Raw genomic sequence first — 288,358 nt, forward strand, 5'->3', positions numbered from 1 at the left:
ATTTTGGAGAAATGGGATCCCCTCCACGCCCCCCGGCAAATGCAAGAAGCAGCCTTTCCTCCCCACATTCCCCTGCTCCCCGAAACTTTTCTTTTGGCACAGCCTGGGTCCCAGGTGATAAATCAGAGGTTTTGAGGGCTCAGATGTCCTCCAATGGCACTCGGCCGGGTGCCCAGCAGGCATGGAACGCACACAGCAGTGGGATAACTGTGGTTTGGAGAACTGAGTGGGAGGTGACAGTCGTGTCAGAGGCTGTGAGCAGCCGCGGCTGCTCACCACCGAGCTGGAGCTAATTATACACGCACCCAGGGCTGACCGTGGGCGCGGAGTAGAGGCAGAGGGGTACAGCTCAGCCGTACTGCTGGTAGGGACCCGTGGGAGGTGGTATTTGTCACTGCACCTGCAGATCGGAGCCGGGCCCTGCGCCAGGGCCTCACTCGTGCTGCCTCCCTTTTACACGCACAGCAACTCCGATGTAGGTTTTAAATGGGTTCCCTGACCGTGCAGCTAGTGATGGGCAGAGCAAAACTCCGGCCTGTGCCTGATTGATTCTAAAGTCAATGCTTTAACCGTCTTGTCTCAGGGATCCTTACAACCCCCTGAGGGATGGGTATTTTGTTGTCCCGTTTACAGATGCTCAACGAAGAGAGGAAATAATGAAACTGATACTCAGCAAAGAGACTAAATAAGGACTCTCATTTATATGGCACTTCACACTCTGCAAAGCATCTGAAAGGCAGTTTTACATATGTTGTTTCATTTGATCCTCAAAACATCTTGGAATTGAAGATGACCTTTATTAGTCCCCTTTTACTGGTGAATACAATGATGCTCATGGAGGTTGTGGCTTAGTAATAGCTAACGTAGCTACAGCCCTTGCAGAAGTCATCAGCAAACTTTCCATAAACATCCAGATAGTAAATGCTTTTGGCTATACAGCCTCTGTCAAAACTATTCAACTGTGCTGTTGGACTGTGAAAGCAGCCACAGACGATATGTAAACCAGTGAGGGTGGCTGTGTTCCAATGCAACTTTATTTACAAAAAATAGGTGTTGACCTGTGGCTGTACTTCGCCCACGCCTTGCCTACCAAAGCTTTTAGTAGACCATCGCTTTGTGAGATCTTCACAGAAGACTGTTATTATTCAGGCTGTCCTTTTTAATTATTAATGAATTACTGTAGACGTTATCATCCTCATCGTTTTACAAAGGAGAAACTGAAGGTGTAGCAAGGTTAAGGATTATATTTGAGGTCAACTCAGGAACTAGAATGCAGAGTTCCAAAGAATAGCAAGAAGAGATAAGAAAGCCTTCCTCAGCAATCAATGCAAAGAAATAGAGGAAAACAACAGAATGGGAAAGACTAGAGATCTCTTCAAGAAAATTAGAGATACCAAGGGAACATTTCATGCAAAGATGGGCTCGATAAAGGACAGAAATGGTATGGACCTAACAGAAGCAGAAGATATTAAGAAGAGATGGCAAGAATACACAGAAGAACTGTACAAAAAAGATCTTCACGACCCAGATAATCACAATGGTGTGATCACTCACCTAGGGCCAGACATCTTGGAATGCGATGTCAAGTGGGCCTTAGGAAGCATCACTATGAACAAAGCTAGTGGAGGTGATGGAATTCCAGTTGAGCTATTTCAAATCCTGAAAGATGATGCTGTGAAAGAGCTGCACTCAATATGCCAGCAAATTTGGAAAACTCAGCAGTGGCCACAGGACTGGAAAAGGTCAGTTTTCATTCCAATCCCAAAGAAAGGCAATGCCAAAGAATGCTCAAACTACCACACAATTGCACTCATCTCACATGCTAGTAAAGTAATGCTGAAAATTCTCCAAGCCAGGCTTCAGCAATACGTAAACTGTGAACTTCCTGATGTTCAAGCTGGTTTTAGAAAAGGCAGAGGAACCAGAGATCAAATTGCCAACATCTGCTGGATCATGGAAAAAGCAAGAGAGTTCCAGAAAAACATCTATTTCTGCTTTATTGACTATGCCAAAGCCTGTGACTGTGTGGATCACAATAAACTGTGGAAAATTCTGAAAGAGATGGGAATACCAGACCACCTGATCTGCCTCTTGAGAAATCTGTATGCAGGTCAGGAAGCAACAGTTAGAACTGGACACAACAGACTGGTTCCAAATAGGAAAAGGAGTACATCAAGGCTGTATATCATCACCCTGCTTATTTAACATCATGAGAAACGCTGGACTGGAAGAGACACAAGCTGGAATCAAGATTGCTGGGAGAAATATCAATAACCTCAGATATGCAGATGACACTACCCTTATGGCAGAAAGTGAAGAGGAACTAAAAAGCCTCTTGATGAAAGTGAAAGAGGAGAGTGAAAAAGTTGGCTTAAAGCTCAACATTCAGAAAACGAAGATCATGGCATCCGGTCCCATCACTTCATGGGAAATAGATGGGGAAACAGTGGAAACAGTGTCAGGCTTTATTTTGGGGGGTTCCAAAATCACTGCAGATGGTGACTGCAGCCATGAAATTAAAAGACGCTTACTCCTTGGAAGGAAAGTTATGACCAACCTAGATAGCATATTCAAAAGCAGAGACATTACTTTGCCAACAAAGGTCCGGCTAGTCAAGGCTATGGTTTTTCCAGTCGTCATGTATGGATGTGAGAGTTGGACTGTGAAGAAGGCTGAGCGCTGAAGAATTGATGCTTTTGAACTGTGGTGTTGGAGAAGACTCTTGAGAGTCCCTTGGACTGTAAGGAGATCCAACCAGTCCATTCTGAAGGAGATCAGCCCTGGGATTTCTTTGGAGGGAATGATGCTGAAGCTGAAACTCCAGTCCTTTGGCCACCTCATGCGAAGAGTTGACTCATTGGAAAAGACTCAGATGCTGGGAGGGATTGGGGGCAGAAGGAAAAGGGGACAACAGTGGATGAGATGGCTGGATGGCATCACTGACTCGAAGAACGTGAGTCTGAGTGAACTCTGGGAGTTTGTGATGGACAGGGAGGCCTGGCATGCTACGATTCATGGGGTCACAAAGAGTCGGACACGACTGAGCGACTGAACTAAACTGAACAGGAACTAGAACTCAGGTCCAGCTTTCCTCATTCCCAGTTTCATCTTCTGTCTACAGAACTGGTTGGAGGAACCCTTGAGAGTTCCACCTTGGTCTCAGTTCAGTTCAGTAGCTCAGTCGTCTGACTCTTTGCGACCCCATGGACTGCAGCACACCAGGATTCCCCATCCATCCCCACCTCCTGGAGCTTGCTCAAACTCATGTCCATTGAGTCGGTGATGCCATCCAATCATCTCATCCTCTGTCATCCCCTTCTCCTCCTGCCTTCAATCTTTCCCAGCATCAGAGTCTTTACCAATAAGTCGGTTCTTCACATCAGGTGGCCAAAGTATTGGAGCTTTAGCATCAATCCTTCCAATGAATATTCAGGACTGATTTCCTTTAGGAGTGACTGGTTGAATCTCCTTGGTCTAGCAGAACTTTTTTCCTGCCCCATTACAAGATGACAGGCCAAGTTCATTTTCCCTCCCCAGCCTCGGGTGGTAATAACTCCTGCAGTTCCCTTCTTCAGGAACATTCTCCCAGCTCTTCCTGCCTTATTCATTTACTGTAGCCCATAAACACCTCTCCCTCCCTGAGCCCCTACACCAAGCAGCTTTTTATTTTTATCATTTTTTTAAAAACTTTTAATTTTATATTGAAACATAGGTAATTAACAATGTTAGTTTCAGGTGTACACCAAAGTGATCAGTTATATATATGAGTATTGATATCTATTCTTTTTCAAATTCTTTTCCCATTTAGATTGTTACCTAACATTGAGCAGAGTTCCCTGTGCTATACCTTAGGTCCTTGTTAGTTATGGATTTTAAACATATCAGTGTGGACATGTCCATCCCAAACTCTCTCGCTATCTCCTCTCACTCTTCCCCTCTGGTAACCATAAGTTTGTTCTCTAGGTCTGTGAGTCTGTTTCCCTAGTAGCCTTTGTTACTGAGGATAAACCCTGCTGGGAAATAGACTCCATGTGGCCATTGGCTTTGGTGGAGTCTGCTAGCTGTCTGCCAAAACCCCTTCTCCCAGCCTTTCACAGTGACAGAGCTGCCTAGCTAAGCTTCCCTTCCCAGCCTCACTTACAGTTAAGAACGACTGGGTAGGGACTTCCCTGGTGGCCCAGTGGTTAAGATTCCCTCCTTCCAATGCAGGGGGCCCAGGGTTAATCTCTGGTCAGGGAGCTAGATGCCATATGCCACTCAACTATGACCTGGCACAGCCAAACAAATTAAAAAAAACGAAACAAAAGAAGACTGAGGAAGTTTTTGCCAGTGGAAGTGATGTATGAAACTTCAGGCAAGGCCTTTAGTCAGTGGGCCTGGCTCCTCCCTGCTCTTTCTTCTCTCTCTAGCTGGGTCCAGTCCTGACCTTGTGATGATTATAACATGCTGAGGGATGAAAGGACCACCACACAGAAAGTTCTGGGGTCCCTGAATAGATCACATGGAGAGAAAGCTACAGGCAGACCTGGAATAATTCTGGGTCACCTTATGCTCTTATGTGAGCATAAGAAAAGTAATCTTTGTTCTTTAAGCCATTGACTTTTTTGGGGTGGGAGGGTACGTGTCTGTTGGCTAGAACCAGCCCTGCACTTACACAACCCCGAGAGTGACAGCTTCCTTAAATTTTGTGCCCTGGGTATCTCACTTGCCTTACCCTAGTCTTAGTCCTGTTCAGTACCCATTTAGCCAAGGAATAAGTCATTCCCTTTAGCTTTACAATACTTGGTCTCCTCACCCTCCCACCTCCCCGAGTGCAGCTTCTTTAACTGCAAGTCTCAGGAACCAGCTCTGGCTAACTTTAGCAGTAAAGGAGTTTCTTGGCAGGCTAGTGGCAATTCACAGAGGTGACAGGAAGCTGGAGGACTAGGGTTAGAAAAGGACAGAGCCTGGAGATGCTTTGGGTGTGTACGTAGCCAAAATGAATTCATTCCACCCTCTTCTCCCCTTTCTTGATCAGATCTTTCTTTGATCAGAGTCAAGGTCCCTGGAGCAAGAGTCTAGTGGCTGGGCTCAGGTAACATGCCCAGCTAAGGAAACATCGCTTAGCCAAGGAAGGCAGGCACCCTGATTGACGGCTCAACCAAGGCTACTACACAAGGCAAGAATTCTTCAGATCCCTCCATCTCCACTCCCAGCTGAGACCCTGGCATTTCAGACCAGGCGCCCTGTTTTCAGACTGAAATCAACTAGGAGAAGTACCTGAAGCTGAATGTCATCATTATACGAACCCAACACAATGTCTGGAAGCCAATATGGCATGATAGTTATGATCCCCGGGCCTTGTAATTATACAAGAGCCCTTTGTAGCCTCACGGACCTGCAAGACCAAAGAAAGAGCCCAGAGACACCAATGGTTTATTGTCTCTTACACAAGGGCTTTCCTGGTGGCTTCGTGGTAAAGAATCCACCTGCCAAGCAGGAGACTTGGGTTTGATCCCTGGGCCTGAAAGATCTCCTGGAGAAGGAAACAGCAACCCACTCCAGTATTCTTGCCTGGGACAAGTGGAGCCTGGCAGGCTATGGTCCATGGGGTCGCAAAAGAGTCAGACACGACTTAGCAACTAAACAACAACCACTCTTACACAAAGGGTCCTGGAGCGACACCATACTGTGTGTGGCAGATGGTGGGCATGGTAGCAGTCTTCACTACTTGGGTGGAGGAGGAGGTGACCGTTTATAGGGGGAATTGATGCTAGGTGGGAGCATTAGTTACTAGGGTCTAATTAAGCCCTATAATTAAGAGAATTGGATATTCATGTGAGTGAAGTGGGGCCAGGTTGAGTGGGGGATGTACAGAGAGCAAGAGAGCTGCCGTCTTGAATGGCCTAACCATACAGGCCAAGCTGTGTGTTCTCTGGTACATTAACTAGATCTTTCTGAAGCTCAGTCTCCTCATCTGTACAACGGAGATAATAACAGTATCGACCTTGGTGGACTGTCATGAGAATTCAGTGAAATACAGTAAATGCCCAACACTTAGCAGGGTGCCAGGCACATAATATGGAGAAGGAAATGGCAACCCACTCCAGTATTCTTGCCTGGAGAATCCTGTGGACAGAGGAACCTGGCGGGCTACATACAGTCCACGGGGTTGCAAAGAGTCAGACACAACTGAGCGACTAAACAGCAACAGCAGGAACATGACCAGTGCTCATTAAGTTGTATGTAGTCTTCAAAATGGGAGAAGGCAATGGCACCCCACTCCAGTACTCTTGCCTGATCCCATGGACGGAGGAGCCTGGTAGGCTGCAGTCCATGGGGTCACTGAGAGTCGGACACGACTGAGCGACTTCACTTCCACTTTTCACTTTCATGCATTGGAGAAGGAAATGGCAACCCACTCCAGTGTTCTTGCCTGGAGAATCCCAGGGACGGGGAAGCCTGTTGGACTGCCGTCTATGGGGTCGCACAGAGTTGGACACGACTGATGTGACTTAGCAGCAGCAGCAGCAGTAAGTACTCGCTGTATTCTTTTAGTTCCTCTAAAGTCACATCTGAAACCGGAGCATATGGAAATACTTCTCCCAGTTCTCTAATCCTTTGACCACCCACATTTGTGTAGTCTGGCATCCCTTTGGGGCCTCACTTTCCTCCTTACCCAGCTCACAGCCTCACCCCTGGTCTTCACTATAATCATGCCCTTGTGTTTGCCCTCAACCTAAATCACCATATGTCACACCTATGCCCAGCAATGGACTGGGGCCAGAGGAAAATACAGACCCTCACATCAGTCCACCAGAGGAGACCATTCCTTATTCTTAACTGATGACCTTATCTCTCTGACAAAAGAGAAAAAAGAAAGGAAAAGAAACAATAAGAAGAAAACAACCTCATCTTCTCACTGCAAATCCACCCATCCACTTGCATCAGAGCCTGAATGCTTTGCATCCTTCTCGGATCCTCCATAAGGGCGATCCTGGAGGTGCAGGTATATTTCATCTCCTGTCACCTACTCAGAAATGTTACTTCTGTAGTTTTCTCCTCTCCCTTGCAGACCAATGCTTTGGTTACTCCCATCAGCATCCACCTATGCCATACTGTGGTCCACCTCTAGAGTGCTGGGGTGCTTAGACAAAATCTTCACCATCGTCTTCAAGACCTCAGATGATCTGGCATTTGATTTCTTTCCACTCTCCTCCTAGCTCACTCTACTTGAGTCTCATAGGTCTAATCTCCCATTCCTTGATCAGTTTTTTCCTCTCTCTCTGCCTTTGCACCTGCTGTTCCCTTTCCTGGAATGCTCTTCCCCCATCATCACATGGCTTACTTTTTTACTTTATTGAGGTCATACTCTAATACCTCCTCAGGCAAGTCTTCCCTGACCACACTATCATTTGTAATCCAGCTCCTCCAACCCCACTGTGTATCCTTATCCTGCTCCAATCTCTTGTATAGCACTTGATGTCACATTGCTGTTTTGTTTATGACTTTCAGTTTGGTTGTAGACTCCATGATAGCAGGGATATTGACAAGCTTGTTCCTGGCCGTCTCCCCAGGACCTAGAGTGTGTGTGTGCATGCTAAGTCGCTCAGTCGTGTCTGACTCTTTGTGACCCTATGGACTGTAGCTGGCCAGCCTCTTCTGTTCACGGGATTCTCCAGGCAAGAATATTGGAGTGGTGTGCCGTGCCTTTCTCCAGGGAATCTTCCCGACCCAGGGATTGAACCCACATCTCTTATGTCTCCTACGTTGGCAGACGAGTTCTTTATCACTAGCGCCACCTGAGAAGCCCACCTAGAGCATGTCTAGTACATAATACTCGGGCAATATCTTACGTATTGCATTATCGAATAAACAAAAAGAAATCATGGTTAACCGGTCTCTATGAACTTGACTCATGCTATGTTTGAATCTTCCCAAACACTTGAAAATTAAGCATGTTCCTTCCTTCTGACAACAATAATTGTTGAAATACGATTCCTGACACCATATCAGAAGGGTTTCTGACATGGCGGCTCATAATCGAAAACAATGTGTATCTGCTAGAAGAAATAGAATTCGTATTTATTATGGATCTACTATGTGCCAAGACTTACGTTGGGGGCTGTTATGCATACAATCTCATCTAAAATGGCTAACTTTCTATGAAGCACTGATGCTGCTGCTAAGTCTCTTCAGTTGTGTCCGACTCTGTGCAACCCCATAGATGGCGGCCCACCAGGCTCCCCGGTCCCTGGGATTCTCCAGGCAAGAACACTGGAGTGGGTTGCCATTTCCTTCTCCAATGCATGAAAGTGAAAAGTGAAAGTGAAGTCGTTAAGTCATGTCCGACTCTCAGTGACCCCATGGACTGCAGCCTACCAGGCTCCTCCGTCCATGTGACTTTTCAGGCAAGAGTACTGGAGTGGGTTGCCATTGCCTTCGCCAATGAAGCACTAGGGTGCCCATTTTACAGATAAGGAAGACTGAGGTTTAGCGATGCAAAGAAACTTGCCATGCAGCTTGTTTGGTACCCAAGTCAGTCTGACATCAAAGTACATGACCTTCTCTTTATACTCATCACTGAAAACAGTACACCTGGGCATTTCACTCTTTGTCAAACACTTGTTAGGCTTGGATAGAAAAGAGATTTTGTGCCAAGGTCTTTACATGATTTATCTCACTTGATCCTCACGTTCCCATGAGGTGCAGACTCATTACCTTTATTAGACAAATGACGAAACTGAGGTACGAGAGGTTCAGACATTTGTCTGGGGTTAATTGGTGGAGTGGTGAAGCCAGTCTTCAAATACAGGTCGAATTTCAAGGCCTGGATCTCTTCTGCAATATTGTACCGTTTCCCTTAAGACATCTCTCTGCCTCAGAAAGAGGAGAAAAATGACTAAAACAGGCGAATAAAGCATCATTAAGAAAATTCATGGTGACTTGGTTTTTAAGTGGGAAGCAAAGGGCAGGAGGCAGACAGCCAGTCTAGCCTCAGCTCTTGCAGGTTAGGGGTTCACATAACTCACGATAACTTCATTTGCGAAGATCGCTCTTCCAGGAACTGGGGCTTATCTTGTATTTGTGTGAGTGGAAGCGGAGCCTGGGGTGGGAGGTGAAGACCCTGGTGAGCAGTCAGCGGTCAGCCCCGGCCAGGGACCGACTCCAGCCGCTTGTGTGAGACTAGCGCCCTCTGCTGGCCCAGGAAATCATCTCCCAACATCTACAGCTCTGTGGGTGGGTGGGCGTGTGTGTGTGTGTGTGTGTGTGTGTGTGTGTGTGTTGGGGCAGGAGGACATCAGGGGAATGAGATAGTCAATGAGATTTGCGAAACGACTAGCACACCTAGTAGATAAAAATAATAGTTACCACTTACAGTGTGACAGGGTAGGGACAGGCACTGTTTTAAGGATTTGGGGCTGTGCTTAGTCGTTCTGACTCTTTGCAACCTGTAGCCCGACAGGCTCCTCAGTCCATGGGGATTCTCCAGGCAAGGACACTGAAGTGGGTTGCCATGCCCTCCGCCAGGGGATCTTTACAACCCAGGGATCGAACCCAGATCTCCCGCATTGCAGGCGATTCTTTACCGTCTGAGCCACCAGGGAAGCTACATTAATTTTATTTGCTCCTAGGGACTTTCACATACTGTATCTAATTGAAACTTCACCCCGACCTGCTGAAGTCAGAATTCTGATTATTATTGCTCCCATTTTTCACAAGCGCAAACCGAAGCACAGAGAGGTTAAGTCATGCGCTGTATGGCTATTAAGTGGCGAATCTGGGGCTTGAACAAGCGGACTCTCAGCCTTGGCGTCCGTGCTCTGGGAACCACTACATGGCCGCCATTCTTTGTGCCCCGAGCGCCCCCTGGCAAGTCCCCTGTAAACAGCTTCACCGAGGGCGGGCTCAACAATTTCTTGGAAAATGGTGAGCCTGCTAGGATTTGCTGCTTTCTGGACCCGAGCGGGGGCAGGGGAGGTTGCAGGTTCTTCCTGAGGACTAGTCTTACAACCCACTGCATCCCTCTGAACCGGAGATAAGCCCCTGGCCAGCGCTAAGCTTGGCCCCATGGATCCACTTCTCCTTCAGGAAGATTTTACTTACAAGAGAAGCCGAGAATCCTAAATAATAATGTGAAATATTTAACAACCAGTGAGGCATGAAGACTGACAGATGAGAACCGACAGCTCCTGGAGAAGATTCCTAGGAGCTCTGTCCTTCCCCCTTCCCGTGTGGCCAGCGCTGCTTTAACCCTTTAGTTACTGGACTGTGGGGAGGTGGAGGGGTCAGAGGTGGAGGGGTCAGAGGTGGAGCGAGAGCTCAGAAACGCTGGGGCTGTGGAGGAAACGCTGAGGGGTTTCAGACATCTACTATTTATCAGCTAATGTGGGGGAATTTTTCTACTTTAATGGTTGCTATGGCTATTCAGGCTGTGATGCCGTCTTTACTGTGGGTCCTCAGGCTGGTTGCTTGACCTCTCTGAAATGTATTATCCTCATCTCTAAAATAGGGATAGGAGTGGAAACTGACTCATGGGGCTGGTAAGGGAGTTATATGAAGTGAAACCAAGTAAAGGTCCTGCTTGTAGCTCTGAGTAGGTGTTCAGTCGATGGGGGTTGTTATTCATGGCTAAACGTGTGTGTGTGTGTGTGTGTGTGGCTGTTAGGTGTGAGAGGAGAGTGAGGTAGCCTTGTTGACCCACGGCCCCTTTGTCTCACCATCTCTTGCCTTCATCACTTTAAGTGTAAGCCCAGCCCTGGAAATCAGAGCTTGGGTGTGAGGCGTGGGTTCCTTTATTGGCTGACGCTTCTTTTGCTCCTGGAGACACCTCCGTGAGTGTTCTGAACTGGCTTGGTTTGTCTGGAGCAGCTCCTTGGTTGTTGAGAAGCTGGAGTGGCCATGATAGAAGTGAAGACCCACTCTCAGGACTTCCCTGGCAGTCCAGTGGTTAAGGCTCTGTGCTTCCACGGCAAGGGTCATGGGTTCAATCTCTGACCCCGGTCAGGGAGCGACAGCATCCAGTAGCCTGTATGCCTCCTGGCATGCCCAAAAGACTTAAAAAACAAAGCAAAACCCACCCTTGCCAGAGAACCTGGCCTTAGAGGTTTGGCTGGAGGAGGAGTCCAGCTGGAGGGGCTCTTGTTTATTGTAGAGTTTATCTGTTCCTTTCGCAAATATTTGTCAAGTGCTCAGTATATGCCATTCACGGGTTATATAGAGTGAGCAAGACTAATGTGGTCCCTGCCCTCAGAGCGTTCACAGTCCTGCGGTGGAGATAGACAGCAACCAATAAGCAACTAACTAAATTAATTAATTAATTAAAAACATTATTATAAACAGGGATAAATGTGCTAGGAGAATGATTAGGCTCAGTTCAGTTCAGTCGCTCAGTCGTGTCTGACTCTTTGCAACCCCATGGACTGCAGCATGCCAGGCCTCCCTGTCCATCACCAACTCCCGGAGCTTGCTGAAACTCATGTCCATCGAGTCAGTGATGTCATCCAACTATCTTATCCTCTGTCGTCCCCTTCTCCTCCTGCCTTCTATCTTTTCTAGCATCAGGGTCTTTTCCAATGAGTCAGTTCTTTGCATCATTTGGCCAAAGTATTGGAGTTTCAGCTTCAGCATCAGTCCTTCTAATGACTATTTAGGACCGATTTCCTTTAGAATGGACTGGTTGGCTCTCCTTGCAGTCCAAGGGACTCTCAAGGGTCTTCTCCAATACCACAGTTCAAAAGCATCAATTCTTCAGCACTCAGCTTTCTTTGTAGTCCAACTCTCACATCCATACATGATGACTGGGAAAACCATAGCTTTACTAGATGGACCTTTGTTGGTAAAGTAATGTCTCTGCTTTTTAATATGCTGTCTATGTTGGTCATAGCTTTTCTTCCAAGGAGCAAGCGTCCTTTAATTTCACGGCTGTAGTCACCATCTGCAGTGAGTTTGGAGCCCAAGAAAATAAATCTCACTGTTTCCATTGTTTCTTCATCTATTTGCCATGAAGTGATGGGACTGGATGCCATGATCTTAGTTTTCTGAATGTTGAGCTTTAAGCCAACTTTTTCACTCTCCTCTTTCACTTTCATCAAGAGGCTCTTTAGTTCTTCTCTTTCTGCCATAAGGGTGGTGTCATCTACATGTCTGAGGTTATTGATATTTCTCCCGGCAATCTTGATTCCAGCTTGTGCTTCTTCCAGCCCAGCGTTTCTCATGATGTACTCTGCATATAAGTTAAATAAGCAGGCTGACAGTACACAGCCTTGACGTACTCCTTTCCCAATTTGGAACCAGTCTGTTGTTCCATGTCCAGTTTTAACTGTTGCTTCTTGACCCGCACACAGGTTTCTCAGGAGGCAGGTAAGGTGGTCTGGTATTCCCATCTCTTGAAGAATTTTCCACAGTTTGTTGTGATCCACACAGTCAAAGGCTTTGGTGTAGTCGATAAAGCAGAAGTAGATGTTTTTCTGGAACTCTCTTGCTTTTTTGATGATACAGCAGATGTTGACAATTTGATCTCTGGTTCCTCTGCCTTTTCTAAAACCAGTTTGAACATCTGGAAGTTCACAGATCACATACTGTTGAAGCCTGACTTGGAGAATTTTGAGCATTACTTTGCTAGTGTGTGAGATGAGTGCAATTGTGTGGTAGTTTGAGCATTCTTTGGCATTGCCTTTCTTTGGGATTGGAATGAAAACTGACTTTTCCAGTCCTGTGGCCACTGCTGAGTTTTCCAAATTTGCTGGCATATTGAGTGTAACACTTTCACAGCATCATCTTTCAGGATTTGAGATAGCTCAACTGGAATTCCATCACCTCCACTAGCTTTGTTCATAGTGATGCTTCGTAAGGCCCACTTGACTTCACATTCCAGGATGTCTGGCTCTAGGTCAGTGATTACACCATCATGGTTATCTGGGTCATGAAGATCTTTTTTGTATAGTTTTTCTGTGTATTCTTGCCACCTCTTGTTAATGTCTTCTGCTTCTGTTAGATCCATACCATTTCTGTCCTTTATTGAGCCCATCTTTGCATGAAATATTCCCTTGGTATCTCTAATTTTCTTGAAGCGATCTCTAGTCTTTCCCATTCTATTGTTTTTCTCTATTTCTTTGCATTGATCACTCATTTTCCCACATTTTAGCAATGGAAGGAGGAGGGTTGCACAGTCTTGGAGGTCCTCTCTGAGGAGGTGATGATTATACTGAGACTTGATGGCTGAATAGCAGTTTTCCAGGTGAAGGGGGAGGGTTCCTAGTAGAAGGGCCAGCAATGTGGGAAGACCTGGAGGCAGGAGAGATCTGACTTGAACTGGGTCATTAGACTGTAAAGGAAGGAGGAGAGATGGGCAGGGAGAAGCCAGTTAATGCAGGTCTTGTCAGCTCTGAAGTAAATAGTTTCAGTTTTGTTCTATGTGCAATGGAAATCCACGAGAGGGTTGGAAGCAGGGGAATGACAAGATCTTTGACAATTTTGCAAAAAGATCTCTTGGGTGCTGTGATCCGATTGTGTTGAGAATGGCTGGTAGGGTTCAAAGATGGAAGCAGGAGGACTAAATGTGATGTGAATATTAAAAGCTTGCAGACTCCTAGGAAAAGACTGATTTTTCTATAGCCCTAGGGATAAATAACCACCAGAACTGGTCTTCAACCTGTCTAACAGGTCAAGGGCAACTCACCTCACTGATCCTGCCTCTGAAACCAGCCAATCAGTGACAGTCTGTGCTTTGAAAACCAGCCAACCTGCAGAGCTTCACTGAAATGAACATGCTTCTAAGGCTGGCATCACCCTACTCCCACTTTTGGAAACAATGCAATCCCAAAACAATCTTTTCCCAAAACCTATGTATGATTAACCGTTTGCTTTGCTCATGAGACTATGCTGAGCAACTGAGTGCTCCTACATGCGAGGAAGCAATAAGTTCAGCTGGTTGCAATACAGAGAGGTGGTCTGATCCTCCATCAGAGCTCTTTACAGTCATCCTGGCTACAGATGACGATGGTGTGTCCTCTTGGGACTGCTGAGACTGTCCTCCTGGGCTTTTTGCTGCTGGCTCTCGCTGGTCCAGGCTTCAGTGGCTGACCAATCCTCTTTTGACGTTCACTCTATCCCTTGGGAGGTTTTAGGCCTTCATCTTGGCATTCACCTCTTGGCCTTGGGGGGTGCTACCCCCTCTTCGAGGGGGAGGTGTGGGTCATGGTCTAATCAGGAGTTGGAAACCACACCAGTTATTTAAGAGAGATATATTGATATAAAGAATTGTTAACGAGGTATCAAGTTATTAAGTAGGCATCTAAAAAAGGATCAAAAGAACTCTTAAGTTCTCACGGAGGCAGTGACCACAGGAAACGTCTATTACCTCTAAGGCTCAAGGAACAAAGGAAAGACACTGACATTATTAAAACCTAGAGGTGGTTTCAGCAGCCTATGAGGACGGTCCCTGGCCAGCTTGTGCTGGTGTCTGAGCTCAGAGGAGGGACCTTGAGGGTGGGATGCTGACCTTTGAGGGGGAGCTGCTCCCCCGGGGCTGGATGTCCCTTGTGGTTCAGTGGTTAAGATTCGTGCTCCCAATGCAGGGGGCCTAGGTTCCATCTCTGGTCAGGGAACTAGACCCTGTATGCTGCAAGTAAAGATCCTGCATGTTGCAACTAAGACCCAGCACAGCAAAAACAATAATAATAGGCTTCCCTGGTGACTTAGACAGTAAGGAATCCACCTGCAATGCAGGAGACCCGGGTTCCATTCCTGAGTCAGGAAGATCCCCTGTAGAAGGGAATGGCTACCCTCTCCAGTATATCCTTGCCTGGAGAATCCCAGGGACAGAGGAGCCTGGTGGGCTACAGTCCATGGGATTGCAAAGAGTCGGACACAACTGAGCAACTAGCACTAACTAAAAATATGTTTTTTTTTAAAAAAAAGTTTTCTGCAAGTGTTAAAAAAAAACACCTTGCAAACTGGAATCAACTGGTGTTACAGGAAGAAATGTAGGTGCATGTGTTGTACTTAGTCTGACTCTTTGGACCCCATGGGCTGTAACCAGCAAGGCTCCTCTGTCCATGGAATTCTCCAGGCAAGAATACTGGAGTGGGTTGTCATTTCCTTCTGCAGAGGATCTTCCCAACCTAGGGACTGAACCCATGCCTTTTAAGTCTCCTGCATTGGTGGGCAGATTTTTTTTTTACCACCAGCGTCACCTGGTAAGCCCCAGGTGATGAGAGGAAGAAACAGGCGTGCCCAAGGTGAACACGGGATGCTGGGGTGATGCTCTCAGGAATCACACAAAAGGACACGGGAAGAGCAGTTCCTTTTCCACTTCCAGGCTTGCAGCTCCCGCCAGGACACTCTCCCCACTTAGCAGAGACTAGAAGGGGGCTGCTGGCAAAGCTGCAGAGTGTTTCCAGAATCCCAGCGCCAGTATCACAGAGCAGAGCATGGAAAGGTGGGTCTGGAGCTGAGAGGCAGTAGCTTGATAGCTGAACAGGTGACATTCTGCATCTGTCTCTAGACCGTGTTTTGGCTTGTCTTATCATTTCCTTATCAGCGGGCAGCCTTGTTTCTAAGATTTTGGAAGTCACCTCAGATTTCTCTTGGTTGCCCCCTCTCCAGTGGTGGGCACAGTCGCACACACAGATTAGTTGATGCCCAGCAAAGAAGGGTGATGCCTCCAGTGAACAGAGGAACAGAGGAAGTGGGCAGTGGTGAGAGTTCAGCCCGAACGGTTCACATCCCTGGAAGTAGCCGCTGTGCCTTTGCATTCACGTTGAAGGATGGGTAATAGGTGGCATTCCAACAGCTTAGACACACGCCCTGTAAGGCCTGTGTTATAAACGAAGAAACCACCTACTTCTTGGTCAGAACAAACTTCATCTGTCTGACTGCTGACCCGAGATGCCTAACCTTCTGCCTGGCAACTAGAGCTTGTAATTTCTTCGGGTTTCTCATCCTATAAAATGGGGATAATGACATCTGCCTTTTGGGTGGTGATGAGGATTAACTGGCTTCATATATTAAATAAAACATAAAGCCATTTTGGGAGACAGATGCTGGACAGATTCCCACTTTCCACTCACCAGCCTGCCAATTTGTAGTTCAAGTTCGTGCCTCGGCAAAGGGATAAAGCAGTCCCTGTCACGGATCTGGGGGTGGGAGGGGTGGTGGTGTTCTCACTTGGTTGAGAACAACCAAGAATGTAAAATCCTTGAATGTCTCTGTCTCAGCGAATACTAATAATAGGGGTAATAATAATAATGATAATATGCTCCCATTTAACGAGCACCTACTATATATGTGTCAGGCATTTGACATTATTATTCTGCTCTGTGTATTCATCCAACAGGTATTTAGCTCACTACGTGCCAGGCATCATGTTATATTAACTCTAATCATCACAGTGAAACCGAGTGGTAGGTATTATTATTCTTGTTTAATAAATGATAAAACTGAGTTGACAGAGCACACAGAACCAGGCTGTGGAATAAGTATCACGAATATCTAGCATGAAAGAGCCTAGCACATTAAATTTTTTAAAAGCTCCCCAAAGCTTTGTAAATGAAAATGTTTCATTTTTTAAAAAAAAATAATAACTCTTTAAAAAGTAAACATCTCAATAGATAGGTTGAAGAGCAAAATGGGTAGAAGAGTTAGTGAGCCAGAAGATCAAGCCAAGGAATTCTCCCAGAATGCAGTGCAAAAGAAGAAATGGATGAGAAGTGTGAACAAAGTGTTAAGAGACAGATACGCAAGTTCACTGTCTGCTTAATGTGAGCTACAGAATGAAAGCAGAAGACGAAGGAGAGAATCCCCAAGGCAAGGCAATAATTCAAGGCATTTTCTCAGGATTTAAATACATGTGCTCTTACATCAAGAAAACCTAGTTACAGGTCCTGTACACCTCACAGGAATTACTTCCTGCAATTTACAAGAAGACTGTCAAAAGACCTACATCTAAGCATATCGCAGTGGAATTTCAGGACCCTGAGCATGAAAAGAAAGTGGAAAAAATTAGGCTGGAATGAGAATACAGTGGACATCAAGCTTCTCATTTGCAACTTTGTAAGCAAGAAAACACCAGAATGATGTCTTCAAAGTTCCCTGGTGAAAGACTTGTGAATTTAGGATTCTTTATCCAACAAAGCTACCAAGCGCATGTGAGGGCACCACAGACACTTTAAGACGCAGATGGACTAAAGCTGTTTGTAACTCCGAGTCCAGGCAGAACAGCACTTCTCACCAGGGTCCTGCTGGCGTTTGGGTGGAGCCATTGATCACTGTGTGCACACACTTAGCGTTCTTCACTGCCACCCACTAACTGCCAGTGGCATTCCTCCTTAGTCGCTGTGACGGTACAAAACACCCCTACACTGGAAGAGGGTGTGTACAGCCTCTGGTTGAGAACCCATTGGTGTAGACGGTAAACTTCAACAAAGAGAAAATGAATCCAGGAAGAAACCACGTGACATAAGAAGCACAGGTAAGCAAGGAAACCCAAAAAATTTATGTTTAAGTCTAAATAAATTTATTTACGACAATTAATCAAAAGCTAAGATGATAACCCATGGGGTTGCAAAGAGTTGGACACGACTGAGCGACTTCACTAACCTAAGATGATAACATGGGGTGGAGATACATAAAATCTGGGAAAGAGGTAGGAGATTCTCATTTTATTTAGTTGGAAGACATAGATGTTAATTAACTCTAGATGTTGATTAAGAATATGTTAAGCTATGGGACTTCCCTCGTGGTCCGGTGGCTAGGACACTGTGCTTCCAATGCAGGGGGCCTGAGTTCCATCCCTGGTCAGGGAACTAGATCCCACGTGCCACATGCCACAACTCAGACCCAGCATGGCCAAAAAATTAAACAAGGATGCGTTTAACGATGTGTGTCAAAGATATAAAGATAATAGGAACAGAATATATATTTTCCAAGCCACTAGAAGGAAAATTAATTGAGAGCAAATAAAATGTTGTCAACTAACCAAAAAGCAGGGATGAAAGAGAAGCATGAAAACAGCATATGCAATAGAAAATCCATGGTAAACTGGTGGAACATGTGCAAATATATCCGTAGCCAGAATAAATGCATTAAATTATATAAACTATATTAACACATTAAATCCAATATTAAAAGACAAAGACTCTTAAATTGAGTTTAAAGTCAAACTGCATGATGTTTTATAAGAGACAGCAAAAACAGGGTAATATAGAAAAGATGGAAAATACTGAGAAGGGAAAAGTATTCCAGGAAAATGGCAGCAAAGGGAGAACATCAATGTTAGCATTAGGCAAAATGGATTCCAAGGCAAAAATAATCAGTATGATTGAAAAGGCAAAAATAGATATTGGGACTACCTGCCGGTTCAGGGGACATGGGTTCAATCTCTGGTCTGGGAAGATCCTGCATGCCACAGAGCATGCATCACAACTCCTGAGCCCGCACTCGTGCCCAGGAGCCACAGCTACAGAGGACTGCATGCCTGGCCTGTGCTCCGCAGCAAGGGATGCCATGCACTGCAACGCAGGCCAGCCGCTCTCGCTGCAAATAGAGAAAGCCCTCACAGAAGCTGCAGAGACCCAGGGCAGCCAAAGCTAAATAAGTAAATAAAATTTAAAAATAGATATTGAGGAAATAGTCAATCTGCCAATAAGTTTAATCTTTGTGCCTATATGTACCTAGTAACATAGAGTTGAGATGTGTAATACTAAACCTGATAGAATTAAAAAGAAAAAACAAATCTACAGTTTTGTCAGAAACTTTAACTTACGCCGAAGAATTGATGCTTTTGAACTGTGGTGTTGGAGAAGACTCTTGAGAGTCCCTTGGACTGCAAGGAGATCCCACCAGTCCATTCTGAAGGAGATCAGCCCTGGGATTTCTTTGGAAGGAATGATGCTGAAGCTGAAACTTCAGTACTTTGGCCACCTCATGCAAAGAGTTGACTCGTTGGGAAAGACTCTGATGCTGGGAGGGATTGGGGGCAGGAGGAGAAGGGGACGACAGAGGATGAGATGGCTGGATGGCATCACTGACTCGATGGACGTGAGTCTGAGTGAACTCCGGGAGTTGGTGATGGACAGAGAGGCCTGGTGTGCTGCGATTCATGGGGTCGCAAAGAGTAGGACACGACCGAGTGACTGATCTGATCTGGTCTGATTAGAAATCTGTAGAAACAAGTAGTCAAGAAATCAAGAAAGGCATTAGCATGATTAATAAGCTTTACAGAATAAAGTTATAAATATAAGTCTGTTATATGGAAATATGTGTTTTCCCTTTGCAAACACATGTGATAACTCTGACAAACATTGTACCTGTTTGAAATAATAGTTCTTTCTTTTAACCCCTCTTCTCACTTTTCTTCTATATTTTTCTATATTTTTTCCAATTTCTGCTATATTTTCTTTCCTCCCTTCCCGTTTTTCTCTCTCTCTGTACCACCTGCTTTTCTTCCTCCCAGGTAACCTTGCTAGCAGATGGATTATATCCTCCTGTATTTTTTTTGTGTTCGTAAAGTCAGATGCAAATGTATATATCTATGTAGATTTCTCTCCCTATCTCTTACAAAAATAGAACCTCAGTTTATAATACATTTCTCTGGATCTTGTAGAGATGAAAGATGGAAATACCTTCAAGTCAGCAGACAGAGGCTTTAAGACATTCTTCTTTAGTGGCTGTGTGACGTCATGATAGAAACGTACCATGATGTATTCAACTATTTGAGCATACACTTTATTTTTAGAGTTTCATTGCAATCATGTTCATTGTTGATGTGAATAACCACAGCCACATATATTCTGGTGCTTTTATTTCTATGGGATGGATTCCCAGGCATGAGATTGCTGGGTCAGAGAATGTGTGGAACTGTTTATACGTTGCCAGATTGCTCTCCAACAAGGTCATCGCTACTGGAATGTGGTGAAGAGAGTCCCTTCCGAGCCTAGAGTAGGTGTTTTCATGCTCTCAGTTTGCTAGTCTGATGTGAGTAAAGTGATATCTCACTGTTATTTAATTTGCATTTCCCTGATTCCTAGGGAAGATGAACATCTTTTTTGGTTTGTTCACCATTTGGATTTGTTCTTCTATGCATAGTCTAGTGATAGCATCTGACCATTTAATTCTGGTACTAATTTGCAAATGCTCTGTGTATATATAGATATTAACCCTTTATCTGCCATCTGCATTGCAGATAGTCCCAAGATCTGATTGAGGGCTGAAAGGTAAAGTGTTATAGGTATTCTTCTAAGATTTCAATGGTTTGATTTTTTTTTCAGACTTGTCTTTAATTCATTTGAATTTTTGTTTGTTTAAATGATGTGAGATAGGGTTATTATTTTATTTCTTCAATCTCTCCATTCTCTACTATAGTCCTCAGTAACCACATGTGGCAATGATTTTATTTGAAATGTGACTGGTCTGACTTGAAATGGGCTGTAAGTGTAAAATATATACCAGATTTCCAAGACTTGATACGAAGAAAAGAATGTACAATGTCTCATTAATAACTTTTATCTCGATTACATGTTTAAATAATAATATTTTGGATATATTGGATTACATAAAATATTAAAATTACTTCATATATTTTCTTTTTATTCTTTTTAATGTGGCTCAGAGAAAAATTTTAATTACATACACAGCCTACATTATATTCCCATTGCACAGACTGTTCCTGATCATTGGTAGTGCCAGAACTATTTTTTAAACATTTTTATTCTCTTTCATTTATCTTTTATCTGCCTCTTGACAGGTGTATCTGTTTTATTGCTTATAAAAGACATCTGTCTGATTCATCACTTCCCATCGTCTTTTAAACAGTCTTTTTATATTTGGAGAAATAATTCATCAAATCTCAAATTCCCAGCCTCCCTCACCATTAGGCTGTGTGTACTTGACTTTCACAGGATGAATGGGAAGTGAGCTACATGGGGAACCAGGCTCTAGGAGTTTCCATTTCCATAGGTCCAGGTGACACAGGCAATGAGCTTTGAGGATAGCAGCCCCAAGAATGGTTTTAAGGTCAAGGTCGTGGCTTTGGGCAGGTAGTAACAGCACAGCCATTTCCTCATCGGGCAGGACTGGGTATGGTTTGGGGGCATTGCTTAACCTTGAATCTGACTTTTCAGCCCTCACAATGACTCTCTTTAAAAAAAAAACTTGCTTGCTCTTTAATCATCAGAATCAGCTTCCATTGCAACATAGGACTCACTATAGAGTGGGATGGGCTTCAAGAAGAGGATTTGGGACATTTTTCTTACTGTTTAAAAAATATCTTCCATCTTTTTTAATTTTTATTTTTTAAAGTTATGAAAATGATAACACATTTACAGGAGACTTGGAAACTACAGAACAAGGTTACATATAGTTCCACTATAATTACAATTATTTTTAACGTAGATAAAGTAAGATTTTTAGTTGGAGTTTCAACATCAAGCTCTCAAAAATTAATAGAATGAATATACAGAGACGTAGAAGGATATAGTAAACCTGAAAAGCACTATGAACCAATTCAGTGTGATTAAGATTTATACAATTTTCACACAGCAGTAGGATACAAATTCTATCCAAGTTCCCATAGACTGTAAACTAGGAGACACTGGAGCTATCCAGGGACACAAAACAAGGTGCAAAAATTTCATGGCCTAAAGGCACTGAAATCGTACAGAGTCTGTTCCCTTATCACCGTGAAATAAAAAATGTCTTCCACCCTAATGAGTTCTCTCTTCTTTTTATCCCCAGCTTATTTTCTTGTTCTTTTTCTACTTCTCAAGGAGACTATTGTCTTACCCTGGCTTCCCCAGAAAATAGAAGCCTGTGTCAAAAGTTTACCTGCTAACACTTCATTGGGTTTGTGCAACAGACCAGTTGCAGGAAACCTGGTTGAAGGAGAAAGTGAGGCAGGGAGGGAGCAGAGCCGACTAAGAGGCGGCATTTCTGAGAGGCTCACTGTTTAACCAGTGGAGCTAGCTGCTCGGGCTCACAGTACCTCTTCAGAGAGGCTGGATGAACTACTCTGGCTTGGAGCATCCTTTAGCAAGAGAAGGTGAGATGAATTTATCCACTGGGTCCTTCTTTGTCCCCCAACTCCTATGGCTCAAAGTCTGCCTCAGAGGGCACTAACTCAACATATCCAAGGCAGTGTTTTGTGGCCTCTGGAGAAGCCAGAACCTCCTGGACCAATCTGGCTGCTGCAGAGTGGGCTGTCTCTCCCTTTCTGTCTGTGCTACCATGGGACTCCTCAATCTGTAGTGCAGACGATGGCAGGGACCCTGACCTGGCTTAACGACCAGGGAATAGCTTGCCGTTCCCTGCAGAGCCTCTCCATCCAGGAATCGAGACAAATGATTTAGGGGTGAGGTGGGTGAGTCGTGGGCTTGAGGGGGGCACAGCACAGAGGCTGTGGAGGTGCATAACCTCAGTCTAACATCCTGCCCCTTGCACCCCTGGCTTTCGCCCTCTTGTAATATGTGGAGCACACACAAGGACAAGGTGTCCTCATTTCTTCCCTCAGAGGGGAGATATAAGTCAGTTTTTCAAGGCAGTAGCTGTTCAGTGAAGCAGAGAAATGCCTGGGGACTGAGGGACTAAAGGGGAGACAGGCAGGGAGAAAGAGTGGAGAGCAGGGTATGGTATGGATCTGAAGTAGTGCTTAAACTGAAGCATACACAAGCATTACACTCTTTCCATTTATAGATGAAGTTACTTAAGGTAAAAAACTTCCCTTGAGGGTAGCCTTTTCTACCTCCCATAAGCTTTCCAATAAAAAAAATCTCCATTTCTTTGTTTTCTGGATAATCTGTAATTTCATTTTTCACTTTCCTTCAATTCAGGTGTTCCCAAACAGACTTAATTTCCATGTAGTTCGCATATTCTGGTGACTTTAAAAATGATTTGCTTTTCATTTCTTGAATGATGAGCAGAGATGATAGCCCATGAAACATCAAATTTATTGAATTTTTCAAGATTTTCCTTCTAGCCCAGGGGATGATACATTTTAGTAAATGCTCGTGTATTGATGTATTGAATATGTATAAAAAGTACGTTCTGTATTTGAAGAAACATTTATTTGAATTTGTAGATTATATTTTTAATTCTCCCATATCTCTACTTTTCCCTATCAGATCTACTGATTCTGAAAGGAATATATTGAAGCCTCCTGCCGAAATTATGTTTTCATGAGACTCTCTTTGTATTTCTAATAAATTTTGCTTTCTAAATTTACCTGCTACAGTTTTAAGTCCATTGCATCCTCCTCACAAATTATGCAGTAGTAGTGTCCTTCTTTGCAAACACAAAATTAAAAGACGCTTGCTCCTTGGAAGAAAAACTGTGACAAACCTAGACAGTGTATTAAAAAGCAGAGGCATCACTTTGCCGACAAAGACCTAGATAGTCAAAGCTATGGTTTTTCCAGTAGTCATGTATGGATGTGAGAGGTGAACCAGAAAGAAGGTTGCGCGCTGACGAATTGATGCTTTTGAAATGTGATGCTAGAGAAGACTCTTGAGAGTCCCTTGGACTGCAAAGAGATCAGTCAAACCAGTCAGTCCTAAAGGAAATCAACCCTGAATATTCATTGGAAGGACTGATGCTGAAGCTGAAGCTCTAATACTTTGGAGATGCTTTCACTGAATCGGTATCACAGCCTGCTGCTGCTGCTGCTAAGTCGCTTCAGTCGTGTCCGACTCTGTGCGACCCCGTAGACGGCAGCCCACTAGGCTCCTCCGTCCCTGGGATTCTCCAGGCAAGAATACTGGAGTGGGTTGCCATGGACTTCTGCCTAAACCTTCCTTCCTTTTGGAGATGTTGGTCCCAAGAGCGCTCCTTAATAAACCTTCTTCCTGGGCTTCCCTGGTGGCTCAGGGGTAAAGAATCTGCTTGCCAATGCAGGAGACACGGGTTAGATCCCTGACCTGGGAAGATGCCACGTGCTGCAGGGCAACTAAGCCTGTTCCTCAAAACTACTGAGCTTGTGTTCTAGAACCGGGGAACCCCCGACTACTGAGCCCATGTGCTGCAACCATGAAGGCCCTGCGCCCTAGGGCCCGTGCTTCGCTCCAAGAGAAGCCACTACAATGAGAAGCCCTCGCACCACAACTAGAGAAAAGCCACGCAGCAGTGAAGGCCCAGCACAGCCAGGAACAATAAATAAAATTATTAAAAGAAACCTTCTTCCTTCCTCTTCACAAATGTTGATCCCAAGAGCACTTCACACGCAAATCTCTGTTGCAGTCTTTTTTCTAGGAAAGTCAGCTCTGACAATAGGCGATTGCCCTGATTCTTAAGGGACGCATGCTTCAGAGTGAAGTGTCATAATATTGGTAACTTATTTTCAAAGATTCAGACAAAATGCGTATGTATGTATAAAACAAAAGACACAGAGATAAAGCAAATAGGGCACAATAACAGCTGGTGAATCTAAATGGTTCATATGGAGATGTTTATTGTAGCGTTCTTCTGCCTTTTCTGGGGATTTGAGATTTTACAAAATACACCAGTGAAAATAAAATCCCTTTAAACTCTTTTTAATAGATGTCTCAGTGGGACCAAATTTACAGTTGAACATTCAATCCTCTATCTTTTCCTAGGACCTCTTCATTATTTTAAATCTTTTGTTTGCTTTTCTAATAAACTTATTTAAATCCGTAATTCTTCCTTTGAATTTTTCTTTAGTCACCCTTCAAAGATTTTTATATTTTGTGCTCTCATTGTCATTCATCAAAATAATTGGTCATTTCTATTCTAATTTTCTCTTTAATCCAATAGATAGCTAAAAAGTGAATTTTGGATGTTCATGTTTGGGGGGTTTTGGTGGTGGTGAAGTTTTTATTTTTGTTTGGCTGTCCTGGGCGGCGTTTTCTAGTTTTACTGCGTTGGAGTTGGGGGGTTTTGGTGGTGGTGAAGTTTTACTTTTTCTTTGGCTGTCCTGGGCGGCCTTTTCTAGTTTTACTGCGTTGGAGTCTGTGAGAGAGCCTGTAGTCTTTCTGTCTTTGGGCTACAATAAGTCCCCTGCATACGAACCTTCACGTTGCGAACTTTCAAAGATGTGAACATGAGTTACATCAGCATCAGGCCTGAGTGAAATTGCAGCTTGCCCTCATCTCCTACTGTTGACGATCCTTCAGCTCTGCCATCTCCCAACACCTCGCCCTTCTCCAGTTAGTAACCCTTCTTGCCCGTTTATTCAGTACCCGCCCCTGAGTGCCAGCTGTTGTACAATTCTACTATACTTTTCAAGGCACTGTACTGTAAGACTGAACACGTTTATTTTTTGTGTTTGTTTTTTACATATCATTTGTGTGAAAAGTATTATAAACCTATTACAGTACAGTCCTACCTAGCCAATTTGTTAGGTGGGTACCTAGGCTAATTTTGTTGAACTTATGAACAAACTGGACACAGAACCCACTCGCAGAACAGAACTCACTTGCATGCAGGGGACTTACTGTACAGGGAAACTTCCTCTGCGAATTCTGGGGAGATGGTTACTTGAATACATCCTTGCTACTCTAATCTTTCAAATTAAAACCAGCTACAGAATGCTTTTTGAGGACAGCAGCTTCTGAGGTCTAGAGTAGAGGTAAGATCGAGTGCATCTCTGGGGTCTAGTCTGGGTCCAGTGAGAGCAGGGCCCAGGGCCTGGGAGTGATGGTCAGAAGGAAAGAGGGAACAGCTGAGAACATCTGACTTATGCGAATCCAGGCTTCCTGCAGGAGCAGCTTCACCCATCCACGGGGGCGTTCTCAGCCTCACTGCTCCAGAGCTCAGAAGGCTGAGCAGGGAGAAAGTAAGTATGCTGGGCCCTTTCTTTCCTGGGGAAATGCCAGCTGAGGAGATGAGAGAGCAGAGGGGTCCTTCTGGGACCAGCACCCCACCAGCTGGAGCACTGCTGACCCAGGAGACCTAAGACTGCTGAGCCATCCTGGGCTTGAAGGCCTGACTGGCTGCAGGGCTCCAGCAGGGAGTCCTGAACACGCACCTCGGGGAGCCAGCAAAGGGAAACACCAGTACACCCGAGGGGTCCTTGAAACGAGAAAGGGGGAGAACTGGCATGTCACAGAGGACAGTTAGTACTAACCTGCTGGAGGAGAGAGAAGGTAATGTGGACAGAAATCTAGCATGAAAACAACCCCTGAGGCAGGAGCTAGATGGGCCCCAGGCTGAACAGTTCTCTCCCCTGTGGCCAGAAACTCCACGAAAGCGGAAGGACAGAGGAGGCTGGGCCCTGCCCAGATAGGAGCTAAAAGACCACATATTCCTCCTTCTCGAAGTCAAGGAGACCTCCCTGACTACACAGGCACATAAAGGCTCCTTGCAGGTCAGAAAGGGAGGGGGTGTCCCCTTGTAGTAGGTGACGTCAACTACCCATAGGCCTCTTCACTAGAATCCATCTTGGCTGAGAGACGCCCACGTGCACAAGGGAGGATCCTGAAATACACCAAACACACTCAGAATCCGGCAAGTCAAAAGGACCGATCACAGGAGACTGAGAAGAAACGTCCCACAAAACTGATTCAAACCACCGAGAGGGCGTGACTCTGAGCCGGGCCATGTGTCTGTCCGCATATGCTGTTTTTTCCTCCTAATAAATACTTGTTTCACTACTTTTGGTCTCTGCGGGAATTCTTTTCCTGCAAATCCAAAGGACCAGGGCCTTGCCTGACCACTGGTCTAGTGTCTGGGATTCGGGGCTCTCGGCACCACGACCCGACCTCAGTCTCTGGCGAGGACCTGAAGCCCTGCTTCAAGTTGCTGCAGACTGAGGCCCCCTGAGATCAGATCCATAACACTGTGTGATGTGTGTGTGTTTACACACACACTCATGCTTTGCATCAAAGGAAAATCTTGTATTCAGACTAAAACATCTCAGGAGATGAATCCAAGGAGAGTGTGGTTGCTGTTGAAACCTAACGTGGATTAACAGAGAAATAAAAAAAAGTTCAAAGAGATGGTGATAATGAGGTGAAATCAAAGAGGTTGGGGGATTGATGGGATCAACCCAATGAATGCTTGTCTGTTTGAATTATTCAATATTGGGATTATGACTATTGGAAAAAACAGAAATTCATAAAATGGAGGTACTGGAAGGCAGGCAATAATGAAACAAAACAATGGAGGAAATTTTCCCTAAAATTTTCCCAACAAAGACCTGATTGGAAGACATGAAGCATTCACCGAATTCCAAACAGAGCTTCCAAAAGAGAATACTCACCTGTGTGCTGGGAAAATGAACTCCAAGAATGCATATAAAGCTTACGAGCCTCCAGAGAGGGGAAGTAAGTAACTTACCAAGAAAATCAATGAGGCTTGAATTGGACTTCTCATCTGCAATATAGGAAGCAAATGATGATGTAATACTGTCTAGGGACTCTTTTGGCGGAAAAAGGAATCCTAAAGGAAAGATTAATAATAATATGGGACTACAAATACTGAAGGACCTCAGTCTGGCTTTTGGGGAGGGGCAGGTGGAGACGAAAATAAAAGGTTTTGAATCTCTTTGAGAGTTACAGAGCACGGAGATGTAAAATATTACAAAGGATTGTCTTTTTTAAAAAATTTATTTATTTTTGATTGAAGCATAATTGTTTTACAGAATTTTGTTTTTTTCCTGTCAAATTTCAACATGAATCAGCCATAAGTTCAGTTCAGTTTAGTTCAGTCACTCAGTCGTGTCCGACTCTTCGCGACCCCATGAATCGCAGCACGCCAGGCCTCCCTGTCCATCACCAACTCCCGGAGTTCACCCAAACTCATGTCCATTGAGTTGGTGATGCCATCCAGCCATCTCAGCCTCTGTCGTCCCCTTCTCCTCCTGCCCCCAATCCCTCCCAGCATCAGAGTCTTTTCCAATGAGTCAACTCTTCACATGAGGTGGCCAAAGGACTGGAGTTTCAGCTTTAGCATCATTCCTTCCAAAGAAATCCCAGGGCTGATCTCCTTTAGAATGAACTGGTTGGATCTCCTTGCAGTCCAAGGGATTCTCAAGAGTCTTCTCCAACACCATAGTTCAAAAGCATCAATTCTTTGGCACTCAGCTTTCTTCACAGTCCAACTCTCACATCCATACATGACTGCTGGAAAAACCATAGCCTTGACTAGACGGACCTTGGTTGGCAAAGTAATGTCTCTGCTTTTGAATATGCTATCTAGGTTGGTCATAACTTTCCTTTCAAGGAGTAAGCGTCTTTTAATTTCATGGCTGCAAACACCATCTGCAGTGATTTTGGAGCCCGCCAAAATAAAGTCTGACATTGTTTCCACTGTTTCCCCATCTATTTCTCATGAAGTGATGGGACCAGATGCCATGATCTTTGTTTTCTGAATATTGAGCTTTAAGCCAACTTTTTCACTCTCCTCTTTCACTTTCATCAAGAGGCTTTTTAGTTCCTCTTCACTTTCTGCCATAAGGGTGGTGTCATCTGCATATCTGAGGTTATTGATATTTCTCCCGGCAATCTTGATGCCAGCTTGTGCTTCTTCCAGCCCAGCATTACTCATGATGTACTCTGCATAGAAGTTAAATAAGCAGGGTGACAATATACAGCCTTGACGAACTCCTTTTCCTATTTGGAACCAGTCTGTTGTTCCACGTCCAGTTCTAACTGTTGCTTCCTGACCTGCATATAGGTTTCTCAAGAGGCAGATCAGGTGGTCTGGTATTCCCATCTCTTTCAGAATTTTCCACAGTTTCTTGTGATCCACACAGTCAAAGGCTTTGGCATAGTCAATAAAGCAGAAATAGATGTTTTTCTGGAACTCCTGCCATAGGTATACATATATCCCCTCCAAAGGGTTGTCTTAATGTGGAGAAATAGATGGTGTTTTTCATATAATGGAAGATTATATAATTGTGATCATATATTTTGTTTTTTGATAATTTATATTTATTAATTTTTTTTTTTTTTGCTGCACTGCATGGCATGGGGCAATCTTAGTTTCCTGACCAGGGATTGAACCCATGTGCCCTACGTTGGAAGCCTGGAGTCTTATCCACTGGATGACCAGGGAAGTCCCCATGATCATGGTTTTTTTTTTTAATATAAAAAATAAAAGGTAACCATTAACTCTTACCGAACACCAAAACCAGATAATAAATGAGTGTGTGATCAAGCCAGTAAAAAACAAGAAAAAGGAAGAGAGAAATAACAAAGTAAAATAAGTAGTAAGCCTAATTGAAGTGGAAGGAATAAAATGAAGCGTTTCCATTTTTACGGTAATCTCAAAGGGGCTGAATTGTGCTATGAAAACTCCAAGAGTGCTAAATAGGATTAGTGAACAAGACCCAGGCATGGGCTATTGTTAGGAATATGGTATCAGCCAGAATTGTGTGTAACAGAAACTTGAATCACAGCGGTTTAGACACAGGAGAAACTTGGTTTTCCTCGTGTAACAAGAGGTAGGTAAGTGGGTGGTGCAGGGAATACCTCCCCTGTGAGTTCTGGATTTCCCTCCCTGTTGGCCCCTCTGCTGGATGAGTGGCTTACCTGGTGGCGTGGCCGTTCGCCCTCACTCCTAAGGGACCTGGGCCCGTCCTAGTCACTATGCCGTTCTCAGGATGAGGCCACGACGGATGCACATGTCCATTTACCATCCAAAGTGGACCCCTCCTCCATACAGCAAGCTTAGGCTTCTTCCTTCTCTCTGCTGGTCATGAGGGACCCACCTCCCAATGCATTCAGCCATAGGTTGAAGCCAAGGGGCAGGCAACAGGTGGATGAAATGGGGGTCTGGGCTGCTTACTCATGCAGCTGGCTTCTGCCATCTGGCCCTCCTCTGCTCAATCTTGGCCACTCCCGAGGTGGGTGAGGGCATGTTGGCATGTTTGGAGCAGTCTTCCCAGGAAAGACTCCTTTTGAATCACTGAAGGTGGCCTCTCCCAGAGGAGTGGGAAAGGGGCCCCACTGCCTGGGGAAAGAGACTTTAACCAGCTCCTTTGTTATAAAGGGGAACAGATACTTCCCATACAATACAGTGATTTTACTCCTATGTATTTAAGAAGAGAAATGAAAACCTAAGTCCATACAGAGACTTGTACACAAATCCTCACAGCAGCTTTATTCACTGTTGCCTCAAACTGGACAGAACCCAAATATCCATTAATGAGTGACTAAATCAACAAATTGTGTTATATCCTCACAATGGGATACTACTCAGCTCTAAAAAATAATGGACCATTAATACACCCAACAACATGGATGAATCTCAAAATGATGCTAAGTGAAAGAACTGAGAAAAGAGAGTAGTTCACAGTGTTTGACACCATTTATGTAATACTCTAAAAATGCAAACTAACCTATGGCGACATAGTCGATCGGAGATTGTTCAGGGACGGAGGGTGGGGGACAGCGGTGGGGAGGGAGCACAGAGGTGCACAGAAAGCTTGTGGAGATAATTTGAATGGAACTGAAGTTTCATGGGGCAGGGGGACATCCTGAGCCATGACAAGACCTTCAGTTAGGGACTGTTGAGGTTGGGCGGTGCTCAATTTGTGGCACTCCCCAAATTATGGGAGAAAGAATTATGCTACATTATATGTGGAATCTAGAAAAATGGTGCTGATGAACCAGTCTGTAGGGCAGGAACAGAGATGCAGACGTAGAGAACAAAACTATGGACACAGGGAGGGAAGGAGAGGAGAGGAGCGAATTGAAAGAGTAGCATTGACATATATATGTATATATTGTGTGTATGTATGTATGTATGTATATATATGTATATTGACATATACAAACATATACATATATAATATCATGTGTAACCCAGGTGGCACTAGTGGTAAAGAACCTGCCTGCCAATGCAGGAGATATAAGAGACGTGGGTTTGATCCCTGGGTCTGGAAGATCCCCAGGACATGGCAACTCACTGCAGTATTCTTGCCTGGAGAATCCCATGGACAGAGGAACCTGGTGGACTACAGTTCACAGGGTTGCAAAGAGTCGGACATGACTGAAGCTTCTTAGCAAGCATGCATTGTAAAATAGATAGCTAGCAGAAAGCTGCTGTATAGCTCAGGGATCTCAGCTCGGTGCTCTGTGATGACCTAGAGGGGTGGGAGGGAGGTTCAAGAGGGAAGGGATATATGTATGTGCTTAGTTGTTCAGTCGTGTCTGACTCGACCCCATGGACTGTAGCCCGCCAGGCTCCTCTGTCCAGGGGATTCTCCAGGCAAGAATACTGGCATGGGTTGCCATGCGTTCCTTCAGGGGATCTTCCTAACCCAGGGATTGAACCCAGGTCTCCCACACTGCAGGCGGATTCTTTACTGTCTGATCCACCAGGGAAGCCTGAATGTATGTATACATACGACTGATTCATGATGTTGTACAGCAGAAACCGATACAACATTGTAAGCAATTATATTCCAATTAAAAAAAGAAAGAACTGTGTTATGTATTCCTAACTTCATGTGTGGTACAAAGATGACATCTTTTGATTCATCTCCCGTTATTCCAGTGTTTCTCAACTTTTTTTTTAAGTTATAGCTCCTCCAAGGGGACTTTTTAGATATTTTTTTCCCCTGTAATAATTGTCCTCTCCATAAAAATTTAATACCACAGATATACTGCATATCTCTTTATGTACTATGGTCCTCTGAGGGCCACAGACCACTGTAATATCTAAAGATTTTTTAAGGCTCTAAGAACCAATTTTCACCCCCTTGGGGGCCATATTGCCCCTGTTGAGAATGCATGTCTATTCTTTTAAGGAAAAAATTAAAGCAGGCAGGAAAAAGGCAGTCTTATAATTTAAATGATCTGATTTGTTTCTTTGACAGAAATGCGGTGACACACATAACTGTGAAAAATGCCTCCCCAGCACCATGCATTAATGTGGGTTAATGAAAATGGGTGGCTGAAATGAGGAGAGGAGGGTTTGCAAAGCGGACCGCTTTCAGCCAGGGTAGAGACGTGCTGGAGCCATTCATGTGCGCGTAGAGCCCTCTGCTGGCCATTTTGGGAACATGCTGCTGCTGTTGCTGCTGCTAACTCGCTTCAGTCGTGTCTGACTCTGTGCGACCCCATAGACGGCAGCCCACCAGGCTCCCCCGTCCCTGGGATTCTCCAGGCAAGAATATTGGAGTGGGTTGCCATTTCCTTCTCCAATGCATGAAAGTGAAAAGTGAAAGTGAAGTCGCTCAGTCGTGTCCGACTCTTCACGACCCCATGGACTGCAGCACGCCAGGCCTCCCTGTTCATCACCAACTCCCGGAGTTCACTCAAACTCACGTCCATCGAGTCGGTGATGCCATCCAGCCATCTCATCCTCTGTCGTCCCCTTTTCCGCCTGCCCCCAATCCCTCCCAGCATCAGAGTCTTTTCCAATGAGTCAACTCTTCACATGAGGTGGCCAAAGTACTGGAGTTTCAGCTTTAGCATCATTCCTTCCAAAGAAAACCCAGGTCTGATCTCCTTTAGAATGGACTGGTTGGATCTCCTTGCAGTCCAAGGGACTCTCAAGAGTCTTCTCCAACACCACAGTTCAAAAGCATCAATTCTTCGGCGCTCAGCTTTCTTCACAGTCCAATTCTCACATCCATACATGACCATTGGAAAAACCATAGCCTTGACTAGACAGACCTTTGTTGGCAAAGTAATGTCTCTGATTTTGAATATGCTATCTAGGTTGGTCATAACTTTTCTTCCAAGGAGTGTCTTTTAATTTCATGGCTGCAAACACAATCTGCAGTGATTTTGGAGACCCCCAAAATAAAGTCTGACACTGTTTCCACTGTTTCCCCATCTATTTCTCATGAAGTGATGGGACCAGATACCATGATCTTTGTTTTCTGAATGTTGAGCTTTAAGCCAACTTTTTCACTCTCCTCCTTCATTTTCATCAAGAGGCTTTTTAATTCCTCTTCACTTTCTGCCATAAGGGTGGTGTCATCAGAGGAACCAGAGATCAAATTGCCAACATTCGCTGGATCATTGAAAAAGCAAGAGAGTTCCAGAAAAACATCTACTTCTGCTTTATTGACTATGCCAAAGCCTTTGACTGTGTGGATCACAATAAACTGTGGAAAATTCTGAAAGAAATGGAAATACCAGACCACCTGACCTGCCCCTTGAGAAACCTGTATGCAAGTTAGGAAGCAACAGTTAGAACTGGACATGGAACAACAGACTGGTTCCAAATAGGAAAAGGAGTACGTCAAGGTTGTACATTAGTCACCCTGTTTATTTAACTTCTATGCAGAGTACATCATGAGAAACGCTGGGCTGGAAGAAGCACAAGCTGGAATCAAGATTTGGGAACATAACCCCCCAAATTAAATGCTGCTTATTCCTTACCCCAGCATCCCTAACACGTCATTGATGAGCTCCAGGCTTGGGCCTGAGGCTCAGCAAAGTTTAATAATCAAATCAGAACCACATAGTAGTAATTGGGAAAACTGGCAGCCAAAGCCAGTTCTGTCTGAATCCAAAGTCCACACTTTCCTCCTCAGGAGGCTGAGGTTCATTTATTCACCTACAGTTTGTCCAGCTGCTCCAGCATTGTTTGTTGAAAAGCCTATCCTTCCTCCATTGAATTGCTTCTGCACCTTTGTTAATAAAAAACCAGTGTGTATATTTGTGTGAGTCTGTTTCTGATTTCTCTGTTATATCCATTGATCTACATGTCTATCCATCCACCAAAGCCAGTCTTGATTACTGTAGCTATATAATAAATCTAGTGAGTAGACTGATCTTTCCATTTATTCTTATTTTTCAAAATTGTTTTAGCTAGTGTAGTTTCTTTTTATTTCCACATACATAAACTTTAGAATAATCTTTCTTATATCTACAAAAAGATTCCTGCTGGGATTTTAATAGAAATTCCTTTAAACCTAAATATCAATACAGGGAGAACTGGAATCTTTACTGTGTTGAGTTTTCCAGTCCACGAATCAGGTACGTTTATCCACTTTTTAAGATGTTCTTCGACCAGCATTTTGTAGTTTTCAAAATGCAGGTTTGGACATGTTTGGTTAAGCTTACATCTAACTATATTTGAGCAATTAAAAGAGGATATCATATTTAAAACTTTGCTACCCATGTGTTCATTGCTGGCATAGAGAAATACAGTTGGGTTTTGTGTGTTTCTCTTGCATCCTTTGACCTTGTTGAACGCATTTATTAGTTCTAGGAGGTTTTCCTGTTTTGTTGCTGTTGTTTGTAGCTGCTTTGGGATTTTCTACTTAGACAATCATTTATCTGTAAATAGAACAGTTTTATTCTCTCTTTTCTGATCAGTATGCTTTTGTTTCCTTTTCTTGTCTTGTTGCAGTGGCTAGAACTTCCAGCACAATGCTGAGTAAAACTTGTGAGAGCAGATAACCTTGCCTTGTTCCCAATCTTAGAGGGGAAGCATCCAGTCTTTCACCATTAAGGATATTGTTAGCTGTAGGTTTTTATAGATGCTCTTTATCAATTCACCCCACTTGTATTTTTATGAGAGTTTTGTCATAAATTTCACGTACATTTTGTCAAATACTTTTTCTTCATTGGTGGAAATTGTGTGATATTTCTTCTTTGTTTGGTAATATGGTGAATTACATGTATTGATTTTGAATATTTAATCAGCCTTGCATCCTTACAGTAAACCCCATGGTATAAAATTATTTTCATATACTCATGTCTTTGCATACAATTAATAAATAATTCTATTTGCTAATACTTTGCTAAGGATTTGTGTGTCTAATTCATGAGGAATATTGGTTTATATTTATCCTTTTTTGTACTGTATTTAACATTTTTTTCTTGGTTTTGGTATCAGTGAATCTAGCTTCATAAACTGAACAGGGAAGTGTTTTTTATTCTTGAATTTTTGGAACAAAGTGTGTAGAACTGGGGTTATTTCTGCTTTTAAACATTTGGTAGAATTCTCTAGTGAAACCATCTGGACCTAGAGATTTCCTTTTTGGCAGTTTTAAAATTACAAATTAAATTTCCTTAATTCTATTTCATATTCAGTGAGTTGTGATAGTTTATATTTCTGGAGGAATTGGTCTATTTAATCTAAGTTGTCAAGTTTATGCATATAAAGTTGTTCGTAGATTGCCCTATTATCATTTTGACGTCTTCAGGGTCTGTCATGATATCCCATTTCATTACTGATATTGGTAATTTATGCCTTATCTGTCTTTTTGTCAGTCTTTCTAGAGGCTTCTGCAATATACCACGTCGCCTAAAACCCAGACATGTATTTTAATAACTATCTTTGAATTCTTCAGAGCACTCAGCCTGATGAAATGCCCTTCAGTGACCTCAGGAAATCAATGGTGAATTAAAATTGACTCCTGCCTTGTACTCCTGGGATATCTTGGTGTTTCTGTGGAGTCTGAAGCCAAACTGCATGCTGTAGCTTAAGGATAGCTCAGGGGCCCTCCAGCCTGTTTCGTTGTTGTTGTTGTTCAAGGTGGCTCTAGTTTGAGCCTGCCAGAAGCTAGGTTTGAGATTCCAGAGGCCAGCGGGTGCCACTGGGGACCGACATTGGTTCCCAGGGCGGAGGTTCCATCTAAAGTGAATTTGTCTTTGGGGCTCTGGTAGAGTCCACATGGATATATCATCTGTTGTGTGTTAGGAGTCTCCAGAAACAAAAATACAAGGGGACACACACACAAGAAGTAAGACTTCTTACTGAGACTTCCCTGGTGGTCCAGTGGTTAAGAATCTGTCAATGCAGGGGACACAGGTGCGATCCCTGGTCTGGGAAGATCCCACATGCCATGGGGCAGCTAAGTCCGTGAGCTGCGTCTGCTGAAGCCCTCACGCCCTAGAGACCAGGGAGCGAGTTGCACTGCAACCAGAAGGTGCGCCTGCTCGCTGAAACTAGAGAAAGCCGGCGCAAGCGACGGAAGACCCATCACAGCCAAAAATAAAGACACAAAGACATCTTTTAAAAAAAAAAAATAGACTTCTTTACCAGTACTCTGGAAAGAGGTAGAAGGGCCTCAGTCAGGGAGTTGGGCCAGAAACAAAACGACTCTTGGTCCTTCTGTTCAGAGTGTGCAAAATTTGCATGGTGTTCTCCTTCGTGAGGGAGTATCAGGACTGGGTGATGAAGGTTTAGGACAGCTTTCAGAGGAGTCAGCTGAGCTCAGAGGATGGGCAGGAGGCAGACTCCACAATACAGGCCCTATTTCGGGGTGTCTGTGAGAGGACAGTCTAGGCAGGAGGCTAGACCCAGCTAAGGAAATTTAATCTCCAGTCCTCTCCAAAGACACTGTGCTTGCTTTATTCTCTACTTCTCTCCAGGTTGTCACTCTTGGCCTCTAAAGATGTGCTGATTGCCCCATAAATCGACAATCACAGTTTAGAAAGATAATACTGGTTAATAATAATATAGTTCTTATGGACTGTTTGTATTCCTCCAAAATTTCTATGTTGAAATTCAAACTCCCCAATATTATGATGGTATTAGAAGGTGGGGCCCTTGGGAGATGCGTAGGTCATAAGCGAGGAGCCCTCTAATAAAAGAGACCCCAGGGAGCCCCTCACCCTCTCTGCCATGTATGAACAGGGAGGAAATGGCCAACCCTACACCAGGAAGCAAGTCCTCACCAGACACTGAATCTGCTGGTGCTATGATCTTGGTCTTCCAGCCTCCATCACTGTGAGAAATAAATTTGTTGTTTATTAGCCCCCTGGGTCTATGGTATTGTTACAGCAGTCTGAACAGATGAAGACAATAGTATGACCTGAATCTGCCTCTTCCTTTTAAAGATGAATAACGTTAGGCAAGGTCAAGATTAGAAGTCAAGTTGCCCACTCTCAGTGCCCTGTGGTCATTCCAAATAGTCAAAACAAGTTGCCTATTGAAAGTTTCTTCCTAGAAATGTCAACCAAGGGAATGCCATCAATCAAAAAGACACACATGCCTGAGAGCCTCTTCCCCCAATGGTGGATTTTCTGACCGCAAAGAGTTGAAAATATTAAGACCGAAGAGCAGCATGACCTGAACATATTTACCTGTTGATGGATTATTTCCCTATAAGGTCATTTTGATGAGAGGCTAAAGAATCAAACAGTTAAAAACACAGTTGGGTTAAATGATATAATCACAGGACTTGCAATTAAGTGCTTACATTTTAGTGGAATATATGTGTGTGTGTGTGTGTGTGTGTGTGTGTGTGTGTGTGTATACACACATATACATGCTTCCCTAGTGGCTCAGATGGTAAAGAATCTGCCTGCAATGCAGGAGATTCAGGTTCGATCCCTGGATTGGGAAGATCCCCTGGAGAAGGGAATGGCAATCCACTCCAGTATTCTTGCCTGGAGAATTCCAAGGTCAGAGGAGCCTGGTGGGCTACAGTCCATGGGGTCACAAAAAGTCGGACACAACTGAGTGATTAAAACTTTCACACTTTCATATATCTACATACATACTTTTGCCCAATCCTTTAACTTTCAAATTTCCTCTGTCACCTGGTTTTACTATTTTTTGTAAACTACACATACTTGGATTTAGTTTTTTAACTGAGCATTAATCTGCCTCTGCCTTTGATATATAAATTCAATGTGTTCACATTGTCTGCGATTACTTTTACTTTTCATTTGTATTTAGTTTACTGTACTTTTTGTTTCTTTTTCACTTTCTTTACTTTTATACTTTGTCAATGTTCATTTTATTATTTTTTTTAATTAGAATTTTTTTTTACTAGGAAATAAAGGAAAAATACAATCAAGAAACTCAGTCATACCAGGCCCAAATGAATAGTGGTACAAATACTTGAAAAAGTCATCATAGAGGTTCTGGATACAGAAAAATAGATGAAAGAGAAAAACCTTGATTTTTACACCAAACACACTTTTGCTAACACTATAATACAATTATTTCTATCTGTTTCTTGAAAATTAAATAGCAAATACACATAAACACACACAGAGACAAAATATAAAGAAATAAGAAATACTCATGACCCATTTAATAACACGAAGCTTCCTCTCTCTCTCCCTGAATGTAAGCCCCTCCTTCCTCCACAGATGTAACTGCTATACTAGATCTTGTGTTCACCATCCACAGGTTTTCCTTTGTAGTTTTACTGCTTATTATATATGTGTTCCTAAACAATGTACTGCTGAATTCTTTTTGAACTTTATATAAATGCAATAACATGGTATTTATAGTTTCCTTTTTATTAAACATTACTGTTTTAAGATAACAATCTTGATATGTATAACTGAGGTTTATTTTTATTGGTGTATAGTATTTCCAGTGCTTTGACAAACCTAGATAGTGTGCTGAGAAGCAGAGACATTACTCTGCCAATAAAGCTCCGTATAGTCAAGGCTACGGTCTTCCCAGTGGTGACATACGGTTGTGAGAGCTGGACCAGAAAGACGGAGGAGTGCCGAAGAATAGATGCTGGAAAAGACTCCCGAGAGCCCCTTGGACAGCAAGGAGATCAAACCAGTCAATATTAAGGGAAATCAACCCTAAATACTCATTGGAAGGGCTAATGCTGAAGTTGAAACTCCAGTATTTTGCTCATCTGATGCAAACAGCTGACCCATTGGAAAAGCCCTTGATGCTGGGAAAGATTAAGGGCAGGAGAAGAGGGCATCAGAGGATGAGATGGCTGGATGGCATCACTGATGCAACAGACATGAACTTGGGAAAACTTCGGGAGATGGTGAGGGACAGCGAGGCCTGGCATGCTACAGTCCAAGGGGTCGCAAAGAGTTGGACATGACTGGGTGACTGAACAATAACAATTCCCACTGAATAACCATACCAACATTTATTTATCTAGTCTATTGTCAGTAGACATTACTACTTTCTTTTTTTCAACTGTCATTACAAAACTTGCAACATGGCAATAGACCTTCTCTTACTTGTCTACGGGTGTAGATGTCCAAGAGTTTCTCAAGGGGAGGGTTTTCCTGTGATGGGGGTATTGGTATCCTGGCTGAGTCCTTTCCTCCTGTCCTCTCACTGACAGTGTGGGGTGTTGGGTATCTTTGGTCCTCTCACATACTAAATGCCTGTAGCACACTTAATTATTCTTTGGCATTGCCTTTCTTTGGGAGTGGAATGAAAACGGACCTTTTCCAGTCCTGTGGCCACTGTTGAGTTTTTCAAATTTGCTGGCATATTGAGAACAGCACTTTCACAGCATCATCTTTTAGGATTTGAAATAGCTCAACTGGAATGCCATCACCTCCACTAGCTTTGTTCATAGTGATGCTTCCTAAGGCCCACTTGACTTCACATTTCAAGATGTCTGGCTCTAGATGAGTGATCACACCACTATGATTAACTGGGTCTGGAAAAGGTCAGCTTTCATTCCAATCCCAAAGAAAGGCAATGCCAAAGAATGCTCAAACTACTGCACAGTTGCACTCATCTCACATGCTAGCAAAGTAATGCTCAAAATTCTCCAAGCCAGGTTTCAACAGTACATGAATCGTGAGCTTCCAGATGTTCAAGCTGGATTTAGGAAAGCAGAGGAGTAATAAATGCTGGAGAGGGTGTGGAGAAAAGGGAACCCTCTTACACTGTTGGTGGGAATGCAAACTAGTACAGCCACTATGGAGAACAGTGTGGAGATTCCTTAAAAAACTGGAAATAGAACTGCGATATGACCCAGAAATCCCACTGCTGGGCATACACACGAAGGAAACCAGAATTGAAAGAGACACGTGTACCCCAATGTTCATCATCAGATCAGATCAGATCAGTCGCTCAGTCGTGTCTGACTCTTTGCGACCCCATGAATCGCAGCACGCCAGGCCTCCCTGTCCATCACCAACTCCCAGAGTTCACTCAGACTCACGTCCATCGAGTCAGTGATGCTATCCAGCCATCTCATCCTCTGTCGTCCCCTTCTCCTCCTGCCCCCAATCCCTCCCAGCATCAGAGTCTTCCAATGAGTCAACTCTTCGCATGAGGTGGCCAAAGTACTGGAGTTTCAGCTTTAGCATCATTCCTTCCAAAGAAATCCCAGGGCTGATCTCCTTCAGAATGGACTGGTTGGATCTCCTTGCAGTCCAAGGGACTCTCAAGAGTCTTCTCCAACACCACAGTTCAAAAGCATCAATTCTTCGGCGCTCAGCCTTCTTCACAGTCCAACTCTCACATCCATATATGACCACAGGAAAAACCATAGCCTTGACTAGATGAACCTTTGTTGGCAAAGTAATGTCTCTGCTTTTGAATATGCTACCTAGGTTGGTCATAACTTTCCTTCCAAGGAGTAAGCATCTTTTAATTTCATGGCTGCAGTCACCATCTGCAGTCATTTTGGAGCCCAGAAAAATAAAGTCTGACACTGTTTCCACTGTTTCCCCATCCATTTCCCATGAAGTGGTGGGACTGGATGCCATGATCTTTGTTTTCTGAATGTTGAGCTTTAAGCCAACTTTTTCACTCTCCACTTTCACTTTCATCAAGAGGCTTTTTAGTTCCTCTTCCCTTTCTGCCATAAGGGTGGTGTCATCTGCATATCTGAAGTTATTGATATTTCTCCCGGAAATCTTGATTCCAGCTTGTGCTTCTTCCAGCCCAGCGTTTCTCATGATGTACTCTGCATATAAGTTAAATAAACAGGGTGACAATATACAGCCTTGACGTACTCCTTTTCCTATTTGGAACCAGTCTGTTGTTCCATGTCCAGTTCTAACTGTTGCTTCCTGACCTGCATACAAATTTCTCAAGAGGCAGGTCAGGTGCTCTGGTATTCCCATCTCTTGAAGAATTTTCCACAATTTATTGTGATCCACACAGTCAAAGGCTTTGGCATAGTCAATAAAGCAGAAATAGATGTTTTTCTGGAACTCTCTTGCTTTTTCCATGATCCAGCGGATGTTGGCAATTTGATCTCTTGTTCCTCTGCCTTTTCTAAAACCAGCTTGAACGTCAGGAAGTTCACAGTTCACATACTGCTGAAGCCTGGCTTGGAGAATTTTGAGCATTACTTTACTAGCATGTGAGATGAGTGCAATTGTGTGGTAGTTTGAGCATTCTTTGGCATTGCCTTTCTTTGGGATTGGAATGAAAACTGACCTTTTCCAGTCCTGTGGCCACTGCTGAGTTTTCCAAATTTGCTGGCATATTGAGTGTAACACTTTCACAGCATCATCTTTCAGGATTTGGAATAGCTCAACTGGAATTCCATCACCTCCACTAGCTTTGTTTGTAGTGATGCTTTCTAAGGCCCACTTGACTTCACATTCCAGGATGTCTGGCTCTAGGTCAGTGATCACACCATCGTGATTATCTGGGTTGTGAAGATCTTTTTTGTACAGTTCCTCTGTGTATTCTTGCCATCTCTTCTTAATATCTTCTGCTTCTGTTAGATCCATACCATTTCTGTCCTTTATCGAGCCCATCTTTGCATGAAATGTTCCTTTGGTATCTCTGATTTTCTTGAAGAGATCCCTAGTCTTTCCCATTCTGTTGTTTTCCTCTGTTTCTTTGCATTGATCACTGACGAAGGCTTTCTTATCTCTTCTTGCTATTCTTTGGAACTCTGCATTCAGATGTTTATATCTTTCATTTTCTCCTTTGCTTTTCACTTCTCTTCTTTTCACAGCTATTTGTAAGGCCTCCCCAGAGAGCCATTTTGCTTTTTTGCATTTCTTTTCTATGGGAATGGTCTTGATCCCTGTCTCCTGTACAATGTCACAAACCTCATTCCATAGTTCATCAAGCACTCTATCTATCAGATCTAGGCCCTTAAATCTATTTCTCACTTCCACTGTATAATCATAAGGGATTTGATTTAGGTCCCTACTTTCTTCAATTTAAGTCTGAATTTGGCAATAAGGAGTTCATGGTCTGAGCCACAGTCAGCTCCTGGTCTTGTTTTTGCTGACTGTATAGAGCTTCTCCGTCTTTGGCTGCAAAGAATATAATCAATCTGATTTTGGTGTTGACCATCTGGTGATGTCCATGTATAGAGTCTTCTCTTGTGTTATTGGAAGAGGGTGTTTGCTATGACCAGTGCATTTTCTTGGCAAAACTCTATTAGTCTTTGCCCTGCTTCATTCCATATTCCAAGGCCAAATTTGCCTGTTACTCCAGGTGTTTCTTGACTTCCTACTTTTGCATTCCAGTCCCCTATAATGAAAAGGACATCTGTTTTGGGTGTTAGTTCTAAAAGGTCTTGTAGGTCTTCATAGAACCATTCAACTTCAGTTTCTTCAGCATTACTGGTTGGGGCATAGACTTGGATTACTGTGATATTGAATGGTTTGCCTTGGAAACGAACAGAGATCATTCTGTCGTTTTTGAGATTGCATCCAAGTACTGCATTTCGGACTCTTTTGTTGACCATGATGGCCACTCCATTTCTTCTGAGGGATTCCTGCCTGCAGTAGTAGATATAATGGTCTTCTGAGTTAAATTCACCCATTCAGATGTTCATCATAGCACTGTTTATAATAGCCAGGGCATGGAAGCAACCTAGATGTCCATCAGCAGATGAATGGATAAGAAAGCTGTGGTACATATACACAATGGAATATTACTCAGCCATTAAAATGAATACATCTGAATCAGCTCTAATGAGGTGGAGGAAACTGGAGCCTATTATACAGAGTGAAGTAAGCCGGAAAGAAAAACACCAATACAGTATACTAACACATATATATGGAATTTAGAGAGATGGTAATGATAACCCTGTATGTGAGACAGCAAGAGACACAGATGTATAGAACAGTCTTTTGGACTCTGTGGGAGAGGGCAAGGGTGGGATGATCTGGGAGAATGGCATTGAAACATGTATAATATCATATGTGAAACGAATCGCCAGTCCAGGTTCGATGCATGATACAGGATGCTTGGGGCTGGTGTACTGGGATGACCCAGAGGGATGGTATGGGGAAGGAGGTGGGAGGGGGGTTCAGGATGGGGAAGATGTGTGCACCCGAGGCAGATTTATGTTGATGTATGGCAAAGCCAATACATTATTGTAAAGTAATTAGCCTCCAATTAAAATAAATAAATTTTATTAAAAAAAAAAAAGAAAGAAAAGCAGAGGAACCAGAGATCAAATTGCCAACATCCACTGGATCATCGAAAAAGCAAGAGAGTTCCAGAAAAACATTTACTTCTGCTTTATCAGCTACGCCAAAGCCTTGACTGTGTGGATCACAACAAACTGTGGGAAATTCTTCAAGAGATGGGAATACCAGACCACATGACCTGCCTCCTGAGAAATCTATATGCAGGTCAGGAAGCAACAGTTAGAACTGGTTCCAAACCAGCAACAGACTGGTTCCAAATAGGGAAAGGTGTATGTCAGGGCTGTATAGTGTCACCCTGCTTATTTAAATTATATGCAGAGTACATTATGAGAAATGCTGAACTGGATGAAGCACAAGCTGGAATCAAGATTGCCAGGAGAAATATCAATAAATATCAATAACCTCAGATATGCAGATGACACCACCCTTATGGCAGAAAGTGAAGAAGAACTAAAGAGCCTCTTGACGAAAGTGAAAGAGGAGAGTGAAAAAGTTGGCTTAAAACTCAACATTCAGAAAGCTAAGATCACGGCATCCAGTCCCATCTGCTGCTGCTACTTTTGCTAAGTCTCTTCAGTTGTGTCCAACTCTGTGCAACCCCATAGATGGCAGCCCAGCAGGCTCCCCCATCCCTGGGACTCTCCAGGCAAGAACACTGGAGTGGGTTGCCATTTCCTTCTCCAATGCATGAAAGTGAAAAGTGAAAGTGAAGTCACTCATTTGTGTCTAACTCTTTGTGACTCCATGGACTGCAGCCTACCAGGCTCCTCCGTCCATGGGATTTTCCAGGCAAGAGAACTGGAGTGGGGTGCCATTGCCTTCTCATCACTTCATGATGAATAGATGGGAAACAATGGAAACAGTGACAGACTATTTTGGGGGACTCCAAAATCATGGCAGATGGTGACTACAGCCATGAAATTAAAGGACGCTTGCTCCTTGGAAGAAAAGTTATGACCAACCTAGACAGCATATTAAAAAGCAGAGCCATTATTTTACCAACAAAGGTCTGTCTAGTCAAAGCTATGGTTTTTCCAGTAGTCATGTGAGAGTTGGATGTGAGAGTTGGACTATAAAGAAAGCTGAGCACTGAAGGATTGATGCTTTTGAACTGCGGTGTTGGAGAAGACTTTTGAGAGTCCCTTGAACAGCAAAGGAGATCCAACCAGTCCATCCTAAAGGAAATCAGTCCTGAATATTCATTGGAAGGACTGATGCTGAAGCAGAAACTCCAATACTTTGGCCAACTGATGTGAAGAACTGACTCATTTGAAAAGACCCTGATGCTGGGAAAGATTGAAGGCAGGAGGAGAAGGGGACGACAGAGGATGAGATGATTGAATGGCATCACCAGTTCAATGGACATGAGTTTGAGTAAACTCTGGGAGTTGGTATCGGACAGGGGGGCCTGGTGTGCTTCAGTCCATGGGGTCATAAAGAGTCAGACACGACTGACTAAACTGACTGACCCTTAGTCATAGTGACAACAAATTATCCCAGCATTTCCAATCACCCCTCAGAATGCCCAGTGGTTTTAGGGTATGTGTCCAGAAATGCAACTGTTGAGGCATGGTTTGTGTGACTGCTCAGTTTTCACTTATTACAAATACTGGATTGTTGAGATACAGAGTTAGAAGTGGGTTCCCTATATAAATCCAACATACACACAATTCATGTTATACAGTACACTTATGTACTATATAACATATTCATATACTTCAGAAAGTCCTCCCATATATATTCTATGCTGTTGTGCCAATAACTTATTCCTGCTTTGACAAAAGCTGCATATTTCACATTCTATTAAGAACTGAATATTTTATCATCTTTTTTTGTAACAAGTTTGGCATCACATCTAAAATACAACTTCTATTTTCACAAGAACATTTTCCCACAAGAACATTTTTATCCACATTCTTAGAACAATACATATCTCCTCATATCTTTGAATACTTTTTGAAAGTTTTAACACAATCAAAGCCTTCCTGTGTGTGCTCAGTCACTCAGTCATGTCCAACTCCATGTGGCCCCATGGACTGCAGTCCTCCCCAGGCCCCTCTGTCCATGGGATTTTCCAGGCAGAATACTGGAGTGGGTTGCCATTTCCTCCTCCAGGAGATCTTCTCGACTCGGGGATTAAACCTGTATCTCCTGCATCTCCTATATTGGCAGGTGGATTCTTTACCACTGAGCCACCTAGGAAGCCCCAAAGCATTCACAGAGCACTCCTATTTCATTTTTATATTACTTCTCTAATTACAATTAGCTATGACCTATTGAACTTCCCTGGTGCCTCAGATGGTAAAACCATCTGCCTACAATGCGGGAGACCCAGGTTTGATCCCTGGGTCGGGAAGATTCCCCCTGGAGAAGGAAATGGCAACCCACTCCGGTACTCTTGCCTGGAAAATCCCATGGACAGAGGATCCTGGTAGGCTACAGTCCATAGGGTCACAAAGAGTCGGACACAAATGAGCAACTTCACTCTCACTTTTACTTTCATGACCCTTTGATAAAGACTTTCCTGCATGTTGACATCATTGCGGTTCTGCCCTGTGATTTTGCTGGTGTTCAGTGAGCATGACCTGCAGTGGAAAGTGTTTGTGGGAGTTTTCTCCTCGCCTGTTTTTCTTTGATGTTTGGTGAGTGCTGACCTCTGGCTGGAGCTTTTTCTACATTCATTACATTCATAGAGTTTTTTCCCCTGTGTGAATTTTCTGATGTTTTGTGAGGGGTGACTTTTCATAGAAGGTTTTCCCACATTCAGGACATTTGTAGGGTCTGTCTCCAGTATGAGTTCTCTGATGTACAACAAGGTTGGATTTCACGCAGAAAGATCTCCAGCATTCATTACATTTATAGGGTTTCTCTCCTATGTGCATCCTTTGATGCTGAGCAAGGTTTGACTTCACACAGGAGGTTTTCTCACCTTCATTACATATACGGGGTTTCTCTCCTGCGTGAATTCTCTGATGGATGATGAGGGCTGACTTCAGGCAGGATTTTCCACATTCATGACACACATAGAGTTTCCTTCGTTCTCTGATGCTCAGTAAGATTGAACTTCACAAAGAAGGACTTTCCACATTCACTACATTTGTAGGGCTTTTTCCCTGGGTACATGCTCTGATGGTGAGTAAAGTCTGTTTTCTTAGGGAAGCTGTTTCCACATCCACATTTATTACAGTCATAGGTTTTCTTCTCTCTGTGAGCCCTCTGATTTCGAGTGAGGTGTGACTTCTCATTTAAAACCTCCTACTTTCACCACACTCATTTTTTGGTTCTCCCAAGCAAGCTTTCTGATGTTGACTTAGTTTCAACAGCTTATGGAAGGATTTCTCACACTTACTCCCTTTCAAGTTTTTTCACTTGTGTTAATTCTCTGATTTAGAGCAATGTAGGAATCCTTTTTTTATGGCTCTTTCACTGTCATTACACTCACTGGGTTTTTCTGTTGTGTGAGTTCTCTGATGTTGAGTCAGGCATGGCTTTTCATGGAAGGATTTCCCACACTGGTTACAGGCATCAATTTTCTCTCCTGTGTGAGTTCACTCATTTTGAGGGTGGATGACTTCTACAAGACTTCCTTATTTCTGTTACATTTCCAAGTTTTCCTCTTGTGTGTATTCTCTGATGTTGAATAAGGTTTGACTTCTCACAAAAGGATTTCCCCAACTTATTACATTTACAATGAGCTCTCCGAGGTGTATGTTTTGACCTCGCATATGAAAATTTCCAATTTTTACTGGACTCATGTAGATTCCTTTCCCCAGGGGTTCTTGGACAAGCACTGAGCTTTAACTTTTGGATAAAGGCTGTTTTTCTGTGAAAGGCTTTCTCATAATGATTATATTCAAGAAGATGCTCCAAAGCTGAAATCTTCTGATGTTCAATAAAGGCCTCAATTTGCCTGTGGGATTTCTTCTTTAGATCATTTTCACAGGATTTATTTTCTGTATGAGTTTTTTTCATGCACAGTATCAAAGAACATACATCCACTGAAATCATCAGATTTTTTCTCATATTACTTCTATTACTAATCATTAATTGAGAAACACTTTTCAAGTTTGTTACAAATGGGTCACCCTGCTGGGATATTTTTCTTGAGGGCACTGGATCTGTGGCCATATTAAGTGTTTCTTTGAAGGTCTTATTCCTCTCCTTAGTCAGCGTTCTGTTGTTGATGAATAAATCTTACCTCAAATATCTGTCATTTTCTTGGCTTATCTCTTTCATGTTATTGGTTCTTTGGACTTCTAGAAATATGAAAATTAACATACATTATACATCTTAACACATTTCTTAAGGAACAGGTTTGTACATAAATGACCTAGGTTGAGGTGATTCTTAGATTTTAGACATAGACTCCTGGGGTGAAAGAACTCCTAAGCACATATTTATCTTACTCTTTTAGTTGGTACATGAAAACAAAAACATATATGGTAGTAGAAAAAGGGAGAGGAAGAGTAGCTTTGGCTTGTTACAAAAATGACCTCAAAATGGGTACAGAGTTTGAAATAAAACACAAGGAATGGTGGAATGAGTACACTTCTCTAATCAGAACCTGTACATCCTTCAGGGTAATGCTATGACCCCATTGTTTAAAAATGAATCTCCTCAATACTTTAAGTTCCATTTGTGGTTAAAGTTGGCAAGTTAATACTGTCTGTGTGATATATTCCAACACTATTTACACAGCTATGTCACTTTCTATTTCTACTTCCATGAACAAGCCTGATTTTCATTGCTTTTGGCAATTTTTCCACTTTTTTTTTAAGTTTGGGGTTTCAGTTGCCTCCAATCTGTAATAAAAATGGAATTGACATTAAATATTTTTCCTGTGGCCTTTGGATAATTTGGAAAGGAAAAAAGGAAATGGAAAGGAAAAAGGAAAAAGGGAAATGTTGACCACATTTACATTTGCATCTTGGAATTCACTCCACCCTTCTAGAAAACACTTTGTTCACATGCTCCTGGGACACCACTGTATCCTGATTCTCCCTCTACCATGGTAGGTGCTCTCTCTTGGTCTCTCTTGTTAGAGCCCTACATCTCTCTGACTTCCAAATGCAGTGCTCAAGGGTGTATCCCTTGATCTCTTCCCTCACTGAACCCTCTCTGGTCCCACCAACTTCCTTGCTGTTCCCTGATTACACCAGGCACACTCCTGTCCAGAGGTATGGCCCCTGATGTTCTCTCAATCTGGAATCTCTCAGATAACCCACGGCTCACTCCATTCCTTCATTTAAGACTCCATTCCCTGAATAAAGTCCTCTTCAAACATCCACCTCCACTGAGAGGCCTTCTCTGACTTTCTTCTGAAACAAGATTCCCTGTCAGTCTCCCTCCCCTTCATCTGACTTTAATTTTTCAGAATTAAAGCAATCAGAATTCAGATTGCTACCAGAATCTTACATATGCATTTGCTATTTGGATCTATTGACAAGAGTAGAGATTTCACTTTTGTATCTCCTGTGACTTAAATAGAAAGTGACTGGTGTATAACAGGTCTTAGTAAGTACTTACTGAATAAAATGATGCATCAATAAATGCATAATTACAGGATGTTTGGCACGGGAGGGAAGGCAAAGGATCCAATCATTGAACAGAGAAAAACAGAGAAATAAGGGCCTAGGATGAGAAAGACAGCAATTGGATTCTACAAAACCCAAGCAAATCTCTTTCTCCAAAGGACAGAAAACAAAGAACATTTATATATGAGAGTGACATTTGGTGGTTTGATATCTAAGAGGTGGTAGTCATCTACCTTTCAGTCAGTTCAGTCGCTCAGTTGTGTCCGACTCTTCGCAACCTCATTTGCCTTTAGTCACTTCTAAAAGGCTAGAGTCACTAAAAGAGATCCTTAAAACCCATTTCAAAGATACCACCCCCTGAACTGGCCAGTTTGGATCCAGTTTTCCCCAGTTGTCTTCTATCTGACTTCGTTAACTCACCCGGGTGGCTCTGACTTGGGAGTTGTCCCTTTAATATCCGCAGTTCTTCTTGCTCCAACTCCTTGCTCCAATATCAGCTCAGGTTAGATAACATAGTGACCTGTTATGGGAAAGGACATGGACTTGGCAAAGTTGCTTAGGGGTCAAGCCCTTTGAAGAATCAGAAGGTAGAAACTTTAAGAGCCATACAATGCTGAGGATCCTTTCACTAGGGAGGTGAGAATACAATATCCTCTCAAGTTCCCTTAAAGGTCTTTGAATCCAAAATTTCAAGCCCAAAACTCATGACAGGCTATAGTGGTTTGGTCCCTAAGACAGAAAATGCATGCTTTCAGGAGTGGCATGGGGGCGGGGGGGGCCAGGCTTAACCAGGGACACCATGCGCTCATAGTTCTCCAGCATCACATCCTTGTGCAGGAGCCTCTGAGCATGGTTCAGCAGCTGCCACTCATCCTGGGTGAAGTCCACCAGTGCATCATTGAAAAACATGGATCCCTGTAATAGCCCAAGGCTGCTCAATCTGCAATGCTCAAGACCAGATGGCATGGAAAATACTTATGGATTCTGATCTTACTGTATTCACTGTGACGAGTTTACCAGAAAATGTTATAAAGGCTGTCTACCACATACCTTCTGTCATGCTATACAGGTACCTTGGAGATATTGTGGGTTTGGTTCCACACTACTGCAGTTAAGCCACATGAACTTGGGAGGGAATTCCCAGTGCATATAGAAGTTCTGTTTATGCTATTTATTGAGTGTGCAATAGCATTACATCTAAGAGAACAATGCACATGCCTTAATTTATAAAACACATTATTGGTGAAAAAAAAGCCAACCATTTTGGTCTTCAGTAAGTTGTAATCTTTTCACTGGTGGAGGGTCTAGCTCTGATGTTGATGGCTGATCAGAGTGACGGTTGCTGAAGATTGGGGTGGCACTGGCAATTTCTAAAAATAAGAAAACAACAAGTCTTGCAATATGATTGAGTCTTCCTTTCACTAATGATTTCTACATAACATGAATGCTATTTGATAGCGATTTATCCACAACAGAACTTCTTTCAAAATTTGAGTCAGTCCTCTCAGATCCTGCCACTGCTTTGTCACCTAAGTGTATGCATTCTGAATCTTTTGTCTTTTCAACAATCTTCACAGCATCTTCACCAAGAGTAGATTCCATTTCAAGGAACCACTTTCTTTGTTCATCCATAAAAAGCAACTCCTCATCTGTTTAAGTTTTATCATGAGATTGCAGCAATTCAGCCACATCTTCAGGCTCCCCCTCTAACTTTAGATCTCTTGCTATTTCCACCACGTCTGAAGTTACTTCCTCCATGGAAGTCTTGAACCCCTCAAAGTCATTCATGAGGGTTGGGATCAATTTGTTTCAAACTCCTGTTAATATTGATAGCTTGACTTCTCCCGATGAATCACAAATGTTCTTAAAGGCATCTAACATGGTGAATGCTTTCCAAGAAGTTTTCAGTTTGTTTTGGCCAGATCCATAAGAGGAATACTTGCCTATAGCAGCAACTGCCCTATAAAATGTATTTCTTAAAGAAATTACTCCTTGATCCATGGGCTGAACAATGCATGCTGTGTGAGCAGGCATGACAACAACATTAATCTCACTGTCCATCTCCATCATAGTTCCTGGATTAGCAGGTGCATTGCCAAAGAGCAATAATATTTTGAAAGGAATCTTTTTTTTCCCCCTGAGCAATGGGTCTCAATAGTGGACTTAAACTTTTCAGGAGACCATGTTGTAAACAGATGTTCTGTCATCCAGGCTTTGTTGTTCTATTTATGGAGCATAGGTAGAGTACATTTAGTTTCATTCTTAAGGATCCTCAGATTTTCAGAACGGTACATGAGTAGTGGCTTCAACTTCAAGTCATGAGCTGCATTAGCTCCTAACAAGAGAGTCAGCTTGTCCTTTGAAACTTTGAAGCCAGGCATTAACTTCTCCTCTCTAACTATGAAAGTCCTAGCTGGTAGCTTCCTGACCTCTTTCAACCTTCACAGAACTGAAGAGAGTTAGGGCCTTTCTCTATATTAGCTTTTGGTTTAAGGAAGTGTTGTGGCTGCCTTGCTCTTCTATCCAGGCCACTAAACTTTCTTCATATCAGCAATAAGGCTTTCTTATCATTTGTGCGTTCACTGAAACAGCACTTTTAATTTCCTTTAAGGACTTCTCCTTTGCATTTACAACTTGGCTAACTGTTTGGCACAAAAGGCCTAACTTTCAGCCTATCTCAGCTTTCAACATTTCTTCCTCACTAAGCTTATTCACGTCTAATTTTAGATTTAAAATGAGAAATGTGCAGCTCTTCTTTTCACTTGAACACTTACAAGTAACTGTTGGATCATTAAGTAACCTCATTTCAATAGCGCTGTGTCTCAGGGAATGGGGGAGGGGGTCCAAGGAGATGAAGAGAGATAGCACAACAGCTGGTCAGGGAGCAGTTGAAACACATACAACATGGACAGATTAAGCTTGCCATCTTATATGGGCAATGTTTGTGGTGCCCCAAAACAATTATAATAGGGACATCACTGATCACAGATCACTGCAACAAATACAACAATGAAAAAGTTTGAAAAATTGTGAGAATTGCCAAAATGTGACACAGAGACACAAAGTGAGCAAATGTCATTGGACAAAAGGCACCGACAGACTTGCTCCACACAGGGCTGCCACAAACCTTCAATTTGTTAAAAAAAAAAAAATGCAGTACCTGCACTTCAGTAAAGTGAAGCACAATAAAATGAGGTCTGTCTGTATTTTATTGGAGAAACAAAAACCAGACCAGAATACTCTGCCTCTGCCTTCAGCTGGTGATTCATAAAACAATTTGAGTTCCTCTACATGCTTATACCAGTACTCTTGCCTGGAAAATCCCATGGATGGAGGAGCTGGGTAGGCTGCAGTCCATGGGGTCGCTGAGAGTCAGACACAACTGAGCGACTTCACTTTCACTTTTCACTTTCACGCATTGGAGAAGGAAATGGCAACCCACTCCAGTGTTCTTGCCTGGAGAATCCCAGGGGCAGCGGAGCCTGGAGGGCTGCTGTCTAAGGGGTCACACAGAGTCGGACACGACTGTAGCGACTTAGCAGCAGCAGCAGCAGCAGCACATGCTTATATTTCAAATCCTGGAAGATGCTGTGAAAGTGCTGCACTCAGTATGCCAGCAAATTTGGAAAACTCAGTAGTGGCCACAGGACTAGAAAAGGTCAGTTTTCATTCCAATCCCAAAGAAAGGCAATGCCAAAGAATGCTCAAACTATCGCACAATTGCACTCATCTCACACGCTAGTTAAGTAATGCTCAAAATTCTCCAAGCCAGGCTTCAGCAATACATGAACCGTGAACTTCCAGATGTTTTAGAAAAGGCAGAGGAACCAGAGATCAAATTGCCAACATCTGCTGGATCATGGAAAAAGCAAGAGAGTTCCAGAAAAACATCTATTTCTGCTTTATTGACTATGCCAAAGCCTTTGACTGTGTGGATCACAATAAACTGTGGAAATTCTGAAAGAGATGGGAATACCAGACCACATGACCTGCCTCTTGAGAAACCTATATGCAGGTCAGGAAGCAACAGTTAGAACTGGACATGGAAAAACAGACTGGTTCCAAATAGGAAAAGGAGTATGTCAAGGCTGTATATTGTCACCCTGCTTATTTAACTTATATGCAGAGTACATCATGAGAAACACTGGGCTGGAAGAAGCACAAGCTGGATCAAGATTGCCAGGAGAAACATCAATAACCTCAGATATGCAGATGATACCACCCTTGTGGCAGAAAGTAAAGAGAAACTCAAAAGCCTCTTGATGAAAGTGAAAGAGGAGAGTGAAAAAGTTGGCTTAAAGCTCAACATTCAGAAAACGAAGATCATGGCATCTGGTCCCATCACTTCATGGGAAATAGATGGGGAAACAGTGGAAACAGTGTCAGACTTAATTTTGGGGGGCTCCAAAATGACTGCAGATGGTGACTGCAGCCATGAAATTAAAAGATGCTTACTCCTTAGAAAGAAAGTTATGACCAACCTAGATAGCATATTCAAAAGCAGAGTCATTACTTTGTCAACAAAGGTCCGTCCAGTCAAGGCTATGGTTTTTCCAGTGGTCATGTATGGATGTGAGAGTTGGACTTTGAAGAAAGCTGAGCACCGAAGAATTAATGCCTTTGAACTGTAGTGTTGGAGAAGTCTCTTGCAAGTCCCTTGGGCTAGAAGGAGATCCAACCAGTCCATTCTAAAGGAGATCAGTCCTGGGTGTTCTTTGGAAGGAATGATGCTAACGCTGAAACTCCAGTACTTTGGCCACCTCATGCAAAGAGTTGACTCATTGGAAAAGACTCTGATGCTGGGAGGGATTGGGGGCAGGAGCAGAAGGGGACCACAGAGGATGAGATGGCTGGATGGCATCACCAACTCAATGAACATGAGTTTGAGTGAACTCCGGGAGTTGGTGATGGACAGGGAGGCCTCGAGTGCTGCAATTCATGGGGTCGCAAAGAGTCGGACACGACTGAGAGACTGAACTGAACTGAACTGACATGCTCATAACTTTCCTAGTCAGAACCTGGAAAGACCTCCCAGCGCAGCAGCAGCTGTGGCTAAAAGCCAAGCCTTTGGGCTTGGGCTTAGGGAACATGAGTCATAGAAGGGCCACCACACTCCTGATCCTGAGGGTTAATGCTCAGGAGGACATTCCCTGTAAAAAGCTAGGAACTTCAACAAAGACCTACTGTAAAGCACAGGGAACCCTACTTAGTACTTTGTAATATCCTACATGGGAGAAGAATCTGGAAAAGAGTAGCTATGTGTGTGTATATATATAGATATAACTGAAACACTTTGCTGTATCCCTGAAACTAACACACTGTAAATCAACTATGTGTGTGTGTGTCCAGTTGCTCAGTCATATCTGACTCTTAGTGACCCCATATTCTAATATAAAATAAAAAATTTTAAAAAAGCAAGGAACTGCCTCCAGATATCTGCATGGACCTTGAAACCAAAAGGGGAGCAAGGTACAGCGCTTAGTCCTCTGATTCGGGCACAGCGTTTGTTTCAAGGCAGCTCTGGGGAAACAGACTAGAATGCCATTAGGTAAGAGGCTGCCCCCTTTAGCAGGGGGAAGGGGGTCCCATCAGGTTTTGTTCCCCTCTGTAGAGCCTAAGAGAAGCCAGTCTGTACACATAACCCAGTAATCCATGTAAGAGGCCCCAAGTCAGTCCTTTCATTCAGGGGAAAATCTTGCCCAGGAAACAGACCTCTGCACTGCTGAGTATCACACATCAGCTGCCTCCGTTGATCTAACGAGGTCTTTACTTTTCTCTTCACCCAGAAAACAACAAAGGGCCCAGATGCTAGAGGGAAAACAATGATCTGAGAAAGAAGCATCAGGAAGAGCAGACTTGAAGACTGCCAAACAAATAGAATGCCAATAAAAAGCAGCAGCCTGAAAGATAAGTATCAAAACCAACAGATTGAAGACTATGAAAACAAATGTAAGTAAGATACTGCAGAGAATAAATTTTAAGTATTCCCACTGGTGTCTGCAAATCACTTAAGAGAGTCTTATTTACCTAAAAGGAGAAAGTTGGCTATGAAAACAGAAAAATGAAACACGAGTTTTGTTGCTGACTCAGCACACCAACAAAAAACCAAAACTCTTAAGGGAAGGCTTGAAAACAAAATGACTCCAATAGCAAAAATGTAGAGACCTCTTAATGCATAAAACATAAAAACACAGGAGAATAGAAATGATGAAAGAAACACAGAGGAGCACATTTGGAGAGAAGCACTGACTATCTCATGGGATTTGGGGGCTACAGAAACAAAGAGGATGGAGGGAAGGAAATAAACACAGAAAGATCCAAAAATGTCCCAGAGCAAGTGGGTTTTCATCTCCACAGGATGCATCCTATTACCAGGCAGGAATTCTGAAACAAGACAGGTAGCCAGACACACTGCCTAGGAAAATAGCTGAAACCCAAGGGTAAAGAAAAAACTTACAAGAAGAAAAAATAAAACCGGCTACAACAAAGGATTGAGAATCAAGCTGTCACATGACTTCTCTCTGTCTCCCCAAATGCTAGGAGATAATACAGATCATCTATGATCTTCTGAAGGAAAGGGATTTCAAACTAAAATTCTATAACCAGCCAGTCAGTCATGGAGTGGGGCAGAAAAAAGACCCTTTCAGATTCCCAGACTCAGAGGGCATGTAACCCATAGGGAGTCTGCAGAATACTCCAGAGGCCTCTATTAAAATTCACCAGAATCTGGGAAAGTAACACATCAAAAGCAATCAATAACACAATAAAAATAAGCTGTGGGCCTTCACAACCAGAAGAAGAAAAAAAGAGGAAAGTAAAATAATAACACAGGAAAACACTGGCAAATGAAAACGATGAACAATTGACAAAAAACCATGGTTATTAAAAATGCAAAGTAACTTTAAGATGTCACTGAAAAAACCTGAGTAATAAACAATTCACCTGGACTGTGTTCATTTTCTCCCACTCCTGGAAAAGTTTAGAGAATTGGGAAGGCAGAGCTGGAGGAAAGGGATAGAGCAAAGAAGTTGGGAGACTATGATCTACCCTGAAGGTCCCCACAGCACTTGCCTAGAAATCCACACATATTAGCTAACAAACAGTAAAACGGAGGAAGACTGTCTCTGACCCTTTGGAGGGACAGGCAGGCCGAGGGGACTCTGGCAACCCTGGTGTAACAAGCAGAGCTAAGAGAAGCAGGCTTTTCACTGGTCAGAGTTTTTTTTTTTTCCTTATTAGTTCTTACCAAAGAATCTGTCTGTAATGCAGGGTTTGATCCCTGGGTTGGGAAGATCCCCTGGAGAAGGGAATGGCTACCCACTCCAGTATTCTTGCCTGGAGAATCCTATGGACAAAGGAGCCTGGGAGAGCTATAGTCTATGGGGTCCCAAAGAGTCAGACACGACTGAGCAACCAACACTTTGATTTAATAGCGACAAGTATAAAACAAAAAGTCCAACGGAGAAAGACCTGGTTTAATGCTTCACAGCATCGCAAGGACGCCATGCCGTGCTTTGGACTGTTATGAAACCTGTTACATTCTGAAGGTTTAAAAATAATTTTTTTTTCTTTAATTTGGCTGCTGGGTGGCTTGCGGGATCTTAATTTCCCCGACCAGGGACTGAACCCACACCCTTGGCAGTAAAAGTGCAGAGTCCTAACCCTGGGACCACCTGGGAATTCCCACATTCTGAAGGTTTTGATGTCTGGGATCTATATTAAAATAATCCAGTAGAGGAAGGCAGAAGAGCAAGAGTGTACGTGCGTGTTGGTGGTGCGGCAGATGTATATGTTGATAACTGCGGAGGCTGTGATAAGTATACAGGATTTCTCTTCCCAGGAAGCCTGCCTCCTGCTACCACCCTCAGCCCAACTCCCTCTCTCTCTTGAAAGCTGGCCCACACCCCCACTGACCAACGGTTCTCCACAACCTCTGGTGTGATGTTACTCAGGTTGGAAGGATCAGGAATTGCTTGTTTCTGGGCTCTCTGTCCCGCAGCGGTACTGAGGTATGTCTGCGTAACGTGGAGATCTCCAGGAGAGAGTCCTGCTCCTGGTGGCCTGCCTTTTTTCCTCACAAGAACTGTAAGAGCCAGGGAAAATTTGTTCCTGGATGGGGCAGATCAGATCAGATCAGATCAGTCACTCAGTCGTGTCCGACTCTTTGCGACCCCATGAATTGCAGCACGCCAGGCCTCCCTGTCCATCACCAACTCCCGGAGTTCACTGAGACTCACGTCCATCGAGTCAGTGATGCCATCCAGCCATCTCATCCTCTGTCGTCCCCTTCTCCTCCTGCCCCCAATCCCTCCCAGCATCAGAGTCTTTTCCAATGAGTCAACTCTTCGCATGAGGTGGCCAAAGGACTGGAGTTTCAGCTTCAGCATCATTCCTTCCAAAGAAATTCCAGGGCTGATCTCCTTCAGAATGGACTGGTTGGATCTCCTTGCAGTCCATGGGACTCTCAAGAGTCTTCTCCAACACCACAGTTCAAAAGCATCAATTCTTCGATGCTCAGCCTTCTTCACAGTCCAACTCTCACATCCATACATGACCACTGGAAAAACCATAGCCTTGACTAGACGAAACTTTGTTGGCAAAGTAATGTCTCTGCTTTAGAATATGCTGTCTAGGTTGGTCATAACTTTCCTTCCAAGGAGTAAGCATCTTTTAATTTCATGGCTGCAGTCACCATCTGCAGTCATTTTGGAGCCCCCCAAAATAAAGTCGGACACTGTTTCCACTGTTTCCCCATCTATTTCCCATGAAGTGATGGGACCAGATGCCATGATCTTCATTTTCTGAATGTTGAGCTTTAAGCCAACTTTTTCACTCTCCTCTTTCACTTTCATCAAGAGGCTTTTGAGTTCCTCTTCACTTTCTGCCATAAGGGTGGTATCATCTGCATATCTGAGGTTATTGATATTTCTCCCGGCAATCTTGATTCCAGCTTGTGCTTCTTCCAGCCCAGCGTTTCTCATGATGTACTCTGCATATAAGTTAAATAAACAGGGTGACAATATACAGCCTTGACGTACTCCTTTTCCTATTTGGAACCAGTCTGTTGTTCCATGTCCAGTTCTAACTGTTGCTTCCTGACCTGCATACAAATTTCTCAAGAGGCAGGTCAGGTGCTCTGGTATTCCCATCTCTTGAAGAATTTTCCACAATTTATTGTGATCCACACAGTCAAAGGCTTTGGCATAGTCAATAAAGCAGAAATAGATGTTTTTCTGGAACTCTCTTGCTTTTTCCATGATCCAGCAGATGTTGGCAATTTGATCTCTTGTTCCTCTGCCTTTTCTAAAACCAGCTTGAACATCAGGAAGTTCACGGTTCACATATTGCTGAAGCTTGGCTTGGAGAATTTTGAGCATTACTTTACTAGCATGTGAGATGAGTGCAATTGTGTGGTAGTTTGAGCATTCTTTGGCATTGCCTTTCTTTGGGATTGGAATGAAAACTGGCTGGGGCAGGGAGGGGTAAATTCAAACAACTACAATCTTCAGCCCAGGTTCCAGCAACTCTACCTTGGAGTCAGTTCACCATCTTCTACAGTGGAGGTTCTCAATGAGTGGTCCCCAACCAGCAGCATCAGGGACATGTGGGAACTTGATAGAAAAGCAAATTCTTGGCCCCTCCCCAGACTTCCTGAACCAGAGACTCTGGGGTGGAGCCCAGCAGAGTCACGGGTTTTAACAAGCCCTCCAGGTGTTTCTGATGCCAGCTCCTTTGAGAACCACGGCCAGAAAAATCTGACTTGGGAGTCTGTAAACTGCTGCAGGCACAGGACAGATGGGCAATGAAAGAAGAGTCTAGAAGCTTCAGTTATGCAGTAACCTGAGGACTCTGAACAGATATTAAGGGATCTCCAAGAGGTTCTGGAGAAGACCCAGTCCCCATATAGTCCGGGTCCTTCCCTGTGGCTCTTAGGGGCATGCAACTCTGCTTAGCACCCCATGGACTATGGCCCACCAGGCTCCTTTGTCCATGGGATTCTCCAGGCAAGAATACTGGAGTGGGTAGCCGTTCCCTTCTCCAGGGGAATCTTCCCCACCCAGGGATCAAACCCAGGTCTCCCGCGTTGCAGGCAGATTCTTTACCGACTGAGCCACCAGGGAAGCCTGTGAAGGGTGTGCTACTGCATAAAGCCCAGTATGGGATCTGGAAATAAAACTGTGGTTTGTAATCCCAGCTTCTTCAATTACTGGCCTTGAGTATTCACCCCCAGAATCTTGGTTTTCTTGTCAGTTGGAATGGGTAATACCAGCTTGCCAGGGGGTCTTTGAGAACCAGTATCTTCGTGAAAAGAACAGTGATAAGGGCAATGAACACTTCCTGAGTGCTTAGTGAACACGGAGACCACAGCTGAGAATTTGCAGGTTATCTTAATTCAATCCTCAAAGCAACTTTGAGACAGGCTTTTGGAATAACCTCCTTTGACAGATGGGGAAACAGACTCAGAGGTGCATCCTTTTGTCCAGGGACTCTCAGGGGCCAGGCTAGAATCTGAACTTGTCTTAGTTCAAATAGAGGCTCTTAAATCATCCTGTTATACTGCAGACCCTTCACCTGCCACTAGCCTGCAGGCATATAATAAATGTTATCAGAATTAATTCTTGTCCCGCTGGTGTCCTGCTGGATGTGGTTCGATAATGAATGATTGGCCAGGTCACTTGCAAACTCGAGGAGCTTCTGGAACAGCTTGTTAACCTTTGGATGCTTTCAGCGCATTTATTTTGACCTAGTAACCTGTGCTTCTCCCTTAGTCCCTTCATGGAAGCCGAGCTGCTCTATCACTTGGCTTTCTTTAGGCTCAAATGCAGACCAGACTCAGGAACAAGTGCTATACAGCGTCTCAGCCTACATGGGATTCGCGCAAGCTTTTGCTTCTACCAGGTGTGGGCACAGAACCTATCCTAAGCTCAGCAAAAACAAAACAAAACCCCTCCAAACTAGGTTCTTACCTGTAGCGCATACGGCTCGTGCAGGACCCAGTCACTGAACAATGCACGAATCTGGTGGCTCCAGGATTATCTGCAGCGCAAAGCTGGTGACTAGCGAGCGAACAAGAAGGACGAACTACGCATGCGCAGAGGGGGCTGTGCGGGACCAGTTCCCTGCCCTCTCCTCCTTGTAATCCATCTGTTTCCCATTAGTTTCCATGTCCCCTTCCTTACAGTATGTCAGAAGAGCTCCTGCCTTATTTGGTGAGTTGGATCATTTGTCCACCTATACTCAAAACGGATTTCGAAAGTAACGAACCACAACTGTGGATAAAATGGCAGATACACATAAATGAAGTGAAGTGAATGAAAGTCACTCAGTCGGGTCCGATTCTTTGCGACCCCATGGACTATACAGTCCATGAAATTCTTCAGGCCAGAATACTTCCTTTTCCCAGGGGATCTTCCCGACCCAGGGATCAAACCCAGGTCTCCCGCACTGAGGGCGGATTCTTTACCAGCTGAGCCACCAGGGAAGCCCAAATTAAATGAAGATTTGACCAGAAGGGAGCCCTCATAACTTCCTCTCCCCGAAATGCCCATGTTAGATGATATCTTTATTAAAATAGGACCCTAAAAGTTCAGTGTGTTATTTTGATATTGTCATTAAATAATAGGTTAGTAATTTTCTTATTGTTTTTACCTTCTTCTTTTGAAAATTTTCAAACTCACAGGAAAGTTGCAAGGATGATTCCTTATGAATGAACACCTGTAAAGTGTTTACTGAGACTCTTCAAGTATTATTTTGCCACATTTGCATTCACTCAATTTCTCTCATCTTCCTCACCATTTGAGAGTAAGTTCAAACAGGAACTGTCACCCATAAAATTTGCATATATTTTAAGTAACAGGAACATCCTTTTACATAATCACCACTAATCAAATTCAAGAAAGTGAACATTGATATGTTATCATACAATATGCAGACCATATTCAAATTTCACTCATTGTCCCAATAAGGTCCTTTGTAACACTTTTTTTTCTGATCCAGCATCCGATTCAGCCAATTCCTTACATCCTGTTGTCATATAATTTAGACTTCTTTCATCTAGTTCCTCAGCCTTTTTTGTCTTTTATGACATTGGTAACTTGAAGAGGACAGACACTGTTTTGAAGAGTGTTCCTTCATCTGGGTTTGTCTGACTGTTTTGTCACAATTAAACTCAGGTTATACATTTCTTGGCATACATAATAGATATTAAATTCTTCTCAGTAAACTGTACCAGATCAATTTCATACACACGATGTCAGTTTGTCCCACTTTTGGTAATATTAACTGATTCCATAATTAAGATGATGTGCAGGTCAACGTACTTTTACATCAATTGTTTCTCATGCCAATAGTAGTTAACAGAAAATAAGTCCCAATTTCAGTAGCATTCGGTATCTAGAACTAGGTTAATAATAATTGGGCAGAATTTACACAAAAGACACTATTATACTCTACTGTGTGACATGAAAGATGTGAACAGAGACACATACTGTCTTTCTAGATAGGAAGACATTTTTAAACAAAATCCCAATTAAATCTCAGTAGGTTGAATGATGTGGTTTCTTTAATTTTTATTTTACTTTATAAAACACATCTAAATTTCATCTGGAAGAACAAAAAAGCCTAGGGAAATGGCCAGAACTTAAAAAAAGAAACAAACAAAGAGTTACCTGTATTTCCTATCAGACATGAATATGAATAACGTTAACATAATATTCAAGAAGTTTCCTCTGGCTCATTAAAGAACAGATACAAGAACAACAAGAGCTCATAAGAATTTACAGTATGATTAAGGTGGAATTTCGAAGCAGGCCATCGTGTGGGGAGGGGAGAAAATGAAGTAGTCAAGACAACATGTTAGAAGACTGGAGGCAGTGTGGGAAGATGACCTCTCTCACCCTTCCTAGACATAAATTTCACATGGATTCTTGATTTAACATTTTAATAGTTAAGCACCTGGAGAAAATAGAAAAGAATGTTCTCATTTAATCTCTGAGTAGGGATGGCAGGCTGTCAAGCCATAAACAAAATGACTACCGAATTTTACTCTAGAAAAATTTATAATTTTATTTTATTTAGTCATTATTTATTTTTTGCTGTGATGGGTGTTCATTGCTGCCTGGGCTTTTCTCTAGTTGTGGCAAGCGGGGGCTACTCTTCACTGTGGCGCGAGGGCTCCTCATTGCACCGGCTTCTCTTGTTTCGGGGCACGGGCTCTGGGGCACACAGGCCTCAGTAGCTGCAGCACGCGGCAGTTTCGGCTTCCCAGCTCCAGGGCACAGGTTCAGTAGTTGTGGCACATGGGCTCAGCTGCTCCACAGCATGTGGGATCAAGAATCTGAGACCCGTGTCTCCTGCGTTGGCAGGTGGCTTATCACTGAGCCACCAGGGAAGCCCTACTCTAGAAAAATTTAAAACCTTACTTTCAGAAAAAAAAAAAAAAAAAAAAACCCAGGTGAAAATACATTTGTTAACTATATGAAAGAAATGGTTTACTGACTTTATTTCTTACACATTTATAAGAAGATCACCCTACCATAAAAATGATCTATGGATATGAAGGAAAAATAATAAAAGGGAAAATGCAAATGAGGGATAAATATGTGAAAGCAGCCTATGGACTGCAAATAAAAAATGCAATGGTTTAAATACATTTTTTTGCCTTTACAGTTGGCAAAGATGATAAAGAAAAATGATATCCAGGGGAGCATACATTTGGGGAAATGTTTATTCTCATAAATTTCTCTTTGGAATGTAATTTATAAAACAATTTGGAGGCTACTCTGTACCAAGATTTAAAAATAGCCTGCACTTTAATGGAACAATTCTATTATTAGAAATATGACCTAAGAAAATAATTGTCCAAAGATACACGTATAAATACATTTCTTAAAGTTCATGTTAACAAAAACACACTGTGAGAAGTCTAATGTAGGAAAAAAAAAAAAGAGAGAGAGAGAAAAAAGAAATGAGCTTGTAGGAACCTATAAGGTGGGGTATTAGGTAACCATTAAAAATCTTAACAATGAGATATATTAGTTGATATGGGGGAGTTTATATCTTTATTGTATTTTTAAATAAAATGCTCTTTACACAAGAATTTAAGGCATCGATCTTTTTTGTAAAAATCATCAATGTCTCCTAAGAGTATAAAAGCAAATGTAAAAATCAAATGCAGGAACAAAACTGAACCAAAAAAAATTGGAAATTACCTATATACATGAGAATGGAGCAGTCTAATATCCCCATAGGAATAGATGGAAGATAGGAAGAATGCATTCTCAGGGAGCATAAATTTACATCCATTGTGGAGTGTTTCTGCTCTAATGCTGTCTTTTTTAATTCTCTCAGCGTTAGCTCTGATGTAGTATTGACTGTTCACCACTGAATTAACTGCAGAGAGTGATACGGTGTTTGTTTAAGTGTCTTTGTAGTATAACATCTAATTTCCACTTCAAAGTAATTGGTCTTCATGAATTTTTAAGCCCCCTAAGGGCCCTACCATTTAATGAATATTCGGATGAGACTGGAGTAGTAGTTGAAAGATTTAAAAATTTTCATAACAATGAATGTTAAAATAATAGTCAAAATTATAAAATCATCCAAAATATTCTACAGCATTAGTCAGTGTGCTCACTAGCCAGGACATCAGCAACTCTGACTTGATTATGAGACAGGTATGTTTCAGTTCATGTGCTAGAGTGATACAGCCAAATCTCAACAATTTAAACACAGCTCACAATTAGTGCTCTTTACTGTTTATAAATTTTGCGGTTCCTTACAGTCTGTGGAAACTTTGGAAGACTTGTATTATATTGAAATTTGTACCTAATTTGTACAAACTTTGAAAGTTATGTGGTTATACTGAAATTTGTACTTAATTTGTACAAACTTGGGCTTCCCTGGTGGCTCAGATGGTAAAGAATCTGCCTGCAATACAGGAGACCTGGGTTCGATCCCTGGGTTGGGAAGTTCCCCTGGAGAAGGGAATGGCTACCCACTCCAGTATTCTTGCCTGGAGAATTCCATGGACAGAGGAGCCTGGCAGGCTACAGTCCATGGGGTCGCAAAGAGTCAGACACGACTGAGCAACTAACTTTGTATAATCTTGTAAGTTATATGGTTTCTTAGAATCTGTGAAAACTTTGGAAGACTTATATTGAAATTTGTACCTATGAGATATTAGTATACTGGCTGTAGGTTTCTTATTATCAATCACAGGGAATTCTTTCTGTTCCTAGTTTGCTAAGGATTTTGAAAATCATATATTTAAAATAATGAGTAGATTTTGAGTTTTAACAGATGCATTTTCTATATTATTTTTTATATTATTGATAGACCTTTATCTTGCTAATATAACTCATCTCTTAACTCTTGTTTAAGAGTGAAACAAATATTGCATTCCTAGACTAAATCCAACTTGGTTAAGATATTTTACCTTGTAAAAATACTGCTTTTTTTGCTACTTATATGAGATGATGGATAAATTTGTGTGGTAATCGTTTCACGTTATATGTAAGTCAGGTCCTATGCTGTACACCTTAAGCTTACACAGTGCTGTGTCAGTTTCCATCTCAATAAAACTGGAAAACTATTGCCCAATTTTATTTGCTAATATTTTGTTTATAACTCGTATTCAAGAATGAGACTTATTTTTAATTTCATACTTTTTTTTTTTTTTTTAAGATTTATCTGTTTAGGGCTGTGCTGGGTCTTCATCGCTGCCCAGGCTTTTCTTGAGTTGTGGAGAGTGGGGGCTACTCTCTAGTTTTGGTGCACAGGCTTCTCATGACCATGGTTTCTGCTGTTGAGAAGCATGGCCTCTAGGTGCGTGGGCTTCAGTAGTTGTGGTTCGTGGGTGCAGAAGTTGTGGGCTCTGGAGCACTGGCTCAGCAGTTGCAGTGCAGGGGTTTAGTTGTTCCAAGGTATGTGGGATCTTCCCAGACCAGGGATTGAACCCATGTCCCCTGCATTGGCAGGCAGATTCCTTACCACTGAGCCATCAGGGAAGCCCCTTCTTTGGTTTTGATATCAAGGTTATGCTAGCAAATAGAATAAGTTGGGGAATGTCTTCTCTTTTACTAGTCTCTAAAACAATTTCAGAAAGATTGGGTTACTTCTTCTTTATGTATTTGGTAGAATTAATCAGTGATGACATCTGGACCCCTAAATTTTCAATTATGGATTCAATCTCAAAAAATAATTTAATATAGTTCAAAATTACATAGATTTTCCATTTCTTCTGTTGTCAGTTTTGGTAACTGATGTTTGTCTACAAATTCATTTATTTCACCTAAAAGCACTGGCAGGGGCTTCCTCTCAATTTCTAGTTTTAATTCTGTCACTAACATTATGCATGGTCCTAGACCTACTGATTCGGAAAGTCTGGTGAGGGAACTAGCAATTGATGTTTTTTTAACAAGCCCTCCAAGGGAGGCTGGTGCAAGCTCAAGTTTGAGAATCACAGCTTTCATTCTCCTCTCCTCACCACACTCTAAGCCAGAAGGCTGGGAGCTATGCAGGCAGGTGACTGGCTCTGATTGAGGAACCAGAAGATCCCGGGTGGGTTTATCGGAGCTCCATATAAGCAGGTGGGGTGGGGTGCGTAGTTTGCCACAGAAGCTGGATTTCCAGTTCTAAGAAAGGGTGATCACTCCCTCCCTCTCTGTTGGGAGTAGCAGCTTGGTTTTTTCAAGGCAGATTTGGTGAGGATGGTTCTAGACCTACCCTAACTCCTGGCTTCCAAGGCAGCCTTGTGGGGCGTCCCTGAGGGCTGATGACGAGGGGGTGAGGGTCAGAGCTGGGGAGGCTGTTGCAGTTTCCCCTCTGTGTGCTGTGCTGGGGAAAGGGTCGTGGACTCTCATGATTCTGTTTTTGGTTCCAAGGTGTGGTTTCTCAGAGTTCTGCTCTTTGCTAGTGAGAAAACTATAAGAGAAGGGGGAGGATAAATTGATGCTTTCATTTTAAAAAATCACGTCCCAAATGATGACTCAGGTGAGTTCACTTCTTGTCTCCTTTTCTGAAATGCTGATATTCAGCTCCTAACACATTAGCTTTACACATTAGGTTTCCTAGAATTTCATACTAAGAGGCCACATCTAGTGGCATGATTTCCACATCTGAAACTAGTCAGAAAGCAGAGGGTTTCTTCCCTTGCCTTCTCCTCTAGTCCAATATTCACATATTTATTCAACAAAGTACTCAAGGAGGTACTAACCAAGGGGTCTCAGAAGACGTACTTTAACCGTTTAAAAATTTTATAAATTATTTATTATCTCAAAATCTTAATTATGAATTCAGTTTCCTTACTGTTGTTGTTCAGTCGCTCAGTCATGTCCGACTCTGCAAACCCATAGACTGCAGCACCCGGGCTTCCCTGTCCTTCACTATCTCCTGGAGTTTGCTCAGACTCATGTCCATTGAGTTGATGATGCCATCCAACCATCTCATCCTCTGTCACCCTCTTCTCCTCCTGCCCTGTTCAAATGAATCTATTTCATATTGGGTGGGCTATAAAAGTTTGTGCTTTTTGAAGCACTGAACCATTAAAGTTGTCTAATGTATGTATGTAGAATTGTTCATACTATTCCCTTATGATTCTTTTGATCTCTGGAGGGTCTGCAGGGATGGTCACTCTTTTGTTCCTGATGTTGACAATATCCTTTACCCCCTGAATCCACCATGGTATCAAGTTTAGACTTACATACAACCTCCTACTTTTTATATCTCAAATATTAAGACTAGTATTTCTATAGGACTACTCGGCTATATGGGCAGTTGGAGAATCAAAGTACTTGGTTTTTTAATTTTATTTTATTTTTTAACTTTACAATATTGTATTGGTTTTGCCATATATCAAAATGAATCCACCACAGGTATACATGTGTTCCCCATCCTGAACCCTCCTCCCTCCTCCCTCCCCATACCATCCCTCTGGGTCGTCCCAGTGCACCAGCCCCAAGCATCCAGTATCGTGCATCGAACCTGGACTGGTGACTCGTTTCATATATGATATTATACATGTTTCAAAAAGTACTTGGTTTTTCAGAAGTCAGTAAAATTTAAAGATGTGTTTGTTGACTTCTCTTGGGAGCAGTGGGAATGCTTAAACGCTGATCAAAAAAAACCTGTACAAGAAGGTGATGTTGGACAACTACGAACATATGATGACTTTGGGTAAGAATACATTTTCTCAGTTGATATGCTGCCTATTTTGAGGCTTTTTCTTGCTATTTTACTGATATCTATGGAACTCGAAGTGCTGACCTAAGTTCCCTAAATTAAGAGCTTTCTGAAGGGAGAAATGAGCACATTCATGCTTCAAACACCCAAGCTTCGTGCACCCAATTTCCTCAAATCTTCATACATTTCTCAAAGACAACTGTCCTAAGGCTCTTGTGGACCCCAGGTCACCGGTAGAGCTACTTTTAAAACACAGGTAAAAAAAAAAAAAAAGCACAGGTGGTTTATGGACTGAACTGTGAAAGAATGCTGCTCCCAGGCTTCCTTGGAGATCTCTTTCCTTACCAGGTATCAATATATAACTTCTCTTCCATCCTAAGTGGTGTTGGAAGTGAAAGAGAATGTTACAAATTATGCTGGGATAACTAAAGCAAACTGAGACCTGTAGACATCTCGCTTATGGCCAAAAGATTGGGTTTAAATTCTCTGACAGTTAAAGCACTGAAAAGATCATTTTGCTTCCCTATATGCAGGGCAATGGGCTTTTAAAGCAAGAGCAATGTCATCTTTGAAGCAACAGAGTGATCCCTGGATGCTGAAAAGAGAGGCAACAGATGATCCATGCCCAGGTAATTGACATGCAGTGAGCAAGGTGAAAGTCATCACAATTCCCACCTCAACTGGTCAGAGTAACCTGGGTCCCTGAGGTGATGACAGATGAACTCTGTGCACGGGTTTCCATATAGGACAGAAAAGAATAATCTAGTGGATCTTTTTATCCCATCACTATTTTTCTAGAGCCCTTCTTGTCATCTCTCTCTTTTAAAGAGGCAGATACTCTCACCTGTCTATGTGCATATATATCTTTTAAAATTAATTTATTTTAATTGGAAGCTAATTACTTTACAATATGTAGTGGTTTTTGCCATACATTGACACGAATCAGCCATGGATGTACATGTGTTCCCCATCCTGAACCCCCCTCCCTCCTCCCTCCCCATCCCATCCCTCAGACCTTTGACGTAGGTCAGGATCTGGGAAAAATAGACTCTGATATCTGAGATTTGCATGCAGGAGGTTTTGGAGTTCTTTTGGGAACAACATCTGAAGAGGGGAAACTAGATTGAGCCAAGGGAGAAACTGAACTACTGAGCTATTGCATCTCAGGCTTCATATCCAATCCTACAGGGACTTTTGAACCTCAGATGGCCCTTCAGAGTGGTTCTGCATTGAGGCAGAGAAGGTGGACTTTTGCACCCCTGCCCTTTTGCACCCCTTACACTTACAGGAGTGTAACTCCGGGTGAGGCAGCCATCTTCATTCAAGCACAGTGGCCCAAAAGTTTGCTCAGCTGTGAGCCATAGGCAGCCAATCTCTCAACAGGTGGAAGGAGCAGTGACTTAATCGTGAAAGAGCATTAGGACTCAGGACTAAGTGATGGGTGATGGACCATCACATCCATGACCTCCTTAGACATTGATTTTTTTTTTTCATTTTTAACATTTTTATTTGACTGAAAGAACAGATACATGAATTGCTCAACTGGATAACAGTTTCAACGGGCAAAAATGAAGCAGAAAATGATAATCCAAAATCCACCAAATCACAAGTATCACAAATATTTTAACAAATGGTTGTGGAGGAGTTTTTAAAAAAATGTTTGTGGTAAAGCAATAAGAAAACTGGAGACTAAAACTTCATAAATTAACAAGAAGTTTATGTCAAATGGAGGAGACAAGCTATGATCATAAATATCAATGTGGAGGATTTCCCTGGGAGTCCAGTGGTTAAGCATCCACCTGCCAATAAGGGGAACACGGGTTTGATCCCTGGTCCGGGAAGATCCCACAGGCATCGGGGTAATTAAGCTCCTGCACCACAGCTTCTGGAGCCATGGTCTGCAACAGGAGAAGCCACTCCGATGAGAAGCCCTTGCTCGCTGCAACTAGAGAGAGCCCATGTGCAGCAGCAAAGATGCAGCACAGCCAAAAATAAAATAAAGAAAAAAAACAATGTAGAAACGAGCAGGATTTCTAATCAGACAGAATGTAGGTCCAATGCAGAGTTCAGAGATAGTAAAATATAATTTCCTCTTAAAGTTTAAAGAATTTTGGAAGAAATAACTGTCCATTAATTCCAAAAAATTAAGGGGAAAATATGGCAGGGGGATATTTTTATTTTGCATCTTAACTAGGTTCAAAGAATAGGAAAGAAATGATCAAATGTAGATAAGCTGTGATCAGTTTGTAATGTGGGCTGGGAACCTAGAAGTAAGTTAAACATAAGAGAATCAGATATAGTAAAACTGTTGAAAAAAATTTTAATGATCTGAGAATCATTCATTGAATTCTAAATAATATCTAGGTATTTATTTCCTGGGTTAAAAACTGCTCCCTCAAGGTGACCTTAATAACCTTCCCATCAATAGTCAAAGTATAAACCTGATTGCAAGATAGCAAAATCTGAGTTGAGATCATTTATGTAAAATATGAGAAAATACTCTTTTCCTGAAATATATTTTCAAAAGGTTCAACCTACAAAGTTTCAAAAAAGAAAATGTAAGAAATGACTCTAATCTCACCACTCATTTGGAACTGAAGTATTGGGTTGGTCAAAACATTCTTTCATTTTTTAAGTACGAGTCTTGACTATACCATGTCCCTGCCCTTCCTACCCATTTAGTTGTGGCTCCTTCTTGAAATCTTTTAGAAGATCTTTTCTGCTAGTCTTCTGATCTTTCTCATCAATAGTTGCTCTTTAAACAATTGTAATTTTGGTGTGCTCATGGGAGGAAGTGAACTCAGGGTCCTCCTACTCTGCCATCTGGGCCATGCCTCGGTGGTAGAGAGTCTTATATTTACTTTATACTTTTGTAATTTGTTTTATCTCATAAAGCAAAACCCAGATATCTAAGGTTATCTAATAAATAATAACCTTCAAAATGAACCTTAGTTCAGTCACTAAGTCGTGTCCGACTCTTTGTGACCCCATGGACTGCAGCACACCAGGCTTCCCTGTCCTTCACTATCTCCTGGAAATAAAAAGATCAGTGATAAAACTAAGTATCTGATTAGCAAAAATATAAAATACCAGTAGAACCCAGGGCTATAGAAAGTGATAGCAATGACTCATACATGTACTAGAGTTCAGAATCCGAACTGGCAACTTACTTGAGTTTTATGCTTTAACATGTGGAACATACATAATTGAGATTCCTCTTTGAAAGAGTAATTCTGTGACTTTAAACATAGTATGCAGGAGACCTGGGCTTGATCCCTGCGTTGGCAAGATCCCCTAGATGAGGCCATCGTAACCCACTCCAGTATTCTTGCCTGGAGAATCCCCATGGACAGAGGAGCCTGGAGGGCTACAGTCCATGGGGTTGCAAAGAGTTGGACATGACTGAGCAGCTAAGCACAGACACACGTACTGGTGATTAAATTCACAGAGGTCTAGACACAAGTTAATGGACCACTCTTTACATTAACAAATGGATACAATGCAAATTCCTTGTAATAAAATCGATGGATAAATCTAGTACGGCACTCTTAGTATTCAAGAAGCATTCAAATTAGTGTACTACTTATATTGAGCCACATATTAACTCGGGCTTTTCAGGTGGCTCAATGGTAAAGAACCTGCCTGCTAATGCAAGAGACTCAAGTTCAGTCCCAGGGTCTGGATGATCCCCTGGAGGAGGAAGTGGCAACCCACTCCAGTATTCTTGCCTAGGAAATTCCATGGACAGAGGAGCCTGCTGGGCTACAGTCCATGGGGTCACAAAGAGTTGGACACGACTGAGTGGTGGAACGTGTGCGCACATATTAACTCATCAAAATCTATGGCTAAAAGAAAAACGTAGGTGTAAAACCCTTTGTCTATTGAGTGTAACTTCTTAGTGTACCATTTAATAGGCAATTCTTAGAGAAATTATTCAGTTCAAACAATGTCAGTGCCTTATTTTTAAAAATACTGATGTTGCTTTTATTTTTTTAAACTTTATTCATTTGGCCACGCCAAATAAGAGATCTTAGTTCCCCGACTGGGGATTGAACCTGTACCCCCCCAGCATTGGAAGCGCAGAGTCTTAACCCACTGGACCATTAGGGAAGTCTCCCGGTACTGCTTTTAAATAATAACCTTCGAAATGCACAGCTGCACTTACTCTTCACCACTTCCCAATCTGCCACCTTCCAATCACATATTGCCACTGTATCTTCCTATTCCCTGACACATACACAAACAGCTTGTGATTTATATTGTGTTTGAGAGTCTAATTTCATTTTCTTTTTGTCTTCCCATTAGCCTGCCAACCAACTTTTTCTCCTGAACTTCATGAATCCATGGGTGCCTTTCGACAGAGCTCACACAGCAAAGATTTTACATACTAAGGCAAAGCCATGAGTGTGATAACTGGGGAACAGCATTCAGTCATCTCTGACTCTTAATTCAACATAAGAAAATTCATACAGTAGAGAAATCATACGAATATGACAGGTATGCAAAGACCTTTAGACAACCATTTACTACTCACCAAAGCATTCATGCTTTACAGCAACTCTTTGAATGTCATAACTGTGGCAATACTTCTACTAGAGCTTTAAGGTTTATGCAGCATCAGAAAAAGCATATGGGAATCGAAACGATACAAATGTGATGCATGTTACAAGGCCTTTAATTTTTATTCACTCCTTATTCAGCATCAGAGTTCACACTGGAGAGAAACCCTTTCAGTGTGATACGTGTGGAAAGGCCTTTAGCCAAAAGTCAACCATGCAATGACATAAAGAAACTCATACTCTAGGGCAAAGCTTTGAATGTAGCAGATGTGAAGACATCTTTGACAGTCATTCAAAGCTTATGGAACACCGGGCAACTCCCCAGGCAACGAGTACTGATCAGGCTACGCATATTCAATCAACGGCATACAAATGTGACAACTGTGAAAAGTCCTTAAAGTTCTACTCATAGGAGACATCAGAGAACTCATAGTGGAGAGAAATCCTTCAAATGTGATGTATGTGAAAAGACCTTTAGCCGAGAAGAGGTCTTGAAACGGCATAAAAAAATTCACACTGGAGAGAAGCCTTTTCATTGTCAAGTGTGTGGACGGGATTTTATCAGTAAATTTGAGCTTATCCAGCATGCAAGAATTCATACTGGAAAAAAGCCACATAGATGTGACCAGCGTGGCAAGGCCTTCAGAATTGCATCTGTTCTTAGAATTCATAAAGTAACTCACTTAGAAGTGAAACCTTTTGCTTGTGACCAGTGTGAAAAAACTTTTACAAGGAAAGTTTCAACATACCTTGTTCAACATCAGAAAATTCATAGGAAATAGAATTTCTAAAATCATGGTAATACCAAAAAGGCCTTTGGGTATCACATGGTCTTTATTAAATGTCTGAGAATTTATCCCGAGAAACCCTATTTATAGCTAAGTAACTTTCCATGTTGATTATAAGAGTCCATGCTTGTTCCTCAGAATGCACACTGTGTGAAAAATCTTAGAATAAAACTAGTATATGAAATTTAACATGTTTTTTTAACATGCAAGGAAACAGCATCATAGGATGACAGATTTAATATTTTCTCTTACTTTGACCATGATTCTTGGAAATATCCACTAGAAAAATGACTGAGAAGGTTCAGCGCAGGATTTGAAATAAGCCAAGGCATTGCTTTCATCATAGTCCCTACATTGAGAGTAGAAAGGGAAGAAGACTAATGTAATAAGAAAAAATAAATTCAGCTCATAATCTTATTTCAATGGATGAATAAACTAGGTCAGGAAAAAATCTTTAAAAATAGAGACAACATGGTCAATGATAAATAGACTTGTGAGAGAAAACTGTATATAGGATCCAAGTGGGCATAAGTGACGTGAACTCTCTTCCTAGGATTAAAACCAAAGAAAATTCCTATCTACAGAGACTAACAGCCTTAACTGACTTGCTCCTTAATTCTGAAACTAAAGTAGGGGTTGGTGATGGGTGTTGACATCTGTAATAAAAATTAAAATACTTAAAGTGACAAAATGTTTCTGCTGTCTTGTCTGAATGGATGTAATGCCTGTGATATCTGGCCTTGTGCAGTTATTTAGAGAAAAATGAAGTATTGCAACAGAAGGCTGTTGGACTTCCATTATGAATGTGGAGAATCTATGGTCATATTTTACTTGGAAGGAACTATATTTCTTAATGGATTAATAAGTAAACACAAAGCTTTTGAGCATCTGCTGTGTAGTGGATTTCTGACACAAAGTCAGAATCCATCTCACATTTCTCGATGAATTCCTTCAACCATTAATGACAAAGTTCCCCTGTCCAGCTTAAGGCAGAGGGTATGGTTTAATAAGTTTCCCAGGCCTGTTTCTATTGCACAGACAATAGGGGAATATGAGCCTAAGTTATTGTTTCTTCCCTGTCACTCCTCTCTCTGATATTATGATGGCTTTTCCAAAGAAAGGGCTTGCCAGGTGGCGCTAGTGGTAAAGAATCCGCCTGCCAGTGCAGGAGACACAAGAGATTTGAGTTCGATCCCTGGGTCAAGAAGAACCCCTGGAGAAAGAAATGGCAACCCACTCCAGTATTCTTGCCTGGAGAATCTCATGGACAGAGAAGCCTGGTGGGCTACAGTTGATGCAGCTGAAAAGAGTTGGACATGACTGAGTACCCAAACAAAACATAATCTCCAAAATTTGGCTTCGGGTTTCCAGATGAGCCTTGCATGCCCAATTCACTAATAGCCTAAAGAGTAACATGCATGATTCTCCAAGTCACAGTTGAAACAGATCCTCAATTCTCTTGCCTCTGCAGGACCCATTCCGCTTTGAATTCAACTTAAAGGAGCTGAAACTAATTGCACTTGGCTAAAAAATATTTGAGAAATAGTTAAGAACACGGAAATGAGATTATAAACATGGACATGAAGATAGATACATTACTGGCCTAGGTAACTCATGACTTCCTCAGTTAACGAGACAAAGGAGAGACTTAAGACTAATGCGTATCACAACGCCTTCCCATCTTTGTTTCCTTTGCTGTTGTTTAGTCAGTTAGTCGTGTCTGACTCTTTGTGACCCCATGGACTATATAGCCCGCCAGGCTCCTCTCCATGAGATTTCCCAGGCAAGAATACTGGAGTGGGTTACCATTTCCTTCTTCAGGGGATCTTCCCAACCCAGAGATCGAAGCTGTGTCTCCTGCATTGGCAGGTGGGTTCTTTTACTGCTGAGCCACCAGCAAAGCTCCATCTTTGATCCCTAAAATCCTGCAAATTAAATGGCATATGTATAGTGATGACCCAAGAAAACTCCCATTGGTCCACCACTCCAACACCTGAATCCAAATGACAGGAAAGAAAACAAAAGAAACTGAATATAACACTAAAGAAACTTGTTCTGAAAAGCTGGCATTCACAAGTAGGCTATCAGTACACGAGCAATAGGCCCATCATTAAAAAAAAGTCAAAACTCATATTTTTATCCTGTCCCCACTTTGCCATGTTTGTTTGGGGTTTTTACTGACTGTAAGCCAGTCTCAGCCTCTGAATTAACCGTTTGAACTTAATTGTTTAAGAGGTAAAGAAAAAGGCACTCATGAAATTTTGGTCATCCAAAGATATCATGATTGAGAAAATCCACGTAAAAATCACTTTATGCTTTTAACTTTTAACATACCCTTTATGTTAACTTGTCCTTTATGTTTAACATATGCTATTAATTTAATGTATGTAAACTTTTTAACATATCCATTTATAAATAATGGATTTATTATTTATTATACATATGGATATGTTTGATACATTTAACACAATGTTTTAAATACAAAAATGATAGTCATGAATGACATATTTATCTTGGAATATCTGATTATAACAGTGTTATACACACATCCACTTTTCTTTAATTTTGTCATTAAATCTTTTATATTGGACACTTATGGTCACCCTTTTGAGGAGCTATGAAACTCCAACAAAGTTGCTCTAGTCAGAGTGGCCCTGGCCTGTAGGAAGAATGGATTCAGATTCTAATTCCATCACAAAGAGTTGGGAGTCTTGATGGTACAGAGGTGAACACAGCTACCTTCTATCACAGAGAGTTGGGGACCTATACTATCTCGTCTAACCTATATGTTCTCAACATCTCATTTAAAAAGTTGACTAGTCTTGCTCTTGCTTCCAAGCAACAGGACCAAGATGATGAGATACAAAAGAACTACAGAGAGATATCTTTGCAGGATGGTGGGCAGAATTCTGAGAATCAACTTCAATTTTCCAGCATTCTCCTACTCTAGCATCTGGTATGTCTTTGCAACTTAAGTCTGAATTTACAGTATATGTTTGATTGTGTCTATTCCTGCGCCTCTGCCCTAGTCCCTGCTGCATTATCTGTGGCTTGGACATCTGTAAGAATCACAGACTTCAAACTTGATCTGAGCAGTCTCTTTACGCACTCTCTCTAGGAACGGCATAACCATCACCTAAACCGCAAACCCTTAGGCAACACTGAAGTTAAGTCAGAAAGAGAAAAACTAACATTAATGCACATATGTGGAATCTAGAAAAAATGGCAAAGATGAGCTTATTTGCAAAGTAAAAACAGAGATACAGATGTAGAGAACAAACATATGGACACCAAGGGGAGGGGGGATGGATTAGGAGATTGGGATTGACACATGCACACTACTATGTATAAAGTAGCTCACTAAGCAGAACACCCTGCATCGCAGGGAACTCTACCTACCGATGCACTGCGGTGACCAAAATGGGAAGGAAGTCCAAAAGGGAAGGGACATAAGCATATGTGTGGCTGCTTCATTTCACTGTAGAAACACAGTCGAAACTAATATAACATTGTAAAGCAACTGCATTACAATAAAAATTAATTAAAAAATAAAGATGAGAAAACAGAGGTGAAAGCACCTAAGCCCTTAAAGATTGTGAATATTAAGGAGATGATCATGATTTCTGCCTCTATAATTACAATGACAGAGTGTCTGGTGGCAACTTCAAGATATCCAGCCCTGGGGTCAAAGAAATTTGGGACTAGACTGTCTGGCTGTGTGATAGAAAAATAACCAGCTTGGATTTCCTCTCACTAAAATGAGTTAACAACTATATCTACACCAGTAGGATTTCAAGATGCTGAAATAATTCATGCTAGTACAATGGACAGGTGATAGGATACTCTCAAAATAATGTCCGTTGAGGGCATTTTAAGCACTGTTCACTGGAATGAAAGGTTTTATATAGAAAGAGAAAAGGCACAGTCTCTAGTCCATAAATGAAGGCTTGGAAGAGAAAATAATATATTTTTTAAAAACTGTGCAGCACGAAGAATGAAAAATAAGTGGGTGTCTAGGATTGGTGGTTGATGAGCCAGGCTAAGGAACAAACGTGTCCAGGTGAGGAAGGCACAGGCTCAGAAAAGCGAACTTGGCCCAGGATTAGGCACTTAAGGGTGTGCCAAAGAGCCCAGTCTCCCAAAGTTGGCCAGATCTGGAAGCCCTGTGCTGCCCCCCAGCGCTGTGTGACCTTGGGCAAATAGCTTATTTCTTGAATCCTCCCATTTGTCTCCAAAATAAGAATAGTGATTTCTTTAGAGGGTGACTGTGTCAGGGAATGCGATCATGAGTATAGAGTGACTTAGCATGGGCTATGTTCTCAGTATCTTTCCGTAGCTGGCTAAAATGGCCACAGGCTACATAAAAGGTTCACCATCTTTACTTGCAAGCACAAGCTGGAATCAAGACTACCGGGAGAAATATCAATAACCCCACATATGCAGATGACACCACTCTTACAGCAGAAAGCAAAGAGGAACTGAAGAGTCTCTTGATAAAAGTGAAAGAGGAGAGTGAAAAAGCTGGCTTAAAACTCAACATTCAAAAAACTAAGATCATGGCATCTGGTCCCATCACTTCATGGCAGATAGATGGGGGGGAAAATGGAAACAGTGAGAGACTTTATTTTCATAGGCTCCAAAATCACTGCAGATGGTGACTGAAGCCATGAAAATAAAAGATGCTTGCTCCTTGGAAGAAAAGCTATGACCAACCTAGACAGCATATTAAAAAGCGGAGATGGTACTTTGCCAACAAAGATCTGTCTGGTCAAAGCTATGGTTTTTCCAGTAGTCATATATGGATGTGAGAGTCGGACTATAAAGAAAGCTGAATGCTGAAGAATTGATGGTTTTGAATTGTGTTGGAGAAGACTCTTGAGAGTCCCTTTGTCTGCAGATCAAACCAGTCAATCCTAAGGGAAATCAGTCCTGAATATTCACTGGAAGGACTGATGCTGAAGCTGAAGCTCCAACACTTTGGCCACCTGATGTGAAGAACTGACTCATTGGAAAACACCCTGATGTTGGGAAAGATTGAAGGGAGGAGGAGAAGGGGACAACAGAGGATGAGATGGTTGGATGGCATCACCAACTCAATGGACATGAGTTTGAGTTGGCGATGGACAGGGAAGCCTGGTGTGCTGCAGTCCATGGGGTCACAAAGAGCTGGACATGACTAAGTGACTGAACTGAACTGATGAAAGTGTTAGTTGCTCAGTTGTGTGACTCTTTGTGACCCCATGGACTGTAGCCCATCAGGCTCTTTTGGAGTGGGCAGAATAACAGGCAAGAATATTGGAGTGGGCAGCCATTTCCCTTCTCCAGGGGATCTTCTCAACTCAGGGATCGAACCTGGGTCTCCTGCATTGCAGGCAGATTCTTTATTGTCTGAGTAAGAGAAGCCCTTACTTTCTGTCTAACCAACTGTATTTGCTCAGCCACAAATAACGGCAGGAAACATATTCATATCACTCCAAGGTAGTTTCACATTTTGGTTTTTTTTTTTTTAATGAGCAAATTTTTATTGCACTTTTGTTTTCATTGTTAAGTCTTTTGGCCTTGCCTCGAAGCATGTGGGATCTTAGTTCCCCAGCCCGGGACAGAACCTGCACTCTCTGCATTGGCAGCGTGGAGTCTTAACCGCTGGACCATCAGGGAAGTCCCCACACTCATTCTTAAAACAGACTAGTCCCCACATCCTCATTCTTAAAACAGACTCTCGTGAGATTATCAGTTGATTGAGAAACAAGGTTCTGATCTCAAAGATGCTCTCAGACACATCCTCTCCCCATGTGTTCTTCCTCTTCCCTCCTCTTGTGCCTGTGAATCAAGTGTTCCCTGCATGAGGGCCAGATAAGAAGTGAAGGAGCAGGGAAGCATCTCAGGGCTGGGTGCAGTCCTTGTGCTTAATCACACCCGCAAAGTCCCTTTTGCCACATTAGGTAATATAGGTTCTGGGAATCAGGATGTGGTCCTCTTGCCACAGTGGTGGTGATGGTCATTATCCTGTGGACCACACCCTGCATCATTCCCAGCCCCTGTCTGGGACAAGCGGCACATGGGATTCTCCCGTGCCTGCTACCGATGATGGGCCATGGGGAAGAAGAGGTGCTATCAGATACCTTCTTCCTACCGAAGCAGGTAACTGTCTCTTCTCCTCCATGCAGCTGCCTCATGTGGGGCAGGGGTACCAGGTGAGATGCCCCCCTCATCTCAGAGATTCAAGCAGAAAGAGAATCAACCAGAGGGTATGTTACATGACACAGTGGGGGAACATGGTAGGGGGGTGAATAAGACCAGTAGGGAATTTCCAGCCTAAATCTTGACCTACACACCACATCCCCTAATCCTTCCTGTGTCTAATATACTCAAGATGAGAAGGGCTGAGAGTCCTGCAGGTGATGACGGGCCTTGATTGGGAAATGAGAAGGTTCTGGGTGTGATGAGCTGGGCTCTATATAAGCAGGCCCTAGGTGCATGACGGGCTTGCTGGCTATGCTGGAGCTGGTCTGTCTGGGATGGTGAGTTCGTGCTCTGTCCCACTGGGAAGCAGAGAACGTTTTGTGCACTGCACACCTGGGAAACAGCGGCATGCTCTGGCACATGGGCACAGGCCCCATACAGCTGCAGTTCTAGCTGCCACAGGCTCACACGTGGGCTCCTTGTGGAGCCCAGGAGAGGAGGCAATGTGTCAGGCTGAGGCTGGGAGGCTGTCCTGCATTCCTGGCTTCCTCTGTGTATGTGGTTGAGGTGGTTGGGATTTGGGGTGGAGATGGGGGTTTGGACCCTTGGTCTCACGTACTTCTGCTCTCAGTTTTAAGGTGTGACCTCTCTGGAGTGTTTTGCCCTGAGAATGGAAGGAGGAGGAGGAGGAAACATGGTTCTTTCATTTCTAAAGGCGATATCACAGGTGAATCAATCGCTTACTTCTGAATTCCTTCCTAAATACCAATTTACCGGCCTAATAACACTTGGCTGTTTGGAGCCATAAGGCAGTCTGTTGCAGGTCTCTCCCCTGGCTTCTGGTGGATGCTGGCTGTCCTGGGCATTCCTTGGCTTGTGGGTGCCTCACTGCGGTCTCTGCCTTTATCCTCTAATTGTCTTCTCCCTGGGTCTCCTCACACAGTGGTCCCTCAGCGCATGTCTGCCACTGTATCCAGATTTCCCCTTCCTAAACCATTGGATTAAAGCCCATCTGAAGCTCATTTTAACCTGATGACTTCGGCAAAAACCCTATTTTCAAGTAAGGTCACATTCTGAGGTCTTGGGGGTCAGGACTTCCATGTATCGTTTTCGGTGGTGGTTTAGTCACTAAGTCGTGTCTGACTCTTTGTGACCCCATTGACTGTAGCCCGCCCAGCTCCTCTGTGCATAGGATTGTCCAGGCAAGAATACTGGAGTGGGTTGCCATTTCCTTCTCCAGGATCTTCCCGACCCAGAGATCAAACCCAGGTCTCCTGCAGTGCACAGATTCTTTACCATCTGAGATACGAGGGAAGCCTATCGTTTTGTGTGCACTATAAATGCACAAGTGGCTCAGTGGTAAAGAACCGCCTGTCAATGCAGGAGCTGCAGGAGATGCAAGTTTGATTCTTGGGTCAGGAAGATCCCCTGGAGGAGGAAATGGCAACCCACTCCAGTATTCTTGCCTGCAGAATCGCATGGATGGAGAACCTGGCAGGTTATAGTCCATGGCGTCGCAAAAGAGTCGGACATGACTGGGAGACTGAGCATGCACACATGAATGCATAACAGCCCGACACAAAAAACTAACAAGGATTCTTCTGGGAGAGAATTTCTTTCTGTTATGGTCATTCATTGTTCAATTTCCTTTTGCTTTTTAAAAAGCATTCATTTATTTGGCTGTGCTGGGTCTTAGTCGTGGCATGCAGGGTCTTTTTTAGCTGCAGCGTGTGAATTCTTAGTCGCAGCATACAGGGTCAAGTACCCTGACCAGGGATGGATCCCGGGCCCCTTGCATTGGAACCTGGGAGTTTCAGCCACTGTACCACCAGGGAAGTCCCTGGTTATTCAATTTTCAAGTCCAAATTGATGTGTTTATATCTGCCTTCATTTTCAAAGGATATCTTCATTGGGTATAGAACACGGCCTCAACCAAATGCCCCGTTACTCCACTTTCCACTCTGGCTGGAACCCCACATTCTTACCAGCACCACGTGACCTTCAAAACTTCTGTTTGACTCAGTATCCCAGCAGCTGTTCTCACAAGTTTGGCTCTGTGGTCAGCTATGGACCCAAGGGAAATTTTCATATTAGTGTTTAAGGCTCCCTGTCTAGCACCCTGCCCTCCAAGCCCAGTTGTGTTGAAAGGTCCAAACTCTGGTATCAAATCCCTCCATCCAGCAAGGTCACTGCTCCTTGCCCTGTGGCTCTAGAAACGCCATCAAAGAGAATGTCAGGATGATACATGCTTTTCCTCTGTCAAGGATCACAGCCCTTGAATACGTTGCTTTCCAGTATGTAAAAGTAAGGTACGTTTATTTATCTAGCTTCTCCTGCTCTTTCACAGTAAGAGGGTAACTAAAGCAACTACTCTATCATTGTTGCTGTTGTCCAGTCACTAAAGTCTTGTCTGACTCTGCAACCCCGTGGACTACAGCACGCCAGGCTTCCCTGTCCTTCACCATCTCCTGGAGTTTGCTCAAACTCATGTCCATTGAATCAGTGATGCCATCCAACCATCTTGTCCCCTGTCATCCCCTTCTCCTCCTGCCTTCAATCTTTCCCAGCATCAGGGTCTTTTCTAATGAGCTGGTTCTTCACATCAGGTGGCCAAAGTATTGGAGCCTCAGCATTAGTCCTTCCAATGAAAATTCAGGATTGATTTCCTTTAGGATGGACTGGGTTGATCTTCTTGCTGTCCAAGGGACTCTCAAGAGTCTTCTAGTCTTCTCTAACACCACAATTTGAAAGCATCAATTCTCCGGTGCGCAGTCTTCTTTATGGTCCAACTCTCACATCTGTACTCTCACATCCAATTCTCACATCACTCCATCATGGGTAGAACCAAAGGTGTCGGTTCTTTCATGTAAAGTACAGGTCAAGCTGACTTCCGGAGAAGGCGATGGCACCCCACTCCAGTACTCTTGCCTGGAGAATCCCATGGATGGAGGAGCCTGGTGGGCTGCTGTCCATGTGGTCACAAAGAGTCGGACACAACTGAGCGACTTCCCTTTCACTTTTCACTTTCATGCATTGGAGAAGGAAATGGCAACCCACTCCAGTGTTCTTACCTGGAGAATCCCAGGGACGGCAGAGCCTGGTAGGCTGCCGTCTATGGGGTTGCACAGAGTCAGACACAACTGACATGACTTAGCAGCAGGAGCAGCAAGCTGACTTCATTTTTGAAGGTCTGCCTTGATGCTTTGGCCCATATAATCTCAGTCCTTATCAGTCCACACTCTCTGACACTGATCAAGTGACTGCATTAATCAGGGTCCTCTGGAGAAACAGAACCATCAGGATCTCCAAATTATCTATCTAAATAAATGTAATGATTTATGATAAGGCTGAGAATAATGTGATTACAAAGGCAGAGGAGTCCCAAGATCTGCAGTCAACCGGAGATGGGGAAAGCTGATGGTGTAAGTTCCAGGTCTGAAGTCTGGCAGGCTTGAAACTCAAATAGAGTGGTGTTTCAGGAACAGACTGATGTCCTAGTCCAACAGTCAGGACATTGTCCTTATCATCCCACCTGCCTGGGACTCTGACTTGGAGGCCTACAGTCATAATCCCACAGACGATAGCTTCATCCCACTGACTCTTCAGCCAAACACATACACCAAAGGCATGTTTCTTTAGCTGTTACTTTTCCACGAGGATAGATAATTTTGCCCTCCAAACTCTCTAAGGACAAAGTTTATTTCTTACAGTTTCTGTTGTGTGTGTTCATTCCTTGTTCTGCCTACCTCCCTGTTATGGAAAACTTGAAAGTTGTCTACCAAGGGCCACACAGAAGCATGTATACTTATATAGTATCAACTGTTGTTTCAGGAGTCAGTGAAGTTTAGAGACGTGGCTGTGGTCTTTTCTCCGGACCAGTGGGCTCATCTGAGCCCTGAAAAGAGAGAACTGTATCGGGATGTGATGCTGGATACCTGTGATCACCTTGTGTCATTGGGTAAGAAGATCTTTCCTAGTTAGTTTACAATTGCCCAAGGTGGAATTTTTCCTTCCATGGGAATATCTGCAAAGGCCCTAGAAACACTTGGTTGAATTCAACTCGATGTTCCTCAGTAAAGTACTGGTGCTGTGTGACGATAGGAGAGGGCATTATCATTTGGTGATGATGGATTCTTCATATTCTCCATCGTCTTCCAAACCATCACACTTTTTAAAAAAACATCATGTCTCTTAGGCTAGTGTCTGCCTAAGAAATACCTTAAAAAAAAAAAAAAAAAAGGAAAAAAGAAAAAACCTAAAAAAAAAAACCCAGCTCCTGAAAGATTTTTGAGGTGATAATGAATCTCATTAGAAGTCTAAGTCGGACTTCTGTAATTACTTCAGCATGGTGAAGATCATTTATTTTTCTTAGGACGCTGGGCTTACAAAGCAGAAGTGATGTCCTCTTTGAGGCAAGGGAAGGAGCCCTGGATGCTGGAGAAAGAGGTGACGAGTGCTCCATGCCCAGGTAATTGACAAGGAACAAACATGTGGAGGCTGTCCCCACTCATACCCCAACTGGTCAGAGTGATCTGGATCCCGAAGGTGACGAGAAGCGAGCTCCCCAAAGAAATCCTATTTTACCCCACATTCGTTCCTCTCCCTGTACCCGCCTTGCTGTATCTCTAGTCTTAGGATACTAAATGGTGTGCTGGTAAAATTTTGAAACTTAAATGACCCCACGAAGGGACAGAAGTATGAATAGCTGAACTGGTCAAATAATTTATCAGTGATTAGAATGGATGGGCTCAGAAGAGTGTCCTGAAAAGCTCCACCACTTTTTTTCCCAAGAAAGAGTTAGGGAGATTGTCTTCTCTCTATATTCAGATAAAAAGTTAATTAGACACTGAGTAACCCATGAAAAAAGTAATCAAGTTTACCATCTAATTGGAGAGAAATGACAAGCCCATCACAAATAGAAAGTAGAAATTGCCAGAATGCAAGATGACCCAGAAATTTCAGAGAAACTCTAAATTTCAGTGTATAATAGAGAGCATAGCTCACTAACAGACCTCTGAAAGTCAAGGGACAAAAAGTTAAGTTTGCCCAGATGGTGATCTGGGCTTTGGACAGACTTAGAGCTGAGTAAGTTACTGCTGCTGCTGCTGCTAAGTCACTTCAGTCGTGTCCAACTCTGTGCGACCCCATAGATGACAGCCCACTAGGCTCCTCTGTCCCTGGGATTCTCCAGGCAAGAATATTGGAGTGGGTTGCCATTTCCTTCTCCAATGCATGAAAGTGAAAAGTGAAGTCGCTCAGTCGTGCCCAACTCTTAGCGACCCCGTGAACCGGAGCCTACCAGGCTCCTCCGTCCGTGGGATTTTCCAGGCAAGAGTACTGGAGTGGGTGCCATTGCCTTCTCTGGAGTAAGTTACTAAATGCTTCAAAAAATACTAAATGCTTATAAGCTGTAGGCATTTTGGAAAGTGAGCCTGTAATCCAGGAAGAAATTAAAAGGTTTTTATAAGAACTGTTCACTAGAATTCCAAGTAATCCTGGGCTCTCTTTGTTTTTAAAAACTTAGTAGGCTGACCCCCAACTTCTCTCCTACCCCCAGATTATCTGTGCAGATGAGTCATCTTTTGAACTTTCACCTCCATTCCATTAACATGTTGGTCTTTATCCTTTGTCTGGCAAAGTGACAGGAGGGCTAGAAGTTTCAGGTACAGAGAACGGAGCCAATCATATTGTTCAGTTTATAGTCAATAATCACTGTTGATTACTGAGAATTATATTATATGAGAATCCATTCTTTTGTGTTCCCTTCATCTGTAGCCTATGATTTCATTAATCTTCCTGTCCCATGACAACCAGTTTAATATCTTTTCTATGTTGTTTTCTATGCATATTTTATAAAAAATATGCACACCTTTTTTATAAAATACACATCACTGTTTTATATATGGCATTTTAATTTAAATGGCATGCTGTAAAACTTATCATTCCAGTTATCTTTGAGATCTTTACATGTTAAATATACACGTTTTCTTTTATAGTTCAGTGGCTTAACAGTGTTAAGTTTTCCTTAACAGTGGCTAAATCTCTCCAACTCATTCTGATCAAAATCTCATATGTTCCTTTAAGAACCTGTGTAATAATTTCTCTGGGTCACAGGGCATCTCTAAACAATTTCACAAATATTCTCAGATTTTTTTCTGGACATCTGTTAATTGTACAAGCATTAACATCTGTTAATTGTACAAGGTCCTCTTCCTGCATCTTACCAATGCCTGGTAATAATCTGCATTTTAATTGTTCTATTTTGATAGTAAAGTTACCTCCTTTCTTTAATTCTACTTTCTCTAATAGTAAGATGAAACTCCCATGATATTCTTGCTATCCACTCAGTATTCAGCTTTTCTGAATTGCCTCTTTGCCCATTTCTAATGGTTTTCTCTTTTCTTTGTTGGAAATTGAATTTTCTTGTATGTTCTAGATAATTTTTGCTTGGTTTAAGACATACGAAAACTTCCACCAATCTGTCATTTGCCTCTTGATTCTGAAGCTTTTCTTGACCAGAAATCCTTCATTTTGATGTAATCGCATCCTTCACATTTTTGAGGTAGCTTTTACTTAATATCTTTTTGTCGTTGTTTAAGAAGCCCATTCCATCCTAGGTAACTCACATAGTTTCGTGTTAGCTTTGCGTGCGTGCTCAGTGGCTTCAGTCATGTCTGACTCTTTGTGACCCCGTGGACTATAGCCTGCCAGTCTCCTCTGTCCACAGGATTCTCCAGGCAAGAATACCGGAGTGGGTTGTCATGCCCTCCTCCAGGGGATCTTCCCAAACCAAGGATCGAACCTGCAACTCCTACATTGCAGGCAGATTCTTTTACCACTGAGCCACTGGAGAAGCCCCTTGTTAACTTTTGAGGCTTAAAATTCATACTTACATCTTTAATCTCTCTGGTTTTGAGAGAGAGATTTTTGTACACAGTGTAAGAAATCAATCAGCCCCATTTTCTTCCTGGATAGTGAGCCAGTTTTTATGACACTATCTACCAGGTCATCTATCCTGTCCTCACTGACTTGTGATGCCATCCTTATCACATATAAGGCTGCTGCTAACCTGCTCAGTCGTGTCCAACTCTTTGCAACTCCATGGACTGTTGTTCGCCAGGCACCTCTGTCCATGGGATTTTTCAGGCAGAAATACTGGAGTGGGCTGCCTTTTCCTTCTCCAGGGACATATAAGATATCTATACAGATAAGTCATCTTCTGAACTTGTTCTTTTATTCCATTAATGTATGTGTCTGTTCTGTGTTAGTACCATACTCTTCCTATTAGTTTCCTAGGGAGTATTCATTCATACTTGGGAGGTATTCCCATTGGTTCTTTTGTCTAAAATCAGTTACCTATCCATGGAATGGATTCTTCCACTGATATTTGTACTGTGTTTTAAGACTTTTACTTTTTACTTTAAAACTGAGCCTCCTCCTGCTTTGGTTCTTTTATTAAAACTATTCAACATAACACAGCAAAGGCCAATATTCAAAGTCTCATAAATAACAATTATGACCATAACAAATATACATGACCTAATAGATGTGCGCAAAAGTGAATTGTTTTATGAACTAAATTAAGTGGCTATAATAGTTTAAATTGTGTGCAGTGTTTTATAATGATTACTTATTTATGAATGATATGGGAAAAGACCATGTTTTTAAAAGAACTGCTTGAAACACAACTAAGTTTATACAAGTGTTATTAATTCAGTCAAATAAACTTTCTCAATAAGGAAAAAAACTCAATAGAATACAAATACCAAGTCTGTAAGTGCATAAACATTTAAGATTGCTATGCTTCAGATTAACTGACCTCTTTATCTTTATTAAACAACCTTACATATTTAGCATATAGGTATGGTCTCTGATTTTTTTTCATTCCTTTGGTTAAATCCAAATTTCATATGAGAGAAAATGTCTTTTTTTTTTTTTTATTTTGCTTTCATTTTTGAAAGGGTTTTGCTGGGCATGAACTCTGGTCAACAGATTTTTTTTTCTTTTAATACATTAAAGATTCTCCTTTTTTTTTTTTTTTTGTTTGCAGTGTTCCAGTGAAGAATCTGATGTACATGTACAGCATCTTTTTCCCCCTCTGGCTGATTCTACAGTTTTCTCTGCATCACTGACTTTGAGCAGTTTGACAATGATGTCTTGGTGTGATTCTCCTTATGTTTGCTATGCTTGACTTCACTGGACTTCTTGGATCTGTGGGTTTATAAGTGTTCACGGGGCTTGGAAATTTTTTGGCCATTATTTCTTTAAGTATTTTTCTCTCTGGTCCTTCTTTCTCCATTTCTCATCTCTTTTCAGAGATTCTAGTTGCCCGTATATTAAGCCATTTGAAGTTGGCAAATCTTCTAACATTTTTATCCCTCTTTGGGGACTTATATTAATGGATGGTAATACTTCTCTTTGAATCCTGACTGTTCTAACTTTTGCGTTACATACTCTATTTCTTCAGTCCTTTTCCCTCCGGGTTCTCCAACAAGGTTTCCAACAATGTTGGAAGATGTTCTCACAGAGAGACCCTCCCCCAGTTTGTTGCTCAAAGGAAAGTATTTAAAGTCTAATTACTTTCACAAATTGCTGTATCTCTAGAGAGAAATTTTAAAGGACCTTAATGAAAGTAAAACTTTAATCCTTGCTTAGAATCTCCTGTGGCTGCTTTTAGAGTCTTTAAACATTGCTGGTTTGGTGATTACAGTGGCAACAAATCATTTTTCAGTTACAAAAAGAAGTATTTCTTTTTTTTTTTTTAAAGAAGTATTTAAAGTTTAAAGAAACTTTTCATTGGATATATGTTGATCACTTAAACTATCTTGTACTTGGAGAACACTTCTCTCTCATTCCTCTCCTGGTAAACTCCAGCCTCTCGTCCCTCTCCTCTCGAGTCCCCAGTCACTGAACCCTTCTGTCCCCGCTCCACCACTAGCAGTCTCGTTTGCTGTGATGCCTGGCTTTAATTTTATTTTTCTCCCTCTAGCATGTCAACCAGCATTGGTGGATTATCATGCCCTTTATGAATCTGTGAGTACCTTCAGGCAGAACCCTCACCAAGCAAAATATCGAGAACTTTCTGTTTTTGTCCAGTGTTATGAATGTGACGACTGCAGCATGGTGTTTAGTTATAGCTCGCAACGTGCTGAACACCAGCGAATTCACCAGGTAGAGAAAGCCCCCGGAGATGATGAAGAGACAAAGGCCTTCAGGCATCGAGCATCGTTTCCAAGGTGCCAAAGAATCGATACTCTGGATACACACCTTGAATGTGACCAGTGTGGCAAAACCTTTAACAGAGCTTCAAAGTTCATTCAACATCAGAGCACACACAGCGGACTGAAACCACACAAGTGTGACGTGTGTCAGAGGGCCTTCCGGTTTCTTTCATCCCTGATTACTCATCAGAAATTTCATGCTGGCCAGAGACCACAGCTGACTCAGCATCAAAGAACTCCCACACAAAAGAAACTCTTTGTCTGTAGGTTTTGTGGAAGGGCCTTTCACAGTTTCTCAGAAAAAATTCAACACCAAAAAACTCATACTAGAAAGAAATATTACACATGTAATCACTGCAAAAAGGACTTCAACCCATATTCACAGTTTCTCTTACATCAAAGAGTTCACTCTGGAGAGAGACCCTACAAATGTAATGATTGTGAAAAATCCTTTAAAAGCCAATCGAATCTTAACAAGCATCAGAAAATTCATACTGGAGAGAAGCCCTTTTCATGTAATGAATGTGAGAAGACCTTTACCCAGCTCGTAGATCTTAAGCGTCATAAACAAATCCACACTGGGGAGAAACTTTACAGCTGTGATAATTGTAAAAAGACCTTTGTCTGTTTTTCAGATCTAACGCGACATCGAAGAACCCATACTGGAGAGAGACCCTACAAGTGTAATGTTTGTGAAAAAACCTTTAAACATCAGTCAAATGTTATTAGACACCAGAAAAGTCATTCTGAAGAGAGGCCAGAGACGCCCTTTTCATGCGACGGATGTGAAAAGACCTTTCGCTATTACTCTGACCTTAACCGACATAAAAAAATTCATACTGAAGAGAAACCTTATAAATGTAGTGAATGTCAAAAGGCTTTTAACCATAGTTCAAATCTTAGTAAGCACATGAAAATCCATACTGGAGAGAAGCCCTTTGTATGTGATCAATGTGGAAAAGCGTTCAGTCTAAATTCGAAACTGTCTCGTCATCTGCAAACTCATGATAAAAAGAAACCCTGACTGTAGAAGAGGCAGGGAGGCATTTAGAAATCACTTACCTTTTACTAGAAATCGAAAATCTAAACCAAAGAGATCAACGTGGAAAGGGTGTTAGCCAAAGTCCAATTCTTCTGCATGAATTCATCCTGTGTGGAATATTTTAGAAATTTAAATACAAGTTGAAGAAACGGGGAGATGCGATCAGAGACATATTTTCTGTATTTCACTGACTCAGTTCTTTGAGCAAAAGCAGCTAAACGTGCCCAAGCAAAATTTGAACCTGAAAACGGCAGTTCCTATGATGGGAAGTAGACTCACAGGCAGCTTGAGGGTGGAGTAAAAAGAACAGACTCACTTTGCTGACTGTTCATTATGTATTTTCACTGGATGAGTAAAATCCTAGTTTTAACAGAGGTGGCTCTCTATTTTGTGTGGAGGGGATACAACTCTGATCTAGGCGTAAGTCAGGACCACAAAAGCCATTTCTTTGGAATTAAAACTTCAGAGAAGAAGAAACGTTGCCAGTGGACAATGAAAACAAAAGGTGGGTCATTATTTAAAAACCTAAAAGAAAGTTAAGAGGGAAGACATGAGAAATTTAAAGATGGTGGGTCACTGGGCTACAAGACAATGTTTCTGCTCCTTGTCTAGACGGATAGAATTCATAGACATCCAGCTTCCTGGAGCAGTTGGCACCATTATTGAATGTATCCAGAGAACCAAGAGGAGACGGAGAGATGGCAACAATTCTATGACTTAGATTCAGGACTTAGAGAATCCATAGTAGTGTTATTCAAAATAAGTTGATTTCCTGTGTTCCCTGATAAATAAGTCACAAGTTTTCTAGGGCCTGCTAACACTGGTGGGAAATGTTGCATACATTCAAGTCTTGTGTCAGAAATCTACACTTTTCTGAATCAGTTCCCATAATCATTGGTGGCAGCTTAGCCCTGTTCAGTCAAGTGGGGTTGGGCGTAGTCGAACACGTCTCTTTAGCACTGCTCTCAAGCCATAGAAATTGATGGAAAACATTCAGTTTCTTCTTTGTGGGTCGTTCTCTCATCTTTCTGACCTCTGCTTTCCCAGATATTAGAGTATTATAGTGGCTGCCACATGGCTAAATTGTTGTGTAATCATTGGAGGCAGCTCCTCATCCCATGTTCATTCCTTATGTGCTTTTTTTTAAATCTCTAAGAAAGGGTATGGACATAAGCTCACTTTTTGCAAATAACCTATAAAATTATGTGTCTGTTGAGTTATATATACAATGAAAATGCAACTGAATAAGTTTAAAAGATGAGTATAAAATAAATGTGATCAATGCAATTATGAAAATGTAAAATGGTTACTGGGGTAAGGAGGGAAAAATGGGGCAGTTACTCCTTTGGTCTTTAAAATTCTGGTTTAGACTCAACCTAAATGGAAACTATTCTATGTGTTTAAAATATATTAAGAATTTCCAACATGGCTCTTAACTCTGGAGTCTATATTATAAGGAAGAAAGAAAAAAGCTTAACAGAACAGCTTGTTCTAAAAAGTCTAGTATTCCAAATTTGCTAACAGACTCAATAGAAACCTAGATTCCAATAAATGTCTTTTTGTTGAGGGGGCAGGGCTTTCCTGGTGGCTCAGAGGTTAAAGCATCTGCCTGCAATGTGGGAGACCCGGGTTCGATCCCTGGAGAGGGAAATGGCAACTTTTTTTTTTTATATCTGTTGCCATGATTCCTGGGAATAATCACTATAAATCCTAAGTCTCTAATTACATGAAAAAGGAAAAAGTTAGAAAATAAAAACAGGAAATAGCCATTATGCAAAAGTTAGGCCATTCAAGACATTCCCATTGGAAAGTTTCAGCTGAAAAAATTTCCTATTGGATTTCAACATTAAAACCACATAAGATATTTCTACTGTTTAAGAAAATAATAAGAGTTGTTGGTATGATACATGGAGAGAGAGCTAGAAATGCTTATATGGAGATTTAAAATGTCATCTAAACACTAACTTAGTGTGTACAACTTTTTCTTTTTGCTTTTAATAGTGAATTTCTTATTTAAATTGAGTTTTCACGGTCACACATTTGAGGACAGAATCCAACAGGGTGTTGACGTGAGCTACCCCCTGGCCCCCGACGAAAGATACACTAAGTCTTAACCCCCGAGTGCAGGAAAAACTCAGTTCTCCTGTGTTCTCCTTTACTCTTACACTACCACCACACTGACACTCCTTGCACCAGATATGTGGGGGGGTTTCCCACACCAAGCCATTCTGTGATATTGCTTGGGGGTCATAATTCAACCCAATTCTGACAACCTGAGAATTGTGTCAGACTAAGGTTAAGGGCCCAAGTCCCAAAAGACTGCCCCTCATCCCTAACTTCAAATCCCAAGTTTAGGTGGTCACCTGCTTTGGTAGGTTGGCTCTAAATCAGAAGTTCCTCTGACCGTACCCCACTCCCTGCTAGAGTTTGCCTGAGCAATTCACAGAACTTGCTTGAGCAAGTTGCTAGAGCAACTCAGGTGAACAGCTTATTGTAAAAGGAAATTAGGGATACGGACAAACATTCAGATGGAAGAGATGTGTGGGGCAAGGTACGTGGGAAGGGGCCTGGGGTTCTGGGCCTGTCATTCACCCAGCAACTCCACTTGGAAGCTCTCCAAACCCCATTCTGTTGGGATTTTTATGGAGGCAGCATCATCAAGCAGGCATGATCCATCCATGACCAACTCCATTCCTCAAACCTCTTGAGATCTACTCCAAAATGTGGGAAGTAAATCCCTAAACAACTTACCTGGGATTTGTTCATCTTCGAAGAAGAGAACCAAGAATGATGACATCAAAGCTGGATAAGAAAGAATGAAGAATGGAATCATGAGACAGCTAACACAGCAGCTCTTACTAGTATTTACCAAGAAAATGGCCCTTTGATCCACCTGGTCCAAGAAGCACAGGAAATAACACAGTGAGGGAATATCCACTTGTCAGAATTCTGAAATGATCACGTAGAACTTTTTATACTGAGAAAATGTAAGTAGTGGGCTTGCTTCCCTGGTGGCTTGGCGGTAAAGAATCTGCCTGCCAATGCAGGAGACTCAAGTTTGATCCCTGGGTCAGGAAGATCCCCTGGAGAAGGAAATGGCAACCCACTCCAGTATTCTTGCCTGGGAAATCCCATGGACAGAGGAGTCTGGCGGGCTACAGTCCACGGGTAGAAAAAGAGTCAGAGGCGACTTAGCAACCAAAGAACAAATGTAAGCGATGGTTTTCTATGGAATGAATCCTCACGAAGTGTCTTTTTCTCTTTAACACATCTGCACCCTTCCTTTCCCCTACCATTGCAATGCACATTTTTTCTTCTGAAAGCTGAACTGAGGCTTTCATGAATCACAATGATCATTCAATGGTCTTCGAATATGGTGTGATCACCCAGGTTTTGCTCACCCTGGAGAGGAAAATTCTGGCCCCCAAACTCTTCTTTCAGGGATTCTTCTGTTTCTGCCTTAAAATCGTAGGGAGAGGTTTCAGTTTAGAAATATGTTTTTCCAGGTGTGATTTCTGTCCTTGGGGCCTCCTGCTTTTTCCTTCACTGGGATGGTTTTGTTTCTACGTGGGCATAGCAGCCACATTTCCATCAGCTGGACTCTGCATTTGGACTCCCAGTGTTGAAGTGCCTGGTCAGCTGGACCTTTTCTAAAGTCCAATTAAGACTGCAGAGTGAAAAAAGCTGCAGGAGGCAGAACGAGCCTAGAAGCCTCGATTATACCTTGTTACCTAAGGAAAATAGGTCCAATGCTGTGATTATCAAAATACATAGTACAATTGCTTCCTAGGGCACACAGAAGGCAAGTCATCATGCCAGAAAAAAAACCAATGAGGGTAGGCAGGGGGGAATATATATTACAGAGATCATGCATGTGTGCTAGGTTGCTTCAGTCATGTCCGACTCTTTACCACCCCATGGACTCCTGCCAGGCTCCTCTGTCCACGGGATTCTCTAGGCAAGAATACTGGAGTGGGTTGCCATGCCCTCCTGCAGGGGATCTTCCTGACCCAGGGATTGAGCCTGCATCTCCTGCATTGGCAGGTGCGTTCTTTACCACCAGTGCCACCTGGAAAGCCCCACAAAGAAAGCCCCACAATGAGACTGGGAGTAAAACAGACCTCACTAAAACAGATTTTTAAACAGTTTTAAAATTTACTCATTTACCAGGGAATAAATCACTTTAGCTCTCTGTAAACGAAGTTATAAAATGTGCTCCTAAAGGTGCGGTAATGCCAACTTCATAGCCTGGTTGGGTGGACTGAGTGAGACATCTAAAAATCTTTGTAACGTTGATTGCAAGGGATACAAGTCTGGAGTGTATTGTATTCTGGCTTGCTCCCTGCAACGTACTTTTTTTTTTTTTACTGCACCAGGAGGCATATGGGCTCTTAAGTTCCCTGACCAGAGATCCAACTCAAGCCCCCTGTGGTGGAAGTGTGGCGTCTTAACTCCTGGACTGCCAGGGAAGTCCCATGGGCTTGCTTTTTACAAATGCTATCTCGTTTTACCTCAGAACAACCCAATGAGGCAAATATTATTCCTAGGCTCACTTTTCAGATGAGAAAACATGATGAATGTGAATAAGATGCCCTGGGAAGCAGTGCTGTACTGTGACAGGACCTGGTCTAAACACAAACACCGTGCTCTTAAAACCTCATGCGGCACAGCAGACATCAGCCCGGCCCCCCAGCCCCCTGAAATCTTTTCCGGTCAAATCTGCTCCCTGGCCATTCCCGCCAACTGAAGCTCACAATTTTTCTTCCAATATATGCACAGTATAAAATAACTGATACAATGATTCTAACATTTGTTTCTATAATAAACATTCCTTCCCTTCCCTGCTGTTCTCCACTACTCTTCAACCCAGCCCAACAGGCTGCAGATCTAAGTTGCATCAGTGGAACTTTGGGGACAAGATTTTAGCTATTTGTTGTTTAGTGGCTCAGTTGTGTCGGACTCCCTGCGACCCCATGGACTGCAGCACATAGGGCTTCCTTGTCCATCATCAGCTCCTGGAGTTTGCTCAAACGTATGTCCATTGAGTCGGTGATGCCATCCAACCATCTCATCCTCTGTCACTGCCCCCTTCTCCTCTTGCCCTCTTTAGCCATGTACAAACCTTGCACCTTCACAAAGAACCTTCTTTTTTAAAAGGGGGGCTGCAGGGAGCGCCCGTCATGAGGCCTGCAAGTCAGGAGCTCTGCCCTCTGTCGCCTTGCCCTCGACCATCCGGGAACCCACCTCAGGGAAGGGATGCGGGCAGAGAGTGCGTCCACTCTCCGCGGGCCAAGGCCAGCTCCGCCCAGCCCTTCGCCCCCGGCCCCAAGGGCTCGGAGCTCCCTGCCAACCCTTTAACTTGCGGGTGCACCCGCTTCGCCCAGGTGACCGCGGAAGGGCGGGTTCTGGACGCTGCAGGACTCTTTCCCCGGAACAGCCTACAGAATTGGAACGCGGACTCGGCAGAAAACTGGAAAGCACGGTAGGTAGCGTACTGGCAATGGCACATGCACAGAAGAGGCCTCCGGGCCGTCCTCCCCAGGGTTCCCCAAGGGACCGTCCACGCTTTTCCGGACTACATTCTCCATAAGGCGCCGCGGCCGCCGCCCACAGCGGGGCTCCTTAGAGGAGCTTCTGCTGTCATTACCCGGCTTGGGTGATTGCCTGGAACAATTAATACAAAAAGAGTGCATATGAACTTCATCGAAGACTACAGATGAGAAGTGAAGATGACAGACTATGAAATGTCCCCCCAAATGCAAATGACTCCCCAGGCCTTATCTTTCTCTTAAACTTGTAGGAACACCAGAAGGGCTTCCCAGGTGGCGCTACTGGTAAAGAATCCGCCTGCCAATGTAGGAGACATAAGAGATGCGGGTTCAATTCCTCTATCCGGAAGATCCCCCGGAGGAGGGCATGGCAACGCACTCCTGTATTCTTTTCTGGAGAATCCAATGGACAGAGGAGCCTGGTGGGCTAGCTCAATAGGGTCGCACAGTCAGACACGGCTGAAACGACTTAGCATTAGCAGAATCACTAATCCGTTATTCTTCCTGCTGTTGTTCCCATTCAACATCAGAAAATGCACTGGGGAATATGCCCAGTGAGCATTTCACATGTGAGAAAGCCTTCTACCTTAGCCTGGATCTCAAAGGGGAGCAATCAGAAAAATGTGTGTTGCATGGTTGCCTGGCTTAGTGGTTTGGAAAGAGTAGGATTGAAGGAGTGAGTGCAGATAAGAATATTAGAGGAAAAAGAAGGAATTTATGGCGCTGGGCAGAAACTGTGAAGATCTTTGTGTTTGTATTAGTTTTCTATGACTATGTAACAAAGTGTTAACGACCAGGGTTCTTGGTCTCCTTAATCAATAGGAATTGATAAGAAGCCAGACAAGAAATTCAGGCAAGGCTTTATTGGGGCCTCTGCTGCAGCAGTGGGGAGTGAAGGCAGAGGGCACAGGTTAGATTCCTAGTCGGGGAGCTAGAAGTCCACATTCCTCTCAGCCAAAAAGCCAGACTATAACAGCAAGAGAAATATTGTAACAAATTCAATAAAGACTTTTAAAATTGTCCACACATAATATTTTTTAAAGAAATAAAGCATAAGACAAATCTATTAAGCATAATTCTGTTTTTTTTTACATATACACGTTTAGATAAAGTTATGTACATTAAATACATATGATTGTGTAAATTTAGATAAAATTTAGAAAGATATTGCAAGAATGAGGGGGAAACAGGGAAAGGGGCTGGGGTCTTGAGTTCTACAGCTTCCTAGGTCTCCAACTCCAAGCCTCAGTCCTGTCATCACAGAGCTCAGGGACTGGTCCTCGGAAGTGATGATTAGTCAGGGAGTCTAGCGGGAGGGGAGGGGAGAAGTAGGGGAAGCGTGGGAGAGGAGGGTAGATGGCCGGAGGGAAGACAGGAAAGAGAAGAAACCAATAAAAAGGCAGACGCGCAAGCAGATATTGGATAATGCAGTTTCCACTGTGGCCACTAGGTGGAGGTATCATCACAGATCAGTGGCCATTGAGGGCAGGTGAACTTCGTTGCCCGGGTAGGCTCCCGCTGCTGTTAATCTGCGTCGACTCCTCTGTGGTTGATATCCATTATTGTTAGTTGTTTCGCTTTTGTTTGGTCCTCCTGACATCTATACCACTTTTTCCTGATAACAAGCACTTCCATTTTTCTTTGGGGAACAACCCTATTCCCATTAAGGTCTACCATACACACTCACATAGGCTGTACACTGAACAACCTCATGGGATCTGTCCATTTTAGACTGCTGGGTGGTGCCCACTGGAACCGAGCAGTGCTCAGCCTGCACAACTGTCAGTGTCAGCCATTGAATGATGGTCCAGTAAGCTACCCATCCTACTTCTGGTCTAGGTGGAGTGGATTCATTCTGATATGGATGCCATGAAGTCACTGCCCAATTAATTCCTGCCATGTGGATCCCTGGAGTTATCCTGGTTACGATTCTTTCCAGCTCCAACCAATTCCTTTCTGATTTCATTAGGCAGAGATACTTTCTGTTGCCAACAAAGAACAACAAGTCACAATCTGGACCTCAAATCTTCCTCAAACTGGAAGCCAGATCTCAGCAATGGGTCTTGAGTATTAGGATTAAAACTTGTTTTTATTCATTACTATTCATTTGTTGCTCAGCTGGTAAAGAATCCACCCGCAATGGGGGAGACCTGGGTTCGATCCCTGGGTTGCAAGGATCCCCTGGAGAAAGGAAAAGGCTACCCACTCCAGTATTCTGGCCTGGAGAATTCCATGGACTGTATAGTCCATGGGGTCATAAAGAGTCAGACATGATTGAGCAACTTTCATTTTCATTCATTCATTTATTCATGTAATAAATATTTGGGAGCACCTCTTAGATTTGTATATTTATTGAACTGGGAAACTGTTTTACTAAATACACAAATCTAGGCTGTCTGTGATATAAATAGTGATCCCTAGGGTGGTGCAGTGCACAGCTTGTGCACCTCTCCCGAACAGCCCTGGACACCACTCTCTCCTCCAATACCCATGTCTCCTCAAATGCATGGAGACCCCTTCACCTCAATAGGGGTAAATGGGGGGGTCTCGACGTGAAGTGGCAGGATCCCCTTCCTGTCTGGACATCACGTCCCCTGGTTTCTTCTAAGAGCCCAGTCTGCCCTGGGAACAGTCTCTGATGACCCTGTTGTAAACAGGGCTGGCCTCCTGGGGCGGGGGCTTGGGCCGGGCCATGTGGCACTGAAACAGTCCATGGAAGGCCTCCCGGAAACGCTGGGACATGAGGGCATAGACGATGGGGTTGATGGCGCTGTTCACATAGATGCAAAGGCGGCAGAAGAGAAGGAAGCCGAGGTTGAGGTAGGGCGGGCTCAGGAAGGAATTCACCACCACCAGGGCGCGGTAGGGCAGCCACAGCAGAGCGAAAAGGACCACCACCACAGCCAGCATCTTGGTGATCTGCCGAGTGAGACAGGAAAACAAGAAATTCAAGGGTGCCCAGGGAGAATCCTGGCTTCCAGGGCGCTCTGTAACACAAGAGTGTCCGGGCCTGGCCAATCTGTGATTGCACGCACGTCCTCACTTCAACTCCATCCTCACCGAGAAAACTGCTCTGCAGCCTTCTCTGCTCTGCTCAAGGCTTCAGAAACCTCCCAGCTCCAATCCACCTCCAAAGCCTTTGAATGGGCGGCTCCCACATACTGGAAGCAAATTCACTCATCCACTGAGCTTCAGGACACGGTACTGCTGTCATCATAGGTGGACACCAGAACTGAAGGCGTTCATGCCAGTAAAGAAGGTACAATAGTGCCAGGCACATGAGAGATGCTTTTGTGGGTTTATTGTGGGTTTACTGCTGCTGCTGCTACTAACATAACCTCTATACCACTATTGCAACTGTGTGAGGTTCAGAGCGGGCACAGCTGGGTTAGAATCCTTGCTCCACCGCAAACCAGTTGTTTGGCCTCGGACTGTCCCTCTCTCCAGTGGCTTCTCCCCAACAGACCCAGCCACACGCTTCCTTCCGGCTCTTTCACTCACCCTGCCCCCTCCCTTCTGACTCTCCTTCCTGCCTTTGCTCTTGGCCACCTGTTTGCCTCTCCCTGCTCCCTCCTCTTCACTTCCTGAATCTTCAGATCTCCGCAGCACTTCCCTCAAAGCACAGACTAAATGAAGCCTCCAAGAGGAGTGCACGCTGGAAGGTGTTTCAAAAGATGCAGTTTCTAAATTCTGGAATGAAATCGCCACAAGGGGGCGTCTGTCGAGGGAGCTAATACTGCGGAGGCTAACAGCGCACACGAGCCCCGGACCCCGGAGTCCTCAGTGATCTCTCCAGAGACCAAAACACGGCGGCAAACGTTATGAGCTTCAACTGCTCAAATAGTCTTTAATGAGCTTAATGAGCTGCAACTGCTCAAATAGTCCTGTCACCGGTTCTGCGACCAGCAAACCCTGGACACATTCAATCAGCTCTGGGGAACAGGGGAGAGACAACTTTCTCATCAAGCTAGCCTGGTTTTCCAGCGTAGGATTACTTCTTAGAGTCTGTGAGTTTAGTTCCTCTCCTAAGAGGTTTGGCTCTGGCTGAGTCAATAAATTCATGTTATATAATATTCTCCAGGAACCATGAAAAATCACACGAATTCCCTAGAAGGTCTTGACTTCTAACTGTACCAAATTCAGATCCTGTTCCATTCTATTTTATGTTCACTTGGGTGAGAAATACCAGCAGGGTGGTGGGCTCTGGAGCCAGGTTTCAAATCTTGGTTCTGTCATTTACCAACTCTGTGACCTTGGGCAGCCCTTCTGTGACCCAGTTTCCTCTGAGATGATGACATGATACATCATGGAGTTGGTGTAAAAACTCAACGTTATAAAAATAAAACATAAATGCCCCAACAAAACAATAGCAATAGGTACCATATGTTGAACACTTACTATATGTCAGATTTATATTTACTACCATCCATTGAGGTAGATACACACTATAATTATTTTTTATTTTCCAGTGGAGGAAATCAAGTCTCAGCAAGGTGAAGTGACTTACCCAAAGCCACACAGCAAGACATTAGCAAAGCTAGGGGCCAGAACCTAGGTCTAGAATACTCTTTTCGCTTCTAGAAGTTTCGCCTACAGCATAGATCAGGCAGGATTTTGATCCCAGTCCTTCCAGGTTGAGCCTGAGAGCAGTAACAGTAGTAAATAAGTGGGAGGGCAGGAGTTGCATTTGTCTGGAACCTAAACTTTCTATTTCAGACCTGCTCAGCCCGTGTCCTGCCACCTTCCCTCTAAAAACTACTTTGATCTAAGTTGTCTGCAAGCAGGATGGGGCCAAAGGGGCTTTTGGAGGCAGCTGGAAGAGCCCCCCAACAGTGTGCCCATCCCAAGAGGCAGGGAGATGGCACAGATGGTTCTTGCCTGGCTCAGGAGTGATTCAGCCAGGACGAGGTGCCTCTGCCTCCCACACGAGCTGTGGGTCAGGGTGGAAGGCTGAAGATAAAGACCAGCTGGACCCAGAGAGCGCTCCTCCCACCTCCATTCCTGGAAACCCCGTGGTATGGTGAAACTGCTGGAACAGGGGTGAAGATACAGGGATGGGCAGTTGGGTTCCTGCTCCCAGGTCCCCTGCTGTGTCACCTTGGTCACTCCCTTGTCCCCTCTGCCTGTTGCCTTGTCTGTAAATTCAGGTAGTAAACCTCCCAAACAGGAGTGATTTCAGGAACCATCAGATAATCAGGCACACAGCAAGCGCTCAGTAAATGCTGGATTCCTCCCCAGGATCCTTTCTCCTCTTGTGCTTTCAGACTGTCCACTGAAGCAGCTTTAGCACCAGAGGGTGTGGAATTGTCTTGGAAAGTCACTTCACCTCTCTGAGCCTCACTTTCCTCATCAGTAGAAGAAGGGGAATAACGGGTATGGTGGAGGGACTCACTGAGGAAGTATAATAATAAACCAACGTGAATTTAGCCTTTAGGGTCGGACTCTTCACGACCCCATGGACTGTAGCCTGCCAGGCTCTCCTGTCCATGGGATTTTCCAGGCAAGAATACTGGACTGGGTTGCCATTTCCTTCTCTACGGGATCTTCCCGACCCAGGGATTGAACCTGGGTCTCCTGGACTGCAGGCAGACTCTTTACCATCTGAGCCACGAGGAAAGCCCAAATTTGTGACATCAACGCTAAATGAATTATTCCATTTCTGTGGGCACTCCAAAGTGCTCCACATTGCCCTTATCTCGTACAACAGGAGAGGAAACAGGCTCAGAAAGGCAGAAGTGATCTCTCCCAAAACAAGCCCAATAAGTGTCATGACCTGGATTTGAGCTTGACTCCAGAGGGCTTCCCTGGTGGCTCAGACGGTAAAGAATCTGCCTGCAACGCAGGAAACCTGGATTCCATCCCTGGGCGGGAAAGACCCCCGCCCTGGAGAAGGGAGTGGCTACCCAATCCAGTCTTCTTGCCTAAAGAATTTGGACAGAGGCGCCTGGTGGGTTACAGTCCACGGGGTCGCAAAATCAGACACGACTGAGCCACTAATCCGTTCACTACATTTTTGACTCCAGAAGGGGCCAAGGTGCCATCCACCAATCTGCTGCAGGCTCATTACAGGGGTCTGAAAGAGCGGGGGAGGAGGGCCCTACCTGCTTCCGGGAATGGAAGGCACCCCTCCTGCCGTTAGAAGACAAGCGCCCTTGGCCAGCGGGGCCGCCCTGGTGCACAGAGCCCGACCGTCCGGGGTCGCCAGGAGGCAGCGGCCCCGCGAAGAGGACGCGCGCTATTAGCGCGTAGCACACGGTGGCCAAGCCGAGGGGCAGCGCGTAGAAGAGCGTGAAGTCCAGGAAGTAGACAGGCAGGTAAAGAGAGCGCGACACGCGGTAGTCGCACTGCACCTGCACGCCGTCGGCGTACGCGGTCTCGCGCGTGTCCACCAGGAAGAGCCAGAGCACACAGTACGCGCCGGTGCCCAGCCACACCAGCGCCGCGATGCGCTTGGCGCGCGCCGCCGTGCACAGAGCCTGGGCGCTCAGAGGGCGGCAGATGGCGAGGTAGCGCTCCATTGTGAACGCGGTGATGGAGCCCGTGGACGCGTTGATGCCCACGTACTGCAGGTAGGTGATGCCCAGGCAGCCGGCGTGGCGGAAGATCCAAACCTGGGCGGAGGCCGCCTCGGTCACAGCGGGCACTCCAGCCGCCAGGAGCACCAGCAGGTCCGCGGTGGCCAGGCTCACCAGGTAACAGTTGGTGGACGTGACCATGTGGCGGCTCCGGACCACCACCAGGACCACCATGGCATTCCCCGCCACACCCACGGCGCACACGAGGGGCACCAGGGTCAAGGTCACTGCCTGGACAGTCAGTGGGGGGCGGGGCATGAAGCCCGGTCCGGAGAAGTTTGCGCTCTCAGAGTGCTCGGCGGGCTTCTCCATGTGCCTCGGTCCGCGCTGCCCCGCGAAGGCAGCAGCGAGTTGGGAACGACTCCCAGGTGCAAAGGTGTCCTGGGAGAATCTCCCTGAAGGAAGCTGCGCGTCCCGGGGAGGAGGGGCGGGTCTCGCTGCTGTCTCCAGCTTAACAGGTTTTTCCAACTCCAGGCAGGGTCTCACTGCCACTGTGACGCTGGAAACTCGGAGGCATCAGGAATTAGGCTTGTGCTGCCCAGTTGGCGCGATCGCTCCGGGGGTGGGGTTGACTGCAGCAGAGCATTCTGGATTGTAGGGTCGCGCTCTAGCAGGGGACCGGGCACCCGAATGCCGCTTCCTTCAGGACCAGCTGCTGGAGCGCTCAGTTCTTACCTTTCCTCTCCAGTTCTGGAGGCTCAGGACTCTAGACTCGGGGATCCAGTCGATGAAGCTCGGTGCGCGGACTGACGATCCTTTGCCTTTCTAACCTCTTCTCGGCTCTGCACGACCCCCGCAGGCAGGCTCCTCTACTGTTCCCTTGTCCTCTCCACTGATGCCACTTGGCTCATTCCGGTTGCCCCAGCCCGGCACCAGTTCTTTCCACCAGCTCCTGGCACCGCACGAGGTCAGATGGAGGACGCAGGGTGCGGTGGGGAACGGAAGTTGAAAAACGAGCAGTGGCGCCCTGCTCGCGCGTCCCTACCCTGGGCTTTGCTTCCTCCCTTCTTTCTCTACGGGAGCATCTCCTCTGGACCTGGAGGTGGGCGGCGGGGTAGGGGAGGAGTCAGAGACCCGCTGGCTTCCCAACACAGTTCCGGGATCCTATCCTGCTCTCCCTGGCAGAAACCTCAGCCCTAATCCTGACAAATGGGGATCAGAGACCCAGAGCTGCGGGAAAGGAAAGCTACTTGCTCCTCTGGGCTTGGGCTGCTCCTGTCTCCTCCTAAACGTCTCATCTCCTTGTCACCTTTTCACTTTCTCTTGCTTGTGAACCAGTGAAGTTGCTCAGTCGTGTCCAACTCTTGGCGATCCCATGGACTGTAGCCTACCAGGCTCCTGCATTCATGGAATTTTCCAGGCAAGAGTACTGGAGTAGGTTGCCATTTCATTCTCTTGCTTACTTTTCCCAATTTTCTTTCCTTCCTCCTGAAGCTGACCTGTACATTCTTGGAGGGTGCCCCGCCCCACAAGAATCTCTCCCGTCTAGACGGTACCACTCACAGGGCACAAACCTGTTAGGAATCTTAAGCTCTGTTCCTGCTGCCGAAAAGATGCTTAAGGGTAGTTGAATGAATGAAAGGACTTGCCTCTTCATTAGAGGAAGCTCCTTGAAGGTGGGACCACACTAAGCTTCATAAGAGGCATAGAGGCTGCTTCCAGGGAGCCTAGCTTCCTGCCTGCACCTCGCAGATGCTGACAGTTGTTGCCCTGACGATCCGTCGATTATGCGCTCTAAAAAGTATTTGTTCATCTGTGAAATGGAATAATAATGATAGAACCCATTTCGGAGTGTCTTTGGGAAGCTCACATGATTGATGTGGGGAAAATCCATGTGAAACACTTAGCTGTGCTTGACTGTGGCAAGGGGCGAATATATGGGTAGGTACAGTTCTATCTCTGTCTATCCATCTATCTATCATCCATCTATCTATCGCTCTATCCCTCTCCTCCCCCTTCTTCCTCCCCTTCTTCTCTGAAGAGCTTGCTCTGTCTACAAATCTGATAAATGGACAAAGAAAGAATGAGAGGGAACTTGCCAGGGGAGTATTCTGGGAGCACCAGCCAAGATTCCATTGTCCCCATTTTCAGTCTTTATCACAAATGATGAGTAATGTGTATGAAACACTGGGTATTGCCTGGCGATGCTCTGTGTGCTTTACAAATATGTAATTCTATACTCTCTGTGTCCTATGGGACAAGTATTATTAGATCCCCACTCTGCCCTGTTCAAATTTCTGACACATAATCCATGAGCTTTATAACATGGGTGGTTGTTAGATAATGATAACAGAACACAAGTGAATCAAACTGTCCTCAATTATCAGAAAGCAAAGACTATCAAAGTGGGAAGGGAAACCCATTCAGTAATTTTACACATGTGCACCGATGGTCTTCTGTTGTGTTAGGGACTAAGCTGGGTTCTTGTTATGAATAGTCAACTTAGAATTAGGCAAAGTGGCTTGATTGCTCCCATTTAACAGATGTGGAAACAGGTTTTTAGAGAGATAAAGTGGTCTACTTGGTGTTAATTGCCAGTAGAGATAAAGTAGGTGTTGGAACCAGATCTGTCTGGTTCTAAACCTTCCACCAGACCCTGCCCTTTTGAAGGCATTTCAGTTAGGGGGCCACTGTGAACACAGAAGACTCAGTCCCTGGCTTCCTAGCCCTTATAGTGTAGTAAGGGAGGAAGACAGTAAGCAAACAGATAATTACACTTGTCAGAAGAGTTTTGAAGATACTACAGCAGTGTGAGTTGGAGAGCCATAGTTTTTTTCTTTTTCTTTTAGGTTGTGACCACACCGTGTACAAGTGGGATCTCAGTTCCACAACCAGTGACTGAACCCTCACCCCCTGCATTGGAAGCACAGAGTCCTGGTCACTAGACCATCAGGGAAGTCACGGTAATGCATGCCCAAGAAAGTGACATTTAAGCAGAGTTCCTGGTCATTCTATTTGTCCATCATCAATTCTATCCCAAACAATTCTAAGTTACTAGTTTTCTTTTCACCCAGTATCCACAGAAAATAAATTTTGTATAGTATCTCAGTATACCTTACACTCACACACACACGAGCTGAAACAATTTTTACAAAATTATGCTTGGGCTTACTATGAGCAACGTGTGCTGGTATTTTCTATTCTATTTTATTTTTTAGAAAGACTGGTTGCCATCTGTTAATTTGGTTCCTGATCCACGTTTTGTGACCCATCTTTTTGAAAAACATTTCAGCCAGTCTTGCTAGTCCCATCTCCCCTCCTAGTGCTCAGGGTGGAAAGAAGCAAGAGACTAATTCTAGTTAATGAATCATGAAGCAATCTTGCTGGTGGGGGGAGCTCTGGGGAGGTTATATTCTTATATAACCAGCTGTAGTGGAAGGGAGGGGTCGGGCAGAGAAAGAGAGAGGGAGAGACGGGAGGGGAGAGAGACAGGGAGAGAGTGGAGGGGAGAGAGACAGGGAAGGGGGGAGGGAAGACTCTAGGAGAGTCATGGGAGGGACACACCAGGGCATCTGCGGTCCGATGGTGGTGATGGTGTTACAAGAGGGAGCCTTCTTCCTCTCGCTCCTGTTTATTGCTGCATGAAGAACCTCTGATCTGAGACCTGAGCACAGGTAGGTGGTCTTGGTGTTTCACAGACTGCTCCCACCCTCCTTGGCTTCCTTCAGATCAACAGGGAAGAGACAAGAGCCCCTGAGAGCTGATGCTGCAGAGTCGCCCAGTCCTTGACCCGAGATTGGAACCCAGTACTTGAACTCATGTCTAGGATCACCTTGGCATTTCCAGGTGGGCACGGAGAAGGCAATGGCACCCCACTCCAGTACTCTTGCCTGGAAAATCCCATGGACGGAGGAGCCTGGTGGGCTGCAGCCCGTGGGGTCGCAAAGAGTCGGACACGACTGAGTGACTTCACTTTCACTTTTCACTTTCATGCATTGGAGAAGGAAATGGCAACCCACTCCAGTGTTCTTGCCTGGAGAATCCCAGGGACGGGGGAGCCTGGTGGGCTGCCGTCTATGGGGTCGCACAGAGTTGGACATGACTGAAGCGATTTAGCAGCAGCAGTAGTGAGGTGGGGCAGCAGAGTCATTGGCCTTACCTGGTACCTTTTCCTCCCGGCGCTAATCCCGAGGATGGTCCTGGGGCAGCCAGCAGAGGGCGTCGGCTGCTGCCAGCTTTCCAAGTCCCTGGACCATTCAGCATCTCCGGCTGGAGACCCCAGGGCTCTCTCCACCACCTCAGTCAAGGGAAATTAGCACTGCCTCCCCCATCTGACTTGCTTTGAAGTCAGGGTAGGAGAAAGGTCAACATTCACATTTGTGACTCTGGGAAAAATCACATAATCCTCTCTGAACCTCAGGCTTCTCATCTGTAGACTGAGGATGACAATGGTCCCTTTGCTCATGTCACAGGGCTCTTGGGATAGAAGACAGAAGGAGGTTCCAGCCCTGTGTTTTCCAGTCTCTAGGCCAAAGAGGAAGGGGCTCCCGAGGTAAAGTGTGGGAGTGTCAGGAGGGCTGGAACTGGCCTTCACTCTGCTCCGTCCTTTTGGGCTGGGCACCCAGCAGGGAGCCCGGTGGGTGTCCTGAAAGGAGCTGAGCCTCAGACAAGTGATCTGACAACCTCCTCCTCATCATTTCTGTCCTTCAGAAACATCAAACTTGTCCCCACTTCACGGCCTTTGCACTTGCAGCTTTTCCTGTCTGGAATGTCCTTTCCCTTTCTCTTTGCAGGTCTGGCTCCTGCTTATCCTTCAGGCCTCAACTCAAAAGCTATCTCCTTAGAGAGGCTCTCCCTGGCCACCCCATCTAAGATTGCTCACCACCCTCTTTGTGACCCGAGTCTCCAGGTGAAATTATCATGCTAATTTATTTCCTTGTTTGTTGCCAGTCTTTCATCTAGGATGTAAGTTCCATAAGGAGCTTCGTGCGTCCCTTTTACCACTGACCTCAGCACAGGGCTTAATGTACAGAGTTGTCCAATAAATAATTGTTGAGTAAATGGAAGAAATGTTGGGCATCTCAGGTGGTGCTAGTGGTAAAGAACTTGCTGGCCAGTGCAGGTGATGTAAGTGATATGATTGTGATTTGATCCCTGGGTTGGGCAGATCCCCTGGAGGAGTGCAGGGCAACCCTCTCCAGTATTCTTGCCTGGAGGATCCCATGAACAGAGGAGCCTGGTGGGCTACAGTCCATAGGGTCACAAAGAGTCAGACAGGACAGAAGCAACTTATCACAGTACAGCACACAGCACATGAAATGTTGGTGAATTCCGTCTATTCAACTGGGCCAGACGCTTCTTTCCATGTGTGTCTCACATGGATAGGAGGAAAGTTCTGTTAGCCCCACTGAAAGAGAGGGAAAACGGCATACAGAGAGACAGTGATTTGTTCAGTGTCATGCAGCTACTAACTAAGTGGTTGAATCTGGACTCTGCTGTTTGTTAGATGTGTGACTTTGGGGAAAACAGTTAACCTCTCTGAATCTCAATTTCTTTGCCTCTAAAAAAAGATAACAATACCATTGATCTCATACACTTCTGTGAGGTTTAATCCAGATGATGTACATGGGGGTTTTTATAGAGTTTGGGGCACATCTGATGGCGTGCTGGAGCCAGCTCATGAGAGCTAGTTGCAGTCATCTCTTCCTAAGTCCTCTTCGAGGAGGAATATTTACACCATGGAAATCAGCAAACACTGTATATGAGGGCTTTTTTTTTTTTTTCTTAAAGAACCAGTTGTTAAGCATTTACTAGCAAACTCCCCACACATTGCAAGCACCCAGCAAATGGAGCTATTATTATCTGTAATGCACTCATTTTTATAGGGGCAAAAGTTCATGTAAGACTTGGGAAATTTTTAAAAAATGTGTGGGTGAGTCACTGCCCACGCAAATGACAAGGCAGCTTTGTGAGAACGGATGTGATGGGGGCTGGCTGTTGTGGGAGACCAGTGTGCTTCTCGGGGATGAGGACAAACACCTTTGGGGAGTGGGTGGAAGAGTGGCTGGAGCGTGGCCAGCTCAGTGCAATTGCTGACTCACAGCCGAAAAATACCCCAGAGCTGAGGGCGTGGGGGTGGAAGGGGCGGATGGCAGGATTTCTGTTCTCCATCCTTGTGAAAACCCAACCACCAGGATGTGCTTTTGCACGTCAGTTCCGTTAAAGGACGGATCAGAGGCGCTGGCTTGTAGCTCCACCTGTGTGTCCTCCTCCTGTAATGACATGTGACTGCAGGGAACCCGGCTCACTGGGCTCGCCTTGAGTCCTGGCATTCAGATAAACACTTTGGTAGCAACGTAGAGTGAAAGGGAAAGTAAGTTTATTTTTAGTGGCATTTCTGGAGAAAACCCCAAGGCGGGTAATACACCACAAAACCCCCTTTTCTCATCTCTGTGTCTCAGTATTTCATCCTCCAGGCAGCAACGTTATTAATATTTTCTCTTTCCCTCTTATTTCTAACCTGCCTGCCTCCCATCTCAAAAGTATCCATCTCTAGGGCAAATATGATACCCAATCCACTCTTCTTCCTAATATCCAATCAACCCTCCTTTTCAACGGGTTTTCAATTGGGTAAAACCTTAACCCGTAGCATTCAGTGGAGTAGAGGAGACCAGAATGGAATAGATAGACTGCGCTAGAATAGAACAGAATCAGACATGATTACATGGACTGGGACAGACTAGGACAGGATAGAGAACATCAAAGTGCATTGCACAAACTAAGACTAAACGTGGGGTCTTCCCTGGGGGTCCAGGTTTGATCCCTGGTCAGGAAACTAAGATCCCACGTGCTGGGGAGCCACCATGCCTACATGGGGCAAGTACTGAGGCTGCGCACTCTGGAGCCTGCGAGAGATGAATGAGTCCACGTGCCACAACCAAAGACCCCGAATAACACAAGGAAGATCCCACACGCCGCAACTCAGGCCCGACACAGACAGACAAATGAATAAATAATTAAAAAACTGTTTTTCATTAAATTTTTATTTCAGTTTGTGTGTGTGTGTGTGTGTGTGCACGTGTGCACGCGTGCATGCTCAGTTGCTTCAGTCATGTTCAACCTTTTGTGATCCCATGGACTGTAGCCCACCAGGCTCCTCTGTGCATGGGATTCTCCAGGCAAGAGTACTGGAGTGGGTTGCCATTCCCTTCTCCAGGGGATCTTCCCCATCCAGGGATCTGAACCCGGGTCTCCTGCATTGCAGGTGGTTTCTTTACCACTGAGCCACTGGGGAAGCCAGTGTGTGTGTGTGTGTGTGTGTGTGCGCGCGTGCGTGTGTAGTTGCAAAGAAACAGGTATTTCCTGTGTGGGCTGAGGTCAAAAAAGTTTCAAAGTCATTATTTTGGCATGTCTTCTCGAAGTATAATTTTTCAGTCCTTGGAAAACTGAAATCTGTTCCCCAGCCTCCCTTGATTCAAGTGTGATTGGGGTTCTCTCGCTAGCGGTAAAGAACCCACCTGCCAATGCAGGAGATATAAGAGACACGGGTTTGATCCTTGAGTCAGGAAGATCCTCTGGAGGAGGGCATGGCAACCCACTCCAGTATTCTTGCCTGGAGAATCCCATGGACAGAGGAGCCTGCTGGGTCAGAGTCCATGCGGTTGCACAGAATCAGACACCGCTCAGGCGATATAGCATACACGTGCAATTTGTGAAGTAAAAGTAGAGATGCAGTTTCGTTGCTTCTATTTCTGTTGGTAAGCAGTGTCCTGAAAGCCCTATCACTGTGTACAGCCATGCAAGGTAGGGATGCTCAGCCCTTCACCTGGGGATGCATTATTCATGTGGCCCGTGCTATGGACAACTTGCCCTAGAGGTGCTCCTGTGGTAGCCCTGCTGGAGGTGCAGGGATCTCAGTATTAGGGGACTAGTATTTTGGGAGTTGAAAGGCCAAGCTTAGGCATCCATGTTTTTGAGGGGCAAGTCTCCCACATGCAGCCTGGCTCTGGTTACAGAGGCATCTTTCTCATCCGTGGACACAGCTAAGAGAGTGCATCCTGAGAGCCAGCAGTTTGAACTGTGCTTCCTGATTTCTTACCTTACTGATTATCCCAGAGCCAAGTTCCCTGGTTAAGGCAGCCCTGGACCCTCATTCCTGGAAGTCCTTTCCTCTAGTACTTCCAACCTTTTGCAAGGACTCATTCCCTGTGTTAAATATCTCCTGGCTTAAAATATCTAAGGAATTTTCTTTAATCTGTAATCAAACCCTAACTGAGAGGGCACCCAGTTCAGGTCACATTAGTTCTTTTCAAATTAGATCAAATTAGTTTCATATTTCTTCTTTTTTTTCAAACTTCAAATTTTTAATTTTGTATTAGGGAATCAGTTCAATTCATGTCTGACTCTTTGCAACCCCATGGACTGCAGCACACCAGGCCTCCCTGTCCATCACCAACTCCCAGAGTACACTCAAACTCATGTCCATCGAGTTGGTGATGCCATCCAACCATCTCATCCTCTGTGGTCCCCTTCTCTTCCTGCCTTCACTCTTTCCTAGCATCAGGGTCTTTTCCAATGAGTCAGTTCTTCACATCAGGTGGCCAAAGTATTGGAGTTTCAGCCTCAGCATCAGTCCTTCCGATGAATATTCAGGACTGATTTCCTTTACGACTGACTGGTTTGATCTCCTTGCAGTCCAAGAAACACTCAAGAGTCTTCTCCAACACCACAGTTCAAAAACATCAATGCTTCAGTGCTCAGCTTTGTTTATGGTCCAACTCTCACATCCATACGTGACTACTGGAAAAACCATAGCTTTGATGAGACAGACCTTTGTTCACAAAGTAATGTCTCTGTTTTTTAATATGCTGTCTAGGTTGGTCATGGTTTTTCTTCGAAGGAGCAAGCATCTTTTAATTTCATGGCTGCAGTCATCATCTGCAGTGATTAGGAGCCCAAGAAAATAAAGTCTCTCACTGTTTCCATTGTTTTTCCATCTATTTGCTATGAGGGGATGCCATGATCTTAGTTTTTGGAATGTTGAGTTTTAAGCCAGCTTTGAAGTCAGGCATATACATGTAACCACACCCAACTCCCATCCAGGTTGGCACATAACACTGAATAGAGTTCCACGTGCTATACAATAGGTTCTGGTTGGTTATCCACTTTGAATACAGGAGTGTGTACGTGACCTTATCTACCCATTACTCAGATTGCACACAAAGGAAGACCTAGAAACTGACTCAGAAAACTTTTTTTCGATGTTTAGGAGTGATGATGAGAAGATTGCAAACTCCTATTTTGTTTTTTAAATTGCTATTGTTATAAACAACAACAAAAGACAACTCACGGCTTTATGATACTTAATCAGGATTTATGTGCCCCCCAGATCCACTCTAGCCAGAATTTGGAGGGGAGCAGAGGGCATCAGGGGAGAGAGGAGTGCTTGGCCCTGGGGACCCCACAGCCCTGCTTTCTCCTACTCTGCCAGCTTGGGACCAGAGGCTGCCCACACTCCTTGGTTCACGGCTCCTTCCTCACAACAAAATCACCCAAACCTCTGCTCTGGTCATCATGTCCCCTCTTTTCGACTCTCTCCTTCCTTCTCCCTCTTACGAAGACATTGTGATGACATTGCCTTCCCCCGCACACGATATTTCAGGATAATCTCCCCATTTCAAGACCCTTGACAGTCACATCTGCAAAACCCCTTTGGCCATGTCAGGTAACATACTCACAAGTTTTGAGGATTAGGGCATGGACCGCTTTGGGGGGCGTTATTCTGTCTACCACATGCTTGGTCCTGAGGGAGCTGGCCTTGGCATGCAAAGCTGATGGCTGGAGTCTGAGGCGATTCTCCCAAACATACTGGCTGTTCAAGTGGAAACACTTGGCTTGGGATGTGCTCTTACTGCTTAGCATCTTCCCCTTTGGCCACAAACTCAGCCTGCTTCCAGAGCCTGACCATCCCCTCCTGCAAGCCCCAGATCTTCAGGAAGGAGCTGAGACCAGAGAGAATGCAATTCTACCTCCTGGGACTTCCCTGGTGGTCCAGTGGCTAAGACTCCGAGCTCCCAAGGCGGGTGGCCCAGCTTCGATCGCTGCAGGGAACTAGCTCCCACATACCTCAACTAAAGATCCCGCATGCACCTAAGACCCAGTGCAGCCAAATAAGTGAATAAGCAAGTATTTTAAAACATTCTACCACCAGGTATCTGGCTGTTTAGGTAATCATTACTGAGCCCTTGCTCAGCTTCTGCTTGAGATGCTAGGAAAACTGTGGAAGACCAGACAGATAGCATGGAGTTTGCATGCTTGTGGGCATGTCATGAAACACACCAGCAAGTAAACAAACAAAGGAGAGAGCTAAATATACAAATGCGTATGTAAGACAATAAAGGATATTGGTAGAGTTATGTATAAAGATGATGGAACAATTTGATATGAAAGATTAGGGGTCAGCAACCATTTTATTTAAAGAGCCAGATGATAAATATTTGATTTCCTACACCATGTCTGAACTACTCATATTTCCCATCATAGCAAAGGAAGTCAGAGACTACTTAAATAAGTGTATCAAAAGTCCAAGAAAACCTATTCATGGAAACAAGCCTGATCTGGCCCACAGATTGGAGCTTGCTGACTCCTGTGATAGAGGAGAACTCCTGTGATAGGTGGGATGGGACAGTTTTAGGTAGTATAGTCAGGGAAGGCTTCTCTGAGGAGGTGATATTTGAGCTAATGTCCCAGTGATGCAAAGAAGCCGGCCGTGTTTGAAGGAAAAGTGTTCCAGGATGTGGGAATAGCAAGAGCATCACCCTGAGGTGCAAGCCAGCCTCTGGGGAGCTTAAGCCCATACAAGCGAGGGAGAGCCTGACTCGGTTAAGAATTTGTAACCCAGGCAGGAAAGAGATCTCAAAGGGATAACTTAGGAGAGTTTAATGAAGACACAGAGAGGCGGGGACTTGGTGAAGGGAAGGATGGGGACGCCCCCACAGACCTGTACCTGGTAGACTGGTACCTCTGGGAACACCACAGGAGCTGCAGCCACGGGACAGGGGTCACCCAGAGCGGGAACATGGGCCTCTGCCAGGAGGTCTCCCGGACTAACATCCTGACCTCTCTCCCCGCTCCCACGTTAGACCTCCTGCCAGCACATGCTGTTGGCTGAGCCCAACCAGAGGTCAGAAGTCAAGGGAATGACAGAATCACTAAAGGTCAGATGCCTGGGAAAGAGAGCAGGTGAGAGAAGGGCAGAAAATAACCTAGAGGGAAAGACAGGGAGTACCAAGCCCACAGGGTAAGGAGTTGCGACGGTATTATAATTTCGATAGGGATGAAGTGGCCATGAACTACAATTACCCATCAATTTGAATTTCAGATAAACAACAAATATGGGTCTCATGTAAGTATCTTCAGGATGTACTTATACAAAACCTGTTTTGGTGTTTATCCAAAATTCAAATTGAACCAGGTATCCTGTACATTTATTTGCAAAACTTGGCAACCCTAGGTTGGAAACCCCTGAAGGAACTGGAAGGAAAGGAATAACAATCTAATTTAGAGTTTAATAAATACAATGTATTTATAAAACTGAGAAAATTTTAATGACTATAAATAAGTCCAGAGGATTCAGGAACATACAGATAAGTTTCAGGGGCATTTCAGACATAATCAGGGTGCAAAGTCTCCAACTACGGGGGACAGCAACCTGGACGGATGCCCCCTGACTTGCCCAGAGGAAGCTTGTCCACACTGTGCATTATCCTTTTCTGTTTATCCAGGCCTTTGCTGCCCACCGTCTCATTCCATCCTTACTACATTTCCATGTGCAAAGCAGGTCACATTAATTGTTGCTATGCAGTCCTTATTCAGTTTCAGAAACCAAGGCTCAGCGAGGGGAAGCAATCTACCCAAGGTTACACAGGGAGGCAGCAGAGGGACCAAGGTTACAACTCAGGTCTGGGTGATGCCAAAGCTCTTTCCCCTCAGTCTCACTGCTCCGTGTCCTTCCAGGCGTCCAGCAGGTCTGTCTACCTGTGCTGAGCTCTAGCTGCCCGTCCTGGGGGTCAGGAGCAGGAGGAAGTGTCTTGCGGCTGCGCCGGCTGGCCTCGGTGCCTGTCGTATCTTCGCTGGAGGCGGGCATGAAGGTGGCAGACCCTCTTGGCCTCCTGGGTCCTGAAGAAGGAGGCGGCGATGCTGTGCCGCAAGCGGCGGGCGTAGGTCTCCAGGAGGACTGTGGAGCAAGCCGCGAGCTGCAAGGCGCCTGCAGCCAGGGGCGCGGCTGTGTGCGGGCGCTGGGCGGGCAGCAGCGGGCAGCCTGGGGCAGTGAAGCGCAGCTCCCACTGGAAGGAGTTGTGGGCAGAGAGGTAGGGGTTCTCCAGAGGTGGCCGGTTGAAGAGGAAGGGGAGGAAGCCCAGGATGGTGTACGCAGCCTTCAGAAAGGAGGGAAAGGTCAAGTCAGCAGACACCCCGGCCATCCCCTCCCCCACAAACAGATGCTTCTGGGCTGGACCGGTCCAACTTTCCCTGCCCGCATGTCTGCAAAGTGGGCGCGGAAGTAACCCCTACTTCCTGAGCTTGAGGAGGGCCGAATGAGATCAGGAATCAGAAACAGGCTTTTTGCTGAATGAAAAGCACCGGCCAAATGCTATTTTTTTATTATTATTACTCTGCAGAGAATGCTTTAGAGAAAGCCAATTCATGCCTACAGGCATTTTTCTCTCCTCTGAGCCTTTAGTGAATACTTCAGACGTTCTAATCCATCAAATAAACACAGTTGTATGAGGTTGATTCTATCAAGAGCCTCATTTAAAAGATGGAAACCTAAGGTCACATTGAGAGTTACATGCAGCCCATCGAGGGATCGGTCCCAGCTAGGGTGGGTCCCAATGTCCTGCTTCTATTAATACGTATGTGCATGCTCAGTCATGTCTGATTCTTTTGCGACCCTGTGGACTGTAGCCCACCAGAATCCTCTGTCCATGGAATTTTCCAGGCAAGAATACTGGAGTGGGTTGCTGTGCCCTCCTCCAGGGGATCTTCCCGACCCAGGGAACAAACTCACATCTCTTACGTTTCCTGCATTGGCAAGTGGGTTCTTTACCACGAGTGCCACCTGGGAAACCCATGCAGAATAAGTACTCAATAAATATTAACTACAAATATTCTTAGCTCAGAGTCTGATACTTTGGCATGTTTTACACAATGGACTTCTGTGTGAGATCTTACCATTAAAAAGAAAAGGATTGTGGCCAAAGAAGGTTAAAAATCACAAAACTAGATGAGATAGTAAATTTTTCCAATAGTAAATAGATGGTATTTTATATATCACTATTAAAATAGTAAATATTTCAGGCTTGGCAGGTCATACAATCCCTCTTGCAGATACTCAACTTCGTAGAGCAGGCATAGACAATACATGTACATGGCTAATTTGAGTCCAATAAAACTCAATTTACAAACACAGCAAGCTGGCAGAATTGGCCTGTGGCTATTGTTGGTGGACTCCTGATCTTGACCATTGGTAAGGTCACCTCTAGTCTATTATCTATAGATGTGAGCTATTAATAATAGCCACTATTTATTAAACATCTCCTATGTGGCATGGAGCCTACTAGATACTTGCAGAGACCACCACTTTTTAAGGCTCATGGTAATCTTGTAGGGTAAGGAGGACTGATCCAGTTTGTACACATGAGAAAAATGAGGCTGGGACATGCTGTCACATGTGAGGAGTGACTCTGGGGGGCAAGTTATTGTGAATGTCTCTGGGTATCAGTATCCAGAGTGATAGGGGTAAAAACAGAACCCACTGCTTTAGTCTGTCCTGAGAATTAAACGCGTTCATCTGCCAAAGCCTCTGGATCTCATGCTTACCCAAGGACAAAGACCTGCGGGCAAGTAAAATTCCATTATGAGTCAAGGGTTTAACAAACCCTATCCTTTCCCTTAGGCTTCCCTGATGGCTCAGATGGTAAAGAGTCTGTCTGCAATGCAGGAGATGCAGGTTCAATCCCTGGGTCAGGAAGATCCCCTGGAGAAGGAAATGGCAACCCACTCCAGTATTCTTGCCTGGAGAATCCCATAGACAGAGGAGCCTGGGGGGGCGGGTGCTACAATCCACAGGGTCGCAAACAGTCCGACACGACTGAACGACTAAACAACAGCATCAATCGTTTCCCTCAAGGAAATGACTCTGTTCAAACCTTCCGGTCACAACACTTACATTGTATTTGATGGTGAGCGTGACGGGCACAGCGGGCAGCTCCCGAGCCCAGTCCACGGCTGCCTGCGCCAGGAGGAAGGCCACGTAATCCATGGCCACCGTCACCGCCATGGCCATCAGGAGCAGGGTGAACAGCCCCAGCCTCACCAGACAACTCAGCAGTTCCGCCTGGGACAGCCTCGGCTGGGCTGCCCAGAGCAGCCAGGCTGGAGGGGAGGCTGTCAGGTGGGTGGCCCCGACCTCTGCCAGCCGCTGAGTCAGCTGCCGGGTGGCATAGATGTTATCAAACCGCAGGTCGGTCAGGTAGCGGTAGAGGTACCAGGCCGAGTCCAGCAGGAGGCCCAGCATAAAGAGCCCAGTGACCACCCTCTGGGTCCCCAGTGCTACCACCCGGGCCGAGGACTCCAGGCCAGAGAAGTCCTCCAGGACCTGCTGGGTGACCCTGAGCACGTGGAGCCGGAAGGCAGCAGCACTGTCGCCCTGGGCCTGGAGCGTCAGGCCTTGGCTGCCCGCCTGGCCGTCAGGGTTCAGGGCCTGGGATGCTGTCTGCAGCCAGTGAGTGGTGTTGAGCAGACTCTCCAAGGAGCCCTCCGTGACGCACCTCAGCACCTGCCCAGTGGCACGCAGGTTGGCCAGGATGTTGGGCACCACGGCGATGGTCAGGGTGGCGGTGCTCCAGGACAGGAGAAGCCGGCGGCCCTGCTCTGTGCCCAGCGTGGGCACACTGAGCGCAAACAGGCAGCGGGCGGGGGGCACCAGGACCAGCCCCAGGAAGGCCAGGAGGCCGCAGACAGTGGCCACCACGGCCGAAGGCCCGAGAGGATAAAGCAGCGAGGACGCCAGCCAGCAGTAGGTCAGACTCGCGGCAGCAAGGGCCAGGGAACCACACAGGAGGATCTGGGTCAGCAGCTGGCCACAACTGGCTGGGACGGGCTGGGAGTAGGTAATCCAGGTGGCCTGCAGCAGGGCAAGGGCCTTGCGGAGCCCCAGGTACCAATATCTCCACCTGCATAAAGGTAAGTCGGGGGAACCTCTATCAGGAGGGTTGGAGGGTTGCCTGTTTCCCCAGGGGTCCTTGTCTTAAAAACTCTTCAACTGTTAACAGGCTCCACCCCCTTAGCTACAGAGGTGGGCACACCTCCCAACTGGTGGGCCAATCAGAGTAACCCACCCCAAACCCACATGACCCAAGCTGAGCCAATCAGAGCCTTCCCCAGGACTATTCTCACTGAGTTATCAGGAAAAGAACCCAGATTACTGAGGATGTGTATCTGGGCTGTTTATGTCTTGTGAGGGCAACTGGTGCAGGGGAATGAAAGAGTCATGGGGAGAGAAGCACAGATAAAAGAGAAAATTCACAAGAGAGAAATAGGGAGAGATGCTGGGTGTGTTAGTCACTCAGTCGTGTCCAGTTCTTTGCAACCCCATGGAGTATATAGCCCCACCAGGCTCCTCTGTCTATGGAATTCTCCAGGCAAGAATACTGAAGTGGGTAGCCATTCCCTTCTCCAGGGGATCTTCCTGACTCAGGGATCGAACCCAGGTCTCCCACATTGCAGGCAGATTCTTTACCATCTGAGCCATCAAGGGAGTCCCAGGGAGAGGTGCTATTTCACTTGATGTCATAGTTTTGGTCAGCTCACTGTGTGACCCCAGACATTCCTTCTTTATAGACTTCAGTGTCTCCTCTATAATTTAGAGGATGGGGAGAGTGGACCAGCTGATCTGAGGAAAATTTCTCCTTTATTATACTCTTATTTATTCATTTGACAAACATTTGTTAAGCAGTTACTATGTGCTACTCATTGGAGAAACAGGAATGAATAAAACAGAAGAGAATTTCTGACCTCATAGAGCTTCCTCTGAAGCGTGATAACAGAGGAATAGTAAGGAGAGCCGGGTTCTGGATACGTTTTGTTGGAAGAACCAACAGGACTGGCAGACTGATTGGCTGTGGGTGGGAGAGAAAGAACGGGGGAGTCAGCATGGCAGGGAGATCTGTGTCTGATCAGCTGAAAGCCCTGAGGTGATGTTTCCTGAGACGGGAAACCTGTGGTTGAAACAGGCTTGAGTGGAGGGGGCAGAGGGGAAACTGAGACACTGATTCAGCCATTTGGCGGAACTGCCATGTGTGATTGAAAACACAGTCTGGAATTCAGAGGAGAGACCAGGCAGGAGATAGAAAGTTGGGAGTCATGGACTGATAGATGGTCTTTAAAGATGGGGAAGATGAAATTCTTTAAGACTGTGTGTAGCCAGGAAGGAGAGAGCGCCGAGGACAGACCCTCGTGCCACTCCAGAGTTCATGGGCTGGGAGGCGAGGAAGAGATGAGAACAAAGAATACTGAGAACCAGGTCAAGTGGGGCTTGGGAAGCCAAGTCAGTGAGTGTTTCAAGAAGAAGGGGGTGATCCAATGTGCCAAGTGCTGCTGGTTGGTCAAGAAAGATGAGGACTGAGCAATGACCATTGGATTTAGCACCTGGAGGTCACTGGTGATGTGGACAAGGGCAGCTTGAAGACTGGACCGAGAAGAACATGAGACATAAGTGCAGACGGCGGTTTCAGATCATTTGTGCAGTAAAGGTGCTGAGAAATGCTATAGTAGCTGATGTGGGACCAAGTTCATTTAAGTTAGAGAAAGTCTAGCATGTTGGCAGATGGAGGATCCAATCAAGAGTGGAGACAGTGATGAAGGGGCAGGTCCCTGGAGTAATATCCTTCAGTGGGTGGCAGGACATGGAAGCTAGGGCTGGTCTTAGAAAGGAGCAGGGGCCTTTCATCCTCAGTAGTAGGTAGGATGGCAGAGAACATGGGTACAGGTGATGACGAATGGACAGGCAAGGTGTAGGTGCATATGTATCAGCATCATCTGATCCACACAGAACAGAGCAATAGTTAAGTGTGTGACCTCCAGACTGCTTGGGTTCAAATCCCCACTTCACCACTCACCATCTGTGTGACCTTGGATAAGTTTCTTAACTTCTACATGCCTTAGTTTTCTCATCTGTAAAATGGTACAACCTAAGTGGTACTTCACAGGGTCATTTTGTGTCTGGCACATAGCAAGTACCATGTCAGCCATGATCTATCATGAGAGCATCAATTTCACCAATATAGGGACTTGGTCTCTTTTGATCACTGATACACACCAAGTGCCTAGAATAGTGTCTGGTGTATAGTGGGTGCTCCGTAAGTATTTGTAGACTGTTACATGTTTGTTTCTGTTTGTTCAGGGTAGCAGGAAGCCAGATCAGCATTGAGGGTGAGAATGCTGGAAGAGATGATGGAAGTTTGAAGATGGACAAGAAGGTGTAAAATATTTATCCAGGAGAGTCAGCGAGTAAATGAACTAGAGAAGTTATATACATGCTGGGCAGCGTTGAGGACCCACTTGAGGTTAGAGATGATGAATTACGGTCTTCCCAGCCCCCGATGGCATTTTAATTTGGGACTAAGCTTTCTATTGTATAATTCATATTCAGAACATGATAGCTGTTAAAATGATAGCTAATAATTTAAATGATATTGGAACGGAAAACCGGTTCTAAGTCATATTGTGTACTACGGTGTGCATTGACTGTTGTAAAGGATAAGGAATCAGCTGCCATTCACTGGGTGTTTACTCTGAGCCAAGCACGATGGCAAGCAGTAAGCATGCATTTTCTCATTCAGTTCTCATGACAGTCTCACAGACATTATTATTACTCCCATTTCACAGCTTAGAAAAGTGAGGCTTACAGAGGTGAAGATTTCCCGAGCTCACACTGCCAGGGAACGGCAGACCTTGAGACCTAGGCTCATATCCATCAGGCTCGTTGACTGTTTTCTTGGCTGTGGCCCCCAGTGTCCAAAGTCCCCAGACCTACCCGGTCCTGACGAGGTGTTCAAGCGTTCCCCCGGGGGGCCTCATGCTTCCTGAACAGCAGCAGATGTGGGCAGGCGGGCTCAGGCAGCGATGGCAGGTGGAGGGGAAGTGGGGGGGAATTGCGTCCTCCAGGACTTGGGAAACCCTGTCACTTCTGCTTTTCTGCCCTTAATCAAGTGCTCCTGAGGGCCTTGTCCCGCCCTGCCTGGGTCCACCTCCCAGGGGGTTGGGCAAGCTGCCTCATCCTCTTCTGGCCGGCAGGAGCTGGTGGAAGGTGTGGGAGGAAAGAAATGGTCTTTTACAAGCAACACTACTAAACCTGATATCAGGAAGGTAGAATTAGTCCCATTTCACAGAAGAGGAAACTGAGGCTCAGGGAAGCCATGCAGCTCATTGGTGGTGGTGCTGGGGATAGATCTCAGCTCAGCTGCTCCTTTCCCTCCCGCTGAACAGTATGTGCCCCCAGAGGAGCCTGGTCCCTAACTCTTAGAGGGTGGAAACCCACAGGAGACCACTGGACCTCTGCTACGACTCTTTCAACATCAGTGGCTCTGGACCCTCTCTCAGCTCCCTTCCTATCTTTATTCCAACGTGGACCTGGCTTTGATCACAGCTCTGTCCCGCTGCCACCACCCTCCCCGCCAGCTGTGTGGCCTTGGGCAAGTGACCTCACCTCTCTGTCTCAGTTTCCTCCTCTTAAAAGAGAGTGCTTATGAGAACAGTTAGCATTTATTGAGCACTTGCTAAGGGTGAGGCATACTCCTAAGTAGCTTCTATTCGTGCCCACAGAATTGCTTCTCCCAACAATGCTGTTATTTCCATTCTTCAGTTCAGAAAATTGATCCAGAGACTTAACTCTCTCAACCCAGCTGCTTAGCTAGTAATAGCTAGAGCCACAGTTTATAGTCAGTAGTCTTGCTCCAGAATTTCCTGGTCAGCCCCTGGGCCCTACTGGTGGGGAGGGAAGAATTCACAAGATTCACATTGACCTTGGGATGCATCCGGCCCTGGCAAGAGAAGGCATTCAACATGAATTCCCTGTGTGTGGGCTCTACTGCAGTCACTGCCCTGCAGGTACACTTCCAGGCCTTTCTGAAAGCCAATCTCTCTCTGGAAAGTAGACACCCTTCCCCTGCCCCTCACCCAACCCAGGGTCTCTGTGCCCATCACTGCCAGCAGGACCATCTGCCTCTGGAGGCCTCTCCTGAGCCCCCAGTGCCCCACCCTGCAGGACAGACTGGTGCAGGGGGCACACCTAGGCGACATTCCAAACTCCCTGTCATTTCCCTTCTAAGGACATCGGCTGGGTCACTGCTCAGGCCTGAGGGAGGGCGTCCCACGGCTCAGATGAGGGAAGTGACATTCTCATAGTCACACAATTGGGATGAGACACCTGCAGCCCTCAGAGGGCATAACACCCTTCCTGGATCACAACCTAGGAAGCTGGGCCACTGTCAAGTCTGCCAAGAGCTGGGGACCCAGAGTAGATCAAGAGCAGGAAATGCAGGCACCTGCCAGGTAAGGAGCAGGGTGAGCCAGGTGGAACGAGTGGTGAGCTGCCACGTGGAGACCCTTCGAAAAGCGTAGCTTCTACTCTGCTCCCTGAACAGAGGGTTGAAGCCCCTTGAAAATGAGGCCCAACATTACCAGAGTGGCTAGTTTTTCCAAAGATGCCACTCATTCCCATTTTTATGTGACAGTCCCCCGATTTAAAAGCTAGCATTTTTTAAAAAATGAAAGACCATGTGCAGGCCAATCTTGGTAGGTCTGTGGGCCCGCATGAGGGCCACTGGATCACAGGCTCTGCAGGAAACCCCAGTGGACCGGTGCAGGGAGCTGTCTCTCTGTTTCTCTGCTGCAGGGGCCCTGGGCTGGAGGCCGTAGACCTGCCCTGAGATGCCAGCTGTGCCACTTAATGTGCTGTGTGACCTTGGGAAAGACTCTGTCCCTCTCTGAACTCTAGTATATTCTGCTATGAAGAGAATACTGGTTCCTACTTCTTAGGGTTGAGAATTCAATGTGATAATGTATGTACAGGGTCCAGTAAACAACATATAAACTTTCCAGGCCTGTTCCTTTCAACCTGGGCTAACAGCTTGGCCTGAGTGAGCCCCAGGCTTCTCATATCAGATTGTACAGGCCTCTGCGGTGCCCACTGGACCAGAGCCCTGGCCTGGGCCTCATCACAAAGGAAACTTCAGATCCTTGTGGTGGCTGGAAGGGAGAGTCTTGGGAAGACATCATCATTTGCTTAGTTCTCACACTGGCATCAAAGAGCTGATTGGTTAAAAACCATGTTGGTCATCTCTCCAGGGCCTCTAGTGGATGCATAAAATCTGGGAGGATGGGAGCAAAGGTAGGGAAGGGGCAGAAGATATTTTTGGCTTTTTTTCAGCAAACATAGGCAGTCAATTCTGCCTATATAAGTGCTAGTCTGAGTTCGGAGAAGGCAATGGCACCCCACTCCAGTACTCTTGCCTGAAAAATCCCACGGACAGAGGAGCCTGGTAGGCTGCAGTCCACGGGGTCGCAAAGAGTCAGACACAACTGAGCGACTTCCCTTTCACTTTTCACTTTCATGCATTGGAGAAGGAAATGGCAACCCACTCTAGTGATCTTGCCTGGAGAATCACAGGGACGGGGGAATCTGGTGGGCTTCTGTCTATGGGGTCGCACAGAGTCAGACACGACTGAAGCAATTTAGCAGCAGCAGCAGCAGCAGTCTGAGTTCAGGCCCACAATATCCGGAAGGAGTCTCTGAATCATCAAAAATAGAATGAACTTTGTTGAGGGGAATTTCTGGGTAGAGGATTCAGAGCCATAAGACAGAACAGAAAGAGGAAGTGGTAAGTCTTCAGGTCTAGAATCATAATCAGAAGTCCGTAGAATATCAGAGTCATTGAGTTTTACAGCTTGCGGGTATAGTATGTTGCCACCATCCATCCCGTTGGCTTGAGAAGGTAGAGAGGTGGCTAGATTCTTATCAAGTCGGCCATGCTAGCCAAGAGAAATGATGTGAGTCACACACATAATTAAAAGATTTCTAATAGTCATACAAAACTGAAATTAATAAAATATTTTATCCAACCTATTACATCCAAAGTATTATCCTTTCAACATGCAGTCAATATAAAAATGTATTGAGGACCTGGATGAGATCCACCAAAGGATCCCCTTGCGTTCTGGCTTCTGTTGGTGTGATAGTAAATTTTATGTGTCAATTTGGTTGGGCCACAGTATCCAGATATTTGGTTAAATATTATTCCAGGTCTTTCTGTGAAAGTGTTTCCAGATGAGATTCTACATTTAAACCAATGGAGTTTGAATAGAGCAGATTGCTCTACCTTGTGTGGTGGGCCTCATCTAATCAGTTGAAGGCCTGCATAGAACAAAGGACTGACATCCCCTGACTCCCTTTAGACTCGAACTGCAACTCTTTCCATATATATGCATCTTGTTGGTTCTGGAGAGCCCCCACCAATGTAGCTGGGTTGGGGAGCCCCAGGAGAGCTGGGAGAGAAAGGGGAGGAGGGAGATCCAGGGTGGCTACCTCCCTATGGGGTCACCAAGGACTGGATATGCCCCTGGACTAAAGTTTCCAGCTCCAGGTCAGCATCTGTCCTTGAGCCCCAGGGCTGGAAGGTGCTTCTCCATGGCTGGTCCTACCTCCCATCACCACCAGGGTCTGTGCTTTTTCTTGTGGTTTCCATAAGCAACCATCTGCTCACACCTTGCAACTAGACCTTCTACTAAAATCTCCTCATATGAGCTATTTTATGTGTTTACCATCTCTTTTTGAGACCCTGACTATGATGCCCATCTCTCAGATGGGGAAACCAAAGTCCAAACAGACAAGGATTTGCTTAAGGTCATACAGATGATATGGGTGGAGCCAGGTGTCCAGTGCAGTTCACTGAACTCCGACTCAATGATTTTTATTCCCCTCCCTTCCTTTTCCCATCAGGGTTTCCATTCCTCTGCCCACATGACTCTGCTCTTCCATTTGATGTACATGCTGAAATCTGTCCATTTCCTCTCTATCACTCCACATTTCCTCACTTCCACCTGTGGCCATGTTTCCCCAGCGTGAAATAACCCCCCATTCTCCAGTGATGGCCTCCAGCTCCTTGGTACCTCAAACAACACTGGCACAAATATCCTCCTATATTATCTCTTCAGGGATCCAGGGGTGATTTTGCTGGGATATAAGCCCAAGAATCGGATGGGCCACAGGGAATGCCGATAGTGGGTCTTCCTGATTACTGCCACGGTGCTTGCCAGGATGACAATGATAGTCTGCTGTCTTGCCAACAGAACATGAGGGTTTCTGTGTCTTCCCATTTCACCATCACTCACTGTCTACTTCTCTAGTTTTTGCTAGTCTGATGGATGCATTGTTGAGTCTTGGTTTAACTCGCACATATCTGATTACAAGCGATTTGAGCATCTCTTTAGAAACCTGCTGGCCACGTTCACATCCTTTTTCAGAACGGCCTATTTGTATCTTTCACTCAGTTTTCTCTTGAGTGCCATGACGGAAGGCTTCCAAAGTTGGTGGCCAGCCATCTTCTCTCCTGTTTGTGGGTGACATGCCTCCCATCAAGGAGTGAAGTTATTTCCCTCCCATTGAACCAGGCTAATCCTGTGACCTGCTTTGACCAATGTTTGTGTATGTGTTAGTTGCTCAGTCGTGTCTGACTCTTTGCGACCCCATGGACTGTAGCCCACCAGGCTCCTTTGTCCGTGGGATTCTCCAAGCAAGAATACTGGAGTGGGTTGCCATTTCCTTCTCCAAAAAGGCTGATGGAAGTGTGTAAAATCAAGATGATAACTGTACTTAGCAGCACAGTCACAATACCCTGTGACCTGCTTTGGCCAGTAGAATGCATTAAAATTGATGTTTTGGACTCCCAAGCTCAGGCCTTAAGGGGCCCTGTGGCTTCTGCTTTTGCCTTCTGAGAAGTCCGCTGTCATGTACAGCAGCCCAGGCTGAGCTCCTGAGAAGCCACATGACCCTTGGGGTGTCCAAGCCACCATGGGCATTCCAGCTCCAGCAAAACCCCCAGATGAGCGGCCCCACCCTCACCATGTACAGCAGAGATAAAACCATACCTGCTGAACTCTGACTAAATGCAGGAATGTGTTGCATTTTTCAGCCCTGAACTTTGGGCTGATTTGTTATGCAACCGCTGGTAAGCAATGTTTTTGTCTCTTTTGACTTCTGGGTATTTCTTGTGTGTTACAGATGAGTTACTGGTGTATTTCTAATGACTCTGTATCACCCCTGCCACCCCCTTCCCCAACAGTAGGGTGAGCATATGGCTGACTCCTGCTGGCCTTGGTCCAGTGCTGCCTCCTCCGAGAAGCCCTCCCTGACCACCCCAGCTAACAGAGCCTCAGAGTAGGTTTGTCACACCGGCCAGTTCATTTTCTTCTTAGCCCATGTTATGACCCAGAGTCGCCTTATTTGTTTACCTGTCTACAGCCTGTCTCCTGGGATAAGTTCTATGTGGCTAGGGACAGTGAACCAGCATAAAATAGGTTCTAAATAAATACTGTTGGATGAATACATGGAAGAATAAATGAATAAAGAAATAAGCCAAATAAACCCTGGGTCAAAGAGCAAGATGGTTTTATCATAATTTCTAGCATAGATTTATTTATCAAATATTTACTGAGCACCTACTATGTGCCAGAAACTGCTCTAAGTATTGGACGTACAGCACCGAACAAAAGAAAGTTTGCATTCTCATAGGTTTATATTCTAGAGGGTGAGAAAATTAATAAAAAAGAAAATAATACAGCATCCTGACTAAATACTAAGAAAACTATAGCAGGGCAAGGGGTTAAAAAGTAACGGTGTGATATTTAGACCCAATGGTGAAGGAAGCCTCTCTGGGGAGGTGACATTTGAGCAGGGACCTGAATAAAATGAAGAAACAGGCATATATTTGGGAGCAAAGTGTTCTAGGCAACAGGGAGAGCATGCGCAAAGGCCCCGAGGCAGGAGAGCTGGAGTGTGTGGCTGGAGTGGAGTGGAGAAGGGAGAGCAGTAAGGACATGAGGTCAATTCTGTGACACCCCAAGTTCCAGAATGTGGGGTTTGCAGCTTTTTTATGGCTATCAAGGCAAATGATTTCCAGGCTCAGGGTTGATTAACATTCTTTATTTTACAGCATTTTTCAATCAGAAGTATTTGAAATCACTATTCATCTGGTGATAAGCCCCTTGGGTTTCTCTGTGAATGAACTTCTCCCCTACCCCTTCCTATGGGAGGGCACCCCCCAATCCCAGTGGGCTGTAACTGTGACTAAATCCTGAAGGACGCCCCTACAGGAAGGACGGGAGCCTCCTCTCCCTCCTCCCTGCCGCTCCCAGGGAAAGGTCCATGACTCACACGTACTGTTCCAAGAGCAAGTGCAGTCCCCAGGGTGCGGCTCCCCAGCCGGGCTGCTTGGGGGAACCGCATCCCCCGGAGGCGTAGGAAGGGGGGCCGTGAGCTTTCTGGGCTGACTGCATCCAAACTGTGCTGTTCCTAGGGGTGGGGGTACCTAGATGCTCCCGCTTGAAACATGGAAGGAGCACATCCCTCAGGATGGGCCCCACCAGCCCCCGGCTCAGGGGACATTATTCTTATTTGTAGAAGAGGATTACAGGGTTTCCCTGCCTAAGACACTGGATGTTTTACAAGGCCTTGATTTCTCTTTTGACTTTTCTCTCTCCCCTGGAAAACGTGGCCCTTGCTAATCACACATGCTTACCACCTGGGATGGGGGCAGGGAGGCAAAGAGCAGCTCTGGGAACAAGAAGAAGCCGGCAGCCAGGAAGGCCCGTGTGGGAGGCGCCTGGCTGGAGGAGCCATGGGCCACCTGTTAGTGGCACACGGCCCACACTTGGCCTGACCCTGGAACTGTGGCCACACTGATTCAGACTAATCAGGAAAATCCGAAAAAGCTTGGGTAGAAAGGTCTAGAACTCGCCCTTGGGTGCTTGGGAGCCCAGAGAAACAGCAAAGAGACTCTGCTCAGTCTCCATGTCCTCAGGATGTCATCTGTCTCTCCCTCGCTGTCTCCAGGGACTGAAAATAACCCTGGCTTCTAGGTATCAGCAGAGCCGATATTCAAACAACTGGTTCAGAAACGGCCCTCACCAAGCAGAGCACACACCAGCTGGGAACAGCTGGAGCAGCTGGACGGGAACAAGACAGCCCCAGCCTCTGGAAGGAAGGTGATCCCTAAAGGCAGGATGCTGTCTCTGGATGAACCTCACGTCATCAATGAGGGATGCTAGTGGTGTCTCCTGCCCCAGCTGTTCAAGACAAACACCATTCCAGATTGGCTTACTGTTGCTGAAACTGGGCTTTCTTGCATCCTAACCACAGATCAACTCAGAGATAAAGGAGCTTGTTTCTCAGGCAGCAGAACTGGGAGGAAGTGGCTCCCTGAACTGTGTGGGAAACGAGAAGGTATCCTAGATAACGAGACTGTGGACCCGAGTGGACCGCTGGAAGTCACCCTTGCTTGCTGTGTACTGGATCACAGAGAAGAATTGCTTGATCAGCCTGTGGGGTCCCAGCAGCAGAGGATGGTGAAACCCCTGGGAGGGCCCAGCCCAAAGAGAGTTCCTGAGAGGGGCTCAGAGGGTCCTATATGTGCCGTTAGCCAAGCTGGATGGCAGTGCTGTGACGTTGGCTAAGTGGAGGTCGGCCCACTCTGGGAAGGTGCCCAGCTGGAAGATGGTCTGTGCCCAAGTATTCATGGCCAAGCTGAGCAGCAGGACGCCCATCAGGTTCATCAGGAGTCCCGTCCGCACCTGCAAGGGAGCCCAGAGTGAGGCAGGGTTCTACTCGAGGCCCATTATACAGATGGGGAAACTGAGAGTCAGAAAGTCTTTCACGCCAGATGGCACATCTGGGGAGAGGTGGAGGGGGAGCGCAAACCCAGGACGGTTGATACCCAAGACGCTTCCATCTTTACACACCTAGGCTGACCCTCGAGGAGCTGATAACATCCCCTTTCGTTCAGTGGTTTCTAGGAGCCAGGCCTTGTGCCATGCAGTTGTCACAGAGCTATGTCATTTACCCTGAAAGCAACCCTTTTAGGGTTGTTCTTATTATTATTCCCATTTTATAGAAGGGGAAAATGAGGCTCAGAGCAGTTGGCTGACCCAGCATCACACAACTTGAAAACAACCTGCTTTGATCGTTAAACATCCCCCCTGCTTTGCATTTCCTGTCTCCTTGGAGGCAGGTGTGTGTCTCCCCTACCCGGCACCACCTCCGCGCCTGGAACACGGACGTGCTCAGCACACTTGTACAGTGAATGAACCAGCGAATGAATGAATGTCTGTCTCCCCGGGTCCCTGCTGCCTCTCTGCTCTGTCTTCCTGCCGCTCACTGTTGTTTTCTCTCCCTTTGTCCTGCTGGGGTCTCCGTCCCTGGAGACCCTACATCAGCTAAGAACTAGTCGGGCAGATCCCTCTTCTCTATAGAACCAGTTTAGGGTCTGCAGCCCCTGAACTGCTCGGTGCGATCATCCGAGGCGGCCAGTGGAGGGGGAAGGGCAGTAGGAAGCAGGCGGAGGAAGAGGCTCAGCTTGGAGGAGAGCCTTGCTAAAAGCTGGGATCCCCCACCACCGTCCTCGGCTTCTGTCTCCTCTCCAGGTGACCGGGCACTGACGTGCACCCCTATGTCTCTGGTGTGGTCCGCTGCTCCGTCTCCCCTAGAGATGCTGCCCGGCCCAGAGCGCTTGGCCAAACAAGTCAGAAGACAAGGTGGGGGGCAGAGAGAGGGGAAGGCCCTCATCTCCAAGGCAAACTTTGGAAAGCAGTGGCCAAGTCAGCGCTTCCTGAAATCACCTAAGCAATCATCCCAGAGTGTTTGCTAGTCGGGGGCTGGGCCCTCCCAGGGGTTTGCTGGTCCCACTCAGAATGACCTGTTCAGGAATTGGGGGGAGGGGAGAGTGGGAGTCCTGCCCCGGTTCCTTGCCCGCCCCTGATCCGCCCACTCCTCGGGGCCTCTGCTGGAATACGCCTGCACTCACCATATCTTTGACCAGCAAGTGTCCAGAGGCGAAGGCGATTGAGTTGGGGGGCGTTGAGACTGGGAGCATGAAGGCGTAGGAGCAGCCGACGGTGCCAGGGATCATCAAGTACAGGGGGTGCACCCGCAGACGGATGGCCTGGGCCCGGCAGTCAGGGGTGAGACCGAAACAGAGAAAGAGAGAAACCACATGCGAGGTGGAGACAGGAGGAAAGCAAGGGACACGGCGACAGATGGAGAGACGGGAAAGAGCCAGAGATGTCCGGAGAGAGATGTGCAGAGTGACAGAGAACAAGAGAAACAAGCGAGAAGGTGAATTTAAAGACACACGGACAGAAATGCAGCCAGAAATACAGACACACAGGCCGAAGGAGAGACACACAGACAAGAAGAGAACCATAGAGAGGGAGACAAGAGAGAAGGTTCCTAGGTTAGCAATGTTCCTAGGTTAGCAACGTTCCAAGGTCACGTGTGGGTTTATCAGGGAGGGCGGGCAGGGAAAATTATTCTAGAACACTGCCTCTCCAACTTGAGTGCATATCAAAGTCACCTGGAGGTCTGGTGGCCCCATCTCTCTCAGAGTTGCTGAGTCAGCATGTGTGGGGTTTGTTGCGGCGGGGGGCGGGTGGCGGGGGTGGTAGCGGCAAGAATTTGCATTTCTGACAAGATCCCAGATGATGCTGATGCTGCTGGTCCACATTTTGAGAATTTTGAAAATGTGCTGGGACCACATATTGAGAATCACATTTCTAAAACCTCATGCCCTCTGCCTGGTCCTTCTCAAACGGTCCAAACAAGTAGGTAGAGAGCAGGGATGCTGCTAAACATCCTACAATGCAGAGCTTCACATAACAGAATTCTCCGGCCCCAAATGTCCGTAGTGCTGAGAAACTCTGCTTTAAAGGGAAGCTAGAGCTTTGCCTACCGTTAGAATTCCTGGTATCCTTATCTGTCTACTCAGATTTTCTACTTCTTCTTAGTCCATATTTGGTCATTTCTGTTTTCCTAGAAAACTCTTATGTTACCACGGGTTGCTTTTCCCAAAGGAGGCCCTCTGGTGTGCTTTGAAAATATTTACTGTTTATGCATTTCTTAGAGAAAAAAAAAAGACAGTATTAAAAAAATCATGGTTCTGACACTTTTATGCATTTTGGACAAGAATGATGACAATTCTGGCCCCCGTGGAGCTCCCGGGATCAAGGAAGAGACTAGTGAACCTGTATTGGGGAGGGATGTTGCTCTCCCATCCCAGGACCGTGTAAGAACCCTTACCAGCTCCGCCAGGACGGGCAGAAAGATGATGATGGTGGCCGTGTTGCTGGCGAACTCGGTGAAGAAGGCGACCACCACGGTGATGAGCAGTACGGCCAGCACTGGGGGCACGCTCTCCAGGGGGTGCAGCTGCCCGCCGATCCATGCCGACAGCCCCGACTCCTGCAGAGGGAGGAAGCAAGAGCACCTCTTCACACCAGCCCACTGCCGCCTGCCACCCCGAGCCTGGGCCAAGTGGGAGGGGTTTAGGATTGGCTACAGCGATGACAACTACACTTTCACATACAGGTTGACTGAGGTTCAGAGAGGGTAGGTGAGCTGCCCAAGGTCACATATTCATTCAGCCTCTCTGCTTCCCGAGCTGCTGTCTACTCCATACTCCACAGGCCCAGGGCCCAAACCCCTGGATCCTTCAAATAATCCATATGGTTCCCCAATAGTTCATTTGGTTTGGGTAGCCCTAATTTGAGTGGGAGAGGGGCACTGGAACCTCCATGTTAAATCTTCTCATTCCTCCAATGATAGCTATCACTTCCAAAAATATTAACGTATTTATACAAAATATTCATTATTAATTTTTATAATTATGTATCAGTACATATTAAATATATAATATATATAATATATATATCATATATAATAGAAAACATGCATTAGCTAGAGGTCAAATACAACACAATGAATGTGTGAGCACTCAGTTGCTAAGTCATGTCTGACTCTTTGCAACCCCAGACTGTAGCCCACCAGGCTCCTCTGTCCATGGGATTCTCCAGGCAAGAAAACCAGAGTGGATTGCCATTTCCTTCTCCAGGGGATCTCCCCAACTCAGGGACTGAACCCATGTCTCCTGCACTGCAGGCACATTCTTTACCACCAAGCCACCAGGGAAGCCCAGCACAATGAATAAGATTACCACCAATAAAGATATTTATGATGATTATTACAATGATGGTACACAAACACTGCCATTATTATTTGTATCATTATTCATTAGATAAGAATCACCAACCTTTCGGCAAAGTAAACACTTCCTTCGCGTGTTACAGAGAAGGAATCCTAACTTGGCGAAGTTTTTGTGACTTGCTCAGTGTCCCCCAAATACTGGCTAAGATGTGTTTTGCACTCAGGGCCACGGAGTCAGTATACTAACATTCTCCTGCAAAGCGCCCTGTCACCACGTACTCTCCAGTGGACACACCAGACTGTCACTGCACCTTTTAATGAAGGGCAGTGCCCAGAGCTGACCACAGCTCTCCAGGGCAGTAAAGACAAGGTCGATGTCCTCTCTCTGACTCCAGACTCCACCTGCCATCAGTGCTGCAGAATTATCTCCAAGCTCTCTCTCTCTGCCGACTTCCCCAGGAATTACTCTACTTGCGGGTATTTCATAATGACACTCTCCCGCTTCTGCCCTCCAGGCTTCAAATGTATCCTTAATAACCCAGAATCCAATGCACCTTCGTTAAGACCCCGAAGCGGGAAAACGGATGAAAAATTGTGCTCGATGCTGCCCCCTGGTGGTGCCACGCGGCAATATAGCAATAAGGCTACAGGGGCGCCACCTGTAGGTCGTTTTGTTGACAAAGATAAAGCAGTTGTAGGCTTATTAGCGGATCAAGGCCGGGGTTGGGCTAGACCCCGAACACTTAGCCAAGTGTACGTCTACCACATCCCGTTTATCAGTGCAATATCTTTTGGTACTAACACACTTCGGTTTATCAGGGAACAGGTATGCATTTCTTTTCTGTTGAATAGAAAATTTGCTGTTTATCCAAAACTAAGGTTTCATCGTGGATTCTAGAATATAGTATACTGTTTTGACACAAATAAAATAAATTATTTTATTTGTCCCTACACCATGACTTAAAAGTTACCTTCAGGGAATGAATAATAAATGCTTAAAGATAATTCCCTAGAAGAGACCTTATAAAAAGTAAGGTTCTTCTTTCACATCCGCACTGTTTGATAACCTAGAAATTATAGTGTATGGCAGAGTCCAGACCCCGGACCCTCCTCTGGCGCAGGGAACCCTGCAGGGAAAAATGGGGCCACTAGTTTTTCTCAGAGGCCACGGCTCTGGCAAAGAGACCGACGGCAGTGTGTGTAATTAAATGGAGAAGGGCTGGAGAGAGGGAATATTAATGACTTGGATGAATGAGGAGCCAAGAGCTTCCCTGTAGCCGGGCCTCTGGGTGCCAGGCTTCCAGCCAGCCTCCCCACGGCCACTCAGGGCCTTGGCTCGGTTTCCGTAGCCGAAGGGCGGTCTGGCCGCTTCAAGAGAGAGGAGACCCCCCCGGCCCCTGACCAGGGGCTCTCGAGGGGACTCAAGGGGCTTCACCTGCTCTTTCCTGTTCCCTTAGGAATCGGAAGCTCTGTTTCCATGGAAACACACAGCCACAGGTTTTCCCAGGGACTCCAGGACCAGCAACTTGCAAGGGCAGAGGCGGTATGCCCAGGAGGTGAGGAGAAAGGGCTCTGGAATCAGATTAGGCTTGTTCCCCCACCTTCATCCATTCTGCTGTGTCTTCCTTGGCAAGTAACTAAACCTCTCCGTGCCTCAGGTCCTTATCTGTAAACTGAGATGCGATAGTGCTTGTCCTCGGGGTTACAGACCCACCCGGCTAGTTCAGCTGGTAGAGCGTGGGACTCCTGATCCCAGCATTGTGGGTTCGAGCCCCACGTTGGGCAGCTGTTCTTCAACATTTGGGCTTCTCTTGTGGCTCAGTTGGTAAAGAATCCACCTTCAATGCAGGAGACCTGGGTTTGATTCCTGGGTTGGGAAAGATCCCCTGGAGAAGGGAAAGGCTACCCACTCCGGTATTCTGGCCTGGAGAATTCCAGGAACTGTACAGTCCATGGGGTCACAAAGATTCGGACACGACTGGACAACTTTCACTTTAGGGGTTATGGTTGGGAGAAAAGGAACTAATCTCTAAAGCTCTTATAAAAATGCTTGGGTACCAGGTAAGTGCCCCAAACCTGCCATTGCCTATTAGTGGCATCAAGTCACGAGATATCAGCAGTGATGGGACACTCAAGAAACTGCCTTGAGTAGTGGTTGTCAAACTGTTCCTTATAGCCCCCAGGGGTGCCAAGAGGTGCCTGAGGCCACTGGTGCAGCATGAGAGGGGAAGACAGAGCTGGCAGGACGGTGACCCCTCTTTCTCCTCCTTTCTCGCTTCTATGAGGTCCTTTCTTCCTGATTTCGCTGATATACAGAAGGATGTTATGGTAGAAATGAAATGTTTCAGGTTGAAGTCTCTATAGAAAACCCTTGAAAAATCTCTTTAAAGGCCTCATAATGTCAGACTTTATTTTTCTGGGCTCCAAAATCACTACAGATGGTGACTGCAGCCATGAAATTAAAAGATGCTTACTCCTTGGAAGGAAAGTTATGACCAACCTAGATAGCATATTCAAAAGCAGAGACATTACTTTGCCAACAAAGGTTCGTCTAGTCAAGGCTATGGTTTTTCCTGTGGTCATGTATGGATGTGAGAGTTGGACTGTGAAGAAGGCTGAGCACCGAAGAATTGATGCTTTTGAACTGTGGTGTTGGAGAAGACTCTTGAGAGTCCCTTGCACTGCAAGGAGATCCAACCAGTCCATTCTGAAGGAGATCAGCCCTGGGATTTCTTTGGAAGGACTGATGCTAAAGCTGAAACTCCAATACTTTGGCCACCTCATGCGAAGAGTTGACTCATTGGAAAAGACTCTGATGCTGGGAGGGATTGGGGGCAGGAGGAGAAGGGGATGACAGAGGATGAGATGGTTGGATGGCATCACTGACTCGATGGACGTGAGTCTGAGTGAACTCCGGGAGTTGGTGAGGGACAGGGAGGCCTGGCGTGCTGCGATTCATGGGGTCGCAAAGAGTCAGACACGACTGAGCGACTGATCTGATCTGATCTGATCTGAAAGACAGTAGGCTCAGCCGTGTGTGCACAACTCGAAGTAAGAATTCTTAGGTAGGGACTTCCCTGCTGGTCCTGCGGTTAAGATGCAACTAAAGACCCTTTATGCCACAACCAAAATCCAGTGCGGCCAAATTAAATAAATAAGTAAAGTAATAAATATTTTACAAAAAACTGATACTAAAAAAAATAGAATTCTTAAGTGGAGAGAGCCAGTGAACTTGATTAGAGGAAAAGAAGAAAAGACTGCATGCACATGCATGAGCATTCAAACCATTGTACTGCTTACAAGCTGTGTGGCACTGGGCAAGGAAATGGACATCTCTGCTCCTTGCTTTCTTCAAAGTACAGGTAAAAACAATTCCTGTATATAATAAGTACCAAACAGGGCTTACTATTACTTATTTAATTTAACAAACACTTAATACAGTGCTGATTCTATGCTGAGAAGTCGCCTCAGTACTTTGCTAACATTAACTTATTAATCCTCAGGACAATTCCACGAAGGAGTGGTGATGTGGGTGCGTGTGCCCCCAATTGTTTGTGACCCCATGGACTGTAGCCCGCCAGCCTCTTCTGTCCATGGGATTCTCTAGGCAAGAATACTGGAGTGGGTTGCCATGCCCTTCTCCAGGAACAAACCTGTGTCTTCTGCATCTCCTACATTGGTAGGCAGAGTCTTTACCACTGTGCCACCTGGCAGGAATGAAGTGGTACAGTTATCCATATTTTATGGTTGATGAAACCGAGGCACAACGAGGTTGTAATATGCTCAAATAAGTGAAATGAGTTTGGAATTTTGCGCTCAGAATCTGGCTCTTACTTCATAATGCTACCTCTCCAATAAAATGATAAGAACAGTAAGAACAGCAATAATAACAACTCTCCAGCAGAAAATGAGGGATTCAGGAGAATACACATGCTTCTACTTGCCTATAGGGTCTAACTCAGCAGTGGCCACAGGACTGGAAAAGGTCAGTTTTCATTCCAATCCCAAAGAAAGGCAATGCCAAAGAATGCTCAAACTACCACACAATTGCACTCATCTCACATGCTAGTAAAGTGATGCTTAAAATTTTCTAAGCCAGGCTTCAGCAATATGTGAACCGTGAACTTCCAGATGTTCAAGCTGGTTTTAGAAAAGGCAGAGGAACCAGAAATCAAATTGCCAACATCCGCTGGATCATGGAAAAAGCAAGAGAATTCCAGGAAAACATCTACTTCTGCTTTATTGACTGTGCCAAAGCCTTTGACTGTGTGGATCACAATAAACTGTGGAAAATTCTGAAAGAGATGGGAATACCAGACCACCTGACCTGCCTCTTGAGAAACCTGTATGCAGGTCAGGAAGCAACAGTTAGAACTGGACATGGAACAACAGACTGGTTCCAAATAGGAAAAGGAGTACATCAAGGCTGTATATTGTCACCCTGCTTATTTAATTTATATGCAGAGTACATCATGAGAAACGCTGGGCTGGAGGAAGCACAAGCTGGAATCAAGATTGCCAGGAGAAATATCAATAACCTCAGATATGCAGATGACACCACCCTTATGGCAGAAAGTGAAGAAGAACTAAAGAGCCTCTTGATGAAAGTGAAAGAGGAGAGTGAAAAAATTGGCTTAAAGCTCAACATTCAGAAAACTAAGATCATGGCATCCGGTCCCATCACTTCATGGGAAATAGATGGGGAAACAGTGGAAACAGTGTCAAACTTTATTTTTCTGGGCTCCAAAATCACTGCAGATGGTGATTGCAGCCATGAAATTAGAAGATGCTTACTCCTTGGAAGGAAAGTTATGACCAACCTAGACAGCATATTAAAAAGCAGAGACATTACTTTGCCAACAAAGGTCCGTCTAGTCAAGGCTATGGTTTTTCCAGTGGTCATGTATGGATGTGAGAGTTGGACTGTAAAGAAAGCTGAGCGCAGAAGAGTTGATGCTTTTGAACTGTGGTGTTGGAGAAGACTCTTGAGAGTCCCTTGGACTTCAGGGAGATCCAACTAGTCCATCCTAAAGGAGATCAGTCCTGTGTGTTCATTGGAAGGACTGATGTTGAAGCTGAAACTCCAATACTTTGGCCACCTGATGAGAAGAGCTGACTCATTTGAAAAGACCCTGATGCTGGGAAAGATTGAGGGCAGGAGGAGAAGGGGACGACAGAGTGAGATGGTTGGATGGCATCACCGACACAATGGACATGGGTTTGGGTGGACTCCGGGAGTTGGTGATGGACAGGAAGGCCTGGTATGTTGCGGTTCATGGGGTCGCAAAAAGTTGGACACGACTGAGCGACTGAACTGAACTGATAGGGTCCGTTCCACCCTGATTTAATATCAACTTGTATCACCTGAATATATGTGTAGATTGTTGTGGATAGAGATTAAATGAGATATGCATGAAGGTGCCAGAATTAGACCAATTTTTAATTCATGAGACAGTAAAACTATAACAACAATAAAAGTGGCGAGCCCTCTGCATTAGCCGCCATCCATCATGTCATCAGTCCTCAGAACATCCCATTTACAGGTCATGTCCAACAAATACTTACTGAGAGAGCATGTTAAGTACCAGGACTTTTCTAGATGCCTAGAAGAGCAATGAAGAAGACAGATATGGTCCTTGCCCTCATGGAGCTTACATTCTAGTGAGAGAGACACCAATAAACAAATGAACAGGGTTTCCTGTGGGGGGTGGGGGCGGGTTGTTGTTTGCTGTTTAGTTGCTAAGTCGTGTCCGACTCTTTTGTGACCCCCGTAAACTGTAGTTTGCCAGGCTCCACTGTCAGTGGGATTTCCCAGGCGAGAATCCTGGAGTAGGTTGCCATTTCCTTCTCCAGGGTGGGGGGTGGTCTTCCCAACCCAGGGATTGAACCTGCACCTCCTGCATTGGCAGCCAGATCGTTTACCACTGAGCCACCAGGGAAGTCCACAACCTGAGGAGTAGATATGGCTACAGGAGGTAATCAGGGTGATAAGAGAGAGAGATGGGGGCTGTGTGTGGAGGGGAGGCTACCTTAGATATGGTGCCAGAGAGGGTTTCTCTGAGGATGTGACCTTGAAGCCGAGACCTGAGGGTAAGGACTCAGAGATCTCAGGGAGGAGCATTCGGCAGAGAGGAAGCAGGTGCAAAGGTCCTGGGGTGCAAATGAGTTTAGTGTGGCTGAGGAGCAGGCCAGTGGGGCTGGAGAGGAGCCCTGAGGGGACAGAGATAAGAGCTGATGTTGGGGTGATGGGTGGGGGCTGTTCTCTGGAGGTCCAGGCAAACCTTCAGACTAGAGTCTAACTACATGGGGGAGGCATGGACAGCTTTGCAGCAGGAGGAGACTGGTGAGAGCATCAGGCAGGTTTAAGCAAGTTACCCAAGCTCAGCGCAAGCACTGGGGTCTGCTTCCAGCCCCTGAGAACCAGCAGGTGGGTATCTACACATCCAGGCTCCCTGTGGGCCCAGTCCGAGGGCCTCTAAGCCCCGGGAGGCCTGGCAGCAACCTGGCGAGGGCATTAGGCTGGGGCTGGGAAATAGGACGTGCCATGAGCACTCTGGTCCCTCCTGGGACAGGCCGCCTGGGGAGGGGATGGTGTGAGCAGGGGTTGGGGGAGGGGGCCACCGTCACACAAAGTCTTTATTGCACAGAAACCCCGGCCGGCTGCCCAAGGCTGGGCCGGGAGCCAGACTGGCCTCCTCAGCATGCTCAGCGGTCCTGCAGCCCAGCCCCCACTGCAAGCCGGGCTTTGTCCACCACTCTGACCGCATAGAAGCCTCTGGGGTGTAGGTCAGGCTCAGGGTGAGGCAAGGGCCATGTCCTCTCATTAAATGGCACCATTTCCACCGAGTTGCTCATGGCAAGAACCTCCACTTTTCCAACCCACTTAGTAACTGTAACAACTCTATGCGATGGGCACTATTACTGTGCCCATTTTACAGATTAGGAAATGGAGGCACACAGCTCAGAGGTGGAGGACTGACTCCAACCCAGATGGTCTGGGTCCACTGCCCATGCTTTCCACCTTTGCCCTGCACAGCCTCCTAATTTACCTGGCTAACATGCCACTTCCTACTGGAAGCCTTCCCTGATATGTCCCAAGCAAGAGGCAGTAGTGAGAGGAGTCCGACAAGTTCAAATCCCAGCTCTGCCCGCTGTGTTCCCTCATGCTCTGGAGCCTGTGTGCCACATTTAGAGAATTGGTGTGCTGCCACGGAAGATCCTGTGTGACACAGCTAAGACTGGTGGCTCTGATGGTAAAGCGTCTGCCTGCAATGCAGGAGACCTAAGTTTGATCCCTGGGTTGGGAATATCCCCTGGAGAAGGAAATAGCAACCCACTCCAGTACCTCGCCTAGAAAATCCAATGGGCAGAGGAGCCTGGTAGGCTACAGTCCATGTGGTCGCAAAGAGTCAAACACGACTCAATGGCTTAAAAAAGACCCAACACAGCCAAATAAAAATAAATAAATAATATTTTTAAAATCCTGAATTTTAAAAAGTAAGCAATCTGAGAAGTAATTTCAGCTTCTTTTACCTTAATTTCGGATTGACCCTTAACCAGCTGTGGTTTTGAAATCTGGGGGTAGGGTGGGGCCCAGCTTCATGAGCTATGGGTTCAAATACCACTCTGCCAGCTTTTGGCTGCACAAATATTGGCAACTTATTCAGCCTTGAGTTGCCCTGTTTCATCTTTGAAAGGAGGATGACCACACATCTACTTCAGTGGTGCCTTTGAAGATTAGCAGAGTCAATATTTGCATAGCGCTTCCCGTGGTGCCTGGCACTTGGGAAGTTCTCAAGAATGAGTGTTAGGAGGCTGGACTTTGAAATCAGATGGACTGGAGTTCAAACCTCACCGCCTAAGCAGAGGGCAACTGCATGACATTAAGAGAGCTGCTTAATTTTTCCAGGCCTCAGTTTTCCTACCTGTAAAATGGGGATAAAAATATTCTCTAGCCCTGAGGGTCAGTGTGGAGACTTCATGAGCTAATAGGTTACTACATGTTGGACATTGAGGCTGCACTTCCACTGAGCAGGTCTGGCTGTGCTGAGAACATGTGCCTCCCAAAATTCTTCTCTGTCAGTGCCTCGCTCACCTCAGTCTAGTCCTGGCTCTGCCTCTGTGCTCACAGAGCCCTTTCAGTTCAGTTCAGTTCAGTCGCTCATTCGTGTCTGACTCTTTGCAACCCCATGAACCGCACACCAGGCACACCAGGCCTCCCTGTCCATCACCAACTCCTGGAGTTTACCCAAACTCATGTCCATCGAGTCGGTGATGCCATCCAGCCATCTCATCCTCTGTCGTCCCCTTCTCCTCCTGCCCCCAATCCCTCCCAGCATCAGGGTCTTTTCCAGTGAGTCAACTCTTCGCATGAGGGGGCCAAAGTATTGGAGTTTCACACAGCCCTTTAGAACCACATTAATAGTAACACCACGTAGTTAATATTCATAATATCTGGGCCCTAGAGCCAAACTACCTGGCCTCTAATCCTGAGGACATAGCTGTGTGGCCTTAGGCAAATTACTTTACCTCTCTGTGCCTCAGTTTGCAAATCTACAGAATGGGATAATGGGGGCATCTACCTCATAGGCTTGCTGGGAGGTTTAAACACACTAACATGCGTACAGCACGTTGAACAGTGCCTGTGGAGGGTCAGCCTGCTAGGGTGAGTCCTCTGTTCGCACAGGCCCCTCGGGTCATGATATTAGTGTTAGCAGTTCTGGCACAACACTCAATGCCAGCTCCTCGAGGTCCCACACTGTACCATTTTCCTCTCTCTCTGGGCAGCACCAGGCACGGCACGGAGCTGTGATCACCCCCACATGGGAGATGGGGCGGCTGTGTGGCTGGTGGGGCTTGCTCAGCCCCACGCTTGCAGCTGCCCCAGGATGGGCGCTCACCTCCCCGAGCTGCCTGCTGCCTGCCCCTCTTACCTCGCAGCCTTTGGCCATGGCAAAGCCCCCTCCCAGGAGAAGGATGATGTTCCAGGGCACTGTGTCCTGAGCCCTCTTCCACGTCAGCAAGGGCACTGTCTCTGTGTTGGGAGCTGGGCGGAGAGAAGACACTCAGCTTGGCAGGGGATACCCAGCTCCTCCCACTACCCCCTACCCCGGGCAGGGAAGGGACCCGACACATTCTCAGGACCCTCAACCGGAGGAGGGAACATCAGCCCCTGGAGCCCCATCTCCGTGGGGACACACAGGGGTCTCCCGGAAGCCACAATCTGGCTTCAGCATCCCATTTAGGAGTTTCAGGGGAAAAAGACACAAACATCATGACGGAGCATTTGCTGTACTCAGAATCTTCTGAAATTGCACAATTCACATGCAGAGCATCCTTTCAGTTCCTAAAAGCCCTTCTGGGTAAGTGTTACTTTCACCCTCGTTTACACGAGAAAAGGTCCTCTTTTGTAACTGAACGTGTTCAGAAAAAAAGAGGAAGCAAATTCAGGAGAGTAGAAACCGAGGGAATGTCTGGTCCGTGGAATCATGAGGCAAATTGTATTTCTTCAAAAGCAGGGATGTCTGCAGTGGATAGAACAAGGGGCTGGCTAACGTCTGCTGTAAAGGGCTGGAGAGGTACTAATTCAGGCTCTGCAGGTCTCTGTTGTGGTCAGGCTGCCATGGAAGCATGGAAGCAGCCACAGAGACGGCAGACACACGTGGACGGGGCAGCGTTTCCACGAAATTCTATTTTCAAAGCGGGGGGCAGCCGGATTTGGCTCACGGGTGGTAGTTTGTCATCCCTGCACTGAGAGCATCCTCCTGGACCTTGGTTTGCTGTGGGTCCCTGGAACATGACCTTGCCTCTCAGAGCCCCCATATCCTCAGCTGACCCCTGACACGATAATGGAAGCTGGTAGGTCCTTGTGGGCACTGATGAGGCAGTGATGGAGCTGTGGATGGAGGGACATTTCGGTTCAGTTCACAGCTGCCTGGCACCTGGAAGTCACTCCATAAACACTTGTCAGATGATATATACAACACACGGAGCCCAGTGCCTGGCACCGAGTAAGCTCCCTGGAACTGGGCCTTCTCACTGCAGGCTGCCAGCAGCCTCCCTGGAGGAGGATGGGTCTGACCCATTCAAGGTTCCCCCGCTGCCAGGACAGTCCCTGGTTAAACACTCTTTGATATTTTTGTTTCCCCTTTTTGGTGTTTTTCAAAATTTTATAGCATGGTTATCTAAAACAAAAGTTTCTAACTGGATAATAAAGACAATCCAAAGCCCCTTACTTAATACTTAACAAAGCCCCTCTACTAAACAGTCCCTGGGGTCATAAAGAGTCGGACATGACTGAAGCGAGTTAGCACGCACAAGATGCACGCAGCCCATGGGTGTATACATGTGGTTCTGATGTCACACACTGCCATCGGATTCGTGGGCCAAACCCAAGTGTGAGGAAGACATCAGGTAGCCCAGCCCTTGGCCTTTAGGTGATAAAATAGTATTTCACTAAAGAGGCACCCAAGGTCTGAAAAAGTGACCCACCGGTGAAGTCAGTTAATGTCAGCTGTTACTGGCTTTATTATCTTCCCACGCTTGGCACTATTTCTTATAAATGCAGCCTCTGACTGAATTTCTCACTTCTGGCTCTACATTATACTCTGCCATCTAGAGCAGGAGCTGAAGGCATAGACTTTGAGGTTGAACTAGAATTCAGTCCTGGTTCTGCCATTCAGCTGTGTGACTTGAGCCAAGTGCCCCTACCTCTCTGAGCTTCAAAGTTCTCATCTGCCAAAGGGAGCAATAGCACCCCTCTGAAGACCAATTCCGACAGTGACCCGTGGGCTTTGAGGCTGCACACCTGCAGCGGTGTGTGCCACGGGCTCAGCACGGGGTGTGGCCCGGAGCGAGTCCTTGGTCATTTCATTAGCAAGTGTATACTGGGGACCTACCCTAGGCCCTGAGGATATGGAAGTGGCCAAAACAGGAAAAAAAAAACAAAAACAAAAAACCAACCCTCCTGTTGGAAAGCTTACATCCCAGTAAGTAAGGCAGGTGATAAATCAATAAATGTATCATGTTGGGAAATTTTATGTGCTATGGAAAAAAAAAAGAAAATATAGGAAAGAGACTGAGAGTGCAAAGGAGGAGCGCTTTTCTAGATGGTGTAGTCAGAGAAGGCTTCTCTGGAGAGGTGACCTCAGGACAGAGGCTGAAGAGAATGATGGAGTGAGCCATTCGGATGTCTGGGGGAAGAGCTTGTTGGGCAGAGAGGAAGTGGAAGCGATCATCATCACCCACATCACGGGCATCCTCTTTCTCCACGTCAACAGTGTCATCCACAGCAGCCTCCTCCTCGCCTTCCTCCCCCTCTTCATCATCACCCGTGTCGCCATCACCAGCCACAAGCACAGCGCACAGCACCCAGGAGGCAGAGCCTCAGTGCTTGGGCAGCGATCATAAAGGCCACAAGCACAGCGCACAACACCCAGGAGGCAGAGCCTCAGTGCTTGGGCAGCGATCATAAAGGGAGCTGCAAGTACCACTCAGACCCACAGGGGAGTGGGAGACAGTGGGTAAGATGAGGAAAGTCAAGTTTGGCTCGGATGTCTGGGGTCTACCTCCCGTCTCTTTTTAACTGGCGGTGTGACCTTGATCAGGTCACTTTCTCTCCATGAGCACTGACGGACCACTCTCTAAGGCTGCGTGGAAGACATGGGTGTTGAGTACTGGAGTCAATGCTTTAGGAGAGTAGCAGAAAGTGTGTGGGACTTGATGCTTCGAGGGACAGAAACCGGGGTCAGGAAGTAGGAGGAGCAGTGGGAGTAGGTACTGTGCAGAAGTGGGTGTTCTGAGGGGGACCACTCTACCAGGGAACAGAAACTAGAATTAGGAAGGAACGCTAATGAAGAGGAAGTTACAGATGCCAAAGCTCAGAAACAGGAGAAACTCTGAAAAAAAAAAAAAGTTTAAAAAAGTGTTAGACAATCAGTCGTGTCCAACTCTTTGGGACCCCATGGACTGTAGCCCGCCAGGCTCCTCTGTCCATGGAATTCTCCAGGCAAGAATACTGGAGTGGGTTGCCATCCCCTTTTCCAGGGGATCTTCCTAACCCAGGGATCGAACCTGGGTCTCCTGAACTGTAGGCGGATTCTTTACCATCTGAGCTACCAAGAAAGTCTGAACAGATCAACAAATGATAAAGGGAGTGGATGGTGAGGAAAGCCAGTTGGAAGTAAGACAGAGAAGCAGGGAGGAAGAGAACAACTGAATCCCGTTCAGTGGCAGAGCCTCAAAGCCCACAGTCTAAGCCACCTGACCCCAGGCTTGGGGTCCACACACGCAAACCTTCACTCCTCCTGGAAACGGGAGCTGCCGCTGGAATATGCTTTTCTTCCCCCAGCAATAGAAGACGGTTAGATCACAACCCCTATGTCCTGACCTCTGGCCCAGAACTCATCCCACAGCCTCAGAGGGTGACGGGCCAGCCATGGCCTCTGTCACCGGCAGCAGATGTTGGCACCTTCTTCTGCAGACACCAGCTGAAATCCCAGTGGGGTCATAATCTGGAGATCTGAAGGCCAGCCCACAGACACTTTGGTTTGGGTGCTCAGTGATTTCCTGAGGCTGAAATTGAACGCCTGGGTCTAGGTTTGCCGCAGTCCCCCTACTTCCTATCCATTTAGAACCCAGCAGGAGATTTCCATCTCTGGCTCCTTAGGCTCTTGCTTTGGGCCCAGAGTTTTTCTGGGCAGAGCCGAGGCTATTGTAGAGGCACTCACACAACTAAAGAAAATAAATGTCCATGAATTTCTTCTTCAAGAAATAAAGATTTTATTTGTGGACACTGAAATTTGAATTTCATGTCATGTTCACGAGTCAGAAATATATATATATATATATTTATTTATTCTTTTCAACCATTTAAAAAATGTGAAAGCCATTATTCTGAGTTCAGGGACTGTACAGAAATAGCCAGCCAGCTGGGTTTGACCCAGAGACTCTAATTGCTAACCTTTGCCCTGGACTGTCACTTCTGGCAGCTGTGTACCCAGACGTGGTAAAAGCTCAGACAGGGAGAGGGAAGCAGCAGGATCCTGTGGTTTGTACAATGGGGCTGTCAGTCTCAGGAGGGCCCCGCCTTCAGGCCACTGATCACCAGGCTCCAGACCACCGATGCCCCGGCCTTGCCCGCCTTACCTTTAAAGTCAAACCACCACTTGAGGGACGGCTTTTGTGACGGGAAGAAGAACAAGATGGTGACAACCGACACGCCGGTGACAGCATCAGAAATGAACCTACAAGGACAAGGCCCCAAAGCATGAGACCCCGGCATGTCAGCAGGCCAAGGTTTGGCAGCTTTGCAAATGAGGATTTGTGGAAGGGAATTAGGCCCTCTGGGAAGGGGACGTTGTTGGAGGCCAACGATTGTGTTCTGCACTGTGCTTGGCAGGGACGCGAACCGCCCGTGGATGCGAAAGCTCTTTATCCACAGCTCCCTGGGGCGTTTAGACTTGGCTGGAGCCAAACAATGTTTATCCTCCCACTTCAAGGACCCTAGGAAGAGGGATTTGACCAAGGAGGGGAGAATCTGAGAGCCGCAGAAGGCTGGAGTCTGTGGAACCCCTACGCATCACTATAACCGGGGCTCCTGTGAAGCCCTGAGTGTATTTGTTCAGCTCCTGTTTGCACTCCTCCTGGGGTGGGCAGCTTAGCACACAAAGATGCAACCCAGAGATGCAGCTCACACCAGCAGAGCCCAGATGGAGCCCACCTCACAGCCCCTTGAGACCTCCCTGCCACCTTCCAAGAATCCACAACGTGTCCTGTGGGGATATCAAGCCCACCAAAGTCTCAGAGACAGTCCTCAGGGGCAGGTATCTTCCCTTTCAGATAAGGAATCTGAGTCTCAGAGAACAGCAGCAACTTGCTCAGGGCCAGACCATGGTCTGTAGAAGAGATGATTTTGAACTCAGCTATTTCTGGCTCTGAGTTCAATAAAGCACAGAGCCAAATGCCAACAAAGACGCTTTCAGCCCACACATTTGGGAAGAAGAGTATTCAAATGGCCAAGAAACTGGGAAAGATGGTCAGTATCAATGTAATAGAGAAACACAGATGAAAACACGCGCTAATAGACAAGTAAACCGTGAAAAGGGTGACAATATCTAATGGGGATGTTGAGAAACACAGGCTGTTGGTGGGAAAATAAACTTTCTGAAGGGGGAGCTGGCAGTACGTTTCAAAACTTTACGTGTGAATACCCCTTGATCCAGTTGTTGTACGTCTAGGAATTTATCTTCAGGGAATAACTAGGCTCTTGTACACAGATTATGTACTGGGATGTTCATTACTGATAAGAACAAAAAAAAGAATGGGGGATTTTTAGTAGGGACATGTTTAAATAAATTGTGTATTATCATATGTATAATGAAGTACTCCTTGCTTATTTAAAAAAAAGATAAAAAATAACATCAACTGTTATGTTTGATATGGAAATACAACAGATACCTTGTAAACTAAAAAAAAAAAAAAAAAGGCAAGTTTTTGGGACTTCCCTGGTGGTCCAGTGGTTAAGAATCACCTGCAGGGGACACGTGTTCCATCCCAGTCCAGAAATATCCTACATGCCGCGGGGCAACTGAGCATCCAATAGGTGCTCAATAAAAGTTGATTGATTGACTGAATAATAGAATGAATGAATGAACCACGTGCTCAGGGTTGCACACTTTGTAGTGGGGGGACTGGCATTCGAACCCAGTTTTGTCTGATTCCAAAGGCAGAGCTCTTACCACACGAGAACCCAGATATTTTATCACCCAAACCTAAGCTCTTTTGAGAGCAAAAGAAGGAACTGGTAACAACCACACAGGACGAGAGGCGGAAACCTAGCCTAGCTCTCCCCAGCGGCACTGCCTGCTTAGCTCCGGGCGGCCCAGCCCCGAGGCTCCCCTGTTGGACTCCATCCCACAGGTCCCCAGAGTCTCACCCAGGGGTGAAGAGGCTGGCCCAGCCAGGGATGAACTTCGGGTCCCGGGAGAAGAGGAGGATGGCAAACACGCAGAAAAGGATGAACACGGCCTGTTCGGCAAACCTGCGACACAGAGATGAGAACACCAAGGTGACCCTGGGCTTTGGCCTGACAGCAGCAAGGGAAGGCCTGGGGCAGGGGCCCACTGGGTGTGGTGGGTGTGAGTGGGCCCAGGCCCTGCCTCTGAGAGCCAGAAGTAGTAGTTCGGTGCCTCGGCAGTCCCGAGAGTGAGGGCGGGGGGTGCCGGGTGTCACTGGTTCCTTTCCTGGGGCTTCCATGTTCCCCCAGCATCCTTCCTGAGCATCAGGCCTGCCTCCCTGCAAACACTTCATATCATTCCCAGGGTCCTAGGGACAATCCAGAGGGAGAAAGAAAGCGAGACACAGACAGAGTCAGAAAAACAGAGAGAAAAGCAACTGACGGGAACAGAGAGGTAGGCGAAAGAGAGGAACAGTCAGATATCCAGAATGGGGCAGCTACGCAGAGCGACAAACATGGAGAGAGGGGCAGACAGAGGCAAAAGAGAAACCCCCCACATGTTGGGGTAAATATCTACCCAATGTGCCCATTTCACAGATCAGGAAGCAGGGCCCAGAGAGGGTTAATGCTTTGCCCAAGGCCACACGGGAAGTTAGTAGCAGAGTCAGACCTTGTGTGTGGGCCTGCTGACTCCTGGTTATTTTCACTTTAACATGCACTGAACGAGGTCCTGGGAGCCACCGAGGCAGGGCCAGGTATCCCATGAACAAGGAGGGAAAGTGGGCAATAGGCAGGAAGGTGACACGTCCCCACTCCATGTGCAGCCTGAGGGGTTTGCTGGTCCTCAGGGTATCGACCCCAGTGCCAGGGCAAGAGGCTGACTGTGTTAGTCATCTCCCTACCTTCCATCTCCAGGCTCCCAGGCTTTTGGTCCTGAAATTCCCTCTGGACTCAGTCCCCGAGAGGTAGCTCTCCTGAAAGTCTAGTGCCCAGTTCTCTTCCCACCCCAAGCAAGGATCCCTGCACCACGTACTTGATGGGCCCCAGGCTCTGGAATTCCTCCCGAATCGTGTCTCGAGCCCTCTTTTCTGCATCAGTTCTGAGCTCAGATTTCTTCTTCCTCCAGCCCCTGAAACAGAAAACGGGGAAGTTAGGAGTGGCCATTGCAGTCTAAAACACTTCAGCGACCCCCCTCCATCTAGTTAGGCCCCTTTGCCTCTGTTTTGGAGACTCTGTGACAGCCTGCTGGGTGGTCACCCTGCCTCCTTCTTCCCTTTCTAAAATCTGTCCTGCCCACATATAGCCTGGATGGTCTTTAAAAAATGTGAATCTGATCATTTGGCTCCCAGGCTTAAAATCTTTTTTGGGGTCAAACAGGCTCAGGAATAAACCATACACACCAAGGAAATAAAATACAAAGTCCAAAATAGACCCCACCATAAATGGGGATTTAGTCTATGATAAAGTGGATGCCCCAGCTTGTTGTAGGAAAGATGACATATTCAGTCAATGATGTGAGACATACAGATCAATGGAACCTAATAGAGTGTCCAGAAATAAACCCACACTTCTATGGTCAATTGATTTCTGATAAAGGTACCAACACCATTCAACGGGGAAAGAACAGTCTTTCATCAAACGGTGTTAAGACGACTGGATGCATGTGTGCTTGCTCAGTCACTCAGTCATGTCTGACTCTTTTGAGACCCCATGGACTGTAGCCCATCAGGCTCCTCTGTCCAGGGGATTCACCAGGCAAGAATACTGGAGTGGGTTGCCATTTCCTCCTCCAGGGGATCTTCCTGACCCAGGGATCAAACCTTCATCTCCTGCCTTGGCAGGCAGATTCTTTACCACTGAGCCACCTGGGAAGCTCCAAGACAACTGGACAGCCACATGCAAAAGGATGAACGTGGAACCCCCTACCTCTTGGTACATACAAAACTTAACTTAAAATGGTTCAAAGATCTAAACATAAGAAGAGCTAGACCTATACAGTTTTTAGAAGAAAACATAGAGATAAATTCTCATGGCCTCAGATTAGGCACATATTTCTTAGCTATGACACAAAAAGCACAAGAAAACAAAAATAAATTGACTTCATTAAAATTAAAAACGTTTGTGTGTCAGGAAAAAGTATCGAGATAACTTGATGGTTATCTGAAATGAAAAAAAAGCTGATTCCAAACCTGTACCCTGCAGTGTAAGTTGCATCCTTACACTGCACCCTAAAAGGCAAGCTCCAACTAGATGAAAGGATTTAAATGTAAAAAATACAAAAATACTAGAATAAAACATGAGACTGTTCTTTCATAACTCCTATAAAGGAAAGACCTGTCTAACTACAATTGAAAATTCAGAAGCCACATGAGAAAAAATTGATGATTTCATCTCATAAAATGTTTCTAAAAATTTCTGCACAGAAGAAAGCATGACATGCAAAGTGAAAAATCAGGAAAAAATAGTTGCAACTCATATTCAAAATAAACACTAATCTTTCAATATAGAGAGAATGCTGCTGCTGCTGCTGCTGCTGCTGCAGCTGCTAAGTCGCTTCAGTCGTGTCCGACTCTGTGCGACCCCATAGCTGGCAGCCCACCAGGCTCCCCTGTTCCTGGGATTTTCCAGGCAAGAACACTGGAGTGGGTTGCCATTTCCTTCTCCAATGCATGAAAGTGAAAAGTGAAAGTGAAGTCACTCAGTCATCAATAAAACCAAGACCAGCAACATAAACACACAGTTTAACAATTCACAGGAGAGGAAATACCAGGGTGCCCCATGAATATCTGAAAAGATTTCATTTTACCCCTTAGTATGAAAGGTTCTTCAAAATTACTCCTAAAGTAAATGCAAATTATTTTTATCTTATCAGATTGGCAAAAATCCACCTTGCTGCATGGAAACAGATGCTCTCATATATTGTATTTATTTTTTATTTTTTTGGCTGCACCATAGAGCATGCAGGATCATAGTTCCCTGATCTGGTATCGAACCCAGGCCTCCTGTATTGGGAGCACAGAGTCTTAACCACTGAACCACCAGAGAAGTCCCTTATATATTGTGAGTGGGGGAACGTGTGTGCTTAGTCGCTCAGTCGTGTCTGACTCTTTGCAACCCCATGGACTGCAGCCCACCAGGCTCCTCTGTCCATGGGGATTTCCCAGACGAGAATACTGGAGTGGGTTACCTACAGTTGGTTGGTTCCTCCTCTAGGCAATCTTCCCAACCCAGGGATCAAACCCGTGTGTCCTACTTGGCAGGCAGATTCTTTTCCACTGAAAGTGAAAGTTGCTCAATCATGTCCGACTCTTGAGACCCCACGCACTATACAGTACATGGAATTCTGCAGGCCAGAATACTGGAATGGGTAGCCTTTTCCTTCTCCAGGGTATCTTCCCAACCCTGAGATCAAACCCATGTCTCCCATATTGCGGGCAGATTCTTTACTAGCTGAGCCACAAGGGAAGCCCAGGAATACTGGAGTGGGTAGCCTATCCCTTCTCCAGCTGATCTTCCTGACCCAGGAATCGAACTGGGGTTTCCTGCATTGCAAGTGGATTCTTTACCAACTGAGTTATCAGGGAAGCTGTATTCCACTGAACCACTCAGGAAACCCAGACTTCGTTTTTATCCCCTATCTACAAGTGAAAATTGTAGAAATTAAAGAGGTAAAGCCTCAGGGAGGGGACAGAGTTGCTAAAAGTCACGCAGAACCATTATGTGAAATCTGGTTTATCTGAGTCCAATGTCTGGGCTTGCTTCTCTGGACTAATCCGGACTTTGAACCCCAAGTTTCTGCTCTGACAGGTCAAGAAACACCACAGTCAGAGCTTTTCTATTCTCAAGGGGTTTTCACATCTCTTTCATCTAGAACAGCTCTTACTGGTCCCATTTTACAGATGAGAAAAATTAAGGCCCAGAGGGGTGAGGAAACTGAGTCAGAGAATGACTTTATGACATGCCTGCTACTCCAGCCCTGAGCTGCAGCTCCTATGTTAGTATTTTCCCAAACCCACACATTCATAAAGGAAATCAGTCCTGAACATTCATTGGAAGGATTGATGCTGAAGTTGAAATTCCAATACTTTGGCCACCTGATGCGAAGAACTGACTCCTTGGGAAAGACCGTGATTCTGGGAAAGATTGAAGGCAGGAGGAGAAGGGGACGACAGAGGATGAGATGGTTGGATGGCATCACCGACTCAATGAACATGAGTTTGAGTAAACTCCAGGAGTTGGTGATGGACAGGGAGGCCTGGCGGGCTGCAGTCCTTGGGGTCACAAAGAGCCAGACACGACTGAGCAACTGAACTGAAGTGAACTGACACATTCATGACTCCCTTTACAAATGTTCCTATGTCCATGTGCCACGGGCTCCAACTAGATTTAGCATTTTAACTAAAAGCAGATCTTTAAATAGAAAGCTTTCTATCACTCCCATAAATAGCAAACAAGAGTCACTTGTCATACATAGAAAGTACCCATAAAAATAAAGATGTGAAAGCAAAGCAACATTATTACGTCTGGCTGGATACCACTGCTGGCTTGTCTCTGGGCCTGAGGCTTGCTCTTCCTTTTTTAAAAGGATGATTTGCAAATGTTAGAGAGGTGTTAAAGTTTTTCCCCACCTTACTGAGACTTTCTCCCCAGCATAAGCAGCGTTGATAAAGGAATATTTTTCTCACTATCGGAGTCAGTGTTGTTTGATACCTTGTCCTCAGGCTGCCCCAAATTGCCTCCTGTACTGAGGCCCCATGAAATAAGAAACACTGCACGTCATTTCCTGTGGGGCGAGTGTGGACCTGACTTAGGGAACAATACAATTAGTGATTATTGATGGTGGGTGGCATTCACCCAGGGCCTGGGCTCAGCAGGCAAGAACCCACACCACCTGTAATCCCCACTCCCTGGGAGGCCAGGATGACTACGGGTACTACATCCGACTGAAGCTGGAAGGACTTAGGAGGGTCACTCGCTAGGGAGCGGGAAGCTGGGACTCCATCCCGGTTCCATCTACCGCAAAGCTCAAGTTAAGTGCCCGGGTACCTCAGGGTTATCCCTCCATAGAGGAAGGAGATCCAGAGCCAGCCCACCAACAGGAACAGCAGCATGAGAGGAAAGGCGAAGATGAACCAGGAGCCGAAGTTCACCACGTCGCACTGCGGGAAGAAACTGGGGAAAAGAGGGAGGTGAGAGCCCGCCAGCGTCAGCCAGATGGATGGGTGCACACATCCCTACAGGGAAAACCAAAGGAAGTGTGCTCGGCATTCAGTGGCGCTGAAGGTCTTCACATTTCCCCCCCTGTATTTTCTGAGTAATATATTGGGTTGCCCAAAAAGTTCGTTCCATTTTTTAATGGTCTGGAAAAAACAACCCCAAATGAACTTTTTGGCCAACATCGGGTGTGATCAGAATAAACCAATACAATGTACTTGGGGAGCGAAGACCAAGGTGAACACTCAGGGCAGCCATTTCCCTGTCTCCCCAGGTGCCCTGCTGGAAAATCAGAATCTCATATAAACCCCATATTCCTTTCAAATACCTTCCTTCCCGATGAGAAGTTCCAGGCTTATGCAATTAAATGTTGTATACGTTTTGCATGTAATTTGCATGACCTTTACTCAAAATCCTTCATGTTGGATACTTTTACTTAAAGTTCCAGCATTTTCCCCCAATATCTTTTCAAGCCTTGCTCATATCAGAGCGAATAAGCAGCCTGAAAACCCTCTGACAGCAAATGCCCTCCCATGTCCCCCATCCCCCAACTCAGGACCAGCCCCTGAGGGCCTCAGAACCCCCATCTTTCCTGTCCTTCCCTGTGGACAGCCTCCAGCAAGAACTAACACCGAACACCCTGCTTTGTCCTCCCAGCCGACTGCCCCTTTGCTGGCACTTCCTGCTAACCGAGGAGACAAACGGGTCATCCCAGATGGTCCCCATATCTGAAGCAGAACCATCTTGGCTTCTGGTTTTCAGTCTCACAGCCAGGCCTTGCTCAAAGAATGGAGATGAAAAGACAGCAAAGAGGGGGCTGAAATCAACTGGGAAAAGATCAATGCCTGGCCCCCATTCCCAGCCTCTGAAATCAGCATCTCTGCAGCTGAGATCCAAGCATATTTTTTTTCACCTTCCCTGGAGACTCTAAACGCACCCATGGCTGAGAATCACTGTTTTTTACAGACCTGCCTCTTGAGAAACCTATATGCGGGCCAGGAAGCAACAGTTAGAACTGGACATGGAACAACAGACTGGTTCCAAATAGGAAAAGGAGTATGTCAAGGCTGTATGTTGTCACTCTGCTTATTTAACTTATATGCAGAGTACATCATGAGAAACGCTGGGCTGGAAAAAGCACAAGTTGGAATCAAGATTGCTGGGAGAAATATCAATAACCTCAGATATGCAGATGACACCACACTTATGGCAGAAAGTGAAGAGGAACTAAAAAGCCTCTTGATGAAAGTGAAAGAAGAGAGTGGAAAAGTTGGCTTAAAGCTCAACATTCAGAAAACTAAGATCATGGCATCTGGTCCCATCACTTCATGGGAAATAGATGGGGAAACAGTGGAAACAGTGTCAGACTTAATTTTGGGGGCTCCAAAATCACTGCAGATGGTGTTTGCAGCCATGAAATTAAAAGACACTTATTCCTTGGAAGGAAAGTTATGACCAACATAGATAGCATATTCAAAAGCAGAGATATTACTTTGCCAACAAAGGTCCGTCTAATCAAGGCCATGGTTTTTCCAGTAGTCAAGTATGGATGTGAGAGTTGGACTGTGAAGAAAGCTGAGCACCGAAGTGTTGATGCTTTTGAACTATGGTGCTGGAGAAGACTCTTGAGAGTCCCTTGGACTGCAAGGAGATCCAACCAATCCATTCTAAAGGAGATCAGTCCTGGGTGTTCTTTGGAAGGACTGATGCTGAGGCTGAAACTCCAATACTTTGGCCACCTCATGCGAAGAGTTGACTCATTGGAAAAGACCCTGATGCTGGGAGGGATTGGGGGGCAGGAGGAGAAGGGGACAACAGAGGATGAGATGGCTGGATGGCATCACCGACTCAATGCACATGAGTTTGGGTGAACTCTGGGAGTTGGTGATGGACAGGGAGGCCTGGCATGCTGTGATTCATGGGGTCGCAAATAGTTGGACACAACTGAGCAACTGAACTGAACTAAAAATCAAAGGATTTGAGAACCTTAGAATATGGTAGAGAGTTAAGGTTTTAAAATCAGCCTGTGAGGTAAGACACGGGTGTACTTAAGTTTTCTCATGAAAATAACTTCGACTACCCACAAGTATGGAACTGACTTACGAACACCAAACCCACTCTCAGGAAGACCAATGCAGTTAGCTTTTCCTCCATCATCCCTATAAATCCTTGATTCTTTGGCTGAATACCAGATAAAGACGTCAGCCAGCACATGGAGCCATGTTGAATATCAGAAAATTTTGTTGCTGTTTGTTTGTTAAATGCTTACATTTGGATTCATGTGTATTAATTTAATATATGGCACATCTCCATGGTAACAAAATCTTAGAAACCCCACCTCTCAGAATCTTGGAATCTGAAAATAATTAGAATCTTGGAATCTGAAAATACTTAGAATCTTGAAATATAAGGATTTTTAACATCTTCAGACTAAGAGGTTTTGAAAAATGGAATTGATGTCAAACCATCAGAGAATCCATCTCTTTGAGTCTCATGCCCTGACAAATGGCCACTCAACCTCTGTTTGAACAGTTTTGGTGACAGGGAGATTTTACTTGGCAGAGTCCCCTCCACTGCTAGTCCATGTGCCTGGCTGTAAGGCTTCTCACGGGACATCACAGCCACACAGCAGTACCTCCCACTGGGGCTGGTCTTAGAAGATGTCAGGTCATGTCACCCCTCTGCTCTCAGCTCTCCTCTGACTCCCCTGACAATGACTGCCCTGGTCTTCGTACCTTACCCCCTTCTGCACCCCAGCCTGGCCAGTCTTTGTGCTGCTTCCCACCTTTGTACAGGCTATCCCTTCTGTCTGGGGTGCTCTTTCCTCCTGCGTCCACAAAGTTCACCCCCTTGCTTCTAGGTCTCTGCTCAAGTGTCACCATATTAGAGGGATGGCACAATACCAACCAACCCAGATAAAACAGCACCCACTCCTGTTACCTCTGCCCCCTTCTTCTGCTCGATCTTATTTCATAACATAACACACCAACATACTATATATTCTCTTGCTTTTTCCTTTATTGTTTGTCTCTCCCACCAGAATGCAAGTTCCCCAGAGCAGGAATTTTGCTGAGCTTTGTGCATCGCTGGGTCCCCAGAGCCTGGACAATGGTAGACACCCAAGACACATCCCTGGATGTTGGGTGAAGGAGGAGGAGAGGAGTAGAAGAGGCAGAAGCCCCAGTGCCAGGGACAGGGAGCACTTGCTCTTACCTCTTGAGCTGGCCGAGCAGGATGAGGTTGGGGGCTGTGCCTGTGAGGGTGGCGGTGCCCCCGATGCTGGCCGAGTAGGGGATGGAGATGAGGAAGCCCTTCCAGATGTTCCTGCGATATTCCTCCTCCTTCTTGGAGGTAGGGTGGAGATCCGTTGGAGCCTCTGCCTCCTCAGGGCAGTCTTTGCTTTAAACAAACCCAAAGAGAAGCCATTCAGAATTCCTGGCCTTATGGAGAAACACACTGCCTGGGATGGGAGAGCTAAGTGAACTTTCTAGAAGGCAATTGGCATAGGAATCAAACACTTCTAAAAATGTGCAACCCTTCAGCTTAAGTGTTCTACTCTAACGAGTTGTCCTAAACTAATACTTGGTGTTAAATATAACTTAAATGGAAAACTTCATTTAAAGATCCATCAAAAAAGGATTGGCTAGATTAAGACGATCCTGTTTCTGGATGGAATACCAAAGCAGTTATTAAAAATGGTGATTTAGATGGGTATTTATTCAGAGGAAAGATGCCCATTATATAAAGTGAAAAGGTAGGTAACAACACTACTTACTTCTTTTATTTTAAAAATATGCACATATTTCATGAATATATGAGTATTAAGAAAAGTCTAGAATGATATACACAAAGTTGCTTTGGGGATTTTCGTGGGGATGGAATTATGGATTTTTTCTCCTCTTTTACTTTTTATTTGTATTTTCTGGGTTATTTTCCTTGTACCTTTGGGGAGTTTGGGAAATAATAAAGTCAAAAATTGTTAATTATATAATCATATAATTATAATTATATGATTATATAAAAGATAATGATGCTGACACAAATTTACAAATTTATAAAAATTTACAAATTTGGGAAATAATAAAGTCAAAAATTGTTAATTATATAATTATAATTATATAAAAGATAATGATGCTGACACAAATTTATTGAGGTGAAAAGACATCCACTACACTCAATTAGCTGAGATGATAGGTTATAAAATGGCATATGTAGCATGGTTAGTTATTTTGTTAAAAATACACACACACACACACATATATAGATAAATGGTCTAGAATAGTATTCACTTAACTCTTCTAATCTATCTTTGGGAGTGAGGTGCTGAGTACATTTTTCTTTTTGTTTAAGAGTTCTTTTTCTTTTTACTTGTGAAATTATAAAATGTTTATTAGTGGATCAAATTAAGAATTGTTTTGTGTAACAAATCAATTTTTTTTAAAGAATGTAAGACACTTCAACTATCTTGGGGCTTTAATTACTAACATGAGGGGCCGCTTCTCCAGTGGGTGGTGGGGATGTGATCTGGGGTCTAAAAAGAAGACAAGGGCTGGAAGCAGCTGGAGACAGATGCCATGCTTGATTATCCAGGGTGAGAGGCCCAGTCAGGGACCTGTGGGCTCCCTCGGACCTGGGGCTCCAACCAGACTGAGCCTCACAGGAGAATAAGAGCAGAAAGTGTTCTTCTTGTGTACCCCCTTCCTTGTTTGGATGGAAAACTGAGGCCCAGAGTGGGGCTTGAAGAAAGAAGGGAAAACCACTAGACCATTCAGGTATGACCTAAATCAAATCACTTCCGATTATACAGTGGAAGTGACAAATAGATTCAAGGGATTAGGATCTGATAGACAGAGTGCCCAATGAACTATGGATGGAGATTCATGACCTTGTACAGGAGGCAGTGATCAAGACCATCCCCAAGAAAAAGAAATTCAAAAGGCAAAATCATTGTCTGAGGAGGCCTTACAAATAGCTGTGAAAAGAAGACAGTTCAGTTCAGTTGCTCAGTCGTGTCCAACTCTTTGAGACCCCATGAATTGCAGCACGCCAGGCCTCCCTGTCCATCACCAACTCCCGGAGTTCACTCAAACTCACGTCCATCGAGTCAGTGATGCCATCCAGCCATCTCATCCTCTGTCATCCCCTTCTCCTCCTGCCCCCAAATCCCTCCCAGCATCAGGGTCTTTCCAATGAGTCAACTCTTCACATAAGATGGCCAAAGTATTGGAGTTTCAGCTTTAGCATCAGTCCTTCCAAAGAACACCCAGGACTGATCTCCTTTAGAATGGACTGGTTGGATCTCCTTGCAGTCCAAGGGACTCTCAAGAGTCTTCTCCAACACCACAGTTCGGTTTGATCCCTGGTAGGGGCGGCGGCTGAGAGGAGCAACCCCACGTCCAAGGAGCAGTGGCTGCATGGGCACAGGAGGGCCTAGAGGAGCTACTCCATGTTCAAGGTCAGGAGCGGCGGCCATGAGGAGATACCTCTCATCCAAGGTAAGGAGCAGCGGCTGTGCTTTGCTGGAGCAGCCATGAAGAGATACCCCACGTCCAAGGTAAGAGAAACCCAAGTAAGACGGTATGTGTTTCGAGAGGGCATCAGAGGGAAGACACTGAAACTGTAATCACAGAAAAGAAGACAAGCTAAAGGCAAATGAGAAAAGGAAAGATATACCCATCTGAATGCAGAGTTCCAAAGAATAGCAAGGAGAGATAAGAAAGCCTTCCTCAGTGAACAATGCAAAGAAATAGAGGAAAACAATAGAATGGGAAAGACTAGAGATCTCTTCAGGAAAACTAGAGATACCAAGGGAACATTTCATGCAAAGATGGGCACAATGAAGGACAGAAACATTATGGACCTAACAGAAGCAGAAGATATTAAGAAGAGGTGGCAATAATACACATAAGAACTAAACAAAAAAGATCTTCATGACCCAGATAACCATGATGGTGTGATCACTCACCTAGAGTAAGACATCCTAGAGTCCGAAGTCAAGTGGACCTTAGGAAGTATCACTACAAACCAAGCTAGTGGAGGTGATGGAACTCCAGCTGAGCTATTTCAAATTCTAAAAGATAATTCTGTGAAAGTGCTGTACTCAATATGCCAGCAAATTTGGAAAACTCAGCAGTGGCCATAGGACTGGAAAAGGTCAGTTTTCATTCCAATCCCAAAGAAAGGCAATGCCAAAGAATGTTCACACTACTGCACAATTGCACTCATCTCACACGCTAGTAAAGTAATGCTCAAAATTCTCCAAGACAGGCTTCAACAATACATGAACCAAGAACTTCCAGATGTTCAAGCTGGATTTAGAAAAGGCAGGGATACCAGAGATCAAATTGCCAACATCCATTGGATCATAGAAAAAGCAAGAGAGTTCCAGAAAAATATCTACTTCTGCTTTATTGACTATGCCAAAGCCTTTGATTGTGTGGATCACAACAAACTGAAGAAAATTCTTCAACAGATGGGAATACCAGACCACCTGACCTGCCTCCTGAGAAATCTGTATCGGGTCAAGAAGCAACAGTTAAACTGCAACAACGGACTGGTTCCAAATTGGGAAAGGAGTACATCAAGGCTGTGTGTTGTCACCCTGTTTATTTAACATCTATGCAGAGTACATCATGCAAAATGCAGGGCCGGGTGAAGCACAAGCTAGAATCAAGATTGCTGGGAGAAATATCAATAACCTCAGATATGCAGATGATACCACCCTTATGGCAGAAAGTGAAGAAGAACTAAAGAGCCTCTTGACGAAAGTGAAAGAGGAGAGTGAAAAAGTTGGCTTAAAGCTCAACATTCAGAAAACGAAGATCATGGCACCTGATCCCATCACTTCATGGCAAATAGATGGGGAAACAATGGAAACAGTGTCAGACTTTATTTTTTTTAGGCTCCAAAATCACTGCAGATGGTGATTGCAGCCATGAAATTAAAAGATGCTTACTCCTTGGAAGGAAAGCTATGACCAACCTAGACAGCATATTAAAAAGCAGAGACATTACTTTGCCAACAAAGGTCCATCTGGTCAAGGCTATCGTTTTTCCAGTAGTCATGTATGAATGTGAGAGTTGGACTATAAAGCTGAGCACTGAAGGATTGATGCTTTTGAACTGTGGTGCTGGAGAAGACTCTTGAGAGTCCCTTGGACTGCAGGGAGATCCAATCAGTCCATCCTAAAGGAAATCAGTCCTGAATATTCTTTGGAAGGACTGATACTAAAGCTGAAACTCCAATACTTTGGCCACTTGATGAAAAACTAACCCATTTGAAAAGACCCTGATGCTGGGAAAGATTGAAGGCAGGAGGACAAGGGGACGACAGAGGATGAGATGGTTGGATGGCATCACCGACTCGACGGACATGAGTTTGAGCAAGCTCTGAGAGCTGGTGATAGACATGGAAGCCTGGTATGCTACAGTCCATGGGGTCTCAAAGAGTCAGACACGATTGAGCAACTGAACTGAACTGAACTGCGAGTGGGGCTGGGGTCTGCAACCAATGGACATGGAGTTCCTGAGGGTAGGGATCAGTTCTTTTCCAACAGACTCAGCACAAGCTTTGCCTGGGTAGATGGTTAAAACAGATTCCCAGGTTGCAAGGTGGTGAGTGGCAGGGCCAACTACAGAACCCGTATATCAAAGGTGGACTCAAAGCCCCCAAACACGGTGCCAGGGAGGAGCACAGGCCTCAGGATAAGACAAACTAATGTAAAATCATGTCCTTATCTGCTAGACCCTCCATCCATTCCCATCTCATTCAAAGTCAAAACTACATCAGTGGCCTGTGGGGTCCCACATGCTCTGTCCCCAACCAGTGCCCTCCTGCCATACAAGCAATCTCTGTGACCCCACCTCCAGCCACACTACCATCCTGGCTGCCTTGAACTCTCAGGGCTTTGTACCTGCTGTCCCCTCTGCTAAGAATGTTCTTCCCACAGATTCCCTAGGACCCTTCACCTCCCCCAGGTGTTTGCCCAAGAATGACCTTCTTAGTGAGGTCTCCCCTGACACACATTTAAATACTGCCTTTTCCCTCTCCCAACCCCCTCCCTGGCCTGCTTTGCAATGCTTTGTTCTCCTGTTCGTTGCCATGTGCCTGACAGTACCTGGCTCATAGTAAGTTCTCTATAAATTTGCTGAATGAAAGAAACAGACCTGACTGATGCCCAGCAATGATGCCTTGAGCAAGTCACTTTACTCCCTGCTGTTTGCTTCATCATCATGAAATTGAGATAATGATACCATTAATAACAAGCATTACCATCTGTGCATGGAAGGCCTAACAACTGGCTTTATCTACATGATCTCATTTAATCTCAAAAACAACCCTCAAAAAGAACCCAGGTGGGTTTTGACATCATGTCCAGTTGGTAGGTGAAACTGAGTTTCAGAGAGGGGGAGTGATGTGTGCAAATCAACAGAGCCGGTAAGTGGCAAAGCCAGGGTTCAAAGTCAAGTCTGCTTGACCCCAAGCACCCAGGTCTTATATCCTTGCTGCTGCATACAAAAGACACCAAAGACTAGCTGTGCCATCAATGTCCAGGTGCGTCCTGAGTCACACAGGTGTGAAGGGCTGCTACTGTCTGGGGATCTTTTGTCTGCAGACAAAGCTTTAGCTTGGCCCGGTACACCCTCTCCTCCTTGACGGTCATGTGGTTTGCGCCTCCTGCTCTTCTGGCCCCTCCTTCCAGACCCTTCACCTCAGCAGACCTTTAGGGGTTTACTGTACTCCCCTGCCCATCCCACATATTCTTTTTTCAAGGAGGCTGGAGCTCAGGGAGAAGTAGTGGAAATTTGGGCATTGGGTCATCGGGAGAAGAATGGGGGGTGGGGATTGCCTGCAGCATGGAATTCTTGTTCATCCTCTCCTTGGATCAAGCACGGGCTCCTCTATGAATATCACCAGGAGAACTCACTCTTCTGTGCCGGCAATGAATTGCATCTCCGTGGGCACAGCGTGCAGGCCGTTTTTCCGCACAGCAGCTAGGAGGAAAGAGCACGAGGTCTTTAGTGGGATGTAGCAGGTGGGACAGAAGCGTCCCCTTCTTGTGCAGTCAATCAAGAGTACTTCCTCAGGTCCCAGCCTATACTAGTCATTGGATTAAAAAAAAAAAAAAAAAACACTCAAAATTCCATCCTTCTACCCAACCTGTTCCTATTAGGAGAGGGCTTCAGGCCTGGGGGCAGGAAGTTAGCTGCAAGGCAGCTGGACAAGCCATAACTCAAGCCTAGGCTAACCTCAACTGTTATTGTCAAGGGGATGTTTGGGAAAGACCAGCTATGAGTGTTAATGGATCAGCAATGGGATGGGTGACTCCAATCTACCACTCATTCAAAATGCATTTATTGAGCACCTACTGTGTACTATTGACCATCAGCTTGGGGTACACACTGAATAATATAGGACAATGTCCTTGCTCCCATGAAAGCACTATTCTAGAGACAATGACTGACAATAATCAAGAAATAAAACTTCGGGTGTCAGAGAACGTTTAATGTTAAGGAATCCTATATGTTTTCTGTTTCTCAAGCGCCTTTTGTTCCTTATCAGTTCCTGGAAAACAGGAACCAGCAGAGCTGCACTCAGTTCTCAGGACTGAGGTCATGAGATGGAACATGTACGTGGATTCCTTTCAGTAACCTTTTACTTTTCTATAGAACTACTTAGTCATGTTCCTATTTCCAATACATGGGTTGTCTTCTGGCCCTGTGACGATTGTTATTCCCTTAGTTACTGTTGTTATGCTTTTGCTTTCGGTGTTTTTGCTCAACTTTATTTTCCTGCCTAAAGCTTCCGTGTATAACAATACATATGCACATGCTGCCATGATTAAAGAACCCTTGTTCCACTAGAGACTTGGGTCCCCCGCGTCCTTCTTTTCTTCGTCTTCTTTTCGTTGATTCCTTTCCCCAGGTTCTCATCTGTCAAGACCGAAACAAGTGGCGCCTGAACAGGGACCTGGAGTACACCCTTGGCAAGCTCACGGAGTGACTCTGGACCTACTGGGGTCGGTAAGTGCAGGGTAATGGGACAAACGGCTGGAAAGCCCCACCACTTTTCTACTTTGCTTCATCATTTATTTAAAGTTCAAGGACTCGCGGTTTCATGTCAGTGAATAGAGGCTTGTCTCCAAACGGTAATTGAACATAACCCCTGGTTCCCTGATGAAGGTACTTTTGATTTAGAGATTTGGAATCAGGTTAAAGAGAATGTTGAATCAGCCACAAGATGGGGAAAAAATATTCCAATGGATTTCTGGCCCTTATGGGCCCTCATTAAAGCTGTAATTTTGCCATTTCAAGGAAATTCTAGCCCCCCTGATAATCGACAACAGGCAGAACACTTGTTACATGAATATGAATTAGATGATGAAACTTTACAAAAGGCCCAATTAGAACAACATAAAATATTTCAGAATTTTCCCACCAGCACTGCTCTGGTTGCCCCAAGTGCTCCTCCTTCTCTTGCAACGGGCACCAAACCAAAAGTCCTCTCAACTCAAGGACAAGATGACTCTGATAATGACTCTTCTGAGGCTGACAATACTTTCCTTGATGACAATGATACACCTTTAGCTTATACTCATATTTATGAGAAAACACTATCTACTCATTCTCCTTCACGATGACGGCTTTCTGGATTGCTGGCTTTACAATCTCGAATCTCTGAGGCTGATGACTTTTCCACATTTCCTGTTTTCAAAAATCCTAATGCTCAAGGGCAAATTATACCTCAATACAAAAACATTGATTTTTCTCACATGCAACAAATGAAAAAAGCTGTAACTATGTATGGCCCTCATTCTCCCTTTACTAAGGAACTTTTAAACTCTATGGCATGTTCTATTGGAAATTTTGTTCCTTATGATTGGTGACTTTTGATAAAGGCTCTTCTTAAGCCAGGAGAATATCTTCAATGGACAATGTGGTTTCAGGATGTAGCCCGAGACCATGCCAATTCTAATGCTCGAGCTGGCGCTCCCCAAAATCAAATTACTTTTGAAATGTTAACCGGTACAGGGCAGTTTGATGCAGTGAAAGCCCAAATACAATGCCCTCCCTTATTACATGAGCAACTGAAGTAAGTTGCCCTTGAAGTTGGGATCGAATTACTCTTCAGGGGGAACCTAAAGGCAGCTACACAAAAGTATTTCAAGGACCTAATGAAGCCTATGATGATTTTTTAGCTAGATTGGAAGTTTCTATTTCCCATAGTGTTATTGGAGAAGAAGCCAAAAGGCAACTAGGAAAACTGCTTGCTTATGAGAATGCAAATCAGAAATGTCAAAGAGCTATCGCTCCAATCCATGAGACTGGGGCTATTATCGACTATTGAAGGCTTGTCGCAATTTAGGATCAGAAACTCAAAAAATGCAAATGCTAATTGAAACAATTGCTGCTGCTTTTAAAAAGGGGGATGAAAGATGTTTTGCATGTGGAGATAAAACACATTGGGTCAGGGAATGTCGGTCTAAATATGATGTTGAAGGAAAGCCTATTTCAGGAAACTCCAAGCTGGGGACTCCCCAGGTCCCCATCCACAAAAACCAGGGGCAAACTTCATCTTTTCCCTCAAACCCTCAACATCCGGCAGTGCTGCCAGTGATATACCTAAACGATTTTCTCCTTTTTCCTCAAGCAGTCCCTTTTAGAATACCTGCCAGACTTTTGGACCCCTACCCCCACAAACCTTCAGTCTTTTACTTGGCCAATCTAGTCTGACTTCTAAAGATTTACTGTTCACCCTGGAGTAATTGATTCAGATTATAAGGGAGAAATTCAAATTATGTTATCTCAGATATTATGGCAATTTAAAAAGGGAGATAAAATTGCTCAATTACTTCTTTTACCTTACATTTCTATTAACTCCTCTGATGGTATGTGGACAGATGGATTCGGCAGTACAGATCAAAAACAATCCTTATAGACATCAATTATATCTGAATATACCTAACCAAATATAAATATCAAAATTAATGGCAAAAAATTTTCTGGTCTTCTTGATACTGGATCTGATATTACTATTATCTCCAAACATTTATGGCCCAAATCGTGGCCTATCCAGAGAATTTCTTGCCAGATTGCAGGAGTTTCTCAAACCAAAGTACAAGAGGTTTATCAAAGTGTCCAAATATATCCATGTGAGGGACCAGAAGGCCAGCCCACAGCATTATGATCTTATGTTATAGATGCACCCCTTAATTTAATAGGAAGATTATTTACTTATGCAATGACAAGCTCAAATATGTATTCTATGTTTTTCCTATGGGCCACTGCTCACTTAACAAACGATGCAATTATTAAAATAACTTGGAAAGTGACGAGCCTGTTTGGACAGAGCAGTGGCCCCTTACAAAAGAGAAACTAGAGACTGCTAAGGAACTTTATCTATATACAATTGAAATTGAAACATATTGAGGAATCTTGTTCTCCTTGGAATTCTCCCCTTTTTGTAATAAAAAAGAAATCTAACAAATGGCATCTCTTAACAGATCTTAGACAGAGAAGGCAATGGCACCCCACTCCAGTACTCTTGCCTGGAAAATCCCATGGATGGAGGAGCCTGGTGGGCTGCAGTCCATGGGGTCACGAAGAGTCGGACATGACTGAGCGACTTCACTTTCACTTTTCACTTTCATGCATTGGACAAGGAAATGGCACCCCACTCCAGTGTTCTTGCCTGGAGAATCCCAGGGACGGGGGAGCCTGGTTGGCTGCCACCTATGGGGTTGCACAGAGTCGGACACGACTGAAGTGACTTAGCAGCAGCAGCAGCAGCAACAGACCTTAGAAAAGCTAATGCATCTATGAAACCTATGGGTGCATTACAACCAGGAATTCCATCACCTACCACTATTCCTCAAAACTGGCATATTATTATTATAGATTTACAGGATTGCTTTTTTACTATATCTTTACATCCTCTAGACTGAGAAAGATTTGCCTTCTCTCTTCCTTTTCCTAATCATATCAGGCTTCATAAATGATATCAATGGACTGTATTGACTCAAGAAATGATGAATTCTCCCACCATGTGTCAATATTATGTAGCCAAAGCCCTTGAACCTGTGAGAAAACAATTTCCTGACTTTCTTGTTATTCATTATATGGACGATATACTGTTTTTGGCCCCATCTGTTTTAGAGACTCAACGTATGTTTAATATAGCTCAACGATGCTTAAAAGACTCTGGATTAATTATTGCCCCTGAAAAAATTCAAACCTCTACACCTTACCATTACTTAGGATCTATTGTTAATAGACAAAATGTCACTCCCCAACTAACACAAATTCGTATGGATAAATTATCAACCTTGAATGATTTTCAAAAACTTTTAGGTGATATAAACTGGATTAGACCCTCTTTGGGCATTGCAAATTATCAACTGACTAATTTATTTAATACTTTGAAAGGAGACCTTGATTTAAATAGCCCTCATTCACTTTCACAAGATACACGAGAGGAACTCGTGTATTTTAGTAAACTCATGAATTTAGTACAAAATAAATTACAAAAACAATTTCTTACTCATATTAGAGAGTTGTTTATACTCCCTTCTCTCCATTCTCCCACCAGACTTCTTGCCCAACAAGAACACCCGGTAGAATGGATCTATACACATTTTAGAGGGACAAAGTCACTTACGCCCTATCTTGATTTAATCGCTCTAATAATTATCAATGGGAGAAATAGAACTAAGACTTTGATTGGCTCCAATCCCCATAAAATTGTATTATCTATTAATGAAACTCAATTTGAAAATGCATTACAAACTTCTACCAATTTTCAAATAGCCTTCTTAGACTATTTTGGAAAAATTTCATTTCATTATCCTTCTAATAAACTTTGAAATTTCTTCAAAAATACTGAATTTATTATCTCTCACATTGTTACATCACAACCTATACGTCAAGCTGATGTTTTCTATATAGATGGGAGTAAAAACTCTAAAGCCTCATTTTGGTTTCTCAAAAAATATAAAGTCTTTTATACTAAATTTCATTCTGCTCAACAAAATGAATTATATGCTCTTATTCAGGTTATTCACCTACATCCTTACCCTATTAATATAGTTTCTGACTCCTCATATTCAGTTTTTGTATTAAAAAATATAGAAAATTCTACTATAAATTCTAATCAATCTATTATTCAACAACTTTTTCTTGAATTACAATCCATTATTATATATTACTCATATTCGAGCACATTCCGGCCTTCCCGGTCCAATGACTTATGGTAATGAACAAACTGATAAGCTCGTTTTTTTTGCTACTCCTAAAGAACAACATGCTCTATTACATAATAATGCTGGCTCCTTATACCAGATTTGGAAAATTCTATACCGCCATGCTAAAGAAATCATTAGTAATTGCTCTACTTGTAGACTCCTACATCTTCGACCCATTTCACAAGGTATCAATCCTCGAGGATTACAACCCAAAGAAATATGGCAAATGGATGTGACTCATTGCCCTGAGCTTTCTCCATCTTCTTTTTTACATGTCTATATTGATACAAATTCTTCTTTTATATGGGCCACACCTCTTTTAGGTGAAGCTACACAACACGTTATAACCCACCTGTTAGCTTGCTTTGCAGTAATGGGAACACCTAGTTGCATAAAAACAGACAATGGCCCTGCTTATATCTCTAAGCAATTCAAACAATTTTTACAATCTTTTTCTATCAAACATATTACAGGCATTCTTTTTAATCCACAAGCATAAGACATAGTTGAATGAGCACATCACACACTGAAACTACAAATAAAAAAATTAAAAAGGGGGAATACACAGGAACAATTCTATCTTTCCTATCCAGAGCAGACTTTACTAGATTCCCATGCAAGATATTCTTTAATCCTATAACTATTGTTAATACAGCTTTATTTGTTTTAAATTTTTTAAACTTACCACAAGGAGATATCTTGACAAGAGCAGAAAAACATCTTGAGGAATTGAAGGAAACTTCTCTTCCTCTGCTCATTTGGTATCAAGATGGGCTAACTAAACAATGGAATCTGGGAAATTAATCTTACAGGGAAAGGGGTATGCTTGTATTTCTCCAGATGGATCTAAAGAACTCACCTGGCTCCCTCTTCGGAAGATCTGCCCCAAGGGAGCCTCCGGCGTTCAAAATAAAGATGAAACCAAAAAACCCCTGGGAGGAAGAAATTCCAATACAGGCCATGGCAGCTCTGAAAATCTCCAAGAAGACCAAAACATTCAGGTTGTGATGAAAGTGGTGGAAGAAGTAAAACTGGACGAAGCGATGGAAAGTGACTGCAGAGTGGGGAGGAGGAGCAGGTAGACTCGTGATCAGGTCAACAGAGGAGACATATGAGCTGATGGCATTTGAGCTGAGACCTCCAGGATTAAAAGGAGTCAATCATTTGAAGAGCTGTGGGAAGAGGGACTGGGGCAACAGGAACAGCAAGTGCAAAGGCCCTGAGGTGAGAGTGTGTCTGGTATGTTGGGAAGCAGACGGAAGACCAGTGGGGCTGGAGGGGCCTGATGGAGAGGGAGACTAGGAGGAGGTGGGAGACGGGGCAGGGGCTGGGGTAGCAGAAAGTGGTCTGGATCACACAGAGGTCTTGGGGCTCACCATAAGAATTTTAGCTTCTCCTATGAGCCAGCTGGGAGTGGAGCCAGGGGAGAGTTTGAGCAGAGGAGAGTCAGAAAAGGATATGATTTCGTTTCTAAAGAATCCCTTGCTTGACAGGTCAGCCTCCCCACAGGAGAAAACTGAAGAGATTAAAATTTCCTGCAGCTGAAACCATCACCAAGAGCAAAAGAATCCATCCCTGGGCATTGGAAGTGTGATTAATAACTGAACACATGGGTTCAGGGGTCAAGTCTCCATCTGTTGCTTTGTGACCTTAGATCAGTGTGGTTCTCAGCTAGGGTGGATTCTGCCTCCAAGGGACATTGGACAATGTCTGGAGAAATTTTTGGTTGTAGCAACTGAGATTAAGGTACTGGGGGTGTTACTGGTACCTAATGGTCAGAGGTCAGGGATGCTGCTAAACACCTTGTAGCACATGAGTCAGCCCCCACAAGAAAGAATTTTCCCATCTAAGATGTCAAATGGTGCCAAAGTTAAGAAACTGGTTTAGATAAATCCCTTAATCTCCTTGAATTTCTTTAATCCATAAAATGGAAGTAATAATTCCCCTGGGGTTATCAAGAGAATTAAAGAGTTGATTTATTTGCTATAGACAGAATATTTCCATTTAAAGCAAGGACCGGCAAACTTCTTCTGCAGAAGGCCAGACAGTAAATATTTTCGGCTTTGGAGGCCATATGATGTCTGTTGTAACTACTCAAATCTGCCATGGTATCATGAAAGCAGCCCTAGATGATACAGAAATGAGTAAGTGTGACTAAACCTTTATTTTTGGACACTGAAGATTTCATATAATCTTCACATGTCATAAAATCTTCTGCTTGATTTATACAACTATTTAAAAACATAAGAGCTATGCTTAGCTCACAGGCTAGATGAAAAACAGATGGCAGGCTAGATTTGGTGCACCCAAGTTTGCCAGCCCCTGAGTTTAAAAAATTAACAGGAATCTGAGCACTAGTGAGGATTCAGGAAATGTGGGTTACTATTAAGAAAGTACAAGAAAATGGCCCCTGGAGTCTGGAACGGGTCTGATCCAGCTACGACACATCATTGTCTTGTTGGACCAGGATACTCTTACACATCACTGACTCCAGTCACTCTGAGACTGATAAAGTGAGCTAGAGTGAGGACACTGTGACCTTGTTTAAGCGCAAAGCCACTTGCCACCCACAAAATACCAAGCATCCCCTTCTCTTGCTAAAGAAATGGCTACTTCTTACCTAATCACAGAATTGTCCCCAGGTTTTTTTTTTTTCTATTCACTTTATTTTTGGCTGAGCTGGGTCATCCTTGCAGTGCATGGGCTTAGTTGCCCTGCAGCTTGGGGGATCTTAGTTCCTGACCAGGGATCGAACCCATATCTCCAGTATTGCAAGGTGGATTCTTAGCCACCGGACCGCCAGTTTCTGACAGCACCCAACCTAAAGCAAACCCTGCTTCCTTAGGTCCCCACCCCCACCCCAAATGCCCCAACCAAAGTCCAAATAGTGAGAGGTTCTTTCTAATATCCCTGAGTTCTTTGTCATTGCCCATGGTGTGTGTTTTTCCTCGCTGCAGCAGTGATAACAAACTCACCCTGTTTAACTACAAATGCACTTTGGCCACTTTGGACAAAGGAGGAAGGGTCTAGGCTCCAGCTCTGGCCCTTTCCCTGTCTCACCCCAGGGGCTTGGGGAAGTCTCTTCCCTTCTCCACTCTGGGCTGTTCTTTTCCTGCTGGTACCACAAGGGAGCAGGGTTCCACCATGGCTGACTGTTGTTTTTACTGTGCCTAAGGCTGGGGTCTGAAGGCTAAATTCAGATCATCTCCCCCTGGGCCATGGGGACAAGGGCCTCAGGGCTCCCGTGGTGGGAGCTCGCATTCAAATGCAATGTCTGAGGCTGGAGGCCAGGGCACTAAAGCAGGAAGTGAAGGGTTGTTCATAGGACACTGATGCTGGGGTGGGGGGGTGATGCAGAGTCACTCCCTGGGGGCTGACCAGACAGGGAGAACTCTGACCCAGAGACTCCCAGCTGCCACCCAGCTCTCACTCACTCTGTACTCTTCTTACTTGGTCAGGAAAGGCTGTCCCACAGCATCAGATACTTGCAAAGCTCACCAGCATCTCAGGTATAACCACAGCCCGCCCTTCTCAGCCCAGGATGAACATTAGAATGTCCTGAGAAAGCCCAGGTCCCACTCCGGAGGTTCTGGTTTAGAGGCTCTGAGGCCTCAGTATTTTTCGAAAGCTCTACAGGTGGTTCTGTTGTGCAGCCAGGATTGAGAAAGCGTCCCTGAAGTTAGAGATGTGGAACTGATGTCTCCAGTGGCTGTCCATGACCCTACGGGGTGGGGGGTTGTGTGTGCTGACCAGTTTGCCACAGTCCCCACCTGGCCCCTTTCTCATCCCTGGAACCTGGTCGCTGCCAGCATCAGATCTGGAGAGCTGGATATAAAATCCTAGGGCTGCAAACAAGGCATGCATGCATGCTAAGTCGCTTCAGTCGTGCAAAGTCGACTCTTTGCAACACCATGGACTGTAGCCCACCAGGCTCCTCTGTCCATGGGATTCTCCAGGCAAGAACACTGGAGCAGGTTGCCATTCCCTCCTCCAGAGGATCTTCCCGACCCAGGGATCGAAACTGGGTCTCCTGCATTGTGGGCAGATTCTTTACCACCTGTGCCACCAGGGAAGCCCACGGACAAAGCAGAGGAGGATATTCACACACACACACGACTGTAAACAGTAGTTATTGGTAGCAATTAGTTCCATTCCATTAGTAATGTGAAACAGTTTGATACCAAGTATTATTTCCCTCTAATAATGATGCCTTTAACACAGCCTTTGACTGTGTGGATCACAATAAACTGTGGAAAATTCTGAAACAGATGGGAATAACAGACCACCTGACCTGCCTCTTGAGAAACCTGTATGGAGGTCAGGAAGCAACAGTTAAAACTGGACATGGAACAACAGATTGGTTCCAAATAGGAAAAGGAGTACGTCAAGGCTGTATATTGTCACCCTGCTTATTTAACTTATATGCAGAGTACATCATGAGAAACGCTGGGCTGGAGGAAGCACAAGCTGGAATCAAGATTGCCGGGAGAAATATCAATAACCTCAGATATGCAGATGACACTTATGGCAGAAAGTGAAGAAGAACTAAGAGCCTTTTGATGAAAGTAAAGGAGGAGAGTAAAAAAGTTGGCTTAAAGCTCAACATTCAGAAAACTAAGATCATGGTACCTGGTCCCATCACTTCATGGGAAATAGATGGGGAAACAGTGGAAACAGTGGCTGACTTTATTTTGGGGGGCTCCAAAATCACCGCAGATGGTGATTACAGCCATGAAATTAAAAGACACTCCTTGGAAGGAAAGTTATGACCAACCTAGACAGCATATTAAAAAGCAGAGACATTACTTTGTCAACAAAGGTCCATCTTGTCAAGACTATGGTTTTTCCAGTGGTCATGTATGGATGTGAGAGTTGGACTGTGAAGAAAGCTGAGCACTGAAGAATTGATGCTTTTGAACTGTGGTGTTGGAGAAGACTCTTGAGAGTCCCTTGGACTGCAAGGAGATCCAGTCCATCCTAAAGGAGATGAGTCCTGGGTGTTCATTGGAAGGACTGGTGTTGAAGCTGAAACTCCAATACTTTGGCCACCTGATGCAAAGAGCTGACTCATTTGAAAAGACCCTGATGCTGGGAAAAATTGAGGGCAGGAGGAGAAGGGGACGACAGAGGATGAGATGGCTGGATGGCATCCCCAACTCAATGGACATGGGTTTGGGTGGACTCCGGGAGTTGGTGATGGACAGGGAGGCCTGGCGTGCTGAGGTTCATGGGGTCAAAAAGAGTCGGACACAATTGAATGACTGAAGTGAACTGAATAACGATGATGATAAAGTCAGTGAAGATGAAGTAGAAAAAAACATTGGAAAACCAAGGTGCTACTCAGCCCCTCATCCCTTTGCTTCCTGTGACCACGGTGACCCACGTGACCACATGAAAACAGGCCAAAGTCTCCAAAGATTGTAAGTTCCCTGGGTCCAGAAATCACTGGCTGGTTAGGAGCTTGGTGCTTATGTAAGGTCTTATTCAAATAATAACAATCCCGGAGCTGGTATCAGGCAGGGGGAGCTGAACGTTCACATTTGTAATCTTACAGCAGTCTGGGAACAACCTAGGAGAGCTGAGCAGGGTTATTACCTTCCTCTTTACACCTGGGGAAACAGGCCTGGACAGATAGGGCATAGTTGGGATTGAGATGACCCATTGGGTCATCATAATGACCCAGTTGAATTTTGGGGGCAGAGTTTTTAATGGCAGAGTTGGGCCTGTTCCCAGGACTGCTGATTTGCCACCCCTGAGTCTCGCCCCATCTCCAAAGGCACCTACCTGGCTCAAACCTAGAACAGCTAACTATAATGTAAGCTCCCCAGCATGACTGAAATGTTCTTGAAGTTTGGCACATGGAAGGCCCTTAGAAAAGAGTTCTTGTGTCGAATTTGGAAAAGAGCACCCCAGGGAGAACAAAGACCCCAGGTTAGGCAGGTGTATACTTGTTCCTTTATTTAACATTCACAACCACTCGGGCAGTAAGGACTTATCTCTCCATTTTATATATTAGGAAACTGAGGCTTAGAGCAATTCAGTAACTGGGTTGTTTATTAATTGATAGATTCCACACATTTATTGATCACCTACTACATGCCAAACAGTGTTCTAGATGAACAATACTATAGTTCACAGCAAGGAAAAGGATGGACATAAGCTCCCTTGGAAGTTGGAGTCCATGGAGATGGGTAATCAACAAATAAATCCTTCTCAATTAGGAGTCATGGGAAACTTCAATATGAATCGAGATGTAGGGTCTTATTACCCACTCTTTCTGATTCTTGGAACCCTTATACTGGTTTTTATATAATGGCAACTGTATGCTCTAAGTTGCTTCAGTCGTGTCCGACTCTGTGTGACCCCATAGACGGCAGCCCACCAGGCTCCCCTGTCCCTGGGATTCTCCAGGCAAGAACACTGGGCATCTGTGTAACTGCCACGTATTACCCACATCTGTGTGCCAGGATCTCATTTCTCCTGTACGCTTCACAATGATATACACAAGATGGGAGATTTTGTCCTCATTTAATAGATGAGAAAAGAGCCTCGGGAAGAGGCCCCTCTCCCAGCCTCATGAATGAAAAGGGAAGGAGAGGGCAGTGCTTAGCTGAGCCGACAAGACTGCTTTGGGAATGGTGGCATCTTCGGCATTCCTAAAGGAAAGACATGAGGGGCAAGCCAGCCTGTTTTTCTTTCTTTTTGGTTAATTTATTTGGCTGTGCTGGGTCTTAGTTGTGGCTAGAGGGATCTTTAATTGCAGCATGTGGGCTCTAGTTCCCTGACCAAGGAGCAAATCCAGGATCAAACTGCATTGGGAGCATGGTCTTAGCTACTGAACTCCCAGGGAGGTCCCAAGCCAGCCTTCTTTGGGCAGAAAAAATGAGGGGAAAGCGTTGTAGAGTTTAGGTTCAAAAGCCTGGTGGTCCCCTTACTGGCTGAGGGGCTCTGGGCAAATACTTCACCATTTTGTGCACCAGTTTCACCCTCTGAAATGGACCACCCCTTCAGGGATGAAGTGCAGGATCTAATCAGAGCATGCGTTGTAGAAGGATGCTGGAGAAGCCACCACCCATGCAGCCCTGGTCCCCCAGGCAGTGCAAGGAGCCAAGTGTGTAACAGAACTGCAGAGAAGCAGCAGGGCTGCCCTCCAAGACTGAGGACCCCCAGGGTCTTGTCCAGCGAGCCCTGCCCTGCCCCAGGCTCTATCTTGTCCTGGCACGTGCCTGTAAGCACAGATTCCAGATTCAGACAAAACTCAGCAACTAACACACCATGTTGCTTTGGGCAAATCATTTTGCCTCTCTGACCCTCAGTCTCTTCATCTTTAAAATGGGGATGATCTTCTTCATAGTACGGTTATGAAGATTAAATGAGGGAATGGGTCTGAAAAATTTAGCACAGGCACAGGGCGTCCTTAGACAATGGCAGCTCACATCACCCTCACTGTTGTTGCTCTGGGCTCCCCTCAGGGACCTCGAGCCTCCAGGAGCCTCCCCGCCCCTGTCCGGGCCCCGACCAGAGTCTCCACTCTGTCTACCCCCTGCCCTCACCTCCTGCCACCGGGACAGAACACAGAAACTGGATGAAAGGCAACTCTCTTTGCCCTGGAATTACCTGGTTTAGGTCTGAGGGCTGATCATTAACCAATCCCTGCTCTCTGATCCCACCGCCTATGAAAGCAGATGTCTGCCCCCGCCGCCCGCCCCAACAGGGTCTCCTGCCTCCTGACATCCTGCAGAGCAAGGGGAGAGACTCTGGATCTCACTTATGTACTGACGCTGTGTGTGACCTTGGGCAAGCCCCTTCCCCTTCCTGAGTCTCAGGTTTTACTTCTTCTTTCACATAATCAGCTTTCACACTTTTCCCCCCGCTTTGCCACTAAACTCTTGGTTGGGGGGAAACTTCTGTGGGAGGTAGATCAACAGAAGAGCACAGGCTGTAAAGTCGGCCAGACTGGATTCAAAATACCAGAGCTGCTGTTTTGAAACTACGTGACCTTGGGGACTACAATCAACCACTTCTTCAGTTTCTCCCTCCTTTTCTATTCCTCTAAATGAGGTCAATACTATTTCCATGTTAGTCAGAGGTAAGGTCCTAAGATGAGACCGACTTAGCACAAAGTAAGTGCTCAACAAACATCAGAGACAGTTACTTGGAAGCTCAGGGTATAAAGTATGATAAAGAGGGAGCAGCTGGGTTGCAATGAGAGAAGGAGCAGAGTTAACGACTTGCTGCCACCCCACAGTGACTATGAGGCAGTGTCTTGGAGCCCCAAGACTCAGGGGAAACAGTTTGGAAACTGACAAAGCCAATACTGAAGAGTGAAGGTGTTAGTTGCTCAGTTGTGTCTGACTCTTTATGACCCCACGGACTGTAACCTGTCAAGCTCCTCTGTCCATGGGATTCTCTGGGCAATAATACTGGAGAGGGTAGCCATGCCCTTCTCCAGAGGATCTTCCCAACCCAGGGATCAAACCTGGTTTCCTGCATTGCAGGCAGATTCTTTACTGTCTGAGCCAATACTAGGCATCTGCTAGGGAATACTCGAGATCTGCATACTATGGTCCACAGGCTGAATCCTGCCTGCTGCCTGCCAGCTATGGTTTTAAGTGAATGGAAAAAAAATCGGTAGAAGAATAATATTTTGTGATGTAAAAATTATACAAGTTTTTAATTTCAGCACCTACAAGCAAAATTTCATTGGCTCACAGCCACACCCACTCATTTACATATCATCTATGGATGGTTTCTCCGTGCAAGGGCAGAGTTGAGTGGTTGTGACAGAATGGCCAGCAAAGGGTTAAATATGTTACTGTCTTGTCATTTACAGAAAGAGTTTGCTGACCCCTGCTATAGAACAGCTCTTCCTGCCCACATGGAAGACTTTGACCTTGTATAGATCATGGCGTTGCTACTTTATCAACAATGTGATTGATTCTGGACATAGCATGTCACCTCTCTGAACCTCACCTGTAAAGGACTTATAACTATTTCTAGCTTTCAGGGCTGTCATGAAAATAAAATAAGCAAGACCCTTGAGTGCGTGATGGAGAAATACCCGTATCACAGTAAATGAGATTAACTTAGATGGTGTGTGCTTGTGTGCTCAGTCGCTCAGTCCTGTCCAACTCTGCAACCACAGGGACTGTAGCCCCCAGTCTCCTGGAATTTTCCAGGCAAGAATATTGGTGTGGGTTGCCATGCCCTCCAGGGACTGAATCTATGTCTCCTGTGGCTTCTGCATTGGCAGGCAGATTCTTTACCACTGAGCCTCCTGGGAAGCCAACTTAGATGGTACATGAATCAGAGTTTAGATGTTTAACAGGTAATTATTTTCACGTATATTCGAAAAAATAGCACACACAATGCTCGTGGTTTCATAGATAAGGCTTGTTGTGTTTGTTGGGGTAAATGATCGAAAGGTACTGGGGCAGACCTACCATCTCAGCTCTCAACACACACCTCCATCTTTGGGTCCCAGGTAGCATCTCTCATCCGCAGCATCCTATTCACATCTCAGCCAGACCGAGTAGGAAGCAGGCAGGGAAGGACCAGAAGCTGCACACACCATTCCTAATCATACCCCATTGGCTAATCGTGATCACATGACCATATCTAGTTGCAAAGGAAGCTGAGACATTCAGCCTTTTCTCTGCACCGTCATGTGCCAAGGTAGGGGTTCTATTATTAAAACTGCAAAGGAAGAATTAAGATTGCAATCTCTGCCCTCTTATATACCAATTTAAAAACCTCCTTTTGAAACACATCTGTGTAAACATCTGAGTTAAATCTGAGTTGAATTCACCCATTCCAGTCCATCTTAGTTCGCTGATTCCTGGAGTGTCGATGTTCACTCTTGTCATCTCCTGATAGATGGGGAAACAGTGAAAACAGTGGCTGACTTTATTTTTCTGGGCTCCAAAATCACTGCAGATGCTGATTGCAGCCATGAAATTAAAAGACACTCCTTGGAAGGAAAGTTATGACCAACCTAGACAGCATATTAAAAAGCAGAGACATTACTTTGTCAACAAAGGTCCATCTAGTCAAGGCTATGGTTTTTTCAGTAGTCATGTATGGATGTGAGAGTTGGACTATAAAGAAAGCTGAGCGCCGAAGAATTGATGCTTTTAAACTGTGGTGTTGGAGAAGACTCTTGAGAGTCCCTTGGACTGCAAGGAGATCCAACCAGTCCATCCTAAAGGAGATCAGTCCTGGGTGTTCATTGGTGGACTGATGTTGAAACTGAAACTCCAATACTTTGGCCACCTGATGCAAAGAGCTGACTCATTTGAAAAGACCCTGATGCTGGGAGGGATTGAGGGCAGGAGGAGAAGGGGACGACAGAGGATGAGATGGTTGGATGGCATCACCGACTCGATGGACATGGGTTTGGGTGAACTCCGGGACTTGGTGATGGACAGGGAGGCCTGGCATGCTGCAGTTCATGGGGTCACAAAGAGTTGGACACGACTGAGCAACTGAACTGAACTGTGTAAACAAAAAGAAAGACGTTTTAAAGCAGACAGGATATGGCAGCCATTTTGAAATTAGGAAGGGAAGACCAAGGGAATCACAGAGAAGCCAGTGAACAGTCTTGACATCCCTGTGCCTGTGAAATGACCTGGCACTGCCCTTCTCTGACAAGGAAGATAACCCTTTGTTCTTTAAGTCACTTGCAGACAGACATCCTCTTATCTGCAGCCAAAAGAGTTCTCACTGATGCTGCTGATTCCACGGGGAAGGGAGTGGGCTCTGTAGCCAGGCTGCCTGGGTGCAAAGCTGGGCTCTGCCATTTGCATGCTGTGTGACTCGGGGAAGTCAGTTCTCCTCTCTGAGCCCTCATTTAGTCATTTCAAGATACAGCAGCCACTTGTGTTTTGTCGCCTTTAGAACACAATTTCTGAGATTTAACTGAATCTAATTCCTCAGCTCACAGTAGGTTCTCATTCTGTATTGCACGAGGCCACTCTTTTTATTTATTAATTTGGTCCCTTTTATCTCCATTTCCCAATTCCATCCTTTTCAGAGCAACCCCTCTGATGCATCGAATGTGTTGCTTTTCCTTTGTTTGTGTTGTAAGTATTTTTAATTTACATAGTGGTATTGTGTTCTCTTGGGTCGGCCCAAACATTTGTTTGGGTTTTTCCAGGAGGTGTTACAGGCTTCCCTGATAGTTCAGTTGGTAAAGAATCTGCCTGCAATGCAGGAGACCCCGATTCAATTCCTGTGTCGGGAAGATACCCTAGAGAAGGGATAGGCTACCCACTCCAGTATCCTTGAGTTTTGCTGTGGCTCAGCTGGTAAAGAATCCGCCTGCAATGTGGGAGACATGGGTTCGATCCCTGGGTTGGAAAGATCCCCTGGAGAAGGGAAAGGCTACCCACTCCAGTATACTGTCATGGAGAATTCCATGGACTGTATAGTCATGGGGTCACAAACAGTCGGACATGACTGAGCGACTTTCACTTTCATAAGGTGTTACAGAAAGCCCCGTGAACTTTTGGGCCAAACCAAAATAACTCATTCTGGCTTTCCCAATAACAACTAGGTTTTACGAGATTTATATAAATATGCATGAACGCTAAGTTGCTTCTGTTGTGTCAGACTCTTTGTGACTCTATGGACTGTAGCCCAGCAGGCTCCTCTGTCCATGGGATTCTCTAGGCAAGAGTACTGCCATGCCCTCTTCCAGGGGATCTTCTCGACCCAGAGATCAAACCCACATTCACTGTGGCTCCTGCATTGCAAGCGTATTCTTGACTGTTGAGCCAATGGCTAAGCCTTATATAACTTTATGTCTCTCTGAGTCTTTCCTCCAGAAAGCAGTTTGGTGCTCAGTGAGGGTGCCCTCCACAATCTACCTCCTCCATTACTGGCAGTGGTGGCCATATCTGAACCCTGGCCCTGACCCAGCATACCACAGGGGCTGCTGTGCTAAAGACGGTCACATGACATGGGTCTCCTTCTGGACTTTTGGTACTTGCATTCAGGGCTAAATTTCTGCATTCCAGGGTATATGAACCCTTAATTTGATTAAATATTTGCAGAATGCCCTTAAGAAAGGGCGATCGTTCACACTCTGTAGCAGCAAAGAGAGTTCCAGTGGCCCCCATTCCTGCCAACATTGGGCACTCTCCAGCCTTCTTATTTTTGCCAATCTCACTGAAGTACATTTCATTGTTGTTTCAATTTACATAGTACCTACTTCATAAGGCTGTTTTGAGAGGCCAAGGAGGTAATGTACGTAAAGTGTTTAACTCATTGCTTAGTACATAGTAAATGCTAAAAAGGTACCGTGGTTTGATTTAGCTAATCCTCAGTTACTCTCATTATTGAACTTGGCACATAGTAGGTGCTCAATAAGTGCATCCCCTCTGCCTTCCCCGGCACCGCTTGATCATCCCCACTCCCACTCTCCCACCCTGGTGGAGTTGCTCCCAGTGCCTTCCCACAGACTCACCCGCAGTCTCTTCACTCTCCCAGCTGAGGTCCTTATGAGACTCCCTGTGGCCGAAGAGACTCTTCAAGATGGCATTGGCGATGGGCAGCATCATGGCGGTAGAGGCAGTGTTGCTCAGCCACATGGACAGAAACGAGGTGGTCGCCATCATCCCCAGGATGAGCCTGGGGACACAGGGAGTTAGGGGGTAGATCTAGAACCAGGGCCCCTGGTCCCAGTTTGCATCCCACTTGTCTACAGATGGAAAGTCAGGGCCCAGCAAGGACGAGCCAGTGACCAATGGAAACCAAATCCACTCACCATGCTTATTCTAGCTCTTAAGGAAATTGACTAGCTGTATGTAAGTGAACTGACCTCAAGTACCCAGGGTAAAATAGTTCCGGAGGGGCACCAACCCTAAATTTTCTCTCCTTTGCCCCCAAATCCTTAATGGCTCCCATTGCAGAAAAAAAGATGCCTTGACACCAAGATTTTTCACTATTTTACCCTAAACAGTCTTTTCAGCCTCCTCTCCCTCATCCCTTCTTCCCAGGCACCCTTCTCAGGCTCTGCTGAATTTCTCATCAGCCCCCAAACATGCCCTGATGCCCAGACTGCCTGCCATCACTTGGTCCTTCCCACCAATAAGAATCTAAATTTAGTGGGCTTTTTTCCCTTTACGTTGAATTCTTAATCCACCCTAAATTTATTTAGATGTATAGACTACATATTAAAAAGCAGAGACATTACTTTGTCAACAAAGGTCCATCTAGTCAAGGCTATGGTTTTTCCAGTAGTTATGTATGGATATGAGGGTTGGACTATAATGAAAGCTGAGCGCCAAAGAATTGATGCTTTTAAACTGTGGTGTTGGAGAAGACTCTTGGGAGTCCCTTGGACTGCAAGAAGATCCAACCAATCCATCCTAAAGGAGATCAGTCCTGGGTGTTCATTGGAAGGACTGATGTTGAAGCTGAAACTCCAATACTTTGGCCACCTGATGTGAAGAGATGGATGGCATCACCGACTCAATGGACATGAGTTTGGGTAAACTCTGGGGGTTCGTGATGGACAGGGAGGCCTGGCGTGCTGCGGTTCATGGGGTCACAAAGAGTTGGACATGACTGAGTGACTAAACTGAACTGATAAAGCAGAGTCAGATCTAAGAAGATTTTTTTTTAATGAATTAATTATACCAACATCTACCATTTATTGAATCCTTCCCTTCCCCACAGATCTAGATTTCTTCCAGATTATTTATTATTTGTTTTAAAAATCTGTTTCTGAACTAGTATCATACTGTTTTCATTGTTATAACTTTAAAACCCTGAATATTCATTGAAAGGACTGTAACTGAAGCTCCAAAACTTTGGCCACCTGATATGAGGAACCAACTCATTGGAAAATACCCTGATGCTGGGAAAGATTGAGGGCAGGAGGAGAAGGAGACGATGGAGCTTGAGATGGTTGGATGGCATCATCAATTCAATGAACATGAGTTTGAGCAAACTGTAGGAGATAGTAAAGGACAGGAGAGCCTGGCATGCAGCAGTCCATGGGTCGCAAAGAGTTCAGCAGAACTTAGTGACTGAACAGCAACAAACTTTAAAACGTGTTTGATAGTAGCCTCATCCTTTCTTTAGTGTCAAATACAACCTCCTCCAGAAGGAAGTCACCTGGGTGGCATCCAGCTTCTCATCCTCATTTGCTCCCCACATGGCAGCCAAGAGGAATTTTTAAAAAATGCCAATCCAGTCATGTCACTCCCCAGCTTAGAATTCTTTAAAGCAGAGATTCATAGACAGAGGGGCCATGGATATAATTCAGGATGGAAATGATGGGAGTAAATGAAACTCTACTTTACTAACATCTAATATTCCCTCATAGGTTAGTTGGTAAAGAGTCTGCCTGCAATGCAGGAGACCCTGGTTCGATTCCTGGGTCGGGAAGATCCACTGGAGAAGGGATAGGCTACCTACTCCAGTACTCTCGGGCTTCCCTCGTGACTCAGCTGATAAACAATCTGCCTGCAACACAGGAGACCTGGGTTCAATCCCTGGGTTGGGAAGATCCCCTGGAGAAGGGAAAGGCTACCCACTCCAGTATTCTGGCCTGGAGAATTCCATGGGCTGTATAGTCCATGGGGTCGAAAAGAGTCAGACACAACTGAGTGACTTTCACTTTCCCTTCACTTTCACTTCAATAGAAATTGAACATTTCCTTCAGTGATTAATGAAAACAATAAAGTTCAGTATTATTATAAAGGACTTGGTTACAGCCTCAAAACTACAATTACTAGGCTGTTGCTAGATCTCATCATTTATTGTGTTAATAAAGAAGTTCACATGGTATTCTATCAGAAATTTTTTTCTATCACAGATTTGTGTGGTTTTAAAACATTATTTGGATAAGTTCATTTTGCTGTGATTGTTGTTGTTTTAACTCCTACATGTGCTTTATGCATTTAAATAACATTACTGGGAAGGACGCCTTAAGATGCAGCAAACTGCAAAAAAAAAAACAAAACAAAACAATAACTTCATTTTAAAGGCCATTCAATTCTCTTAAAATGAAAGTCTGAATCCTATCCAGGAGGCCCGAGGCCCCATAGGAATGGACCCTATCTCCTGTCTCTCCAAGGCCATCTTTCCATCCACTCCCCACCCACTGAATCACCTTGGCTGGTAAATAGAAAACCAGGATGACAGAGCCAGCGCTTACTGTACAGACTCTCATATTGTCATTTTATAAGCAGAGAGAGGGTAAGTCACTCCCAGAGCAGGAAAGGTAGGATTCAGCCCCAAGTCACCTGAGTCGAACTACTAACACAGCCCCCCTCTAAAACTACTGGACACGAATCCCTGGGTGAGGTCTGGGAACCAGCATTTCAACTGACTCCCAAGTGATTCTTATGTAATTTTGAAAACCACCCAAGAGCCTAGCACTGTGTCTGGCACACAGAGTGGGGCTCACTAAATATTTGGGAAATGATTGAACAAGTGGATGGTGGGACATGATGAGTTTGTTGCATCAGATGACCAGAGCGGGAAGGGTGGGTTTGGGCTCCGAGAACGGGGCCCCTCTGCCTCTCCACCTCTGAGCTGGACCCCATTACCTGGCCTTACCTGGCTGGCTGGACCCCGGTGAGCATCAGGACCTTGAGGGCAATTCTCCGGTGCAGGTTCCACTCCTCAATGGCGCTGGCCATGATCAGACCGCTGAGGAAGAGGAAGTTGGTGTCCAGGAAGTACTGGGCGCAGACCTTGTTGGAGGGCAGGATGCCCAAGAAGGGGAAGAGGACGATGGGCAGCAGGGCTGTCACCGAGAGGGGCAGGGCCTCGGTGCACCAGTACACCGCCATGAGCAGGATGACGAACAGGCAACGACCTTCCTGCAGCGGGGAGATGCAGGCTTAGGAGGGTCAGCAGAACTTGGGGTGGCAGGGACAGAAGAGATCCTGGAGAAGGGCCCATCCCCAAGGCACGTTCCTTGGGGAGGCAGTGGAGAGGGTACGTGCCCAAGGCTCAGACCTTGAGCAGGTGGTGTCATTGATCTGAGCCTCATTTTACTCAACTATAAAGTGGGGGAGCCATACCTGTCATTTTATAGGACTGTGTGAAGGTCACGTGAAATAGCCCCATTGTCTTTGAAGTAGTCCCTGAGATGAGCACGAGAGTGAAAGCGGTTTGAGGGACTTCCCTGGTGGTCCAGTGGTTAAGACTCAGTGCTTCCACCGCAGGGGGCACAGGTTCGATCCCTGGTGGGGGAGCTAAGGTCTCTCATGCCACATGGTACAGCCAAAAAGAGAGAGAGTGTGTGAAAGTGAAAGTAGTTTGCTTGATGGGCAAGCCTAGAAAGCTCTGAAAGGGCACTGAGGAAGTGAAATAGAGAAGGAAGCCAAGATGATTTATTAACGAGACGGTTACCGCTGTGGGCAGCTGGAGTGCGATCTTGATCAGGACCCCTGAAGAAAGGGTAGATCAGACCTCAGAGTAGTCCCCCTGGGAGGCAAGGAAGCAGCCAACTCTTGGTCATCATTGGTTGAGGGTTGCTCGTGGGAGCGTTAACTCCCCAGCACTTGGGCCTGCCCTGTGCAGCAGCCAGAGAACATGCTCCTGCCGAGCATCCTGGGTTCAGTAAGAAGCTACCAGCCTGTGCAGAATGGTGAGTGCCCAAGGGGATGCAGAAAGAGCCCCAGTAGCTACTGCTGCACCCACACGCGGCATTTAGCACAATGTCCAATACCCGGTACACACTCTATAAAGAGTGACGATAGTTACTGATATTTATTGAGCTATTGGTCTTCCTAGGTGGCTCAGTGGTAAAGAATCCACCTGCCAATGTAGGAGATGCAGGTTCGATCCCTGGGTGGGGAAGATCCGCTGGAGGAGGAAACAGCAACCCACTCCAGTATTCTTGCCTGGAGAATCCCATGGACAGAGGAGCCTGGTGGACTATAGTCCATGGTATTGCAAAGCAGTCAGACACGATTTAGTGACTAAACAATAGCGACAACCTTGGGTGATTAAGTACCAGGTGTTGTTTATTCCTCACAAAATCCCAGTGAAGTAGGTGCAATTAATATGACCGTTTGATGGATTGGCAATTTAAGATGCAAGGAGGTCACTATCGAGGCAATGACTGTGAACCAAAACAGTCTGCCTCCAGAGCCACCTCTCTTAACCGAGTTGTCAGCTGATTACTAGAATCTAGGACAGCTTGACAATGCAATTTCAAAGATCCAAAACAAAACAGATTGAGGCTGATTCAAGTGCAATCTATTCCAGAGACATCCTCACAGACACATGGAAATAATGTTTCACCAACGAGTTAGGCATCTCTTAGCATGGTCAAGTTGACTGATGAAATTAACCTGAAAGCAGATTTTTATACCTTACTGGTTTTCTCCTCCACTAGAATGTAAACTCTAGGAGGGCTGGGATTATATCCCTGAAGCCAAGAGCAGTGCCTGGAACTTTTAGTAGGAACCCAAAGTATTTGTTGACATGACTAATACTTGTAACTCAGAGACAGTGCTTACAACATGCTCCCTGTCTTCCATTCTGCAAACATTACTCCTGACCAGACTGGGAGTTGAGACTAGGAAAATGACTGGGACATTGTCATGCACTTTTACCAGCAAATCTGTGCCAATCATAGGACCATTTTCAATAGTTAGTTCTTCTCAAACTCAAGTGACCTTATCAGACTCTACCCACCTAGTATTCCTCAAGTGGTGTGCTGGGAAATGATTAACAACTGACTCTCTGAAAAACTGCAGGTATGTGTGTGTAAAAGTTCTTAATTACTACTCAATTCAGCTAAGAAGTCACTCAAGTCATCGATCAATGAGTTTAGTTCCACTATGAATGTGTGTGTGCTAAGCTGTGTCCGACTGTTTGGGACACCATGGATTGTAGCCCACCAGGCTCCTCTGTCCAGGAATTTTCCAGGCAAGAAGACTGGAGAGGGTTGCCATTTCCTACCAGCGCATCTTCCAGACCCAGGGATTGAACCCATATCTCCTGCATTGGCAGGCGAATTCTTTACCCCTAGTGCCACCTGGAATGTTAGTTATATTTTCCTTTATATTAATTATTAAGACAAATGGACTCAATGAATAGTCCATTTATCAATGGTGTGTCTTCTTTACTGAATCAAATGATGGTTTTCAAATACTGGAGGAGGGGACTTCCCTGACGGTTCAGTGGTTACAACTTTGCCTTCCAATGCAGAGGGGTGTGGGTTTGTTCCCTGGTTGGAGAGCCAAGATCCCTTGTGCTTCATGGTCAAAAAGCCAAATCATAAGGCAGAAGCAATATTGTAATAAACTCAATAAAGACTTAAAAAATGATCTGCATGAAAAGACGTTGGACAAAAAGTTCCTCATTTTTTGTGCTATTCACAATGTCCCAGCTATAGACAACACATTTTAAGTGTGATCTGCATTACTAAATTTTCCCATCACCTTAAGACTAGACAAGCGCCCAAACAATAAGCCAAGCCCTGGTTTGTAGTGTTTACTGATTCCTATGGTGTGAATACCTCCACATGGCTGATTTGAAGCCACCAAGTTACATCACTGGGCACAGAATGCTGGGAGATGGACAGTGTCACAACACTCTACAGTATTTCCACTGTACAGTTAGAGGTAAATAATAGTAGAGGTAGATAACCGTAGATGTAAATAACATCAAGACCTTACAAAATAGTAACACAATTAGGAAGTGATGAGCTTTGACTATCTATTACCTTTGTTTTGATATATTTTATTTAACACCAGTTCATAAAATTTCACCTTAAATAGTGTCTACGTTCAACAACTAGGTAGCAAAGTTCATGAAAATCTAACCATCGGGTCTCGTGAGCCAGAAGTACACGGCTCCAGTCACGGTTGTGGGCCTCCAGGCAGAAACACAAACATGGACTCCCCAAGGAGTCAAGGTCACTCTGGTGCAAACTTGACATTCTTCAACCCATGTGTGGTATCATGCTCCATCATGCACCCATCGTTTAAAAATAATACAACTGTTTGCTGTCAAAGCTTGCTGCTGGCTTTGGAAGACATGCCGCATCTATCCTGTTTTATATACGACCTGACAGGCCAATAGGTATTTCAGTTTGAAAAAGATACGTGTGTCTAATCAAGCAAATACCATAGGCTGGGTGGCTTAAACAGCAGACAATTATTTTTCACAGTTCTGGAGACCAGAAGCTCTGGGGTCCAGGTGTCAGCAGATTTGGGTTGTGGGGAGAACTCCATTTGTGACTCATAGATGGCTGTCTTCTCCTTACGTCCTTACTTGGTCCTTCTTTGGTGCCAGGCATAGAGAAACATCTTTCTTCTAATAAGAGCTATAAGTTCATTCCCAGGCTTCCCAGGTGGCGCTAGTGGATAAAGAACCCACTTGCCATGGCAGGAGACATAAGAGTTTTGGGTTTGATCCCTGGGTCAGGAAGATCCCCTGGAGGAGGAAATGGCAACCCACTCCAGTATTCTTGCCTGGGAAATCTCATGGACAGTGGAGCCTGGCAGGCTATGGCCCATAAGGTTGCAAAGAGTCGGACTTACCACATAGCACATAGCACAATTCCATCCCCACCCTCATGAACTGATCTAATCTTACAGCTTCAAAAGGATACTAAACAGATAGTATGAACCACTTGATACCAATAAATTTGACAACTTGGAGGAAATAGAAAAACTTCTTGAAAAACATAACTTATTCAATTATTAGAGAAAGAAATAGAAAAACTATTTCATTGACTTTGAAAGAAATGGAATTAATCATTAAAAATCCCTCTGCAAAAAAAACAAAAACAAAAAATACTTCTAAGCCCTGCAGGCTTCAATGGTAATTCTACCAAATGTTTAAGGACTAAATAATATCTATCTTACACAAATCATTCCAGAGAATAGAAGGAAAAAAGGAGCACCTCTCAATCCATTTTGTGAGGCCAGTGTAACCCTCTTACCTGGGTTATCCTGACAAAGGTATGAAGCGAAAAGAAAAGAATATTATAATAGTTGAGGTCACCTGGAAAATTCGAGCTCTGAGAAGCTCTATTTAGAACTGCCTTCTCGATCCTGCCTCCCATCACTATGCAGCAGAATAATTATGGTAATAATGACAACCACCAACATGTTTTGAGTATTTATTAAATTCCAGGCATTTGACATGTATTAATTCATTTAATGAGAGGCCTTATTATTTTTCAGAGGGGATTACAGAAGACATGGGTTTAGTCATGCGTGTGAAGCTGTGACCCAGATAAGTCGGTCCCATGGTGGTGTTGCAATTCATGAACTGCACATCTAAACAGAAATTCTAATTTTTAAACTCCTTTCCCTTAAACATGTAAAGGACTCCAAGTATAACGAGAGCTAACAAGTGCTTACAACTGGCCGGGTACTTTTCTTAGTAATTTACATGCATTAACTCATTCCGTTCCTTAGCTCCTCTTGGAGGCAGGTATTATTAATATCCATTTTACTGATGGGACAACTGAGGCAAAGGGAATAAGCCAGATGTCTTGCCCAAAGTTACTGAGGCAGAGCCAGGATTTGAACTCAAGGCGGCCTGACTCCAGAGTTTGCACTCTGTACCACTCCACATCTCTGCATGATCCGCGGCTGCCCTTGCCAAATTCCTGCATCCTCTAGATCGCTAGCATCCCTGGAATCTCTCAAACTCCTAGATCAAAAGAACCCCTCTGAAGCTCACTGGCCTGGCCTGCCATCTATGTCCCTCCATCACTTCTCATCTGTGCCCCCACTGTCCCCAAAGAACACGCTCTTAATGACCATCATGTCCCCTCCCGATTTCCCCATTCCAGAAGCCTCACCCTTCCATTTTGTCTTTTCTTTTCCAGAGAATGATCTAACTGGAAGCTATCATCCTTGCTCTCATTCATATGAGAGCAACCACCACCAGCACCATAGTAAGACTACTAAGAACCAACCTTTACTGAGAACGTGCTACGGGCCAGACACCATTCCAAATACTGTCCCTGCATGATCTCAGTTTAGTTGTGACTGTCACAACCGCCTTAGGAAGTAGGTCCCATGCTTACCTCCCTTGTACAGATAAGGAAACTGAGGCACAGGGTGGTTAAGTAACCTGACCAACATTACAAAGGCTCCCAGGTGGCACCAGTGGTAAAGAAACTGCCCGCCACTGTAGGAGACATAAGAGACGCAGGCTCAGTCCCTGGGTTGGGAAGATCCCCTGGAGAAGGGCATGGCAAAAACTGACCATTCTACTTTCTATGCAGAGATCATGTGTGTGCACTCAAGTAACTGGAGGATTTTAATTATTAACACTTCTCAAGAGTGATGGGGAAGTCGTGGTCTTCAGGACTACGTGGGTAATAGGGGAAGAACGTCCCCTCTACATTTTTCGAGCAACAACTGGAGAGAAAAACAAACATGATTTTTAAAATATTAGCTTTATGAGCTATAGTTTACACACAATAAAATGCATGTCTTGTAAGTGTACAGTCTGTGTTTCGACAAATGTATGAACCCACACAATCACCATCCCAATCAAGATGCAGAACGTTTCCAGTAAAGAAATCTGGTGAATATGTACAATACTACTCAGCAGCGATATGCACGGACCTAGAAATGACCACACTAAGTGAAATAAGTCGGAAAGGCCAATATCGTATGATATACCTTATATGCAGAATCTAAAAATACGATACAAATGAACTTACAAAACAGAACCAGACTCACAGACATGGAGAACAAACTACTGATATATGAAAATAGAGGACCTACTATACAGCACATGGAATTATAGTCAGTATTTTATAATAAATTATAATGGAAAAGAACCTGAAAAAGAATATATATATATAATTGAATCACTTTGATGTACACCAGAAACTTGCAAAACATTGTAAATCAACTATAGCTCAAAAAAAAGAGACACAGAGCATTTCCATCCCCCGAGAGAGTACCCCTCAGCCCCTTTCAGGTCAGTCCTCAGGACCCCTTCAAAACATGGCCATGATTTCCATCACTATAGCTTTTTTCTCCTCTTCTGGGAATTTACTTGAATGGAATGATACAGAATGGACCTTTGTATTTTCTGCTCAGAGTAGTGCCTGTGGTTCATCCTGGAGGTTGTGTGTGTTTGAAGTTTTCTCTTGTTCATAGCTGCATAGCATTCAATTCTGTAAATATACCACTCTTTCTCTGTACATCTTCTTGCTTATGGAAACTGGAGTGCTTCCAGTTTGGCATTATTGTAAATAAACCTGTTGTAAATATTCGAGCACTTCTGCTTCAGGGGTGACATCTTGCCAGTCCTTTAGTACAATGCTATAAATTCTGTGCATTATATGATGGGAGGGGCTGTTGGTAAATTCTGGGCTGCCTGGGTGGCCTTTCAAAGGCCTTTGAGTCCCAGGCCTGGATTCTCTCTCCCTTTCCCCTCTTTTCTCCCTCTCTCTGTTTGTCTCACTCTGTCCCACTTTCTCTTCCCTCTCTGGGTGCTCTTGCCAGGAGGTCAACATTCATCTTTTGTGGAGAAATGACTCCAGATCCAGCACATGTCAGCCAGTGGGGGTGACCCAAGGGAAATGGCAGGAACCGGGAAGTCGATCGTTGGCCCTCACGGGGCTTCGGCAGTAAGTGGGTCAACAGTGTTTCGTTGCCTCGCTGGTTAGGAATTGGAGCAGGGCCGGGGTGACCCAAAGTAGCTCCCCTGCCTGGGTTGAGCTTCCTGTGGGCAAACTGGATTCAGAATTGCCAGCTGAGCGCCAGGCATCTGGTGAGGAATTAATAAGTACTGCTGCCCCTCATCCCCACCCCTCCATCCCTGCAGTCCTCTAGGCCAGAGCTGAGTTCCAGAGAGCAAAAGTCTCCCAGGAGGCCTGGAGGCAAGACCAGAGAGCTGGCCTGCAGACGCTAAGTGGGGGGCTCTCAGTGATTCAGCCGGCCAAGCTGGTTCCCACCTCCAGGGCTTTGCACCTGCTGCCTCCTCTGCCCGGCCTTCAGCCTTGATCTCTGCCTACCTCACTCCTCCTTGTTCAGCCTCATCTCAAAGGTCACCTCTTCATGGACCACTCTACTGTCCACGATCTGATCCCCACAACCCAGCCTCGTTCTTGTCAAGCACTTTCCAATGACTGCAGAATTTATTCATTCACTTATCATTAGCTCTCTTCCCACCAGACCTCAAGCTCCAGGCAAACAGCGTTCTTGTCTGTTTTGCTCACCTCTCTCTTTAGGGCCTCAGTGGACATTTGTTAAATGAATGATTGTATGTGTGTGTGTGTGTTTAGTCAATCAGTTGTGTCTGACTCTTTGGACTGTAGCCTGCCAGGCTCCTTTGTCCATGGGAATTCCCAGGCAAGGATACTGGTGTGCGTTGCCATTTCCTCCTTCAGGGGATCTTCCCAATCCAGGGATCAAACCCATGTCTCCTGGTCTCCTGCACTGCAGGCAGATTTTTTACCCACTGAGCCATTGCGGAAGCCCAAATGAATGACTCTAAATCAGGCATCACAACCTCAAGTGCAAGGAACAATTTAATGAGTGAAGTGGGCTAGCCTAAGGAAAATCACTTAATTTTTCTGGAGTCTGATTTGCACTTCTGACAGTGCTATGGGTACAGGGAACTGATCTTCCAACACAGGAAAAAAATGACCAAGTTTGATGATAAATTACAGCTGGCACTGGGCTTTCATGTCATGGGGGCAACAGGAAGAAGTGGGGACTCTGGTGAAGTGGGGAGTATAGGCCCCTTGAAAACAGCAACTGCTGCTCAGCTCCTGACTATTGCCATGGGGCCCAGGATGCCAGCTCTGGTTTTTCAAGAAAGGCTTGAAATTGTGCTTTTATGTGACATTTCACAGTTTTAAATTATTTGCTCATTAAAATGAAAGTATGGGCCAAAAAAAAAAAAAAAACAACCCATGTCCGCAAAAGGCATCAGACCCATGGTCACCAATGTATGACCTCTTGTCTAAATGGTCTTAATGGGTGGAAAGTCCCAGAAAAGAGCTCACACATACACAATTCTGATCTAATGTCAAGTTGTTCATGGATTACTAGGAATCACAGGATGCTCTGTGAGAAGTCCTTGTTCTGTTTAAAAACCCTCATTTTACAGGGACAGAAACTGAGGTCACGGAGAAGCCACATGGAGCACAAGAGCAGATCTCATGGTTCCTGGTCCAAATAGTGGATCAGGGAGCGGGGTCCAGTGGGGTCGGTTTTACTCCGGCACACAGCACGTCCGAGCCACCTCTGCCTCTGGGCCCCCTGTTCAGTGAACTCAGACCAGCCACCTGGCCACAGGGAGAGTCAGTCTGCTTGTCTGCCGAATGGAATCTTCCTTTGGTTCCCTCAAGGGCAGGTTTGGGTAAAGCCTAGCGTCACATGAACCCAAGGCCCTGTTCCTTTGAATTTTAACCTCTGGAGTCCAGAGGTAGGGGGAGGTGTCTGCTCTCGCAGGCTCACTTTCTGGGTCATCTCAAGAGTCATCAGTACGCCCCTTGGCCACTCCGTTCGGTCTAGATGTTCTGCTTCAGGAAGGGGAATTTGCTGAGATGGCACAGGATAGACGGAGTTGTGGCTCAAGGTGAAACACTGCTCACGGCCCCAGCCTGTGCCCTCTGCCAGCAGAAGCCGCCATGACTCAGCTAAAACCCTCAGGGGGGACTACCCGAAGGAGACTGCAGTCCGAGAAGACTGGGGTGAGAAGCCAGAAGGCTGGTCCTAACTGTGAAAGCTGATTGACCCCAGAGGCAAGAATCTGGAAGGATTTGATGCGGATGTGGTTGGGGGATGGATGAAATGGAAAGTGGTCAGATTTCTTTTTCAGAAGGGAAAAGAATGCCAAGGAAATCTCTAGAACTAGGCTGTCCAAATATACCAGCTCTGGGCCACTGGTGGCTGTGTAAGTTTGAATTCATTAAAATTAAATGAAATTTAGAATTCCAGGTTCTCAGTCACACGAGCCACATGTCAAGTGCTCCACAGTTACATAAGATGAGTGTCTGTCATTCTGGACAGAGCAGATCTAGAACGTCCCCATCACTGCAGAAAGTTCTCTTGGACAGAGTCATTCTAGAGGATTCAGGTCCGAGGGCCAGGAAGCCTGGGTATAGTGCTTTTGCCACTGATTCTTGTGTCAAGTCACTGAGTTCATCCATCTACAACTTGGGAATAATAATGGTGCGATGCCTACATCCTAGAGGATCCCACGGGAAAGGATGTACATAAACGCATTCTGAAATGCGTACTTAACAGGCAGAGTAGGAGTGAGATTACAAATGAATTTCTTCATTTTTCCAAATTTCAACTATATATGTACATGTTTTTTTAAAATAGACATTCCCTGAATACATATGTAATGTATCTATAAAATTCTGAGGTTGCATTCTCTTTTCTGAGAATTAGGAAATACTTCATTGTGCAGAAATTTGAGGCCAGCCTGATTTCTTCCCCCTTAGAGCTCATCAAATTTTTTGCCTGGATATCCATAACATTATTTGGTTTAATCCTCAATCCATTCATGTTGCCATGACATAGCTCAGAGTTGATGAGTCTCCATACGTTATTTTTCCTTGGAGACAGAAAATTTGTATATGTTTTAAATTAATTTGACTTCAGAGTCATTTAATTAATTAATCCTCTAGAATTAGAGGTAAATTAATTTTCTACTATTAAAGATTCCAATATTGTTTTCTGTTTTATTTGTTTGATTTCTTTTTCTTTCTTCTTCAGCAACACCAATTACGCAGAAGTTGGATTTCCTTTGTCTTCCATATTGACCACTTTTCTTTCATCCTTTCTTACTCTTTCTTACTTAATTTTGTTACATCTTCTTTAGCCTGTGTAACAAGTTCTTGATTATGTTTTTAATAGTTTACATTTTGCTATTTCCAGTAGAGCTTTTATAATAGTGTGGCTTCACTTTTCTCTGTCACCCACTTTCATTTCTCTTCTGACACTGCTTTTCTCAACTCCATCTACTTTTTATTCTCTTCTTGGAACTTTTTATTTCTTATCTTGAGACTTATTTTAGGAAGGTCATCATTTGTTTTTTTGTGTGTATTTTACAGAGAAATGTCAGTTCAGCAGTTTCTCCTACTTCATAACACAACTCTTCCAGTATTTTTCTTTGTTTATTTTTCATTTGATGTTCTCTTTCCTCTTATTTCTCACACAACCTTTTTGTAGGTCCCGTGCCGGCTACTTGTCACAGATATTTGTTAAAGGAAAGTGTGTGGACAGGAGCTGGAAGGAAGCTGAGGCAGGCAGGTAACCCTGTGGATTATCTTAGATCCTTTGTCACCAGCGCTGCCCTGAAATATATTAATATCTCTACTCTAAGCAATAGACTTGGAGTGGAGATTAAGTTTAAAGACCTAAGAATATCACAGTTCTTCAGTGTCTCCTTGAGTAAGTCTCTGACTCACTGAGAGAGAAAATTAGAACCCTTAGAACCAAACGGCTGATTGTTATCTATCCTTTCTCTCACCTGCCACTTTAACATCCTACTTCTTGCCAAGGGTCTTCAAGTCTCTTCATGCAGTTCATCTGAACTCTGAACTGTCACATACATCTCAGTGACTCTCCCTTCCCCTGCGCAGGCTTCAGGCTTTGCCAGGATTAGGAAGGGTTCATAGAGTTCAAAAATCCTTCTGGAGACTTCTACCTCCTGCTCAGGAGCTGCAGAAGCACATGCCACTCTTGGTTCCCTTCTGCACTTTGGTCCAAATCCCACAGTCATTGTCAGTCTTCACAAACAGGGTGGGATTGTGGTCTGCCCTTCTTTTATCAGATATGGCAATTTCTCCTCTTTTGTTGCTTTTTGTTACTTTTCCCAGACTGCTTCAGAAAGGTGAATGGAATAGAAAAGTCTGGACTCCACCAACGTAGTAATTTTGTCATCAGAAAGTACTACATCTCCTTTTGCTTATCTGTCTTTTCTAATCTTCCTATAATAAACATGCAGTAGAAATAGTGTTGGGCTTCTCGGGTGGTACTAGTGGTAAAGAAGCTGCCTGCCAATGCAGGAGACGTAGGGGACACGGGTTCAATCCCTGGGTTGGGAAGATCCCCTGGAGGAGGGCATGGCAACCCACTCTGGTATTCTTGCCTGGAGAATCCCCTGGACAGGGGAGCCTGGGGTCACAAAGAGTCGGACATGACTGAAGTGAGTTAGCACGCACGCACAGAAATAGTATTGGCTTTGGAATTAGACAAGCCTGAACACTAAATGCAATCCTTCCACACTCTAGCTGTGTGATCTAGTTATTTAACTGCCCTCACCATCAGTTTCCTTGTGTGCTATAGGCACATAATAATAGTCTCTACCTTAGAGAGTGATTTATTTCATATGAAATGACCACGGACATGGGAATGCTCAATAAATTTGAGCTATTGTTACATTGCAATAACAATACGAGGGTAGGGGTTTCCCTGGTGGCTCAGTGGTAAAGAATCCATCTACCAATACAGGAGACTCAGGTTCGATCCCTGATTTGGAAGATCCCACATGCCGTGGTGCACCACAACTATTGAGTCTGTGCTCTATAGCCTGGGAGCCACAGCTATGGTGCCCACGTGCCGCACCTACTTAAGCCTGGGTGTCCTGCAGCCCCTGTTCCATAACAAGAGAAGCCAGCACAACGAGAAGCCCATGCACTGCAGCTAGAGAGTAGCCCCTACTTGCTGGCAACTAGATAAAAGCCCTCGCGGCAACGAAGACCCAGCAGAGCCAAAAATAAATAAAATTATTTAAAAAATAATAATACAAGTTTAATTTCTTAAAGTGAAAGTGAAAAATCGCTCAATTGTGTCCGACTCTTTGCGACCCCATGGACTAACAGTCCATGGAATTCTCCAGGCCAGAATACTGGAGTGGTTAGCCATTCCCTTCTCCTGGGAATCTTCCCAACACAGGGATCGAACCCAGGTCTCCCACACTGCAGGCAGATTCTTTACCAGCTGAGCCACAAGGGAAGCCCAAATTTCTTAAAGCTGAGCTTCAAATAAACTATTCTTAAATCTTTAAATAAATCCTAAAATATCCGAGCTAGAATTAACCTGAGATTACTTAATCCAGCGGTTCTCAATAGGGGATGACTCTGACCTCCAGGGGACAAAGGGAACATTTTTGGGTGATTGGAGGGGATGATGCCAGTGGCATCTAGTGGGCAGAGGCTGTTAAACATCCCGCAGTGCCAAGGACAGCCCCCCCACAACAGAAAATGACTTGTTTCCAGTAGGAGCAAAGTCACCATTGCTGAGGCTGAGGAACCCTGGTCTGATTTAACCCCTAGTACAATGACTGCCCAGAGAAGGACAGTGTCTCGCCTGAGGTCACACAGCAAGGCAGATGCAAGGACTTGTTTTACCCCGTTTCGTGGAAAGATCATTGCACTCTGAGGTCTATCGGGTGGCAGAAGTTGGGGGCTGGGCTGGGATGAGGGTGAGGCGGGTACATGACCCTGACAGTGAGTCCCTCCTGAAACTTTGTTCCTGGGGTCCTTCACCTGGCTGTCCCTAGTCCTGGCCCTGGCTGGGAGCAACAGTTGGGCTGGGGTGGCGGGGGTGGGGGGGGTCCTCATAGTCCCTCACCAGCCCAATTCATGCCAGCCTGACCCAGACATTTCTGACAGAAAGCCTTGTAATCCGCCCACTGAAGAAATCCCAGCTTCTCAGGCTCAGCTGGTCCGTAAGTACGGGGATTAAAGTCTGCAGGCGAAACACGCAGAGGTGACAACGAGAAGGAAGAAAGTGCCAGGTCAGGCAGTTAATTTTTGAGCTGGGGGAATGATTTCCAGACAGACACAAGGCAACTTGTCCCCCATTGCCCCCAAGCCTGCCCCCCTCACCCAGGAAAAGAAAGAAAGAGCACTGGGGTGTTCTCTGAGTCCGGGGCGGGAGCTGTTCGGAAACCGTGTCCACCCCACCACCCCCTTCCCCGCCCCACATCCATCTTCCTGCTGGGTTGCCTTTTTGTCAAGGCGCTGGGCTGTGAGCGAGGCGCTATGCCAGGCCCTTCGGGAAGCAGGATCACGGCCAGGTGCTCACAGTGGTGCCCTCCTGCTGCCTACTAGAGGCCCATTCCCCAGGAATGTCCAGGGCCAGCGCTGTGGGGAGCCCTGAACTCTGAACTCTAGAATGGCCAGAGCCAGGCCTTCAATCTCTCGGTATCCCCTCCATCCCAAGGCTGGGCCTCCACAGTGGTCAAAACCCCTGAGGCCACTCGGGGCTGGAAATAGCGGCTCAGGCACCCACAGCTGGTGTGAGGGACCTTGGGCAGGTTCGGACCTCAGCTTGCTCGTAGATAACATAGGAACTACAGCATCACGCTGCACCTAGAAATGAACAGCCCCTGAGAAGCAGGAGCCGTCGGGATCAACAGAAAGAACAGTGGACAGGGAATTAGTTAGGAGATGGGGGCTGAAATCAGAGCCCGACGTCAAGAAGCAGAGGCGCTTGAGTTGCGAGGTTGGCATCTAGCGGTAGAGGGCCTGGGTTCGAATCCTGCCTCTACTGCTTCCTAGAACAAGTGACTCGTTGTGCCTCGGTTTCCTCATCTGGAAAATGGGGATGATGACAATGATGCTAAGAATTTCAGCCTCACAAAGTTACTGTTACAAGGATTAAATGCAGGGAATGTAGGTTGAGTACTGGGAGCAGTGCGTGGCAGATTAAGTTATAAAACGTTAGCTCCTACTGACAGGATCTGTTACTTCTGCCCATTTCCTGCCTTCCTTACACTAGTGGCTTCATCTCGATGATCCCTAAGGCGCTCCCAGTCTGCGCTTCATGTGCAGATGAAGGCAATGGATGCTGGATAGATATTAACCCCAAAAGGAAGGGAGTTTGGAGCACACACAGCAGACCCAGGCAAAGGACCCAGCAAGACAAGAGGCAATACAAGAGAAACTCTCTCTGCTGAGGCCAAGAGTCACGAGCCTCCGCTTGAAAAGAGGGAGTTACGTAAGGCAGCTGGGGCTCAGGGTGACAAGGCCCAAAGGGGTCCCAGACTCACAGGTGCAAATCCTGGTTCACCACCTCCAAGCTTTGACCTTTGGGCTGATCGGTGGCCTTTCTGAGCCTCCATATCCCCATCCACAAATCAGGGTGCTTGTTCGCCATCCTGACAGAGCTGGGCAGGAAGTCAAAGGGAACATGGGTGGACGTGGCATCTTTGGAAGCCCTGCCAGGCTGGCAGCATCTCTCCCTGCGGTCTCCTGAGCAGCTGCCCCTGTGACCTCAGAGCACCAGCACTCTTATCTGAGACGGCTGCCCACGCTGGGCACTTGAGACGTGCCAGGCATGGTGCCCATGGACTCCCTCATTCAGCCTACCCACAGCCCTAAGAGGCAGTAATGACCGCTGTCCCCGGGTTATGTGTGGCTCAGAGATCTTGAGCTACTGGCCCGAGTTCACACTGCCTCCGTTGTGAGTGGCAGGTGACAGCAATGAAACTACCGCTCACTGAGGGATCGCTGTGACCTGGGCCTGAGCCTTGCCCTGGACACGCTGAGCTCCCCTGCTCGTCTCACGGCCCTGCTTAGAAAGTAGAAGTCGGAGGCTCAGGGAGGTTCGGCCACCTCTTCACCCAAGTCTCTAGCAAGGGGCGGAGCGTGATTTCAGCGTGGTGGTCTGAGCCCAGGGCTCTTCCCAGCCCAGGGCCCTGGGCTCAGGGAAGAGAATTACTGTAGTGACGGTAACAGTCAGCATTTACTGACTCACTGCATGCAGGTGCTGGGTTAAGCCCTTGAAACTTAGCGTGAATGTTGCTCCTCCCACATTCGGGTAGGTTCTATGAAGGAAAACGGAAGGACAGGTATTCAATAGAAAAGCACTTCAGAGGTCCTTTCACATCCTTTCTGGGTTTGTTCAGTCCTGAGGATAAGCCTGGCTGATCTTAGAGTTATCTACCTTCTGGAGGAGGAGACTGAGGCCTGGAAGGTGAAGCCTGAAACTGGTTCAGGGTAACTCAGCGGGAAATACGTAAGACAGCCCAGAAGTCTTGATCTCTGATTTCCAGCCAAGGCTCCTTCCTAACCTCTCCTCAGCCCCCAGACAATCCGAGACAGCAGTTAGAAGCCCCCTGTATCCATTTGGGCCTAAGACTCAACGGGGGAAAGAGGAGAAATGGGAGGGAGAGACTTGCCCAGGAAGACCTTCAAGGCTACCCACCCCATCCTTCCACTCCTTCCACTTGAACGGACTGTGTTAGATCCCTGGACTTATTAGCAGATGTCACGAGTTCAGGTTCTTCAAACCATTCATGAAAAGTGTTCAAGGGGCAGCTCACACCCCACTACCCCCCAAGCTTCACTAATCATTCATGAGCCAGGCAGGCGGGTGGGGGCGGGGGGGGGCAGCTGCCCAGTGGCCCTCTGCTGCCCACGGTCCCTCACTTTTAGGGCTCAGGGGCTATGGGCTTCGGGGTTAGAAGGAGAATGGCAAGGGAACTTTCACCCGGATTTTTCTTTGAATAAGCACTATCTCATTTAAAATCCCAGCAACTCCTAGGAGATCAGTTTTTCCCCATTTTATAGAGAGGAGCCCCCCCAAAAACTCCCCCAGCGGCCTGACTCAGCCAGAGGACTGAGAACTTTTGGAACAAGTTCTTCCCAAAAAGAGGCCAAGTGACCGTGTGACCTCAGGCAGCGCCTTCCTCTCAGTGGGCCTCAGTCTCCCCATGTGTCCCAAGGGCCTTTCAGTCCCCAACACAGGTGGTGGGTGTGCCAAAGGCCCCCTCAGGGCTTCTCCACCTCCCCCTGCTCCTGGCAGCTGTCCCACACCTTCGGAGGCCTGTACTAACAGGAGGCCTCTCTTGGGCTGAAATGAAATCCAGCCTGAAGGCATTATGGTGGGGTCTGCCTTCAAATGCCACCTATGCTCTTCACCTGAGTTTCTCTGTGATCAAGGGGTCCGTGGTCAGGCTCCTGGAAGGGCTGTCATGAGGACCCAGGAAGACCATTTTTTTATTTCTTGAACATCCCCCATGCCCCCACCTCAGGATCTTTGCACTTACTGTTTCCTCACCTGGAATCCTTTCCCTTTATATGCACTCAGGGCTTGTTCCTTCACCTCCGTCAACTCTTTGCTCCAGTGTCTTCTCCTTCAGGTGTTTGTTCTAATGTTCCCTTTTCTGAATCTTTCTGACTCTAAAATTACACTCACCCCATTCCTGGCTCCCTGCCTTCTGTGATTTTATTCTCCATAGTACTGATCATCATTTGACATACTATAGATCTTACCTTGGAGAAGGGAATGGCAACCCATTCCAGTATTCTTGCCTGGAGAATCTCATGGACAGAGGAGCCTGGCGAGCTCCTTTGAACTCCATGGGGTTGCAGAGTCAGATAAGACCAAGGGACTAACACATACACACAAACACACATAGATCTTATCTATTTATGTGTTTGCTTTTCAAAAAAAATGTCTACCCCTCTAGAATGTCAGCTCCACAAGTAAAAGGATTTGTGACTATTTGGTTCATTGCCGTGTTCTCCTAGACTAGTAGCTGGTATATAGTAGGTGCTCAATTAATACTTTTAAATGTAAGGATCACTCGTGGACAGTGCCTGGCACACAGGAAACATAAAGAAATATTTGCATTGATTCCATATTCATTCTACACATATTTATTAAGCACCTTGTTTGCCAAGCACTGGGGATACACTGGTTAACCAGACGGGAAGGACCCTTATTTGTACCTTACTATTTGCAGGTACTTACTTCACTCTTTACAAAGTGCTTAGTTTCCCTGGCTCCTCAACATGGCCCCATGAGGCGAGTGGATGCATGAGACAGATGGGAAGACCCAGGATGGCAGGGGAAGTGCCTTGTTCCGCCCACCCCCCACCCCCACCCCCAGAGCAAGTCCTTGGCAGGGATCCATCCTGGATCAGCTGTGGGCCCATCACTTAGCCTAACTTCTCTTGGGCACTGAGGTCTTCCCTGCCCCTGACATTTTAAGTCTCTACCATTTACCATCATCCCACCTCCACTCTGGTCCAGCTCACTCTGCCCCAGGCCTCCTGGGAGTCAATGCAGGGGATGATGGGAAAGCTGACCCCTGCTACTGAGGCCTAAGCTACGACGTTCACAAGGCGTTCTTGACAATGACCCTCCGCTGCCCACAATCCTTCACTTCTTAGGTCTCTGGGGCCCTGAGCTTCAGAGTTAGAGTAAGAATGGCAAGGGAACTTTCACTGGGATTTTTTTTCTGAATAAGCACTATCTCATTTAAAATTCCAGAAGCTCCTAGGAGATCAGCTGTCCCCCATTTTATAGTGGAGGAATTGGAGGCTCAGAGAACACAAGAACCTACCCAGAGAGGAAAGGGAAGAAGCCAAGAGGATGCAGAAGCAAGTCTCATCCCCTATAAAGTACCTCCAGACCCCTAGATCCACAGGCTTATTTGTAATGCAAATAACAATCCTACTACTATTACTGTTATACCTGATGCAAATAGCCAACTCATTGGAAAAGACCTTGATGCTGGGAAAGATTGAAGGCAGGAGGAGAAGGGGATGACAGAGGACGAGATGGTTGGATGGCATCACCCATGCAATGGACATGAACTTGGGCAAACTCCGGGAGATGGTGAGGGACTGGGAAACCTGGCGTGCTGCAGTCCATGGGGTCACAAAAAAACTGGACACGACTTGGCGACTGAACAACAACAGTCGATCTTTAACTAGTACCTCTTATGATCAGGAGCAGCCCAGAGTATTTCAGGTATCAAAACCAATCTTCACAACCCCCTCTGAGGTAGATCCTATTGGTGTCCTCACACAGAGGAGGAAACTGAGGCACAGAGAAGCTAATAACTTACCCAAGGTCACAAAGGAAGTGGGGGAGCCAGTGTGGAGTCCAGGAGATCTGATGCTAGAGTTCATACTCTCACGATGTTACCCCCGCCCCTTCAGAGAGTGATTCTGGAGGACAAACCAGCTCAGTGACTCTGGGCAGACCCTTTGTCCAGGGGAGGAAAGTCAAGGTCTGGAGGAGGTCCAGACCCCATAGAAGAAACAGATTAGCAGGAAAGGAAGCCAGGTATCCCGGATTGATAGGTAGTTTAGTGGGGATAGGAAGGGCCTCTCAGGACTGCCTCAGTTTCTCCAAGAAGAAGTGAGAGCTGGGCTGCAGGCAGGGCCGTGCAGTAGGCCTCTGCTGGCTCCCCCAGACCTGGACACCCCACGTTCTGGTCCCAGATGTCAACACAGCAGAGCCCATTTCCAAGACTTGTGTCTCAGGAAACTGCTCACACTTCTGTTTCTCGGACTCCATGCTGTCAAACGCTCGGCTCAGGCACCAGGAGAGGTTTTGTCGAGTCCCAGCCCTTTTGAAAGGAATCCAAGGGGGCTCCAGACGGGGCAGAAAATGGCCTAAAGGAGCAGGGAGCCGTTTCCTCCCTTCTCCCGCACTCCTCCAGGCTGATGGGGGCCAGCCAGCAAAGCGGCTCGTCATGCGAGAAAGGTGGACTGTCATGTGGAATCGAGGGGACAATCGGGGCTGTGGGTGGCAGCGAACAAGGGCCGCTCTTGTTATTTCTCCCGATCACGGGAAAGGAGGCTGGTCCCGCCTGCTGGGAGCCAGGAGGGCAGAGGGGACCGTCAGCTCCACGCAGCAGCGCCTGGAGCAGGGCTCACAGGCCCTGGAAGGGCCTTCTTGTCTGGAAGGCCCTCCATTTCCAAATCCCCTCCACCCCGGGAGGCCTTCTGCAGTCAGGCTGTGAGTCCACAGGCAAGCCCTCCCCCTCTCTGGGCCTCAGTGTTCCTGACAGAAAATGGGACCTGATCACACCTGCCTCACGGGCCTGCTGGGAGAGGACGCCAAGCAAATGCACTGGGCAGGGGCTTCCAGCCTCGGCACCACTGACATTCGGGGCCTGAGAGCTCTTCGTTGTGGGGGCAATCCTGTGCACTGCAGGGTGTGTGGCAGCATCCCTAGATGCTGGCAGCATCTCCATCGAGCTGTGACAATCAAAAGTGTTTTCAGGCCTTGCTGAATGTCTCCTGGAGAGCAAAACACTTCGGAACTCTGTTTTAAAGGACTCCACAGAGCCCAGGACACAGGAGGTGCTTTAGCCATGAAGCCAGCCAGCATTTGTTGAGCCCTTTACATCATCACCTATTATCGTACCCATTTACGAATTAGGAACTTGAGCATAGAGAAGTTATGCAACTGGCCTATTTACGGATTAGGAACTTGAGCATAGAGAAGTTATGCAACTGGCCCGAGGTCACACAGCATATTAAAAAACCAGAATTTGCACCGAAGCACCCAAACCCAAGCTCCTACATATCATATTTGACAATTCATGTTAGTTCCTATCTTCAGAGCCCCCAAGACCCAAAACCTCCCAACTCCCACTCCAGTGTCAGGATGACAGGTCTCTCCACTGGGAAGCCGTTCTTAATGTACTCCCTGCCCCTTTCCCCTTGCCTCCACTGAACCATGAAGGAATGTGGGCTTTCAATAAGGCAGACGTAGGCTTGGATGGCAGCCTGACTACTCGTTCAGTGACTGTGAGGTGCTAGGCAAGTGTCTTCATCTCTCTGAGCCTCAGGCTTCTCATCTGTAAAATGGGTCCATCTCCCTTGTGTCACATAGAGGCTAAAAACACAGACTCTGGAGCTAGAATGCCAGGTCAGAATCCCAGCTGTGCCACTTCCAAACCATGGGAGCTAGGGCAAGTGACTGAACAATTCTGTTACTCAGTTTCCCCATCTGTGAATGTGGACAATAATAGCACCTGTGCCACAGAGCCGGGCCGAGCATACATGAGCTAGCCTATCTCAAGTGCGTTGAACCATGCCTGACACTTCATAAATGCTAGAGAGGTGTTGGCTATGGCTCTCAAGGGGCCTCCTGGGGGACAGAGGAGAGCGTATGAATAAGGCATGTGGCCTGGGACATCAGCAACCTTGAATTCACATCCTGAGCCCCCAGGGACTGGCACATTCCTGCTGGAGAGCTTAACGTGGCTGAAATCAAATTCCTCTCTCCAGTCCAGGCCAAGAGAGGGCTTCGCAGGAGAGGAAAGGAAAAGGAACTGGGCAGGGCAGCCACTGGGCTGCCAGCAGGGGCACACTGGCCTCGCCAGCCTTTTTCCAATGTCTTAATTGAGCTGGGCATCACGGTTCTGCCCTGTGTATCAGTCCTGCTGACTCCCCTCGCCCCCAGCACAGGCTCCTTCCCATTGGCTGCCCCTCCCCTTGTGAATTTCAGGAACAAGTAGATAGAGTCACATGCCTAGTACCCCTATTTTGCAGATAATAGCAATAGCCACAATTCTTTACCGAGTACCTATGTTGCATCAGGCACTTGCCAAGCCTTCTGAGCAGGTGGGTGTCGTTATGCCCACTTATCAGATGAGGAAGCTGAGGCTTGCCAGGATGGCATGGCCTTGTGCATCTCTCTCGTCCCTGGTGCATCTCAGCTGGAGAGAGCCGTTGGGGTGCACCTGTGACATTTGTTTCAGGTCCGGTCTAGCTAGGGTGCTCACTTTGTGTCCTCAAGGTCTGGGGGGGCGGTGTCTCACAATCCCGCTCATCAGTCCAGAGGGCACTGCCCAGCTGAGTCAGGTCAGGAAACACAATCTCGCTCCCCTTCGCCTCATCAGGAATTCTGTCGGTCTGTTTACACACCTGGCAGGATCTCCAGGAAAGTGGAAAGTTGGCTAGGCCTCAGAGGAGCGGTTCCAAGCCAAGGGGTCTGTGTGGGCAATGGGTCAAACCTGGCGGGAGAGCATGGAGGGGACACAGATGAGGGTTCTGGGACCACCTGGCTGGGAGGGGTGGGAAGGTCCTTCCATGTGCCCTCTGGGCCTCAGTTTTCCCCGCTGAAAAAGGAAAGGGCTGCAAACACTGATTGCAGCTTAGATCTTCTACAAATTAGTAGCAGTCTAGGAGTTTAGCAAGTGCACGTGTTCAGAAATCAGAGCTACCTGGCTCAAATGCAAATTCATTCATTGGCTAGTTTACTGAGTACCTACTATGTGTCAGACTCTGTCCTAGGTGCTGGGGATGCTGAGGGAACTAGACAGACACAGGCCTTGCCCTTATATCACTCATAGTCTCGTGGAGGAGGCAGGCAGTGAACAAATAATGAACATTTTAGGTTGGAATGAATGCCATGAAGGAAATAAAACAGGACTCTGTTTTAGAGAGTGTTTTGTACAGTGAGGAGGGCAAGTGTTATTGAGAAGAGGTAATCAAGGAGGTCTTCTTGGAGGAGGTGCCTTTGGAGCTAAGACCTGAATGACCAGACAGATCCACGTGTGGAAGATCAGGGGCAAGAGCGTCCCAGGCAGCGAGAACAAGTGCAAAGGTCCTGAGGCAGGAACAAGTTTGGCAGGTTTAAAGAACCAAAGGAAGGCCTATAAGGCTGGACCACAAGTGAGAGAAGAGAAGAGTATGGGAGATTGTAACAACCATGTTTTCCAGTTTCTGAATGTGATGCTCTGGCATCTTGGGACCTTGCTAACACTGGAGGGTCTGCCCCTCCCAGGGCTAGCTCATTCCTAGAAATAGTAAACAACTCACCTGTGTGTCGGCTTTTCAAATGTAAACCAGACGATCCCAGACCCACACCCCCAACCATCTCCTTTCTTGGACTCTCTCACTCCAGGCCACTATCTGCCTGCCCTCATCACCCAGGGACAGGGACCAGACAACCAGGGACAGCCTCTCTGTCCCAGAGCCCACTGAAATCATTTGACTAACCAACTCTAAGCCTGCTTCCTCTGCCTTGCCCATTCCTTAAATACAATACATTGCCAGATAGTGACAAAGACCATGAAGCAAAATAAGGCAGGGAAGAGAGTGTAAAGGAATTTTTATTTTCTATGTTAGAAAGGGTGGCCAGGGAAGGCCTTTGAGGAGGTTCATCTTTGAACTAAGATGAATGAAGTGTGGGAGCAAGGCTTGCAGACATCTGGGGGAAGAGCAGCTCATAACGGAAGGAACAGTAAGTGCAAAGGCCCCGCAGGCAGGTGTGCACGTGTTTAGCTGCTCAGTTGTGTCTGACTCTTAGTGACCCAGTGGACTGTAGCCTGCCAGGCGCCTCTGTCTATGGGATTTTCCAGGCAAGAGTACTGGGGTGGGTTGCCATGACCTCCTCCAGGGGATCTTCCTGACCAAGGGATCAAACCTGAGTCTCTTGGGTCTCCTGCATTGGCAGGTGGATTCTTTACCACCGTGCCACCTGGGAAGCTGGTAAAGGCCCTGGGGTGAGAGCAATCTTGGGATATTTAAGGAACACCAAGAAGGCCAGGGTGGCTGTTACAGAGGGAGAGAGGGGGCCAGCTTCTAGTAAGTAATCAATAAGTATGAGGTGTTCTTATCCTTTCTTGAGGGCTTACTATAATCTGAATAGAAATATGGGAGCTTGACGTCTACTTCCCTTCACCCGTTATCCAGAAGGTAGGCTTCAGAGATTAAATGAAATGAACTAAAATGTGGAAGGCATGTAAAACAGCATGGGGCAGATGAGGAAAACACTTAGCAGTTATTACTGTTATCAATTCCCACCCTGTTTTGACCCAGCACGGGAAGATTTCTGTATTCTAACTGAATTAAATCTCATAGTAGCCCTTTGGGGACCCGTGAGTCTTCCCCACTTCACAAGTGAGGAAAGCGAGGCTCAGAAATGGGACATCTCCCGCCCAAGCCCCTTATCGTACAGTTTGAGAGCTAAGACCCAAACCCAAGTCTTCCCAACTCCAAGGCCCATGCTCTTTCCATCCTCTTACTTCTGAGTCTCAGCTTCCTCATCTGCAAGATGGGAGAGTGAAAACATACCTTGAGGGCTGAATGAAAAAGTACGAAGTTATGATGCCAGCATATCATATGATTTCACTAGGCCCAAAGAATAACCAGGGGAGAAGGTGATACTATGGGCGTGTTACCACTGAAGAGACCGAGGCCCAGAGAAGTCAAACGACTTGCCTAAGGTCACAGACCAGGGATGTGGAATGAGAATCCAGTTCTGATTCCAAAGCCTCAAAACTGGGAAGGAAAGGCCCATTTTCTTGGTCATCCACCTGAACATACCCCACTCATGGAGATTAGGTGAATGCAAAACAGTGGGCCTCTGACTTCACAGGTGTAACTGCCACCCCAGAGCAAGACTGCTGCAAGCCAGACAACACCTTCGTGCAAACTGGGGAGAGGGGCTCTTCCTCAGTGGGCCCAGCACTGCACCGGGAGGCCAGGTTCGGCAGGTGGAGTGCGGGCGGGTTCGGTCTCATTTCGCCTCCTCACTTCTCTCTGTGTGCTGCACAGCCTTCACAATGCTCTGGAGCGTCCTGCCCAGAGGCTTTTATTCCCATTGTACATTACATAAAGAAACATGTTAGTCACGAACATCCAAGAACATGGCAATAATATAACATGATAAATACATGCATATAACAGGAGGGGGCTTTCAGTGTGCTGATATAAAGACTTGAGGGAGGCTAAAATTAGTGAAGTCAGATTATTTTGCCAACAAAGGTCTGTCTAGTCAACGCTATGTTTTTTCCAGTAGTCATGTATGGATGTGAGAGTTGGACCGGAAAGAAGGTTGAGCAGTGAAAAACTGATGCTTTTGAATTGTGGTGTTGGAGAAGACTCTTGAGAGTCCCTCAGACTGAAAGGAGATCCAACCAGTCCATCCTAAAGGAGATCAGTCCTGGGTGTTCATTGGAAGGACTGATGTTGAAGCTGAAACTCCAGTATTTTGGCCGCCTGATGCAAAGAGCCAACTCATTAGAAAAGACCCTGATGCTGGGAAAGATTGAGGGCAGGAGGAGAAGGAGACGACAGAGGCTGAGATGGTTGGATGGCATCACCAACTCGATGGACATGAGTTTGAGTAAACTCCAGGAGTTGGTGATGGACAGGGAAGCCTGGTGTGCTGCAGTCCATGGGGTCGCAAAGAGTCGATATGACTGAGCAACTGAACAACAACAAAAGATCTCCCGAGAAGCCAGACCTGCAGCCTGGGAGGAGGCCCTGCCCAGAGTCCCCCCACTCCTACATGCCTCCTCCCTCTCAAAGCATCCTTAGAAAGAGCCAGTGGAAGTACCCACTGGAAGCACTCTTGATGGCCAGATGGTCAGTCCAGCAAGATTTGCTTTTAGTAAGTTGGGAAAGAAGGTGAGATTCTCTGCAAATACATGGGGCTGGTGCTTATTTGCAAGCTTGATTTAATACTCTCCTCTGTCTCCCCTAGCCGCCCAAGGCCAGTCCTCTAACACCCAGCTCCCAGGATGGCCATTCTTAGAAAACTGTGAGGCAGTCCCTCTGGCAGGATCCTGACTTCCTCAGTCTCTGGCACTCTTTGGGGTAAGAGCCATGATCCCCGTGGCCCTGGAAATTGCAGCCACTGCATTCCAGAAGGGCATCCCACTCCTTTTCACCCCTGCTGACAGTGTTCCAAGCCAGGAGGACATAATGTAAGAATTGTTCCCATCCCCCGCCCCCAGCCCTGGCTCTACCCTTCAGATTAACCCCAGCCTCCCTGCAGCCTCCCTCACCAGTCGCCAGGGGACAGGTGCATGATAACCAACCGTTACAATCATACAGACTTCTGGAACATCAGAGCAGCGATGCTGGAGACCTTATCAAGGTGGAAAAGCAGGACCCAGTGAGGGGCAAATGACCAATGCCAAGGATCTCAAACTTCTTCCCTGATATCAACAATTTTGCAAAAGTTTTTGGGATATGAACCCTATAACAGGCATTGGTGGTTCCAGAATTTCTAGGTGAAAGAGGCTTAGAAGCAGCAGCCTAATGTTAGGGGTGAGGGTGGACACTGAGCACACTTGCCTTGAAGCTTCATTTGCACAAAAAGCACACTTTTTTATAGTGCCAGCCTTCATCTGGAGAGGTTATCACAGGATTAAACTGGTTAAGATTACAGGAATTGCTTTGAAACTGTGTGCATAGCACACCCACTCTGTTTGCTTTATGCGTATGTCATAGACCAACAAAAACCACAAATTTCTCTGCTCACTATTCTCTAAGGATGCTTTTATTCGCCTTCTACATTAGATTAAGAAACATGTCAGTTATTAACATCCAAGAATATGATAATAATACAATGTGATAAACATATACATATAACATGGAGGAAGAGGGGGCTTTGAGTGTGCTGATAGAGACTTGAGGGAGGCTAAGATCTCCCAAGAAGCCAGAGCTGCCTCCTGGGAGGAGGCCCTGATTTATTAGCGAGTTTAAAAGGCAGTGAGATCTAGAGCCACACAAAGAGTCCCCACTGGGGATCCTGAGGGAATCAGGAGACATTCTCACTCAATTAGAACTAAAGAAAGAGTATAAAGCGAAGTGGTCAGACACAGACAATGCCTTCTGGCTTTGTACAGGTTGTGTGACCTTGGACAAGTCACCTAACATTGCTGAGCTTCCATTTCTTCACCTGTTCCATGCTAATAGCAGTTGACTCCCTGGTGATGTGGATATTACATAGGACAACACCTGAGAAACTCAGCACAGAAGAGTGAAGCACAGTGAAACACCTTATCAATCAGACATGCGCTGTTACCTACCACACTGGGGGTCATATGGAAGTGGGTTCACTGTGAAGCTAATGAAGCTTTTAAAGGTTCAGAGCCACTCCCAAGCCATGTACTAAATTGTGTACTTGTAAATCTGTATGCTTTTTCTTAAAGAAAGCCCCTCAATTAGTACAAGTTTCTGGCCCCATAACACTTGGACCTGCCCCTGGGTTCACTGCAGAGCGGAGCTTTCAGAACCCTCTGCAGAGAAGAGAGACCCTGTGTGTTTCATCACTCCTTCCCCAGAACTCCGCCTGGGACCCCCCAGACCCATCCTGCCTTCCACCAGTGATGCTTCACAAAGTGAGGCAACGTCTTTGCTCAGACCCTCACATCAAATGTCGGAAGCTAGCATGGCAATCCTCCACCTTATAGACAAGGAAAAGGAGACCCAAAGAAGAAAGGAGATGGGTGCAAGGTCCTGAAGTTAGCAAGTGGCCAGGGATGGGACGGCTTTTAAATAAGCAACCTAATCCTTACACCAGCATTTATTGTTTTTCCCTTGCATGTCAAGAAAGTCTAATTGCTAGGATAATTCCACACCGAAGAATTTGTCCTGGATCTTTCGACACCATCTTCTTAGTATCACTTCCTCACCCCTTCCTCCAGGCAGCCCTCTCTGAACACTTCTCCCCACTCCCCTGGTCTCACTAAATTATACCCTCTCTTTACTTCTATTTTTATGAACATTTAATGTTTCATTGATGGCAATTAATGAGTAATATCTTATTGTTGGATGGAGTTTGCTCAAACGCATCTCAATGGAGATGCGTTTGAGCAAACTCAGGGAGACAGTGAAGGACAAGGGGAGCTTGGTGGTCTGCAGTCCACGGGGTTGCAAAGAGTCGGACACGACTTAGCAACTGAAGAATATCTCATTGAGGGACAGTGAAACAACTTCTTGGAGGTAGAAGCCTTGTCTAACGAGCCTCACACCTAATCTTGGTGCCCCGAATGTGCTGGGCACAGGTGAGGGACCCACCGGGGGACCTGCGATACCATCTCCTTCTCCCACTGGTGATGAATTTTGTCATGACACTCCCGACCTCAATCAGCAGCCTTTGATCTTCTATGGATTACTTTCTTTGAGAGTCTAGAAACAACCTAGGTTCTGGATTCTGATAAGCCAGGGATTGATCCCACTCAGCTGCCTGTTGTGTGACTGTGAGCAAGACACTTCTCTCCCAGCCTCACTTTTCTCCTCTGGAAAATAAGGCAAATAACCCTCCCCACTCAGAGGGGCATTTTCAGTCTGGATTAAGTCAGATGCAGCACGTAGGCAAAAGTTTAGCGCTGCACCTTGCCCCTGGTGGCTCAGATGGTAAAGAATCTGCCTGCACTGCAGGAAACGTGGGTTCGATCCCTGGGTCGGGAAGATCCCCTGGAGGAGGGCATGGCAACCCACTCCAGTATTCTTGCCTGGATAATTTCATGGACAGAGGAAGCTGGTGGGCTACAGTCCATGGAGTCGCAGAGTAGGACACGACTGTGCTCACACTTGCTCCCAGTAAGCATTTCTTAAATCTTGGCTGTCTCCATCATATATGGCACGTTGATACAGACCAGCCAGTGCAGTCTTCTGCACTTACTGGGTACCAGGCTCAGTTCAAAGAGATTAACATATATTGCCTCTTTTTAATATTCACCACTGTCCAATGGATCCGTATGATCATTTCCCCAGTGTTTACAAATGAACAAGCTGAAGTTCAGAGAGGTTAAGCCCCAGATCACACAGCTTGCCATTCATTAAGCTTGAGCTTGCCAAGCATCAAGTTTCTTGTGATTATCAAGTGAAATGTTCAACACATCACCAAGCACACAGTCAGAGCTCGATAAAGAGGAATCATTGCTGCAGAAATGACAAGATCCAGAAGGCTAGTGGGACCCAGGGCTCCCAGGAGCAACCGCAGCTGGGAAAGGGGAATTGTGTTCACAGCAGTGCAAGGCAGGGAAAGCGAGGGAACGCAGCGGGTGGGGAGGTGGGGTCTGGTGAAATCTAGACTGGGACCTCTGCGGTATTCCGCCTCCGAGGCTCGGGAGGACAGGGTCCTGACTGTGGCGCGGCCGCCCAGGGCGGGCGGAATGGGGGGACCGCCCAGGAGAGGCGGCGTTACCTTGGGCGGGAGGGCGAAGACCACCGGCAGCAGCACGAGCGGTGTGAACAGCAGCACCAGCAACCGCCGCGCGCTCCACACCTTCTTGGCCACTGTCGCCAGCGCCGCCATCTGTGCGATCGCCCCGCGGAGCGGGCCAGCCCGGGACTGCCCGCGCCGGCCCCCGGCTCCGGGTTTATAGCCTGGGGGCAGGGTCTGGGGAGGGGACTGCGGTCGGGGACCCGCCCTCCCCACTACGCGCGCCTCCCGGAGGAAAAGGGTGGTGCCTGCTCCCCTGGGACTGGGCGAAAGAGGCCCGGAAAAGTTAGGAAAAGTTGGACCCAAGAACCAGGGGAGCGCACTCTAGCCCAGAAGACCGAGTAGCCGCCTGACTTTCCAGCTATGCGGCCCGAGGCTTCACGGTTCCGTACTTGCCTGTGAAAAGGGCCACACCAGACAATCTGAGGATTGAATCACTTACTAGCCTTAACTGGATTCGTATACCGCCTCTGCCGCATACTAGTTGCGTGGCCTTGACGTTGGCCTCTGGGGTGATGATAGTATCAGTCGGAACTACAAAAGAGGTCTGTTGGGAGTTCTGGCAGTTGGTATTTATTTTTCTTCCGGTGTGAGTCAGTCATCTGTAGGTCGGAGCCTGTGTGTGTTTGTATCACTTGTTGAGTCTGACTCTTTGGGACCCCACAGACTATAGTCCGACCGTCAGGCTCTTCTGTCCATAGAATTCTCCAGGCAAGAATACTGGAGTGGGTAGCCGTTCCCTCCTCCAGGGGGTCTTCCCGACCCAGGGATTGAACCAGTGTCTCCTACTTTACAGGTTGCCTGGAGGAGTCTTTTTGTTCCTTCTGGATAAGTGCACGGAAGACAGTCCTGGGTTGTATGGCAGTTGCGTCCTCGGTTTTTTTTTTTTTTTTAAGAAACTGCCAAACAATTTTCCAAACTGTTAGCACTATATTACATTTCTGTTAGCAATGGAGAAGTGAACCAGTTTCTCCATGTCCTTGCCAACACTGGACTTGTATTTTTTTTTTTTAACCACACTGATGGGAGTGTAGAGAAGTCTTGTGGTTTTAATTTGCATTTTCTTAATGGCTAATGGCGCTTAACATCTTTTCATGTGCTTATTTGTCATTCGTATATCTTCTTTGGGGAAAACTATCTCTTCCTGTTGTTTGCCATTTTCTCACTGGACTGTTTTTTCTGCTGTTGAGTTTTGAGAGTGCCTTATATAGCCTACATACTGGTCTTATGATAGATATGTTGTTTGCAAAATTTTTCTCCCAGTCTATAGCCTGGCTTTTCATCTTGCTAACAGACCTTTCACAGAGCAAACACTTGTAATTTTGGTGGAGTCAAAATGATGAAATTTTCCTTTTTTTGTATCATGCTTTCAGTGTCAAACTCTTCGCATAGCCCTAGATCCTGTAGATTTTCTCAGATTTTTTTCGAGATGTTTGGTAAGTTATAGTTTTATGTTTTATATTTAAGACCATGAGTTAATTTTTATATCAGGTACAAGGCTTAGGTTGAGGTTTTTATTTTATTTATTTTTGCCTATCATTGACCAATTGCTGCAGCATCATTTGTTTAAAAAGTTATCTTTATTCCATTGAATTCCTTTTACACTTTTGTCAAAAATCAATCAGGCAAATTTGGTGGATCTGTCTCTGGGTTCCCTATTCTGTTCCATTGATCTAATTGTCTATCCCTTTACCAATACAGGGTTTCCCCAATGGCTCAAGGGGAAAAGAATCCACCTGCAATGCAAGAGACACAGGAGACTCAGGTTTGATCCCTGGCTTGGGAAGATCCCCTGGAGGAGGAAATGGCAACCCACTCCAGTATTCTTGCCTGGGAAATTCCTTGGACAGAGGAGCCTGGACACGACTTAGTGACTAAACAACAGCAACAACTGCAATTTTGAGCAAAGTAAATGGTATTCTATTTTTTTCAGGATCCATATGCTCACTGATAGTATATTGAAATAAAGTTGAATTTCGAATGTTTACCTTATACCCTAAATCTTGTTCAATTCATTTATTAGTTTTAGAAGTTTTTTTTTTTTTTTTCCTTTGGTCACATCTTTGAGACTTTCTATATAGACAATCATGTCATCTACAAATAAGAACTGGTTTATTTTTTCCTTTCAAATCTGTATGAAATAGGGCTATTTCAATTATCTACTTTATACTGAGTGCACTGCGGTAGTTTATGAGTTAGCCAGAAAGTTCTTTAGGGTTTTTCTGTAAGACGTCATGGAATTTTCTGAGGAGGTGTTCTATTTCTTGCAAATTGTTAAATGTTTGCATGTGGAGTTTTGAGTACTCCCTTTTGATGTCTGCAGGTTCTATAGTGATATCCTTGATTCCTTCATCCATTCCTCATTCATTCATTTGGTAACTTTCATCTTTTCTCTCTCTTTTTATCAGGATTACTTGAGATTTTTAAATTTAATCCTCTTTTTAAAGAACTAATTCTGTGAGGTTGTTTTTTCTGTTTTCAGTTTCATTGATTTCAGGTCTTATATTTCTTTTTCCCATCCTTCTGCTCATTCTTCCTTTTCTAGGCCATTGAAGTGGGAGCTTAGATTATTGAGTTGAGATTTTTTTCCTCTTTTCAAAAGTATACATTTAATGATAAACATCCCACCTCTCTACACTGGTTTAGCTGTATCCCACAAATTTTATGTGATGTATTTTCATTCAACTCAATGCATTTTTTATTTTCCATTGCAATATCTTTTTTGACCCATGGATTATTCAGAAGTGAGGAATTAGTTTCTAAGTGTTTGGAGATTTTCATATTATCTTTCTGTTCAGTTCAGTTCAGTCATTCAGTCGTGTCTGACTCTTCGTGACCCCATGGACCACAGCACACCAGGCCTTCCTATCTATCACCAACTCCCAGAGTCCGCTCAAACTCATATCCATTGAGTTGGTGATGCCATCCAACCATTTCATCCTTTCTTGTCCTCTTCTCCTCCTGACTTCAATCTTTCCCTGCATCAGGGTCTTTTCAAATGAGTCAGCTCTTTGCATCAGGTGGCCAAAGTATTGGAGTTTCAGCTTCAACATCAGTCCTTCCAATGAACACACAGGACCGATCTCCCTGATGATGGACTGGTTGGATCACCTTACAGTCCAAGAGACTCTCAAGAGTCTTCTCCCAACAACACAGTTCAAAAGCATCAATTCTTCAGTGCTCAGCTTTCTTTATAGTCCAACTCTCACATCCATACACAACTACTGGAAAAACCATAGCCTTGACAAGATGGACCTTTGTTGGCAAAGTAATGTCTCTGCTTTTTAATATGCTGTCTAGGTTGGTCATAACTTTCCTTCCAAAGAGTAAGTGTCTCTTAATTTCATGGCTGCAGTCACCATTGCAGTGATTTTGGAGCCACCAAAAATAAAGTCAGCCACTGTTTCCACATCTATTTGCCATGAAATGATGGGACTGGATGCCATGATCTTAGTTTTCTGACTGTTGAGTTTTAAATCAACTTTTTCACTCTCCTCTTTCACTTTCTTCAAGAGGCTCTTTAGTTCTTCTTCACTTTCTGCCATAAGGGTGGTGTCACCTGCATATCTGAGGTTATTGATATTTCTCCCAGCAATCTTGATTCCAGCTTGTGCTTCCTCCAGCCCAGCGTTTCTCATGATGTACTCTGCATATAAGTTAAATAAGCAGGGTGACAATATAGACCCTTGACGTACTTCTTTTCCTATTTGGAACCAGTCTGTTGTTCCATGTCCAGTTCTAACTGTTGCTTCCTGACCTGCAGATAGGTTTCTCAAGAGGCAGGTCAGGTGGTCTGGTATTCCCATCTCTTTCAGAATTTTCCACAGTTTATTGTGATCCACACAGTCAAAGGCTTTGGCATAGTCAATAAAGCAGAAATAGATGTTTTTCTGGAACTCTCTTGTTTTTTCCATGATCCAGTGGATGTTGGCAATTTAATCTCTGGTTCCCCTGCTTTTTCTAAAACCGGCCTGAACATCTGGAAGTTCACGGTTCATGTATTGCTGAAGCCTGGCTTGGAGAATTTTGAGCATTACTTTACTAGCGTGTGAGATGAGTGCAATTGTGCGGTAGTCTGAGCATTCTTTGGCGTTGCCTTTCTTTGGGATTGGAATGAAAACTGACCTTTTCCAGTCCTGTGGCCACTGCTGAGTTTTCCAAATTTTCTGGCATATTGACTGCAGAACTTTCACAGCATCATCTTTTAGGAATTGAAATAGCTCAACTGGAATTCCATCACTTCTATTAGCTTTGTTCGTAGTGATGCTTCCTAAGGTCCACTTGACTTCACATTCCAGGATGTCTGGCTCTAGGTGAGTGATCACACCATCGTGATTATCTGGGTCATGATGTGGTCCACTAGAGAAGGGAATGGCAAACCACTTCAGTATTCTTGCCTTGAGAACCCCAGGAACAGTATGAAAAGGCAAAAAGATAAGACACTGAAAGATGAACTCCCCAGGTCAGTAGGTGCCCAATATGCTACTGGAGATCAGTGGAGAAATAACTCCAGAAAGAATGAAGAGATGGAGCCAAAGCAAAAACAATACCCAGTTGTGGATGTGACTGGTGATAGAAGCAAGGTCCGACGGCTGTAAAGAGCAATATCGCATAGGAACCTGGAATGTTAGGTCCATGAATCAAGGCAAATTGGAAGTGGTCAAACAGGAGATGACAAGAGTGAATGTCAAATCAGCGAACTCAAATGGACTGGAATGGGTGAATTTAACTGAGATGACCATTATATCTACTACTGCGGGCAGGAATCCTTTAGAAGAAATGGAGTAGCCATCATGGTCAACAAAAGAGTCCAAAATGCAGTACTTGGATGTACTCTCAAAAATGACCAAATGATCTCTGATCATTTCCAAGGCAAACCATTCAATATCACTGTAATCCAAGTCTATGCTCTGACCAGTAATGCTGAAGAAGCTGAAGTTGAACGATTCTATGAAGAGCTACAAGACCTTTTAGAACTAACACCCAAAAAAGATGTCCTTTTCATTATAGGGGATTGGAATGCAAAAGTAGGAAGTCAAGAAACACCTGGAGTAACAGGCAAATTTGGCCTTGGAGTACAGAATAAAGCAGGGCAAAGGCTAATAGAGTTTTGCCAGGAGAACACACTCGTCATAGCAAACACCCTCTTCCAACAATAGAAGAGAAGACTCTACACATGGACATCACCAGATGGCCAACACTGAAATCAGATTGAGTATATTCTTTGCAGCCAAAGATGGAGAAGCTCTATACAGTCAGCAAAAACAAGATTGGGAGCTGACTGTGGCTCAGATCATGAACTCCTTATTGCCAAATTCAGACTTAAGTTGAACAAAGTAGAGAAAACCACTAGACCATTCAGGTATGACCTAAATCAAATCCCTTATGATTATATAGTGGAAGTAGGAAATAGATTTAAGGGACTGGATCTGATAGACAGAGTGCTTGATGAACTATGGACGGAAGTTCATGACATTGATGCTTTTGAACTGTGGTGTTGAAGAAGACTCTTGAGAGTCCCTTGGACTTCAAGGAGATCCAACCAGTCCATCCTAAAGGAGATCAGTCCTGGGTGTTCATTGGAAGCACTGATGTTGAAGTGGAAACTCCAATTCTTTGGCCACATGATGTGAAGAGCTGACTCACTGGAAAAGACCCTGATGCTGGGAAAGATTGAGGGCAGGAGAAGGGGACAGAGGATGAGATGGTTGGATGGCATCACCAACTCAATGGACATGGGTTTGGGTGGACTCTGGGAGTTGGTGATGGACAGGGAGGCCTGGCGTGCTGTGGTTCATAGGGTCGCAAAGAGTCGGACATGACTGAATGACTGAACTGAAGTGAACTTTCAATATGCATATATCATTATATTTGAAATGAACTTCTTATAGACAACATACAATTGGGTCAAGCTTTAAGAACACCTACTCTGCTTGGGTCTGTCTTTTAATTAGTGTTTTTAGGCCATTTACATTTAACATAATCATGATATATTAGGGCTTAAATCTGCCACTCTGTTTTCTATATGTTCTCTATTTCTCTCTCTCTATCTTTCTTATTTCTCTATTTCTTATTTCCTTTGCCTTTCAGTGGATTATTTGAAAATTTTTTAGAATTCCATTTTGATTTTTAGTGCATTTATTAGTATAGGTTGTTTAGTGTTCATTCTAGGTATTACATTGTATATACATAACTTAGCACAGACTCAGTTCAGTTCAGTCACTCAGTCGTGTCTGACTCTTTGTGACCCCATGGACCGCAGCACACCAGGCCTCCCTGTCCATAACCAACTCCCGGAGTTTACTCAAATCCATGTCCATTGAATCGGTGATGCCATCCAACCATCTCATCCTCTGTCGTCCCCTTCTCCTCCTGCCTCCAGTCTTTCCCAGCATCAGGGTCTTTTCCAATGAGTCAGTTCTTTGCATCAGGCAGCCAAAGTTTTGGAGTTTCAGCTTCAGCATCAGTCTTTCCAATGAATATTCAGGACAAGAACAGTATGAAAAGGCAAAAAGAATCATATCAGGCAATGCCATAATTTTGGCTTCAACCATTAAACAGAACTTAGAAAAGCCAAGAAGAAAAAGAGCTTATTGCAGTTACCTATATTTTTTGTTTGCTGCATACTTTCTTCCTTCCTGATATTCAAATATTCCTTTGTTTATAATTTCATTTTGGTTTTGAGAACTTTCAGTCATTCTTTTAGAGTAGGCAACAAACCCTCTTAGTTTTTCTTCATCTGAGAAGCTTGTGACTTCCCCCTTATTCCTAAAGAATATTTTCACTGGTTATAGGATTTTGAATTGACAGCTCTTTTCTTTCAGCACTTGAAAAATGTTATGCCCCTTTTTTCTGGACTTCATGAATGTTGGTGAGAAATTTGCTGCCATCTGAATTGTTTTTCCTCTAGAGGTAAGATGTCATTTCTCTCTCACTGCTTTCAAGATATGTCTTTAGTTTTCAGAAGTTTGATTTCTGAAGAGTCGAACTTTCATGCATTGGTGTAAGTTTCTTTTGGACTTCCCTGGTAGTTCAGATGGTAAAGAATCCACTTGGGATGTGGGAGACCTGGGTTCTATTCCTGGGTTGGAAGATCCCCTGGAGGAGGGCCTAGCAGTCCAGTATTTTTGCCTAGTGAAAAGTTTCTCTCAGTTATCTTGTCTGGCGTTAACTCAGCCTCTGGACTCTGTAGGTTTATTCTTTTACCAAATTTGAGAAGTTTTCAGCTATTATCTCTTTGAATACTTTTATACTCCTTCCTGTTTTTTCTCTCTTTTCAAAACTCCAATGACACAGATGTTAGACTGTTTGTTACAATCCCACAGATTCTTGAGGTTCTGTTCATTTTCAGTCTATTTTCTCTCTGCTGTTCAGATAATGTAATTTCTATAGTTCTATCTATGAATTTTTTAAAAGCATGATTTTCTAAAAATATGAATAAGAATTAAAGTAAACTCCATGGGATAAGGACTTCTGTAACTGATCTTGGTGTAAAAGTATTCATAAGTTTCATCCACAATGAATTTGTATCTACTTTCTCTACTGTTTAATATGCTTGAACCATTCAAAAGAATCAGATTTACTGACATTTATAGTTGCAGTTTATTTTGTTCAAGAGAATTTAATAAGATTAGTGATCTATGTCAAATGTGCAAGGGATATTGACTTTCTTATTTATTAATGAATAACAGCCAGCATTCACTGGTACTTACTCTGTGCCAGGCCCTATTCTAAAAGATTTATATGATTTAACTCATTAAACACAAAATGACTTTATGTGATAGATCCTAATATATTCCCATTTTGCAGAGGAGGAAACTGAGGTACAGAGAGCTTAAGCAACTTATCAAACAACACACGGCTATTAAGGGGGACTCAAATTCCAGTAGTCTCCATGCCTAACCACAACACAGTCATGACTCACAGTGTATGTTTTATTAGCTATGTTTCATCATATGTGTTCACTAGATATGAGATATGTGACTTTTACACTGAACACTAAAGTAAAATAGCACCCAATCCCCTCAAATATTGTCAGACCTGTCCACAATTTGGGTATATTTAGTCACGAAGTTGTTTCCCAGTACTCAGTACCATCAGGTAACAAGGACCACCAACACTCTTATAACCTAAAATCTAACACAGTGGTTCTCAACCCTGGCTGCAGCGTGAATCACCTGGGAAACTTAAAATGCTGATGCCAGGCCCTGCCCTTAGAGACTCTGACTTAATTGTCTGGGATGTGGCCCGAACATGGGAATTTTTAAGAGCTCCCAGCAGATTCTAATATGCAATTAGGGTTGAGAGTCACTTTTGGAACAACTCCACTGCTTTCCAACTCCCCACATCCCTAAAAGGTAGTCCATCTTTGGTCAGATTCTGGTAGAATCATTTCCCTGATGCAAAATCTCAGTTGGCATTTATCACTTCACATCTAGAGACTTCAATCCAGTTCTCATGGCCCTCCTAAAAGAAAGAAAGTCAAGTCACTCACTCGTGTCTGACTCTTTGTGATCCCATGGACTGTAGCTTGCCAGGCTCCTCCATACATGGCACTTTCCAGGCAAGAATACTGAAGTGGGTTGCCATTTCTTTCTCCAGGGGATCTTCCCGACCTAGGGATCGACCCCAGGTCTTCTTCATTGCAGGTAGACTCTTTACCATCTGAGCCACCAGGGAATCAGGTATGGCTCACCAAGGAATGGCCCTCTTGAGTTCTACCGAATTTTGCATCTTTACATCTCCAGGGCCCAGGCATGGTCTGTGGTAGACATTCTGGTAATGTTTACTAAATTAATATTTGGATACCAGACTTGGTTTTCCTCATCAGCAAACTTGGCATCCAAGCCTTTCATTATTCCTTTTATTCAAGAAATATTGACTACATGGCAACTATATACTAGGCTATGAATACAACAATGAATAAGACCAAAATTTTTAAATCTCTGCATACACGGAACTTATATTTGGTTGAAGAGAGGGGAGGTGGAGTTGGAGGGGACACTTAATAAACAAATGAGTAGAACATATGATAGCAGAAAGAAGAGGAGACAACCAGGGCTACGGAGGAAAACGAAGCAGGAGACAGAGATGGAGAGTGATGGAGTGGGGTGCCATTTTGGATAAGGTGGTCAGGGAAGCCCTGGATGATTAGGTGACCAAGTGCCCTAAGTTAAGCGGAGACCCAAGGAAAGTGAGCAAGTGGGACCGTCTGGGTATGTGAAGGAAGGATTCCAAGAGGAAGGAAAAACGGAGGGCAATCGCTCCAAGGCAGGAGCAAGCAAGACCTGGCTTCGAGCCATCAGGGAACTGGGGTGCAGAGCCAGTGACAAGACCACACAGCATCTTGAAAGGCTGAATGAGGACTTTGCATTCTACACTGAATGACAAGGGGAGCCATTGCAGGGACTTAAGCAGAGTAACCGATTCTGCTTTCATTATGTTAATAACAGATTTATTTGGATATAACTGACATAGCATACAATCCACCCATTTAAAGCCAACAGGTCAATAGGTTTTAATATACTCACAAAAGTGTGCAATCATTACTACAACCGATTTTAGAACTTTCTCATCATCCTAAAAAGAAACCCCATACCCATTAATACTCTCAATTGCCCCCCAACCTCCAAAGCCCTAGATAACCATAACCACTGATCTACTTACTTTCTGTCTCTCTAGATTTGCCTGTTCTGGACATTTTGCATAAATGGAATCATACAATATGAGGTTCTTTGTGTCTGACTTCTTTCACTTAGCATGATTTCATTCAAGGTTCTCCCACATTGTAGCATGCATCAGTACTTCTCTCCTTTTGCAACCAAATAATGTTCTGCTTAATGAATATACCATATTTTATTTATCCATGCATCACCTGATGGATACTTTGGGGCTATTATGAATAACACTGCTATGAACATTTGTGTACAGGTTTTTATGTGGATCTGTCTTCAGATCTCTGAAGATGAGACAGAAAGGAGCTGTTGTTGAGACCAAATGAGGTGGTGGAATATTTCTCAACATGACAGAGGCAGACCCATGAGGAGACACAGATCATTTTATGTTGCACTAGACAGCTCAGCTGGTAAAGAACCCACCTGCCGATGCAGGAGATGCAAGAGATGTAGGTTCCATCCCTGTGTTGGGAAGATCCCCTGGAGGAGAGCATGACAACCCACTCCAGTATTCTTGGCTGGAAAATCCCACGGACAGAGGAGCCTGGTGGGCTACAGTCCATGGGGGTCAGACACGATTGAGCATGCACACACACAGACGGTATTTAAATAACATTTAATCCCACAGAGTGAAAGTCATTTCCTGTGTCAACTTTCTTTAACTCATTACCCCACGGAGAGGGTCTCTGCTGGGTGTCAGTCTCCCGTTAACTCCTCATCACTTGGTAACTCCCCTTCTAACAGCCTGAGAAGACTTCAGGACCAGAGACTTTGACATCTTGCTGCGATTTGACGGCACTGGTTTCTTTTTATTTTGTTTATTCTTCTAATTACTTTTGACTTAGAGCAAGTGATTTTTTTTTTAATTAAAGCCCACGATTTCTTTTTGATGAAGACCATTCTTAAAGTTTTATTGAATTTATTATTGCTTCTGTTTTATATTTTGTGTTTTTGGCCCCAAGGCCAACTGGACCACCAGGGAAGTCCCTAAAGCCCATGACTTTAAAATAATCCTCCTTTTAAGCTACATCTATTGAAATTTACAATGTGAAGCAATTCAAAGAAAAATACTAAGTAATTCTGGAGAGTGCATGGTTATGGCAAAATTCCAAAAATTAGATGCAAAGATCTGAAATTTTGGAAGCCAAGCCAAGACAAGAGAAAGGCCCAGATAGAGGTGCAGTATTCACTTCCTACCCAGGGCATGCTGCCGTGATTCCCATAAACCCTAGGCCAAGTTATTTCCCAATGGACCCTTGCAGTCTGTGATGAAACCTCCTCCCGTGTCCTTTCAGGTTGGAGACCTGACCTTGAGCCAGTCCAATAGTCGGCTTCATCAAAGGTGCTAGCCAGGTTAGCATCAGACGGTCTTGGATGGACTGCAAGGCCCTACAGGGAGCACTTTGGACATTTGAGGACTGGATGTGGGCGGATGGGGTGCTCCAAACGGGAAAAACTAGTCCTAGGGATTTGGACCAGCTGACTTCATAGAAACTCAGGTTCATTCCCCAAAGCCTGGGTGGAAGCTGTTGGGACAGGGTATACTGGACCCAGTGTCCCTGGACAGGCTCCCTTATTCTGAAACCAGCTAAGGGATTAAGAGTACAAATATTTTCTATTAGAGCAGATGTTTCAATCTGGTGGCTCAAATGTATTAATAACAATAGCATACAGTCCATGGAATTCTCCAGGTCAGAATACTGGAGTAGGTAGCCTTTCCCTTCTCCAGGGGATCTTCCTAACCCAGGGATCAAACCCAGGTCTCCCACAGTGCAGGTGGATTCTTTACCAGCTGAGCCACAAGGGAAGCCCAATAATAGCATTGATAATACCAAATACATATCCTGCACTTACTATGTGCAGGGCACAGTTTGCAGCACTTTATATGTATTTACTTTTTCCACATCCTTACAATAATCTGCTTCCATTACCTTATTGAGTCTGTGGGCTTCCCTGGTGGCTCAGACAGTAAAGCATCTGCCTGCAGTGCGGGAAACCTGGGTTCAATCCCTGGGTTGGGAAGATCCCCTGAAGAAGGAAATGGCAACCCACCCCAGTACTCTTGCCTGGAAAATTCCATGGACTGAGGAGCCTGGTGGGCTACAGTCCATGGGGTCGCAAAGAGTGACTTCACTTTCTTTTCTTTCTTTTCTTTATTGAGCCTATGACTTTGCATTAGATGAAGCTACATTCAAATTCTGGCTGTTCCACTTGCTGGTTGTACAACCCTGAGCAAGACGTTTAATTCCACGAGGCTTCGGTTTCCTCATCTAAAATGAGAACAAAAATTGTATATAACTCATAAAGATGTGGAGAGAATTATTAGGCGAGTGTATAGCACAGAAGTTGCACACAGGCAGACAACAACCTCTGTAACAAATACACATATATGTAAACACACTGTTTATAGTCATCAGGGGAGTTACTAAGGGGGCTGCTGTGTGCCAAGCACTGTGCTGGGCACTTACACGAATGATTGAGTCCTGCTGAGTACTTCAACCCCATGTCCTACCCACCTTCCCTTCAACCACCGGGTGTCACCCTCTTTGTGACCTTCTTCCTGCTCCTTGAACACGCCAAGTTCTTGCACTGACTGCTCCCTCTGACTGCATCTCTCTTCCCCTACTCCTTCCTACCATCCCTCACAGTGGCCGCTTCCTTCTCCTCACTCAGGTCTCAATTTAGACATTACCTCCTCAGTGGGGCCTCCGTGACTACCTAATTTAGTGAAACACAGCATTCCTCAACTTGACAACCCTCCCTCTGTATAAAATCCCCTGTGAAATCCTTCACAGCATGACTCACCATTTGAAATTCTTCCTAGATGAAGCCCCGTGAGAACAAGAAGTCCAGATCGCGCCCTGCCACAGTCCCAGTGCCTGGGACATAGCAGAGGCTCAGTCAACTGCTGAATAGTTGAACATGCTTTAAGTCACTGTATTGTATTACTGTGAACATCAACCAAAATCATGCCTATCATTCATGCAACAAATGTGAGTTGAGTGCGTCCTGTGTACCGGGCATCATTCTCAGTGCTGGGACAAGAGTGGGGATCAAATGAAACAAAAGTCTCTGCCCTCACAGAGCATTTGTTTTGGCAGCTCTACAGCAAGATGCGTGCGTGAAATACGCAGCATTATATTCAGCATCACGTGGTGCTTAGCACCGTGAAGAAATATAAAGCAGGGGAGGGGAGAGTCTTCTGAGGGGTGTATGGGCACCAGCCTCCCCACTCTGCCCGCACAGAGGTGTGCCCCCCATTCCCCTCCCTGAGCCCCGTGGTACCACGGTCAGCATCTCAGTGGGACACTTGGTCGAAGCCTCTGCAGCTCCAAGAGCAATATTGGCTTTGAAGCCCAGGCCCAGCAGGTGGGGTCGAGGCTGGGGTTGGGATAAGTCAGCCCTTGAGATGCCCTGGAGGGAGGGGCTCACGCGGCTTGACCGCTCAGGGCCTTCCTCACTGTGGGGAAAGTGGCAGGCGATGGACTCCCCTGGCCCGGAGCTGCAAGCAACCCTGGATTCTGGGCCATCCCCTGACCCCCTCTATCTCAGGCAGACAGCCAAGGTTTACAAACATCCGGAGGCCTTTGATCGGCACCAAACCCCCCAAGGGTTCTGTTTTTTGTTCTAAGCCGCAGGCCAGGACCCTACTCTGCTTTGCCTCCAGCAGGGAAGACTGTGGGTAGGTGGGGTGTGTGTGTGTGTGTGTGTGTGTGTGTTTGACAGAGTGGTAGGAAAGTGCACTGGCTCCTTGATTTTTTTTTCTCCAACATCTAGGCTGGGCTTGTATGAGGGAATTCAATTCAGTAAATGTTTACCGAGCACCCACTACCTTCCAGGCGCCAGTGCAAAAACCAGGGCTGGAGCAACAAAGCAAACACCACCTTGGCCCCCAGGGTGGCCAAGAGGCAAACGAGCAAGTGAATGGAAATGGGAGCAAGTGCTCGTGAATGGGTTGGAGACAAAGCTGGGGAGGCAATGGGGCACCTTCTGCACAGGATCCTCCCAGAAGACCAAGTGGAGTCTGGGAGAGACTGGAAGGAAGCGAAGGCGGTTGCCATGTGAGGAGGTGGGAGGAAGAGTGTGGCAGGCAAAGGGAACAGCAAGTACAGTGGCCCCGAGTCATTGGAAGACAGTTCCTCCAATGACTGCCTATTGGAAGAACTGCGTGACTGACCCAAGTGAGAAGAGGGGGTCAGAAAGGCAACAGGGTGAGGGTGGGTGCAGGTGGGTCTCTGGCCCTGAGGGAGGTGGCAACCCTGGAGTGTTTTGGACAGAGGAATGAATGACATGATATCAATTGGCCTTGAACAGGATTCCCTAGGCTGCTGTGTGGGAACAAGACCAAAGCGGGTGAGGCAGAAGCAGGGAGTGAGGTGAGGAGACGGCCAGAATGGTTCAAACAAAAGAGGAGAAGGTCCAAGTAACAGGATGTAGGTTTTGTGGTGGAGGTGGGGTGTGCTGGGTGGGGGGACAGGAGCTAATTTCTGTGTTCTCATGAATAGGATTTACTTTTGCTAGCCAATGTATATTCATAATTTCTGGCAGATCCCCTGAAGAAGTGAACGGCTACCCACTTAATATTCGTGCCTGGAGAATTTCATGGACAGAGGAGCCTGGTGGGCTACTGTGCATGGGATTGCAAGGAGCTGGACACAACGGAGCAACTAACACTCACTTTTTTTTTCCAAGAGAAAGATTCATTTATTCTAAGTGTGCGTGCAGTTGGATGAAGTTTTACAACAAATCCACTCAAGTAACCAGCGTCAAGACGGAGAAATGGAACTTACCCCTCCCCCTGCAGAAGCCCCCAGAAGCCTGTTCCATGTCTCTACCCCTCCTCCAAGGGGAGCCACTCTCCCAGCTTCCCAATTATATTCTGGAAGTAAAGCTAAGAGGATTCACTGCTGGGTTGGGGAACGGGGTGTGAGGATGAGAGAGAGGAGTCAAGGGGAGTCATTTCCTATGATGGGAAGCTGGGTGGGAGCAGAGACCAAGGGCTGGAACCAGGAGTTTTTTTTTTAACAGACTGCATTTGGAGCTGCTGGTGCAATCCCTGGAAAAAGATAGAGACCAGCTTATCTGGGGGCTGCAAATTCAATACTTACAGGGATGAACAGCACGAGGGGGAGAAGGTCTGCAAGTAAGAAATGCTTCACTCTCCTCTTAACTGCATCATGAGAAGAGCAGGATGAGCATGGGGTTAATTGTGGCCAGCAGCCAGCCTCAGACCCAAGGGGCAATAGGGCAGGGTGGGGACTGGCGTAAGCTGGCACACACAAGCCCTCCTCACTCAAAAGGGGAAGTGCTGGAATGAGGGTCCAGTGTGGCTGGATCTCCTGATGATGTTTCCAGAGAAGTCAGATATCTGGATGTTGCTATGAAACCATCCTAATCATTTAACACTGGCAACCAAAAAGACAAACACTCCATGGACCCATCAAACATGTCTACAGGTACAACAACCAGTCCGATCCAGATGAGAACCTTCATTTTACAGATGGGGAAACAGAGGGCCAGAGAAGCCTGGGACTTTTCCTAAATTCAGAGAGGAAGTTAGTGGAGAGATGGGCCAGGCGCTGAGTGGGCCGGATCTCAGGCCACTGGTTTAACCTCGTTCACCACTGCATTTAAAAGCAGGCATTGTTCACACAGTGGGCAGCTGCACAGGCACCCATGCCAGGCTGCACAACATGGCTGGGCTGCTGCGCTGCTGAGTCTTGCGGGCAAAGCAAGTGCCCAGGTCCAGTCTTGTGCCACCTGGCTCCTGGGCACCACTGCCCCTTTTGGGAACTGCCATGGCCACCAGGACCCCAGCAAAGTCACTGCGACAACAGGAGGCAACATCAACAGTACAGGGAAGAAAAAGCAAAGCACGTCGCAGCAGCTGAAAGACTTTTCAAAAATATGGTGCTCTTGGCGTGTCGCTGCACACTGGAATCTCATTAATCTCCTGGGGCATGTCTTACATGGTTGTTTCAAGCAGTGCGGGCATGTCGGCCGTCCTGCTCAAGCTCGGGTTTAAAGAGTCACTGGTCCAGTCAAAAATGGCAGCTGGCACCAGCCCCTTCGTGGTAGCGTAGGCCACCCACTCACACACACCCATGAGGATCAGTGTTACCTTAGTTTCCTGGCCCTTGACTGTCAGATATTTTCGGAAAGTGAGAATTTTTAAATTCCCTCCAGCTGCAAAGCCTTGATGAACTCTTCAATTGCGGACCTGAAAACCTACTTCTTTTAAATGACACATTTTAGGTTGGATTTATTAATAGGATGTAGGGTTTGTGGTGGTGGTGGGGCGGGGGGGCAAGGGCTAATTGCTGTGTTCTTGTGAACAGGATTTACTTTTGCTAGTAAAAATTCAGGGTTTCAAATCATTGTATTTGGCGGGGGGGGGAGCTTTATTAGTTTTGGTAATGCTATTCCATCACAGGGCTTGTCTGCATAATTGAAAATGTCAGCAAAACACCACCAATGAGTTGTCATCTCAAACAGTCAGCTAGGAAATATTCTTCTGGAAGGCCATTGCTGAGGGTCTGCCTGCAAAAGCCTCAGGGTTTTAATGTTTGCTCAAGTTCTTAACGGACAATGGTTCATCAAGCTGGTTTTTAAAATTCTCTCTCCTCCAGTATTTGTTGTCAGGCTGCCTGCAGCTTAGCGTGCAATATTGTGCAAAACAGCTACCAGTGCTACAACTAATGAAGCAGAATTTAAGGCTTCACAATATGTAATCAGGATCTAAATTAGCATCAACACTTTGACAACCATTACACTTGCTTGGGGGGAAAGAAAAACAAGTATTTCTGGTATGTTTCATTAATCCCCCCAAACACCTTCAAATCTGGACATGATGGGGCCTGCCTCAGCTGGTTTTTCCCAAATTTCATTAAAGTAGGTCAGAATCATTTGTCTCTGTTCAGGTAAAACAGGAAACTTCGTTCATACTAATGGCATCAGTTGGCTTTGGACACCTGGGTCCTCAGAGCAATCTAGATACTGCACTTATACGGAAAGCTGAGGCAAGCTTGGCCTAACTGACTCCATCTCAGACTTCGGACATTCCAGAACTACTGTCACGAAGTTTACGTTGTGTTGCTACTTATATTTTTTGAGTTAAAATTACATATTAAAAAAAAAAAGATTTTGCGTCATTCTCTAAAAAGGGGAAATTACTAGCAGTTGCTGTAATTGGGAGGCAACTGCGAAATAAGAATACAAGCCCAGGAGGGGCTGAACCAGTTTATCAGCTAAAGGGGGTGTGACCCGAGGCCCCTTGCTCTCTGAGAGGGACATTCCTTAAGAATAGAAATCCAAGCACACAGACCCAAATTGAGACTTTCTCTCGAAATAGTCAGGAACAGGCAAAGGAAAAGGAATTCCTCCCGTGGGCTTCAACATCAGTGACCGCTGTGACCAGGCTCCTGCAGGGCACCTGTTAGGGTAACCAGTGTGCCCTGCCACCATGCATGAGGGCTTGTGCTTATCTTTTCTGGCTCCCAGATTTATTTTCATTTTGGGGGCTTGATTAACTGCATTTGTGACAATAAGAGAACTAAAGGAACTATAAACTGACCAACCTGGTTTTACTGAGATCTGACTATCGACAGTTTCCTAGTTAGCCCATAAAAAACCCTTATCAGTTATTTCAGTTAACTTTTATAAGAATCTTTGTGGGACAAATTCTCCACTTTCAAGATCTCTGAAGTGGATCCGTTATACCCCTGCCCCCTTAAAGCAATTAAAGTGAAAGTGGAAGTCGCTCAGTAGAGTCTGACTCTTTGTGACCCCATGGGCTACACATCCATGGACTTCTCCAGGCCAGAATGCTGGAGTGGGTAGCCTTTTCCCTTCTCCAGGGGATCTTGCCAACCCAGGGATTGAACCCAGGTCTCCCGCATTGCAGCCAGATTCTTTACCAGCCAAGCCACAAGGGAAGCCCAAGGACAGGGTGGGTAGTCTATCCCTTCTCCAGCGGATCTTCCTGACCCAGGAATCAAACCGGGCTCTCCTGCATTGAGGGTGGATTCTTTACCAACTGAGCTATCACCAAAAGGTTTTAGATGGCATCATCGACTCAATGGACATGAATCTGAGCAAACTCCAGGAGACAGTGACAGATAGGGAAGCCTGGTGTGCTGCAGTCCACGGGGTTGCAAAGAGTTGGACATGACTTAGTAACAGAACAACAACAGGTTTTAGCAATTTAAAGTTGGAGCTGCCTTTCTGGGGTCTAATTCCAAGGACACATGTACACAGCAGAGCCAGACGGTGACACCAGTGCCAGGTAATTCCTCTCGAGGACAGGACTGGAGCTTTTGTGTTGCTGTCTTTATGTGAACAGTTGGCTTTGGGTTCCTAACCACCTTCCACAAGGAGCCTCCCTACCATTCAGATCCCAAGTAATGCCTCTGCAAAAAAGCCGACAGGAATTCCTACAGCTTTAAGGGCTTAAATCTCAAACTTTGATTCTGTGTTTGGAGAAATGGGAGTGGACTGAAAGGGCAAGCAGGAAAGCAAATTACCATACCAAACAGCTATTTGTTCAAGGCATAGTTCTCTTCTAAGCCCCGACTCCTACGGCCAGTGGTCAAATGCAAGAGAGTAACTGGAGAGTAAAGTGAAAGTGTTAGTCGCGCAGTCGTGTCCAACTCTTTGGAGCCCCGTGGGCTCTAGCCTGCCAGGCTCCTCTGTCCGTGGAATTTTCCAGGCACGAATACTGGAGTGGGCTGTCATTTCCTTCTGAGGAGAAGAAGTCAAAAGATAAGGGAACTAGAGCATTAAGTGAATTCTTCAGCAAAGTGTACAAATCACTTGTAAATTTACATTGCTTTCACGGAACTAGGGGAATAAAACTGATGATCCATTTAAAAAATGTAATGAAGAAATAAAAGCAGACATTGTTGATGGGGGTGTGTTGGAGTCAGAACTTAGAATTCTCATACTCCTCTCACCTTCTTTAAGATGCAAACTCTTCCCCCAGAGCAAACTCCAAAGCTTTTCTCTTGTGTCTTATTGGCCAGAAAAAGGTCACACACCCACCCCTATCTCAGGGACTGAGCTTAACTTTCCTGGAGCCACCTGCACCTAGTAAATACCTGGACAAATCGAGGAATTGTCCACAAGGATTAAGGGGGTTGGCTTTTAGGAGGCAACAGACGTCTGGCACAACCTCTACCGTACAGGCTGACTCTGGGCAAGGTGTTTCATGCGAAGATCAGGAAATGGATGCTGGGGGGCGAGGGCAGAAACAGTAATGAATTTGCTCTGCCCCCTTTTACAGTGAGGAAGGGAGGCTGGAAGGGTAGGAAGTTTAACTTCTTTGCACCCAGAATGACAGAAACTTGCGACCTCTGGTGGCAAAGGAGAGCCACTCCACTGGGTTCAGGGAAAGGGGAATTGAGTCCTTTGGAATTGCTGGGCCCTGAACTCAGGACACAAGAGGAGATTCCTAGTTCTCAAAAAGAGGGTTGGGGGCAGGCCCTTATAAGGACATGGGCACTCAGTCAGGGTCTCCATCGGTTGGTGACGGCGGGGTTAGGGGTTAAGGATGAGTGCAAGGCCAGAGCAGTGCTTGCCTAGGGTCCCCAAGACTCAGTAACTGAGACAAATACTTTAATGTGATATTTTAAACAAATCAACCTGGCAAACTATGGGCCACAACCAGGCGCCTGTCTGTCTAAAAGAAATCGTAAGGGAAGCGGCATCAGGATCCAGGCCGACTCCTCAGTTACAGCAGAGACTACAGCCCACGGGCCTTACCAGCTCGCCCACCTCCCCGAGGGCAGCTCAGACGGTTCAGGAGCACGCCTGCATGGGGCACTCGCCAGGCCGGGCTTGGGTAACTGCATTCCGTGGCCCATGGCCCAGCCAGTTCTCCAGATGTGGCTTGTGTCCGAATCTGCGGGACACCTCTATGTCAGCACCTTGCCCTGCTCTGCCACTCACTGTCTGTGTGACTGGAGCAAGGCTGAGTTACTCTGTGCCTCACTGCCTTCCCTTGAAGATGGGGCGATGTACACAAAGAACCTAACTGCTCAATACAGTTAACTGATGTTGCAAATGGGAGCTTGAATCCCAGCTCTGTCGCTTACTGCGATCCTAGCACATCATAGGCCACGTTGCTCAGTGTTTCCTTATCTGTAAAATGGAGGTTTGAACCCCTGTCTGGGGGGCGGGGGGATTCCAGGGGGAATTCACACAAGGCTGCTGGTGCTGTTGGCTCACTGATGCAAAGCACAGGCCGTCCCCATGTGGAGGTCGAGGGATCTGGGATCGCAGAGCGTTCCCTAGCCTGGCCTCTGTGAGACACTGAACTAGGAGAATCCACTGATCCCCCCCAGGAAGGCTTGTTCACCCTTGTTTCCCAGCCTGGACTGAGGAAGAAGATGGAATGCGCCTCCTGGGAACAGGCAGACATCTCTCCAGTCTCTGGTTATCTCCTTCTCCCCGCCTGCAGAGGCCAGTTTTTGCCTCCCTGTTGCTGCCGACACCTCCCCCAGCTGCGGGCCAGCATGTCACGTAGCTTACCATCCACCTGTCGACCATCATCACAGGCTCAACCTTCTCGCTGCTCTCTTGCCTTCACTCTGACTCCATACAGTCTTTCCTCTACTGATGCCGTCCTTTCACAACACAGATCAGATGCTCTATTTAAAACTTCCTGAGTTGCGTTAAGAAGAAAAACCCAACCTCATTACCAGGCCCGGAATGACCCAGCGCGTACCCACTTCTCTGATTTCACTTTCTGCTTTTCCTTGCTCGGCTGCCAGCCAGTCCCACTGGCCTTGCTGTCCCTTAAGGAAGTTCCTCCTTTACCAACTTGGTACACCATGCTCCATCCGCCATCTCTCGGTTCTCTGGTGCGTCTTAGCGCCAACGTCACTTCATCAGAGGCTTCTCTGACCACTCCTGCCCCTCGCCCTGCGACGCACATTCCTCTCGGGCACCTGGGATCTCAGCATCCTTTACAGCCCTCATCACTGTCTGAAACCGTCTTAGGTACTTGGTTTGTTTCCTGAGTGGTTCACGCCCCCAGTCTCTGGGGCCTGGCACACAGCGAACACTAGGTATCTGCTGACGTAACGCCTGCACACATGGGTCAACCATTCCCACCACGAGGCAGAGATTAGCCATATTAGCCGTATAGTACAGGAGGAGACTGGGAAATGAGCCTGCAGTCTCGTTGAGAATATTCATTGAAAAAATTATGGTCAGCCTCTGTGGCCTTGGAATTCTTTGAAAAACAGTGTGATATAATGCCAATACATAATGTAATAATTTGAAGATGTGTCATAGCCAGCATCTCATTTCTTAAAGGGTCAATGGAGTTAAGCAGCATTTTTCATTTTTACCATATTCTCAAAAAGAACTGTATTTTACACCAAAACCTAGTATGTACTGTTGTCTATATACACATTTGAAACAAGTTTCATAAAACAATATTTACAATACTACATACAATGCACTTTAACATTTTCTAATCTCTGATTCCATTTCATTTTTTAATATGCTGGTTGCATCCCACTGTACTGGTTTCAAGAGGAATATGTCATGAACACAGCAACAAAAAAGGCTGGGTTAGAGAGCTGATAAAGGTACACTGCCACCAACTGAGGTTCTGTCCTTGTCTCACCAGAAGGACTGAAAAGTGGTTCAGTGTGCTTCACTGGTTCAGTATGTGGTTCAGCGTTTTGTAACGTCACGCCCTTCAATCTGAGGTGTATGCCTTACAACTGCAGAGAAAGCCTGAGATTTCTTCTGAATGCCCAGTTCTGCCAGACATATACAGAGTGAGAACAGCCAACGGCAGGTGATAATGCCTAACAAGCACAATTGCAGCACTTAAAATTACCCGATCATCTTTATTTAGGTAGGATCTCATACTCATAGCCTTCCTTCAAATGTACCGTGAAGTGTCCTGCCTGTGGCTGTCACACAGTGATTCTTCTAGCCCACCATGGATCTCTTTCTCCCTCTGAGGCGCACCTCATCTAATTTTTTTAACACTGGTTTGGACTTTCTGGAGGCGGCGGAGTAGCTCTTCAGAAAGGCTTCAAACACAGTCTCGGTGTTGGGATGGGTACTGAGGAAGGCCTTCTCTAGGACATACAGGTCAACTCCCTTGTCTTCCGGAAGTGCTGAAACGAAGCTCAGCCCAAAGTCTATGAGTACAATGTTCAGCTGCTCCAGGGGGGGTTTCAGGAGCATGTTGGATGTGGTGAGATCACCATGAATGAGGTCTTCGTCGTGCATTCGAGCCAAAACCTGCCCGATGGTCCTGGCTAAGTCCAGGAGACTTTGGGGAGATTTTTCAGTCTCCAGAGTGGATTCAATATAATCTCGAACAGTCACTGAGCCTTCGATTTCTTCCATAAACAAGCAGTTGGAAGCATAGTCCACAAAAAAGACTACTGGGGCACATATTCCTGTAACCAAGATATAAGGGGTCATTGAATTAGATACTTTTTTTTTTCTTAATAGCTTAATTTTCTAGCTCAGTCAGAAAAATTTTCCAGTGTGTATCTGAACATTTTGGGGAAAAGATTTAGGAATGCTGCAGAAGGGTACAGCTTTCCTTCTCTGGAAGTTTCTCCTGCCAGACTATGCTTAGACCACCCCAGCTAAGGTCAGCACAGCCAGGGCTCCCTCCTCCCTTCTACCCACTGTGACTGAACTTCATTTGTCATATTTGGGCTTCCCTGGTAGCTCAGCTGGTAAAGAATCCATCTGCAATGCAGGAGACCCCAGTTCAATTCCTGGGTCAGAAGATCCAAAGGAGAAGGGACAGGCTACCCACTCAAATATTCTCGGGTTTCCCTGGTGACTCAGCTGGTAACGAACCCGCTGGCAATGTGGGAGACCTGGTTTTGATCCCTGGGCTGGGAAGATCCCTTGGAGAAGGGAAAAGGCTACCCGCTCCAGTATTCTGGCCTGAAGAATTCCATGGACTACAGTTCATGGGGTCACAAAGAGTCAGACACAACTGAGCAACTTTCACTTTCTCTGTCATGCTGCTGCTGCTGCTAAGTCACTTCAGTCGTGTCCAACTCTGTGCAACCCCATAGACGGCAGCCCACCAGGCTCCCCCAATCCTAGGATTCTCCAGGCAAGAATACTGGAGTGGGTTGCCATTTCCTTGTCCAATGCATGAAAGTGAAAAGTGAAAGTGAAGTTGCTCAGTCCTGCCCGACTCTTAGCGACTCCATGGACTGCAGCCCACCAGGCTCCTCCATCCACGGGGTTTTCCAGGCAAGAGTGCTGGAGTGGGGTGCCATTGCCTTCTCCGATACTTCTTCCCTAAAATACAAATCAAAGTAAACAGCCAGAAGGGTAAGCACCATTAGTTATATGTTCAAACATATGAAAGCAGTTTCCTGACAAGGACAGAAGCAGGAGACCAAGCAGCGTGCTGGCCTAGAGACGCATCTTTACAGAGAGGAAAGAAAGTGAGTCGCTCAGTCGTGTCTGACTCTTTGTGACCCCGTGGACTGTACCTACCAGGCTTCTCCGTCCATGGGATTCTCCAGGCAAGAATACTGGAGTGGGTTACCATTTCCTTCTCCAGGGGATCTGTGCGACCCAGGGATCGAACCCGGGTCTCCCACATTGGAGGCAGATGCTTTAACCTCTGAGCCACCAGGGAATACAGAGAGGGAGGACAAGTTCAAATCCCAGCTCCCTTCCTTATTAACTGTGTATCTTTAAAGTCACATGCATTTCTCTAAGCCTCCATTTCTGCTTCTATAACATGAAAACAGTACTACCAATAATCCAATAACTTCACTGAATTTGAGGATTCAATGACTCTTTACTGAATGTCAATCACACTCAAGACACTTCGAGATACTAGAGACAAATGTGTAGAGATACAGCAGAAAACAAAGCAACTGGGATCCCTGCTTAAGAGAACTAAGCTCCTGGAAAGGGTGAAAATAGGAAATACGAACGCATGCATAACTTTGCAAATCCAAGCAAGGGCAGAGACAGTGTGCTTGTTGGCAACTGAATTTCTTCCAGATCTCCCAGCACCTAACAACGTCTTGGTGTACAGTTGATGCCTAAAAAATCACCAGTGAAAGAAACAAAGGTAGAAAGTGTAAAAGTGAAAAGCCAGTGTTTCTGAGTCAGAGGGATAGGGGGTGAAAGCTTACTAACTGTGTAACCTTGAGCAAGTTCCTTCTCCGCTCTGAACTTTGTTTCTCAACAGAGGCAAAGGTTTATGGTCATGGTGCAAAACAGTGTTTAGTCAAGGCTATGGTTTTCCCAGTAGTCATGTATGGATGTGAGAGCTGGACTATAAAGAAAGCTAAGCGCCAAAGAATTGATGCTTTTGAACTGTGGTGTTGGAGAAGACTCTTGAGAGTCCCTTGCATTGCAAGGAGATCCAACCAGTCCATCCTAAAGGAAATCAGTCCTGAATATTCACTGGAAGGACTGATGCTGAAGCTGAAACGCCAACACTTTGGCCACCTGATGTGAAGAATTGACTCATTTGAAAAGACGCTGATACTGGGAAAGACTGAAGGCAAGAGGAGAAGGGGACAACAGAGAAAGAGGTGGTTGGATGGCATCACCGATTCGATGGACATGAGTTTGAGCAAGCTCCGGGAGTTGGTGATGGACAGGGAAGCCTGGCGTGCTGCAGTCCATGGGGTCGCAAAGAGTCGGACACGACTGAACTGAACTAGACTGTGTGAACCCAGAGACCCTGGCTCCTGCGCAAGTACTTGTAACTACATCTGCTTCTTAAAAGTAACTAACAGTGATCGAAAGTTGAGATTGTACAGATGGGGAAACTGAGGCTCGGGGCAGTTAAAACACACGCTCAACGTTGAGTAAAGGTGGCAGAGTCGGGAACTGAACCAGGCGCCAAGAGCTCCGGGACAAATGCTCGTCGCTACAACGTCAAGTGGCTTCTTAAGAGTTAATGAAAAGAAGGATGAAAGGAAGACATTTCTTAATGGAAAGCCGTGAAGAAGGTACAAACGGAGAAACTGAGTCAAATCTCGCCCTCCCCCACCACCCCGCAGCGCAGGGGAGCCCCTCACCTGCGTCGCCCGGGCCCCGGAGCCTCGGGGGTCCCCCGCGTCCCCAAGCTGGGCCGTCTTACCTGCGCGGCGACAGCGGAGCAACGCCCGGGCCTCCTGCACCGTCCGCCGCCGGCTGAGCCGCGCTTCCAGCGTCGGGTGCCGGTAGCCCTTGGGGAAGCGGTGCTTCACCACGGCCGCGCGACCCTGGAAGCGGCCGCGGAACACGCGCGCCTCGGCGCCCTGCTTCACCAGCTCCAGGCCGCTCAGGAAGCGGCTGTTCCGCTCCCGGGCTGCGGCCAGCGCTTCGGCCGCGGGCGCCAGATCCTCGTTCGGCTTAGAAGCAGCAGCGTCGGCCGCCGCCATGTTCGCGTTTCCGCGTCGCCGCTCGGAGCTCTTCGGCCGCCTCCGGAAACTGTCGGGGCTGCTTCGGCTCGCTCCGAAAGTTCTCGGACCTCTTCGGCCTCTCTAATGCCGACACTTTTGCCTCCTGGAAGTGGTTCCTCCTCCCAACCTTTCGGCTCTTTTCTAAGCCGCCTGATCTCGCCACTCGGCTCTTCGGCTATTTCCGTACACCCTCGGCAGCTCTCGGTGAGCCGCTCTTTCCACTTCTCGGCTCTTTCCGGAAGCCCTTCGTGACTCTTGCGGTTGGCTTTGGTGGCGCCACCTCTCAGCTCTTCGGCTATTTCCGGAAAGCTTCGGCGTCTCTTTGAAAAACCTCTCTTGGACTCTGCTCTCAGGAATTTGTCTGGATCCGGGGAAGTTGCACGTCACAGTCCCTGAGTTTCATGCATACACAGGGAAGGTAACCTTTTCAAACATCAGACCCTTTGTTTTGTACTAATGTGGTTTCCAGCACCTTTCTTCAGTTCAGCCTACTTGAAGCTCCTATAGAACCAATTCTATTTGGTTTGGAAAACCCAGTTTCCCAAGTTTGTAGTTTCATTATCATAATTCTTAGTGTCCATATGGTCATCTCCATGGTTCCCAAATCTGTCTGAACTGCTCTGTATGGTTGTTAGCATAACTGAGGCCATCTTGGGTCTGTACAGTTCCTTCTGTCCTTCTTCTCACCCTACCTATGGCTGTTCTGTGTAATAAATCTCTTCTCTGTCATCAGTGAGTTTTAGGTCCAGGTGGCCTCTATGCTTTGTTAGCCTCCAAACGACGAAGACCTTTGCTGATGTACTCTTGGCTCCTGCAAAAACTAGTTACGCATTCATAAATCTTGACTTAGGAATGCACTTCCTGTTTCCAAGCATGTATCCCTAAACCCTAGGTTAACTATAAAATTGTCCCAATGGCCTCTTGAAGGTTCAAAGTGCAGCTGCAAATGCTTCTGGATCTCTGTCCACTTGATTCTACCCTGTAAGTTACCTTATAATAAACTTATCCGTTGATTATATGGAGCTGCCTGCCTTGTTTTCCATTCTCAAGATACCTTTTCAGTTTGGAGGGCACTTTTTGTTTCCTCTAATTTCCAACACCCTCCTTTGGAAAAATCCATTGTGCAAACATATTTAAAAGTCCCAGGCTTGCTATAGTCAGACTGGTTCTGACTTTTACCATAGGAAATCTACTTTAAAATCTTTCAGTGGCTCCCTGTTGTGCTTCAGACAAAGACCCATGAGATCCTGCATGGGGCCCTGTGTCCCTCTTCCAGATTCATCTCCCACCATACTCCCCTTTGCTCTGGGATCTTCAACACATTTGCCTTCTCTCAGTCTCATTCTTGCCAGGCTCCCTCTTGCCATGGGGCCTTTGCAGCTGCTATTTCCCACATCAGAAGTGCTCTTCCTTCTCTTGGTTGCCTAAACTCATCTAGGCATCTTTCCATTTCCAGCTCAAATGTTACTTCCTCAGGAAGCCCTCCCTGACTTCTCATAGGAGGGAAAACCCAACTTAATAATTCCTGGAGTCCCTGTGAATCTCTCTTTTGTGTTGCCTTTTTGTTTGCTTACATGACTACTTGATTAGTGGCAGGATTTAGTTCCCCACAGATTGTTAATCTGAGGGCTTTAGTTCCTCCCTGGCTATTGCCTGGAGGCCACCCTCAATTCTTGCCACACTGGCCTCTCCACTGGGCAACTCACAACACAGCAGGTGGCTTCATAAGTGATCAGAAGAGGTTGAGCAAGATGGAAATCACCATCTTTTATAACCTGATCTCTAAAATGACAAATATTTTAGAGTACACTTTTGCTGTATTCCCTTTGTTAGAAATGAGTTACTAGCTCCTGCCTCGCCTCAAGGGAAGCCATTTTTTAAAAATGATGTTTATTCTTTAAATTTTTTATTTATTTATTTTAATTTTCTTGTGGCTGTGCTGGGTCGGCCTTCGCTAGTTGCGGTGTTGTGGTGAGGGGCAGCTACTCTCTAGTTGGGGTGTGTGGGCTTCTCATTGCAGTCGCTTCCCTTGTGGTGGTTTCTCCTGTGGTGGAGAACGGGCTTTAGAGCACATGGGCTCAGTAGGTGTGGCCCGTGGGCTTGCAGTTTGCCCCGTGGCATGTGGAATCTTCCCAGACCAGGGACTGAGCCCATGTTCGCTGCGTTGGTATGTGGGCTCCCAGCCAGTGGACCTGCAGGAAAGTCCAAGGGAAGTCATTTTTGAAGACGCCTACCCAAAATGCCCAATTAGAACTTTTTCTTTCTCATTTGGGGCAACCAGTGAAGAGAGATTCTCTATTCTCTAGAAGAGATAGAACCCGGCAGCAGACTTGCAAACATCTTCCTGACATAATGCAAGCCATGAAGATCAAAGACTTCCTGCCCTTTTCCATCGTATAATTTCTACAAGTTATCTCAGGAATGGAACAGCCTAAGCTTTTCTGTATGTCTCCTGGTGACAATTCCAGATACGCACGTGAAGGAGGAACTGTCACGTGGCAAAAGCCAAGAGGCCTCCTTGGGTTCTTCTTCATGCCAGAAAGGCAGTAGAGCTTGATGGAAAGAGTGTGGTTTTCCCCATGAGCTTGACTTCAAGATCAGCTATATACTAGTGTGTGTCCTTAAGCACTGTTGATTCCATGTATTGTTTATGATGCAAGTTACTTCAGTTCCCTTTGCCTCACTTTCCTCATTCATAAAATGCTCCTCTCCCGGTCCATCTGCCCTCATCGAGTCTGTCTGCCAACTTTTCTCCAGCCCCACTGTTATCACTTTAGTCCACATCAATGTCACCTTTTCACCCTGCAACAGCCTCTAAAGGGTCCCCTGTTTCCACTCCTGCTCCCTACAACCTGCTGCTGCTGCTAAGTCACTTCAGTCGTGTCCGGCTCTTCGCGACCCCATGGACTGCAGCCCACCAGGCTCCTCCATCCATGGGATTTTCCAGGCAAGAGTACTGGAGTGGGATGCCATTGCCTTCTCCCTATAACCTGCTGCTACTGCTGCTACTAAGTCGCTTCAGTCATGTCCGACTCTGTGCAACCCCATAGACGGCAGCCCACCAGACTCCCCCATCCCTGGGATTCTCCAGGCAAGAACACTGGAGTGGGTTGCCATTTCCTTCTGCAATGCATGAAAGTGAAAAGTGAAAGTGAAGTCTCTCAGTCGTGTCTGGCTCTTAGCGACCCCATGGACTGCAGCCCACCAGGCTCCTCCATCCTTGGAATTTTCCAGGCAAGAGTACTGGAGTGGGGTGCCATTGCCTTCTCCCTATAACCTGCTGCTGCTGCTAAGTCGCTTCAGTCGTGTCTGACTCTGTGCAACCCCATAGACGGCAGCCCACCAGACTCCCCCATCCCTGGGATTCTCCAGGCAAGAACACTGGAGTGGGTTGCCATTTCCTTCTGCAATTCCTGAAAGTGAAAAGTGAAAGTGAAGTCGATTAGTCGTGTCCGACTCTTTGAGACCCCATGGACTGCAGCCCACCAGGCTCCTCCATCCATGAGATTTTCCAGGCAAGAGTACTGGAGTGGGGTGCTATCGCCTTCTCCGTATAACCTGTTAGAACTGCCCAGTTATTTCTGTGTCAGTTGGAATAAAGTCTCATCCTGACCTCGGCCTCCCAAGGATTTAAATGATCTGGGTTTGCCAACACCTACCCTGGACTCTGGGCTTCCCAGGTGGTGCTGGTGGTGAACAACCCGCCTGCCAATGAAGGAGACATAAGAGCCTTGACTTCGATCCCTGGATCGAGAAGATGCCTTGGAGGAGGGCATGGCAGCCCACTCCAGTATTCTTGCCTGGACAATCCCCATGGACAGAGGAGCCTGGCTGGCTACAGTTCATAGGTGAAGAGTTGGACAGAGACTGAAGCGACTTAGCATGCATGCATGCACCTTAGACACTATCTCCCCCTGTGCTCCAGAAACTCTGGCTTCATTTGTTTTTATGCTGCACAAGCTCCTCCCTGCAGGGCCTTTGCCTTTGGTCTCCCTTCTGTCTGGAAGCCGAGATCTTAGCTCAAAAAATCCCCTTCCCACCCCCAGCTAAAGCAGCCACCTGTGGCTGTCTAACCCAGCACCCTAGCTTAATTCTCTGCCTGGCCTTCATCACTAGATGGTATTTCTCTGGTTCTTTTGGCTATTTATCTTTCTGCTTCCCACACCAGAAAGTAAACTCCACAGGAATAGAACGAACTGTCTTTCTGGTTCTCCCAGCCCATCCTCAAGACATAGGAGAGTGCCTGAAGGCAGATGGGAGGTGTCCAAACCTAAGTGTTCAATGAATGGAACATGAATCCGTGAAAGCCTGAGCGGCTGAAGTGGGTGTGTGTCAGTGCGGATGTACACACGCTCGCTGGAGAGGCCAAACTAGCGTGGATCGCAGTGATTCTGACTCCTTTCCTCTAGGAGGACAAATTGTGGGCTCCCCACCCGCAACCGGGATGACGGTGGGTGGGGTCCCAGCCGGGCCGGGCGAGACTGGCGACGTCCCGAGCACACCGCCGTCCCGCCCCCTGAGCACAGGGGCCCTAAGCTGGCCGACGTGGCGGCGGCGCTGCAGGCGGACAGGCGGGGAGGGAGGGACGGAGGCGGGCCGGAAAGTTTGTCCGGCTGCGGCTGCCGAGACAGGGACTCGGCGGGGGCGATGCACACCCAGTCCCCCGGCGCTCCCCGCTCGCCTCGGGAGCCCTGGTCACCATGGGTAAGTCGCGATCGGCGCTGCGGGTAGAGGGGTGCTTCGGACCGGGAAGCCCCGCGACCCCATCCTTGCGCGCGCGCACCCTCTGCACGCCGCTGCCGCTCCCAGACCAGATACCGCCCACTCGGGTGGCCGCCGGGACAGCAGGCCTTGGCTGGGGGCTGGGAAGGGACTTGGGCCCACTTCCTTCCACGCTCCTTTCTGCCCAGAAAAAAGTGACCTGAGAGGGCTCCTTAACTTGATACCAGGAGTTTTTTCTGGGGCCCTACCCTCTCCTGACCGCTTGAAGCCTTGCAGCGTCCCACGAGTGAAATTGCTCCTATTCTGCAGACGAAGAAGAGGCTCCGAAAGGAGCAAACTCATTGATGGATTCGCTGAGCACTTCTCTCCAGGCACTGTTCTAGGCTTGGTATGCTGCTCTACACAAAACAGACAAAAACCTCTGCTGTCAGATGCCTAATAGACGGGAGATAGAGGAAAGTGGGGGCGGGGTGTGGGGGGCGGGGGAAGATTAGGAAACTTATTTGTTGCTCCGGGGGACTAAGGTTTGTGTTTTTCTCTCTGGATTCAGAAGCCTCAAAAGGTCAATCATTGATCCACCTGGCAGACATTGGTTTGGGGGTTGGGGATTCAGTGGACCTGTATGTAGATTTGGGGGATCAGAAAGACAGGTGGTGGGGGGTTTCCAGCCCTCATTCTCCCATTTCCCAGGTGCATCCTGATCTAGGACAGGGTAGTTAACTTCTCTGACCTTAGTTTCCGCATCTCCAAAACAGTCACCAGGAAACACCCCATCACAGGGAAGCCATGTGAATGACATGAGAATATGAACTTAAATACTCCATATACCACTTGCACATGGTAAATGGTCCGTTAACGTGAGATTTCTTTTTTTTTTTAATCACACCCAACATCGGAACTCTGGAATCAGATTACTCAAGTTCAGAATCTGCTCTGTGACTTGATAAACTCTCACCCTAGGCAAATGTCCTTACTTCTCTGTGCCTCAGTTGCTTCAGCTGTAAAATGGGAACGGCACCAGTGTCTGTGACACAGGGTTAATGCAGGAATTAAGGCAGCTGCTACAGGTATGGCTTCTGGAAAAGGAAGTGAGCTGACTGATAGTATCAACAACAGTCTCACTTATATCACCTGTCGTTGGGACACTTGGAAGCCAGCCGTCTGGGTGAAGATATTTGCATGGGTCAGCTTCACCCCTGGCTTTTCCCTGGAGTTGCAAGGGAAGCCACGGCAGATCTCTGGCTGGGGAGGGATCCAGTTCCTTGTGCCTCTGGCTGAGAGGCTGCTCTAGAGTCATTCACCGAAGGTGCCCTGCGACTTGCGGCTGGTGACATGTGCAGCCATGAGCTGGGTTTTTCCTCTCCACCTGCCCCTTGATTCTCTCCCCTGGGAAGCTCTGCTTTCAAGAACTGAGGGACTTCATCCAGCGTGAGCCAGTTTCACATACTGTATTTAGACAGACAGTCCATAGAAAGGGAGTCGTTTAGTCGCTCAGTCCTGACCGACTCTTTTACGACCCCATGGACTGTAGCCCACCAGGCTTCTCTGTCCATGGGATTTCCCAGGCAAGAATAATGGAGTGGGTTGCCATTTCCTCCCCCAGGGGATCTTCCTGACCCAGGGATCGAACCCAGGTCTCTTGTATCTCCTCCATTGCAGGCAGATTGTTTACCTGCTGAACCATCTACTACCTAAACTCAGGCTGGGCTGTCATAATTTGGAGGCCAGGATTTACTCCACTTCCTGTCCATGGCCACTTCCAGACCCTGAATCCACCAAGACACTCAAGAGCCCAAATCCTTTCTGTCTGGATCCCCTATGTCCTGAATTCACGCATTCATTCAATCATGTGTTTACTCAGCCAGTATTTACTGAGTGTCCACTGTATGCCAGGAACTGTCCCCAGCATCAGGAGACAACTGAGAACTCACAAAGAATTCATGTCCCTTTAGGGCTGATATTCTGGTTGTTGAGCCCCCCCAAACATGTAAAATGTATAGTTATTTCATATGATGACAAGTACCATGGAGGAAAACAAGCAGCAAAGTGGGATATGAAGCGCTGGATGCCATGGGAGCTTGCAGTTTTAAGTAGAGCACCAGGGAAGGCCTCATGAAAAGGTGATACTTGAGCAGGACCAGAGGGAAGCAGGGGTGGGGTCGCTGAAATGGAGGGAAAGGCTTTCCCAGCAGAGGTGAGACCTGGTAAAAAGCTTTGACTTGAGACGGGCATGGAGTGAGGAGGAACCGCAAGGAGGCTGGTGCAGCAGGAGCTCAGCGAGAGGAGGCAGGTCCTATAGGGCCTTGAAGGTCACTGTCAGGACTTTGGCTTTTTTCACAGAGAAAGAGGAGCCTTGGAGGGCTCTGGGCAGAATAATGTGGCCTGACTTGTGCTATCATAGGATCTCTCTGGCTGCTCTAGAGTATTAAATTAAGTTCAAATGTATCTGACACAGTCCTTGGAATGGGATGTGGAGATACTGCTGTGGATCCTGACTCAATCTTTCATTCACTCAGTAGAAGCTTTAATTGGCCCATCTTAGGTTTCAGGGTGGGGCTGGGGCCTAGAGACACGGAGACAGTAAGTCTCTGTTCTCATCATGTCCTGTTTAATAAGGAAAACACATCAATTTCACGATTACTTAAGCAAATGCAGAAGATAGCAGAATTGGCTGGAAGAGAAAAATATGACTTGGAAAGTTGAGGAAGATGTACAGGAATTAGAGTCTCTGTCAAACTAGCTTGACCAGGAAAAAAAAAAAAAAGTACTTATTTATTGGTCCGGGAAAAATCTACGGCTTCAGGCATGGGTGGATCTAGGAGCTCAGGCAGTGTAGTCAGGATTCCCTGCTGGGGAAAGATGACCCTCAGCTGCTCCAGGCAGGTAAACTACCAGCTCAGAACCCCTTAGCAACCACCCTGGGCTGGACTGTCTCTCACTGGCTCAGGGTCAGCCACGTGGCATTCACCACTGCCCAAGGCCGGAGAACCTGCTAGGTAGTCAGATCTGGGTCACAGACACAACGTCTGGAGCTAGGTGATGGGGGCTGGAGGTGGGGAGGTCAAGTCCACCCAGATCCAGAGACTTGAGAGATGAAGACAGGAGAGGTGAAGGCAGCTCCCCACAGAGCACAGGGGACTGAGGCCAAATCACAATGTGTATTACCAGAGCCCCTCAGGGAGGTGAACTGGGACTGAGGAAGATGAGTGAGCATTTGGGGAACAGAGGTCGGGAAGAGAGGGACCAGGTCGTGTAGAGGGCAGAGCAGCATGAAACTCTATGATGTGTGCTGGAAACAAGTGTTTGCAGGGTGTGTCGGAGGGGTGGGGGTAGGGGTGGAGAGGAGAGGCGGCCAAGGAGGTAGGCTGGGGCCACCAGCTCGTGCAGGGACTGGGAGGTCATGCTAATGAGTTAGGACTTAATAGAGCAGGTGGTGGGAGCCTTGGAAAGCTTAAATACGTGGGTTTGGGAGTCAGATGGGACAGCGTTTGAGTCCTGATCCTGTTGCTTCCCAGCTGTGAGAACACTTTGTTTCTCACAGAACACTTAGAATCTGAGCCTTAGTTTCCCCATCTGTCAAGTGGGGGTAATGAGAGCAGTACCACCTAGAGTTGTCACCAAGGTGACTTGAGAGAAGGCACCTGGAGTCTTTGCAGAGAGGAGACACCCTGTCAGTGACACTTGTTATTATTACTGTTTGATCTTCCTTTACCGTTGCTGTTCTGCTCTTACCACTGAGGCCCGAGTCTGTCCTTCAGCATTTTCCGGTGGAACCTGTGGACGGTTAGCTTTGGCCCTGGGTCCTTTGGCTGGGTGCCCATTCACCTCCAGAAGAACCCAGGACATGGCAGAAAAGTTCTGTGTTTGCATGGGATTGCCTCACATTGCCTCACTGCCTGGACGAACCTTCCCTTCTGGCAGTGAACTCTAGAAACTGAGGGAGGTGGAGCAGAAGGGGGTGACAAGGGGCAGGACCTGGGTCCCCAGGGTGTTGGTTGATGGTCATGAAGAGGAAGGACTAGGCCAGCCAGGGAATGGTAGGGGTTTGTTTCCTGGGGGGCAGAGGTGATGCAGAGAAAAATGAGCTGGGTAGGGGGAGGTGATTCCTTCACCTATGAAAGTCCTCTCCCTGCCCCTGCACAAAAATTGCCTAACATAGATGGGGTGAGGCAGAAGTGAGAAAACAGTGAAATCTTATTCTGCCAAGGTTTTATACTGGAGTACCTAAGGGTACAGACTGTGGAACCAGACTGCCAGGCTTTGAATCTCAACAAGCTACTTACCATTAATACTCTTCATCTTAGGCAAGTCATTTCGTGTCTCTGATAATCGGTTTGTATGTGTGTGCTCAGCTGCTCAGCGATGTCCTACTCTTTGTGACCCCGTGGACTTTAGCCCGCCAGGCTCTTCCGTCCATGGGGATTCTCCAGGCAAGAATACTGGAGTGGGCTGCCATTCACTGCTCCAGGGGACCTTCCCAATCAAACCCAGGTCTCTTGCATCTCCTGCATTGGCAGGCGGATTCTTTACCATTAGCACCACCTGAGGAGCATGGCGATCAGTTTACTCCTTCATAAACAATACAAAAGCCCACCTCATAAAGTTGTGGTGAGAATTAAATGAGCTAGTCCACGAAAAGGGCTCAAAGCAGTGCCTGGTCCAGAGCAAATACTCCATAAATCTGACTACAATGTTACGAATGTTCTTGTCAGGTCCAGGGTAGGGGGTGGGTGAGGCAGATATGTCTGGATTACTCTAGATGCTTCCAGAAATATTTGTTTAAATATGTGAATTAAAAATTAAGAGCAACCTGTTTAGCTACTCTGCCAGTACAGTAGTTGCTGGCCACATGTGGCTATTTTTACACTTAATTAAAATTAAATAAAATTAAAACCGCAGTTCCTCAGTTACACTGGCCACATTTTAAGAGTTTGATTAAAAAAAAAAAAAGTGCCTAGAGTCCACTGAAAGTGAAATCTGTCAGTGTCCTCCTGATCTGGCCCCTGCCTACCTCTCCTACCTCATCACCCATTACTCTCACTTACTGATCTCCAGCCACTCCAGCCTCCTTGCTCAATAGGCCATGATTAAAAGCCTGAACTCTCTAGTCACATCAACTTTGCCACTTGCTGTGTGAGCATGAAAAAGTTTCTTCACCTCTCTGTGCCTTGGAGGATGATGCTAATAATAGTAGATTTTAAGGTTGTTGTAAGAATTAAATGAGTAAATACATGTAAAGCCCTTAAAACAGAGCCTGGTACTTAGTACCATAGGAGTATTAGCTATTAATAGTTATTTTTCAAATATGCCCCAAACTGTCCAGCTTCAGAGCCTTTGTTTCTGCTATTCCCTTGTCTAGAATGTTCTTCTCCCATATTTGACATGACTTCCACCCTCACTTCATTCAGATCTCTGCTCCAGTTTTCCCTCTTCAGAGATGCCTTAGCTGTCTGGCTACCCTATTTAAAACAGAACCCCTCCATTGCTCTCAACCCCCTTTCAGCTCAGCCCAATCGCTCAGTTGTGTCCGACTCCTTGCGACCCCATGGTCTGCAGCATGCCAGGCTTCCCTGTTCATCACCAACTCCTGGAACTTGCTCAAACTCATGTCCATCGTGTTGGTGATGCCATCCAACCGTCTCTTCCTCTGTCGTCCCCTTCTCCCCCTGCCTTCAGTCTTTCCCGGCATTACCTGCTCTTTTTTTTTTTTTAATGACATCTATCACCTATTCATTTATTATCTGCCTTTTTCTACTAGAATGTCAGGTCCTTGAAAACACCACTGTATTGCCAGCCCCAAGAACACAGCCTAGTGTGCTGTAGATGCCAGATAATTTTTTGAATGATTGGATGGATGAATGAATGGATGGATGGGTGTGTGTGTGTGTATCTGGGTAAATAGTGAATAGAATACAATGACGGGTGGATGAATATATTTTTGGATAGATGGATCAATAAATGGATGGATGTTTGGGTGAATTAAGGGGTAGATGAGTGGACCAATGAATGGAAGAATATGTGGTGGATGAAGCAGGTGGGTGGACGGAGGAGTGGATGATGAAGGGATGGGTAAATTGATCAATAACTGGATGAACAGATGGAGTGGATGGATGAGGGAAGGAGTGGATGGATGAGGGAAGGAGTGGATGGGTGAGGGAAGGAGTGGGTGGGTGAGGGAAGGAGTGGGTGGGTGAGGGAAGGAGTGGATGGATGGGTAGATGGATGGAAGGAAGGATGGAGGGAGAGATGAATGAAGAAAGAAGTGGATGAAGGGATGGATGAAGGATAAAGGAAGAAGTGGATGCATGCGTGCGTGCATGTGTGGGTATATGGATAGACGGATGAATAAATGAATAGATGGATATATAGAGGGATACACAAATAGATGAGTGAGTAGATGGAGAGATGGAGGGCTGGACAGATGGAAAGGGACAGACGGATGGACGATTGGATGGTCTGGCATGGACACATTCTGCACCCACCCCATCACTTTTGTTTTTCAGGCCGACCTTCACTCCTCCTGCCTCTGTGTGCCTCGGTGTCCTTGCTGGGTGGCCTGACCTTTGGCTATGAACTGGCAGTCATATCGGGTGCCCTGCTGCCGCTGCAGCTTGATTTCGGGCTGAGCTGCTCACAGCAGGAGCTTCTGGTGGGCAGCCTGCTCCTGGGGGCTCTCCTTGCCTCCCTGGTAGGGGGCTGCCTCATCGACCGCTATGGCCGGAAGCAAGCCATCCTCGGGAGCAACTTGGTGCTGTTGGCAGGCAGCCTGAGCCTGGGCCTGGCCGGCTCCCTGGCCTGGCTGCTCCTGGGCCGCTCGGTGGCTGGTTTTGCCATCTCCCTCTCCTCCATGGCCTGCTGCATCCACGTGTCCGAGCTGGCGGGCCCACGGCAGCGGGGAGTGTTGGTGGCCCTCTACGAGGCAGGCATCACCGTGGGTGTCCTGCTCTCCTACGCGCTCAACTATGCACTGGCCGGCGCCCCCAGGGGATGGAGGCACATGTTTGGCTGGGCCGCTGCGCCCGCTCTCCTGCAGTCTCTCAGCCTCCTCTTCCTCCCTGCTGGTACAGTCGGGGCTGCAGCCCGCAAGGACCTCATCCCGCTGCAGGGAGGCGAGGCCACAAAGCTGGACCCAGGGAGGCCGAGATACGCCTTTGTGGACCTCTTCAGGGCCCGGGACAACATGCGGGTCCGGACCGTCTTGGGGCTGGGGCTGGTGCTTTTCCAGCAGCTGACCGGGCAGCCCAACGTGCTCGCCTACGCCTCCACCATCTTCCAGTCGGTCGGCTTCCAGGGAGGCTCCTCCGCTGTGCTGGCCTCCGTGGGGCTCGGTGCGGTGAAGGTGGCGGCTACCCTGATGGCCATGGGGCTGGTGGACCGAGCTGGCCGCAGGGCGCTGCTGCTCACTGGCTGTGCCCTCATGGCCCTGTCGGTCAGCGGCCTCGGCCTCGTCAGCTTTGCTGTGTCCCTGCACTCAGGCCCAGCTTGCCTGGCTGTGCCCAATGCCACCAGGCTGTCAGGGCTCCCTGGAGACTCCGGCCTGCCCAGGGGCTTGGCTCCACCGCTGCCGCCCACGACTGACCAGAGCCCCAGGCAGCCAGTCTTATCAACCTCTGAGAAGACCAGGCCTCCTCCCGGAGCCGAGGACCCTACAGCCCTAAGCCTCACTCCCCCTGCACGCCTTTCTCCCACCCCCGAGCACGCCCTGCTGCACTGGACCGCGCTGGTCTGCATGATGGTCTTTGTGAGCGCCTTCTCCATCGGCTTTGGACCCGGTAAGTGGGAGTCTTCTGCAGGTAACTTGGAAGCCTTCTACCCCTCCTAGCGGAAAGCCTGGGGACTGAAACTGTCAGGGTCTCAGAAGGACCAGAGGTGGCTTGACCGTGAGGACAATGAGCTCAGACTCCAGGGCTCCTTGCTTCTTTGAAGCTACTTCTTCCAAGAGCAGGAGCCTAATTTGTGTCTGTCATGTTTTCTTCCTTATAAAGACCCAAAATCTTTTAAGCTTCATAAAGTCAGAATGTGCCCCTGGATGGCTCACTCAGAAGGGTTGGCTGGAAAGGAATTTAATAAATAGGGTGACCAACCATCCCAGTTTGCCTAGGACACTGAAAGTCTGGGGTCCCAGGAAACCCGTTGGTTTCCTGGGCAAACCCAGGTCGCTGGTCCTTCTAAAGGGAATCTTATGGCCACAGGGGTGAAACAGCAGGGAGAAATGGGTGTCAGGGGCCTGACCCTGCACTGAGTCCCATTGTTGGGGGACTGCCTCCTGGACTGTGGGTGCCAGGCCCTGGGTCCCAGCTACTAGGCATCCTGTCTGCCCTCCTGTTCTAGTGACCTGGCTTGTCCTCAGTGAGATTTACCCCGTGGAGATCCGAGGGAGGGCCTTTGCCTTCTGCAACAGCTTCAACTGGGCCGCCAACCTCTTCATCAGCCTCTCCTTCCTCGACCTCATCGGTGAGTCCTCTAACCTAATTCCCTGGCCCAAGACCCAGAAACAACTGCCTCCAAACAGAGCCCAGGCTTCCATATCGTCTGGGTATAAGTGACAGAAAATCCCATGCAAACCAGTTTATGAGCAAAAGGTAATGTTTTTGTCTTAAGTCATGAAAAGAGGAGGGTAGTAGCTGTCTTTAACCATGACTGATCCAGAAGCTTCAACAAAACTGTGGGCCCGCTTTCATACTCTCTTGGCTCTGCCTTCCGTGCTGTGAGCTTCATTCTGGGGCAGACCCACTGCATGGCTGCAAAGATGACCACAAGCAGGGCTCTTCATCTTGGCAGCCTCCTGGGAAGGAGACCCTGTTTTTTCCAATGGCTCTCACTCATGTCCTGGGACTGACTCTCATTGGCCCAGCAAGATCACATGCCCATCACTGAACTGTCACTGGAAAGCTGCAATATTCTGATGCCCAGGCCTTGGGTCACATACCCAGTCTAAACAAGGTGGGGTGTTAGACACCCCACTGCATGGACTGAGAGTTGGGGGAAGGTTCCCTGAAGGAAAACTGAGGTGCTAGTGAAAGAATGAGAGGGGTTGAGAGACAAAGACAACAGAAGATATGACCTGCGAAATTTCTACTTCATTCCAGGCCCCGTTAGTTGGCAGCAGGCGGGTCAGGGGGCGGGGAGTGGAGGAATTGGCTTTATTGACAACCTGGGAGTTGAGGCTGAAGGGGGGATAGAGTGGAAGTGTCCAGTTCTCCTCGGTCCAGGAAGCCATCCCTGACTGGTGGCGGGGGATGAGTTTGTTCTCAAACCCGGAGTTTGTTCTCCGGGTAGGGTGTACAGAGATTGGGAGCCCTGAGTGTGGGTCTTTGCTCTCTGCCCCGATCAAGGCAAGTCCATTCTCCCCCAGTAACTAAAAGTTTCCACTCTACGCCAGAGGAGTTTGCATTTTTTTCCTATTTGCAGCAGCAGAACAATTCTCCAAATAAAATTTTGTGCAGAAGCTCCACAGAAGTGCCTGACAACATCCAGAACTTTCAGACACACTGTAAAATCCTCCAGGCCAGAGAAGAGGGGAAGGTCCCCTCCCCGACCCACCCCTACCCCTAGGGAGAACGTGTCTGAGACCAGCAGGAGCCACAACCTTTCCTTTCCATTCTAAACTTTTCAGCTTAAACTGGCTCGTGCCCGCCTGCCAGCAGGAAGCTCTGCTCAGATCTGGTTTGAGTGACATCTCTTCCTACCTGGCATTCAGACCCAGTCTGAGTGCTGGTGGGGTGGGGTGGGAATTATATGGGCCCAGAACACCAGGGAGGGGTGTCCAAGATGCAGAGGATACTTGTGACCCAAGGCCAGGGGTCATCGGGGCCCAGGTGATGGGTGGCTGGGTGGGGGGGCTCCACCCCCAAGGCACAGTTCTGAGAGTTCAGTTTTTTTCCCACTTCCTGCAGCCAAGGGTTTCCCCTTCAAAAGAGGAGCCCTTGGGGGCTGTGGGAAATACTGGTGGAAGAACCCATCCACCATGCCTGTCCCCTACACCCAGTCTTTGGGAATTCAAATTTCTCACTGGTGCCTCAGTTTTCAAGCATTCCTTTTATGTGGAATGAATGAGAGATAAGAGAGGAAGGAAGGGAGAGAGAGGAGGAAGGAAGCAAGGGGAGGAAGGGCTTCTTAGAATTGTTTCATATTCTATCATCCCCATCTCACAGATTGGGAAATACATCCTTCCCAAGTCTAGCCAGGTAATCAGAAGACTAGAACTCAGTCCTTCTCCCAGCCCAACACTCTCTCTCTGCTGGTATAAGCATTAAGTGGAGGTCAAGCTTCTCAGGTGACTCAGAGGTAAAGAACCCACCTGCTGACACAGGAAACACAGGTTCAGTACCAGATGTTTTGTGGATTTGGGTCCTGGGCCTTTGCCTGCCTCTGGGACAACCAGTCCCACTCCTGCTTTATGGTACTTTTATCTGACAGTGTATTGGTCATTCTGCAGATCTACCATCTGGAGAATCTGTTCAAGGTGAACTGATTTTCAGTGTTTCACCTGGAACACTGGTCAACCAGTTGGCCCAGGCTAAGCTCTGCCCACATTCCACCCTGTTGTCCCAGGTGCCATTGGCTTGTCCTGGACCTTCCTGCTCTACGGGCTGACTGCTGTCTTCGGCCTGGGCTTCATCTATTTATTTGTCCCAGAAACAAAAGGCCAGTCGTTGGCAGACATAGACCAGCAATTCCAGAAGAAATGGTAAGGTGGTCAGGGCTGGCCAAGGAGGAAGAGTGACTTCAGACCGTGAGCACTTTGCTTCGGGATTTAGTCCTTACACTTGGCCTTTGCAGAAGAGTGTTTTTCTTCTCTTCCTGTTGTTCTTACTGCCTGGACACAATGACTTTTATCCTATCTTTGTATACGAGCTCTTCTCCTTGAGTGGGATGGGGAAAATGGGACTGGAGGGCGGTGATGTGGGAGAGGCTGGTTGGGCGTGATGTCACTTCCCAGCAGGAGGGACAGGAGCTAGTCTTTGTGTTTAGGAGGGTCACCCCAGCTGTGATGGGGGTATCTGGCTGTAGAGGGCACAGGTGGACCCAGGAAGACCAGGGGGAACAGCTGGGCCGTTCAAAGGAAAGATACATTAAGGCAGAAAGCAGGAAGGCTCAGGTAGGAGTGGGGAGGAGAAGGGATGGGGACCCCAAGCATGGCCCACTCCCATCACCCCCAGGGAAGGCCGCCAGGCCCTGCTGACCTCCGACCCCACCTGCTCTCTGCGCTCCAGGTTCCCCCTGAGCTTTGGCCACAGGCAGAGCTCAGCTGGCGTCCAGTACAGTCGTATCGAGGTCTCTGCAGCCTCCTGAGGGGGTCCATCTGGAAGGTGCTGGAACCGTGGCTCTAGTCTTCAGCTTCCTGCTTGCCTGGGCCCCAGAACACAAGGGCTAGATGGCCCTTCAAGACTTGCCCCTGCTCCAGAAGAGGTCTGTTTTGCTGGGGGAAGAGGGATGAAAGTCTGAGAGCTGCAGTCTTCATTTTGAGTCTCAGGCTCAGAGGGTTCCTGAGGCTCTGCCTTCCTGCCTCAGTTTCCCCACTGACTCCGCACATCTCTGCAGTAATGACATGATGAGAGCATCTCACGGTGACTCTGCTGCTCTGTGGGCTTTCTCAAAGAATCTCAAAGGTACCACCCTTGGCAGGAAGTCACTCCTGGAATCACCCCTAAATCCAGCAAAGTATACCATATTATCTGCTCTCTTTCTCCATCTGGCTGGGACTTTTGTGGGGGAACACCTGCTTTTTGGTACTCAGATCTCATTTTGTCAACCCCTCCAATTCCCTTGCCCAGAACACTTGTCATTCACCAGAGACTCAGATGGTTGGTAGGAGGCTTGAGATCTAGCCCTGACTGTAGGTGTTCTTGCTGTCTGACTGTGGGCCTCAGCTTCCCTTGTATGTACAATGGGGGATCTGAACCAGGTGGTTCTTAAGATATCTTCAGAAGCCAATGAGTCAGAATTTTAAATGCTGGCAATACCACAGATAATCAGCATGGGCCCTGCTTTCAAGTTGCTAGTCATCCCTTTGGGGGAGATAAGTTTTAATTAGGGGAAAGGTGAAGAATTCCAGAGTTGTGTGCCCTAAAATCCAAGGGCCATCACAATGCGGGTCATGCGCTCCAAGAGCAGTTTCCAGGATGGCACAGGAGGACTTTGCAGAAAGGAGACAGGTCTGAAAGCTAACAAACACGGTTGTAGGTGTGGCCTCCACCTCTCGGCAGCTACTGATCTTGAATAAGTAACGACTCCCTCAAGCCTCAGTTTCCACCTCTGTAGAATGGAGTTGACTTTCCCCCTAAGGGTGTATTTAATCTCTGTCTCCCATCAGGAGTGTCTTCAACTAGTCCCATTCAGCTGGTCAGGGTGAATGGGATTTCTCTTTACCCTCAATACCTAGGTCCCTACCTTTGGGACATTGTAAAGGGTCACTCCCCACTGCCCCAGGCCACAAGGGTCGAGTCAAATGGGACAGAGCAAATAGCTCCACCCCACAGGACTCTGGCCCTTCCCGAGTCCTCCTCTCCTCCCATTTCTAGATACTTCCTTTAGAGCACTGGAGCTGGCTTATGCTGGCTTGTGAAAGCTGATTGTTAAATTTTCAGACTCTTGCAAGCTCATTATTAAACACAGTTGCTAAAAAATTAAATTATTTAAATTTATACTTAAATAAATCATCTTAAAAACCAAGGTAATTATACTCTAAGCTCATCACTTCCTCATTTTACTGCATTTTGCTTTTGTCTGTGCTCTTAAGGTGATTTACAGCTATTGTATCACAAGAGGAGCATGGGGGAGGGGCACTGCCCACCCCTTGCCGATTCTGCATTCAGTGATGTCATGCTGATCACTTGAAACGTCTGCAGGGAGTGTCTTTGCATCAGAGAGACTGAGGAACATGACAGATCAGGGCTTGATGTATTGTTTTGTTGATTTTCCAGTCTCAACAATGTGATTGATAAAATGTTAATAATGTAAATTAAACTTAACACTTTGTCGTGTCTGTAGTCGATACATTGTGAATGGCACAAAAAAATGGAGGGATTATTATCCAGTTCAGCCAACAGGTGACTCATGTCACCAGTGAAGGAGTCTGAACACACACCTTCCTTGTTTTCCTTCCATCTTACTCGTTCACATGAGCAAACATTTCACCTGGAATTCGTGTCACAGCTGCACACATGCTTCGGCGGTGTGAACACCTTCCTTACCGAGCCGTGTTGCTGCCACGCATTTCTTCATGGTCTGATTTTGTGAAATCATGGCTAAATTGCAGTGACAGTTGGTTTTGGAATCCAGAGTTTGACAGGAAAATCAGTGAAAACATTTCTGAGAGAATTAGCTAGCTGGAGTTTACAACAAAGAGTATTTACAATGAAGTGTTTATTATTATTTGTAAATTTGTCAGGTTTGTGCAACAGTACATCCTTTATCCCAGTAAAATTTACATACACACATTGTTTTTTTCCCCTAAAGAGCAACTATTACCAGTCCACTAGCAGCATTTACCCGGCCACCATTGCTTACAGCCGTTGTTTTGACTCCTTCAGACCTAATTTTCTCTGCAGGAGCCCCCAACCTTCTGAGTTCTCCTTTCCTCTCAGCCTAAGGGGATACTTTTCCAGTCTTAGGGTGGGTTCTCCTCTGTTTTGATCAGGGTCATAAACTCATAGATCAGGCAGGGGATGTATTTGCATGTACAAAGGCCCTGAGGTCAGACTGAGATTCCGTCTTGGAGGAATGCGAAGGAGGAGTGAGTGAAGGGTAGAGTGATGGCAGAAGATGAGGAAGAGGTCAGCAGGGGTTAGATCATGAAGGAACTTCCAGAAAACAAGTTTCCGACTTTCTTCTAAGTGTTCTGAGGAGCCACTGGAGAACTTTGACAATGGTATGGCATGATCAGACTTAATGGTATAAAATACCCTTTGTGGGTGATGTTGGTGAATACAAAAAAAAAAAGAATGTCAGTTACAGAAATAGAAACCACAAAAATACTATGGAAGTAATCCAGTTCCACTGGATTTGATTCTTTTGCAATACTGTCAACAACTGATGGCTTTGAGCTTAAGGCCTCCTCTGTGTTGAAAAGGGGGGCTTAGCAAGTGAGAGAGGTGTTCATGACATAGTAGCACCATCCTAAGACTGTGTCTGGATTGAAAGAACAGTGGTGTGATTCAGCACATTTACATGTTTGTGAACCACCGAAAACCATTTCCAATGCCATGGGCACTAATGCTTCCCAGTCTTTGGTTGGTGTAGCGCTAGAGTGAAATGATCAAGGAAAGCTTAAGCACCAAGAAAGAGACAGGGTCTCTCAGTTACTCCCTAATCAGACCCTGCTGGAGAGGAGCATTGGCAGTGTCAGCCTGGAACCATGGAGACAAGAGCAAGGTCCCCACAGCAAGTGACCTTCAAGGAGGACTGGAGGGATGAGGGGATGGGTCCTCCAGCAGAGGAGAAGGCTGTGTACATCCACCCTCTATCTCCCTGATGCTTTGAGGGGCTGCTCATTCATGGGACAAGAAGTGAAACCCATCACAGCCCGTGCCTGAGGTCATGGGTCATGAGACTTGGGAGGGGAATCTCCACTCCTCCTTTGTGGATAAGGAAACCAAGGCTTACAAGGAAGACGACTGATCCTCTCCAGCTCTAGCGTCCTCTTGGATGACACCTCAGCGTGGCCTCTCTGGGTCCCTGTACCTGCCATTCCATCAGCCTCCTGTTCCACCCCAAACCTGGTCAGCCTCAAGCCCTACTCAGTCTTAATGTTTTATATCAAACATCCCACTTCCTGGCCACCATGTGCTAACACTTCTCCTAGTGCTTGAATGCTCCCCCTGGCAATAACTCTCTGACCTCACTGACATCTCTGATCTCTAAATGCTGATCCCTGACTCCAGTGCTCTTCCAGAACCCATCAAGAGGTTCATGGGCTTCATTGTCCTTCTTGTCGAATCTAGATCTCACATCCCAGCCTTAGGATGAATCCCTGCAAACACCGTCTTATAGATTAGCCATGTTGATACTGGATTAATGCACAAACACCGTCTTATAGATTAGCCATGTTGATACTGGATTAATGCACAAACACCATCTTATAGATTAGCCATGTTGATACTGGATTAGTGTACACACCTGCTGCACGTGGGCAGAAAATGCACATGTCAGCCAGCCTGACAAGCAGGTTTCACTGGAAGCCCAGGAACTCAAAGCCTCACACTCACCCTCCAAATGCTCCGACACAGCAAAGGAAATGCTCAGTGAGTGGAAAGGGCAATGGACAGAATGGAAGAAAATACCTGCAAACTCTAAATCTGATAAGGAGTTAATCTCCAAAGTATATAAGGAACTCAACTCAATAGCAAAAAAGCACATAATCGAATTTAAAACTGGCTTCTGGACCTGAATAGACATTTTCTTCCAAACACATACAAATGGCCAACAGGTACATGGCAAAACCACTATCAAAACCACAATAAGACCACACGGGTGAGGATGAGCATAATAAAAAAGAAGAGATGACAAACGTCAGTGAGCATGTAGAGGAAAGGGAACCTGCTCCATTGGTGGGGATTGCAAACTGTTGCAGCCACGATAGAAATCAGTGTGGTAGATTCTCAGAAAGTTGAAAGGAGATCTATCGCGTGAGCACCCACTCCTAGGTACATGTTTGAAGAAACTGAAATCAGTATCCCAAAGAGTTATCTGCATACCAGGTTCACTGTAGTATTATTCACAGCAGCCAAGCTCTGGAAACTACCATGGATGTTGACTTTGGCCATGTGACTTGCTCTGGCCAATAGGATGTGGGCTGAAGCTACAAGGTATCAGTTCCCAGCCTTGACATTAAGAGGCAGTGGGTGTCTCCTCTCTCTCCTTGGGGAACTTTCTACATCTACCATAACAACAGGGTACCCCAGCCCATCTAGTCTGGGCCCCAGAAGGAGAAATCTGGTACAGTCCTGAAGCTGACCTGTAGCCTGCGGTGGGGCTGTGCCAGCCAACTCACAAGTCTGAAAGTAAGTGCTAACTTGTGATTATGGAATTGATTATCACACAGCAAATAGTGACTAATACAGAATCCACCCAGATAGTAAGTGCTTTTAACCTCACCCACAGGGTATACAATTGTCATGACTGAAAGCCCTAAAATAAAAAAATAATAATGACGGCAATAATAATAGTAATACACTCTTTGCTTGCACAAATACAAAATATTGAAACATCAAGAAAAATAAAACCCACCCAAGCCCTACTACTAAAACATAATCACTAATGTGTGTCCAGGCGTGGTCACGTCAGTCGTGTCTGACTCTCTGCGACCCTACGGACTGTAGCCTGCCAGGCTCCTCTGTCCATGGGGATTCTCCAGGCAAGGATACTGGAGTGGGTTGCCATGCCCTCTTTCAGGGGATCTGCCCACCCAGGGATTGAACCTGTGCCTCTTATGTCTCTTGCATTGGCAGTTGGGTTCTTTACCACTAGCGCCACCTAGGAAGCCCCAAATCACTAACACCTTGGTGTACATCCATCTAACCTCTTATCTCTGATGACAGATGAAGCAATTTAGGAAGAGAGATAAACGGCAACTTCATCCTTCGAATTGTTCAGATTAAGACCTTGGAGGCATCCTTGACTCCTCTTTTTCTCTGTCACATCCAGTCTGTCAGTGCCTCCTGACAGAATCCCATCTTTCTGATCACCTCCTCCATCACCATCGCCACCTCACCCCCACCTCTCACCAGGAAGATTGCAATAGTGCAACACCGGCCTTCTTCCTTCTGTTCCTGCCTTCTCGTCTGTCCTCCACGCAGTGGCCAGAAGGAACCTTTCTAAACCTGTCAGTCCATGCCACCCTTCTGATCCGATCGCCCCACGATTCCTCCTCTTACTCAGCAGAGCACTGACCACCACCTCCCAGGCCCTCCGTGCGGTACCCACCCTTTCCTCTCAGACCTCATCTTTTTTCCATCGCTTCCAACTCATCTGACCAACCCCGCCTTCCATTCTTGGCTCCTCTGTGCCCTGTGGTAGGAACGTGCACACAACAGATACCTGGACTGCTCAACTCCTAGCTTCCTTCCATTTGTTATTCCAAAGCTGCCTTCTCCGGAAGGCCTTCGCTGGCTACCACAGCTAAAATTGCACACTCGCATGTGCAAATGCACACGCACACCACACGTGTGTACACACAGCTAAACTTGCACACTCACACGGACACGCACACACTGACACTTCACATTCTCCCTTCCCTACATCCTCGCTTCTCCTTGGCCCTTTCCAGTCTCCAACAGACTGTAGCTCATTTATTTGTTCGTTTATTATCCATATCCCCTGTGAGAATATATGTGCCACAAAGGCAGGGTATTTTGACTGCTTACCTCTGTACTTCGTGTCTAGAACAACTCATAAGTGGACACTCAGTATTTATCACATGAATGAATGAAGGAATGAATGAATGAATGAGCGATGGATAAGTGAGTGTAAAGTGCCTAGAGTGTGGCAGATACAGAATAAAGGGTATTTGTTAGTACCAGAGACTTAAAGAAAAATGCTTTCTTCCTCTTATATCATAGGTGTTATAAAAAGTTGATATAAATTTTTTAATGGAGTATAAATATTTAAAGTCATAAAGGTCACACTGGTAGAATAATAATATAAGCAATAATATCACTAATAAAAACAAGGGAGTAAAAGGAAAGAAAGCAGCAGTGGAAGGAATGCAGATGACCAAAATTCCTCATCTCTCTCATCACCAGACATTGTCTAGGACTGATAATTTAAGAAAAGCACTCTGTGTTTCTTTTTTTAAAGAAGAGGTCTCAGTGCTCTAAAAACAGGTCCTAAAGTGTATTCTATTTGGCCCAACCATTGCTTTTAACTTTTTTGAGTCAGTACCAGCTTTTGAAATTTGGGCAGTTTTCACACTTGCACTCTGAAGTCTAGCCAGCAGGTGGCAAAGGGTAGCAGCCATTCTCTGCAGATGTGGCTTTTAACCCACAGTTGGCTGCGGAGCCACCTAGCATTTCATCCCTGGTATAGTTTTATGGTAACAACCTTAAAGGAAGGAAGGTGGGCAGGGACGAAGGGAAGGAAGGAGACAAAATTTTAACAGTTGTTATCTCACGGATGTGGGGCCTGGGAGTGTTGGAAAGATCAGCTACTCTCTGATTTGAGCCTTTTAAGCTCCATGTCTTCAATATATTCATGTAAGTTCAGGTACGCATGTCTTGTTTCAATAATAAAGGGACTGCTGCTGCTGCTGCTGCTAAGTCACTTCAGTTGTGTCCGACTCTGTGTGACCCCATAAATGGCAGCCCACCAGGCTCCCCCGTCCCTGGGATTCTCCAGTCAAGAATTCTGGAGTGGGTTGCCATTTCCTTCTGCAATGCATGAAAATGAAAAGTGAAAATGAAGTCGCTCAGTCGTGTCCGACTCTTTGCGACCCCATGGACTGCAGCCCACCAGGCTCCTCTGTCCGTGGGATTTTTCCAGGCAAGAGTACTGGAGTGGGGTGCCATTGCCTCCTCCAATGAAGGGACTAGTTAGGTTTAAAAAAAAATCATTGAAAAATAAATTTTTACATTAGGAAAATCTCAAAGCACTGAAAAATCTAAAGTTCAAAAATAAAACTGCCCAGGCCCTGCCAGTTACTAACCACATGTTGGTGTATGGTCACTGAACCTGTTACTTATGACGATAGCTAGTTTAAAATGGAGACAGACAACACTCTGATAGACACCTCCACATCACTTAGACTGTACTCTATCTAAAACAAGCTGGCATATACCTTTGTAGACCATCGGGCATTGACATGAGGCTGAGTTCATGTACGTATTGCCTTCACCGGTGTTAAAAACTGTATCAGCAGTTTCACTGTCTGGCTTTTCCTTTACATCGGAACGTATAGAAAATCAAATTATGTGCATACCAAGTCAGCATTCCAGTTTTCCTGGCAAAGACTGATTTCTGCCAGTGGAAACAGAGTGTTCTCATTTTTCTTCTTCCCCCCACCATCCTCTGCTTTTCTGGTTTCTCTGTGAGCATATTTTCCCCCTGGATCTGGCACTGTGAAGTTGCTAAGTTCTTCCAGATTTGGGATCCGACGCCATCCTACATCTCCAGGTTTGACAGGCGAGGTCGGTGGTCACTGAGATACGATCCAGAAAGCTCGCTCTGAGGTCATCGCTCAATCAGATGTCAACTCCCGAGGTGGGGGGAATTGGGCAGCCGTCCTGCCTTTGGGCGCCAGCTTTCCCTGCCTTCTCCCTGAAATACATCTGGCACAACGCTGGGCACAAAATAAGTGCTCACTACATCCTTGACACTTGGAACCAGTTCAGGTAGCTCTTGGCAGGAGGTAGAATTTTTGCTCCAAATCAACTCTTCACTGCCCTCCTTACCAATATCTCCAGATCTGAACAGCATTTAAAGCACCAGTGTGCATGCTCAGTCGTGTCCAATTCTTTGCGACCCTATGGACTGTAGCCCGCCAGCCTCCTCTGTCCATGGAATTTCCCAGGCAAGAGTACTGGAGTGGGCTGCTGTTGCCTTCTCCAGGGGATCTTCCCCATCCAGGAGTCAAACCTACATCTCCAGCTTTGGCAGGCAGGCGGATTCATTACCACTGACCGCCTGGGAAGCCCATAAAAGTACCAACGGCCATTCTAAATTCTCGAATGCCATTGTGGCTCCATTTCTGAAGATATTTACAATGTGACCCCCATGTTAGCACCTGCGACTTCCAGCCTTCCAGAGTCACCCTCTCTCACACCTGATCTGAAGCTCCATTCCATATAGTGATCCTGCCTGCCATCACTGTCTCTTTGAACTTGCTCCTGGGGCAGACACGTTCTCGTACATTGAAAGCGAGGAAGCCAGCAGGTGCAATCACCAACCCTATTTCCTCTCCCGCCAGGCACTCAAACACAATGAGTGGGAAGGTTCTTTACCTGGCCTCGCGTGATCTATCCCACAGACTCCACAGCTTTTCCGCTCACCCTTAGATAATGATAAATAACAATATAAGAACAATAAAACACCTTCCAGTTATTTCCAAGTGTAATGGTCTGTGTGTGCTCAGTCATTCAGTCATGTCCGACTCTTTGCCACCTCATGGACCGTAGCCTGCCAGGCTCCTCTACCCATGGAATTTTCCAGGCAAGAATACTGAAGTGGGTTCCCATTTCCTACTCCAGGGGACCTTTCTGACCCAGGAATCAGACCCGCGTCTCTTGTGTCTCTCTCCTGCATTAGCAGGCGGATTCCTAACCACTCTAGTGCCACCTGGGATGCTAAGTGACAGTGTAAAATCAGTAATTAACATGTCATGTCAAAATTCCCAATTTCATTCATGTTACATCTTCCCCTTCCCCACCTCCACCAGACACCCAAGATGCGAGAGGCAAAAAAGGCCTTACCTGGCTGGCACTCTTAGGACACGGTGTTGTGCCTTCTGGACTCAGCGGGTGTTGGCAGTGGTTTGCAGTGGGGTGTGCGTGTGTGCGTGCGTGGGGTTTCTTGGCCATTCCCCCGCCTGTGAATGCACTTCCTTGGAGGCAGATCCTTGGCGTTCCGTGGTCCAGTCCCTGCCCTTGGATCTCTCACCTTTCCAGGTGGTCCTGCCACTGAGAACCCAAGTGATCTCAGGCTTCTGTGGGGTTCAGAACCAGTCCTCGGGAAAATCCACACCTTTGACCCACTTGAGCCACTTCCTGCTGTTGCTCGCAGTAATCCATTTCTATGAAGGCTGAGCAGCCACTATCTGAAATTTGTAAACTGTTGGAGGCCTGGGTGTGTCCAGGAGACTCAGGGCAAACTTCCAGGTGGTTCCCCCACATCGCTCTGACTTTTCTGTAGGTAAGGAGCCGCCAGCAAGGAGAGCCTGGTTGAGGATGAGGCCAAGACGTAACGTGGCAGGGTGACGATAAGGAGAGAAATAGATTTCTAATGACATTGTTTGAGCATCTCACATCCAAATTCAGACCCACTCATGAATCTCCTTTTGTTCTTTTAAACCCGTTCACCTTATTTTTTTTTCTTCCCTTGCAATCAAGAGACCTGACTGATACAGAAGGAGGAGCAACTGTCTCCCAGGAGGGGAAAGGATTAAGCATTTAATCTGAGACATGCCCAATCTTAAATGTCTCCTTAGCATAACTCACAGCAAGAATTTCATCAATTCATTCATTCAGCGAGTATTTCTGGGCTTCCCTGGTGGCTCAAGTGGTAAAGAATTCACCTGCCAATGCAGGAGACATGGTTCGATCCCTGGTTAGGAAGATCCCACATGCCATGGAGCAACTGAGCCCGTGTGCCACAACTACTGAACCTGTGTTCCAGAACCCGGGAGCCGCTACTACTGAGCCTGTGGCCAGAACTGTTGAAGTCCATGCACCCCACAGCCAATGCTCTGCAACGAGAAGCCACCACAATGAGAAGCCCACACAGGTAAAAATAGATAAATAAAATTATTTTTTTTTAAAAAACAAGTATTTCTGAAGCACGTGGATTTCCCTGACAACCGCCCCCCTACCCTGAACCAAGTTAAGTATTATTATCCATATTTTATCAGTAAGGAAATGCAAGTGTCAGCAAGGACATGAAGCTTGCCTGATGTTGCACACTGGGATGTCAGAGCTGGGTCTGGACCCCATGAACTTTCCCATAAGGTTTCACTGACTGCTCTGTGAGGCTGCTTATTGGATCACATTTCAGGAGGGAGCTTCTGGAGGTGCAGGGCACAGGTTGTGCCATCCCCAGGCAGTTGACCAAGGCCATTGATCGAGGCGGGTTAGGCAGCAGGCTCTCTGCCCTGGGAGAGCCTTCAGATTATGTCCATGTGACTCAGTGAGTCCGAGTCAGCCTGGAGTTTTTCACGGGACTTAATACAAAGCCATTGGAGAAGGCCATGGCACCCCACTCCAGTACTCTTGCCTGGAAAATCCCATGGAAGGAGGAGCCTGGGAGGCTGTAGTCCATGGGGTTGCGAAGAGTCAGACACGACTGAGCGACTTCCCTTTCACGTTTCACTCTCATGCATTGGAGAAGGAAATGGCAACCCACTTCAGTGTTCTTGCCTGGAGAATCCCAGGGGCGGGGGAGCCTGGTGGGCTGCTGTCTGTGGCGTTGCACAGAGTTGGACATGACTGAAGTGACTTAGCAGCAGCAGCAACACAAAGCCATACATCCAGTAGGTGCTCAGGAGTAGTTTGTCAAGTGAAGGAAATAATAGGGAAAATGCCTGTCTCCGCACCTGGTGCCAGTGCCAATTCAAAGCGGTGCAAATCGCCCCGGGAAGGACCACGAGTGTGTCTGCGTGCTAGGTTGCTTCAGTCGTGTCCGACTCTTTGTGACCCCATGGACTGTAGCCTACCAGGCTCCTCTGTTCATGGGATTCTCCAGGCAAGAACACTGGAGTGGTTTGCCATGCCCTCCTGCAGGGGATCTTCCAGACCCAGGGATCAAAGCTGCGTATCCTGCAGCTCCTGCATCGCAGGTGGATTCTTTACTCTTGAGCCATCAGGGAAGCCCGAGAAGGACCACATACACACGCAATTGTATGTCTAAGAATTTTCCCACAGGTACATTTGCACATCAGGGCTCCAGTGCAAGGCTGGGCAGACTGCACTGTCACACAACATGAGGGGAGCACTTTTTTACATCATGGAGGATGGGAGTGAGAGGCAGATAACTTTTCACTGTCTACCTTTTTGTATCGAACAAATTTTTTTCCTTTTACCATAGTCATGTAAAACTTATGGTGCATTTAAATCACTGGTACACTGCTCGGCACAGCAGTCATTATAACTATTGTTGCAATTTTTAAAGATGTACTGTTTGAACCTCCTACAGTGTTATTACACCATAGAGACACACGAGGGCGCGCCAAGCACCTAATAAAGAAGAGTTTTCATAGCTGTGACCCTTGGAGGCTCTAACTTTAAGAACACAGTGGTTGGGGGGAAAACACCCTAGGGGTCTCCTGTAAGTGAGGAGGGCGATTCTTGGCACCATCTTGGTCCTGTCGGCCAACCCTGTCAGGGTGAGGGTCCACTCCCTGAGAGGGTGGGGAGGAGAGCTGGTCTAGAAGCCAGACTGAGCAAGGGAGTCTTTGTGCTCTTGGGTCTCAGTGTTCTCATCTATGTGATGGGGACGGTAAATCCCACCTTGCAGGGCTGTTGCGAGGATCAAGCAGGGACTCCTAGAGATCAAAAGAAGCCTGAACTAGTTCTCTCTGTAGTGAAAAGTTGTAAAGAAAAAAAGAGAGAGAGAAAGAAAAGATAAAGCCCCAAATGGAGTTACCAAAATCGAAGTCACTTTTACGAGGTTAGATTTTAAAACACACACACACACACACACACGCAGGGCAACCTAACAGGACTAGGCAGAGACAGAGATGGTGGGATGCATTTTAAATAAGTAATTCACGTGGTCTGATAGTGGGACCCAAGTTTAATGATTTTCTATGGTCTCTTCTGCCTTCAGGTCTGGTGGTATCGCTCTGTGACTTGGGTACAATTTTATTTGAAGATCACATGTAAAAGCTGATGCTAGGACCTGCAACAGAGAGACTGCTGTCCTCCCTTCCTCCTGACTGAGCGAACTCCCACTTTGTTCCAGCACAGAGCAGATGGCAGTGAGCTCAAGGGAGAGATGCTCCGTCCCCAGTCCCAGGAGGACAACTGTTATTGATGTAAATCATTCCCCTTTGCCAGTGATTGGTTTCCAGGTGGACTGATGCCCTGACTCCGGCCAATGAGAAGTAAGTGCATGTCTCCTGGAGGCTTCTGGGAGAGATTTTCCTGTTTAATAAGAGACAGACAGACCCTTGAGAAACTTCTCCTTCTGCCTCTCCTCCCACCTTTGAACATAGTCAGAATGTCTAGACTTGCAGCAGCCATCTTGCAACCACAAAGCAAAGCCCAGGGGGATGCAGGGATCCCCACCCTTCTGTTTGACATAATTGAGGCTGAGTGAACCAAACTTGGAACCATTTAATTCGATGCACTTTCTAGAAAATACAGTTCAAACCTCTTCTAGATGATCGGTTACTTGCAGCCAAAAGCACATCTGATGATACAGGGCTTATGTGAACTCCGTGAGGCACCTGCCAAATGCTTCTTTGGCAGAACCTGAGAACTGCGTATCTAACAAGCTCAGAGTGGATTGCCGTGCTCTCTTCCAAGGGATCTTCCCAACCAGGGATTGAACCTGCTTCTCTTATGTCTCCTGAATTGGCAGGCGGGTTCTTTACCACTAGCACCACCTGGGGAGCCCCAAATGGAGGATAATCGCTTTGCACTGTTGTGGGTTTCTGCCATACAACTACGCGACTCAGCCATAAGTGTATAATGTATATCCCCTCCCTCTTGAGCCTTCCTCACATCCCCCTTCCCACCCTCCATATCTGTTTTCTTCTCACTGTTGTATCTCTGCTTCCAAGCATGGAACCTGGCACACAGTAGGTGCCCAACAAATACTGATATTTGCTGAATAGAATAAATGGATGACTAGCGGCTTATTGATATTTGCTGAGTACAATAAATGGATGACTAGCAGCAGTTACACACACTGCATAGTTGTCAGGATTTAATGGGATAACTTTGTAAGGCATTTGGCACAGTGCGTGGCCCTTAAATGTTAGTTGCTTAGCGGTGTCTGACTGTTTGTGACCCCATGGACTGGGGCTTGCCCGGCTCTTCTGTCCCTGGGATTCTCCAGGCAAGAATACTGGAGCGGGTTGCCATTTCCTTCTCCAGGAGATCTTCCTGACCCAGGGATCGAAACCGGTTTCCTGCATTGCAGGCAGACTCTTTATCATGTGAGCCATCAGGGAAGCTGGCCCAGCCCTTAATCCGCACTCAACATGAGAAGGTCACTAATCGAGACCACCCTCCCCGGGGGCAGGGTGGAGCGGAGCAGGCAGTGAGAACCTTCCTCTACTCTAATTTCTGATTTTCTGAGGTTCAGGCTTTGGGGATAGGAAGAGCTTCTCTCCCCAGGAAGTGAGGAGGTAAAGAATCCCCCGCCTTGACCCCTAACTGGACTCCCCAACCTTTGAGCACTTTCTGAGCCAATCTTGTGGCTCTCTCTGCTCCAGCCCGGGAGGAACCCAGGGACACTTGGATCCCACTGTATTTTTCTTGCCCCCACACTGGAGAATGGGAGGCCCACGGGCCAGGGAACAGAGCGAGTTTTTGTTTTGCTAGCTGTCCCCGGCCCCTGTAGGGGGGGGACACGGACGCCTCCACACCTCTGGGGATTCTCCCAGCTCAGCCAGCCTCTTTGGCCTCCCTCATTCACCCACACCCACTGGGGACCTGTTTGCCAGATTCTTTTCACCACTTTTCTTTCTCCACAATAACTCTGACCCTTTCTGCTATTGTTTTTCTAGGTTAATTGGATATGTGCTCTTTGCCGTGGAGGCCTGCAGACCACGCCAAGCACAACAGGCCCAGCACGAAGTGGGCCTGGGAGGCCCGGCCCACCTCGGCAGCCTGGGGCCCGCTCAGGCAGGGGCAGGGGATGTCTCTAGGGGACCAGGGATGTGAGCTCACCTCTCATGGGCAGCAGCCAACTGGGGTGGGAGGCAGGAGGGAGGAGGGCGTCTTATCTGCTTTTCAACTTCTTTTTCTTAACAGAGCAGATAATCCCCAAATTGTTCTTTTTTAAACAATTAATAAAAAAATCTTTTGGCTGCACCATACAGCATGTGGGGGTCTTGTTCCCTGACCAGGGATCGAACCCACGCCCCCAGCACTGGCAGCATGGAGCCTTAACCACTGGACCACCAGGGTTTTTGTTCTTGTTGTTTAGTTGCTCAGTCATGTCCAGCTCTTTATGATCCCATGGACTGTAGCCTGCCAGGCTCCTCTGTCCACGCAAGTCCTCCCCGGTTATTCTTTAGGAACTCATGTTGATATTTTCTGAGCCCCTTTCAACAGAAGAAAACTGTAGCAAGGTGTTGGGGGTAATAATAGAAACCAAGAGTGCAGTGGTTCTCAACTGGGGGGCATCCATGCCCCCAGGAGGCATTGGTCACTGTCCAGAAACCTTTGGGTTGCTGTGATCTTTGGGTGGAGTGTTGCTGGCATCTACTGAGTAGAAGCCAGGGATGCTGCTAAACTTCTTACAGTGCACAGGACAGCTCTCTCAGAGAGAATTACCCAGCCCAGAATGTCAACAGGGCTGAGACCAAACAACCCAGATTTCTCACTATCCCATCGTATGGATGAGCTGGCTGAGGTCCAGAGCAGTTATGTAATATGTTCAGTGACACACAGGAAGGAAGGGTCGGGACAAGGTTTCGGCCAGAAAGCCTGCCCTGCTACCCTCCTGTCCCTCCCACTATTAGATCACATGATGCTTGCTCCTTGGAAGAAAAGCTATGACCAACCTAGACAGTATATTGAAAAGCAGAGACATTACTTTGCCAACAAAGGTCCATCTAGTCAAAGCTATGGTTTTTCTAGTAGTCATGTATGGTTGTGAAAGCTGGACCATAAAGAAAGCTGAGTGCCAAAAAATTGATGCTTTTAAACTGTGGTGTTGGAGAAGACTCTTGAGAGTCCCTTGGACTGCAAGGAGATCCAACCAGTTCATCCTAAAGGAAATCAGTCCTGAATATTCATTGGAAGGACTGATGCTGAAGCTGAAACTCTAATACTTTGGCCACCTGATGTGAAGAACAGACTCATTGGAAAAGACCCTGATGCTGGGAAAGATTGAAGGTGGGAGGAGAAGGGGACGACAGTGGATGAGATGGTTGGATGGCATCACTAACTCAATGGACATGACTTTGAGTAAACTCTGGGAGTTGGTGATGGACAGGGAGGCCTGGTGTGCTGCAGTTCCTGGGGTGGCAACGAGTCAGACACGACTGAGCAACTGAACTGAACTGAACTGGGGTGATGGCATGTGAAGGAGCTTGGAGGAGGGGCTCATTCCAGTCGAGGTGGGAGGTGGGAGAGGGGTGAGAAGTGGAGGGTGGAGTCCAGGGACCTAGCACAGACGGGGGAGGCACTGGGAAATTTGGAAGGATTCTCAGAGGATGGCCAAGTCTGTCATGATCCCTCTTCTCATTCACTTTTACCTGCTTCCAAACTTCCATGGGGCACCTCCAAACGCGCCACTTGGGGCAGATCTTGGGAGCTGCGCTGAAGTATCCAATAGTGAGCAGCAGAGGGCGCAAGAGGTCCTTTGCTGCCTTTCCCGCTTAAAAAGCTTTTTCATTATAAAGGAATAGGTGTGCCTTAAAGAGAACGCGGCCAAAACAAAAAAAAAGTAGAACAAAGAAATTTAAACTGCCCCTAGTCCCACCTCCAGGGGCAGCTAAAATTTAAATCCTAGTTTCTTCTTTTTCTTAAGCCAAGTTGTTTATGATTTCTCTTTCGTTAGTTTTTCAACACAGGTGTGATCACCCCCAGAGGCTTGATTCTGTGGCCTGGATTTTCACCCAAGGTCACATCTGAGGTTTTTTCCCAACTGTCTAACAATCTCTCCGTGCCATGTGTAGTCTCTGAGTGGCGGCATTGGAGGGGGAGGGGTGTAGGCGTCCACCCGATAATTGGGTTTTAAGTGCCAACTGCGTGCCAGGCTGTGTTTGTGCCCAGTGAGGGGTGGAGGCCAAGGTCTATGGAGACAGGAGATACCCGGGATCCCTTCATATCTGGAGCAGTGCAGGGGGGTGGGGTAGGAGGGGACCCCCATGGTGATGTGATGGGGACTCTAGGGTGGTGGTCCAGGAACTGCCACTCCGAGGATGGGACCTTCAAGCCGGGACCTGGAAGATGACAAGCAGTCAGCTGGCAAGGAAGGAGGGATGAGACAAGTGCTTCCGCCAGGAGCATGCCGGGCACATTCGGAGACCAGGCTGGGAAGGGGGCGACCGGCTGGGGGCTGGGCGGAGAGAGGAGAGCGGGCAGCCGCCAGACCAGGGGAGTCCCCCGGAGGAGCACGGAGGGGAGGTCCAGCAGGATGTCTCGGGGGTTTCTGCACAGTGGGTGACAGGCTCTTTACACTTTTTTTCCTTGGAGATGGGGGAGCAGCAGGAGGAGAGGAGCCAGGAGGCTACCGCAGACACCCAGCAAGAAAGGAGCTTGGTCGGGAGAGTGGACAGAGAGCAGCTTCATCCAGAGCAGGACTTTCCTTTCCCAGTGGCGCTAGTGCTGAAGAATCCGCCTGCCAATGCAGGAGATCCAAGGACATGCGCCATCCCTGGGTCAGGAAGAGCCCCTGGAGGAGGGAATGGTTAACCAGTAAGCTTGCCTGGAAAATTCCATGGACAGAGGAGACTTGCCGGCTATAGTCCGTAGGATCGCACGATTGAATGCACACACACACAAACATTTTCTTAAAAATCTAAACGAAAGTAGAGAAAATGGTAAGATCGACCCCAAGACCACCCCTCTGACTCCCAACTCCCGGTCCATCTGCCCTCATTGATGGACCCACCCCACCCCACCGCACTGGGTGATTTTGAAGCAAACCACAGATGCCGCGTCATTTTACCTGTGGACATTTCGTAAATATCACCAGAATGAGAATTTTAAAAAATGTCACCTTGAGACCATTAACATGACTTCAAAAATTACCCATGATTCCATGCTGCTGTTGCTAAGTCGCTTCAGTCGTGTCCGACTCTGTGCGACCCCGTGGACAGCAGCCACCAGGCTCCTCTGTCCACAGGATTCTCCAGGCAAGAACACTGGAGTGGGTTGCCATTTCCTTCTCCACCATGATTCCACAGTGTCAGCCTAAATCTAGTGTTCAAATATTCCTGATAGTCTAAATTAGCTTTACAGTTTATTTGTTCAAACAAGCATCCAAAGAAGGTACAGATACTGTGAATGGCTAATCTGCCATGGGCTTCCCAGGTGGTGTAGTGGTAAAGAATCTGTCCGCCGATGCAGAAGACTCAAGAGACACAGGTTCAATTCTTGGATCAGGAAGATCCCCCAGAGTAGGAAATGGCAACCTGTTCCAGTATTCTTGCCTGGAACATTCCATGGACAGAGAAGCCTGGTGGCCGGTCCATGGAGTTGCAAAGAGTCAGACATGACTGAGCACACGCATGTACAACCTGCCCCTTAAATCTTTTAATCTACAGGTTCCGCCTTTTTCTTTGTGTGGTTTTTTGGGGGTCGGGGGAAAGCTGGCATTCAAAGACTCAGAAGGAGCTGGACGTGGGAAGAATCAGGTTTAACTCTTTTACTTAAAACCGCAGTCATTCCCCTTTCCATGCTTGCTTCCTTTCTCACCTTCTAACGTAGATTTTGATTTCTGAAATTAAATTGTTCACTTGTGTCTGACTCTTTGCAGCCCCATGGACTGCAGGCTGCCAGGCTCCTCTGTCCGTGGAATTTTCCAGGCAAGAATACTGGAGTGGATTGCCATTTCCTTCTCCAGGGGATCTTCCCGACCCAGGGATCGAACCCATGTCTCTTGTGTCTCCTGCATTGGCAGGCAGAATTCTTTACCACGGCGCCACCTGGGAAGGGCATTAATTGGATTTATTGCTTATGTCTTTTCATTGGAATGCCAGCTCCGTGAGGACTGTTCTGTTTGCCAGGGATCCCTCAATGCTTAAAACAGGGTCTGGCACACAATAGGGGCCTAATAAATTTTTCTTGAGTGAATGAACGTTGCACTCAGAGGCAGCTTCAGATTTCTTGTCAACAGTGAGTTCCCAGCAACCACGAGGAATCAATCAGAACAGGCAAAGGAGATAAACCCAAAGCTACGGGGATTCAGCAAGAGGAGACTAGGGATTTGTCAAAGAGGTTCCAGCTGAAAACCCCTTCAGTGGACTTCTAAATCGGACCGAATTGGCTTCAACCCCAGGTCCACCACTATATAAACTGTATGATCTTGGGCAAATCCAACGTCGTCTCTGAGCCTCAGTTTCTACATCTGAAAAATAGGGAAAAACAATAGACGCCTCCCAGGGTCACTGAAAGAATTAACAAGATAACATATGCTAAGAGTTTCAAGGGCCACGGGAAGGAGAGGGATCGGGGCCATTACATTTCATCTTTAAATTGACTTACCATGGGTCTCGTCTACACTGGAAGGTGCATGAGGTCATCACAAAGCTACTGGGAAATCGGGGAGCCAGGTAGGAGGAGTAGGGGTCACTTTGGGGCCCGGGCACTCTCTGTCCCCTCTCCCTGCCGCACTGTCCCCCTCCCCTGACTCTTTCTGGTCATTCGAGTTTCAGGTCCAACATCAGCTCCCTAAATGGGTCTTCCCTGGTCACTGTGTTAGAAGCAGCCTCTCTTCCCCTCTCCTCGCCTCCGCCCGTCACCCTCGCCTCCATCACGGAGTTGATTTCTATCATAGTGCCCATCACCACCCGTAAGTCATCATTGCTTCGCTGTCTTCTTTGTCTTGCCCTCCACCAGCCATGCCTCCCCACCAAACGTGACCATAAATTCCTTTTTTGTGGGGAGGGGCAGGGCTGTGCTGGGTCTTCACTGTGGCGTGCAGCTTTCTCTAGTCGCAGCTCGTGAGCTTCCCTAGTTGCGGCACACGGGCTTAGTTGCCTTGCAGCACGTGGGATCTGAGACCCCGGACCAGGGATCGAACCCTCATCCCCTGCATTGGAAGGTGGATTCTTAACCACCGGACCACCAGGGAAGTCCCTCGATCACAAACTCCTTGAGAATGGGCTCTCACCGGTTTTTTCTTCACCACCTGAATCCCCAGCACCTAAAATGGTGTTCGTCCCATAGCAGCACTCAAGACACAGGTGCTGAACGGCCGAATCAATGAGGGAGTGACTTAGGACGATGGGAAGAACTCATGGAGGGAAAGCAGGGGAGGAAGGGAGGCTGAGAGGCTGTCCCCCCAGGAGAGGGATTTTGGAGTTTCAGACCACGGTGGGTGGAAGTGTAGAAACAGATCCCCAGGAAATACCAAGCCTCCTGCAATATTACTGGTTTTTAAACATGGCCTTAATGTGATTTTGGCATATTGGGAGTAATAAAAGTGTAGGCGATGTCTGCTCAGAACACACTCCCCGATTCAATTTCCACTCTGCTCGTGAGCATGTTGCTAAATTGTCTGGTCCCCTGGGTTAAGAACTCAGATTCCTAGTCTGCTAGAATCGAAAGGCCCTGGGAAGTGATCTAGTGCAGAGCTTTCCACTTCCTTCAACGGCAGCCCATGATAAAGAGCTACATGGTAACCCAGTACCTGCTCCAGCTCACAGGAACCTGAAAGTCAGAGGAAACTCACTCACCCTTCCTCATGCTCAGCTATTCACATTCTGCTATTTTCTATTTTTGAAATAATGGTCCCAACCCCCAACTTGATTGTGTGACTCATTTAATAGGTTTCAGCTCACAGTTTGAAAATCAGCAGACCTAATGCCTTCAACTTACAGATAGGAAACTGAGGGATCGGTGGATCAGTGACCTTCCTAAAACAACGGGAAGTTAGTGGTAGAGCTCAGGGCTTCCCAGGTGGCACTGGTGGTAAGTAACCTGCCTGCCAACGCACGAGATGTAAGAGACATAGGTTCGATCCCTGGGTCTGGAAGATCCCCTGGAGGAGGGCATGGCAACCCACTCCAGTGTTCTTGCCTAGAGAATCCCGTACACGGAGGATTACACGGAGGCAGGTTACTGTCCATGGGGTCGCACAGAGTTGGACACGACTGAAATAACTTAGCACACATGCATTTCAGGGTAAAGGAACTTCCACTTTCCTTCCAGAGTGGATGTCTGGGAGCCTGGGAGTCCAGGGGAGAGCAGAGAGCCTGGAAACGGAGGAAATCCAGCGTGGAGAAGAGCAATTTTGCTGTGATGCTCTATGTGCCCCACTAAATACCCTCTCCACACCTGCCCTGCCAAGCCAGCGTGTACAGCATCACGCTGTCGGATTGTCCTCAAGATGTTATTGCCAGCCAGCAAGATGGTGTTCATTTGTAGGTTTCCTTGTTGTCTATTCCACCCCACACAGTACCCAAAATATAATCCGCACGAGAGGAAGGACTTAACTGTGATTCTCTGCTGTGCCTCCAGCACCCAGAAAGGTGTCTGGCACATAGTAGGTGTTCAATAAATCTTTATCAACTGACTATGAGAATAAATGGAACAGCTGACAGTGGGCATCCTGGTTTTGATGAAAGCAAATCTCAGACCACATCCATTTTACACAAATTGTTACTTATCAACAGGCAGCAGAAAATAGCCTCACAGGCCGACCTGGAAGCTTAATGGACTGCTGGATCCTTGTCCTCTCTGAGGCTCAGAAAACACTTTGCACAAAAGGTTCACAGTGGGGCAAAGGCAGCAATATTCCAGCAGCAGGATTTGTCTGACATCCACAGGGGTCAGAACCAAAGTCACTCAGGGATCTGACCTACGATAGCCAAGGGTACCACTCCCTAGATCAGCTCTGTCCAATAGCACTTACAACAAATGAATCGGTTCTGTCCAGGACATCAGCCCCCAGGCACATGGCTATTGAGCACTTGAAATTCAAGCTGATGTGACTGAATTGAACTGAATTTTCGATTTTATTTAAACTTGGGTTAGTTTACAATGAAGTTGAAATTGTAGCTATTGTATCAGACAGCACAGCCCTAGATCATTAAACCCTGTTCGTGCAAGTGCAGGGAGCTGCTGTAAAATATTTTCTGCCACCTCCTTCCCTTGAGTAGCACTGAAGTCACTGAAGAGAACACATTCTAACATCCACTTTGTTAATCATCAGCCACGACTTTCACCACTGCCATTTATGTCTAACGTTCATTGTATCAATTAGTGAAGTCTCTGGTATTGACCAAACATCAAAGTCATTGCCTCTGGAGTGTGGTCTCTCTGATGCCTTGCTAGGGGATCACCCACAGAGAGTGAATTATTGATTAGAACAACTGACCACCATGAAAACGGTGGTTGAAATGAACACTGTCAGCCCTCCATATCCCACGGGTTCCGCGTCTGCAAGTTCAGCCAAACGCAGGGAGCAAACCTAATCTACCGTCCAAAGGTGGTTGAACCCGTGGATGCGGAACTGTGGATATGGAGAACTGACTCTGGGACTTAAGCATCTGGGGATTTTGGTATCCACAGCGAGTCCTGGAACCAGTCCCCCAAGGATACCCAAGGATGACCGCCCATCTATGTGCCCCATCTCTGCAGAAGAAAAAGAAACACTAAATGCATTTTAATGTAATTATCTTTGATGACAAGTTATGAAGGACCTGAGAGGGGGGATAATGGGAGAAGGCTGTGGTTAAGCCCAGCTTCCCAAGCAGGTGATTTTTGAAGTTCAGGACTGAGAAGGAGAAAGCCAGAGGAGGACAATGGGAGAAAGCCTTGCAGAGGCAACTGTAAGCCCTCAGGACCGGGGGCTGTCCTCGGTCAGTTTGAGGAACAGAACAAAGACCAGTGTGGAAAACTAGTGAGCAGCCAGAACTTAACAATAACAAGGATTCCGGATTTTGTTTTCTCATCCTTCACTTGAGACACTAACAGATACTGGGTTAAGCAAAGCTCAGAAGAAGCCGGAGACTTCCAGTTGAAATGAAATCCTCTGTATAGACTTTCTGCTATGGGATCCAATTCAGTATCGATATTCTCATTTAAAAAATACTAATTTCCATTAGATTGAGGCCAGAATGCCCCGGGAAGCCTAGTGTGGTTTGCCAATTGATTCACAGAATGAAATCTTATCTAAAATCTTTTTATTTTATGCTATTAAGGACACAGGAGGGAGCCACGAGTAAAAAATTTCCCCGCCAGGTTAATGCATGGGGTCAACTGAAAGTGGCCCCAGGGCTGTCTTAAAAAGATTGTCATTTGTGATTTCTCACTATTTTGTTTCCCGCTACCAGTAATTGAAAAAAATTTTTCTTCCCTTTGGGGGAGGTTAATGCATTGACACCTCCTTATCAGCACCTCAGATCTTTATTGGCAATTTCTTCCCGGGGCTGGCATCACTCCCAGGTGCCCTTGGGGGGAGTGAGGCGGTCAGCGTGGTTTGCTCACACTGGTCTCTGCTTCTCCTCCTGCCGATGGGAAGCGGGGCAGAGGGCATTGAGGGAAGGAGGGGGTGCTTCCCACAGTTCTTAGACCACAGGCATCTTCGGTGCTGGCCACGTGATAACCCAGGGAAGGACAGACTTGAAGGGATGCTCAGGTCTCACGGGAAGTCATCCACTGCGCCGATGCAGAACTGATCAGGAGGAGAAAACCATCAGCTTTCCAGGGCCAGAAAAGAGGAGATGGCTTCCCTCCTTCTCTTTTGCTCTTCCTTTAATGATAATAAAGGGTTTTTATTTCCATGATGAGACTTCCCTGGTGGCTTAGCAATAAAGAATCCACCTGCAATGCAGGAAACATGGGTTCAATCCTTGGGTCTAGAAAATTGACCCAGTCCAGTATTCTTGCCTGGAAAGTCCCACGGACAGAGGAGCCTGGTGGGCTATAGTCCATGGGGTCACAAAAGTTGGACATGATTTAGTAACTAAACCACCACCATTTCCATCATACAAGTTCTGTGCTCTCATTAGAAAGAACACAGAAAGCACAGCAAACATCCACCCCTTTTTCTCTCTGCTCCAGCCTCACTAACCCCCAAGTTTTTATGCACTTGCTGTTCCCTCCACTTGGAACCTTCTTCCTCCAAACATCCTCAGTCCCTCCTCTCCTCCCCATCTTTGTTCAGCTGTCACCTTTTCTCACTGAGGCTTTCCATCACCCTGCTTGAACTCAAAACCCCCATCCCCAACCTAGCACTTCTCGTCCCCCTGTCCAGTTCTGTTCGGTTCTCCCAGGTACGTGCCAAGCCCCAGCCTGCTCTGTATTTTACTTACTCAGGTGTTTACTGTCTGTCTCTATCCATTAAGAATTTTTGCAACTTGTTAAGCACTGTTTTCTTTTTCAGTGCGTGTAATAGTATCTGGCACCTAGTAGATGCTCAATAAACATTTGTCAATGAATGAAGCAGAGAGGTTGGAAAAAAATCACCCACACTTCTCTTTCATAGTCAACCACTGGCAGTATTTTGGTGCATTTGCTTCCTAATTTTGTGGCATATATTGGCTTTTGTTTTCATCTCTACAGTGGAGTCATTGTGTACACCAGGGTTAGAGTATCAAGAAAAACGCCTCTGGAGAGAAACCAGAAATGCTCATGAAAGCTGCTGCTAAGCCGCATCAGTCGTGTCCAACTCTGTGCAATCCCATAGATGGCAGCCCACCAGGCTCCCCCATCCCTGGGATTCTCCAGGCAAGAACACTGGAGTGGGTTGCCATTTCCTTCTCCAATGCATGAAAGTGAAAAGTGAAAGTGAAGTCGCTCAGTCGTGTCCAACTCTTCGCGACCCCATGGACTGCGGCCCACCAGGCTCCTCTGTCCATGGGATTTTCCAGGCAAGAGTACTGGAGTGGATTGCCATTGCCTTCTCCTATGAAAGCTGCTAATTGCTCCCAAATGATTTTGTCTACACACGAAGTAGCTGGTTTGCTTTTGAAAGGTTTGTTGCATGGAAATTACACATCCTGAGTTGCCAGAGAGTGACGCTAAGGGGGAGATGCTCTCAGGGGTATTGGACCCAGAGTCTCTGTCCCCCCAGCATCTCACCCCCCATTTCACACTCAATACACGGCAAATTGTCCTTAAATTAGAGGAACTGCCTGTACTGTGTAAATAAATTTTTCTTACCTATTTATTTATTGCAGTACAGTTGACTTACAATATCATGTTAGTACAACATAATATATGTATGTTCTTTTTCACATTCTTTACAAGTCACTAGAGAATATTGAGTCAGTTCCCTGTGCGTACAGAGGTCCTCGCTGGTCATCTGCTTTGTATAGTGCGTATATGTGCATCTCAACCTCCTCGCGCCCTCCCCCTTTTCCCTTGGTGACCGTAAGTTTGTTTTCTGTGTCTGTGAGTCTCTTTCTGTTACGTGCACCCCAACATTCACAGCAGCACTATTTACACTAGCTAAGACGTGGAAGCACCCGAAATGCCTGTCGACAGATGAACGGATAAACCTATGGCATGTTTATACAACGGAATACTACTCAGCCATAAAAAGGAATGAAATAATGTCATTTGCAGTAACATGGAAGGCATACTAAGTGAAATAACATACTAAGTGAAACAACACAGACAAAGACATGCAAAGTGAAATAACTTAGCCAAATATCACGTTATTATATGTGGAATCTAAAAAAAACACAAGATACTAACGAGCTTATTTGCAAACCAGAAAAGTCTCTTTCCTTTTTAAATGTTTTCGAACAAGAGACTATACAGGTGACTTTACTTGCAATTGATGGACATGCATGCAGCTCCCCTATGTACAACTCTAATTTCAAATTGTGCTTTTTCACTTCATTATACTGTATTCGTTTCCTATGTTCTTGCAAACTTGTCATGCCTATCATCTGTAAAGGCTACGTAATCTTCCATCAGGATATGCCCTCATCTATGTCTTGTTCAGCCCATCCTGTATTCTTGCACATTTTTTCCCTGTACCCTGCCCAGCTTTGTAAATAGAAACCTCCCTTCAAAGGGCCCTCTTTAATTCTGTCCCCATTTCTTCCTCAGACCCCGGCTGATACGGATCTCTGTTAGTCTACATACCCTCAGCGTCACAAGCCAAGACTGCAAACTAGTGGCCCTCGAGGGCTGAACTGGGTGTCATTCTTGCTCAACTGATCTTTGCCACCGTTAGTCATCGGGAGAGCTCGCGTAACTGGATGTCCACATGGAAGTTCAGATCTGGCCACACACGGCTGCCCCTCACAACATCTCTCAGCCATCAGGGAGGAGCTGTGACATCTGCTGCCTTTTTAGAAGCTTGACCCCAAGTTCTCCACGAACTACCCTCCCATCTAAACCCACCTTTCCTATTGACATTACCTGCCTGGCTCCGCTAGCCATTGAGTTTATGATCTCTCAAGTCTTCCAGACTTCACCTGCCTTTAACCACGGGCCTGCTTGCGAGAGAAACCAGAACTAGGATCCCACTTTCGGGTTTGGGGGAAGAGCTCGGATGGCAGTCGATGTTGGAGGAAATGGACCACAGTGATGGCCCAGGAGCTCTGCGGCTGCGGTGGGTGTGGGTGTGGAGGCAGCAGGCAGGCTACGTATAGATCGGCCCAAGCTGGAGAGACTGTGCTCCAGCGAAGCTAGTTAGATTTGGGAACAGCGGCCTTGGTAATTAGCCAGTGGTAAGAGCTGAGAGGCAACGTGAGAGCTTCTCACTGAAAAGTCTCTCTCTGCGATATGAGTTCAGTTGGAACCAAAGAATTAGAAGGCTCTGCACGAGGCCACCTTTGCCTTCCTCTCTGGGGTTTCTGATGGAGCTCTGGGACCCAGTAAGAGCGAGATCAAGGCCCTTGACCTTCTAATGAGATGATGCTGTAAATTTCCCTCCAATTTGCTTATCAAGTTTACCAGCTCACACTTAACCAAATGCAAGGTTAGGCCTGGAGAGAGCTCCCTTCATGATCAATGAGCTGAGAAAGCTCTCTGGAAGATTCCCAACACACACACACACACACACACACACACACACACACACGAAGATCCCAAAACCCAGCATAAGAAAGAGCGTATAGAGAGCAGGGAGAGTTAAGGCAAAGAATCCCAATTCAGAGGCTTCCCAGGTGGCAGCAGTGGTAAAGAACCTGCCTGCCTGCCAATGCAGGAGATGCAAGACATGTGGGTTCGATCCCTGGGTCGGGAAGATCCTCTGGAGGAGGGCATGGCAACCCACTCCAGTGTTCTTACCTGAAGAATCCCATAGACAGAGGAGCCTGGCAGGCTACAGTCCATAGGGTCACACAGGGTCAGACACAACTGAAGCGAACTTAGCCTGCACACAAGCACCCCAGCTCAGTCTGGAGGTTACACCACCTAACAGGTCTCACTGTGCTGGTTCCGAGTTGGCACCCATGATATTCTCACTTGGACAGTTTGGGAAAGTTCAGTTTTGCAAGCACCTGAGGGACAATTTTCAGACTTGGGGTCTGCAATATGATCGGGTGATCCATTAACATCTGGGAGTTGGACAGACTTCAAATCCAGCCCATCTTGAAGCTTGGTGCCTTTAGCAATGAGAGTAACCTCTCTGCGCTGGCTTTACTCATCTGGAACATAGATACCGGCCGTCGCCGATGAGTTCTTGCTGCACAAAGCAGAGGGCCAGCAGCACAGCATCACCTGGGAGCTCGTAGAAATGCAGGACCTGGGACCCCACCCCAGGTGGGGGTTTCCACCCCAGAAACTGTTTTCACAAGATCTCCAAGTGATTCGTGTGCATCATACATCTTGAGAGGTACTGACTGAGCTTTTATGAGAAGGACATGTAATTAATTCATTGATTCGACACATTTCTTCAGCACTTAGTCTGAGCCAGGCTCTATGGCAAACACTGGGAATACACCAGGGAATGTGATCCACAAATCCTGACTCTTCTGGAATTTAATTGCTATGATAAATATGTAAATATGTAAAGTGAAGCGGTGCTCCTGGATGGGGCTTGGTGAGAAAGATTATGATGGTGGAGAGAATGACAAGGTGGCAGCTGAGCATCAGCCTGATGGAGGTGAGGAAAGGGGCGTATCACAGCTGACCTGAAAAAGGACCTGCAGAGACGCCTCAGCAGAAGCCATGCTTCCTGCGTTTGAAAGAGCAGAGTGGCTGAAAAGAAGAGAAGGTGCCAGAAGATGAGTTGGGAGAGACGAGAGGACAGAGGTAGGTAATGGGTGACTTTAGGAGTCGCCAAAGACGGTGGCTTCTCCTTCAGCAAGCAGGGAACCCCCACCACTGGCAGGTGGAGAAAGAAGGGGTAGCAGATGGTAAGTAGGCAACCAGGGGTGCCATTGTTGGAACTGTCCCCGTTATGCGGACAGTGTGGAAGCAAGCTGGAGGTTTCAGCTTGGACATCCCTTCTCTAGAATTCCTTCTTGGACTGCCCACGCTGGAGGGGAGGGATTGTAGCCGTCTGAGCACCCACAGGCTTCTGAAAGCTCTTGGGTGTGGCTGGGGTGGGGAGTTGGCCAGTCTTATTCACGATCATATCTCAGAGCTGAGCACAGTGCTTGGCACCTACGAGATGCTTAACAAATGCTTTGCCAGCTAAAGGAATGAGTGTACACAAAAACCCAGGGGTGTGGACAGGCAGGTGTGCTCAGAAAGGGTGAGAAAGTGGCTGGGGAGGAGTGGTGGGGTGTTGTTAGATGGGAACACCTGAGCTTTGTCCCTTCAAGGCGCCCTGGAGCCTGACACCCAGGAACAAGGCAAGGGCCCAGGCCGGCTTTGGTCACACAGCTGGGACATGTGACCCAGCGGCCGCAGGGACTCGGGGCTGAGAAATCACGGCTTTTTGTGCTGAACTTGGTGAGGCTTCTGTCCTCTGGCCACCTTACGCTTGGGCCCAGGCTCCTCCACGCGGTTTTTTTCCCAGCAGCCGTGCTTGGCCCTGGGAGCTGGAGCAGAGCCCCTTGGAGAGCCACGTGGCAGCACTCCAAGAAAGTAACAGTGCGCATGCTCTCAGACAGGGCATCCTGCCCCATGGCAAAAGCCCGGAGCAGGGATTCTCAACCAGGACAACCCTGCGCCCGGGGGACACCTTGGCAACGCCTGGAGACATTATTTAAAGTCTTCACTTATTTATGCGGCTGTGTCAGGCAGTTAGATTGCAGCGGTACGCGGGATCCTTTCCCTGCAGGCACAGACTCTCTAGTTGTGCCACGTGGGCTCCAGATCATGTGGGCTTCAGTGGTGGCCAGAGGAGGGCTTAGTTGCTCTGAGGCATGTGGAATCTTGGTTCCCCCACCGGGGATCGAACCCCTGTCCCCTGCATTAGAAGGCGGGTGCTTAACCATTGGACCACCAGGGAAGTCCCTGGAGACATATTTGATTACCACACCTAGGGGTGTGCTACTGGCATCCTACGGGTAGAGGACAAGGAGGCTGCTAAGCGCCCTACGCTGCACAGGACAGTCGTCCGCATCAGAGAATTATCTGGTCCAAATGTCAATAGTTATTATCGTTTCCTAAGGAGCTTTTGAGGAGGGCATGGCAACCCACTCCAGTATTCGTGCCTGGAGAATCTCCATGGACAGAGGAGCCTGGTGGGCTACAGTCCATGGGGTCGCAAAGAGTCAGACATGACTGAACGACTAAGCACAGCACAGCACAAAGGAGCCTTTAGGGACATTTTTCCTAAATGCCCACCCCCAGGAAATTTTAATACCACGGGGACACTGTGAGTACTGTATGTGTTTATGTGCTGTAGGTGTAGCTGTGCTTTATACATAAGCAGAGTTAAGGGTTTTAAGTGTCCATCGACAGATTAACAGATAAACAAAATGTGGTCTAGACCTACGATGGAATACTGCTCAGCCTTAAAGAGGAAGGGAATTTGGACACAGGTTACAACATGGATGAACCTGGAAGATGTTATGCGAAATGAAAGAAGCCAGTCACAAAAAGACAAACGCTTTATGATTCCACTTATAGGAAGTGCCTGTGTGCATGCGTGCTAAGTGGTCAGTCGTGTCTGACTCTTTGTGATCCTACGGATTGTAGCTTGCCAGGCTCCTCTGTCCATGGGATTCTCCAGGCAAGAATACTGGAGTGGGTTGACGTGCCCTCCTCCTGGGGATCTTCCCCACCCAGGGATCGAACCTGTGTCTCCTGCAACTGCTGCATTGCAGGTGGATTCTCTATTTCTGAGCCACCAAGGAAGCCCATAGGAGGTACCTAGAGCTGTCAGATTCATAGAGACAGAAAGTAGAAGGGTGCTTGGTAGGGGCTGAGGGGAGGGCGAATGGGGAGTTACTGTTTAATGGGTATAGAGTTTCAGTTTCACCAGATGAAAAGGGTTCTGGGAGATGGATGGTGATGGTGGTAGCACAATAATGTGATGGACTTAATACTACTGAACCATATGCTGCAAAATGGTTGAAATGGTAAATTGATGCCATGTGTATTTTAGCACAAACTTTTAAGAGTTCTGTATTGCCAGCCCCACAGCAATCGATTCTTATCCCCTGGGACAGTAGGACACCTGTTAAGAATGTATAGTCGAGCAAGTCCCTGCATAGGACACGCATGTGCATGCGCATGGGAGCGCAGCTCACCCAGGACACACGTATCTGCATGTGCATGGCAGCACAGCTCGCCCAGGACACACGTGTCTGCATGTGCATGGCAGCGCAGCTCACCCAGGACACACATGTTTGCATGCACATGGCAGCGCAGCTCACACAGGACACACATGTCTGCATGTGCATGGCAGCACAGCTCACACAGGACACACGCGTTTGCATGTGCTTGGCAGCACAGCTGGAGAAGATGGGACCTGGGTGTTCCTCCCTGGTGACTGGGGGAGGATGGTGACTGCCCGGCCATGGAAGGCGGAGGTGCTCTGATGGAAAGATGCTTGTGTTCAGAGACCGCCTGTCACAGGTGCTCCACAATCATCCTCTCCAGGTTTTCAGAAAATCCATTTACAGCCAAAATGTCTCTTTGCTCTCTCAAGTTGACGACTCAATGACCATTTCAAGCCAACTGTTTCCCTGGATGCTAGAACTTTCAGAGGAAGGATTAAAGGAGAAGAGGTCACAAACCAAGTGAGTTCTGCCGGCTGCCTGGGAATTAGCCAGGTGAATGAGGCAGGGAGAGCACGGGGCACATGGAACAGGAACCATCAGGGATCTTTCAGAAATTCTCGGTGACTGAGTGGGAGGCCAAAACAACGAGCCATAAGATGAGAGCAGAGACGTAGGCAGGGGCCAGACCACGAAGGACCCTGGTCACCCTGGCAAGTGAGGAGGTCGGTGGGTTTATGGGATGGATCGTATAATTTCTGGCATACCGTTGTAAGGACTAAAATTTTCCCGGAAGGAGATGGAAGCCACTGCTGGGTTTGAGCAGAGGTAGCACATAGTCTGGGCTCTCCAGGTGGCACTAGTGGTAAAGAATCTGCCTGCCAGTGCAGGAGACATAAGAGACGTGGGTTTGATCCCTGGGTTGGGAAGATCCCCTGGAGGAGGACGTGGCAAGCCACTCCAGTATTCTTGCCTGGAGAATCCCATGGACAGAGGAGCCTGGTGGGCTATGGTCCATAGGGTTGCAAACAGTTGGACACGACTGAAGCGACTTAGCACGCACGCACAGCACGTCGTCTGACTTCGGTTTTAACGGAAAGGAGGTGCCACTGATACTTGCCCCTGAAACTCAGCCAGACCATACAACAGATTGAGGTCTGTTACTTCTTCTCCGGAGTAGTTTCTAAGATGAGGATTCAGCCTGTCACCCCCAAATACAGCAGGCCATTAGCCCCCCATCTTAATCAGATCTCGCCTATCTTATTAAGCAATTTGGGGCCGTTTCTAGAGAAGATTTTGTTATTTCCCTAAATCTCTGGCTGCTTCATTTAGACCTGGTGTTTAGGTGGAATGCAATTAACACGTTCCAAACCTGGTTTCCCCTGAAATCCAATCAATTGTAACTCGTTTTTAAATCACGCCGCTTTCTCTAATTGGGAGCTGCAGCCTCCACAGAATAGCGATTTAAGTCAATTATTGCATCGCCTGCATGAAAATTGCGCGATTTATGTTGGCAGCTCCCCCACATTACTGATGAGCTTCCTCCAGCTAATGGAATAATGAAAACACAAAACAGATTTACTGTTCTTAATAAGAGAGAGAGATAATGAAGGCAAATTAAAATGGAAGCTCAGATCTGCGTGGAGAACAGGTAATGCAGTTTCTTCTTTTAAATTAACATTTGAATTCTCAAATGCTGATGGCAGGCGGTGGAGAGGAACTCAAAATTCTATTAGACACAAGTGTGCCCCTTGGGTTTGGTTTGGGAGATGGTGGTCTTCTTTTGCACTTCCTGGACTTCAGTTACAGGATGCTGTTAGGAGATGAGCCCCCGGTGCCCTGTTCCCCCATCCTCACCCCACAGCCCCATTTATTAGAGAAAACTCACTACCGCCAACCACCCGGCTTTCTTGTTACATGCATTCAGTCATCTGCTGCTGCTGCTGCTGCCAAGTCGCTGCAGTCGTGTCCCACTCCGTGCGACCCCAGAGACGGCAGCCCACCAGGCTCCCCCGTCCCTGGGACTCTCCAGGCAAGAACACTGGAGTGGGTTGCCATTTCCTTCTCCAATGCATCCCCCTCAAAATTCTACAAGCTTGGTGGTGTTATTATCACCATTTTACATTAGAGAAACAGGGAGTTAAATCATGGATCTACGTTTAAAGCTGCACGTGAATCCATATCAGAGTTTCTCAGCTTTGGGGCCCAAATTGTCATCTGGGGCCAGATAACTCTTTGTAGGGGGTGGATGATTGTTCTGCACATTGTAGGACGTTCTGTGCATTGTAGCATTCCTGGTCTGCACCCACTAGATGCCAGTGGTACCCCTGTCCCCCCGTTGTGACAACCAGAACGTCTCCAGACATAGCCAGATGTTCTCTGGAGGGTGATACCATCCCCGGCTGAGACTCACCGGTCTAGAATCTGGGTATTCACCCACCACCCAGGCAGCCTCTCTTGCCAGGAAGGGGAAGGAACACGGGGTTAGAATTTGGGAGACTGATCCTGCTTCACAGTGGGATCCACAAGAAATCATGACCCCCTCACTGGCCTGGTTCCCTGACTTGTCAAATGGGGGTAACAACACCAGGACCTGGAATCTGGCTTGGCTGAAGAGGTTTGGCCAAGGTCTTAGACGGTCTGGTCAAATGAGAAGCAGCAAGCCAAGGGGAGGATAGAGAGAAAAGGACCAGATAGATGCCAGGGGCAAGGAAAGCTAGTTGGAGGGTCCAGACTGGCAGGAGGTAAGGCCAGGGACTTCCCTGGTGGTCCTGTGGCTAAGACTCCGAGCTTCCAATGCAGGGCACCTGGGTGGGTTCCACCTCTGATCAGGGACCTAGATCTCCCAGGCTGCAACAAAGATCGTGCCACAACTGCAACCCAGTGTGGCCAAATAAATAAATAAATGTTTTTTAAAAAGAGGTAAGGCCAGAAGGGGGTGGCCAGCAGCCAGCACAGGCAGGGCCCAACTCTGGAAGGCCAGGAGAGTTGGAGCCTCCGCCATCCTTCTTCCCTGCCGCCCACCCCACCCTGCCTCCCTCTTGCACCTCCTCTGTACCAGGCACTCAGCGTCATAGACTCAGTTGTTGTCGTTTAGTCGCTAAGTTGTGTCTGATTCTTTTGCGACCCCAAGAACTGTAGCCCGCCAGGCTCCTCTGTCCATGAAATTTCCCAGGCAAGAATACTGGATTGGGTTGCCATTTCCTTCTCCAGGGCATCTCCTCAACCCAGAGATCAAACCCGCATCTCCTGCACTGGCAGGTAGATTCTTTACCACTGAGCCACCAGGGAAGCCCATAGACTCAGTTACTCCTGGACTTTCATTGTGTGCTTTCTCATCTCCTAGGGCAGGTGGGTCTGAGTGACAGCCCAGAGGTTATCAGAATCACAACAGTGATCCCAGTAAGTATGAAAATGGTAGCAATGTGCGTGAAGCGCCATGCTAAACCCTTCACGTGCATCATGCCAATGTCACAAGGTTCTCCCAATGGCTCTTGTTTTTTTTCAAAGTTCACTCATTCCTTTTTTCTTTCTTTTTTCCTTTTCTGGCTGTGCTGCATGGCATATAGGATCTTGGTTCCCTGACCAGGAATTGAACCCTCGCTCTCTGCCGTGGAAGCTCCGAGTCTTAGCCACTAGACTGCCAGAAAAGTCCCTGGATCTGTATTCTTATCACTACTAGCCCAGTGGGATGGCCTACTGCTAAGTGTCCCGGAAGATAAGGAGAGGCAAGAGGGTCCTTTGAGGCCAAAGAAAAAGAAAAGAGAAGGGGTGGGGGACGTTTGCTGGTACCAGCTGTCATTTACTGAGTGCATCCTCTACACCAGGCCTTATCCTAAGGCCTTAAATGGTTTCACCTGTTTACTCCTCACCATAACTTTTTATCTCCATTCCATAGCTAGAGCTTAAGCCAGTTGCCAAGTTTGCACAGCTAGTAAGTGGCGGAGCTACGATCTGAACCCACGTGGCCTGGCTCCAGATTCTGTGCCCCAACATCTGCCCATTAGAGCTGTTGGCTGCAAAGTGCACCTGGGAAGTTCGGGCTAATCTTACCAAAGGTCTTGTGTCCTGATCATGGCATGAGTGACCAGGGCTTCCTGCCTGGGTGGGAATTGGATGTCTCATCAAAAGGGGACTGTGGACCAGTAAGAACCGCCTCCCATGACTTGAGCCATCCACGGCCACCGGACATTGGTACAAGACTTGGATGGGGGCACCCAAAAGGACTAAATCTGGTTTTCCCTACAGTTCACTGACATGCATGTGGCTAGGAGACCAAAAGGAAGTGCTTAGCAAAACGCAGCAAAAATTTACCTGAGTTTGTGGACCAAGAATAATCCAAGGACAATATTCAGTCAGTAAGAAAGAGGCCCAGCATGGGGGGTGGCAAGGAGCAGATACTTAGTAATCATTAGCTTCTTCCCAGGTCCTTACTGCCCCACCCACACTCAGCTTGGCTGACCCTGTGGCTGGGGTTAGTTTTGGGGTAGCTTTGCAGACTTCTGACTGCCCCCACCCCTCACTTGCTGCAGACCACTCTCCCTTAGTGACTTCTCTTTCTTTTCAGAGGCCCGTGCTTAGCTGTGTGAACTTGGGCAGGTTGCTTGGCCTCTCTGAGCCTCCACTTCCTGGGGGGTTGGTCAGGATCTGTGGACTCCCCCTCTAAAGCTCTAGGAATCTGCACTCTGCTCCCCTGGCCACGCTCTCCTCTCCTCTTTTCCTCCCCACTCCTCCTCCTACGCTGTTTTCCTTGCACCTCTGCACACAACTCTGAGACTCTGTCTAGATCACGATTTCCCAGGGATGAGGGGCAGAGTAGCATAGAGAAGACCCCCTGTTTTTCTAAGAGGTTCAGGCTAGATACGGGGGCGCTCAGTTTGCCTTTTCCAGAACTTACTAGCACAGGTAGAGCTCAGCTGACATCTGGTCGACAAGCTAAATATTTACGGAGCTCCTAAGATTTCCCGCCATGTTAAGCCCATTGCTTTATCTCCCGTCTGCACAGAGCCCTTCTCTGTTCACCTTGGGTCAGGCATTTCCCAGAATCCTCTGGGTTTCAGGCAGCATCTCTCAGGAGGGTGATGAAACCACGTCCGCCTCTAATCACTTCCAGTAATAATAATAGTTCCCGACATTGTATAAGATTTCTCAAAGCCCCTTTGCACACGTTATCTCACTTGCTTCTCACAATAACCCTGAGACTTGGACATTCTTTTGAGTCCTATTTTAGAGAGCACTGTTAAGCCACCTGCCTCCGAGCTCCCGGCCAGCGTGGTGCAGAGCCATCTCAGCCCCTCGTGGGCCATCCGCAGTGGCCAAAGGCCGCTCATCCAGGTTCAGCTCATCTGTTGGACCTGGAACAAAAGTATAAATGGAGGCCCAGGGACTTCCCTGGCAGTCCAGTGGTCAAGACCCGGCATTTCCAATGCCAGGGACACAGGTTCAATCCCTGGCCAGGGAACTAAGATCCTACGTGCCACTTGTCACAGCCGAAAAATAAACAATACAGTAAAGTTAAAAGTTTTAAAAAATGACTGGAGACCCTAAGCTTCATGTGCAAAAGGTATGAATAAAGCTAAGAATGTGTTTTTGTTTTGTTTTTTTTCTCCTCCTACCTTGACAAACATATCTGGAAGGCCAGGTTTGAATTTAGCAATCTCATACTCTTTGGCGTTTCACACTGGAATGTGCTAGAAGCTATAGTATACATGGCCTTTTCAGTTGCATGAGCCAATAATTTTTCTTTATGCTTAAGCCACTTACATTTTTGTCACTTATGACTAGAAGACCCGCTAATACATCACTGTGGAAGACAGACTGGGAGGCAGGAAGGTGGCTCAGTTGTACCCTTTCAATTGTGAAGGTCAGAGGCCCACAGTAATTTATAACCAGACCTTTTAGATAAAGAAATAGTGATAGCTGAATCGAAGAATTTATACCAGAAGATGCATAAATCTCTGAATAACACACATATACACTACACCCTTTTTTAAAAAAAAATCTTTTTAGGTTTTATATTTAGGTCTATGATCCATTTTGAGTTAACCTGCTGTATATGGTGCAAAGTATGACCAGTTGCTATTTTTTTGCACAGAAGTATTCAAATTTTCTAGAGTTATTTTTCATTCCGCACCTCTCAGCATGTAGGATCCTCGTTCTCCAACCAGGGATCAAACCTGTGCCGCCTGCATTGGAAGGTGAAGTCTTAAGCACTGGATGGCCAGGCTACTCCCATCACGCCTTTTTAAGATAAGCAAATCATTCAGAAATAGTGTGGGCACCTTGAAATTCTCAGCCACCACTTACTCTCACAATCACAGCTCATCTGATTCAATCCCTTTATTATACAAATGAGGAAATGAAGGCTCAGAGAGAGGAAGTGATTTGCTCAAATTCTCACAGCTCCTGAACTGCAAGAATCACTCATCAAATCAGCAAATATTTATTGATCACATACCACATCCAAGATCTTATGGGAAGCATTGGGATACCACAGGGCAGAGGTGACAGAAGATACCACTGTGGCCCACCGTCTGTTTTTGCAAATAAAGCTTTATTGACACACAACACTGTTCATTGGTTATGTATTGTCTGTTGCTGTTTGTGTTTTGCAGGGGGGCTGTTCAATAGCTACAACAGAGACTGCGTATCATGAGAGGGTTGGGCTTACCTTGGGTTCTGACCACCTACAAGTTGATACCCCATGCTCGAAGCTTCCACCATCCTTATTGGAAGACAAAGACCCTTGGGTCAGCAGGGCAGGCATTCTGGCTCCTCTCTCCCCTTAGAAGAGGCCAGGGCAGCAATCTTGACTTCAGAATCTTTATTGGAAAATAAACACCGTTAATGTACAAGAAATCCATCCAAGGGTCCAGTCAAAACATCCCCGTGTGGGATTGATGCCATTCTAATGGACTCCAGATGTCCTCTGGCCCCGGTGTCCCGGTGACCTGAAGGAGGGAGGAAGGCCCTGGGAAGGAGACATGTAGCAGGTTCGGAACCCAAAGAGGCATCTTTATCACCCCAATTTCTTCCTAGTGGGGAAGTTTGGGGGGACTCCCTCACCCCGCTCTGCTCACCAGACCCGGTTGATCTCTGCTCTCGGTGGTCTCGACAGCCCCCTTCTCTTGCGTTTATTCACCTGACCAAAGGAGATACCCAGGGTTAGGATTCTACTTGGAATGGGAGCTGGGGATGCTTTCCCAAGCTAGAATCTCTGCCAAAGCCAGCCAGTGCAGGAGAGAGAATTGTGGAAGGAGCCCGCTGTAAGGGGTGGGGAGTGAGTTATGGATGGAGGAGGCCAGAGATATGTATCAGAGCCCAGAAAGGAAGACACTGAGTTGGGGGTGGGGGCAGGGGCTGCGGTGGAAAGGCAACCGCAGAAATGGCTCAATGTATTATGATTTTAAAGATAACCATTCAAAATCATCACTTAAATACCTCTTCACTCACTTTTCCATTTAAATACCTGAGCTGGCCCCAACTCTCTCCCTCTCAGGCCTCACTTCCTGCTACCCCGCCCATCAGTCATAGGGCTCCAGCCGCACTTAGTCTGCTTACTATTCCTCCAATAAGACCAGGATCATCCTGACTCCAGGCCTTTGCAGCTCCAGGCCTTAACTGTATTTGAGGATGGCTTGCTTTATTCAGATGTCCTTCTCCAGCAATGCTTTCCCTGTCCTACTAAAACACTTGCCTCCTTCCCATCTGATTCTTCTATCTCTTAAATTGTTTCACTTTTTTTCCAAAGCACTTCTCTAGCTGCTATCAGATTCAGATGGTGTATTTCATTTTCTGTTTATTCATTTATTTTTCCACATCTCTCTCTGCTAGTTTCTATGTGCCACCTGGGGACTGTGTCTCACTCATTGCCTTGTCTCCAGCGCTTAGATCAGGGCCTGCACTCTCAAGGCGCTCAGTCAATATTTCTTGAACAGGACTTCCTGGGGGTCCAGTCGTTAAGAATCTGCCTGCCAGCAATGGAGAAACAGACATAGAGAACAGACTTATGGACACGGGGAGAGGGGAGGAGAGGGTGAGAGGTATGGAGAGAATAACATGGAAGCTTACATTACCATATGTAAACTAGATAGCCAATGGGAATTTGCTGTATGTCCCAGGGAACTCAAACAGGGGCTCTGTATCAACCTAGAGGGGTGGGATGGGGAGACAGACAGGAGGGAAGTTCAAGAAGGAGAGGACATAGGTATACCTACTGCTGATTTGTATTGATGTTCGGCAGAAAACAACAAGATTCTGTAAAGCAGTTATCCTTCAATTAAATAATAATAAGAATAAGAATCTACCCGCCAAGGCAGGAGATACAGGTTCGATCCCTGGTCCAGGAAGATCCCATGTGGTGCGGGGCAACTAAGCCCCCATGGCCACAACTACTGAAGCCCGTGCACCTAGAGCCCAGGCTCTGCAGCAAGAGAAGCCCCTGAGTGAGAAGCCCGTGGACTACAACTGGAGGGGAAGCCTGGCTCGCTGCAACTCGAGAAAGCTCGCGTGCAGCAACAAAGACCAAGCACAGCCAAAAATAAAAAATACATAAAACGATAAAAATTATTTCTTGAGCAACTACTGTGCTCATAACATCCTTTTTGTGTAAAAAAAAAAAAAAAGATTTTTTTTTTTTGGGTGTGTGTGGACCATTTTTTAAGTCTTTATTGAGTGTGTGACAATACTGCTTCCATTTCATGTTTTAGTTTTTTGGTCCTGAGGCATGTGGGATCTCAGCTCCTTGACCAGGGATTGAACCCTTACCCCCTGCACTGGAATTGTGGAGTCTCAACCACAGGATGTCCCTGTGCTAATGCATTAATGATGTAAAAATAGTTAAATAACCCACCAGATGAGACTTGTGCCCTTGGGAGAGTTGAGCCACCCCCAACCTGGCTCCTGGACTGCCGCAGTGCCCCACGCCCCTGGAGTCAGGAGCAGACAGCCACGCCTCTCTGTGATGCAGTCATGTCTGATCCCAAGGGCTGAGAGCTGGGAGCCTGTCTCATGCACTCTGGTTGGCCTTCCTCTCACCCCTTGGCTGCCAGAGGATGACCACTGGAGAGGGCTGAATAGCAACCAAGGCAGTAACAGTAATTCAGGCTGATAGCTCAGAGACCTCGTTAAGCCTCACAATAACCCTGGACAGGAGGTTGCAACCATCACTACCCCGTTAGCAGAAGAGAAAACAGAGGCCCAGAGAAGTTAAATGCTTGCCCAGGGTCCTGTGCCCAGCAAGCAGAGGAGCTGAAGGTGGAAAACCATAGTCATCCTGGTTAGGAATTTGGTCTAGGTCTGCTTGGGGCCAAAGCTGGCATCCTTGTCTTTACAACAAGGAGCTCTAGTGTGCTCTGGAGTCCAGGAGAGTTAAGTAGTTTTCATCATCAGTGTGGTTCTGAAGGGGAAAGAAGCCGGAGAGGAGAATTACCTTTGGGCATAGGAGAGGATCCCGCTAATGGGATGACCCAGTATCCAGGGTCCTGCTCCACCAGTCGCCTCTTAGGGTGGCCTTCCATCCTCCCCTCCCATTATTGCCAAGATACTGGAATCAAGGTTTGTGGGGGCTGCAAGAAAGAGCCCTGTGCACTCTCACCAGGCCTCCCTCCCTGAGAG

The 288,358-nt window shown here is 46.3% G+C and overlaps 5 protein-coding genes, 2 long non-coding RNA genes, 1 other non-coding gene and 1 pseudogene across 14 annotated transcripts; 4 read left to right on the forward strand and 5 right to left on the reverse strand.

Moving 5' to 3' along the window:
• Window positions 1–18,151: 18,151 nt before the first annotated feature.
• LOC132346976 (uncharacterized) lies at window positions 18,152–91,745 on the reverse strand. Of its 2 annotated transcripts, none has more exons than XR_009497018.1 (4): window positions 91,188–91,745; window positions 88,457–88,543; window positions 48,884–48,983; window positions 18,152–19,142 (listed from the first exon to the last, which is right to left on the reverse strand). It is a non-coding gene; the product is annotated as an uncharacterized lncRNA (long non-coding RNA). The 2 variants fall into 2 exon arrangements; XR_009497017.1 differs by lacking the exon at window positions 18,152–19,142 and adding an exon at window positions 42,182–47,185.
• Window positions 91,746–95,000: 3,255 nt separating this feature from the next.
• LOC100847115 (thyrotropin-releasing hormone receptor) lies at window positions 95,001–102,285 on the reverse strand. The gene is made up of 2 exons (XM_025001289.2): window positions 100,087–102,285; window positions 95,001–96,904 (listed from the first exon to the last, which is right to left on the reverse strand). The coding sequence occupies exons 1-2, from the start codon at window positions 100,870–100,872 to the stop codon at window positions 96,590–96,592; spliced, it is 1,101 nt and encodes a 366-aa protein (XP_024857057.1). The 5' UTR covers window positions 100,873–102,285; the 3' UTR covers window positions 95,001–96,589.
• LOC101904842 (uncharacterized) lies at window positions 100,468–108,156 on the forward strand. 2 transcript variants are annotated; one of them, XR_001501752.3, is made up of 6 exons: window positions 100,468–100,554; window positions 103,350–103,463; window positions 104,229–104,346; window positions 104,973–105,052; window positions 105,294–105,409; window positions 107,315–108,155. It is a non-coding gene; the product is annotated as an uncharacterized lncRNA (long non-coding RNA). The 2 variants fall into 2 exon arrangements; XR_009497019.1 differs by having other exon boundaries at window positions 104,229–105,052; window positions 107,315–108,156.
• A 3,930-nt stretch (window positions 108,157–112,086) lies between these two features.
• OCSTAMP (osteoclast stimulatory transmembrane protein) lies at window positions 112,087–118,735 on the reverse strand. Of its 2 annotated transcripts, XM_010811432.4 has the most exons (4): window positions 118,595–118,735; window positions 116,575–116,678; window positions 114,728–115,733; window positions 112,484–112,934 (listed from the first exon to the last, which is right to left on the reverse strand). In XM_010811432.4, exons 2-4 carry the CDS (start codon window positions 116,577–116,579, stop codon window positions 112,569–112,571), a joined length of 1,377 nt encoding a protein of 458 aa, XP_010809734.1. In that variant the 5' UTR covers window positions 116,580–116,678; window positions 118,595–118,735; the 3' UTR covers window positions 112,484–112,568. The 2 variants fall into 2 exon arrangements, with proteins under 2 accessions (NP_001268651.1, XP_010809734.1); NM_001281722.1 differs by lacking the exon at window positions 116,575–116,678 and having other exon boundaries at window positions 112,087–112,934; window positions 118,595–118,664.
• A 6,008-nt stretch (window positions 118,736–124,743) lies between these two features.
• SLC13A3 (solute carrier family 13 member 3) lies at window positions 124,744–208,402 on the reverse strand. 4 transcript variants are annotated; one of them, XM_025000636.2, is made up of 13 exons: window positions 208,303–208,402; window positions 179,788–180,053; window positions 176,684–176,847; window positions 158,905–158,971; window positions 153,192–153,377; window positions 149,811–149,936; window positions 145,798–145,893; window positions 144,744–144,848; window positions 142,955–143,052; window positions 138,742–138,854; window positions 128,906–129,067; window positions 127,635–127,772; window positions 124,744–126,405 (listed from the first exon to the last, which is right to left on the reverse strand). In XM_025000636.2, exons 2-13 carry the CDS (start codon window positions 180,021–180,023, stop codon window positions 126,229–126,231), a joined length of 1,668 nt encoding a protein of 555 aa, XP_024856404.1. In that variant the 5' UTR covers window positions 180,024–180,053; window positions 208,303–208,402; the 3' UTR covers window positions 124,744–126,228.
• On the forward strand, window positions 131,521–131,593 carry TRNAR-CCU (transfer RNA arginine (anticodon CCU)). The gene has a single exon. It is a non-coding gene; the product is annotated as a tRNA-Arg (tRNA).
• A 13,110-nt stretch (window positions 208,403–221,512) lies between the features above and the next one.
• On the forward strand, window positions 221,513–225,431 carry LOC132346842 (protein FAM210B, mitochondrial-like; annotated as a pseudogene).
• A 3,447-nt stretch (window positions 225,432–228,878) lies between these two features.
• On the reverse strand, window positions 228,879–232,946 carry TP53RK (TP53 regulating kinase). The gene is given in 2 exon segments (NM_001099180.2): window positions 228,879–229,959; window positions 232,644–232,946. Coding segments are annotated over 2 exon segments (762 nt in total). The 5' UTR covers window positions 232,927–232,946; the 3' UTR covers window positions 228,879–229,480.
• Window positions 232,947–237,567: 4,621 nt separating this feature from the next.
• On the forward strand, window positions 237,568–249,531 carry SLC2A10 (solute carrier family 2 member 10). The gene is made up of 5 exons (NM_001192439.3): window positions 237,568–237,651; window positions 244,173–245,441; window positions 246,001–246,123; window positions 248,224–248,359; window positions 248,886–249,531. Exons 1-5 carry the CDS (start codon window positions 237,648–237,650, stop codon window positions 248,962–248,964), a joined length of 1,611 nt encoding a protein of 536 aa, NP_001179368.3. The 5' UTR covers window positions 237,568–237,647; the 3' UTR covers window positions 248,965–249,531.
• The last annotated feature ends 38,827 nt before the right edge of the window (window positions 249,532–288,358 follow it).

The sequence above is a fragment of the Bos taurus genome, chromosome 13 (assembly GCF_002263795.3).
Source record: "Bos taurus isolate L1 Dominette 01449 registration number 42190680 breed Hereford chromosome 13, ARS-UCD2.0, whole genome shotgun sequence".
NCBI lineage: Eukaryota > Metazoa > Chordata > Mammalia > Artiodactyla > Bovidae > Bos > Bos taurus.

What these genes read in the sequence shown, in the direction of transcription:
- LOC100847115 (XM_025001289.2), bottom strand. Translation starts at nt 100,872, where the DNA reads ATGGAGAAGCCCGCCGAGCACTCTGAGAGCGCAAACTTCTCCGGACCG. An exon ending in CCTTCCATTCCCGGAAGCAG is followed by an intron (nt 96,905 to 100,086) that starts GTAGGGCCCTCC and finishes CTCACTCGGCAG; the next exon opens with ATCACCAAGATGCTGGCTGT.
- OCSTAMP (NM_001281722.1), bottom strand. Translation starts at nt 118,638, where the DNA reads ATGAGGCCCCCCGGGGGAACGCTTGAACACCTCGTCAGGACCGG. An exon ending in GAACACCTCGTCAGGACCGG is followed by an intron (nt 115,734 to 118,594) that starts GTAGGTCTGGGG and finishes ACCTTTATGCAG; the next exon opens with GTGGAGATATTGGTACCTGG. An exon ending in CGCTCACCATCAAATACAAT is followed by an intron (nt 112,935 to 114,727) that starts GTAAGTGTTGTG and finishes TCCTTTCTGAAG; the next exon opens with GCTGCGTACACCATCCTGGG.
- SLC13A3 (XM_025000635.2), bottom strand. Translation starts at nt 207,953, where the DNA reads ATGGCGGCGCTGGCGACAGTGGCCAAGAAGGTGTGGAGCGCGCGGCGG. An exon ending in ACCGGGGTCCAGCCAGCCAG is followed by an intron (nt 176,848 to 179,787) that starts GTAAGGCCAGGT and finishes CTGTGTCCCCAG; the next exon opens with GCTCATCCTGGGGATGATGG. An exon ending in GGAGAGTGAAGAGACTGCGG is followed by an intron (nt 158,972 to 176,683) that starts GTGAGTCTGTGG and finishes CTTTCCTCCTAG; the next exon opens with CTGCTGTGCGGAAAAACGGC.
- SLC2A10 (NM_001192439.3), top strand. An exon ending in CTCCATCGGCTTTGGACCCG is followed by an intron (nt 245,442 to 246,000) that starts GTAAGTGGGAGT and finishes CTCCTGTTCTAG; the next exon opens with TGACCTGGCTTGTCCTCAGT. An exon ending in CAGCAATTCCAGAAGAAATG is followed by an intron (nt 248,360 to 248,885) that starts GTAAGGTGGTCA and finishes TCTGCGCTCCAG; the next exon opens with GTTCCCCCTGAGCTTTGGCC.